The sequence below is a fragment of the Falco peregrinus genome, chromosome Z (genome assembly GCF_023634155.1).
Source record: "Falco peregrinus isolate bFalPer1 chromosome Z, bFalPer1.pri, whole genome shotgun sequence".
Taxonomy (NCBI): domain Eukaryota; kingdom Metazoa; phylum Chordata; class Aves; order Falconiformes; family Falconidae; genus Falco; species Falco peregrinus.
The window spans coordinates 69,330,554-69,618,911 of record NC_073739.1 but is presented as its reverse complement, the minus strand read 5'-3'; the positions used below and the strand labels follow the sequence as shown (position 1 = coordinate 69,618,911).

Sequence of the window (288,358 nt, the reverse complement as noted above, 5' to 3'; positions counted from 1 at the left end):
AACTTCTTGGTTAAAACACCCTGCTCTCGCTTTCTCTTGTTTTTGTTTTGTCATTTGCATACAAGAGAACTTCAGAAGAAAAATTACTGTGTTCTTTTCCCATAGGATTCTTTTTGTCATGATATATTTAGTTGCCTGTTTACCCTAAGGGTTCCACCTGTACAGTCAACTTCCTTTTCTCTGCCTCTTTGTTACTGTTGTTTGAACATAATGTTATGATGAAAGTATGAAAAAAGAGGACAAAAATATTTTAAACATGGAGAAACATTGGAATTCAGGATTTCTTTTTGATCTGGAGTTCTCTGAGGTAGTTCACAAAGAAATTCAGCAGAAAAGTCTTTTATTTTCTGTATGAGAAAAGTCTTTTTTAGACTGCAGTTATAACTATATTATACCCAAAGTATTGCCTCCATTGTGCCACTTTGTGGCTGTGCTGGAAACCCAGCAACTGATGCAATAACTTTCTCAAAGTGGCAGATAAAAACTCAGATCTTTAGATCTCAAATTTCTCACACAGGAACATCATGTTCAAATGGATTTAGAAGGGAACTAAAATACCTTAATCTTTGTTCTGCCACTGAATGACTGCAGAACTGTCAGGCAAGACACTAAGCCTTAGCATTCCTGTTCACCTTCTTGACCAAATTGGGTAGTATTATCTGAGCCTGTAGAACTGAGCCTTAGAATAATCTAAAGGTTACTTATGTTTGGCTGCAAATCAATAGGAGTTTAGCTGTTTTTTGATGGAAACTGAGCTTTTTCCTTGGAAAATAGAAATTCTGTGGGAATAGAAAACTAGCCAGATCAAGTGTTACTTACACCTTAGCAGGCTCTGTGAGATGAGTGGTTTTAAAGATATAGTACTAGCTACTGCCACTCATCAGCACTGAGACTTAATTTGTAATGCTGGACCTTAGGATAAAGACCACAACAGACCAGCACTGCTTTAAACTGGTTTTTGCATCTCATTTCCTACCAGCTAACTGATGCTATTTGCTACTCTTCACTAAATTGCTATAAAATGGCAGAGCCCCCTGCACCTCTACTCAAGGGCTTGGGCATTGCATAGATAATGACAATGAACCCTACTTTCAACATTAGTATTTCTGATAAGTTACAACAAAAGCGAAGTGACTCTTTACTCCTGGAACCACATGAAGAGTTCAGCATGGAAATAAGTCACTTAAGCTGTTCTCTGGAGTTAGAAAGACTGGCTTTTCCACATCTTCATCAGCAGGAGGTAACCTGCAGAGTAGTCACTGGGAGTTCAAGTCCAAACAGCCAGGAGGAACGCAGGTGCGCAAGTAATAGGACATCTAAATGTCTCCTAATCTCAGGACAAGTTGTCATTTTGACCAATTAAGATCTTTAGTGTGTGTAACATCCCTGTTGCTAGAATACAGAAATACTTCTGCTTTAATAGCTATTAGTCCATTAAATGTGTTGCAGATAATGTGTTCTGAAGAGTTTAGGTTTGTAGTGATGTGGTATTGCAGCAAGTACTGTGAAAAGATGCACAATTCAATAGTCGTATCATTACAGACTAGACTCTGTAGCATGTTTCTCTTCCTCAAATAGTTCAGAAAGGGAATGGTAGTTTCATTTAGATGGGTAGAAGAATGCTTTTATGTAAAAAAAGAAGTTTAGAATGGGTTGTAATACCTTCCAGCTGTGCTTCATTTTCTTCTCAGAAAGCAGTACAAAATGTTCACTTCATTTTGGATTGCTAAGAAAAAAGGAATGAATTCTAAGATGCTTGCTACAGCATGCTTCTATCATCCCATGTCTGTATCTGCTTCTACCTTAAAGTTTTGATGTATTGATGTGTAAGCACTTCTCAGTGGGATGCTTTCAAAGTCAGTCGGGGAAGCAGGAGAAGAACGTACATGTATGCTTTCAGAATTGAAATTGTGTGGGATTTTTGATGCAAACCTGAAGATCCAGAGTGATAACAATATCCATGCAAATCAAAGGGATTGCAGAGTTATTTCCTGTATAGGAATATATATTCCTTTCCCGGAAAGAAACTGTAAAATGTTGCATAAACTTTCCACACTTAAGTCTTAAGACTCAGGAGCCTGAGTCTTCAGAATATTGAAGCAAAGGCTTCCTATTGTACCCATACCTATGCCTTTGACACCATAGTCTTTGGCATTCAAAGAAATTTCTGAGAAGGTAAGTCATGAGAGGAACTACATTTTTTTGTGTGCAGATGAAAACATGTATGCATGTTGTTTTCTTTAAATTTGAGAATTTTGAAATGTGCTCCCCTGCTTCCCCAAATAAAAGAATAAAATCAAGTTATTTATCTAGGTATTAAGTGATTGGACTTATCATTTTAATCTCAATAGTAAAGGTATCAAAAAGGGAAAAGATGCTAATATATGTTGTCATAGTTGAAGCTGCAATAATGCCTCAAGGATTTTGTATGGAAATACAATAATATGTACTAATTGTATCTTTTACAGGGAGTTATTAATAGCAGGTTATACACTGCACCTTTCCTAGCTCACACATCTGCCTTGCTTTTGTTGTTAAATGAATGTGGCTATTATGTATGGCAGACATTCTAGATTGCTGTTGGTGTATTTATTATGTGCTCACAGACATTATGCAAGCAGTTATACAAAAACAGGGTGGGCCAGGGACTGAGAACTGTGCCTGGTCACAGGTCTTCAGTACATGTCCTATGTCACCTTCCTGTCTTTTAGGGAATACCCTATTTCTAAGGCAACATGGCAGTGCAGTGCAAGGTGCTTTAAGATATGGACATTAGGGAGCAGTCACTGAGTTCCCATGCCTCAGGGACTGCAATTGCTATAGTACTAGCAAGAGACACATTAAATACTGTTTGTGTTTGCCAAGGACTTTGGGACTCTACAGAAAAAATGGACCCCAAAATTGCAATGAGATCAGGTTCCAATTTCAGTTTCATTACACCAGTGCAGCTGTCCTTGGTTGAATCTGATGCAAATGAGATCACTTTATGGCTCGTATTATTTACAAACCATGACCATATAATTTCCTAGCAAGAATGAGCATTTTGGGGTAAATTATGATCTCACTGAAACCTAACGATTTCACTGATTCCTTTTGTTCAGCCTTACCTTCTGATAATAGAAATAGGAAAATTGCTGTAGCTTTTCTTTATTTCTCTCCAGCATTTTTCTGAAAAACCACCTAGCTGTCAGTGTAACTCAAAGTGAGAGAAGACAAGGATAGGGACAGAATATAACAGAAACTGCACTTTTCATTTAAAGTGCATTTCATTTAAGAAAAAAAATACTGTGAGACTACTAATCGTCGGTAGCTAAACAATATTTGGGAGTCTAAATACCAGATGTTGCTCTATAGAAGACCAAAGACACAGGTTCTAGCCCAGTTCCTTGTTCCTTAATAGTTAGGTTCCCAAATGAAGAAAGTTCCATTTATGGAGTATGTCATATAAAGTCTTGTCATCTTACACTCTTCTCCATAACAGAAGAATCAAATCCTTTGTCTTTGCTTTGCACAAAGTTGGGAGATGAAGGATGGGTAGAGACTGTTCCTTACATTTGACCCCTTTCCCTCTGTAATTTCAGATGGTAGAGCATAGCCCTTCTATTGCATTATTGCACAATCCTTGGGCACCTACAATGGTGACTAAGATGCAGATAGGCAAGCTTACGGGGATCTGAGACTGGGACAATGAAAAGGAAGAAGTATCTTCATGGTACAAAACTTCTGAATTATAGCTTAGAGAAACTGTTGGAGTATTTAGGAGAAAATTAAAATGACATTTGAAATCCCTTTGTCTTCACTAAGCTGAGCAAATGAGAAGAGTAACAGAATGCAGAATAAGTTTTGTGTTTCTTGGATGGCCAGCTGTGTAGTTCTGGATGTTTCTGTCTGATATTTAAGGACATCATAGCAAAGGTCCGGAGCAAATGCATACCGCTAACCCAATAAATAAATATGTATAAACCCCTGAGAAAAGTAAAAGGATGCTGGCATGACTAAATACCAACATAAAGGGGAAAAGAGTTATTACAAGCAAAAAGGTATCTTTCAAAAAAATCAAACAGCATTGGAAGTATTTTCTAGTTAAATGTAAAACATAATAAAATAGTCAAGAAGCTGGAGGAATGACTAGGAAAAGGCAGAAACCAAAATCCAAGTCCAATGTAAAAACCTTTTTTAAAATACATCAGAGGAGGATAGCCTTCTACATGGTATGCTGGGTCAATAGATACCACCACATGAAAGGAGCACTAAGAGAAGGTAAGCATCTATCACAAAAACTAAACGAGGTTTTCATTCAGTGCACATGAACCTCAAGAGGTTTGTATGTGGAATTGTATGGGAATTCAACAATATTTCACTCAAAGTGAGTGTTAGTGGAAGAAACTGTGGAACAAAGAGAAACCAAAATCCAGTAGATTGCCGGGAATAGACATCATTTAACCAGGAATTCCAAAATTTCAGCTCAAGGATGAAATCTCTGAACTAGTTACCTGGAGTGGGTAGCCACATGTTTAAAAATCCCTTGCACTTCAGCACTCAGAGGTCTCAGATGTGATGGTAATTTTAGAAAGTACCGTATGGGAGATTGAGGGTAACTGGTATGGAAGGTGGAAGGGAACTAAAATCTACTAATCCTGGTATCTGTAACAGGCAAATTAGTAGAAAACTGTAACAAAGAATGATTCCTGGATACTTGGATAAATGTGTGGAGAGGAGTGATTGTGTAAAGGTATTAGGAATCTCAAGGCATTGGGATCAAGATCTGCTCAGGCTAACCTACCTGCACCTTGAGCTCCCTCACCACAGGGTCCTAAAGAAACTGAATAAAACCAAAGTCCTTCTCAGGGATAAAGAGACAAGAAAGAAGGTAGATGGGAATTATCAGTAGCAGTTTTATAAGTGACTGTATCTGCCTGCCCATCTACCAAATCCAGTGTAGTATAACTAGCAAAAATACAATGAAGAATGTGAAGAGGTTGATGAAAAATATGAGATGGCTTACGTTCCAGGAATTTCTTGTTAAACCGAAGACCCTCCAGCCCGCAACAGAGAGTGCTGGCAGGAGGTACAGTAAAGGTGCGTTAGATGAAAGTAGCTTGGAGATGATCCAAATAATTGATTGCTAAGATCTTTTCATAGTGTAAGTCCTCAAATTAAGAAAACAGAAGCCAGGTTCAAGAGATACGATGATGACGAGGATTCTCATACACCATATTGGTGATCTGAGAGCCCCTTACTTCAGGGGGCTGTTGTGAGTGCCAGAATGCTTAGGGATGACAAGACATTATCGTGAGAGGCAAAACCTCTGGGAATAGTTAAATATATGTGGCTCAAGGGTCCCTGAGCTGCAGGTCTGGGTGAACGTTTTTTGAAAGGATCACTATCTGCTTACATTACTTTCATATTTACTTTCAGGCATCTGCTTAGTTCAAGAGTGAGTATTGGACTTGACAACCTGACACAATCTACCTGTGTTTGGTCTTTCTTCCTACAGTTTACAGCTGACTGCTTCCAGTGGCATCTCTTTCAGAGATCACTTAGGCTACCTTGCCCAGATGTAAGACTTGACTTGACTTCCTATGAATGATTCAGACTGGTTTATGATCGAATGTGGCAAGAAACAAGCACAAGTCTGGCAGTGTAGCCTGTGCAGTCCTCTCCGTAGCGGCCTTAGTCCAGTTACCACAGAGAAGGAACTGTAACTAAGTTTATTGTTTCCCAGTCGCTAAGGTTTGTTTATCAGCCTTGTCTCTCACATCTATGTAATACATCACCTAATTAGTTAATAACTCTGCTCGCATGTGAAGCGTACGTGGCCATTAGTGCCACTCATCCAGTCTGTGGTAAATGTTGCGTTAAGATCTTTTCAGGTCTCTGTCCTGGTTGAGCAAAACCATCTCCATAGCTTATATAAGTCAGATCAAAGGTGTCCTGTTGTGATTAAGGTTCTGCAGCCTGATTCGCTTATTACCTCATAAACGCTCTATCAATCAGCTTTAAGCAGGCAGTTATCCTCGCTTCAGATAAATACATATGCTTTTCAAGCTATCTATTGGTTATCACCTGATCGTATCCTCTCTGACCTAAGTAAAATTTGCTGGTTTTTCACACGCGCATGAGTGTTATGCTGCCGTGAGTGCCATCTTTCACCTTTTTAATGCCGCTTGGCCTCGATCTTTATAGCGTTGCTTTCTGTCTGAGCAGTGGTAAATGGACAGGTAACACTGAGCAAGCCTAAAGTGCTCATTATGAATTATCTACCCATCAGGTAAAAACGTGCCACTGAGCAGAAACACAGGGGGTAAATTCTCACACATTAGAGATACTGTTAGAAGGAGGGAGGGAAAGGGCTGTACCCCATATGATTCTGTCCTGTGTCATACCAGATTTTTTTGGGGCTGTGGTATTTCACCATTCATTATTTCCATCTGTGTTTCTGGTACGTCTTTAGTCACGCATTTATAAGCTGGAGCTAACAAGTGCTATGGTTCTTATAGTATGGTGAAAACAAAACTCATCTGTATGGGGCTTTTTTTTCAGTTTTCATTGCATCCTGTTGAATTTAAAATCATTCAGAGAAATCCTTTGTCCAAAAAGCAAATTGTGCTTTTGCATTTGGATTTTTATGGCACCACACAGGCTGGCAGCTCCATGGGGGTGCAAAGACTCCCTGGGACGGCAGGGCAGGGGCCAAGTCCCACCCCAGCAGCCAGTCAGGGAGCCTGGCAGCCCTAGTCCCAGGCATCAGGCACTTCCCTGGGTACAGGAAAAACATTGGCCCATGGGTAGGGGTCACATTCAATGAGGTACACAGCCAGGCAGGAACATGGACTGGTGGCTCTGGGCTGGGTGAAACAGGCTCCTGGGTTATGGTCAGGGATGGGAGAGGCCCTGGGGAAAGCTAGGCTAGGCTGTAAGGCCTGCTGGTGCCCTCAGGACCCTGACATGCATAGGAATTCAGTCAGAAAAACACATTCCCGCAACACTGGGCTATAACCGTGTTTTGAAATATAGTGACTTTGGGAGAATAGTCATACTGACGTGTTCATCCCTCTCATGGCTCAAACATATTGTAGATTTGGACAAAATCTGAGGTCAGTATTATTTGCCAGAAGCTATTTGAAATGCTACATGGGTGGCTTTTTTGGCCAGACTGTTTCAGTTGGGAACATTTTTTTTCCTGGCATTAATGCTGATGTTAATGGTACTATAACCCCTAAGCAATTGCATAAATATAATACGAAGCCATCCATGTAATAAGAGCTCCTGGCTGTGTTCCTTTATCTCCTGGTTATGTGTTTCAAACATCCGGTTATTACATGTTGGTCCCTGTACATCCTGGTGAAGTTGGTGTGCTTTTACTAAAATGCTGAAACATTTGTTACTCCAAAATGGGGAAGAGGATTGAGCTGCTTGTTAGAGAACTTGTCAAGGACATGGTACATCTGGGTTATGTATCACGTGCCAGTAAGTGTTTAATTTTTTAACACTATAGTCTCAGTAGGAGAGATTATCTAATGAATCTGTCTTGGCAAAGCAAACAACTGTAAATGTTCAATGTCATCAGCATTTGGCATCAAATCAAACTAGAGGTCACTCCTCTACAGGGTGCTCTGTCACTTGGACTTGCCCATAGCCTCATTCTGCGTACCATATCTGGAAAGACTGGCCATGGCCACCAGGCAGCCAGTTTAGTCACCTCACTGAACAGGCTGCAATGGTGCAACATAAAAAATAAAATCAAAATAAATAAAAAATTAGAAAAGCAGGTGATAGGATCAATGATGAGTATTCAGTTTGCTGTCACTAATGAAATGTCATTTGTCTTAAGAACACGAGTGTAGTTGTTGTGGATCAGGGAGGCTGCATCTATCATGCCTAACTGCATGTGGATGCAAACATAAATGTCAAATGAAAAATCGCAATTAAGAAGGGTATTCTCTAACGTTTTCAGGCTAATATCTTTGAGATGGGTTGGAGGCCACAATCGTTATGGTAACAATCTCTGTAAGACGTACAGTTCCACATTTTCGTAGCCTCAGTCTTTAATAGTAAGACCAGTTGTTCTCAGGGCACCCAGCCCTATGAGCAGGGGGGAAGACAGGGATGGGGAGCAGAATTAAGCCCCCATAATCCAAGGCAAGCACTCAGACATACACAAGTCTATGGGGCCAGATGAGATCCACCTCAGGGCACTGCAGGAGCTCCTTCTTTTGCCAGCAGTCCTGGCTAACTGGGGAGGTCTCAGAAGACTGGAGGGTAGCCAATGTGATGCCCATCTACAAGAAGGGCAAGAAAGAGCATCCAGGGAACTACAGGCCTGTCAGCATGACCTTGTGCCAGGGAAGGTTATGGAGCAGTTCATCCCCAGTGCCACCACACGGCACATGCAGGACAACCTGGGGATCAGGCCCAGCCAGCATGGGTTTGTGAAAGGCAGGATCTGCTTGACCAACCTCATCTCCTTCTAAAACAAGATGACCTGTTTAGTGGACGAGGGAAAGGCTGTGGGTGTTGTCTACCTGGACCTTTGTAAAGCCTTTGACACCATCTCCCAGTACGAGGAGATGCTCAGTACTGGGGCCGGTTTTGTTTAATTACTTTATTAATGATATAGATGGGGGGATTGAATGCACCCTCAGTAAACTGGCAGATGACACCAAGTTTCAGGAGAGTGTTGATCTGCGGGAGGGCAGGAGGCTCTGCAGGGGGTCTGGGCAGGCTGGAGCGATGGGCCCAGGCCAGTTGTGTGAGGGTCAACCAGGCTCAGTGCCGGGCCCTGCCCGTGGGTCACACCAGCCCCCGCAGCGCTGCGGGCTGGGGGCAGGGGGCTGGGAACTGCCTGGGGGGAAAGGGCCTGGGGGGGCTGGTCGGCAGCCGGCTGGGCATGAGCCCCCCGTGTGCCCAGGTGGCCAAGGAGGCCAGCAGCATCCTGGCTGGTGCCGGGAACAGCGTGGCCAGCAGGGCCAGGGCAGTGCTGTCCCCCTGCGCTGGGCACTGGCGAGGCCGCCCCTCAAATACTGTATTCAGTTTTGGGCCCTTCACTACAAGAAAGACATTGAGGTGTGGGATTGTGTCCAAAGAAGGGCAACGAAGGTGGGCTGTCTAGTCTAGAGAAGAAGTCTTCTGAGGAGAAGCAGAAGGAACTGGGGTTGTTTAGCCTGGAGAAAAGGAGGCTGAGGGGAGACCTTATCCCTCTCTACAACTACCTGAAAGGAGGTTGCAGTGAGGTGAGTGTCCATCTCTTCTCCCTTGTAACGAGTGATAGGACAAGAGGAAATGTCCTCAAGTTGTGTCGGGGAAGGTTGAGACTGGACATTACGAACAATTTCTTCTCTGCAAGTGTTGTCAACCATTGGAACAGGTTGTGTAGGGAAGTGGTTGAGTCACCACCCCTGGGGTGCTGTAACGACATGTAGACACAGCATCTAGGGACATGGTGTAGTGGTGGACTTGGCGGTGTTATGTTAATGGTTGAACTTGAGGATCTTAAAGGTTTTTTCTCTCCTAAATGACTGTATGAATCTATAATTCTAAGATTCAAACACTGTCATAGTTTCCTGGTACTTCACATTCTCAGGCTACAAAAGGCATTGAAGGATGTATGATTTTTACAAGGGTTTTTTAGAATAAGAGGGTACCAACGTGTAATTGCCATGTGGTAGTTCACTGCGGAGGCTATTACAAATTTTCATTTGGGCAGCATTTGATCTCTTGTGAAGAAGTGAAGCGGGACTGAATCTAGTGCCACGAAGAGAAGCAACTCTTATTTTAGTCACCACTGGTCAGCAGTTCACGTAGTTTGTGAGCTGTAGAAGCACCGTGGGAGTAGACTGTCTATGAGAATGATTTAGCTGCATCGTCATTGCAACTAATGATGTTGTCAGCTGCAGTATTCAGATAGCGTGGCTGTGCCAACATTTAAGGTATCATGTAGGTCACAGAACGACTGAATTCATATACTAAGGAACGTCTCATCTGCAGCTTTTGTAAGGAGAAGGCCAGTTCTTTATTAAGTATATGTTTTCTAGATGTTTTTGCCGGTTTGTCTGGGTGCGTCATAGATGCCTCTTAGGTCTTGGAATGTACTGCCCAGGTTATATCTTGGTTTTGTTGTCGTGGCTGCTTACGACAGCTGTTTTTATATAAATAGTCAGTGTGAAAAATCAGTCATGGATAATCCATCCTGCATGGATCACACTGTGCTCCTCTGTGTTTCTCTGGCGGTACATTCTGGAAGATGAGACACGGCTGTATTATGCAACATATGCAGCAGTGACATATTTGTCCATTTGCTGCATTTTACAGCTCTTCCCTGGCTTTGGAAAGGCACTCCCCAAACTTTTGGAAGTTTTTCATGTACGGTAGTCCAAGCGAAGTCCTGGACTGGGAAAATGCAAGGGCATAGGTCAGTTTATGTCAAGATCTGGACAACTAACGACATACACAGTGTAGGGCTGGATTGTACATCATTTAATGTTTTACGCACTTATGATACCAAAGAGTTCTAAGAAGTTACAAGCATCTAAGGACACCTTTAGATATTTTGTCAGCTGCTTGGTAAGGCACCGTAGGTCACTTGGTAGGGCACTGCTAGGTGACACTTCCTTTTCCCTGAGAGAGGAGGAACCACCTCCTTGTATATGTTTTGGACGGAACAAGTCCAAACCGTTTGTTTCAGCACCGTTTTTGTGTGCGGTTTGGTTTTTGGGGTTTTTTTCATTACCAGACCCCACGCTAGATCCAGTTATACCTGAACTGAAAATCTGGAAGGAGAGGGCAAGAGAGGAGACCCTCAAACCAGCTGAGGACTAGAAACTCCAACAGAGCTGGAGATTCTGTTGTCCTTCAGCAAACAAGCATACTGCAGCATTCTCAGCCATAGATGCATGTATCCCTCACAATCTTAAATCGTTCTTGCTGTGTTATTGGTGAATAATTCTCCCAAGATAATGACCTGGGAAGCAATCACCAGGTAACAACCATCTTGTGTCCAGCATCTTTGCTACAATTAAAAAAAAAAAACAAAAAAAAAACAAACACCAAAAAACCCCACGAAAAAGCATAATTATTTGCTTCTGAATAAATCAGTATAGGAGTTGTTTATAAAGCACCAGGCTGGGACACTACCGTTAAACAGAGCATGTGGGGATTATTCTGAAAAATTGTCTGGGAAGAGTTTCTGCTTCTAATTCTGTTGCACTGTTGCTTGTTCTGCTGTGGTTCACCTGCCACTTGGAGAACTTTTCACAGAGCATAAATTATTGCAGTGTTGGGGCTTCCCTTCAATTAGATCAGTGAAATACTTTGGAGCACTAAGCATAGAGGAATCAGATTTAAATTCACTTTGCAGGTTTCTCTCATTCACAGCAAGAAGCTCAGCGGGCTTACAAGGGAAAAGCAGGCTGAGAGAGCCAGGAGGAGTACTCAGGAACTGGCAGTGTTTGGCAGCTAGAGCCATCTGGAAAATTTCTGTGACTGATACTTTGGGATCTTTCTCCTAGAAGGACAAATCTGTGGGAGCTACTGCACAGAAGATGATAAAATGCTGAGCAACCAGTACTTTTCTGAGTGGTGAAGTCTTGAGCAGGATCTGTAAACCTGTTGCTGTATACTTCAGACAACTGTCACATTACTGGGGTTTTCCCTTACTGAAGTCTTACATGCATTAGTAAGCCCTGAGGAACAACACTTTGGACCAGTTTACTGGCTGATAAACATACATCAATTAAGTCTGATCAATTAAAGGATTTGAGGTAGCCTTGAACTTCGTGAGCACCTTTGTTACACTAAATCATCCGTAATCTGCCAGGTTATAAATAGCTTTTGCGGGAGCCCTTTTAAAAGTGATTTACCAGATTACAGTTGTATTTTTCTGCCAATGCTTAATCTGATTTGCCCGTGACCGGTAGCTGGCATACTGTGCATGCTGTGGGCACCAAATGTCCTCTTCTCAATTAATAAATCAGTTCACTGCTTCCTTTTTCCATGTCCTCTTATTAATGCCCTCATCTTTCCCCTCTCCCCCTGCTACCACTTATCAGGTTAATGTGTTTTACTGTCCCCATTTCTACCAAGAGTTCCTTCTGTCAGCAATCTGAGAAACTCAGACTCTGGACCCAATTTCTGACACCTCATCCAGATTTATTTTGTAATTTTTCTGGGAAATGTATACAAAAGAATACATTCTTTTGGATGACTGGGCAAAATTTTAAAGAATTTTCTTGATTCAGAAGCTGAAACTGAAAAGGCTCATATTACATCTCTCACTATACCCTGCACTCAGCAATGTGATTTCTTAATTTACTTTAATCTGGCTGTATTCAAATGTCCTTAGTAAGTTTCCAGAGAATTTTATTGACAATTTCATTTTTGTGTCCTCTTTCGCTAGAAATTTAGAACTGTCTCAACGGCTTTGAGAGAGAGAGATGGGAGGCTCTCATTAGCTGGAATTTTGCATGACAGTTAATGTCAGATCCGTTTTCAACTGATCTCAAAACCAATCTTCCTTTTATCATTAACCGAATGTTGTTTTTATTAGTGATTCACCACAAACAAAGATTATCTGTATTTGCCGTTGTAGTTAATTCTAGACTCGCTGTCAGCATTTTGCCAGACTGTTTTGTCTGCTTTAGTTTATTTAATGCATCGCTTAGATGAAGCAAATAAACCTTTGCTCTGTTTTTCCAACACATCAGTGTTCAATTCGTTGTAATATATATTAATAAACGATGAATGTACTTGCATTTTATCTGGTAATACAGGGGATTCTAATTATAAAACCATAACATTTAATTTTCATTCTATTTTCTACATATAAACAGAAATAAATGTCTGGGTTTTGTCATGCTGTTAGCAAGTGTGTTTAGGTCTGATTGAATGCTCTAGTTGCCACTGCTTCACGCAATGGATAGGGAACTTGGTATTCAGACACAGCTACGCTGGGCATCAGTTAGTGAATTAGTTGACAATTATGGCTAGAACAAAGAGGATGTTCCTCCAGACAAACAACATGAGGAGAAAATGGAGGAAATGAATTTTAACAAGCAAGGAAAGATAGCATGAAAAGAAAATACGATTAGGTAAAGAAGAAAGTACTGAACAATAAAGGACAGATAGTCTTTAACCATTAGTGGTTGTAAGTAACATTGTAATCTGGAACCTACATTTGGTTCATCCAGGCTGTGTTGACACATAGTCCTGGTATCTTCTGCCTACACTCTCTCTACAACCATTCTCAGACCCGTTTTTCTAGGCTGCTGAAGAATGTTTGGCAGCACCTCGGGATGGCAATGGTCCTTTACGTATCAGACTTTGGTGGCAGCTTTCTATTGCCATGGAAATGACAGTGCGGTGGGCATGCTTTGCTATGATTTACATATCTTTTGCATCAAAAGAACTTGTATCCTATTTATCACATCAGTGATGTACTAACGACTGGTGGTACAAATCAATTCCTTCCAGATAAAAGGACTGTGAGAGCTGCTTATGAAGTATATTTGTAGTCTAGCAGAGCTTATTCTGGGCTATTATTATTTTACAGGCATTCATGGGAAAATGTCTACGAGTCATCCCTTGGTTCAGTATTTAAGTAGAATTCAAGGGTTTACTGGATGTAAACACTGTAGCTTTGAGCTTAAAGCCTTTACACGCAGCAAGAAATCAAGAAGTAGAATTTCTAGGTAGAATAAAGGCTGACAAATGAGCAGATACAACCGAGAAAGGCATAGCATATACCAACAAGCAGAGCCGTTGACTAACTTGTATGCTAAGGAACTTCTGCTGTGCTTATATTTACAGAAACATTCAAGCCTTTGAAATATGCTAACTGGTACAAGCAATGCCCATGGAGCATGCACCGGTGTGGAGCTGTTGAGGAGCACTCACAACTGGAGCTTCTGTTCGCACCTCAGTGGCTGCAGACTGGGGGCCTGTCACTGTCTTTGAGGTTCCTGTCTGGTTAGACAGTGCAGGGCTACTAGCAGCATAAGGCAGCAAGGGCACGCTTAAATTCTTTCAAAAGAAAGATTACCTGTTTCTGTACAAAAAGATCTTATCCAGAAGCCTTTGCAATATTGTCATTTTCTAATTACTTTCCTTTATAGGGGCCCTAGGCTTGTTTCATCCTCCCCGGACTACCGCCGATGTCCGATCCCTTTTGCTTTTTGCAACAGAATGAGGTTGCTGTTTTCAGACATGCCGCACGTTAACTTCCTAAAATAATAATCTATAACATGAAATAACTTATTTAAAAGGGCTAACTAAATTAAAATATTATCCTAACACTCACAATAACGTTTTCTGAAAAGGGTGGTGAAACTAGGAAGACAAGTGCTGAAAAACTTTGAGAGCACCAAATATTCAAGTTATTTAGTCAATGTTATCTTAACAGCAGAGTACATCCTGTGGGCTTTTTGATAAATATAAAGTTAAATTTAACCTTTATGCTTGACAATGAAGAGGAGAATTAAAGCTTTGCTCTTGCCCTCTTCTTCCCAAATACTAGCAAGCTAACACTAGATAAGCAAGAATTATGACTAGAATATCTTTATTTCCCAAGGCAGACTTCTATAAAATGATTGTTGGTTTATAGCAAATGGTTCTTGGGTAGTCCTGTCCTGTGTTTCTCCTCCACACACTCCCCTCCACCACCCCATGCCCTCTGAAGAAAAACTACAAACATAACAAAAAATCTTTACAGCTAATCCAGTTTGGTGGTTTTGGTACTACTGCCAGTTTTGTCAGCAAAAGAATTCTATAAATCATAGCTAACTATTAGGAGGTATGTAAACACTTCACAGTTTCTAAAGATGCTTTGTCAGAACTTTCAGGAAGCCTTGACTAAGTGTTCAGCTATAATCAAACCAGGTGCATTTCATTGATGTTACATATATTAAGAAAGATACTGAAATATTTCTGAAATGCAGACTGGTGGAAAGGGGAGATGTGTCTTACAAAATAAGTAACCTACTCATATCGTTTAAGCTACCAGCTTGTTTAGAAGCAAACGGGGTTTTTGATGGGTCATTTTGCATGTGAACTTCATATTATACATGATTTAATGCCCTGACAAATTACTATTAACAATAGAGCTCTATGGGATGAATAAGCACTTTGCATGCTTTATGTCTTCTTTTAAAGTCCTTCCCCCAAGATCTCAAGCTGCCTTGTTGACCTTCCCCTCCCCACCACCTCTCCGTCCTTGCCCATCACTTCAGAAGAGTTTATAGCCATCCATTGCAGCACTCCAGTTGTGTGAGTCATCCCACCATGTTTCTGTAATGGCAATTATATCATTGTTCTCCTGCTGCACGGCGGCTTCCAGCTCTTACTGTTTGTTGCCCACGCTGCGTGTAGAGATGCATTTCAGCTGGGCCATTGATCCTGCCAGCTTTTGGGGGGGGGTGTGCGGGAAGCCTTAAATCCTACGCGACCATTTTCAGGTGCTTTCATGGTTCTAACGTACCTACCTATAACCCTTGCACCTTCTCTGCCGCATGGCTTTTCATCTCCTGCCTCCACTGAGAGGGCAGACTAAAGGACCTTGCTAGCACATCATTCCTCAAACAGCGGCATGCCACCCCCAGGCTTATCTCTAGTGAGCCTGGTTTTATCCCTTTTCCCCTTCAAATCTAGTTTGATGCTCTTTCAGTGAGCCCTGCTAACTCATGTAGAAAGATGCTCTTCCCCCATCTGGGACCAGTGTACCCTGTCTGTCACCAGCAGGCCGGGTGTCATGTAGAACGACCCATGGTCAAAAACCCCACAATTTTTCCAATGACACCAGGCTCAGAGCCAGGTTTTGGTCCCTCAGGACAAGACAGACATTGACCAATCGGAGTGAATGCAGAAGAAGACCACACAGATGGTTAAAAGGATGAAGCATGTGTTGTGTGAGGACAGGTTGCAGCACCTGAGCTTGTTCTACACCGGTGAAAAGAAGGCTTGAGATGATCTAGCTGCTGTCTTCAGCTTCAGTTGCAGGTTTTAGTGAAGACCAAGCCAGACTCCTCTCAGAGGTATGCAGCAGCCAGGCAAGAGTCAAGAGGCTGAAACTGCTGCAAAGGAAATTCTGACTGGATATCAGGAAGTAAACACCCCAACCTTTTGCAATACGTGTGGTAAAGCACTGAACAGGTGCCCAAAAGACTGTGCAATCACCATCCTTCCAGATTTCCAGAACACTCCTGGGACAAGGCCCTGACCAACTTGATCCAACTTCAACATGGGCAGGGGCCTAAATTAGTTGATTTCTTCAAACCTAAATTTTCCCTTAATTCTATGGTTCTAACTGATAGGGGTATGTTCTTCTAAGCTCTTTTAAATCACAGACCAGCTGTTCATTTAGCCATGGTTTCATAAAATCCCTGATTTGACTTCAGCAACTACTGCAGCTTGTTCTACACCGGTGAAAAGAAGGCTTGAGATGATCTAGCTGCTGTCTTCAGCTTCAGTTGCAGGTTTTAGTGAAGACCAAGCCAGACTCCTCTCAGAGGTATGCAGCAGCCAGGCAAGAGTCAAGAGGCTGAAATTGCTGCAAAGTAAGATGCATTTTGAAAATGTCTTCGGATAATAATAAGTTAAAAATTAATACAGAAATAACACATATTTTTAAAGGTAAATCAATCATAGAATGAAAATTAACTAGTAATGTCCATACTGAAAAGAGTATTCAAAATATACCTGTTTCCTTTTATGTGAGTCATATAACATGAGCTAGTTCACATAAAATAGCCTATAATTACAGAAATACATTGCAGAAAAGTAAAAGCTGATAGGTAGTCAGGTGATCCAGCTGAGGTGACCTGAGATGAGTAACTGAATTTCAATCCATTAGTCTCATAAATTATAAAACTGTCCTACAGATAAATGTCTTGAGGGTGCATGTGTGCAGTCTGGCATACTACTAACACCGCATAGACCTCTGTTGTATCTTTGATGTTTAGAGAATACAAGCAGTGATATTTGTCTTCTGATAAGCAGTGAGAAGTGTAACTTTGTGCAATTGCCAATGTGTGAGTCAAAGGTTTAAAGAAGCTGAGATACTGAACTTTGCACATGGTTTCTGCTATTTCCCAGCCTTGAAGTTGCAGTTTGGCAGGAGAATAACTGGGAATTCGCCTTTTTACAGAAGCAGCATGCCTTCATGACAGTAAATAACTACAGAAAGAATAATTTTCCTTCCAGATAAAGAGTTTTCTTCTAGATTTGATGCTTTGGAACAGATATTGACTGTATCTATATTGCTAAATAAAACTGTCAGGAAGCAAAACTAGGCACTGGATCTCTAATGGTCCTCATTGCTTAGATGTTAGCAAACAATCCAGAATAGTTATGGCTGTGACAACCAATCTTTGACTATCCTGTCTGCCCACTAACCTATGCCTACCAGTCTAAGCACAGCTAAAAGGGTAACATGCACCAAGACCATGTTCAGTAGGCAGTGTGAAAATAGACACGCTGCATTGCCCTCCAATGCTGTCCTTGCATCTTCAGATACTCATATGCTCTTGTGCTATATCCTTGGGCATTCAGCACAAAGTGTCAATTTCCAGCTTCCTGTTATGAAAACACCACTCTGACAAGTTGCAAAACAACTCTTATTCCTGAAAATAATAACAATAATATCTCAGGTTACCATATATGGCTTCAAAGGACCGTATGGACTAATATGTATCTCCTATTGCAGAGTGAGGATAAGGTCCCTTTTGGTCATATCCTGACCATATATGATCAGATTTTTGTGAGTTTGGCAGTTGCTGATTTCTCTGAAATGCATTTGTTCAGCAGAGTGCTGAGAGGTGACTTCTGCAGTAGGTGGTTATACTGCTCTCCTGGAATCACTACTATTGACTAAAAATTACTCCCCCTGCACAGGCCCCAGCTGAGTATTGCAACAGTCCGGAGTGTTCAATACAGTCAGTAAATAAAAATATTGCAGTATTAGGAGTATTCACACTGGCTGCTTTTAAGACCTCAGTGCGGTTTGTGGCACCTGACTGCAATAACCTTTGTTTCTTACATATTGCCAATGGAGAGATGCACTTCTATACAACAATCCGGATAACCTATGTTAAAAAATTATATTAAAGAGGGTTTAGCTTCAGCTGTTGTTTGCAGCTGGAAAACAGTGAAGAACATATTTGCAAGCGTATTTGCTAAGATTGAAATGAAATTCTTTACCTAGAAGTCAAAAAAAGTAACAGTCATTTATTGGAAAGAACCTATGTACCTCCCATTTTCTCAATAGTTACCATAGATTTGTAAGGAGAATCCAGTTCGGGATGTGTCTGTGCTTGTCAGTTGTAGTCTGTTGCTTGCCATTTGGAATTTAATCTTACTGTCATCCTAAGTTTCTGCCACTTTCTAAAGCCTGTCCTGGACTTCTTATGGCATATGCTCCCTCAGTGCCATATGTGTCCCTAAGATTAAAGGTACATATGATGATGATGATGGTTCCAAGGAACCAGATGGTATAGAATGAAATACCTATGAGGAATGTTCTTTATTTTATCTGTTGGACAATTCAGGGTTATACAGCCACCTTTCCCAGGAATTCTATCCCTGTAACATTCCTCTTTCTTTCCAGGCTTGGCCTACCGGCTGCTTGTCCTCCATGGGTCATTATGTGTTGTGTGTGCATGTGACTATAGTTTTACAGTTTCTTGTATACAGATAATAATAGCCAAATTAAAATCTGCCAAAAACAGAATAAAAACTTGCCAAAATTGTTTGTGTTCCCATGGAAAACTTTTCAAATGGGTTGAATGTGAGGAGGAGGAAAAAAAAATAGTGTCTGCACTGTAAGAAATTTCAAGGCTAGCACAAGGCCCAGCACAAACTGATAACAGTTTTGTTTTATTCCGTTTAGACATTTTTAGTGCTTTGTGTAAGTTCAGTCTCTAAGATTTTAATTAAAGATTCTTTAAATATTTGCATAGTCTAGCAACTGGAGTACAACTGTGAAGGATGAAATAAGATGCCTGGAAAAAACCAAAAATTCTGCAACCATTTTATTACCATAGCATTTATAAAGTGCACAATATCAGACTACAGCAAGAAGGATGAACAATGTGGGTTCATAAAGCAGAGTGTTACCCATATGTCCAGTTGTAATACATTTAGAAAATTGATAAATATAGGTACATGAACTTTTAAGTGATTAAATGTGTTTCCTAAAATTTTCAGAAGTGCCAAAGGGCCAGATTTTTATGGATATTTAATCCCTAAAGCTGTAAAAATTTTTGAAGTACTTATTTTTGTCCTCAGTCAACAACAGGGAGAAGCCTTACACTGGTGAAACTTACATATCTAACATGCTGCCAAAAGCAAGACTCAGGTAATACAAGCCCTTTGCACAAATGCAGGCTACATATAGCATAACTATACATGGTATTACGACTATTTCCATGAAATATGGCTGAGGACAGTAAACAAAAGGTGGAGCTGAAGGGCAAGCTAGAAATTAGTGAAGTATCTGCAGCAATGACTCAAAGATCAGAAGGAAGGGCCTGTCTGAATAATTTTCATCTACCATTTGAGTGTGGGAGTGCACTGAGTCATTGAACTAGAGGGGAAGTGATAATACATCACACAGGCATACAATTCCTTTATTGGATCTAGTTTCATGTTCAGACAATAATCACAGCCCTGTTGAAACCTGAGGCACTTCCTAAGATACACGCTTTCTTATTGATCAAAGGCATTTATTGCAATTCATTTGATAGTGTTTTGAAAGTTTCCTGCTAGGTTATGTACCCACTGATGGTTTTGCTGGTAAAGTACTGAAGAATATTGTCTTTCTTTTGCTCTGCAAAGGTTCCCAGCAGACTGTAAACTGCAAATGATCTTATATGGCAAAAAGAATATTACTCCCAAGGGACTATCATTGCAAGATTGCTATGAGTCAAATAATATTACATTTTAATAGTAATTTTACCAGTTATTTCATCTATTAAAAGTCTTAGGAATTTAATTCTGCAAACAGCAATGTTGTAAACTGTTTTGTTTCTTTGAAGACTGTCCTGCATGATATAGCAATCTCTTCATACTGAAGAGTTAATCTGTTACTAAGTGTTATATGAATTTGAGATGAGCAACAATTTTGAGATCTTCAGAAGACAGAGCAACTTCTGTGAACATCCTGTAGCCAATCAAAATTTTCAAGTCCAGCTGTATAAATCTGGGTTAACAAAATTCTTAATTGCAGTAGTTGCTGAAGTCAAATCAGGGATTTTATGAAACCATGGCTAAATGAACAGCTGGTCTGTGATTTAAAAGAGCTTAGAAGAACATACCCCTATCAGTTAGAACCATAGAATTAAGGGAAAATTTAGGTTTGAAGAAATCAACTAATTTAGGCCCCTGCCCATGTTGAAGTTGGATCAAGTTGGTCAGGGCCTTGTCCCAGGAGTGTTCTGGAAATCTGGAAGGATGGTGATTGCACAGTCTTTTGGGCACCTGTTCAGTGCTTTACCACACGTATTGCAAAAGGTTGGGGTGTTTACTTCCTGATATCCAGTCAGAATTTCCTTTGCAGCAGTTTCAGCCTCTTGACTCTTGCCTGGCTGCTGCATACCTCTGAGAGGAGTCTGGCTTGGTCTTCACTAAAACCTGCAACTGAAGCTGAAGACAGCAGCTAGATCATCTCAAGCCTTCTTTTCACCGGTGTAGAACAAGCTCAGGTGCTGCAACCTGTCCTCACACAACACATGCTTCATCCTTTTAACCATCTGTGTGGTCTTCTTCTGCATTCACTCCGATTGGTCAATGTCTGTCTTGTCCTGAGGGACCAAAACCTGGCTCTGAGCCTGGTGTCATTGGAAAAATTGTGGGGTTTTTGACCATGGGTCGTTCTACATGACACCCGGCCTGCTGGTGACAGACAGGGTACACTGGTCCCAGATGGGGGAAGAGCATCTTTCTACATGAGTTAGCAGGGCTCACTGAAAGAGCATCAAACTAGATTTGAAGGGGAAAAGGGATAAAACCAGGCTCACTAGAGATAAGCCTGGGGGTGGCATGCCGCTGTTTGAGGAATGATGTGCTAGCAAGGTCCTTTAGTCTGCCCTCTCAGTGGAGGCAGGAGATGAAAAGCCATGCGGCAGAGAAGGTGCAAGGGTTATAGGTAGGTACGTTAGAACCATGAAAGCACCTGAAAATGGTCGCGTAGGATTTAAGGCTTCCCGCACACCCCCCCCCAAAAGCTGGCAGGATCAATGGCCCAGCTGAAATGCATCTCTACACGCAGCGTGGGCAACAAACAGTAAGAGCTGGAAGCCGCCGTGCAGCAGGAGAACAATGATATAATTGCCATTACAGAAACATGGTGGGATGACTCACACAACTGGAGTGCTGCAATGGATGGCTATAAACTCTTCTGAAGTGATGGGCAAGGACGGAGAGGTGGTGGGGAGGGGAAGGTCAACAAGGCAGCTTGAGATCTTGGGGGAAGGACTTTAAAAGAAGACATAAAGCATGCAAAGTGCTTATTCATCCCATAGAGCTCTATTGTTAATAGTAATTTGTCAGGGCATTAAATCATGTATAATATGAAGTTCACATGCAAAATGACCCATCAAAAACCCCGTTTGCTTCTAAACAAGCTGGTAGCTTAAACGATATGAGTAGGTTACTTATTTTGTAAGACACATCTCCCCTTTCCACCAGTCTGCATTTCAGAAATATTTCAGTATCTTTCTTAATATATGTAACATCAATGAAATGCACCTGGTTTGATTATAGCTGAACACTTAGTCAAGGCTTCCTGAAAGTTCTGACAAAGCATCTTTAGAAACTGTGAAGTGTTTACATACCTCCTAATAGTTAGCTATGATTTATAGAATTCTTTTGCTGACAAAACTGGCAGTAGTACCAAAACCACCAAACTGGATTAGCTGTAAAGATTTTTTGTTATGTTTGTAGTTTTTCTTCAGAGGGCATGGGGTGGTGGAGGGGAGTGTGTGGAGGAGAAACACAGGACAGGACTACCCAAGAACCATTTGCTATAAACCAACAATCATTTTATAGAAGTCTGCCTTGGGAAATAAAGATATTCTAGTCATAATTCTTGCTTATCTAGTGTTAGCTTGCTAGTATTTGGGAAGAAGAGGGCAAGAGCAAAGCTTTAATTCTCCTCTTCATTGTCAAGCATAAAGGTTAAATTTAACTTTATATTTATCAAAAAGCCCACAGGATGTACTCTGCTGTTAAGATAACATTGACTAAATAACTTGAATATTTGGTGCTCTCAAAGTTTTTCAGCACTTGTCTTCCTAGTTTCACCACCCTTTTCAGAAAACGTTATTGTGAGTGTTAGGATAATATTTTAATTTAGTTAGCCCTTTTAAATAAGTTATTTCATGTTATAGATTATTATTTTAGGAAGTTAACGTGCGGCATGTCTGAAAACAGCAACCTCATTCTGTTGCAAAAAGCAAAAGGGATCGGACATCGGCGGTAGTCCGGGGAGGATGAAACAAGCCTAGGGCCCCTATAAAGGAAAGTAATTAGAAAATGACAATATTGCAAAGGCTTCTGGATAAGATCTTTTTGTACAGAAACAGGTAATCTTTCTTTTGAAAGAATTTAAGCGTGCCCTTGCTGCCTTATGCTGCTAGTAGCCCTGCACTGTCTAACCAGACAGGAACCTCAAAGACAGTGACAGGCCCCCAGTCTGCAGCCACTGAGGTGCGAACAGAAGCTCCAGTTGTGAGTGCTCCTCAACAGCTCCACACCGGTGCATGCTCCATGGGCATTGCTTGTACCAGTTAGCATATTTCAAAGGCTTGAATGTTTCTGTAAATATAAGCACAGCAGAAGTTCCTTAGCATACAAGTTAGTCAACGGCTCTGCTTGTTGGTATATGCTATGCCTTTCTCGGTTGTATCTGCTCATTTGTCAGCCTTTATTCTACCTAGAAATTCTACTTCTTGATTTCTTGCTGCGTGTAAAGGCTTTAAGCTCAAAGCTACAGTGTTTACATCCAGTAAACCCTTGAATTCTACTTAAATACTGAACCAAGGGATGACTCGTAGACATTTTCCCATGAATGCCTGTAAAATAATAATAGCCCAGAATAAGCTCTGCTAGACTACAAATATACTTCATAAGCAGCTCTCACAGTCCTTTTATCTGGAAGGAATTGATTTGTACCACCAGTCGTTAGTACATCACTGATGTGATAAATAGGATACAAGTTCTTTTGATGCAAAAGATATGTAAATCATAGCAAAGCATGCCCACCGCACTGTCATTTCCATGGCAATAGAAAGCTGCCACCAAAGTCTGATACGTAAAGGACCATTGCCATCCCGAGGTGCTGCCAAACATTCTTCAGCAGCCTAGAAAAACGGGTCTGAGAATGGTTGTAGAGAGAGTGTAGGCAGAAGATACCAGGACTATGTGTCAACACAGCCTGGATGAACCAAATGTAGGTTCCAGATTACAATGTTACTTACAACCACTAATGGTTAAAGACTATCTGTCCTTTATTGTTCAGTACTTTCTTCTTTACCTAATCGTATTTTCTTTTCATGCTATCTTTCCTTGCTTGTTAAAATTCATTTCCTCCATTTTCTCCTCATGTTGTTTGTCTGGAGGAACATCCTCTTTGTTCTAGCCATAATTGTCAACTAATTCACTAACTGATGCCCAGCGTAGCTGTGTCTGAATACCAAGTTCCCTATCCATTGCGTGAAGCAGTGGCAACTAGAGCATTCAATCAGACCTAAACACACTTGCTAACAGCATGACAAAACCCAGACATTTATTTCTGTTTATATGTAGAAAATAGAATGAAAATTAAATGTTATGGTTTTATAATTAGAATCCCCTGTATTACCAGATAAAATGCAAGTACATTCATCGTTTATTAATATATATTACAACGAATTGAACACTGATGTGTTGGAAAAACAGAGCAAAGGTTTATTTGCTTCATCTAAGCGATGCATTAAATAAACTAAAGCAGACAAAACAGTCTGGCAAAATGCTGACAGCGAGTCTAGAATTAACTACAACGGCAAATACAGATAATCTTTGTTTGTGGTGAATCACTAATAAAAACAACATTCGGTTAATGATAAAAGGAAGATTGGTTTTGAGATCAGTTGAAAACGGATCTGACATTAACTGTCATGCAAAATTCCAGCTAATGAGAGCCTCCCATCTCTCTCTCTCAAAGCCGTTGAGACAGTTCTAAATTTCTAGCGAAAGAGGACACAAAAATGAAATTGTCAATAAAATTCTCTGGAAACTTACTAAGGACATTTGAATACAGCCAGATTAAAGTAAATTAAGAAATCACATTGCTGAGTGCAGGGTATAGTGAGAGATGTAATATGAGCCTTTTCAGTTTCAGCTTCTGAATCAAGAAAATTCTTTAAAATTTTGCCCAGTCATCCAAAAGAATGTATTCTTTTGTATACATTTCCCAGAAAAATTACAAAATAAATCTGGATGAGGTGTCAGAAATTGGGTCCAGAGTCTGAGTTTCTCAGATTGCTGACAGAAGGAACTCTTGGTAGAAATGGGGACAGTAAAACACATTAACCTGATAAGTGGTAGCAGGGGGAGAGGGGAAAGATGAGGGCATTAATAAGAGGACATGGAAAAAGGAAGCAGTGAACTGATTTATTAATTGAGAAGAGGACATTTGGTGCCCACAGCATGCACAGTATGCCAGCTACCGGTCACGGGCAAATCAGATTAAGCATTGGCAGAAAAATACAACTGTAATCTGGTAAATCACTTTTAAAAGGGCTCCCGCAAAAGCTATTTATAACCTGGCAGATTACGGATGATTTAGTGTAACAAAGGTGCTCACGAAGTTCAAGGCTACCTCAAATCCTTTAATTGATCAGACTTAATTGATGTATGTTTATCAGCCAGTAAACTGGTCCAAAGTGTTGTTCCTCAGGGCTTACTAATGCATGTAAGACTTCAGTAAGGGAAAACCCCAGTAATGTGACAGTTGTCTGAAGTATACAGCAACAGGTTTACAGATCCTGCTCAAGACTTCACCACTCAGAAAAGTACTGGTTGCTCAGCATTTTATCATCTTCTGTGCAGTAGCTCCCACAGATTTGTCCTTCTAGGAGAAAGATCCCAAAGTATCAGTCACAGAAATTTTCCAGATGGCTCTAGCTGCCAAACACTGCCAGTTCCTGAGTACTCCTCCTGGCTCTCTCAGCCTGCTTTTCCCTTGTAAGCCCGCTGAGCTTCTTGCTGTGAATGAGAGAAACCTGCAAAGTGAATTTAAATCTGATTCCTCTATGCTTAGTGCTCCAAAGTATTTCACTGATCTAATTGAAGGGAAGCCCCAACACTGCAATAATTTATGCTCTGTGAAAAGTTCTCCAAGTGGCAGGTGAACCACAGCAGAACAAGCAACAGTGCAACAGAATTAGAAGCAGAAACTCTTCCCAGACAATTTTTCAGAATAATCCCCACATGCTCTGTTTAACGGTAGTGTCCCAGCCTGGTGCTTTATAAACAACTCCTATACTGATTTATTCAGAAGCAAATAATTATGCTTTTTCGTGGGGTTTTTTGGTGTTTGTTTTTTTTTTGTTTTTTTTTTTTAATTGTAGCAAAGATGCTGGACACAAGATGGTTGTTACCTGGTGATTGCTTCCCAGGTCATTATCTTGGGAGAATTATTCACCAATAACACAGCAAGAACGATTTAAGATTGTGAGGGATACATGCATCTATGGCTGAGAATGCTGCAGTATGCTTGTTTGCTGAAGGACAACAGAATCTCCAGCTCTGTTGGAGTTTCTAGTCCTCAGCTGGTTTGAGGGTCTCCTCTCTTGCCCTCTCCTTCCAGATTTTCAGTTCAGGTATAACTGGATCTAGCGTGGGGTCTGGTAATGAAAAAAACCCCAAAAACCAAACCGCACACAAAAACGGTGCTGAAACAAACGGTTTGGACTTGTTCCGTCCAAAACATATACAAGGAGGTGGTTCCTCCTCTCTCAGGGAAAAGGAAGTGTCACCTAGCAGTGCCCTACCAAGTGACCTACGGTGCCTTACCAAGCAGCTGACAAAATATCTAAAGGTGTCCTTAGATGCTTGTAACTTCTTAGAACTCTTTGGTATCATAAGTGCGTAAAACATTAAATGATGTACAATCCAGCCCTACACTGTGTATGTCGTTAGTTGTCCAGATCTTGACATAAACTGACCTATGCCCTTGCATTTTCCCAGTCCAGGACTTTGCTTGGACTACCGTACATGAAAAACTTCCAAAAGTTTGGGGAGTGCCTTTCCAAAGCCAGGGAAGAGCTGTAAAATGCAGCAAATGGACAAATATGTCACTGCTGCATATGTTGCATAATACAGCCGTGTCTCATCTTCCAGAATGTACCGCCAGAGAAACACAGAGGAGCACAGTGTGATCCATGCAGGATGGATTATCCATGACTGATTTTTCACACTGACTATTTATATAAAAACAGCTGTCGTAAGCAGCCACGACAACAAAACCAAGATATAACCTGGGCAGTACATTCCAAGACCTAAGAGGCATCTATGACGCACCCAGACAAACCGGCAAAAACATCTAGAAAACATATACTTAATAAAGAACTGGCCTTCTCCTTACAAAAGCTGCAGATGAGACGTTCCTTAGTATATGAATTCAGTCGTTCTGTGACCTACATGATACCTTAAATGTTGGCACAGCCACGCTATCTGAATACTGCAGCTGACAACATCATTAGTTGCAATGACGATGCAGCTAAATCATTCTCATAGACAGTCTACTCCCACGGTGCTTCTACAGCTCACAAACTACGTGAACTGCTGACCAGTGGTGACTAAAATAAGAGTTGCTTCTCTTCGTGGCACTAGATTCAGTCCCGCTTCACTTCTTCACAAGAGATCAAATGCTGCCCAAATGAAAATTTGTAATAGCCTCCGCAGTGAACTACCACATGGCAATTACACGTTGGTACCCTCTTATTCTAAAAAACCCTTGTAAAAATCATACATCCTTCAATGCCTTTTGTAGCCTGAGAATGTGAAGTACCAGGAAACTATGACAGTGTTTGAATCTTAGAATTATAGATTCATACAGTCATTTAGGAGAGAAAAAACCTTTAAGATCCTCAAGTTCAACCATTAACATAACACCGCCAAGTCCACCACTACACCATGTCCCTAGATGCTGTGTCTACATGTCGTTACAGCACCCCAGGGGTGGTGACTCAACCACTTCCCTACACAACCTGTTCCAATGGTTGACAACACTTGCAGAGAAGAAATTGTTCGTAATGTCCAGTCTCAACCTTCCCCGACACAACTTGAGGACATTTCCTCTTGTCCTATCACTCGTTACAAGGGAGAAGAGATGGACACTCACCTCACTGCAACCTCCTTTCAGGTAGTTGTAGAGAGGGATAAGGTCTCCCCTCAGCCTCCTTTTCTCCAGGCTAAACAACCCCAGTTCCTTCTGCTTCTCCTCAGAAGACTTCTTCTCTAGACTAGACAGCCCACCTTCGTTGCCCTTCTTTGGACACAATCCCACACCTCAATGTCTTTCTTGTAGTGAAGGGCCCAAAACTGAATACAGTATTTGAGGGGCGGCCTCGCCAGTGCCCAGCGCAGGGGGACAGCACTGCCCTGGCCCTGCTGGCCACGCTGTTCCCCGGCACCAGCCAGGATGCTGCTGGCCTCCTTGGCCACCTGGGCACACGGGGGGCTCATGCCCAGCCGGCTGCCGACCAGCCCCCCCAGGCCCTTTCCCCCCAGGCAGTTCCCAGCCCCCTGCCCCCAGCCCGCAGCGCTGCGGGGGCTGGTGTGACCCACGGGCAGGACCCGGCACTGAGCCTGGTTGACCCTCACACAACTGGCCTGGGCCCATCGCTCCAGCCTGCCCAGACCCCCTGCAGAGCCTCCTGCCCTCCCACAGATCAACACTCTCCTGAAACTTGGTGTCATCTGCCAGTTTCCTGAGGGTGCATTCAATCCCCCCATCTATATCATTAATAAAGTAATTAAACAAAACCGGCCCCAGTACTGAGCATCTCCTAGTACTGGGAGATGGTGTCAAAGGCTTTACAAAGGTCCAGGTAGACAACACCCACAGCCTTTCCCTCGTCCACTAAACAGGTCATCTTGTTTTAGAAGGAGATGAGGTTGGTCAAGCAGATCCTGCCTTTCACAAACCCATGCTGGCTGGGCCTGATCCCCAGGTTGTCCTGCATGTGCCGTGTGGTGGCACTGGGGATGAACTGCTCCATAACCTTCCCTGGCACAAGGTCATGCTGACAGGCCTGTAGTTCCCTGGATGCTCTTTCTTGCCCTTCTTGTAGATGGGCATCACATTGGCTACCCTCCAGTCTTCTGAGACCTCCCCAGTTAGCCAGGACTGCTGGCAAAAGAAGGAGCTCCTGCAATGCCCTGAGGTGGATCTCATCTGGCCCCATAGACTTGTGTATGTCTGAGTGCTTGCCTTGGATTATGGGGGCTTAATTCTGCTCCCCATCCCTGTCTTCCCCCCTGCTCATAGGGCTGGGTGCCCTGAGAACAACTGGTCTTACTATTAAAGACTGAGGCTACGAAAATGTGGAACTGTACGTCTTACAGAGATTGTTACCATAACGATTGTGGCCTCCAACCCATCTCAAAGATATTAGCCTGAAAACGTTAGAGAATACCCTTCTTAATTGCGATTTTTCATTTGACATTTATGTTTGCATCCACATGCAGTTAGGCATGATAGATGCAGCCTCCCTGATCCACAACAACTACACTCGTGTTCTTAAGACAAATGACATTTCATTAGTGACAGCAAACTGAATACTCATCATTGATCCTATCACCTGCTTTTCTAATTTTTTATTTATTTTGATTTTATTTTTTATGTTGCACCATTGCAGCCTGTTCAGTGAGGTGACTAAACTGGCTGCCTGGTGGCCATGGCCAGTCTTTCCAGATATGGTACGCAGAATGAGGCTATGGGCAAGTCCAAGTGACAGAGCACCCTGTAGAGGAGTGACCTCTAGTTTGATTTGATGCCAAATGCTGATGACATTGAACATTTACAGTTGTTTGCTTTGCCAAGACAGATTCATTAGATAATCTCTCCTACTGAGACTATAGTGTTAAAAAATTAAACACTTACTGGCACGTGATACATAACCCAGATGTACCATGTCCTTGACAAGTTCTCTAACAAGCAGCTCAATCCTCTTCCCCATTTTGGAGTAACAAATGTTTCAGCATTTTAGTAAAAGCACACCAACTTCACCAGGATGTACAGGGACCAACATGTAATAACCGGATGTTTGAAACACATAACCAGGAGATAAAGGAACACAGCCAGGAGCTCTTATTACATGGATGGCTTCGTATTATATTTATGCAATTGCTTAGGGGTTATAGTACCATTAACATCAGCATTAATGCCAGGAAAAAAAATGTTCCCAACTGAAACAGTCTGGCCAAAAAAGCCACCCATGTAGCATTTCAAATAGCTTCTGGCAAATAATACTGACCTCAGATTTTGTCCAAATCTACAATATGTTTGAGCCATGAGAGGGATGAACACGTCAGTATGACTATTCTCCCAAAGTCACTATATTTCAAAACACGGTTATAGCCCAGTGTTGCGGGAATGTGTTTTTCTGACTGAATTCCTATGCATGTCAGGGTCCTGAGGGCACCAGCAGGCCTTACAGCCTAGCCTAGCTTTCCCCAGGGCCTCTCCCATCCCTGACCATAACCCAGGAGCCTGTTTCACCCAGCCCAGAGCCACCAGTCCATGTTCCTGCCTGGCTGTGTACCTCATTGAATGTGACCCCTACCCATGGGCCAATGTTTTTCCTGTACCCAGGGAAGTGCCTGATGCCTGGGACTAGGGCTGCCAGGCTCCCTGACTGGCTGCTGGGGTGGGACTTGGCCCCTGCCCTGCCGTCCCAGGGAGTCTTTGCACCCCCATGGAGCTGCCAGCCTGTGTGGTGCCATAAAAATCCAAATGCAAAAGCACAATTTGCTTTTTGGACAAAGGATTTCTCTGAATGATTTTAAATTCAACAGGATGCAATGAAAACTGAAAAAAAAGCCCCATACAGATGAGTTTTGTTTTCACCATACTATAAGAACCATAGCACTTGTTAGCTCCAGCTTATAAATGCGTGACTAAAGACGTACCAGAAACACAGATGGAAATAATGAATGGTGAAATACCACAGCCCCAAAAAAATCTGGTATGACACAGGACAGAATCATATGGGGTACAGCCCTTTCCCTCCCTCCTTCTAACAGTATCTCTAATGTGTGAGAATTTACCCCCTGTGTTTCTGCTCAGTGGCACGTTTTTACCTGATGGGTAGATAATTCATAATGAGCACTTTAGGCTTGCTCAGTGTTACCTGTCCATTTACCACTGCTCAGACAGAAAGCAACGCTATAAAGATCGAGGCCAAGCGGCATTAAAAAGGTGAAAGATGGCACTCACGGCAGCATAACACTCATGCGCGTGTGAAAAACCAGCAAATTTTACTTAGGTCAGAGAGGATACGATCAGGTGATAACCAATAGATAGCTTGAAAAGCATATGTATTTATCTGAAGCGAGGATAACTGCCTGCTTAAAGCTGATTGATAGAGCGTTTATGAGGTAATAAGCGAATCAGGCTGCAGAACCTTAATCACAACAGGACACCTTTGATCTGACTTATATAAGCTATGGAGATGGTTTTGCTCAACCAGGACAGAGACCTGAAAAGATCTTAACGCAACATTTACCACAGACTGGATGAGTGGCACTAATGGCCACGTACGCTTCACATGCGAGCAGAGTTATTAACTAATTAGGTGATGTATTACATAGATGTGAGAGACAAGGCTGATAAACAAACCTTAGCGACTGGGAAACAATAAACTTAGTTACAGTTCCTTCTCTGTGGTAACTGGACTAAGGCCGCTACGGAGAGGACTGCACAGGCTACACTGCCAGACTTGTGCTTGTTTCTTGCCACATTCGATCATAAACCAGTCTGAATCATTCATAGGAAGTCAAGTCAAGTCTTACATCTGGGCAAGGTAGCCTAAGTGATCTCTGAAAGAGATGCCACTGGAAGCAGTCAGCTGTAAACTGTAGGAAGAAAGACCAAACACAGGTAGATTGTGTCAGGTTGTCAAGTCCAATACTCACTCTTGAACTAAGCAGATGCCTGAAAGTAAATATGAAAGTAATGTAAGCAGATAGTGATCCTTTCAAAAAACGTTCACCCAGACCTGCAGCTCAGGGACCCTTGAGCCACATATATTTAACTATTCCCAGAGGTTTTGCCTCTCACGATAATGTCTTGTCATCCCTAAGCATTCTGGCACTCACAACAGCCCCCTGAAGTAAGGGGCTCTCAGATCACCAATATGGTGTATGAGAATCCTCGTCATCATCGTATCTCTTGAACCTGGCTTCTGTTTTCTTAATTTGAGAACTTACACTATGAAAAGATCTTAGCAATCAATTATTTGGATCATCTCCAAGCTACTTTCATCTAACGCACCTTTACTGTACCTCCTGCCAGCACTCTCTGTTGCGGGCTGGAGGGTCTTCGATTTAACAAGTAATCCCTGGACCTGAAAATGGTCACGTAGGATTTAAGGCTTCCCACACACACCCCCCCAAAAGCTGGCAGGATCAATGGCCCAGCTGAAATGCATCTATACACGCAGCGTGGGCAACAAACAGTAAGAGCTGGAAGCCACCGTGCAGCAGAAGAACAATGATATAATTGCCATTACAGAAACATGGTGGGATGACTCACACAACGAGTGCTGCAGTAGATGGCTATAAACTCTTCTGAAGTGATGGGCAAGGAAGGAGAGGTGGTGGGAGAACACTGCATGTTAGGTAGTGATTTGACTGTCTAGAGCTTGATGGTGGTGATGGAAGGGTTGAGTATTTATGGGTAAGAATTAGGGCATCATGGTAGGAGTCTGTTATAGGCAACCCAACCAGGATGAAGAGACAGATGAGGTATTCTACAAGCAGCTGGGATACATCTTACAATCACTAGTCCTTGTTCTCACTGAGGATTTCAATTTATCAGATGCCTGCTGGAAATAGAACACAGTTGAGAGGAAATAGCCTAGGAGGTCCTGGACTATGGAGAAGATAGGTTTCTGACACAGTTGGTGATGAACCCAAATGAGGCAAGACACTTTACTGGACCTGTTTTTTTTGCAAACAGAGAAAATCTTGTGGGTTATGTGATGTCTGGAGAACGTCTTGGGCATAGCAATCATGAAATGATACAGGTTTTGATTCTTAAAGAAATAAGGAGGGGAATTAGCAGAACTGTTACTTTGGATTTCCAGAGGGCAGACTTTGGCCTGTTTAGGAGCCTGGTGTACAGAATCCATTGTGACTCTAGTCCTGAAGGGCAAAAGAGTCCAGGAAGGCTTCACATTCATCAAGAAGGAAATCTTAAAAGCAAAGGAGCAGGCCATCCCCGTGTGCCAAAAGATGAGCTGGCTGAGGAGAAAATCAGCCTGGCTGATCAGAGAACTTTGGTTGGAATTCAGGGGAGAAAAGAGAGTTTATGATCTTTGGTAGAAGAGGCAGGCAATCTGGAGGGTTATGAGAATGCTGTGAGTTTAGGCAGGGAGAAAATAAGAGTGGGCAAAGCCCAGCTAGAGTTTAATTGGGCTACTGCTGTAAAAGACAATAAAAAATGTTTCTATAAATCCATTAACAGCAAAGGGGGAGATACAGTGAATCTCCATCCTTTATTGGATGTTGGGGGAAATATGGTGACAAAGGATGAGGAAATGCCTTCTTTATCTCAGTCTTTAATAATAAGACTAGTTGTTCTCAGAGCACCCAGCCCTATGAGCAGGGCGGAGCACAGGGATAGGAAGCAGAATTAAGCCCCCATAAAAAGACAAAATGGTTATCAACCTGATACCCCACTCAGACATACACACGTCTATGGGGCCAGATGAGATCCACCTCAGGGCATTGCAGGAGCTCCTTCTTTTGCCAGCAGTCCTGGCTAACTGGGGAGGTCCCAGAAGACTGGAGGGTAGCCAATGTGATGCCCATCTACAAGAAGGGCAAGAAAGAGCATCCAGGGAACTACAGGCCTGTCAGCATGACCTTGTGCCAGGGAAGGTTATGGAGCAGTTCATCCCCAGTGCCACCACATGGCACATGCAGGACATGCAGGACAAACCTAGCCAGCATGGGTTTGTGAAAGGCAGGATCTGCTTGACCAACCTCATCTCCTTCTAAAACAAGATGACCTGTTTAGTGGACGAGGGAAAGGCTGTGGGTGTTGTCTACCTGGACCTTTGTAAAGCCTTTGACACCATCTCCCACAGCATCCTCCTGGAGAAAAAGGCTGGTTATGTCTTGGACAGGTTCACTCTTCACTGGATAAACAAATGGCTAGCTGGTTGTGCCCAAAGAGTGGTGGGGAATGGAGTTACATCCAGCTGGTGGCTTGTCACCAGTGGTGTTCCCCAGGGCTCACTAAACCTGACCAGTTGCTTGACATCTCAGTACTCTACTCTTTGCAGAGTGGAAAGCATATAAAGTATTATATTTTTCTGGCTTTTAACTCTGGGGTAAAACTTCCCAAATGTCTCTACAGTAAAATCACATACAATAAAAGCATCTCAATTCAAGACTATTTGGGTCACCTCAACTTTCAGAAATAATTAAATAATACATTTTGACATTGAATTTTGTAGTGGACTTAACAGTAGAGGCACTGTATCTTTGTCCTACTACTTTTAGAGAGGGGCAATCAGCTAGTATCAACTCCTACTTGATCCTCACTGCTTTAACCAGTATGAACTCTATGTAGTTAAAAATGTGGAAACCATTGCACAGTGAGCTCACAGTTTATGTTCTTGTTAAACTGTAAAAATAAAACCACCATCTTTATATATTTGGGTTGGAATGTGCTTCTTCAGTCAAGCTGTGGCCATTGCAAAACTCTACTGGACGTAGACTAAGCCTCAAGAGGAGAGGTTCAAAGGATTTGTAAGATATTAACTCAAGCAAAGTGAAGAGCTAAAAGGCAGCAGATTTTTTCCATTTACTCCCTTTGTAGTATTTAATGAACTTAAAGTATTTTCTTTTTAGTGTGTAGTGTGTCAGTTCCTGCTTTACAGATCTAAATCCCCACCAACAAAATTAAATATGCAGTTTTAGTTTGTAGAAAGACTTGTGCTCATTTTATTTTCTCAGTCCAAGCTTACAAACTGGGAAATGACAGTAAACCTTGAAAGGAAAGCCTCAAGAAAGCTATTCTGCTGAAGGAAAAGAGAGCTGAAGTCAGGCAGTTTTCTCTCTATTTGGTTTCTGGATTTTGTGTGCTGTCCCATTTAAATTTTTCATATCTATATAATTATTTGATTCAGTTCAAGAACAGCTGTACTGAATCGGATCAAAGTACCCTGGTATCGACCAGTGACAGTTCTTAGTATGAAGAAAAGCGCAAACATGGACTTTCCTCCGCCATGTCTCCCATCTCCCTGCAGTCAGTGGGTTAGGAACTCACCGAGCTGAAGGCTGCATGAGTAGGGGTAGGTGGTCTGTATTCCTTGAATTGGCCCAGTCCCTTTGGCCTCTCAATAAGCTGGAACGGTGAGTTCCATCAACCAGTGCAGTGTAATTAAAACTTATTTCTGTAGCTGATCTTAAACATGTTGATAACTTCAGAGAAAAGCCTTATTTATTTCTTCTGTTTTAAGAAATATTCAATGATCATTCCCTATTCACACACACAATTTAAAATTACCTATGTTGTGTCCCCATAAAGTAAAGAATTTTCAAAGTTTTTGTGAGGAAAGGAAGTGGCAGCGATGCCTTGTTAACCACCAGGTGACTAAGGTTTTAGTTAAGGTCTTAATAAATCTGCTTGTTACTGAGCTTAGTTCTTATTCATGCTATCTTGCCTAGCAGAATATAATTTAATATCCTTTCCACTGGCTATACTGTTGCAATTATCCATATCTGCACTTATTATCCAAATGGCTGCAAATGCTTTAGCTATTCATGCCCTTTCTGTTTCTAGAACAGTTTGTAATTTTCAAAGTAAATTCTTGATACTGTTCTTCCAGGTGGTCACTAGCCACACTGTTTCAGTGTCTCAGGTATTTTGGATTTCCCAGGCCAACTGACTGTTTGAAGACTGCTGTGTCCTGGGCTGCTGTGCTCTTCCACTCCTAGCCCTGGTGGTTCTACTATCTTCAAATGTCTACACAAATCCCATGCCCTTCATATACCTACAGAGCCAACCATTCCCCAGTCTCTCTCGTTCTTCCTTCCTTCAGCTTTTCTCAATTGGGTGGCTTTCAACTGATGGCACTGAGTGCTGTAGAATTCTCCATTTCATAAATACGTTTTAAAAGGTTCTTTGAGAACATTAAGTTCTTTTCCCTTTGTTGTCTTACATTGTCTTTTGTGGTACTGTGGTATTGTAAAAACTCACCTAAAAAAAAATCTGGTTTGTGGCTAATGATGAAATCTCTATTTTTATTTATTTTTATGTGGGTGAATTTGTTTTCTTTTTTTGTTTGTTTGGTTTGGTTTGGTTTGGTTTGATTTGGCTTGGATTTTTTGGGTTTGGTTTGGGGTTTTTTTTTTTGGCATTTGTCTGCAGACTGTTTTTGTATGTTGCAGAGGCAGGGAAAGGAAGTAGGCTCATCCCCCAGAATATTTCTGAAAGTTAAATGCATGGTTCCTATTAACTTGCATGCATTCAGAAATATGGGATGAATAAAGAAAATGCTCAGCATAAAAAAATGGTGAGGTTTAAGATGTGAATGTAGGCCAAATCTTACCATGCGGTGAAGAAAAAAAGGTAAAATACAGGGAATTGATAGAGTAGGGGCAATACCAAGAACGTTCAAACCTTAGCTATAAGATTTATGCACTCAGTAAGGCTGTACCTGCTGCTGTTTTTGTTAATAGCAAACACACCTTAAGCGTTCACACATCCAGGGCTCTTTCTGTCAAGACAGTAAGTGGGCAGTAGGTATGAACTGTACCACTTTGGCAGGCACAACTTCTATAAACTCCAGAATCAAATCAAAACCAGTTGTATCACATCTCAAAGATAATGTAGTGAATGATAACCAGCAAATTTTGTTGTTCCTTGTGTTAAATTCCATTTCTTTCTAGATAGTTGCCTGAACCCCTTTCCATTGCCTCTTTCCAGGGTAGTTCCTACAACATATTAGGGTTGAGCAGGGATCCCCATTATCTTGTTAAACAGTGTGCACATTTTACATAAAACAAGAATATTTTCTGGAGAAATGGGGGGACAAGCACATGCTGAGCACCACTTAGCCTGTAATAAGGCTCCTCCAGGTCCCAGTTATGATAGCCCTGGGGTTTGGACTGCGGTCTGGGACACAGAATAAATTCGTTGTCAAGGTTCCCATGTTCTTAAATAATTGGGAATTAGGGCATTTGTGTCCTGTCCTCAGCCTGTGTTAGGCTGCTGTTGCCCATCAAGTTTCTAATGTATACACTACACCAGTGCAGCAGGTCCTATTAAGGGAGAGGGTGGGTTCTGCCTCCAAAGGGGAATTTTGGTTTCTTCCCGTCTTGGGAGGTAGGGTTCCATGTTTCTGGGAACAGAAACCACTACAAAAGCCAGGTCTTGCCCGTAGCTACATCACAGTTATGCAATATTTTAATGTTGTGTGTGTATGTGTAAATGCAGAGTCTTTGTGCTTAATAAGGACAACAAATACGTGCTTTAGCTGCTGGCCACTTCTGTTCCAAGAGGACTAGCCACAACATCTGAAATGTGTTGAAGAACCTTCTGTGGGGCAGTTTATTTTGCAAACACAGTAAAACAGATTAGCAATGATTATGTGTATAAATCTGGGACTAGTTCCAAAAAAGAAGCTTAAGTGTTGCAATACTTGGCTTTTATACAGTTAACTTGGATCCAGAAGTCCAGTATAATGGAGATCCATGCAAACTTCCTGTTCAGCCTTTTTCATATGCTATTGTTACACAGGTATCACTCTGCTGTCTCCATTCAGGATAAATTCAGAATCTTCTTCTGAAAGCAGAAGTTTAAAACCCCTCTTCTCCCAGTGGGACAAGGATTCGTCTTTTCAAATGCTGAGAACATTGTTTTGCCTTCTACAGAAGGATTAGAGACCCTCCAAAGACTTCTGGAGAAATGCCCAAATTCAAATCCCTTTTCCCAAAACCCAAAACAAGCTACAAGAACTGAGAGGCTTTTCCGGTGTAGCCCTACAGGTGTCCAGGATCTGCTGCATAAATCAAACTTTGCTACTCATCTTTTAGAAGGCTGTTAACCCTTTATCTGAAGCATTAAGTCTTACCATCTGGATCTGAGAGGAGCACAGAGTGGGCTACTTGAAAGCTACCCAGCTACTGAAGCAGTAGACCACTATCTTCCAGCCCGTGCATTCATGTGTTTTTCTCCTGAAAAAATAAGTTAAAAAGGCTGGTGGCAGTCTAATGTTTCACATTTAGATCCTGGTGTTGCTGTTCACTGCCTGAGTTGCATGGGAAAGCCCGCCTCCTGGTAATGCTGCATGTGCTGCATGGATAAACAGGACTATTAATCTATTTTGACAGGGAGAGGTATGAGTCATATGAGATTCAGCTTTTTCAAATACTTACATGCATGTGCCATTTTAAAAAAATTTCTATTGGGAATAGAATCGGGTGCAGGAATTGAATTTCCAGCTAGCACAAGCAGGCAGCAGATGTTATTGCTAATATCTGTTCTCTAGAAAAACCCATGTGAAGAATGACCTGTTATTGCCAAAGTCAAGATTGTTGAAGAAATCTGCATTTACATCAGGCAGGAAGATGCTTCTTTCAGCCTGTTTGTTTCAGAACTGTGGAAAAGACAACACAGAAAAACAACTGGAACAGATTTTCTTTTTCCTTCTGATTTCAGGTTTAAGTCTTCCCATCAGTCTTGTGATGTTTATGTCCTTCCTATTGTTACCTAGAATAGTACAGTAATAAGGGGTGCTTATGGATGGAAGATATATTCTTCAGATATATTCAGATGTTGTCAGTATCTGAGCTAAATAAAAAAACAATTAAAGGAAAAGGCATTGATGATGTTTCCAGCTCAGTGGTATTCATAATGCTGTGTTATATGGTGCAGATTTTCCTTTCCCCAGACACAGAAATGGTCTTTTCAAAGCTCCTTCAACTATTGTTCAGTCGTGTTAGCAGAGATGGTTCTTGTGTTGCCAGCCTGTGGGCAAATACTGATATACCATGTTGCTGTTCTTATTTTTGTTTGAAACGTTGTCAGAAATGTGAAGAACACTAGTGTCTTGATTACAGTGTAATTAGGATGCAGCACCTGTCCTGATACTTTCTTAACCATGCTCTGAAATGAGTTTGAGGTGGTTTAGTGTCTTTTTATTTCCTTTTTTTATTTTTTATAATACTTTTGTTTTTAAATGCTTATCTGCATCTTTTACTTATCTATAGTCTCTGTTGAGCCACATGTTTTTCTCTATGCACAAATCATAAGTAACTTTTTAATCTATAGGAAATCCCTTTGTATTTGTCAGTGTAACTGAAATCTGAATCTGAACCAGTGATGTCATTGGGGTATAAATAACAGTATGCATGAAATCATATCAGGTTTTTTTGTTGCAATTCTACACAGTTATGGCAACAGCTTTTTATTCCATTAGGAGTGACTTAAGCTAATGATAGGAAGGCAAGAACCTCTTGTCTTTCAGGTGTAATACATTTGAGGAGATGTGAGGGTGGCTGCCCAAAGAAATGAACAGAATTAATCAAAAGTGATTGAGAATTTTCCTTTTGAATCTCACAGTCTATAAAAACCTTTATTACTGTTTTAAACTATCATCTTCTGTGCTTCACTTTTGTATATTTAATTTCAAATTACCTTCTTCACATAACTACCATTTCTTTGACATGTATGACTAGCAGAAATAAACCTGTTTCAATACAAAAAGATGAGTATACTGGGTCTGGGTAGACAGAAAACACAAAAATCCTGGAACCTGAGTTACTCAGTTTTGAACAGGAAATTGTCCTGTATTTTTCCCTGCAGCCTGTCAGCTGAAATGTTTCCATGCTGTTATCTTAAAATTATGTATGAAAAAAGGAGGTTGGTCTTGATTTAGGTTTTGTGTTTAATTTTTCTTTCATAGTTAAGTGTGAATGGAAGTTATATTAAAAGGAGCAAAATCTTCTGATGTTTTGTGTTTGGCTAATATAGGTATTAAAGAAATCATGATATGTTACCATGGGCCTTATTTGCACCTCTGTTCATAGGCGTGCGATTCTGTGCTTCGTTTGCATTGAGTCAGTGCAGTTTTCGGTAGATGACAGCATCTTTCTGAATAGGAATTAGACATTCTTTTTTAGTGAGTTACTTTTTAGCCTTAACAAAAGTACCTTAGAAAACAATTTGAAAAGTAGGTTATTAGATAAATACTGGCCATATTTTTCAGAACATTTATTAACCTTTTTTCATTTCTTGCATCCAAGTAGGTATTAATGTATCTCCACTGACAAGCTTTGGTTAAATGAAAACTCAAGAGTATTTTTCCTGTTCTTCTTAGTGGAAAGATGCTAACCAATAACTGAAAATGCAACATAAGAGAAAGCAATGAAGAGAGAAAAGGATTTCACAAATATTCAGTAAATTCTAATCTGTTTTTTCAAAGATAATTAGTAGACTCTGATTAATACTGGGTTAAAAATAACTCTACACATGCACACTTGGTAAACTCTTTTGTGCATTAAAGGTCTTCGGACTGTGTGTCAGTTATTAGGTGCGTAGAGTGTCTTCTCTGAAGAAACTAGGATACGCTCATTGGGAATTCAGTATCAGTGTATCATACCTAATGTCCCTGCAGAATGTAAAGACTTCTCTTGGTTTACAATAACTATAAGAAGCTGTTTAGGTCCTTTACATAACCAACAAATTGAGACAAGAAGTGTCCATCACATAGAATCACATGACTGTTGAAATCAAAGACAGATTTTACTGTTCTTTACAGAAAGTTGATTTTTCTTTAGATGAATAAGCAGACAGACAAGAGGAAGTGTAAGGAGACATGAGACCCCAGATGTAGAGACATTGCTGAAGACATTTCTGAAGAAAAAAATAAAGGAAGGAGCAGTGCTAGAAATGCTAGTTAAGTGAAGAGTATCTGAGAGCTTTTCCCCATGCTGATGTTGGTTGGTTTTCCCTTCTAAGGGAACAGGACTTTGACAGAGGTGATTGCCACCAGTTCTCCTAGCAACCATAATAAATGACAGTGAATAATGTGATAGAACTAAGTTCAAAAGCAGTAACCATGCTGCTTGTATTTTTGCACCAAAGCAAGTAAAAAATTTAGACAAAATCGCTGAAGACTCTGTTTTGGCACTGATGAAAGAGGACTGGAAAGTTTCTTTAGGCACTAGGGGAAACCTGCAGTATCTAGTTCTGCAACATGCTGCATACCAACAAGTGCAGAAGCAAAGCGTGAAAATGTTCCACACTCCAAGGGAATGGCTCTAATCCTTTCTGGATAAAGACTTGAGAGCTTATTCCTTTGTATTTGATTAACATTCCATTCCCTTGTGATTTTTTTCTGGTTCTTCTCTGGAAGGGAATGCGTATCAGGGTGCATCTCCATCGCTGAGCGCTACAGGTAAAACCACGAGGATGTGATTATTTACCTTAAGATGCTATGAAGAAAATTATTTCTTATTACAGTTCAACAGTTAAGTTTAATAATGTAAACCTCATGTGAACATTTTGGTCAGTGTCAGGTCTGGCTTTCTCAGTGGACAGTGTTTTTGGTTAACCACATACACAAATATACACAAATGTGCTTCATGTTTAAGCTGAAGTCTAAAAACCTCAGATAAAAATGGTAAAAGGTGAGCAACTACTGAAGAATTAGATTAATGTACTTATAGGAACTGTTAATAGCAGGAAGCAACAGTAATTTTGTCCACATAGCTGAAAATGCAATATTGTGTTAACTGCCACATAAGGGTTCAGAGAGCTCTTGACCGCCTGTTAATTAGTTCATGTTTCTGGGAGACAAGGTGGGTGTTGAGGTCACATCAGGTGCTATTCCATTTAAATGCACTTCAACACACACAGATCCTAGACAAATAAGAATGACATTTTCCTATGTAGACATCAATTAGGTGTGTTTTGAAAACCTGTACAAACAGAGACCTCAGCACGAAGGAGAAATAAAATACCTGCTTGATATTTTTAAAGTATGAGGAAGTCAATAGGCTGCCTAGTCTTATCAAAACTGCCAACCCCACCCCCCCCCCCACCCCCCCCCCAAACACGGTAATATCTTCCATATCCTAACCAGAGACACAGGCTGAGAGAGTTGGGGTGGTTCAGCCTGGAGAAGAGAAGGCTCCAGGGAGACCCTATTGCAGCCTTCTGGTACCTAAAGGGGAGCTAGAAGAAAGCTGGAGAGGGACTTTTCACAAGGGCATGTAGTGATAGGACAAGCAGGAAGGTCTTTAAGCTGAAAGAGGGGACATTTAGACTAGATATGAGGAAGGAATTCTTTACTGTGAGGGTGGTGAGACCCTGGAACAGGCTGCCCAGAGAAGCTGTGGATGCCACATCCCTGGCAGTGTCCAAGGCCGGGCTGGATGGGACTTTGAGCAACCTGGTCTAGTGGAAGGTGTCCCTGCCCGTGGCAGGGGGGTTGGAAGCAGATGATCTTTAAGGTCCCTTCCAACCCAAACCGTTCCATAATTCTATGATTCTATGATTGTAATTAACATTAACCTTGGAAATTTGAGCACCAAGGATTGCTAGCCATCTTCATGTAGATGGCAGTGGCACCAGATATATGTATTTTTTTTTAATTTAGGTGCCTACAGTGATGGCAAAATCTTTTAATGCTTTTGTTAGTCTAGACGTTAGTTCTTTGTTTCTTTGTTTCTAATTTGTGCCAGTTCAAATGTAACATTTGCTATTTTCAGCCACTGCTGCCATCTACTCCCAATGATGACAGATACTCAGCACTGTTGCCTCTCTATTGCATGCCTAGCCACTGGGCCTGTTTCAGCAAAGATATTATTACACTTATTTTGGTAGTCAAGTCATGGTTTGAGAATGGAATGTAGTGTTGCAGGAAATGATTTCTGATTTTAGAACAGAAACATCCCTAATGTTTAGGATACATCCTCAAGAGCAATACTCAGCCATCATTGCTGTATGTATGGGAATTGCCAGTGATACTCCTGTAGGATCTGCACATGGCAGATACACTTCTGCTCCAGCCATGCTGTGTAGACTTGAATTTCTGCTACCACTTTGGGATGGATATGGAACAGGGATACTAAACCTTGTGTTATTAACTTTTTGCCTTGTATTTCTTGTCACCTAATATGTTGCAATATGGTAATCCTATTCCCCATTTGAAATGACTCACTAGATCGTGTATAATGGGTGAGCTTTGTCTGTCTTCCTTGTGTTATATTACTGCTTGGGTACCATTTATTCATTCTAGTCTTAAAAAAGATTTGTTTTGATCATTGAAAATGGGAACTCATTTGAAGACAGAGTTTTGCAGTTCAGCCGTGCTAAATTACTTTTATTGTGATGAAGTTTTGGGCAAAACTGGTAGTCTACTTTTTTGTCTAGTATGAACAATATGAAAAGACATTCTAGATCTAAGAGTGCTACCTCCATTTAACACCTGTTTTTATTTCCCCATTTAATATTTATTTCCCAGTCTGTGTTAGTCCTGTGCCTATCACTTTACAGCAGGGCGTTCATGAAGTTCACAATTATGCTTTTGAGTAAACGATCTAACAATTCCTCTGTCAGATCAGGATCTTTATGAATGGTTCAAACATACCTGTAATGTTTCTAAAGGAGGCACTGTGGTCCTCTGCCCAGGGTTGGGGCCTGGAAAGACAGCTAGGCTCCCTTTTAAAGTTTTCCTACACAACTTTTGACAAGTTATTTACATGGTTGCTTGTAAATCTCTCTAGCCTTCGGATGATGATGGTGATACTCATGTCACAACTCCTTGCAAGGTACTTTGAGGAAAAAATACCATCCAAATGGTAGGTATGCTTTTCAAGATACTGTCTCGTTTTTTCTTCTCATTCATCTTAGTTACTCAATTTCTGACATCACTGTCATTTGGAATCAGCTTATAGTGCCAAGATTGTTTAATAAGAATGATCAGGTGGAAAAAAGTATATTCAGAGTCACCTGGAATGCCAGAAAGCGGCATTGGTAGTAAATGATGCTCTTCCATAAAAAGAGCATAGTCACAGATTTTAAAAGCACAGGACAAATCTTACAATACAGCAGCCTTACTTGCTGCAAAACAAATGTTTATAAGCCAGTAATTTGTGTACCATGATGATAAATATCCAATCATTGATTTAAACTAAATTGTTCAACTGAGAATCCACTGTGTACACACACTGATCATTACAGCACTTGAAAAAAATGTCTTCTAGTGTCAGCTTTTAATTGTTGAATTCTGTTATGCCTTTGGTGCTTGATGAAGGAACAGTCTGGTATTAGAAATCACCTCATGTATAGTTATAGACCATTTCATCTTGTCCAGGTAGGATTAAGGAATGGAGCTCAGGATAATTCTTAGATTTCTTTTCTTAATAATTTCCAGCTCAGCATCTCTTTCTCATTTGTGGAACAGAAGCTGCATACATTCTTCTAGGAAAAGACCTATTAATGAAGCTATTTGTACCTAGCTAACAGACCTGCACAGATATTACTATTGCACTGTTGTTGCATGACTGCTGCAACCAGTGGGGTAACTGGCAGGTGTATATACTGCTATAAGCAGTGCCACCAAGCAACGTCTGTGGTCCACAGAGACCTCCATGCCAGGATACAGAGACACAAGGAAGGGTGAGTCCTGAGAGCTCACTACACAAAATATACCCTTATTTCTTCTAGCCAGTGCCATGTCAACTGTACTACACTGCTCAAAGAAAATAATATGCTGAATATATTGGATATTGTTTCAAATCATTAGTATGCAGAAAGATTATAAGAATAATCAAATTTGTCTGCCAACCAAATTATACTGTATGAAGAAAAACACAATCATTTCTATCTCAAGCATAAATGTGTTAGTGCTAATGAAAACTCCAGGGCAGCTTTTAGCAATTTCATACAAACTACCTTGGAACATGGTAGTTCAATTAATCTCTGCAGCGCCGTGTTGCATACTGAACTTCTTTTCAAAGAAGTTTTGTTGAAAGAATTGTATTTTATCCACAGGCTTTAAGTAGTTTAAACAGGAAGAGCACATGATAGGACTTCAAATGGCTAAAAGCAAATGAGCTTTATTTAAAACACCAACTTTCAAGTCATCTTATAATACATTTCTGTCAAAGACTCCTGTTCTATGAATATACCTAAAAGATCATGCAAGTCTCCAAATGTAATTTTATACTTTTCACTACAGTGGTCCACTCAATACGAAGAAATGTTTAGCCTCATCCAGTCTTGCATAAGAAATAAAACTTGTATAGGCAACACACATACAGTGTTTGAGGATGGCACAAAAGAATAAAATGCCTTCAAAGTGACAACAGGACTTTTAAGTTGTGTTTCTGACAAAGAAACATAAGGTTCATCATGTCCTTTATGCCCATCAAAGGCCATTCCTCAACAAGACTTTCCAGTCTGATAGTCCCTTCTTCTTACTCTTTAAGTCTTTGCTTTTATTTTTCTCTGCTAGCTAGGTTCTGATATACGTTGCCATTTCCTGTGACTCTGCAATGGCTTTGTTTCTTTTCTGGAAGCCAAATAGCATATTAACTAATGCTATCATCTACTGTTTGTAGGCATGCTTAAAAATACAGTTGACCAGCAGGGGATGATTGTTCTCTGAGGGATCTTCACGGTGTGCATTCGTATTATATTTGTGCAGATATTTTATGAGTGTCATCACCACCACTAGTTTTGGAAGAACCTTTGGGGAAACAAATGTACACATGTCATCTGGGTACCTCTACCGGGAACGTTTTTTCCTTTGATATACCTGTGGGTTTTCTAAATCATCATTTGTAATTTAGTAGGGCTTACTGACTTGCATTTACCATCAGCTTCTTTGTTCTATTATTACAGCTGGAGAAAATAAGTATTTTTAACTGGTCAGACTATAGTCTTGAATATTTTCAGGTTTTCTAGATACCACTCATTTATCCTAGCCATTCATTTTTCTGACATCAGAGTTTCTGTAGCACCTTTCATGTTTCTGTTTGTGAGCTCTTTCACTACAGCTATCTTTCTGGCATCCTTTATGATCAAGAATGCTGCAAACAAATTATTCTTAGGCTACTTATATAAAAACCTTTACAGTGCGGTTACACATAAATCTAGAGTGTTTCTAAAATACTGGAGTATGTTCTTGTGAGCACTAGACCACCTGCAGTGCTCTTGTACTGTGTAATATTCCTGATCATGAAGAGGGTTTCTGTGGCACTCCCTCTGCCAAAAAAAGAGGCAACGAACAAGGCACAGAGGTTCCTTTCCTCTGTTCCTTCCCCCCTCCTTCTTCCTGGCACATCCTATCAACATGTGCTTCTCAGTCAACAACAATGCATACAACTAACTCATGAAAAAATTTCAGAAGACTCCTTTTCTTTATCATAATTAGGGTTTGGTTGAATTTCTGAGTATTTTTCCTTTTGTAAATTGCCACAGGTTTGGAAGATAGGTCTTTTTGAGGACTGAAAACTGATTAAGGTGTGGGAAGTAAAGGCTGAATTATCACTTTTCAGGGTGGAAAAAAATTAGCAGTCAAGGTTCATAGGACTGGTGAGGGACAGGTTTTATTCAATGTTTTTGTAAATGACATGAAGTAACAAGCACACAGTGAAGTCCCAGTTATCCTTACTAGTCTGAATTTTATCCTTTCTGAATCTTTCTTTAATTTTTATTTATTTAATTATTTATTTTAATTTAGCGACAGCAGGTGCTCTGTCTTCTGTTGCTCTTGCAGGAATATCAGTCAAGACCAAGCTGAATTTCCCTGGCCCCTGTGGTTGTCCAGCTCACTGCTCTGTGGGGAAATGCTGGCACTGAACCTTTGTCTTTCAGAGGGACCCAGAGCAAAATTCATCACTGGATCATTCATGTCAATAACTGACAATTAAACAATAAATGCGGATAACTTCTCAACACTTTACTTAAAGTGGCTGCTAGTGGAAGTTGGCTTAGTGAAAATCATTGTCAGTACAAGTTTGGCAGTACTTTTCAAATGAGGTTTGAGTATCACTTTATAGAGAGCGGGAAGGTTTATCCCTGACTGTGATGCAGGGAAGCTGTCAGCTTTCACGCTATGTAGTTTGACAGTTAGCCATCAGCAGCTATTTCTGTTTGCCAATTTGGTTGTCACTTAGTGAGTGAGGTCTGTCAATACTGAAGAACGTGAAGAACAATCTTTCCTGTAGTGGAAACATCAACATTTAAAGTTTGTTTTTCTTTTAGATTACATTACTTAGTGTCATTTGTAACAGTTACCTAACAGGAAAGGATGACACTGAGGTATGAAATACAGCATTATTCCAGCCAGATGAATTACAAATAAATTAGTGTGGAATTAGGGTGTCAGGCAATTTCAACCCTTTAAAGACAACTTTGTCTGTGCATCCTAAATAAAATAAATAAAGCTATGCAATTATCATTCTTCAAAAGCTGCTTTATTTTGCAAGTTGTCACAGTGCTATGAAACTCTTGCAAGCTTCAGCTAAACCTTGCCATGCAAATGAGCTCACTGTTTCTTAGTGTTTCACTAAGTGTTCTCTTAGTCAGTGAAAATTATTTGCCTATAGGAGTTGTTTTATAAAATTAGCTTGAATCCTAAACAAGACAGCTGACAACAGATATGCCAACTAATCATGAAGGAGATTAAATTTCTTCACCGATTTATTGCAACACATTACATTGAATATTTGAGACTAAATGGTTGTCCAAGATAAAACCATAGCAATTACCTTCTTTTTATTTTATCTTTCCTCCTTTCCCTCTTTCTCCTCCCAGTGAATGCTGTAAATGTGACATCGATTTCGCTAAGAAAGTAGCCATTCAAATTACATAATAGAATGTCTCATAGTGTACACTGGCACAAAATTATTTAAGGAATACATGGATGCTTAATAGTTTTCAGTGCTTTCAAATCAGAGCAAAATAGTGGTTAGATAGGGTGAGATTCCAAAGTCTTTGCACATGAAAAGTATCATGGCTTTATGAATAGCTTTTTTGATATTACGGATGACTTGTGAGAATTATCTGTGGTTTTTCCACAGCCTTGTACTGTGGTCAGGCCTTATCCTTACCAAGATTTCAGCATATGAATAATGTCATCACAGTTCATGTGATTTTCAAGAACTTAAATTTTAAGTTTAGGTGCTCTGGGATGATATACAAATACATTGTTTCTCGGGTATTCTGTAGCTGTTATTTGCCACATGAATGCAAATCAGGGTGCAAATACTAATCCACTCCACACAGACATGTTCATTTACCCCAAGCAGATTTTCTATTCCATCTTATACACATATACATTAAAAAAAAAAAAAAAAAAAAAAAGAGTAAAAGAAAATACAGAGCTCAAAGCAAAATTAGAGTCTAGTAAACACATCTGAAAAATCATGTCTGCAATTTTCAAATTCAATAGTCACTTGAAATAAATACAGGAGCCCTCCTTTTCTAGTTTTAGGTTTTCTGTTTAAAAAAATATTCTGGATCTGTTTGTTAGTTGATGATATCATGGTTTCATTCATAATTGCATGCACATCTTTAAAGGAAGCACACCTTGTTTAGCAAAGGGCAGACTATGGACCTTAGGAAGTCCAAAAGCAGGTACCAAACAAACACTTAGTTTCTTGTTTATTTAGTTACAAAGTTACCGCAGTAGTGGTTTTGCATTTTGGCGCTTGGTATTTCTGTTTCAGACAATATAGACAATGATTCTAAAAGATTAAAGAATTATATTGAATATATTAAATTCAAAAGTGAAAACAGTGTAGATTTAAGAAACTGAGTGCTCTAAAACATGAGTACACTAAAATTGATGATGTGGGCTGTACTGTCATTTGTATCAGTTTGGAAAACATTGACATCACTAACAGCAGCATAAATGATTAAGCTGGATACTTTAAATTGCTCACTTATTATGGGAAGATAAAACCATTAATCTAAAATCTAACCAGAATTCATAAAGATGATAATAATTCTTACAAATGGATTTTCAGTCTAATCCACAGTAAAGAAGGGACAACCACGTCTGGTGCTTTTAAGAAGATTTTCCTTATTTGCAGAGAAATATTTCACTGTTTGATTCCAGTCTAACTACATACCAATAGTCATAAAAGAGAGGAAATCAGGATGAGGAAGGAGGGCAATGATGAAGGTACAGTCCCTTCAGAAAAATGATAGCACCAGTTCAGTTTTGGCTGCATAGGAGGTGCAAAAAATAAACCTGACTTGTTAGTCTTGAAATGCTTTTTAAAAGAGTCAGGTGTGGATCCAGATTTATTTTGGTGCAAATCTTTGTTAAAGCATTGCTGAGGCAGTTCATTTATCCCACAATGGGCTGGACTTTGCAAGCTTTCAACATGTAACTAGGGCTGTCTTTGTTGCATTATCCTTCAGACAGCTATGCTTTAGATGGACTACAAACCACATGAAATTCTGCAAGGACCAATTCCCCCTCATGAATAAGCAGATGCAGATGAAAAGAGAGAAAAAGATATGTAGCGAGAGGGATAAGTAGGAGGACTGTGATCAGAAGAAAGGGTGAAATGAGACTGCAGTGGCTTGAAACTAAAAAGAATCATGATCCAGAGTCACAAATCTTCCCATTCCTATGCCACTGCTGTTTCTTTTGCAGAAGAGCAGATGGTCTTTCACAGTCCTCCCACCCCCTCTTAGCTGCAAAGCAGTGCCTACAGAAAGAGAGATTGTAACCCATAAGCACAAGTAAGTCTTGTCTTACAGGTAAGGGACCTGAAGCTCCCTGCAGTTTTGGGGCATGTCACCAATTCTGGAACCAGTTCTGCTTAGTGAAGAAGCACAAGCTTCAAAAAGATGCTGCCACTGATAGTGCCTGCAAAAGCAAGCAGCACAGGAGGAGAGAAGAACAGAGGATCTCTACAGTAGAACTGACGAGAAGGAGGACACAGTGTCTGCAACACACATTTCAGGAATTTTAATTCAGACAGCTTCTTGTCTTCCTAGTTGGCCAGGACATGTATTAGTGGCTGGAGCAGCTCTTCCAGATCAGCATTGTCTAAAAGGAAACAAGGCTGGATGCTCCCATGTTTTGAGCCAAGGCACAGTAAGTGGTGACCATTAATAGCGCACTCCTGAACCAAAGCAGAATACCTCCGATGGCCATGTGACGGTTGTGGTCAACACCTTGCATGATGTACTGTTTAGAAATCACTGAAGAGACTTGAATTTCTGTCACTCCAAACCACATCGCCAAGGTTCCCAGCAGTCAAACTGCCTCAGAGGTCACGTCCTAGAAAAAAAAAATAATCTCTTCGGTGTTTAGAATCACAATTGACTGCTTTGCAGTACTACCGTTTCAAACAATTTGCCATGCAGGAAAGAAACCAGGGGCAAGGGGCTGTTATTGCTACCAGAGAATCTGTAAAATAAATCTAGGAAGAAAGAGGCTAAAGCAGTTGAAGGTACTGACAACAACGTCTATCACATATTTAAATTTATTTTGCATATATCTCTTACTGCTAAAGTTTAACCAAACTTGCTGAGTACTAAAAGGTTGAACCTGTCATCCAGCTGCCAATTGCCACAACTTCTAAATTTAATTTTCTGTTCTTTGGGTCTCTCCTTTATCTGTCCAACCTGAATTGCTAAATAAAAGGATTCCTGAGACCCACTCTACACAGGCTGATGACTGAAATGTACCACTGTGTTAGAAAATAAGTTTTGATGCATAAGTGTTGACTGTGTAGCTACTGTGTGTGCTGAAAATTTTTATTTTTTTGCTGCTGCAGTGAGAGAAATTACATACACAAGTTACCTTACTTCCTTTTCTCTCATCCAGACAAGAATAGATTAAATGGAGTGCTAAAACTATGGTTTATTTTTAAATATCTGTAGCTTTTTAATGACTTGACTTATTAGTTATGTTATCCTTTAAGAAATATTATAGAATAATATATAAGAAATATATATAAGAACAAAAAGCTACTGAGAACAGTGTTAAATGCTAAACATGCTCTATAAATGTTATGATGCTTTAATAATAGCCCTGCAAGAAGACTCTAACTTTACAAATTTCCCTCTCTCTTTAAAAATAGAAATCAGAAACAAACTCTATGAAATCATTAGCTTAAACGAATTTAAGAAGTCCTACAGTTTTTATAGAAGGTAATCTTATGTTTCATAACTCATCACAAAAGAGAATAAAAGATATATATCGTTATGACAAATAACAAGTAAAATTTCTTATTATTGGATAGAGTATTTATAGAACTTGTAAATCACAGTCTACAGGAAAGGTGCAGGACTTCTGGTAATATTTTGTTTTCTTGGGTAAGAACCAGATGAAATATTACAAATGGTAACCTGGTAATGTAGCATCTAAACAAACCTTTTGATCTTTGAATATGTTAGCAATTTAAAACAAATCTCTAAATTATTTTGTTTCTAAACACTGAAGAGATTTCTTCCTAGGACATGACTGAGTGCTTTGGGCTCTAAGCAAACTGCCAAAGGTTTTCCAGCTCTTTGGTCTTAGTGATGTGATATCCCAGCCTGGTGAAAGCTGGCAGAGCTACCTTAGACAGATGAGGTATGAGAAGACTGTTCAAAACCATTCCCTATAGCAACATCTTGGCAAGAGTTTAACAATCTTGAACTAGCAGGTAGTGAATTTCCAATTCTAATTCTTTCCACATCATATTCATTCAGGGAAACTTTTAAATAAACCTTTCCAAAGGTTTATTATATCTTTATCTAGGATGTTTCTGTGTATGTAATATAAATACAGTAAATACCTGATATTCTTTATAAAAAAAGAATTAATGAGTATCAGTGTTTAAGACATAGGTCTGACTGGACAGTTCTGGAAGGATTTTGGAAGGATTCCTGTTCTTTTCTGAATTAGTCAATATAGTTTCCAACTACTAATTGTGCCAATAAAAAAAAATAATATCCAAGCAATCTAATAGAATAAAAGTCTGATTCAGAAGCTAAACATCATGGGGAGATGTAGAAGCAAAGGAAGGCATACAACCACCTGTTCAGTGCTGCCTTTAGATCTAGCTGTTATGAATGAAACAATGGTACTGACCTTTCCCATTGGCAGCTGTTTCTGGATGGTCCTTCCAGAGTAAGCATCAAAAGGAGAGGGGCATGAAAACATTCAGGTGATGGAATCATGTGCACTGCAAAAGTTAGAATCTTTATGAGTACATGAAGTTTGCATTCACATACTTGGTTTTGTATTTCTTAATCTATTTTTATATTTTAAAAGACATTTCAGATCAGCTTAATTTTTAAAGTGCTTTGCTGAAGAGCAAATTTAAAATATAGCTGTATTTTAGCAAAGCAATTAAATATTAGGCAAAACATCGGATCTAGCTTCCTGTTTGAAAATCAGTCAAAAAGTCTTCCAAAACAATTGGGTTTCTAATGATGCAGTTCCTTAACAAATATTAAATAGAAGAGAAAAAGCAATTTGTTTGGCTGTCTGACAAGTGAACATAAGTCTACCTCCAAGAAACAGAAGAGCTTGCAAAAATGACACTTGTTTTCAGGCACAAAATTCAACAATCTGTACTTTATCACATGCTTGTACCACCAGTAGGAGAGACACAAAGAGAAGCAGTGCTCCTTAAAGAGGCATAGGAAGAACCAGCTGTTCTAGATGTTGATGTCTTTTTCCTCATCACATCTGGAAGATAGGACCTTGCTGTTCCTAGTCTCTAATTTTGCCATCCCTTTGTTTGCCTCCAGGCAATCTCTGCACTCATCAAGACAGCAAAGATAAGAAGGGGTTCTCTCTCTCCTGTGTGGCATGGGTAACAGTCTGTGACATGAGGTGGGAGAGCATATTTTCTGGCCCATTTAGCATCTCAATATAAATATAGTTCATCGATACAAAGTGTTAGCGAAGATGATCCCAGTGCACCACTGCAGAGATCAATTGTCCTCTCGTTTGCAGCATCCTTACTTGAAAACACCTAGGACCTCATGGAATTTTGCTAAATAAGCCTTCTCAGAAAAGGATTCTTTTGGTAAAGAGTATTCACTTTTTCCCTCCAACACAGTATGATTAATCTCTTTTCTATAAATAGAAATAATATAAACTGCTCTTTGAAAACAGTAGAGATTGCTTTGTTTTCAAATTCCTTCATAGCTACTGCTTCAAAACTATTCTTATGTGATTTTATAATGACTGGACAGGTAAAATTCCTGTAATTTCTAAGGATACCAAACTACAGTTGGGATAGAGAGGTGGTAGAAACTCACTATCATTAAATAAAAAATATGGATAGAAACTTCTCTGTAGTACTGGGAATTTCATTTTTCAGTGTTAGTCAGGAATACTTTTTCTTCTATTATTTCATCCCTTTTCCCATCTAATTTAAATCAAAGCACACTCTTATTCTTTTTAAAAGTAGTTACCAGTGATTTGAGGCTGAATTGTATATTAAGTATTTTTTATATGTGTAGCTCTGTACATTTTATACTGTCACTTTTTTCCAGTTTTACTCTTACACACCTTATTTCTGTTGAATGTCAGTATACTGTATCACCTATTTGGATGATGACAACTAATGCAGAAGTCTCATGGTAAAAACTCTTACTGACTTCGGCAGGCTTTAGCCTGGAATATATCAGCTGAAAGACAGGTTGCAGTCTGGGTGCCTGACTTCAAGAACGCATCTGATACACATTCTACTGCTCATGAACTGAGCAATATCTGAGTTTTGGACTGTGCTCTGCCATGGCTGTCATAACCTTTCTTTGCGTCTTTCAGCGACTCTCAACGGTAACCTCATTGCTGTCTACATAAAGTTTATAATAGCAAAATCTATTTATTTCCTACTGGTTTGGTTCTTTGATGTTACTCTGTTCAGGGCGGGCTAGCTATGGATGAAAAATGAAGATCAAATTAATCCCAGCATGTATGTCCACACTGCCCATCTGCCTTTCAAGGATAAGATATTTCCTAAGTCAGTTACCAAGAGCTGTGCCATTTTTGCAAGCTCTGATTTGGTGTTGGTGAATATGGCTATTTTTCAGTTCACCCAGCTGTCAAACTCTACTGTTGTGATGCAACAGCAATATTGTTTTTCAATATGAGCTGTATTAATTGAACAAGAGACCAAACCTCTGCTTGTTAAGCTTACTGAGGTAGAAGGACATTTTGGTTTAGTACAGAAAGGCAGAGAGAAATAACTAAAATTGATTACCCTGTTTATCACTGACTCAGTTTGTTGGTTCCCTTGGCAACTGACACTGAAGTAGATGAAGTTACTAGTAGCCTGAAGGAGATCAACACATAAGATCTATTTCTATCAGCCACATTAGCCATCTTTTGATTGTCAGAAGTATGGAGAGAAAAGTGCAACCTCAGTGGAGGCACAAGATTGCTATCACTTCAAATGTAGCTACTCTGACATAATTTTTTAAAAACATTTGAATCATACATTGTCAAGAAAATGGGAAAATGTGGTGTTGTACTACTATATCTTTCTCATTTATCGTTTTGTTGTCTGATAGAAAGACTAAGCAAAGTAAAGTTTAGTCAGTGTTTTGTGCGAAAAACCTCTAAGAAAAAAACCTCTCTAAAGTGTAAGCAAGATGTTATTATTTTTATTTTATGTTTTATTTTTATGTATTATTTCTATACTCTGTTAGGCATTTGATATAAAGTTGCCGCTTTTGAGTTTTGGTGCAATTTAATCTTTGTGGATTGTGGAAAGTGCTTGGAAATTGTATGAAACTCAGAAATGGTGATTTTCAAGAACAGAAATCTTCCTATAGACTACATAGTTCACAAATCCATTGGGCAGGAGGAAACACCATACATAGTGGCTGTAGGTTTCAAGCAAAGAATGTAGATTTTCGAGTCGTGATTGCCTGTTTGGCTGTAGCTATCTCTCTTCAATGTATTTTTATTTTTGAATGCTCTCTCCTAAGCTTGCAGAAGGAGTGGCTGGGATATTATGTTGTTTATTCTGTTCACAGGATGTTGTTCAAGAGCTGTACTACAACATTTCCTCAGAAACCTCTGTTCACATGTGCTATGCTTTACTGTTGGAGACTTTCTCTTCTGCCTCAATATAGCACCTTATTTTGGTCCTTATCAAACTGATCCATGAGGATATAAGAGCTGGGATAGTGAAGCTTGTCACAACAGTATTCACAATTCCCCTTTCCTCCTTGAAGCTAGCTTTTATGAAAAAGCAAATGACGGTGAAGCCTTTTACACCTGTTTTCAGACCCTTTTGGACAATTGGAGCATGAAAACTGGAGAACTGGGGAGCCAGACCCTGGCTCTCTGTGACTATGTCTGTACTTTGGGATCTGGGAAACCTTCCCAGTTTCCAGACCTGGACACTTGCCCTGAGCACGTTGACTCCCTGTAGGACAAAATCTGTCTGTGCAGTTTTCCATCCACACACGCAGACATACATACACTCTGTTTCTAAGGAGAAAATCTGGGCATGCAGAGCAGTGGGGGGACCTAGAGTGTTCTCACAGTATACCTCATCTGGATTGTCTGGGCTTGCCAAAAAGACCACTTAGGATGCAATATAGACATATTTGGAATTACTTTTTTGGTAGTTTCCTCTGAATTTTAAGTAAAGGTATCTATCTTTTCATTTGGAAAACTAGGAGCAATAGCCCATATATACATGTGTAAAAAATATTCAGACGTTTTACGGAGCAGGGAATAATTATATGTGAGAGTTTTCCATATGGCTCTGTTTCAGAAAACTTTAGAGCACTTCCAGTTAATATAGGTCAAGAAAACAGATTCTTACACAGTGAATGGAAAGCATTCAGTTGCCCATAAGGAACATATGCACTGCTGGCAGTAATATAGCAGCAACTGTGGTCATCTTTGGCAGACTCAGATTTTTCTTGCTGTGTAGAAATATTTTCTCTCCTATTCTGTTTCCCTCTACTGTTGAATATGTGTCTAAGAGCTTCCAGACTTCATGGTGGACTTTCCTGCCTACAGATTTTAAATCAGCTACCTAAGGAGCTGCCTCCAACTAATAAAACTAGAATAAAAAAATCAAAAGATTAATTCCAGTTTTCTCTTTTGGCGCTTATGTTTTGATGTTTAAATGAATAAATTGCCTTGGAGCTTTTCTCTACGTTCAGTACTGAGTGCTTACATATTAACAGCTGCACACAGAGTAACCTTTTAAAATTGGGTTCTATTTAATTAAGCCATACGCTAGCAACAAATCCTAACCCACTCAACTGTGAATTGTCACAGTCATGCAGTGTGCTTTCTCCTGCTGAAATCTTATTTGCTTTGTTTTCTGCCATAGGGTATACATATCTGGAACAAAACAAATTCTCAGGCTTAATGAGGAAGAAACTGAAAGACCATGAAACCCTATTTCGTTTGCAAGTTCGACCCAGAGAGATCAGCAACATGAAGAGTTCTGTTCCTGGGCAGAGCTCACACAGAAAACAGTCACAGGGATGCTTTAAAGTGTGCTGAGACACAGACACTGAAACCATCCCATCTGGGAGCAACGTCCTAGCAGACACCGCAAAAGACCAAAATGGGGAAGGCCCTCTTGGCATTGGCATGTTAGATCTGCCTACATGTTTTTCTTTTAAGCTTTATTCTGTGGGTACCAAAACAAAGAAAACAGAACACAGAAAGGAAGTAATATAGTACTTTGTAAGGTCACTTTTCTCTGTTAAGAATCCTTTTTCCTTCCTGCTGTTGCTCATTAAAACAGACCAAGTGGTACTATGGATGAAATTTATATAGTCACAGCACTGCTAATTAAGATTTCTGACAGTGCCATCAACAAAGCAACAGCAGAAGTCATTCATACCATAAATACAATGATAGATTTGTGACAATAAATTAAAATAAGGTGAGGACATAATGTTGCTGTCTTCTTGAATATCATGGACAAAATTTCTGCCCACTTCCCTAGGGACAAGATTTCTCCTTCATTTTTGGAATGCCAATTTTAAAGTTATTTTTCTCTTGCCCACATCTGATGGGAATCTTATCACCAGCACTTTCCATAGTGTCCCATGATGCATACAGAATACTAAGCTTCCCAGCTACTGCTCTTTCCAGATCAGGAAAATAAGAAAGATTTGCCTTCACGAATTCATTGTTTTTATTTAGCCTGATCCAAAGCATGATGAAGTCAATGAATCATCCTTCCTGTGTTGGAATAAGATACTTCCTTCTGTCCCAGAATTACATATGAAAAGCCTCTGCTGAGCAAGAAATGGCCATTCTGTTTAGTCAAGCAAGATTCAGGGAATTCAAGTCAATTCCATTATTTGCCTCTAAGGCTGTTTGTGTGATCCTCCAGTTTTAAGCTATGATGACAGATACACTTAGTTAGTAATGCAACAGACAATTTAGAAATTTAGCTTGATTGTGTGTTAATATTACAATATATGTTTGCCAGCATTTGAGGAGCTCCCTGGCATATACCACATCGCTTACACTCCAGCATGATGGCACTGTGCAGACTCTGGATTTCAGTTCCTTGGCATTTAAATAATTTATTCCTTCTTCTACCCTTTTCTCATTAGTTCAGTTGTAGAAATTCTTTCATTACTTATAGACAGTTAAATAGCTCTACTGATTCTTTCTGTGGTCTCCATCTGGATTGCTTAATGCAGATCTGTATTATAAGTTGGTTTGAAGTAACTTTTTTTTTCCCAAGCTTGTATAATTTGGCATTACTTGTAAAGAAGATCCTGTTATCTGTCTAGCTAGTTTCCTAGGACAAAGAAGTTTAGTCAGGAGATTTCTGTGAAATATGTTTCTATTATTTCTAGGACTTTGCTGCATAAGATTTTAAAAGTCAGGGAAATAATAATGTAATTGTTAATACCATGGTTTTAACTATGACTAAGCGGAGATTTGCTTTTACTGCTCAGGAATAGTAAACTAGTTTCCTTTGATTTAAAAGCAGAGCTACTGAACTATCAAGGTTTCAAGATAGAATAATCCTCTTTCTTTTCTTGTTTTTTCTCTTAGCCTGCTACTTCTGAACAAATTTCCAAATGGAGAGCAGCACACTGAGAGAACTATGGTTTTGCTTCAAAGTCAAGCTGCAAAAACTGGCAGCGACTGCTTTGCAGTGGACACATATTTAGGATGTGCTTTTGGCTGTTCAGGGATGAGATAAAAATCAGAGTTGTTTTTGTCTGTTACAAAATAGCTAGCCAACAGGTATCATTAGCACAGATAAATCACACTGATGATTGGAAAAACATGAAGTTTAGCAACCCTCACCTCACCTATAATTTTTCAGCAGACTGTTATAAGGGGCACTTTTTAAAGTCTGGAGTTATGTTCCGTAAGGCAAATATGATGTTATGCATTTCAACATTAATTTTTCAGATGAAAAGCATATAAACACCCATGCAGTTGGGCAAGGCAAAGTGATAAAATTCAGCGTTCTGTGATTTTCCATCAGGGCTGGTGCAATACCATACCCATGCAGTCCAGAGCAGAGAGATGGATGCCCACTCTCTTCACAGTCTGAACTAACAAGTGAGGCTTAACAGTTGAATAGAATAATTGCATTATTGTCTGTTGTGCCAAACACTGAAAAAGGAAAGCTGACTTTTGCTTTGATAAGGCCGTAGCAGTGTGTTAAGATCAAGATGTGTATATTCAGGACACTGCTGGTGCAACAGTAGATCAAGGAGTTTGCATTAAATCAACTCAGCTAAAATGTATTTCAAACCTTAGCCAAAAACAGTTCGGGGAGGATTATATTTAGTGCTAGCAGGGTGCCTAGTCAAAGGCATCACTGGTCAAACAAGACGTGGAAGTTGAGATTAGAAATATCACGGAAAAATTCCTTTGTGGCAAGAAAAAATAAGATTTTTCAGGATTTCATCTGGTTTTTTGGGCAATTTATCATGGTCATTCTATGGAAAAACTAAGGCATCTTAAACTTTATAATAAAGATTTATGGATTTGCTGGATAGCAGCATAGGTGCTGCAAGAACCTTGGCAAAATGCTTGTTCTCATGAAAGAACTCATTTTCAGACAAATATTTGCTCTCAAAGGGCAACAGGTTCCCTAGATTTCAGTGTCAGGACCCTTTATAAAGAAGTGCATTGTATAAAGGGGTTAACAGGTTTAGAGCATGTGTATTTCAATACAAATGCTGTAGACTAGTAGCACAAGTTTAAAGAAGGAGAGTAAGAAGTAGCTACTAAGAGTACCTAACTGTATTCTGTGCAGACTATCAGGAGGAATGAGAAGATGGTAAGAATATTTCTTCACAAAGCAGGTAGGAAACCTTTTGGTTCACGTAGGAAACAGGCTGCTTTTGCTGGGGAATCAGTGAGAAAATAAAATCCCTGTTTAACTGACTCTGTGCAAGCCAGTATGAGCTTGTTGTTCCCTGATTGCTCTATATAGTTCTCATTCCTTTGCAAATAAGAGGTTTGTCAAGTAACATGAAGGTTTTTGTAATGATTAGTTCATAGCATTTCTATAAAAAACCCACTACTTTTCTTGGGTTGTCTGCTCCCTAAAGGCTGTTGGAAATATTTGGTTATCCATTAGAGAACAAAAGAAACAGCAATTATGAAATGAAATATTGGCATAAACTATATAAGAATAAATCAAAAACCTTCATAAGACAAGAAAAAAGAAACTTAATTTAAATTAGAAGGATACAGCAGTGAATATGAAAAGACTATGCAGGGAGAGGATAAATGTAGGCTTGGAATTACAACATTTCTAGCTAGAAAGGAAAAAGCTAGAATAGAAAAATATCCTTCAGGTTAATGGGAACAAAAAACTTTAACCTTGTCAGCACATGAAAGCTTTGTGAATTTGTGTGTTGAGATATGACATGATAACTGGGGTATTGGATGTAGAAACTGAAGCTTATAAACTGAGGTGTTTCTTAAACCAAGGTGCTTCTGCTAATGGTATTTACATTTCCTAAAGCAAATAAATTATTGGTGCAATTTGTCACTTGCATCAAAAAAGCATTCAGAAGTCTTTCGGTGAAGATACTCAAGGCCTTAGCTTAAGTCAGCACTCTGCAGAGAACAAAACTGAATTTGATGTAGCTTTATCATATTGTCCTTTCAATCCTGATGTACATCAGGATGAAGAAGGAAAATGGCCAGTTCTATACGGCTGAACTTCTGTAATTCATCTTTCTAGCTGTCATTTCACCTTTCCCGATTACAATTCTGGTTCTTTCTTGCAGTCATGTTGCTACGATGGAGTATTGCCACAAAGTAGCTGATGAAGTAGCTTGTTATAGTAATTCTGATTAATATTTCATTTGTTCTAGAAATCAACTGCATCAACACTACAAAATACACAGACAGCTGTATCCACTTTTGTTTGAATATTGTGTTCCTAGTATCTTTCTATCTAGTCCCTTATTTTTGCTAAAGTATGAGCAGTGAGGTGTTTTGAAAAAAATGGAATAAAATCGGAGGTTAAATGTTTCAGCAGCATGTAACAGATCTGTTATGTGTAGTCTCTTGCAGAACAGGTGGAGTGGCAACACACACATTGAGTTTACAGCATAGTTTTAATGAGATTTTTAAAAAAACAAAACCCACCAACATCTGAAGTAGAAAAATCTTTTTTTTTTCTCTGAAATAATTATTTTTGTTCCAGCAGCAGTGAACCTGCCATGTCAGGTTAGTCATTCCTAGACACCATTAGCTATCTTAGCAAATCTTGCAGGGTGAAACTTTATACGTGCTGGTATTCTGCAGTCCTGTGAAAGCCTCCACACACACTCTCTTCCATACCGTTAGTAATTTATTTGGTTTCATCAAGATTTTTTGGTACATAGATTTACTCATGTGTGCATCAAATGAATAAATGTGATGGGTATTGCTTTATGTAAAGCTGATGAACTATTACTGTTTCACTGATTATTGTCAGTCAGGAGAAATTTGTGAAGAATCTCCATGTTACAGTCCGTCTTTCCAGAAAGATTTTGAGAGATCTACTTCTAAGAGGGAGACAGAGTATACATATTAACATAATATTTGAGGTTCTTGCAAGAGATTGACAAAGGTCCTGTCATGTACTTTTATCACAGGAACATAGGCACAGTGATTTGCACTTTGGATCATTATTCTTTTCAGTTTCATGTCAATAGGAGTTTTTTGTGTATTCCAGGCCTAGCACTCAGAGCATCCCTCTCACTGTGCAAATTCAACAGGATATCATAGGGCCCACTTTTCAGAGGCATTCAAGGTTACCTTTTTAGCTCTCTGCTGTCGAAGTATCATTTCTTTTATTACTTTAGCTGCACAGAACTCAATGCCACAGGGTAGATGAAACAAGACGTACAGAATTGATTTTTGAGGCCATGCTTCTTTGAATAGCAAGCTTGTGCCTTCATGAGCATTTCTAAATGTGTGCCTTAGTGCTCTGTAAAGGTTGGTCATCGTCAGGGCGTGCCCAGATCAACAGTCCAAAACTGAGAGGTACATTGGATTTAAAATGCAGGCTTATACCTATGTAACTCCTAGAGGGAGGATTGTTTCTGGTTTTGCATGAGCTTTGTGAGCTTTGCTGCCTTCAAGCTAGTGAAAGGTTTTTATTCTCAAGTTTGTTTATTTCCTACAGAAAAGGCTTCAGGCTTAGCCTCATAAACATCTGAAATACTGCTTTGATGATAGCCATGCTTTCAAACAGGAAGAACAAAATCTGTTATATTCTGTGCTGGCAATGTTTTGGAACATGCATGGACTTGCACATATAGCCTGCTTTAATAATATCCTTCAATAATACTAACTACCCAGGACATTTTATTTGAAAAACTCTGTCAAGCCACTTTAAAAGGGGGTTGTTCACATTTTATGTTGTCTCCTTTTCAAAGTTATCCTGCTGTTACCTTAGTTTCCCTCATAATTTTGCATTCTGTTCTGCTGCCACGTTTGCCTTGCTATATATTGCATGCAAAATTAAGTAATTTTTTTTTCAGTAACTCTTAATAAATTGCAGACCTTCCTAGCTTTCTGTCAGCTGTTCAAATAGTATCTACAGGGGCTTGTCAGGGGTCAGCTGCTCTACAAATCAGATTAATGACTTTGGTCACTTCAGCTCCTAACTGCATGAATGTCAGAATTGATTTTATTCATCCTGCAACAAAGCTTCACTGACTTTTCATAGGAAAGAACTACTTTTGCCTAGCACCTCTTCTTGATATACAAAATTTTCTGTAACTTTTTTTACTTTAATGTTTGATACCTCCAGGGGTAAATCTTTGGGAGAAAACTAGAATTTCCTCATGCAGTTAAATAAAATGCCTGAATCTAAAACTAACTCAAATGTTCAGGTACATTTGAGTGCAGTGCTATGTACAGCATGCAATACGTTTAGGCAGGAAGCTCTATTCATGTTCTCATGATGTTTTCAGCTTATTCAGAGCTAGCTCAAGCATCTCCATGTTGCACAACAACTTTGTTTTATGCTTTATTTTCTAATAAAAACTGTTGTTAATGAAATGATGGAATCATAGAATGGTTCGGGTTGGAAGGGACTTATGAAGGCCAGCTAGTCCAACCCCCTGTCAATCAGCAGGAACATCTTCAACCAGATCAGGTTGCTCAAAGCCCCCTACACCTGGCCTTGAAGATTTCCAGGGATGGGGCATCAACCACCTCTCTGGGCAACCTGTCCCACTGTTTCAGTACCTTCATCATAAACAATTTCTTCCTATGTCTAATCTGAATCTACCTTCTTTTACTTTAAAACCATTATCTCCTGTCCTGTCATTACAGGCCCCATTAAAATGTATGTCCCTGACTTTCTCCTGTCCCCTGAAGTCCCCTGAGTATTGAAAGGCTGCAATAAGGTCTCCCCGAGCCTCCTCTTCTCCAGGCTGAATAACCTCAACTCTCTCAGCCTGTCTTCGTCGGAGAGGTGGTCCATTGCTCTGATCATCTTTATGGCCCTCCTCTGGACCCACTCCAACAGGTCCATGTCTTTCCTGTGCTGAGGACTCCAGAGCTGGATGCAGTACTGCAGGTGGGGTCTCACCAGAGTGGAGTAGAGGGGCACAATCACCTCCCTTGACGTGGTGGCCACGCTCCTTGTGATGCAGCCCAGGATATGGTTTGCTTTCTGGGCTGTGAGTGCACACTGTCGGCTCATGTCCAGTTTTTCACCACCAGTAGCCCCAAATCTTTCTTCACAGGGCTGTCCTCAATCCCTTCATCCCCCAGCCTGTATTGATACTGGGGTTTGCCGTGACCATGTGCAGGACCTTGCACTTGGCGTTGGTAAACCTCGTGAGGCTTACATGGGCCCACTTCTCGAGCTTGTCCAGGTCCCTCTGGATGGCATCCCTTCCCTCAGGCGTGTCAACCGCACCACTCAGCTTGGTGTCATCTGCAAATCTGTTGAGGGTGCACTCAATCCCACAGTGTATATCGTTGATGATGATGGATTAAGTTTATGAATAATCGAGAAAGTGTTTGTAAAAACTCCACCATTTGTCAGACAAAATGGAAAGATTTCTGGAAAACTAACAACGCTGGCAGAGAAATGTGATAGAGAAGAGAAAAAAAAAGGAAAAAATATGTGGGAGCTTACAATGACAATGCATTCCTGTTTATTAATCAAGCTTATTATTTCTGTATCATGCTCCTGAAATACAAGCAGAAGGTCTAGAAACTGATTTTTTTGTGTGTTTATTTTTTAATCCCAGCTATATCATACTCCAAAATGTTATTGTGTCTGTTTGTATCAGTAGGCATGGTGTCTCCTACACAAATTGGGATGAACTGATGAAGATGTGAAATAAGCATGTGTAGGCCATGTCTTTCAGAAGATGAGATGGTGGTTGTACAAAGAGGTAGAATGTATAAATATTTGCTGAGAAATATTATATTCGTATTAATTATTTTAATTAATGTTATTTGCTGAAATATTATAAGCTCCTCAGTTATTAAATAATTAATACTGATCACTAATAAATAGTGCCTCCACAACTAAAGAGAAAAGTTGATATAAATATTTTAGATTAATTTTCAAAATTTAATGAGGCACAGAATTTACATCTAAGAAATGTATAGCTATATGTCGGTCCACTTGCAGTTCAACATTAAGCACCAGTTTGGGTGCTGGGAAATCTACATATTCCCATAAAGACCAATGTATTTTAATGTGAGGTTTAGCCCAATTCTCAGTAGGCTGAACAAGCCCTGATGTTTCTTTCTGCCATCCCTTTTTAAATTGTATTTTAGATGGTAGTGTAAGTGGCACACAGCCAAGATTTTAGCTGGTGTCTGGAAATTAGTAAACCCAGGTATTTCTTCAAGGAATGGAGCATTTCATCCCCATATTTCTCTTTAGTCCTATCAGAATCTCACAACACTAGGGACATAATCTAGAATTTTTCTGTTCTACCTCACACTTTCTGTTTTCCTTATTTTTCTATCATATACATTTCTGCAACTCTGAACCATAAGGGATTATGCAAACAGCAGTATTTAATGAAAAAAATCACTATTATTCCAATGTATCAATACTAAGTGTCTCTTGTGATGGAGAATTTCATAAAATTATTTGGATATTCCCAGTGCAGTTCTGGGGACAATATATAACATTTTTATTTCCAGTTTGACTTATCTTGCAGATTTATTTTTCTTAATTAGAAAGCAGTATTTACCTGCAGCTCTGACTGTTCAGCCCTCCTTCTGGCCCCTATACTTAAATCCATCCTTGGAAACCCAGGTTCTTCACAGCACATGCTTCACATGCTATGCATAGGAGCCTGGGTCTCCTTCCCCATCAGTGGTCTTGGGGAAGTGGAGAGGAACAAACCGAGCATCTGTGTGTGTGTAAGACTATCACGTAATTTGTAACCATTTGTCTGATTAATTGAAGCCCCTGCCTAGGTTTGCCAAGGACGTGAGCCTTATGCTTGCCTGCAGCCTGTTTTTGCGAGAGTTGTGTAACACTGCTGCAGCTGCCGGTTGTCTCTGGAAGCTGATTGATGGTTTGTTATAAATACAAGGTATATGATGGGACTGCACAACTTGCTGTTTCCTGCTCAGTGTCTTTGGATATAGGCAAGACTCATGTTCTGAAGGGCCTCATTCCTGCTCCTCTGTCTCAGTTGCTCCTTTGATCAACCCCACTTGAGTCCTGACCCCACAGCTGCCTTGGTTCCCTCATTCCTAGTGTTTGACCCTGTTCCCTCACTGCTGTGGTACTTGGTTGTTTGCTCTGTTCCTGTCACCTGCTTGCTAAAATCTATCTGCTTCACAATCCTGTTGGATACTCTCCTAGCTCTCATACCTGTCCTGATCTTCCAGCGTGTCTTCCTCCTGATCTTGATCTGCTTAGGCATGTCTAAAGCATTCATCAGTTTTTCTGATCTCTCTTTAGCCTGATGGAAATACCTGTTTCCTGTCTCCACTGGTGAGACTAAGGAACCATCCCAAGGATACTTTTATCACTGCTTTTTTTTGCTTATGTTCAGATGAATTAGTATTTATGTCAGCATTTCACAGCAGAAATATATTTCAGTTTAGGTTTCTTGACTGACTCCACCTGGAGCACACAAGCCTTGGATAAGTCAATATTTTACAAAGGAAATGGCTTTTGTCAGGCCTGTACTCAAGTGACATTGGTCACCTGAGGGAGGAGGCCCAAAATCTTCTCATCATGCTTCAGGGTGAAGCCACCTCATACCAGTAGTAATTCTGTACTAAGAGCAGGATTTGACACTGATTAGGGGTAACTTAGATCATGTCTGCAGCTCATGAAGGTCAGCTGCTATTAAAAGGATGTCTTTGCAGATGCAGATCTCCATGGGTTTATTTTCACATGAATTTTAATGGGGACAAGCTACTACAGTAGCTTTTATGTAAAGAAACTGTGGCCATTGCAAAAGTATTTTAGTCTACTCTCAGTTTGTACTTTGAACACCAGCAATAAGTCTGAAGAAACTTAAGATTAGATAGCATTCTATTGTGACATTACAGGTCTTTCATAATTTCCATTAGATAAGTTGCTAATGAGATCCATCCTGTAAATGAACAGGCTGGATTTGGAGCCTTATCACAAGAGGTTCTCATTTTGCATGAACAAGGTTACCTTAAATGAACTGGCTGTGAAGAATTACAAAGGTCAGAGTCTATTCTAACTGGCAATCCTTTTATCAACTATCTGATTATTCTTTTACTCTTTTGTTTGCTAAGGCACCAAGCCAATGCCATATACCTCTACCACAACAGCTAAAGCAGAGGAACATACCGTACTAATAAATAACAATGTCTGAGTTGCAGTTAGAGCTGTGGTGTTTGAGGACAAAACAAAATCTACAGACAGAAAATATCTTCTATGTAGTTTCAGGTAGGATTTAATAGATAGTAATAGATTTTTTCACTTGCAAAACTCACCATATATAACTGTATATCAAGTTGTTGGCTATAGAAAATAGCGTAAAGCTCAAGCTTTTTCTGTAGTACTGAAAGGAGCGATGTTTTAAAGGAAAATAAACGTGAGAGACCTTCCTAGTACAAATAAAAGTTATTTCAATAATGCACCAAACAATGACTTCTATGCCTGAGGTAGCTTTTGCAGAAATTTTTACCGTTGCAAGTGGCAATGGGAAGTTATACTGCTGGGTATCAGTCCTCAGCTTCATAAATCACCTCTGCTCTCTGAGGTAGTTTTGCTCTGTGCTTTTTCTTTACATTTCTTTGCCTCACAGAATTAGGTGAGGCAACAGTATCAACTATGGTGAATTATTTATAGGGAGCCTTGTTTCATTTGAATAGCATTTAGATCAAGGAATAGTGGTGTGACAACAGCTGGAGAAAGTTGTTGGAACACTTTGTTATGCTATTGCATCCAGCCCTGTTTCCTCTGACACAGTCCAAAAGATACAAAACCCCATCATCCCTGTTCTGGTTTTGGCATGGCTTGTCACAGCAAATATTTTCTATTTTATTTCCTCCTAGATAAGATGAAGTTCACTACTGCACTCCTCAAGACTGTCTTGAAAAGTTAACATTTAATCTCCTTTAGGTATGGACTGTAACTGTGAATGTATAGTTGAACTTGTAGATCAATTGTTATTTTATTTCTAAATTAAATTAGAAAGTAATTACAGAAAAAATCCTTAAAACTAGAGTCAAGAGACTGACGGAAGCTGGTGAAAATTGTATTGTAGTTATTTCAGAAATACCCTTTAAACCATAAGAAACTAACTTGGGGTCTTAACATTAGTACATCCATTTTGCCTCCTGGCACAATAAATTCATATTAAGAATTTTCCATGTCCTCTATCACTATGTGTAGAGTCACACGCAGTTTGCACATGTAGCAAATGTGGCAAACAAAATTTTCATCTCACTTTTCCAAGCCTTTTATCATAGAATCATAGAATCATGGAATAGTTTGGGTTGGAAGGGACCTCAAAGATCAGCTGGATCCAACCCCCCTGCCGTGGGCAGGGACACCTTCCACCAGACCAGGTTGCTCAAAGCCCCATCCAGCCTGGCCTTGGACACTGCCAGGGATGGGGCATCCACAGCTTCTCTGGGCAGCCTGTTCCAGTGCCTCACTACCCTCACAGTAAAGAAATCTTTCCCCATATCTAATCTAAATCTACCCTCTTTCAGTTTAAAACCATTACCCTTCATCCTATCACTACTCTCCCTAAGAATGGGTCCTTCCCTATCTTTACTTTAGACCCCCTTTAGGTACTGGAAGGCCACTGTAAGGTCTCCCTGGAGTCTTCTCTTCTCCAGGCTGAACAACCTCAACTCTCAGTCTGTCCTCACAGGGGAGGTGCTCAGCGTCTTTGTGTCCCTCCTCTGGACCCACTCCAACAGGTCCATGTCTTTCCTGTGCAGAACACTCCTAAGCTGGACACAGTATTCCAGGTGGGGTCTCATGAGAGTGGGGTAGAGGGGGAGAATCACCTCGCTTGACCTTATGGCCACACTTCATTTGCTGCAACCCAGGATTTCTGGGCTACAAGCACACATTTCTGGGTCATATTCAGTTTTTCATCCTCCAAGATGTCAAAACTTCCGGTTCCATTTGCTCTTCCCCAAAGCCATGAAATTATACACCAAACCTATCATATTATTGTGTCTCATAATGTTTTAGTTAAAGCCATTGGAAACCAGAATATATAAAATAAAGGAGAACACACAGGGAGTAAAAGATGTATTACACAAATAGAAATGCAACATTTAAGATGCTGAAAGACTTCACCACAAAAAATCTAGGTAATCACTCCTTCCACCCCAACTACTGTGAAGATGTGTTTTGTATTTACTGTGCTCTCACTATACATCAGTTAAGCATGTGTTGATTTTTCTTGTTTAGAAAGACAAGAGCTTCTTGTTCCAGAAACTCTGGCCCTTCAAAGAGATGATCTTTACCATAACTTTGGGATACCTGTGTTTACCTACATATATTAGCCCCAGCTTAACATGTAAAATACCCTATTGATCTAGATGCACAGATTTGTTTCTACCTCTTTCCCTAAAAGCATTGTCTTACATGTGCTGAAAGTCCACTCTGGTTGTAACGACTGTTTTCAGACTCAGAACAGTTTATTACATGCTTTTTGGCTGTGCTATAGGAAAGAGGTTTTTCTGATTCCCTCTTTTCAGCTGTTCTGATAAGTAGCACATAAAGTTTTTAACACAAAGTTAAAAAGGAGAGCACAGTTACCATGTTTTCTGTGGAGATGACAGAGATCTAAGTTGCCACCCTTGATTTCATTTAAGCATCTTTGGAATTTTACTGATAAGTAGCTTTGATGGCGCAATCTGCTTTTGAGATGAAAGACTTTGATAGGAATGCAAGTTAACAAGATATTCTAGTATATTAAAGTCAGCTTTTGAAATTTAGTGTACAACCCCAAAGCAAAACCATTAATGTAGAAAAAAATAGAAAAAAACATATAGACACACTACTGCAAAAGAATATTCATGTCCGAAATGTAGAATTGGGAAGCACCTAGTCTAAGAAAAAGTCTGAAAGTCCTATTTGCCTCTACCTTCACAGGATTATGGCTAAAGACAGCAGAGAAATACAAACAAATTTTGACAGAGAATGTTGTGCTGTGTAATGACTGGATGGGAGGGAGCAGAAGGGGATCAGCTAGTATCACCTGTGAGCCGTTAAGCCCAGAACATAAAAGCAAGGTCATATTATGAAAACACTAGTGTAGTGCTTCCTCCTCCTCACATACTAACTTGCTATTTGAGACATAGCTTTAAAGAAATTTCAAGTCAGACAGACTACCTGTAGTCAGAGGCTTAAGTTGGTCATGAAGCTGTAGAAGAAGCCATAGCAAAGACAAGTAAATCCCCATATTTTTACTTCAGTTCTGACAGGAGCTTTTAGTATTTTGGTTTTATTTGTTTATTTTTTGTGTAAGCAGATTTGAACTACCTTTAAAATTCCCAGCTGAGGCACTGCCCAGCAGTGCAGCTGAGGCAGCACAGTTGGAAAGCTGCAGTTATTGAACATTTGGCCAAAAATGCAAGCAAATGGTTGGATCTGGAGTGTGCTAAAGCTCACCTTACCATGGCTTCACTGCTAAAGTAGCAGATGCCTCATTCACAACCAGCCTGAGTATGGTCAGTCACAGCTGTGAAATTATTCCTTTTTTCTCCTACCCAACTCTCATACTTGATATTTTCATAAAACTTATGAATGCTGAGATCAGCTTGCAGTGGAACATCACATCTCATTCTGTTGCTGTACATCCCTTTAAGATAGCCCTTTGTCATTGCCCTTCCTCTTCCCAAAAGTTCTTTGGGGCTCCACTTCCAGTGCACTTGTCCTTCTACTGGGAAATCCATCTCCAAAAAATGCAACTTCTAACAGCTACGTAACACCCCAATGTGGGTCACAGAGAAATCCATCTCAGGTAATTTCCAGTATTCCAATATAATTCTGTGTAAACGCTTGCAGGAATGGGACCTGGGGGTGAAACTGTGCTGGTTTGAAGAGTACCCTGCGAAAAACCACCATGGCTGCTCACAGTTCAAATGTCATCTTTCTTCCTTTCACTAGAATTTCTTTTTTATCCAGGTGCTGCTGTGTATGTATGCAAGTAGAAAGAAAACCTTGTAGCTCAGTTCCCAAAAGCTAAATTTGTACTGCTTCCCAGAATCTTTCATGGTTTCTTTTTGCTTTTGGCTGGCTTCCCAGTTCCATGACTTTTCCTAAGAAAAAGGAAAGTTCAGAAGTGGAAATTTGGTTCCACTGCTGCTTCCTAACATTAAAGGGTCAGCCTTTTGGAAAAGGCTGGTTGCCCTTCATTTCCACATATTCTTACCTCTCAGTCATTGCTACACAAAAATGGCAGAGTTAAGGGATTCCTGCTGTGGAAAACACAGATGTTTAAATAAACAATATTTGCCAACATAAATCTCAGCTAATTTATGTATTTTATTTAAGTCCCTTTTATTCCATACATTGCAACAGGTAGACATGTGCATTATAAAGAATGATGTGCTGTGTTCTGGTATTTTACCAGAACATACAGTTTTCTCTGCTTGAGGTCACTTGGAGATTTAACATCATCTGGACAAGAATAACATCAGGACTTCATGATGCTGTTTTCATAAGGTCAAAGAAACAGCAGTCAAGAGGCAAGAAACAGAAATGTCAGCAGAGAACTAGTTATACCTTCTTTCAAAGAAGTTATTTATGGAGATTTAAAAATGCAGTCATTCAATATCACCTTGATCTTATCTCCCCCATCCTACAAAAAAGACTTTAATATCCGTGTAGTTTACATATGAGCATTTCCAACTTTTCCCTTTTCAGTTCAGATCAAGGAAAGGTATGTTTGGAATATGAGGAGAATTTTAAACAGGTATTTCTCAGGCTGAAAGCTATCTGCTAAACAGGAAATTGCAAATCACCTATACTGTTCTGATTGTTTTCAAAAATTTTTATTTTTTCAATCCAAGCTGCAGGTCAGGTTCATTACTGTACTCAAAATAAGACATTTCCAGTCCCTGTGTTTCCAGAATTATACCAAAAAAAAGTAGCATAAGTTGTTAATTATTTGATTGAATAAGAAATTCAATTATTGTAAAGATGTGCTCCAAATCTAAGTAACAGCAGTGCATGAATCTTTCTTCATCCACCTCACCAGCCTGCACCGGTTTATGTTTTACTTTTAGCTCCTTCTACTTCTTCAAGGATGTTTTATGTAAAGGGTGGCATTCACAGAATCACGGAATGGTTGGGGTTGGAATGAACCTCTGGAGATCATCTAGTCCAAGCCCCTGCTAAAGCAGCTTCACCGAGAGCAGGTTGCATAGGTGTCACATCCAGGCAGGTTTTGAAGGTCTCCAGAGGAGACTCCGCAGCCTCTCTGGGCAGCCCATTCCAGTGCTCTGTCACCCTCGAGGTAAAGTTCTTCCTCATATTCAGATGGAATTTCTTGTGCTGCAGTCTGAGCCCATGGCCCCTTGTCCTGTCACAGGTACCACTGAAGAGAGCCTGGCCCTGTCCTCTTGAACTGGGAGCCCAGAGCCAGGCACAGCACTCCAAGTGCTGCTTCATCAGGGCAGAGCAAAGGGGGAGGATCACCTCTCTCGATCTGCTGGGTCCTCCTAATGCCCCCCAGGATCCCACTGGCCTTCTTGGCCACCAGGGCACACTGCTGGCTCATGGGTAACTTGCTGTCCACCAGCACTCCCAGGTCCCTCTCTGCAGAGCTGCCTTCCAGCAGGTCAGCCCCAGCCTGTGCTGGTGCGTGGGGTTGTTCCTCCCTAGGTCCTTTACATCTGCCTTTGTTGAACTCCATCAGGTTCCTCTCCGTCCAACTCTCCAGCCTGCCCAGGTCTCGCTGAACGGCAGCGCAGCCTTCGGGTGTGTCAGTCGCTTCTCCCAGTTCTGCATCATCTTGTTCAGCAAACTTGCTGAGGGTGTGCTCTGTCCCCTCATCTGGGTCACCGATGAACAGGCTGAACAATCACAGGTCTTCTCTTGGCTATTCAAAAATACTGAAAATCCTTTTCTTCTCTTTGTAGCGTTAGGAATTCAGGGACCTGCTTGTTTCATTTTCCCACACACATCAGCACTGTATGCACATCATAAAACCGCCATTAAACTGATGGGGGTTTTTTCTTATCTTTTGCCCCCAGGTGAATTTGTACTTCATAAGGAAGACCTGGAAGGTTGTCTTGTCTAATGAAGCACCATCGGAAAATCTGGTTCTAGTTAATCAGTCATGTTTACCCTGTATTAAGTGAACGCTTGTCAGTGTGACTATGCATCAACTTACTCTGTATACTAGTTTCTAGCAGAGTGTTTTAGTTCAGAACATGAAATGTTTCACTAACACAAAATGTTTAAGAAGCTTTTTGAAAATTACCTTTTCACACAAAATATTTTCGTTTAGATGAATAAACATTTCCAATGAAAACGTGTTTCACCAGAAAGAAATAATTTCAAATCAGCCAGATGTGTCCAGTACTGCCAACACTAAGCACTTACACCCATCTGCTGAACCTCAGAACATCTTTAGAAGTTTAGTAGATCTGGGATTCATTTCATTTTCTTTCTGATGCATGTGGGTCAAATTATTAAGCTTCCCTGCATTACCATAAGGATTAAGAACTTAATAACACAAAAGCAAATCCTCAGATTCTTACCATATGAAATATAATATTACAGATCTCGTGATAACATCTGCATAACATGCTGGTAATATTCATATGCAGCTTAGCAACCAAGAAAACTGCTTTCCACGCTTCTTCTGCATTGCTCTGTGCTAATCCCAGGGACAGTGCAGCAAGGAGCAGGGGTCCAGGGACTGCAGGGGAACCAGGCAAGACTGGAGGTCAGACCTACGCCAGGAGCAAAATCAATGGAGTGTTCATGGGGTGGACAGGTGCAGAAGATGACAGTGTGTACAGGAGTTGAACTGGTGAGAAGACCCCAGGATTTAGCTGAACTGGGGCTTCATGGGGAGAATTCATTATAAGCAGGACTCAAAACGAAAAGCTTGAAGGAGGAAAGGGAACATCCTCCAAATGGCTGTAATCACTTGTATTAATTTTGCCAATACTCATATCAGTCATATGTAAGAATAACACTGCAAGTTTTAATGGAATTACTGATTTGTTTGAGACAGATGGAAAGAGAGATAAAAAAATGTACTCCAGGGAAGTCTGCATTTGAAAAACAAACTAAAATACGAAATGTAATTCCCAAACCTCATGTTTTCCAGATGTCTCACACTTCCGAACGTTTGTTATTTGTTACATTCTACTTGACCTGTGATTCTTAAACTAGGAAGTAGGCAGTACAGCAGCTTGTGCTTATGTTATGCATCTGTGTATTGGGTCTGGCTGAGCCCCACAGCAGACCCCCCAGTGCCGTGCTTGCACTGGTAGCCAGAAAGGCGGTGATAGCACACCGCTGTTTTGGCTGCTGCTGAGCAGCGCTGGCACAGCACCCAGCTGCCTGCCCGACCTCCCCCTGCCCCTCTCACCAGTAGGCTGGGGGTGGGCAAGGTCTTGGGAGGGGACACAGCCAGGACAGCTGCCCCAAAGTGACCAAAGGGATATTCCATACCGTATGCTTCATACATACATCTGCTTCAGGTATAAAAGCCAAGAGAGAAAAGGAGGAAGGGGGGCACTCATTATTTAAGACATTTGTCTTCCAGAGCAGCCGCTACGCACACTGAAGCCCTGCTTCCCAGGAAGTGGCCGAGCGTTGCCTGATGATGGGAAGTAAATAACATCTTCTGTTTTCCTTCACTTCCACACAAGTGACTTTTACTAGTGCTTCATTAAACTGCTTTTATCTTGACTCCCAAGGTGGTTTTTTCCATCTTATTTTCTCTCGACGCTATTCTGCTGAAGAGGGGAGTCATAGAGCAGCTTGGTGGGCACCTGGCATCCAGGCAAGATCAATGCACCACCATCAGATAAATACATAACAAATTATTTAACCTCCAAGTGTGACTAATGATTGCTAAGATGTCTATCCTGTGAGCCAGTGATGATTCTATAGACATATCCAAATATTTTTTCCTTGGCAAAGCCCTGAATTATACCACTATTTTTAAAGGAAAAATAAAATGGAGTAGATTCAGTATGTCACCTGCCAGTTTCTCTCTTCTATCTATGATATGGACATCATATTGTTTAGTTGACTGACCATATTTGTCATGGAAGAATATTGACAGTTCTCTGGAGATTGTTGAAAGAACGATATAAGTATAGAAATAAACATCTCTCTACATTTCAAAGAGATTTTTAGGTAGTTGAAGGTGTGTAGAATTTTGCTTCTAAAGGAATGCATGTTTATGGTAAGGCCATAAACACCACAGAGTGGCAAATGGTAATAGAATTCTCACCCTAAATTAATGGCAAGTGGATTCTACCAGAAAACAACAGTTCAGTGAATTAGTTAAATATTCTGCCATGTAAAAAATTAATTTTATTGGAAACACTTGAGTGTATTTGCAGGCACAGTGTGACCCTAACCTTCAAGTTTGCACAACTAGGTATTCTAAGCTGCCTGTGTTCTGCACGACATCCATGAAGTTAGAGCTACCTTGTTTTGCTGGCTCCTGCCAGGTGACACTGAGCTTAGAGCATGAAACTCAGTAATGGTTCATCTAAAAAAATATTTCAGTTTTAAGACGTGACCAGATAATAAATTCTGGCCCACAGAACACTTTGCTGAATAAGTGATTAGGATACCAGATGGTTCAGTATAAGAAAATTAATGCTGCTTTTCTAATCATATTACTTCCAGACATATCTAGGCATATTATGTGAACTGTGGGCTTCATTTTGATGGCTGCTGTTCAAACATACATCGAAAGGGTTCCCGCTCCCACAATCTTCAGTCAAAATAGAGGAGGAACACAATCAAAGAATTGTTGAAAACAGTGTTTGAAGCGAAAACAAAACCTGGCACTTTTTACTCTGTTTACAGAAGAAGGCTTTAGTTGTCAAATCACATCATTTCTATAGTATAGACTCTACCATAAGAAGTTTTCAGCCTTGTAACATCATTAATAATTGTCAGTAGTTGATATATTTAAAAAAAAAAAAGAAAAAAAACCTAAAGTTTTTGTACGTGAGCTTTTTGAAGAACTACGTATTTTGCTTTTCAGTAAGGCACAGAAGGGTAATTTTTAAAAGGAAAATATGAACAGGCTGTTATGACAAGAACAACTGGACATTCAGTTCTGTATTACACCTGCGATGTGAGTGACAATGTAAGTCTTGAATTCCTTCCTTCTTTGAAATGCATTTTGAAGTTTGATAGACATAAACCAGACATTTGGCATTTAGACCTTCACCAAAACCATTACGTTAGATTTCACACAAATCTCTCAAACTAAGAATGTAGCCTTTCAGTGAAATACTTTAAGCAAGATCCTGAATATAACTGTGTAAATTTCTGTTTTTAAAGAATATAATAATGAGATCATCCAACTTTGTAATGAGAAAGATCAAAATGGAAAGGCAATTCACCCACGGAAAATGGGAAAAACCTCCCAGTCCAAAAGGAGATAATTCAGACCCTGAACTAATTTTTTCTTAGTTTTGAAAGATTCAGCTTAAAGTATCACAAGCTGTATGGCACACAAACTCCTTGCCGCAGGGAAAACTGAAACATAATGCACTGAGTACAGTCAAATGTTGCTCTTCTTCAAGATCACTTCAAGAAGAAACTCAGGCTCACAGCTCTAGAAATTACTCTATCCCCTTCACAGCAGAGGGTTGCATATTCTTCCTGTTAAAACTACTTCTCTTTGCATGAAAATATCTAAAACAATCAGTAGATGAAAATAGAATGTAGATAGGCTATAACATGACTTGTTAAAATGTTCTGGTTTTCAGCTGGCAAGGGACATGGATGGGTCTCCATTTCTCACAGAAAACTTGCAGAGTTTATGTGAAGAGTGGCTGAATAAAAAGCATAAGCAGAGCTTGAAGGAAGGATGGGCTGAGTCCCTATACAGAGGCTGACCTAGGACCAACTTTTCCATGGATTCCAGCAAAACTCAATAGCTAATACCTGTTCATGCTTCTCCAGTTAAGAAAGCATTTGGGGATGCCAGCAAGTATACCTTAGACATGTGACATTTTGAATGTCAGAGCTGTGCAGCTAAAGATTTTAGGCATTTTTATGATTCAGTAGCAGTAGAGTGGGTGTCTGAAGACATTTTATGTCTCAGATGTTCAGATTGCCTAAGTATTCATGACAAATTTTCTGAAAGAGGTGGTGGCTCCCAGACTGTAGAATTTAATTTTGCAGTGGCGGTATTACTCTATTCCACCTGACGGGAACACAAAGGGAAGACAAAATGACTATCTTTCTACTTCATTTTTCATTATTTGCAATTTCTGCATGACTGCTGTGATGCTGTACCTTCCTCAGATCAGCACTGAGAACTGTTACGCTTTCATGTGGTTCTTTAAAACATTTAAATCCACTAAAACGTGTTTTAAAATGTTGGAAGCGTCATATTAATCATGGTACATTTTGCTGGCTGCTCCATATCTGTAAAAGCAGAACAAGACTGAAGTCATTCTTCTATGTCTTTTTAACTATAAAATGAGTGTTTTCAGTGTGCACAGCCAAAAGCACGGTGGTGTTTTAAAAGATTGTGACTAGGCTACTTCATCGTTGCTATCATTTTAGACTTCAAAAGTGCTGATTTTGACTTTGTGCATTATGGCACAGCTTTGCACAAGAGTTCAACGCCCACAAATACAGGAATATTTTATTTCCCTGGTGATATCCGTGGTGATGAGTTCTCTTGCAACTTCAGCTTTATGGAGTTGCCTGAATAGGAACTGAGCTCCATTAGCAATCAGACCTGGTTTTAAATAACAAATTCGTGAAAATGTGGATTTCAGAGTATTGTAATGCCTGGCTCACTTACCGGGTTCTTTGAGCCATTCTCTAATTTGGTATCAACTAAGAAAGATGGTAGGCTGCTTGAGTGGAAAGCAACAAATCTCCCAGCAAGATATTGCTTGTCTGGAGTTGACTTTCTGGAATTCATTTTCCCACATGGCATTTTCCATGCCAACAGGTACCTTTGGGACTAAACCAGCTTAAACCTTAGCTCAGTGAGAATGAGTTATTTTCCTCTTTTTCTCTTCCCCACCCCCCCACCCCCTTTTTTTTTTCTTCTCCCAGGCCCTAATTAGAACTGCTTGCAGTTTTGTTGTACTGGATTTTTATTGAAAGCTGAGTGTCTTATGCATAACATTCCATTAAAAGCTAAATGCTCTACAGATATGTTCCCCTTTTAACAACTGTTGCTGAAGTATAACCTGTGTTCCCAGGAAAACTCGTCTGTCAAATTTGCTATGGGTAGTCAGGGAGCTGGCAGTTCCTGAGGAGCCAGAGCTTCCAGAAACCACAGCTTCATGCTCACCACCTCAAAGCCAAGGGCAACTGCATTTCCATCTACCTATTACACAAAAGTATCTGACAGTCCCAGCTCCATTAGGAACACATCAGCCCCTTTGACTGGTTTTCTGTACTTCTCTGCTCTGACACATTTTAGAAATTGTTCAATTTATGCAACACAACAACAACAGAACCTTTTCTTTTGTCTGCTGCCCTTAGGCCATTTTGGCCACAAATTGTACAGAAGTGTCTTCTACTGGTTTGTGAGCCACATAAACAATAATTTTCACCAGCGCCGAGTTCTCTTTATCTTTCCCTGGGAAAAGATTATATTAAATAAATTGTCAATACAATGTTTTATGAGGGCTTCTAATAAACAGTTGTGTTCTTATGTTAGAGAAGGCAGATTGAAGAATATTGCTTTGTGCTTGAGTACAGGGAATAGAAGCCATAACATCTTGGAGTTCATGGGGAAATTTCACCACCTGCCCTTGCTCCAGAGGGCTTGGCAAAAAGTGCCTTTATGTCTAAGAAGCACCACAGCCAGTCACTGCCTTTTTGTGATAGCTGTGAGAGACAAAAAAGAATCTGCATCCTTGTTCTTTTATTTACCATCTATTGTCACAAGATCCAGAAGAAAAGTGCTTGGAACTACACCAGTTTCTGGGGCCTGGTGGATTACGTTGTTGATAAATGGAAGGGCCAGCCTGGAAATTTGGTCAAAGAGCTGCTGTATGGTGTAATACAATCTAGAGAGGGTCAAGGATGTAAAATCTGTTCTCAGTCATCCAAGACTGAAGAAAAAGTTCAGGTATTCCATTCACCCTGTAACTATATTAAACCACACCTGTGAAGGCAGGGTCATCATTACTAGAGATTTGCAAAACAGCTTCTGATTTGGAAATAGTAATTTGTTACCTTTGCTGAAAGACTGGAAAAAAGACCCCTTTAGATTAGGTGACTAGGACAAGGAAATACAAATAATAAGGCACTGAAACGATTCATAGAAATAAATGGATGAGCTCAAGGTACTAATTGGGAATGATTAATTCATGTTGTTTCAAACAACGTGTACACGAAATGAGTGATGAGGTTAACACTTCCATAAAATAAACAAAATGTTCCACCTTATCCTAGCAACCCTAAGTAACTTTCTGCATGTATTGTACTGTCTCAGCAGGTCTGGCACCTGCTATGTCTAGTGTTTCTTTCATATGCAAATCATATGCATATGCAGTGTTTCCATCTTTTTCTTTTGCACGAACATCCACACATCATTTTGTGCAGGGTTCCTACCATGCTTTTCTTCTATAACCAAATGCATTCTAGGAGAAACATTGCATGGGTTTTTTATACTTCATTTAGCCTGGTTTGCTTGCTTGTTTCTATGTGTAAATATTTGGGGCCTGATTTAAATTTCCACATAGTGTGACAGACCACCTTTGATGTTTTGCAGGCCAGAACTCAAGGTAAAAAAATGCTTTCTAAAGTATTCTCCTTCATGATTTATTTCTACCTTTTTTAGTGTAGAAGATGACCTAGAGAAGGTAAAATATCAAATAAAGGGGAAAATTGAAGTTACAGGGCTGATTCCTGAGATTTTGTCAGGCCAGGGTGCTACTTCAACATGGTCCTAAACACTAAAAGTAATTTAAAAAAATCTGATTTTACCTTTCTTGACTCCCCCTTCCTACCTCCAAATTTTAGAGAAATAGCATTTCCCCAAAGATGTCTTCCTTTCTCACTCTGCCTCCAATATCTCTGGCTTTCATATCCTCTTCAAAACCTTTTTATTCTCCTAAAATGATTTTTCCCTTTCCCATCAGTAACCTGCTACTGATGATCAAAACAAGATTTTTGAGACAATATGTTCAGGTTTTTTTTAACTTACTGCTAACTTTTCAATTATCTGTGATTTGTGTAAGGTCTATAGTTAAAATGGATCTAGTCATCACAGCATGGAGCACAGCAGGCATCTGGTCTCAGTGCATCCATATCTCTGTGTTTTGCTTTTAGTCTCTGTAAACAACATGCAAAAATATTGAGATGCTTACAAAAGGGATCCAAAAGAACGAGCACACCAGGTGGGTAGTCACTGAATGAAGCATAAAAACAAAGAGTATTCATTAATTTTTATGCTTTCTGAGTCATAAGCACTTTACTCTGATATTCATAAAGGAGCATCTGTCCACTAAGAATTCACGGTCTGAGCCCTCCTCCATGGTTTCTATGTTCACTCTTTAGCTAAGTGAGGAAGAAATAGGTCTTTATTCCAGAAACAGATGATCATGATGCTTGCTTGATCCAGGTTGCAAGCAAACCACATTGACATTCCTGCTCCTGGACTTAGGGCTATACTGGAGTTGAATGAATTAGGAGTGAGAGAGTTTTGGTTTCTTTTTGAAGCTGGAGAATAGCCTTTCCTGTCCATATGCCACATAGCATTTGGTAGAGACAATGAAATATTAATCAGAACAAGAATAGAACTCCAGCTCTCCCTTCTTTTAGAAAAGTGCTCTAGCCACTATTTCATGAAATCATCAAAAGCCTTACTATTTCCAATGTATATTTCATATGTTCACACAAAGTGAAATAGCTCTGGGACGACAGAATGGACTTCCATTCCAGCACCTATAACCTGGGGTTTTCTTTCAGAAGGTAGAACATGTGTGTTTGGATCCACCCTGGAAGACAAGGAACTAAATCGAAATCTCTTGCTTTCTGAATGTTGGTCCAATCTTTGAGCCAAGTGAAAAGAGCAAGCAAGGGTTTCTTTATCCCCTTTTCACCTGGAACATTGTCTGACAGGCACACATTATTGAACCTTAGGAAAATCAAGGTGCAGAAACCTCTCTCTCAAGAATCAGAGCTAGGATTAATTCTGGGGAAAGTTTTAAGTCAATGAATGGGAAATGAGGCACCTCCAGGCACATTCTGGATAAATCTCCAGGAAGCTTAATGTTCAGCTGAGACATTGGCTAAGACAAGCAGTGTCTTCTGACCGTGCTGCCTCCTGAGTTATATTGTACAGAGATTGCAAGGATTGCAATTTCAGTGACCTCCAAACAGAAAAACTAAATGTTAGGAGATAAATTGGATAGTTTCTGCTTCCCTTAGATTTATTACTGTAGCGTTCCTGCAAACTGGAAGATGATACTCATTCATGTCAATGGTAGATGTTTAATATCAGGACCAAGAGAACCAAAATAAAAAAGTTTTTTATAAATCATTTTTTTTTGAGTTGATGTAAACCTTCTGGAAATCACTGCACTAGTCTCATAACATTGTTCAACTTTGAGAATACCAAGTACCTTGTTGGTATTTCTCTCTACACTCTGTTTTTACTTAAACAAGATTTGTATAATGTACTTCCAGGTGACTTTTAAAATTATTTTATTTTTGTTAGGTTGAGAAATACTTCATGTTTAAGGCCAAGAATTCCTAGTTTCCAACCTGTTGAGATGTTTCTTCATGTTTATATTCTGATGCTTAGCCATTTGTGTAGATTTGAGAAATCTGAGAGTAGTAGAATACAAATACTGAGCTTTGGGTGAGGGATTTGTGTTTATGTTTCTTTTTCATGTTTGTTTATTTGTTTCTTACAAATTCAGGAAGCACTAAGAATGCAATTCCATATGTAAACATTCAGTAGTCTCAAAACATAGAATCCTCAAACAATATCGAAGCCTATCTGTAGGTAAACCAAGCTTCTAAAATGCTCAGCATCGCCACATACTTCAAGAGAAATCCAGAATGCACAGCAGAATCTGACCAGTTCTGAGGCTTTTTTTCTGTCTCTGCTTGTAATCAAGTAGGATCATCTGGCACCATAACAGCTGCATATACATGTTTCATAGCTGTGAAGAACAAGGCTGAAATTTATTTCAGTTAATCACAATTTGGCCATTGACTTAGAGGGTTTCTGGATTTCAGCCCAAGGAAGGTTAACAATTAAATCTATATACATGTTTTAACAAGAATGTATTAGGAAAGTAGAAAACAATGTAGACTATCAAGAAAAACTTTCAGAACATCTAAGATCTGTCATAATAATAACTACTAAAACAAATAGTCATATTCCCATTGCTGAGAGAGAAATGACCAGTAAATGTTCTTTGCAGGCAAGGAGGAGACCAAAGAATATTATTTATGAGAAATGCAGTTAATGAGCTAATTCTTGCCAAATGAAATGCTGTTGTACAGCATTTCATTACATTCACATAAGCAATAACAAGTCTTTCAGTCTACAAGGTATCTCTGGCAGATTATTCAGTGGTAATCTATAGAGATATCCTCTTTCTATTTCATCAGAAAATATAAGGATCAACAGGCAGACATATAGAGGAACTGAAATTAAATAGTATTTGATAATAAAAATTATGCAGGTTGAATTTTTGACCAAAACCACCACTCCTAATTTTCTTAGAAGACAAGATACTTTCATGAGAAGTACTATTTTACGCATATTAAAATAAAATCTGTTGGAATGCAGACCCAACAACTGAATTGGATCATAGCTTCATTTCAGGACTTATCAGTATAAGTGTGAATGAATTAAGATTCTTCCTGTCCAGGCTCTGGAGCAGTTGCAGGTCTGTTTTATGGTAGCCAATACAAAATACCTTACTTAGCTGGAATATGTCAAAATCCTTCTGTAACTCTATTACCTCTATGTTAACATGTATATTTCAAACTCAACCTACTACTAGAACTTATTTTCATGTGAAGTGAAACCTCAAGTCCCGGTAGTAAGAGGTCTTAATAAATACATAAAGAATCAAGGCATTATTGGTTGTTTGAAATATGTAGTGCTTATGTCTAAGGAAGAATGGCTTTATACTAGAAGTATAGAAGCTTTAGAAGAAAATTTTAAGAATCAATAATCCAAGTCAGGGTTGTTACTATTAAACAGGGCAAAAAGCAACTTGGAGTATATCAGTGCAGATTAACATCTTTCTTCTGTAACTTTTAGGCAAAACAAACACAATAAACCTCAGAAGGCTCTTACCTTCCTGCTGGCTAGCTGCCAATCACAATACAAGCAATTCCTTGCCAAAAGACACACACAGACTCATTGATGATGTTGCAGACCAGAAGGTATGTGTGTTCTCACTAGGAAACCAGACAGCTGAGGGGAATACAGGGTATATTTCAGCCTGTGACAACTGCTAAAAAGTTTGTGCTGCCTTTCAGCACTCAGGCCAAAAAATGGGAGCTAGGAAACATGGTGGTATGCACAGTAATTTGCAATAGGAAGCAGAAGAAGGAAGGGAAACAAGGTTTCAAGAGGAATGAGATAAGGGACATTGTGGCAGATTTGTGAGTTGAGGTAGAGTAACATGTTACTGCCTAAAAAGTGGGTGGCTGTACCACATGGTGTGGTATGTGATCTGATAATCTGGATTTGGACCATTATAATGGTCCACCTTTCTGTTTCAACAAATATTCTGGTTTATTTTCTCTATGTTTGCACACACAATGAGTTCACCTGCTCCTGTTGTCAAATGCTGGGGAATTTCCCAGAAGTTTTGGTGGAGGAGTTAAATTCCTTTAGTTTTATTCTCTGCTCTGCTAGGTGCTTCCCTAGTCCTCAGAAGATACCCTGGAACTCTTCTGTTTGGTTTTACTCCTCTTCATGAGACTGAAGAAGTGTATATTTTCAGCCTTTATTGTTTATCTTTTCCTATTTGTTGTTTACTTGTGCTTATAAGGAAGGTTAAGCTTGTCACTGTAAAGTGAGTTTTATTTGTTTCTGTTCCAATTTCCCTGACCTTTTCTTAGGCATAAGGTTGTTTAAAGCAAGATAGGGTTTTGGTATTACCTTACCAGTAGTTTTCATCCTAGCCATCCATTTGTTTTTCACTGCAAGGTGATTTCTTTTCCCCCTACAGATTCAGTGAGTGGGTGGAGCTGCATCCTTCTCTTGATCTTTGTAGTCCTTGCGAAGTGCTGACAATGTCCTCCGAATTTCTTGCATCTTTCTTCAGATGCCAACCATCCTTCTGGTCTTTTTTTTTTTTTTTTTTTTTTTTGGCTACCTAGCATATAGTTCCATTTACTGCATTGATCTCTTCTTTTATCTTTACATGCATACATATTTCAGGTTTTTTTTTCTGTCCTGAAAAATAATCGGGTGGGTTTTTTCAAGACAATGATGTAATAACTTTATTCACCCTCTATGTATTTCAGTATGTAATGTATAAAATACATAGCTTTGCAAATTCTAAAAACGTTGTAGCTGTTGGATCTTGATATTCTGATAGACTCTCTCTGAGGGTTTAGGTTTGGTTGTTTCTTTTTTTTTTTTAGTTATGCTGATTGTCAATTATATGATATTTTACCATAATTTCTATGCCAAAATTTTATTTCCATTTCTGCAAATGGTCTGGTACAGAAATGATGGATAGGCTGCTTAAAGGTCATACATGCAGATATTTGAGATCATAAGCCCTTTTGCAAAATCTTTATGAATCTGGCATTACTTTTCTCACCATTTGTCCATTTTGGCTATTTGAAGTGTAAACCCTAGAGGGAATGACTGCTCTATCCACTTGTGTGTTCCCGGAGTCCTGGCTGCATTGAGATCCCAGTCTACAGTTAAGTTTGCATAAATGAAGATATAACTTCCCTAGCAGAAGCTGTGTGTATTTGACATGTATCAACTATAGGATGAATGATTATTTTAGAAGAAAAACATTCTTATGCCATACAAAACAACAGGAGACCTAAAAATACGTATTGAAAAAAAGTCCTTTTATTTTCAGGTTTCAACTTGTCAGTTGCATAGATCAAAATAAGTGAAATATGAAGTGCCTTGAAAACATTAGCCAGGAGTACTTCTTATTTTATTAACTGCAAGTCAAACTGGACTGCTTGCTGCATTAAGATGGAAAACAGAGAAACCCTAAGACTGATCTTCCCACAATTTGGCATACGTTGGCATAAAAATCAAAGAGAACATTTGGCTTATTGTTGACATGTCTGTGTAGGAAATGCAGACCAACAATAATCTTGGCATTATACTTTTTAACTTAAATACTGTAGAACTCTTACAAACATGTGGTAAAAAGATAGACTTTAGTCTGTAACTAAAATATAAAAGGTACTGAACAAAGGCTGCTAGCTTTCTTTCCATTCATAGTGTAATTGCAACTGGTTTCAAGCAAGCTATAACATAATAAGGACTAAAACTTCAATGTCAGTAATATAATTTGGTATCATATATCAATGTTTCTTAGCAACAACCCAGTAATGTTCAGACAAGGCCATGCTCAAATGAAGTAATAAATATCACTGGAGAATACTTTTCAATTAATGGTTAGGCTTCAGGTTTCTCCCTCTTTGAAAAAACTGCAAATAAATAACTGTGCTGCTCTAGACTGAAAACATGAATCACTGGATTGTTTTGTTTTCTTTTTAACAATCTGCGTATACTTCAGCTGTGACAGTGTTCATTAAACAAAATACTTCTTTTATCTTTGCTGTAAAGATAGATTGTTGGTCCTGTCAGGAAGGCTGTCTTTCAGCCCCTGAGATCTCTCCCAAGTCACAGTCTTGTGATGGACCCACAGTGTTAAACCTGCATGTGTATAAACTACCACTTGAAGGAAGAAAAATGAGGTGTTTTTTTCCCCATATTCAAGTTATATCATCTAAGATATATTCACAACCCTTCTTTCTTAAAGTTCCACCCATTTCTGAACACAGGTAAACTTTCAACATTTCAGCATTCAGAGGGGAATGAAATTAGTCAAGTAATAAAAATAGAAAAAACCAAGAAACAGGGAATACCAAAGATTACTAGTAATACCCTGATATTTTATGTTAATATTTTTATAACCTTACAATTCATTATTCATTACCAAAAAGACAAAAACTGTGTGTGAATTAATGCTATTCTGACAGCAACTTGGATGAGGATCAAATTCTCCTTTGCTACTCACAGATATAGCTTCATGGAGGTTTGCATTGCCCCAATCTCTCACCCCTGCATGGTCAGAACTCTTGAGAAAACTAATCTTTCAGAAACTTTCATACCTGATGTACTTTGGTTTTGAGAGCCATCACTTTAGCTTTTCTTTTTCCTTTCTGATCCAAGCTTTAGAGAGATATGGAACCACAGAATCACAGAATGGTTGGAGTTGGAAGGAACCTCTGGAGATCATCTAACCCAAGCCCCTGCTAAAGCAGGTTCACCTAAAACACGTTACACGGTGTCACGTTCAAGCAGGTTTTGAAGGTCTCCAGAGAAGGAGACTACACAACCCCTCTGGGCAGCCTGTTCCAGTGCTCTGTCACCCTCAAAGTAAAGAAGGTCTTCCTTATATTCAGATGGAATTTCTTGTGTTGCAGTTTGTGCCCATTCTTCCTTGCCCTGTCACAGGCACCACTGGAAAGAACCTGGCCCCGTCCTCTTGACACTCACCCTTAAAGTATTTGTATGCATTGATCAGATCCCCTCTCAGTCTTCTCCAGGCTAAACAGGCCCAGCTCTCCCAGCCTTTCCTCAGAAGGGACATGCTCCAGGCCCCTCATCATCTCTGCAGCCCTCCAGTGGACCCTCTCCAGTAGTTCCCTGCCTCTCTTGAACTGGGGAGCCATCCTCTGACACAGCACTCCAGGTGCAGCCTCACCAGGGCAGAGTAGGAGGGGAGGATAATGCCCCTCAACCTGCTGGCCATGCCTCTCTTAATGCCCCCCAGGATCCCACTGGCTCCCTTGGCCACCAGGGCACACTGCTGGCTCATGGGCAACTTGCTGCCCACCAGGACTCCCAGGTCCTTCCCCGCAGAGCTGCCTTCCAGCAGGTCAGCCCCAGCCTGTGCTGGTGTGTGGGGTTGTTCCTCACCAGGGGCAGGACCTCACACCTGCCTTTACTGAACTCCATCAGGTTCCTCTCTGCCCAACTCTCCAGCCTGTCCAGGTCTCACTGAATGGCAGCGCAGCCTTTGCCGCTGATCACGATCCTCCGAGCTCTGCCATTCAGCCAGTTCTCAGTCCCCATCACCGTCCACTCATCCAACCCACGCTGCCTGAGCTTACCTATGAGGATGTTGTGGGAGACAGTGTCAAAAGCCTTGCTGAGGTCAAAGTAGACAACATCCACCGCTCTCCCTTTATCTACCCAGCTGGTCATTCCATCACAGAAGGCTGTCAGGTTGGTCAGGCATGGTTTCCCCTTGGTGAATTCGTGTTGACTACTCCTGGTAACCTTCCTTTTTCCTCCACATGCTTGGAGATGACCTCCAGGATGAGTTGTTTCATCACCTTTCCAGGGATGGAGGTAAGTCTGACTGCCTTGTAGTTTCCTGGCTCCTACTTGTTGCCCTTTTTGAAGACTGGAGTGACATTGGCTTTCCTCCAGTCCTCAGGCATCTCTCCTGTTCTCCATGACCTTTCAAAGATGATGAAGAGTGGCTTGGCAATAACACCTGCCAGCTCCCTCAGCACTCAGGGGTGCATCCCAATGGGGCCCATGGATTTGTGTGTGTCAGGTTTGTTTAAGTGATCCCTAACCTGATCCTCCTTGACCAGGGGAAAGTCTTCCTTTCTCCAGACCTCCTCTCTTGCCTCCAGGGTCTGGGAATTGTGAGTGCTGGCCTTGGCCATGAAGACTGAAGCAAAGAAGGCATTCTGTAACTCCACCAGGGCATCCACCTCATTCAGCAGCAGCCACACATTCACTCTAGTCATCCTTTTCCTGCTGATGTACTTGAAGATTACTTTTTTGTTGTCCTTAACATCCCTTGCCAGAATTCCAAACAGACCTTAGCCTTCCTTGTCATCTCCCTGCACATTCTGAGAACATTCTTGTATTCCTGCCAAGTAGCTTGTCCCTTTTTCTACATCACATAAACTTCCCTCTTCTGTTTGAGTCTAGCCAGAAGTTTACTGCTTGTCCATGCAGGCCTCCTGCCCCCTTTACTTGATTTCTTACTTACAGGGATGTACTGATCATAAGCTTGGAGGAAGTGATGTCTGAATATTAGCCAGCTCTCTTTGACCCCCCCTACCTATCAGAGCCACAAGATTCCTCCAAGTACATCTCTGAAGAGGCCAAATTTAGGTGTCCTGAAGTCCAGGGCTGTGATCCTACTTATTGCCGTGCTTCCTCCACACAGGATCCTGAACTCCACCATCTCACGGTCACTGCGGCCAAGCTGCCCCCAGCCTTCACATCCCCAAGCAGCCCTTCTGTCTTTGTGAGTACAAGGTGCAGCAGCACACCTCGCCTTGTTGGCACCTCCACCACCTGTGTCAAAAAAGTTATCACCAATCTCTGAAGGAAACTCCTGGACTGCATGAGCCTAGCTGTTGTCTTTCTAGCATATATCATGGCAGTTGAAGTTTTCTGTGAGAACCAGGGCCTGTGATCATGAGGCTACCTCCCAGTGTCTGTAGAAGGCCTTACAGACTTCCTCTTCCTGAGGTGGGCTGCAGTAAACATCCACAACAGCGTCACCCATGTTGACCTTCCCCTTAATCTTCACTTTTGCTCTCGACTCATTCTGCATCCACCCATAAGGAGAGCTCAATACATTGCAGTTGCTCCCTCACATGAAGAGCTGCTCCACCACCTCTCCTTGCTGGCCTGTCTTTCCTAAAAACTACAGAGCCATCCATAACAGCATTCCAGTCATGTGAGCTATCCCACCGTGTCTCTGTAACTGCAATGAGATCGTGGCCCTGCAACAGCACACAGGTCTCTGAGTCTTCCTGTTTATTCCCCATGCTGCATGCGTAGGCGTACAGGCATTTCAGAGAAGTAATTGAGCATGCAGTTTTCCAGGGAGGCAGCAAGAGGACCCACCACAGCCACGTGCACCCTTGAGGTGGCTGGTCTTCTAGTACTCATCTTGGGAAGCACTCAAGGAACATATTTCATTGCTCTGGTTGGCCTGGTTTGTTCCCCAGGTAGATAGGATGGCATGAGCATTGCCACACTTTGGACCCCTCTCCTGAGTCACTGCAGTTTAAAGCCTGCCTCACCAGGTTGTCCAGCCTGCTGCCAGAGGTTCCCACACAACCTTAATGCTTTCAAAATATTAACTTGTTTTAATAGGGGAACATAAGTATAAAATTATTGGTCTTTTTTCAAAGAATTAAGGTTCATTTGTTCATTTGTAAGAACAAATGCTTAATATTCACATATAACATTTACTTCAAAAGGAGTTTTCCAATGTGCTAGTAGGCATTTAAGATCTGACAGAAGATACTAGCTTCTCAAAAACACACATTTTGTGTTAAAGTGACAAAGCAGATGATACTTGAAGATAGTGTAGTGGGCAACAGACATGCATTAGCCACAAAGCCAGTAGGTGTCCCTGGAACTGGAGATCTGTGTCCATGTTGGTTCAAACAAGCCTTTTATTTCACGACCCGACTCTCAGCATCTCAGATTTCTCAAGGGTGTGGAAATGTTAAACTTGGCAGGGCAGCATTTCTGTGTCAACAGACCACTGAAGGCTTTATCTGGAGTGGAAAACTAACCAAAACAAACAGTCTCTCTCCACTGAGAGCCCTTCCCAAATAACACATTTTTGGACCAGCTCTCTCAGGCAGTCTCTTTGCATTGATAACACCTCCACTTGCAAAAGATAAAATCCTGATGTCATTCAGAGAGTATTCAAATACTGATTGCAAAGCTGATAGGATTCATAAATTCTGGGAGAAAAAAGACTTGTTTTTCTAACTCCTCAAAACAAAATAGAAGCAACCAAAGAAAGGCCCCCCCTTAGATGAAATAGTTGCCTTGTGTCACACCATGTAACCAACCCCCTCTTGAAGGGCATGCAGGATCCATGTTGACATATGTGGTTACAGACAGGTTATATCTCCCACCCCAATTCTAGTCAGGCAGACACAGACTGGCTCTGGTCAGAAATACTTGAAGTCCAGTAAACATGCCACCAAGCCCAAGGCGGTACACTTTACCCCTTTCAAGACTTCTGTTTCAGGTCCAGCAGCACTCTAGCATTGCTGCACAGCCCCTGAATGTGATCCAGCTGCCACCTGCCAGGCCCTGAGCAGGCGCAGGATGGACACACAGCTCCACAGCTGCTGCTGGAGATACACCACTGGTCTTACCCGGTGCTGCACAGTTAAGCGGGGGGGGACAGAGATTTCTATAGAGGCTCAGGCTGCAAAACATGAACCTAATGGTGATCAGCACTGGAGGCTGCAGAGGAAAGCATGAGAAATCTGAAACTGGTGTTTCTAGAGCAATGGACCCAGCAGAAAACTTTCTTCCTCATCTTGAGGGCTTGGCCAGGGAGATAGGAGGGACTGCGTTCTTTGCAGTTTAGTCAACTAAACCACCGCGTCCAATCTGACTTGCTGCTTGGGCTGGGGCTGACACACATGTGGGGACAGCCTGTATCTGTCTCTCCCATCTACAGTTCCTACATGCTCTTTTTTCTTTCTCTTCTGCACTGCAGATGTTGAGAGGAGAGAAAGGGGTCAGAGGGAGGAAGTTCTAACAAATCTTGAAAACACAAAGTATCTTACAGATCAAAATATTCTTTCTGTTTTTAAAACGATACAGGAAGCTGAAAAAGCAGATCTTTAAATTCTTTTTTCATTACAATTATGTGACATGCTTAGAAATCAGATATGTAATTTTTAAAATCTCTTTTTCTCCTTTCTTTACTGAAAGTTTCCTTTGAGAAAACAATTTTAGATTTATGTTTGTGCATAGCAGTTTACCCTAGGATCAGCAACAAAAAATGCAAATATAAATGTGATGTGGTATGCGTGGTATTACTTGAAAAGAAAACTACATGAAATGTATACCATTTAAAATAGCATTAGCCTGGTAGGTGAACAGCACAAGCAACCCTTAGTTACCTCACAATTGCATTCCACTTTACACAGAGCCAACAGTGGTTAAATATATGGTGTGATTGGGAATAAATTTAGCATTTTACCCGCCAATCAGATCATGTTAAAACGATTTTCTCTAAGTTTTTGGAGAGCTTGAGCTTATGAGCTTCAGGGAGTTTCTTTGTGGAAGCCTTCCTACATCTTTCAGGAAAAATAGCAGAACAGTCATGTTAGAACAAAATGAGGGCCTGCCTACCTAACCCAGATCAGGAGTCTTATGTGCATAATGTCTCCTACTCGTACTCCTGCCTGGACATGGCAACCAACAGCTGAGGACTTTGCTATTGTTATTTACAAAACCACAATGTGAGCTACACTTTTAGAGGTCAAATGCTCACTAGAGGTGACTTGCACATGACTTGAACCTTGCAGTCTCGTTTTTTTTTTTTGACTAGCTGTCCTTTGCTTCTGATTTTCTATATAACGTCCCTTATTACATGTGAATTTAGTTGATAGGCTACAAGTACACTTAAAAATCACTGCATTACTGCCACCAAAACACCTCTCATTTGAGTGTCATAGACCCCTCCTGAACAAAAAAAAACTGAAATAAGTGATTCTCTGATACCCCTCTGTGTGCCTCAACAAGGAGCAATCCCATTTCCATTTTACTCTGACCTGTAGGAGTCTCAAGCTTTGTTGATTAATTTAAATGCTAGCCTAGCATTTTTTACTGTCTTAAGGTATTTTTCTGCTCTTCCGTTGGTTCTCCAGCCAGGCACTTTCTGCTTTTGTGCTTTTACAGTAATAAATCTATTACAGTTTATATGGCCTTTTCTGTTGCATGGAGACAAATATCTATAAAACATACCTGGAGGCATTTTCTTCAGTTATGCCTCCCTCCCCTGGCTCCTTTCTTATTCCTATTCAAGGATAGCCAGAAGCATTCTGTGTGACTAAAGAAATTAGGGTACTGTTTGGTCATGGTTCCTCCTCTCAAGCATCCTTAGGGCTTGCTCCAGCTTTCCTCTGATCCCATGGGGAAACACAGTAAGATGCTTAAGGTTTCCCCATGATGCTTTCCTAAGCTTACACAACCATGCAGGATCAGCTGTAGGACTTGCAGAGGTTCCAGTCCACCTTGTTAGGTAATTTTGCTACGTTTGAAAATCATTCCCCAGTCCCCAATGGGTTAGAGTATTTAATATTTGGGGTTTTCAACTTGTTTAGGTATTTCCTTGAGCACACAGTCAGAATGAGATGAAGCAGTAATGTGAAGTAATGCTGAGAAAGGTTTAGAATTACAGAGTTCAGAGTCTCTAGAGTTCAGAGAAGGAACATATTGACTAACACTATAAGGGGACTTGGTGGTTTGCTCCAGTGGTCACATTGCTGGATTATGTTGCGTTCTGAGGTGAAAATATTGGATTTTATACATAAAATGTGATTTTTTTTCTATGGTAGTTCTGTAAATGTAAATTTAAAAAAAAAAAACCAAAGAGCAGAGTCTATCTCATATTTACATACTTTCTACAATTTTAAACATGACAGATGTAGGTCAGCAACATGAATTATACTTTCTTGCTTATTTTTCCTAATGCAGAAGTCTCTCCAGCTGCAATTGAAGCTTTCACTCAGAACAGTGGTTTAGTTCATTTGCATTTATGCACAATGTTGTCATCAGTTTAAATGTTACCTGTTCTCACAATAAGCAACATTTGTCATCCTCCTGACCTCCTCTTCTTCCCAAGACTATGAATATGCAAAACTTAATCTTGTTTTCTCAGATAATAATAATCGGAATAATTGGCTCCAGAGTAGCTGTGTAGCTGAGAAGGGATATACAAGAAAAAAACAATAAGAGTATCCATTGTGCCTCTTCTCTTTATATAAGCCATAGCACAATATAACACAAATCATTCCAGCAGTATCCATACTGAAAGAAAACTATGCCCCTTGAAAAAACTTTGAAAATGTCTTTGAGCTTTATTCCTAACATATACAGACATGACCATAAATATTATAGAAATACAAACAAACATTAGAGTTTCAGACTTTTGGAAAGCTATATTATGCAATCTGAAACTCTGTGTTCTGGGAGAGTTCAAGACAACTTCAAAACATGTGCAGACAATATATTAAGTACTTTTAAAAAAACATCTTTTTCTGACATGCAGTGTGGATTTTTAGCATCTGTGAAGGACCTTGAGATGAATTTGAAAACAGCACAATAATAGAGAACTGTATTTCATTTTCCAGTTTCACCACCATTAGTTGGTCCTAAAAGTTAAGAAAATATGTTGGTGCTCTTGTGATAGGGCTAACTACATGATTGATAAGGCACTTCTTTGAAAGCCTACGAAAGGATTTATGATCCCCATAGCTAAGAAATTAAATCAGCCCTTACCCATGCACACAGCCACAAGCACAGCTACTCTCTGCCTACAAGAGAGAGGTCTATATACCGTAGCGAAGGGCAGCTATCAAAATAGCACAAACGTGTTCCATCAGTCCGTTACCTATGTTAGAGTGTCACAGCAGTGATGGACTGTTCTGATAAACTCTTTATGAAGCCTCTTCCCCCCTAGGGGGTTGATCTTTTTCACCTGAAGCTGGCATCTTTATTTCTTTGCTAATAGCCAAAAGGCTGCTTGTAAGATGGGGGAGTTCACAGGCATGAATCAATATGCAGCATTAAGCCCTAGGTTTTATTCCACCCTATTTCTTGTATCTGTTTCTACTGAGCACTATTACAGGACTAACCATTGCTTGTCTTTTAAATTTTCTCTACGGAGATTTTAGAGGATATAAAAATTCCAGTGCAGAGGAAAACAAAATCTGGTGCTTAATTTCACTCGCAGTAGTAATTGTCCAACAGGCAGCTCTCCTGTTGATCCTGCAGTGAATCAGACCCCTGTATGAGTTTCACAGCAGTGGCCATATTACACATGACAGTTAATGAAGCATACGTGTCTCCAAAAGAATCACTAAGTCACCACAACACCCATTACAAAAAATTCTGTCTTCCAATATATATATACAATTAGCCTGTGCTTATAAATACTTCTATGTGCAAAAACCTACTTTGTTGATCTCTGGAGTATTTCTTCTGTCTGAAACACATCAACTGTTTACTGCACAAAGCTATGCCATGCACAGTGTAAGTTATGCAAAGAAGATAGTGATAGCGGCTATCATCCTTTTCTCGAGGGCTTGTTTTATTGTTTGTGGCCATTTAAGCTGCTAGACAGACAAGAAGACTCTTCTGCAATATTGTTGTCATCAAGATGATAGAAAGGAGAGATGCCAAGCTGTGCATTGTAGTATATTCATAAAAACCTAGTGATGCCGTTGCTTAGCAGTATGCTAAATCTTTTGCCTTGCTGTCAGCTTGAAAATTTCCTTCTTCCAATAACATGTAAAAATACTAATTTTTCAGAATTCAAATATTTTGTCACGTAGGAAGAGTAAAGTCAAAGTATTGACAAGTATGAGTTTAAATAACAGGCTGTGGCAATAATTTCTATTGATCACAAGAACCCTTCAGGATCCCTCTTTAATTAGCACTGCATTGGTTCTGCTGCTCTGAGAATTGTTATGGCAATACTTATGGCTGCAATTGAATAGAAAGCATTTGTAGTGGAGAAATACACACATGACATGGTTGATTTTGCACTACTTTTATTACATGCATATAAATACCACTCAAACATCTGCAAACTCGCAGGAGGAAAATGTGCTCGTATGTTAAAAATCCCAGTCATATGGAAGGTGCAGTTTGGTGCCACTGGTACACTAGCATGTCATCTCTGAAGTTGTCTCAAAATGTTTTTTAGAAAAAAATATAAGTCCTTGCTGTTACTCATGCTAAGGGAAAAAAAATCATCAATGAAAAATTTTTATTGCACATCAGTAATGTTACTTTGATAATTAAGTTAGTAGTATAATTGACATACATAAGCTGACTTTTCTTCTAAACCTTGGATAATTGGAAAAAAGGTTTAAATTTAGTCTTCAAAGCTGAAGTACCTTTTCTCTATTTTTTATTTAGGTTTAATCTGAAATTCCCTTTTCTGGTTTTACCAGGGCCTAATATTTTGCATGCTTGAAAGTATATAGTTACTGTATATTCCGATATGAACTCATTTGGACATTAAGAGGCCAGACTTCAGCCTGATCATAAAGAGCAACTGATGTCATCTACCTGGACTTGTGCAAAGGTTTTGACACTGTGCTGCAAGGCATCCTTGTCTCTAAACTGGAAACACATGGATTTGCTGGGTGGAACACTCCATGGACAAGGAATTGGCTGGATGGTCATACCTAAAGAGTTGCAGTCAACAGCTCGATGTCCAAGTAGCGACCAGTGACAAGTGGTATTCCCCAGGGGTTGGTGTTAGGTCTGGCACTGTTGAACATCTTTGTCACCACAAGGACACCCTCAGCAAGTTTGCCAACGACACCAAGCTGAGTGATGTTGTTGGCACACTGGAGGGAAGGGAGGCCATGCAGAAGGACCTTGCTGGGCTTGAGAACTGGGTCTGTGTGAATTTCATGAAGTTCAACAAGGTCCTGCACGTGGGTCAGGGTAACCCCAAGCACAAATACAGGCCAGGTACAGAATGGATTGGGAGCAGCCCTGAGGAGAAGGACTTGGGGGTGCTGGTGGACAAAAAGCTCAACATGGCCCAACAATGTGGGCTTACAGCCCAGAAAGCCCTGGGCTATCCTGGGCTGCATCAAAAGAAGCGTGGCCAGCAGGATGAGGGAGGTGATTCTCCCCCTCTACTCAGCTCTTAGGAGACCCCCCTGGAGCACTGCATCCAGCTCTGGAAACCTCAACATAAGAAGGACATGGAGCTGTTCAGCAGGTACGTATGATAAGAACTATTGATTTGAATAGACTTTTGTCTTAAAGCATTGTCAGCTGAATCCTGTATGAGTTGTAATGGAGAATTATGCAGATTAAGTTCATAGAGGAGGTTAGGGAGCAAGAGAGGGCCTAGGTGGGCAGCCTCTGAGCCCTGACAAGGCTAAGATGGTTCAAGATCAAATATCTGTAAATATGCATGACCATACTGTTCATATCTGTATGGGCAATGTCTTCCAAAGAACCTTCAGTGGTAAATCCCCTTCCTTTTTAGCATTTTCACCTACTTATATGTAGAATAAATTTTTTTTGTCCTCCATCCCATTAAACTGTACTCTCACTCAAGCAGTACAGTGGTGTAGACAAGGTGAACTGATTTTATTATATCACCTTTATATCTGAATGGCCTAGAAATAGTCTGATAGATTTGGTCTATGTATTCTTCTGTCTCTGTAACACTAGTACTTTTATTGCATCCAGTTCTGTGCATCTTTCAGATCTCCCAGGGCAAGCTTCTGTTTTTGTCACAATTACTTTTTCATTACTAGTAACTGTATGGATATTTTTTCTGTCTTTAAATGAAGGTCCTCAAGTAGTCATTGATGTAAGCAGAACAGTAATGTAAATCAAATATATATGTCTCCAGTGCTGTAAAGTGTGTATTCCAGGAGAAAAGCATTAGTAATGAAATAAAAACATACTAATTAGTATTTTATACTCAATTATAACAATAAATAATATCAAAGCATTTCTATAAAAAAGAAAATAACATTAAATGTTCAATACATGAATAGTGCATATTGTAAATACAGGATGTACATGAATTACACAGCAATATAATTAACAATTAATTGGGATGTCTACATTAGTTAACACAATACATAAATTAGCCAGTTAGTCTTATCTGTGCAGCATTTTTGCATAAGAGATTGTATGTAAGAGTCCAGCTCTTATTTCTTTATAAAATGTGATTATTTTCTTGGAATTTATTACTCTAAGTTGTAAAAGTTAAGAAACAGCAAAAATGCCAAGATTAAGTCTGTCTGTTTAACCTTTATGTTGTCCAGTGTTTGTAGTATAGTGATACAGTGGGATTTGGCAAAGCACAAGCATCGTTATTCAGCTGAAAAATCATTCAGAGACTCAGAGGAAGCCACTTGAACCTTCTCCTTAGTCCTCCAGAAAAGGTATTTCATGTTGTGAATGGAAAAAGCAGAGTAGATGAGATAATAGTAGAGCATTTGTTTTCATTCCCCTCATTCATCATGTGACTTCTTCTTATTGCATGCAATCTGAACCTTTTATCCACAATGAAAGCAGTTCTTTTATCTTAGGTTTCTTTCTGATATTTGTTACCATAGGATCAGAGTAGCCAACAGACACAGAGGAGTTGGCTGTCTCAGCTCCCTGACATGGCATTTTGTAAACTTCATAAATATTCATCCCATTTTTTTCAGAAGCACTGTCTAAACTGTGTGCTTCAATTGTGTACTTCACCAGAGATGCTCAAAACCTGTCCTATAGCTATCAGTCATTCCCGGCATCTGCTGGCTTCAGCTATACCGACTTTTCAGCATCCCTGAAATCAGACTCTGGCTGTCTTGGGCTGGGCACCCAGAAAACAGGGAACATATCATTAACAGTCCAGGGTGGTGTTTCCTTAGTATAAAATTAAAATCCACAAAGCTGCAGTCTGGAATTAACTTGCACCACAGTCTGCACTAATCCTCATTTTCCTAAGTTAATAGCTATCTGTTTAAATTCTTATTGTTAACCTAATCCTTTGGAATCATGCACGTGGTTCTTTCTTTTATATATACATGAGCTCTACCATGAGAATAATAGTGCAATCCCTTCCAAAGGACAGGGTGTGCCAGTCAAGTTGAATTCTTTACCTGTGCGCCCCAGTAAATGTCAGTATGTCAGTCTTCTCATATGCAATACCAAGAAGCCTCCATAAAACTCCAGAGAACTGCTGTGATTAACTTCTGTTTACTAAGTGAACAGAAGTCAAAATCTGTATTTTAATAAAGATTTTTTTCTGCACTAAAACAGTGTGAAGAGTCAGAACATTAGCATTTTCTATTAGAGGAATCATTAGATTACATCTAGGCTGTGGTACATATTACTTCAGTAGAAAATATGCCAGATTATAAAAGATTATAAATGCTTTATTATAAATTAAACTCTTCTCATGGGACAGATATGACAGGTAAGATGTTTTTTTCATATCCTTTGCCCTTTGAAGATGCATTAAATGATCCTTTATTTTTTCCCCTCTGATAATGGTAGTATCTCAGGGTTTTCACCAGGTTTTGTTTTTACCCGAGTACTATTTTTTTTATTAATAACGTCTACTGTCATGGGAGATTTTTTTCTGTTACCATGAAAACTTCTAGAATCTATGTTTATGACAACAGTCAACTATCAGTTATCTGGACTGCAGATTATTTATGTGACATATGGAAAGACTATTCAGGTATGGCATGAGCACAGTTCCACTGTCTCTCAGAGCAGTTCACCTCCAGAACCAGTGTCATCACTGTCATGGGGCAAAGAACAAGAATGAAAAAAACCCAGGAGATGCGGTCTGGTTTCCTGAAAGCCTCTTCAGGTCAGGTGCCTCCCCATCTCATTTTGAAGACCAGGACTGCTATTGAGCATAGTGCAGAGATACACACCACCTCATGCCTCTCTGAGTCCCAGAAACTTGTTAAGTTCAGTGCAACCCATGTGAACACCTGGACCTGGCTGGGCTTGTAGGTTGCTGAGTGACTGGATACCAAGCAAAAATGAATTCCAAATCAAATATAGGAATAATGCAGTTTATTATATTACAGTATAATAAAGGAAAATAACATGCAGTATGATAAAAGGAAACAGTACTGGTTATCATGCACAATATGATAAAAGAGTGATAGGAGCAAAGCATCACATCATTACTGTAAAGTGTTACAGAGACTAAGAGAAGGATGCATCACCAGTTACCACCTTAAGATCATCCAGGCCCACACTTTGGCTGGGAAGCCCCATTGCAGCTGGCGCCAGGGGTCTCTCGGTAACTGGGAAAATTCATATGTGGTGCGTCTACCCATAGGTGAGGCTTCTTATGAAGCTGAAGTGATTGTAGGACTGCAACTCATGTCTGGAAACCTACAGAAACTAAATCTTTGACATATATTGCCACAGGCAAATTACCCTAACTGTAGCTGCAGCCACAGCCAGCAATGGTAGGGTGAAAGAGCTTGAGACAAGAAAAAATCACCGTCAGTTCTGTCCATTTTTGAAGTAAAGAGTAAATTTGTATTTTCTCTAAAAGTGAAGCTCTGAAGTAGTCCCCTGGAAAGCCTAGAAGAGCTCACATGTTGAAGATCCACGGCAACTGGGGAAGTGCTGTGGCAATGACAGATATGGGTAGTAAGGCAGCAAGAGTGGTGGTAGAGCTGAAGAGCAGCAGTACCAAAGATAACAAAAGGCAACATCAGGAACAATGGTTCATCTCCATTTGTGATTAATCCTTGCTGGAAGGTATAGCTTATCCCTCTCCACCCAACAGTGTTGACAGAGGCTATGGAAATTCCACAGGATAAGAACTGCTTTAGCTCAAGATCATGGAAGGGAGTTCTTTCCTTTAGAGCATACTAATCTGGTCATAATGAATATATTTGTCTGTAGATGCTCATGTAGCATCTGACTTACACTCAAGTATCCTCAGAAGCATCGGTATAAGGAGAGATGTCACTGAATATGGGCATCTGTAAGCACATTTCAAATCTCATGCATATGCTTTTCTATTGCACTTTTTTGCATTGCTTTATTAGATTCAGAAGCAGATAGATCTAGATTTGTATGTGAGACTAAGAAAAAAGGCTCACTGTATGTTGCCCCTAAGGCAAGAGAATTTTCTGTTCTGGCAGTGCTGTTTTTCTTGTGGGGCAGAAGGCATATTCTAAAATTGAACTTAGGAGTACTGGGAACTCTGAGAAGATGGTTGGAGCTGTAGAAGTAGGGATTTCAGGGAATTATGAGGCTTCATGAATGTGGGAGGGAGTTGGAGTCAGTAGGAAGCAGACTGAAGGAAGATGGGAAATCTAGAAGTTATGGTGTTCAAAGGGGAAGACATGTGGATGGAGAAGACAGAGAGCAGAGGAGGGGAGGGGAGAACAAAGAGAAGGAATGAACAGTGATAACTGGTAATATATTGTAGGGTAGCTGAAGTATATGTATTTTGAACAAGATAAAGTGAAAGGATACACAGACAGACTGAGGCTAGGATGAAATTATGAAAGAATGTCACAGGAATAAGGGTTTTCTCTTACCAGGCCTTTTACTTTCAAGGAGTACTAACAGGAGAAAAAAAATATTATTTTCATCTTACTAGCAAGATAGCAAGGTTGATGTGCTCACTGCCCTGCCTCTGCAAAACAACTGTACTCCTTGAAATTTGTATTAAGGATCACCTTCAGATAGAATCTCTCTGGTTGCAAGAAACTGCTCAACAGATTTTTTCCCCCCAGCATTTGAACATAATTTATCAGAAAGTTATGATATTATTGCTATAATAATCTAGTAGTTGATTTCTGAAAATGAATTTCACAGACTTGCAAGACTAGGCATTCAAAACTATAGAAGCTTCAGTTCACAGATCAGTCTTTTTCCCGTGAGGTGTCAATATACTTGACATCTGAGTCTGACTTGGAATGAACTCCTAACTTCTCCAAAGTGTGGTTTGATTTGGGGGTTGGATTTTTTTGATTGTTTGGGGTTGTTGGTTTTGGGTTTTTTTTCCTGTCAAAGGCCCTTGGGATTGAAGTCTTAAATTAAGTGAACTACCTCTGTAGTATTTTTAACCAATTATAAAGACCTTTCATGTATATGCCATCCAATAAAATCCCAAATGCCAAACATTGCAACAGCCAGTCAAGTGTTCTCTCTTGCATACAACTGTCTCTTCTAGCTGAGAACGTACAGGTTTAGTTACTGATTTTATTGAATTAACAGTAGTTGTATTTTGTGCTCTGAACTTTACTGTTCATCTGAGCAACAGTATTCAACATGAGCACCTGTAAAGGAGAAGTGTTATTGTAATGCTGTATTTTTGATTGATGATATTTGCAACAGGAAATGCCTGGAATCTCTGGCAACTGCCCAAATAAACATTTGCCACATCTTGATCTCATAATCAGAAATAAATGAGTTTTGCAATCTCTTTCTAGTCAGGAAAGATTACTATGAACTAGTCATGAGACTGATGCTATCGCTACCTTGGAAATTACTACAGTGACAGTTTTCAACAGTGATGTGGCACCGTGAGGCTGGTGTCTGTGTGTGGGTCCTCAGCCTGGGGCCCAGGAACATCTGCCTTGCCTCTATTCTCTCAAAATCCACCTTAGAAGGGGAAAACATGCTTAAATCTTGAAAATTACTGCTATACCCCAAACCAGTTTATGGCCTAGTTTCAGTTTACAGTGCGAATGGCAAATTCAATACAATTTGAATGGTGAATACTGTGTCTTGTTGTGATAAATGTTAAGTGATCCATTCGCAAGATGTGCTAGAGGTTGCCTGTGGCTTTAACCTATAGTCCTCAACAGCTGTTTTAGGGGCAGCTTGTCTTCACAAATTTTGCCTGTATATTTATTTGTCTATTTCCAGTTAGTCATTGATTTATAATAACAGTGCAGTGGGAGTAATGTCCCTCATGGCCAAGTGCTTCTTGTTTGCTTGGAGTCCAACCAATTGTAAAAGAAAACAACCCAGAAAAATCACAATCCTTCCTTTTTGTCCTTTGTCAAATGATGCACTGATTATCACTCTAACTTCTTTTGGAATGAGCTGCACCTTCTTGGCCTTTTACCAATACACACAAGGGAAAATAAATCTTTCTTCAGAGTACAAAATATGTTAGCTGCCTCTTGAAACCAAGTACTTTTTTTCTTCTTCCTCTGGTAGAGAAGGTGGAAATGCTAACAGGAAGAATTACCCAGCACCTTCAGTAATATTTTGGGTTCCAAAATACTCATGCCCAATTCTCTGAATCACTAACTACTTCCTCTGTAGTTTTCTGTGAGAAATTCAGGACAGGATCTAACTCATGTTTAGATATTCTAGTTTCCACAGTTATCAAGAGTCTCTCCACAGGCAGTGGGGATATACAAATGTTTCCAGAAGGTGAACCTTTTTAAGACCCAACCTCTGGAGGCCTCAAACCCCATCCTCCAGCAGGGCTAAAGCACTTTGCTGCATCAGAAATGTATTCTGAGGATAAATGCACTGAAGAATGTAAGGCATTTGCACTCTGACACCACAGCTGTGTCAGTGCTGGAGACAGATCACTTTATGGAGGCTTTGCAAAAAAATGGTCAGAAAACGTACTGTGTCAGGGTAACTGTGTGGTAAGAAATGGAGTTTGGCTTGGCCTGTGCTTCCGAAATTTCATTAGGCATTTGTGATGACTGAAGAAGATAGCGAGGCAGTGAGGACAGTAATTGCTTCCTTCAGATAGAGAACTGAGAGCATATTTGTGCCCAGAGATGAGCAGACCTCTGAAAGGGAGATGAAGTCAAGCAGAACACTAAAAGGGAAAATGAATGGTGGTGCCAGCTGATCATAGGCACTAATGAGGGTTTACAGCAGTAAGTAAGCTGAGTAGAAAGCAAGCGTTACTGTAGAGCAAATAACAACTCTTCACTGCAAAGACAAGCATGTTCCTGTGTAATGGCCTGACTGAGGAATCTGGAGGGAATGTAGACTTTGAAGATTGCCTAAAAAATAAGTGCTCAAAGTTCACAGGCTGTCTTAATCAAAGCAAGTTACACATTAATGCCTCCTCTACCTCCCCAGTGCTTTTGTACATCATGGCGTCTGGAGTCTGTCCCCTCTGGACACAGAAAAGAAGGCTTTTCTCTGTAATTTCATGATGAGTGATCTTATACCAAAATGACCATCAGAAAGCCATTTGTGCCTCACTTTTATGCTAATGTAGGCTTTTTTCAGTGAGTTGTGGAGTTTGTGGTGTTTATTTGGTTTTCTTCAAGCTGAGGATAGGACCTGTGTTACGGACCCTTGTGTTTATTTCCATTACCCATTCTGCTTCACTTCCTGAATCTTGATCTGGGACTTATCCTCACCATGGAGGGATTCAAAGACCTGGCTGGTCACGGAGGATGGAAACCTCTTCTGTGCTGGTGGAGCAATGGGACTCCAAATAGAAGCATCCTACAGTGAAACCCCATACTTCCAGAGCTCAGATGCTGACAAAATATAACTGGCCAGAACAAAATGCTGTTAGTGGTGATGTGGGGCATGACTGTGACAGGACACTCCTCCTGTGTTTCCTAAAGGAGAAAGGGCAAACTGAATCACCCAGGAGGGTAGAGCCAAATCCAAAGATGTTTGTTAAGGTTTAAACACCTTCCACCTGTTGAGGCCTTCTCATTTGCCAGGGGAAATCACTGTAATCACCATTCCCTCACAGTGACCGTCAGAGATGCTGTAGGAACAGCATGCAGAATAGCTTTTGGTGGGGAAAAACAGGGAGATAATCAACAAGTGGTTAGGTGGAGGACAAGGCCCTCATTTAAATGACCTTGAGGTGCCTCGGTCACATGGCAAAGTATGGCAGAGATGCCCTCATGCTACTCACAATCTGTGCTCAGGCCATAATTGCAGGTCATGCCACAAATCCTGCTGACCTGGAAGCTCTGCTGGTATTTATCACACCAGTGAACAGTACACTTGCTAGTCCGATGAAATAAGTAGCTCTGGGTTGAAATTCATAGAATTATAGAATTATTCAGGTTGGAAAAGACCTTCAAGATCATCAAGTCCAACCATTAACCCAGGACTTCCAAGTCTATCGCTAAACCATGTCCCTAAGCACCATATCTATGTGTTTTTTGAACACTTCCAGGGATGATGATTCCACTGCCTTCCTGGGAAGCCTGTTCCAATGATCAACCACCCTTTCCATGAAGAAAATTTTCCTACTGTCCAATCTGTACCTCCCCTGACACAACTTGAGGACATCTCCTCTTGTCCTATCAATTTTTACTAGGGAGATGAGACCTACCGCCACCTCACTACAACCTCCTTTCTGGTAGTTGTAGAGAGCAATAAGGTTTCCCCTCAGTGTCCTTTTATCCAGGCTAAAATACCCCAGTTCCCTCAGCCACCCCTCAGAAGACTTCTTCTCTAGACCATTCACTAGCTCTGTAGCTCTTCCCTGGACACAATCCTGCACCTCAATGTCCCTCTTGTAGTGAGGGTTCAAGACTGAACACAGTATTTGAGGTGTAGCCTCACCAGTGCCCAGTGCAAGAGGACAATCATTGCCTTGGTCCTGCTGGCCACATTATTGCTAATACAAGCCAGGATGCTGTTGGCCTCCTTGGCCACCTGGGCACACAGGGGGCTCATGCCCAGCCGGCTGCCGACCAGCCCCCCCAGGCCCTTTCCCCCCAGGCAGTTCCCAGCCCCCTGCCCCCAGCCCGCAGCGCTGCGGGGGCTGGTGTGACCCACGGGCAGGACCCGGCACTGAGCCTGGTTGACCCTCACACAACTGGCCTGGGCCCATCGCTCCAGCCTGCCCAGACCCCCTGCAGAGCCTCCTGCCCTCCCGCAGATCAACGCTCCCCCCAGCTGGGGGTCACCTGTGAACTCACTGAGGGGGCACTCCATCCCCTCGTACAGGCTGTCGATAAAGCTATTAAACAGAACCGGCCCCAGCACGGAGCCCTGCGGAACACCACTGGTGACCCCTCGCCAGCTGGATGTAACTCCATCCCCCACCACGCTCGGGGCTCGGCCAGCCAGCCAGCTTTATACACGGCGCAGAGTGCACCTGTCCAGGCCACGAGCAGCCAGTGTCTCCAGGAGAATGCTGTGGGAGATGGCGTCAGAGGCTCTGCTAAGGCCCAGGTAGGCAACATCCACAGCCTTTCCCTCATCCACTAGGCGGGTCATCTTGTCGTAGAAGGCAATGAGGTTTGTCAAGCAGATCCTGCCTTTCACAACCCCATGCTGGCTGGGCCTGATCCCCTGGCTGTCCTGCATGTGCTGTGTGATGGCACTGAGGATGATCTGCTCCATAACCTTCCCCAGCACTGAGATCAGGCTGGCAGGCCTGTAGTTCCCTGCAGTCTCCTTCCTGCCCTTCTTGTAGATGTGCGCCACACTGGCTGACCTCCAGTCTTCTGGGGCATCTCCAGTTTGCCAGGACTGCTGAGAAATGATGGAGAGTGGCTTGATGAGCTCCTCCATCAGCTCCCTCAGTACCCTCAGGTGGATCCCATCTGGCCCCACAGACTGAAGAATGTCTAAGTTGCAGCACATGAGGCTCATTAGCTTATTGTGAAACATACAGAATGTTATGCAATAGCATAGATTATCAGAAAAGGATACACTGGACCAATACCCCCTTTGTCACTGCAGGCAGGATTATCAGGTCACAGCATAACTTCAGCAGGTCTTGCTGCTCCCAACACTTACAGGTATATAACTGTGCTAAAAGCCTTGTTTAACCAGGTTTGAACCCATGATTTGCTAGTTGCAGGGCCAATTTTTGAGGTTTATGAAATAGACTAAGGAAAGGATGAGTACCATGATGCTTACAGCACCATTTCATTTCTGTTCTTCCAAGCTGCATTTCACATTCAATACAAGTGTCTTGGGTTCTGCCTTGGAAACAGTCAGTTGAGGAGAGCCTCAGCCTTCCCAAGAATGAAGGTTTGGTTTAAACAAAAGTAACAAAACCTATATTAATAGATGGAAGTCAGCTGTTCTGCAGTCTCAGCTGCCTATAAATGGCCAGGACATTGATAAATAAATAGGTAGCATGCAGAAATAGGGGAAACATTTATGTTAGTAGCTCAAGGCATTAAAAATATGTTGTTAGGCTAGATTACAGGAATTTGGGGGATTATTTTATTATTATAAGGAAATATAAGACACAATTTAGGGATGAGGGGAAAAATAGCTGAATACTTTAAAAGTGCATTGAAAAGCAGTACAAGACACACCAGCATAGCAAAGGAAACTTCCAAGCCTAATGTCCAGAGGGACTTCCATTACATCTGCAGATACCCAAGTATTTGGGGAGCAGGAGAAAAGGTAGTAACCATGACCTGAGCTGGCAGCATTCAGAGGCAGAAGGAACAATTCTGCTATAGAAAAGATAAATAAGACCTTAATATCAAAAATGGGAAGAAAGAGAATGATCATACTAAATTTGTACTTTGGCGGGTAGTGATACAATACTTACAGGATAAAGGATAAGCGGTGCATGTCTGGGTGCTGCAAAGACACTAGGAAATACAGAGGAAAAGCGATCATCCTTATTGAAAGCCAGATTGACCCTCCTTTTTTTGAGCAATGTGAAGGTGATCCAAGATATTACAGCAGGAGAAAAGGCTAAGTGATTCAGTTTATCTGTTCCACTGCTGTCGGTAAGAATCCAGTCTTTCTCATCTGTTGTAATCAAATGTAATTAGGTAAAAACCAAGCAAGTGACTATACTTCAGGCTTAGCCTGCCAGCATTGGATTTTGATTTAGACTTGGTTCTGCAGTTTTATCAGCTTCACATGCTTTGAAAGAGGCTATCTCAGTTTGTGACCCAGGGTGGTCTGCAGCTGTTTATCATTCCTATTTTAGCAAAAAAACAAGGTCTGTGAATAAAACAGGAATAGAAAACAAGGAGCGAAACCGTAACTAATAGCATTCATTAGCTCATTCTGCTATTAATGAAAGCACAGTTTAACATCAATATTTGCTTTTTGTTTAGTTTAATGACAAATGTTCCCATTAGACTCAAGTCTCACTTTTGTAATGATAATCTTGGTTTTAATTTTGCTGGGAAAGGGAGTGTGATGATTACTACGCGATGGGGACAGATGGGGATTAGACTCTACTTCATACAATATTGTGTGTACTTCTGAACTTAGCTCTTCTGTTTGAATAATTCATGACTAAACTCACTTGGAGTCTTGATAGATATTATGCAAATGAGACTGGCACAAAATTTTTTATTTCTTTTCCCTCTAGTCCCATTGCCTTGTGATTTCAGAGCTCACCAAGTCCATTCTTGGAGTTGGTGCTCTCAGATCAGACCGAGTAGGCTGCAGAAAGGGAGCTCAAACATTGGCAAGCAAGGATCTCTGTATTAGTTACTAAGTGAATGTCTCAGTGCTTGGTGTAATACCTTCACATAGTGGCCTTTCTGCTTGAATTCAGGTGCTGCATTTCTTGCTGCAGCTGCTGTGGACAGCAAAGCTCTCTTGAGTATGTGAATAGTCAGGCCCTTTGGTGTGGCCCTTATTTCAGAATGGCAGATAAAAAGCAACAAATATTTTAAACAGTGGAGTTCAGAGCAGTATCCATCTCCTAGCATTAAGGATTCATGTATTTTATTTGAATTATATAAATGAACAAGTCAATTTGAAATAGCATTAAAGCATTGTTTCTGACAAATACATTCACTTTCTCCTTTCCTCTAACATTCAATCATATATCTATTAAAAAAATGCAAGAAAATAAATAAATACTGACAGTGGGGAAAGGAAGATAGTTCCCCCCACCATGCAATAAGGAAGAGCTAACTGATTTCTGGTAACAGAAAAGCCTATGAGTCCAAGGTACTGCAGTCAGGGGTGCACAGGCAAATGATCAGATCAGTGAGCAGGTAAGAGACTCTTTCTCCAGCAGATCTTTGAAATGTATAGTTCAGATACAAGAGTGGGCTGGGAATGATCGTAAAGAGCCTCAGCATCTCTGAAAATATTAAGCTGAGCTGAAGCAGAGCTGAGCAGCTGAAAGAGAGGAAGGAGAGAGGTTGGGTCTGAGAAGGCTGGCAAAGGTTTGGAAAGAATATTACTATATAAAAATGTTAGTGTTTTCCTTTTACATGGAACAGACTCCAAAAAGGAAGGCTTGGTATAATATGCAACAGCTGAAAGGGGCAATTGAGACAATGCAGACAGCTGCTCTGGTACTTTTAATTCCAACTGTATATTTCTGAACTGTGGTCTCCAAAAGCTCTGTCTGGGTAGAGGCTGGGGGGTTGTGGTTGGACATTACTGGCTGGGAGGAAAGGTTTCAGAAGTTTACACAAAGCACCATTTAAAAACTGAGTGTGTTGGCTCAAAGCAAGCTTTCGGTTGGGTTACATGGCAGGTATTTGTACAGAGTATAATAAAAAAAACCCTTGTTTTCACCCTACAGAGTTGTAAATTGTGGAAATTAATTAGACCCTGCCCAAGGAGGCAGATAGCCATGGCTACATGTGTACTACTAAATGAAACAGAACAAGTCACAGATGGGCAGTGTCCATACTACATAGCTTTGGGCCATGGGTTTCCTCTGGGCCCCCATCCAGCACTTGTACAGCATAATGATTATTTCTGTGCAGTAGCTAAAATTGCGTGAAGGTTCAGGTTTCAGCCTGCTAGACCAGTGTTTTCATAGTGTGAAACTGAGGGCATGCATTGCATAACCCTGACTTGTACCGTGCTGTGTACCTGGGGATTCAGATGCTGCTGGGACAGCGCTGGAGGACTGTGGAAGAGCAAGGAGCCTGCTCTGGTGGTTTAGGCATCTCCATACTGTCTCCTGGAAGCAGTCCCCAACCAGTGTTATCCCCTGGCATTACTTAAGACTTGTTGACTCAGGCCAAAACTATGCCAAAGAGCGTGTCAAGTGAAGGGGGTGATTTAGGGCCCAGTGAACAAGCTCATTGACTGGTCCTGCTTTGTTTAGCACTAGTGAAAACATTTTCATTAAAATGGAGAAGATGGGATTTAGTACAAAATAAAAAAAAAGAGCACAGACCTGGTGACTGGATGAAACTTTGCTGGTCATAGTTAGGGAATCAGGGTAGATAAGAGTTCCCACTCCTGTTAGGATCTCCAAATGCACTGCCTGCCCTGCTCCTCATGTGGCATGGCTTCTCTTCTTTCTAGTAGCTGTAGCCTCTCTGCCCCCAGCAGCCACCAGTTCCACCCAGCACTGCAGTGACTGTGTCTTGCTCTAAAGGAGGGACTACAGCAGAAATATATATCAGGCAAGAGACTTTGTACAGAGATAGACAGTATTAATAAGACAGAAATGACACTTCACTGAAAAGGGTGTTTCACACACTGAAATATGTGATCTGGACTGTGTAGGCTCCTGAGGAGCCTCAGCAGAACCTAAGGCAGGGTTGAATTGCTGGGACCCTCCCAGAAACCAGACATTTTTCTCACTCTAGATTCAGCAGATGGACCACACCAGGGCTAATGCTTTGCAACTGGGATTTCAGATTTCGTGACTCCAGGGCAGCCAGATCCAAAATATGGAAGCCAAGCACCTGTGCTTCCCCACTTCATTCAAAGATACAGGCTTGGAACCTTGGGTAGGAAAGCTAAGGTGACAACTGATTTAAATGTGGGTAGCTTTTGAATTATATTCTCAGAAATGCAGCTTACTGGAAATTTCAAAATGTTCGAGTTTTTGTCCAAATCAAAACAAAGCAAGCAAAAAGTACATCTGCTGTTACTTGTGGAGGACAATTGTTAATAATAAAAGCACAATTCAACTTAGAAAATTTATAAATACCTGTTAATATACCTAAAATATATTAATTAAAATACCTATATAATGAAAATAGCTATTAAAATACCTATAATATATTAATAAATGTGACATTTATTCTGTATAATTTTATTAACAAAAAGTGATGTGTTTCCAGAATTACAAACTTACCTTACATTTCCCTGCCCTCGGGGAAGTTAAGGGCTTGTTTCATATTTTAGATTAAACTTCAAGAACCCAACAGCAACACTCCAGTGGCTCTCCTGTGCGGAGGCTCCAGCCAGGCACCGATTGATCTGGGAGCAAGGGCAGAGGCAAACAGACCTTCAACCCTGTGCCCATTGCCTGTGGTGGGGACACGGCCCTGGCTGCTGGCCTCCTCGTCATGTCACCGCTGTGTCTGCCCCAGGGGTAACAGCTGAAAACTACCACTTCAAAGTTATAGATGGCTGAATTTCTGAAAATGGGAAACAGTGGTTTCGTGACAGTTTCTTACTAGAAGAAGTGCACGTGAACCTGTGGTGTAGCGAGTGTACAATATATCACACATGCAGTCACGAGCACAGTCGCTGGAGTGAAAGTTAGTGGTGTCCTTGCTAAACAGCATGTGTGCAAGTAGCACAAGTCTCAACATTACAGGGCCCTCCTCTTGGCTGTGTCAAATATTTTACAGGATTATTTCTGTACAAGCTATTTCTAGATGTGGCCTATGTCAGAGGTTTCAGCTGGCTGGATATTTAAGCATCTGTTTACAAGTGTCGGGATGGATGGAATGTTATCAAGGACACTCAAAGGGAACTGGAAAGGATACATCTGCTGGTGCTGCACGTCGGGGCTACAACTGTTGTGATGAAAAATAAAAGTAAAAAAACCACACTAAGTAAATGCCACTGCCATTGTGTCAAGCCATTTAAACATTGCATTTGCAAATGACTTCAGGGCTGATACCTAAACTGCACTGGGCTCAAGTTAACAAGGACAAATAAAACCACAATTCACCTTAGAGTTTTCATAAAATACCTCTTTTTCTTGTTTTTCTTCCTGTTCTTTCTGCTCACTTGGTCAGTACTACAAAAATCCTCAAAAAAAATTTAAAAGAAAATAAAAAGGGAAAAAGTGACATTTTATATACAATGTGTCACTCTGTATGTGTTCCCTCTGTATCACTCTCATTATATATAATCATTTCAAGTGCATAAAGCAAATCTGAACAAATTTAGTTTTTAAAAAATGTGTGGGGTGGGGAGGCTTGTGAGAAGCCAAGTTAAAAGCACAAGGAAATGCAGGAAATCAACAAGAGGAGTAAGGACACCTAAAAAATGACCACAAAAATGACCTTGTTGGCAAAACATAGACTTGTGAGTAAGACAACTCACTCATAAATTCAACTTACTCATAGACTTATGAGTAAGACAACTCACATAACAGGACTGTTTAATAGTAAAGGTTGTATCTCTGTGCTGGTCCTGAATTCCAGAGAATGAAGGAAGCTGGACTTGTTAAAAGTCTCTGCGTGACAGTGAAAGAAGAGGACACAGCTGTTACTGTTGTTAGACCAAACCACCCAAAGAGAGAATATCTGCTGTGGAAGCTTTTTTTATGAATAATGTGACAAATCATTCAACACAAAGGACTACGGAATCATGAGAGAGTTTATCCAAAGAACAGGTAGGAAAGGAAAATATCAGTTTTCCTTTAGAGATCAGTTAGCATCTCTAAACTGAAAAGCATTGGTCTGCACCATTTCTGGTGCAGCAGAAAAAACAGAGGAGAGGCTCTTCTGGTTGTGGTTGTAACTAGCAAAGTGCAGTTGTTTGAGAATAGGATGATTAAAGGGAACTTGGAGACAGTGACTATGAAATTACAGAGTTCACAATCCTAAGAAAGAAAATAAGGCAAAAGGAGAAAATCATGGACTTGAAGCAGCAAACTTCCACCAACTCAAGTCAACAACAAAGTCAAAGGAAAATATAATTAAGCTGTTGTGGCAGAAAATATAAGCTATTCCTATTAGAAGGGAAAAGTACTGAGAGATGAGTTTAGGTAAGCTAGAAGCTTTTAATTGACCTCAAACTCACAAAGGTCCACCTGCAAAATAGAAATTCAATCAAATTCTAAAATGTATAAAATAACAGCACATGTATATAAAGCCCAATCAGAAAACTAAGCCACAAACCCGATACACAGCTAGAAAACACTTCAAAAGGTAATGTGCATTAATAATAAGGAAGAGCAAGGAAAATGTTGATTTTCTTGTCTGTTTGGGGGAGCAGAGGGAAGGCGATGACATAACTGATGATCTGAAGAAGGTTAGAGTATTTAAAACCTTTTTTGCATGTCAGCTGCAGGCACATGACTGGCATAATTAACATGCATGACAAAGTGTTAAGAATTCAGTCTGAAACAGGGAAGGAATAGGACAGGAGAGCGTTATGAAATTTTCTCAAGTCAGCCAGACCAAATAGTCTAAGGTCTGGGATATTTTAAGAATGAAGTGAATTAGTCAGATTAGCTATTACTTGAGAATTCATGAAAGATGGCTAAGACATGGACTACTGGGAAGGACAGAAGTAATAGCTGCTTTTTAGAAAAAGAGGCAAGAGACCAGAGGAAGAAGAGCCTGGAAATAATAAACAAACCAAATTAACTTCAACTCCCAGGAAAAACAAAATAATCTAGAATCAATGCAAACACTTGACAGATATCAGGAAAAGTAATAGCATTAAAACTAATTTGGTAATGCATGTCTTTTTAAACCCCTTTACTTTGATACTGCCATATCACAAAATTGGGGGTTTACAGTTGTAACTTTATTTAACTTTTTATTAACAATCTGGATAGCAATTTTATTAAACTTGCAGATGAGACAGAATTGGAAAGAAGTGCAAACATTAAGTATATTGGATGATATACTGCATTTAGGTGGCCATAATCAAATTTTAAAAAACACACAGGCCAGGGAATGACTTCTTAAGAATTTATTTTCCAGACAAGTAGGTCATCAATTGACGATGTATCACAAATAACAATCTATTGCAAGTGCAACACATAAGGAAAATGCTTTGATCTATAACTAGCAGTGCAGCCCTCGAGCCTTCCTTTTCTCAAGCACTACTGAATATCAGCTAGAGGATTTGTCTTACACTTGGGCACTATACTTCAGAAAAGACATGGGCCAACTGGAGAAAGCCAGAAACAGTGCAAGTGATTAGAGGCAAAGAGAATGGGATCTAAGATGAAAGATTTTAAAAAAAAATTTTGGCCTAAGACAGAGAAAAAACTGAAGGATACATAGCAATTTTCAAAACCGGGAGAGAGTAATCTGACCACCATTTTCATCATGGGCAGAAGAGTTCAGGAATTTAAATTGCAGCAAGGAGAATAAGGGTTAGGCATTACAGCAAACATTATAATAATAAATTTGTGAATTTCTGATACTGGTGGCTTTGGGAGGTAGAAGGGTCTTTACCACTGAAACTTGTTTAAAAAACTAGTCAAGAAAATAGCAAGAATTAGGTAAGGACAGTCAGTCCTGCTCTGGGACACATGAATGAACTACATCCTGAGTCAGGATTTGTTTCAACTGCATTTGGCTCATCAGTAATTTAAATGTGGCTACCATGTCAAAATTGTGTGCCACAAAAATGATAACAGGTGAAGCACAAGATGAGCAAGTGGTCTGTTCTCGTTAGGAGCTACTGCTCAATCTGAGTCTCCACCTGTATAAAGAAGTAGTCACCATGTCCTGTTCAGTGTGAAGTCACCTATTTTCCTGGAACCCAGCTTTATATTCCACTTGGCCCCCATCCCATAATGGAACTCTGAAGTCCTGTAAGAACATTATTATTCATAGGACTCCTGCTCTTTGGCTTCTCCAAGGCATATGGTATGCATTGCATGGCTTCCGTCCAAGGTAAAATGTTGTTATGAAGCCCCATTAATCAGAAAGGCTGGACACTCCCTCATCTGGATGGCTCTTGAGTTCGTTTCTCTATCAGCTGGCTTTTGCCCTCACTGCTTTTCAGTACTGTTATGAGCGCTAAGAATCACCAAAGTACAAGCATGCAGCATGAAAGAGGTTTGAAATAATCATGTGCAGCAATTTCACCCAGACAGTGATAGAGGGCCAAAGGACATTCGATCGTGTAGATGGACAGCCAAACCATTTTCTATAAATGGAGTGGAAAGACCATGGGAGAACTCCATGGAGGAGAGAAGGACTTGTCATGCAAGAACAAAAGGGTCCAGAGACCTGCACTAAGATTTCTGAAGGAAGAACTGTCAGTGTAATCACATCTGCAAAAAGAGCCCTATAATAGGGAAACCAGGGAATCAGTGGGTATAATTTTTATACCTGATCAGACAGATGACACAGAATAGGATTGGGAGGCATTTAAATGAACATGGTCTTTTTGAAGAGTCGAAGTGCTATCTCACATCTTATGAACTTATGACCCAGGTACATAACAATATTCTACTTTGAAAGACACTTCTCTGTGAGTATTTGAAGGATACTCTAACAAAATGATTTTCCTCTACTGATGTTATGTTTTCCTCAAAATGGTCAGTTGATGTAAAAAACCGAGCTCTTCAGAAGAAGGTTAACATCATCCTCAACAGAAAGCACATCAGTCACGTACAGAAAGCAAAAACATTCATTTTGTCAGGCTGTCTGTCTCAAATCCCTTGCTGTCACATATGCTTAAGACCTGTCAATTATAGACTTTAAACTGAATTGTAAATTAAAGGATACAGCTGTTCCTTGAACTAGCAGGCTTATGAAAACAACAAATAAAGTTACTCTGTGGTTTTGTTTGCATTCTTCAACTAGCCCAAGAAATTAAAAATTTACGCTTTATACACTGTGACTTGGGTCAAATTCTTGTCTGTTGTCTTTTGCATGGTAACACCACCATTTTAGCTTAAAGTGAATTTGAGTACCCAAATAATCATAGTCTCTGTTCTAGCTTCTGTGATCTCCCTTCCACCTAAATCTGACAGATTAACTTGGGCTGGAGAGGGGAAAGTAGCAAAAGTTGCAGAAAAATGCTCATAAAATGTGGGTAGACAATGAGTGCATGCTCTAAGTAATAAAACATAAAACACTTTAAAAAGCAAATCAGTTAGGTCTCTAACATGTTGGACTTTAGGGATCTAAGTGCAGGAAAGCAAACCAATAAAGCCTTGTTTAATGTGCTTAAACCTCTGAGACGCTTGAGAGACTAGCATTTTAGACAGAAGATTCACTGGCCACTGAAGCTTGTTCTGTGGCCAGAAGGAAACGGAGGACAATGTGGACATACAGGTGCAGCAAGTGGTGTTAGGCTCTGGATACATTTTGCAGTATGTGCCTGGTCACAATCTTCAAAAAGTACCGAAAAGACTAAGGATGGGATTCAGTTAAGATCCACAGGGCGCTACTTGCACATTATTTATCTTAAAATTAATTAATGTTTCTCAGTGTTCATTTGCAGTAGTTCTTCTGGCTAATATAACATCTAGGATGAAGGACAGCTTGTGTAGCGCTGGAAGCAGGCCAGGACACCAACTCTGAAATTCCTTACCTTAAAAAAAGAAAAACATTGAATATACTGGCTGAAGCAAAACCTTCACTTCTACTCTCCTCCACCTCCCTTCTTCAGAGACAAAGCAAGCAAAATATCTCCATTTTCACCTTCCTTTTCCCAGAGAACCAGAGTCAATGTATTCATTACCGTCTGATGGGTCTTTACTGCAGATAATGACATGATGGATGCCTTAGAAACAACAGGGAGATAAAGACTGCAGGCTGTGGCAGGGTGTTCCTTCATTTTCCTCTCTCACTTTGCCTGCACCTCCTTATCCTGCATGCATGTTCACATTGATTCCTTGGACATTAGTTCCTTAAAGAAAATTCTCTGTTTCTAGGTAATTGTTTGTGAGGTAATTACTCTGCTTTCATGTAAAGTAGTCAGGGGAGCTTTGCTCTGTAGCTTTAAAGGAAGTAACCCAGACAACCCACAACCTAAAATTTTCCACATATTCAGAGGACGAGAGCAGAGCTGCTATTAAATATTGCTTTTATTTTTGCATTACAGCAAGCACTGTGCATTCCCAGCTCTTGGTACAAGTCTGGTCATGGCTGGAATATGCATTTTATTAGTACAGTTTATTTTCGTGGCAAGCAGTCGTGTGCCGTAAGAAAGTAACCTAAATGGTACTTTTTTCTGCAATTCAATTTATGATGGAAATTTAGATTAAAAGAGTGCTTCTCTTCTTTCAGCTATTCTTATTTCTTAGATGAGTAGAGAGCATTAAGAAGGTGAAGTGAGGAAAGAGGAGCCATTAACCTACCCACCCCACATAATTTTGACTTCCTCCTATCCTATGAAAAAAAGAATTTGATGGAAAACACATTATGTGCTTAAAAGATTGATGTACTCCCCATAAAGTTTATCAAAAGTTTCTCATGGCACTAGTGGACTTTTTTTCCTTCAGTTTTCTAAAGTCATGACATAAATGGAGAAATGCACATTCATCTGAATCATTCTTTCTATTTCTAAATTATTTCTAAAAGACCAACATGTTCCTTTTACATCCCACATTTTTGCATTACCATCTAAAAAGATCAGTGGAGGTTAATTGGAAAAAGATGTTTTATAACTAAAAAAATATGGATTCATAGTCCTTGTGCCTGAAGGCCAGCAACAAGTGGCGTACCCGTCCTGTTTAACATCGGTGTCGATGACCTGGAGGAGGTAACATGAACTCTCATCATGTTTGCAGATAACACCAAACCAGAGGGACCAGTCAATATGCTCAAGGGCAGGGCTGTCTTCCAGCAGGACCTAGACAGGCTGGAGGAATGGGCTGTAAAATTCTGCCAGGACAAATGCAAAATCCTGCCCTGGGAAGAAGCCCATGTAGTGATACAAGCTGAGGACTGACTGTGTGTGAAGAAGTTCTGCTGAAAAGAACCTTGTGGATTTGGCAGACAGCAAGCTGCTATGTGCCCCAGCAGCAAAGGCCAACAGCATCATCGGTTGTGTGAACAGGTGCACAGCCAGGAGATGAAGAGAAGTGATTATCCCCCTTCACTTGGCAGTGATGAGATGACATCTTGTGTACTGCATCATCTTCCCCCCTCCCTGCAATAGAGACATTGTCAAACTGGAGCAAGCCCAGTGGCAGGCCACCAGGATGCTCAGGAGCTGGAGCGTCAGCACTGCAAGGGGAGGCTGAGGGACAGGGCTGCTCCAGTATGGAGAAGGGAAGGCTTTGGGGGCACCTCAGAGCACCTTTCCTCTTGCTGCAAGGAAGTCACTGAGAAGACAAAGCCATGCTCTCCACAGAAGTGCATGGTGGCAGGAAGAGAGGCAATGAATGTAAGTCGAAGTAAGAAGTTCAGACTGCAGAAGAAAGGAAACCTTTTTCCCCATGAGGACAGTGCAGCAGTGGAGCAGGTTGCCCCAGGATGTGCAGTCTCCTTCCTTGGAAGTTTTTGAAACCCAGCTGAGTAAAGCCCTGAACAACAACATTTAACTACTTCGCTGACCCTGCACTGAGCAGAAGCCCATCAACTAGGGAGTTCCTGAGGTCCCTCACAAGCTGAATTTTCCCACGACTCTATGATTGTGTTAAATGAAAAGCATAGATTTAAGCTGCAGGTAAGAATGTGGAATATGAACAATGCCTCGATTTAATCTCAGTCTCCTGCAGTTTTTCATGCAGTTTTGAAAAATAAAACCCATTTTCTTAATTTAATATAAGTAGTTCCTCACCCAAGAGAAACACATTCATACTCACTTAAACTGGGAAAGATGTGAAATTTAGAACTTAAGATTCATTGTATTGTTAATCAAACACTCAATTAAGAGTGCATTTTGCAATACTGTATTGGCAAAATGCCCAGCAACCGAAAAGTCACTTCATTTCCTTCCAGTATAAACTCTACTAGCCAAAGAAACTCTTTTTTCCAGCACCAACTGCGCATGTGGACCCCATTATATTAATCTAGAAATGCATATAGTAACACAGCTTTTGCTGACTATAGCGAACTATTGCCTGCTAAACCAAGCAACCCCAGTTTGACTGGTGTAACTCCACCTATGGCAGATTTTACCCGATTAGCTGACTTTGTGCTGTACAAACACAGACTTAAGCCAGTGCTTAAACTAGGCATCCACAGCTAGTCTTGCAGAAACTACTGCCAATCATAATACAATGTGCACTAGCTGTAGCTGCTCTAAGTGAAGGAACCTTTCCCAAATCAAGAACTATTACGCACTGAGCTGTTGAAATCCTATTTGACATACCGTTGATAAACACTGCATTATAGACTAATGTAAACAGCAAAAACACATTCAGCCACCATTTCAACTTCTGCTTCTGGTTCCAGATCATCATGCTCTGAAAGGGGAGGACTTTCAGTACACTGCTAGGAATGGACTGAAGTGGCAACTGTGCATGCAGAGAAAAGAGTGCTTACGTTAGCTGGTGTTGGTATTATTGCATATTATGTCAGAACAAGTGGTCAGAAATCAGGTATCTTTACTGAGTGTATGCAAGCCAGACTTGCTTTTCCAGGCTTTTTAAAGGGATTGGAGGGAGTCTGGAAGAGTGATAATACAGCATAAATGAAAATGAAAAAGGGAAGTATAAAGGCATACATACAATTAAATATAGTTTGATAGGCATTTTCTAACAGACATGTAAAGAACTAACCAATTCCTATATATTGTTGCTGAGCTAAATTTAAGATTCATGCTTCATAAGAAACCAAGCTCAAACATTCCAAAGCTAATTTCTGTCGATGATTAAAATACTAACACAAACTAGCAGCACAGAATAAGTGTATGATAATATCCCCACAAATATTCCAATGAAACTTAGTATACTGGTTATTAAAAGAAAGACAGATTATTTTTTTTTTAAATAAGGGAGAAGTGAAGAGATCACTGACCATTTATTATGCTATTTACACCCATTGGAGCAATGAAGAAAATTCAAAATATTTATCCTACAGACATGTAACACACACCCTTCTGCTTTTGCTGCTCCAGGACTAGCTGTAGACAGTGTGGAAACCCAAAATGTAATTTAGGGGTGAGGTCCTAATTAATGAAAAAAATGTAAAATAAAATTATCTTGCTTTTCAACTTCAGAGAACTTATTTCACTAACTTTCAACCCCCTCCTACCCAGGTACTGATGACCTTCACCTCTTCAAAGCCACCCTGCTGTCCCAAGTCAAATCAGCACCTACCTACACTCTCTCACCTGTCTCTCATCCTCCCAGTCCCAGCCACATCCCCACAAGCTTTCCGACAAAACGTCTTTGGCTGATGTTGCCTAAACTTGGTCTTGTTGGCAGTGAACTGTGTTTGACATTAATTCCCATGAAACTAAACCACCTGCCATGTGAAGTAAAAAATATTATCTAGTATACAGAAAATCCAGGGAAGTATAAATCCAGAATATATAATAAATCTACTAATTTACTACTATCTATGTTTATTCAAACATATAATGAGGGAGCAGTAGTACCTTCCCTGGTTTATCTGTGTGGTATTTTAGCTGTTCGACTTTCACTGCTACTTGGTCAACACAAAAAAGTTTGTAATAATCTCAGATCTTACTATGTTACAGGAATGTTATATGAAACACACACCGTAAACATCTCTGGAGCTGGAACACAAGTTCTCCTCTCCTAACACAGTGCTCCAACCACAAAACTACAGAGTCAGGATCAGGTCTGTGGTTGCAATTTCGAACTCAACAAGTAACTAATCCTGCTCTGCCAAGGTAAGAATGAAAGGCCTGAGGAGCAGCAGCTAGTTTGGCAGCACAGGCACCTCCCGGGAGATGTGGATATGAATCCCCTAACCATTGGTAAGAATTGAAACTTAATGTTCTTTGCAGGTATGTTAATGGAAAGGCTGTAGTATTGCTTGGCACTGTTGAAAGAATGTCGAGTTCTGTTTCCATGATTTTTAAATGGGGAAAAGGCAAAAGATAGTTCTGGTGTAGCAATGAGAAAGATGTGTCTGTGTGCCCCCGGTTTAAAACCTCAGTGACACTTCTGGCAGATAGTTATCAACATGCGAAATTTCCATTCTATTAAGCCAGTTGAAAATTGGTGGGATCACATCTCATGGTCCATCTTGCCCCTGCTACGTTTTTACCTCCCACCCACCCCCTGTCCCCTCCCCAGTTTGGTTTGGCACCCACAGGAGCTGGCAGAGAGCCAGCCTGGAGTGACAGCCTGGCTACAGATGGACAACTTACTATTTGCGGGTCAAGTCTTGGAGGCACACTGGCTCCCTGAAGCTAAGCAGCACCCTGTTGCAGAGCTCCTGGTGCAAGAGCAAGGTAAGGGCAGCACCAGCCTGAGCAGGGAAAGGTGCCAGGAGCAGCACCTTCCCCAGCCACTGTAACCCAGCAACTTCCATGTGGTGGCATCAGCAAGCGTGTCCATCGAACCACAGCAGGGAACGTGGGTGAGCCGCAGTGTTCTACTCCAGGCTGATTTCTGGGGAGGATTTCCATCATGGTTTACCAAATGATTGTCAAACTCTTGCAACACAGGCTTGTGTTGCTCTTGTCCCACCTCCATTGTACAGGGAAGACAGATGCTGAGCCAGCATGGGGCAGGGGGGCGGGGGGGTGGGTGGGTGTGTGTGGGGGTGTGTGTGTGTGTGTGTGCATGTAGGTGCTGCAAGGGCCTTAAAGATCAGTACTGCCACTGCTGAAGTCACCTTTCTGCTGGGTCCGTCTCTGGAACTTTGTGAATGTAAATGGTACTCGAATAAAATAAACTGATGGCACTATGGTCGTTCTGACTGCTCACTTTCCTAAGCTGTTTCTCAAAAGACAATTTTTAATTATTTTACAATAATTAAAGCCCAAGCTGTCGGTCCCCAGGTTGCTGTAGCTCACGCCTACACTCCCCTTACCCGGCCCTGCGTGAGGAAGGTGCCCGTCATCGCACTCTTGGGCTCCAAAGCCGCTCCATTTTCCCCGGCAGCCGCGCGTGCCCCACGCCGACACCCCTCGTCCCCAACATCGCCCTCACCGCCCCCCCAGACCCACCCCGCCCCTGCCGGCACCTTACCGGAGCCCCCGCTCTCGCCCCCCACCAGCCGCGGCCGAGGCGGTGCCGGAGCGGTAACGCCTCCGCGCAGCCCCCGGCGCCCACAGCGCGGAGCCGGCGTCCCGGGGGAGCAGCTCCCGCCCCCCCGGCAGCGAGAAGCGCTGCAGTAGCCGCCACCTTCCCCTAGACGGAGCCCCGCGGCGCAGTGACAGTGACAGGCGCCGGCTGGGGCTCCCGGGCGGCCGGGCAGCCAGCCGCGCTGCCGGGGCCGCGCCGCCCCCGCCCCGCCAGACATGTTCCCCGGCGCGACGCAGAGCCCGCTCCCTGCCCCCTCCCCGCGGCGGGCGGAGGGCCCAGCGGGCGCGGCGGCCATGGGGTGAGGAGCGGCGGCGGCCGCTGAGCGGCGGGACACGGCGGGGCAGGGTGGGCGCGCAGAGGGCGGCGGGCAGCGAGGCGTGCGCGCTGCGGCGGCGGGCGGCGGTGCGCCGAGGGGCGGTGCGCTCCCCGCCGGCCCCGGCCTGACCTCCGCCCCGCCCCGCCCCGCGGGAGGGGTGCGGGCTGAGCCCGCCGCCCGCCCGCGCCTGTAGTCGCTGCCTGCTCAGAAGTTGGGGCTGGCCCCGGGCGGAGGGAGCGCGATGCCCGGCGGTGCCGCCGCCGCGGCGGCCGCTCGCTGAGGCGCTCCCATGGTGCCGGCGCCCGCCGGGGGGGGCCGCGCCCGCCGCCGCCGCGCCACCGTAACTCGGGGGGAAGTTTCTGAGCGAGTCGGTGAGTACCGGGCGGCGGCTGCGCGCCTCCCCCCGCCCGCCGCGTCCCGCGTGCAGCGGGCGCGGGGCCGCTTCCTCGGGCCGGGTCCGGCTCCTGCCGGGTTCTCCTCCCCCGGCGCCCGGCTCTCGCCCGGCGGTGGCGGGGGGCTTGTGACGGGTGCCCGCGGCCCCGGTCGGTGTCGGAGCGCCCCCGAGGGCGGCTGGCGCCCGGCGTGTCCCGCTGGCGCCCGGCGTGTCCCGCTGGCGCGGGCAGCGCGGCGCCGGACCGGGCCGTGGCAGTGGGCGGCAGCTCCGGCGGCGGCGGGGCGGCCGGGGCGCGAAGTGTGCAGCGGCCCCGGGTGCGGGGGGGTGGCGGGGAAGGGGAGCCCGCCTTGGCGCGCTGGAGAAACCGTTCTTCAGAGAAACCTTCTCCGCAGGGGCTCGGGCTTAAAAGCAGAGCGGGGCGGTGGGGGAGCTGCCGGGGTCTCGGTCTTCCCGGCCCTGACGGACCTGGTCGGAGTTTCTCTTCGGTGTGGTTTATTCCAGTTTATACAACTCCCCCCCTCCCCTCTTTTTTTTTTTTTTTCTTTTTTTAAAAAACAACTTTTCATGCCATCTGTAACTGATTGCCTTTCTTGGGGTGTGTGGTCTACTCCAAGTATTGCACGGGGAAAAAACCTGAGCACAGGCAGTATTTTAAAAAACAAATCGTGCAAATGCTCGGAGCGGTGGTGTGCAACACAGACGGTGTCACTGCAGAGGAGCAGTGTTTTCTCACAGCAGCGTCTTCAGTGATATTTGTTGTAAACTCTCGTGGGGCTACTTCTAGCGATCATGTGTGTGGATGTGCATTAGTTACTCATCTTTTAAGTAGCATCTATCTCGTTCAGACTCTAATGTATTATTAACTTACTCTGTTCAGTCACAGCTTCACTTTCCTCCTCGTGTAGCAATTACAAAAGACCCACATCTGGTCATCTTTCTGTTCGTGGTTAAATCAGAAGTAAGAATGAAGTAATTAAAAAACTGTAGTCCACTGCCTGAGTTGGATTCCATTTTATAAATGCTTTAAGTAAGTGTTTACCGATAGGAAAAATGGTATTTACCTGGTAAAGTGGTGCTTAAGTCTGAAAGACTCTTAGCTATAGCTTAGACTTGGTTGTTCGAATCAGTGATGAAAATGTAAGCTGGGAATAGAATCAATACAAGGAGATTTGGGAAGATTGATTTAAATACTGGTGTTTATTTTAAAAGATGCTGGTTTAAATACTGAGATTAGAGTAGATTGCAACTGAGATGTTTTGTGGTTCTGAGTGAGAAAATGTAAATATTACTGAAAGTTGCTCAGACAGCTTGCAATTTTTAAATGGGAATTTGGTGTCTTTCATCTCCACAACATCTCTGTCTCGCTTTACTAGAGTTGCTACTTGCTGTGTTAATTCAGGACATTAGCATGTTCTGTGGAGAACTGACAAGCAAGGCAGCAGGCAGTGCTTCTCAGGAGGCATTTCTAAAACTGCCAGTAAATGGTAGTGGTACTTCTGTTAAATATGTGAAAATAATTGCTGTAATTTATAGAGGAGTCATACATATCCCCCAAATATTTTGGAGTGAAATTCTCCAGGTATGTTTTCATCGCCACAGGCTGTCTCATAGTCTCCTGGTGTAGATGCTTTTGCACAGCAGCAGTGCAGCAGCACGCAAATGTATAAAACCAGGGGCTCTATGGAAGTGTTATTTTCTGTAGCACAGTGAAGCATAGGTGTCTGTGCCACGCTGGGTGTGATCCAGAGTTGTATGGAGCTGATTCTGCATGTTTTTACTAACTGAAGTAGCATGTGCTACTGTGTGTGACCTCTTGTGCCCGTTTCCAGTAGGGAAAGCTCAAATAAATCCTTGACGGCAATTCCCCTGTTTCTGGGTTGATATCTTTTTTCTGTGATCTGGAGGCTGAGATAGTATAATATATATTGGTTGTTTTATGGTATAACTTTCAGTCACAGGATTGCTTTCCCTTAACTGTATATACATTTCTGTTAATGTGTTATGAACTAGAGATAAGGCCTTGTTTCGGTCAAGTGAAGCTTCCTTTTGCTGTAGAAATTGTTTTCTATCAAAGCCAGTGTTTATCTTGTGCTACTAATGGGAGCATTGAGCTGAATAAATATAACATTGTGTATCTTATTTGAAATACCAGATTTCTGTGGACAAAATAGAAGCTGTGAATATTTGTCATTGAGAAAGCAATGTAGGCAGAGATGCTTTGATTTTTTTCTTTTTGTCTGATTTTAAAAAAAAGTTTTATCATACACAACCAACACTTGTTTTCAGTCCAGTTGAAGCTCTTGTAATCTTAAGGTGGGTGTCAAATATTTTCAAAGCACTGCAAGTAAATAAAAATGATAGGAGTAACAAGAAGAGGGGATAAAGTTTGTGGGGAAAGGAAGGGCAAGGATACTACTAGTGCAATCTACTCAGTCCACCTGGAAGTCGCTAAATGGTTGATTAGCTAGAGGATGGGGTTCCTTTTAACTAAATCTTCCTTGTTTTTTCACCAAGTATTTATCTGATGGAAAGACAAGTCTTTGGCCCATCAGAGCTGGGATGGTAATTCTGGAAAGCGGGCGGAGAGGCAGCAGGGCTGCCACTACAGTCGTGGCAAAGGCAAAAGGCTGATGCAATGAGATACTAGCTTGGCAGGAGCAATTTATGTCAGGACTTGAAGGAACACTTTGTACTCGAATTGTTTATCACAAGGGAAATCTTTCTTTCTTGCATATGAATCCCAATTTAAGTTCTTTGTATGGGGTGAGTGTTTACATCATTTTGATTCATGAGAGATTAACAAGCATCCTCTTACCAAAGATCGGGTTCTCAATGTATTGAGAAACAATTTTTCACAGTAAATCATAAAGGCTGTTTCCTGACAGGTTAATGTTGTCCATATCACATTTACTGCAGGTAATTAAATGAAAATATGTTTAAGCATGATACTTTGTTGGCCTTTTTGAAAGCAGGTATTCTATTGTAAAGAAAGTTATCACCAGAAACTTTGTGGTTTTATTAATAAGTTAATATAAACTTTGGAAACACTTTACAGTAGCAGGGTGTTTTATGGTAGACTGAGACATAATGTCTTGCCTAAACAAGGCAATGTTCCTTGCCGTTTGCTGAGCACTTTGGAAGTAATGTGAGGATGTAAAAGACAATTAAAATTATTTTTACTGAAGGAATAACTGCTGGAAAACACCATTGTCTAGTCTTCTGCTTCAGGCAGTAATGGTCACTGATGCATGAACTACTTGTATTAAATGTGCATGTGCACAGGCACTTGGTTCAGAGCAACTTTTCGGGTGTAAGGTCCCACATCATTTGTTACCCATGTAGTTAGTAGCTGAAGGATTATAGCAGTAATCGAGTATGCAGGAGCTTAAAACTCCATTTGTCATGCTATTCATATTTATCATGCTAAGCACATTTGTTTCAAAAAAACCCACTGACTGCAATGTTGATATCCGTATCTTCTAAATCATGCTCAGTTTTATAACTTTGAGTTTTTAAGATACTCCAATTTGTAGTGATACAGTCTGCAACATAGTCTTTCATTCTGCTATGCATCCAGACTAGCAGCTGTGTTTCGTGGAAGGGAGTCACTGTGTGGGATTGTGGTCATAAGGGGGAAGGTCATACAGGGCTGCATCGAGGATGCTGGAGATATGGTGGGAACAATGAAGTCTGCGTGGGGAATGCTGATGGCAGGATATGGAGCTCTGGTAAATTTAGCAGAAAATTTTAAGCATTAAAAGAGTAAGCACAGCACCTGTTCTTCTGGTGTGGAAGGGGTGAGGCTTTACCTGGTCTCTCTAAATGGTTACCAAGAAGGAGAAATGAGAATCACAGCAGGGTATCACAGTGCTAGACTGGCTAAGCCTACAGGTGACTACCTAGGGCGGGTGCATGGGAAACTGAACTGAGAATGGGCAGAGAGGATGCTTCACCAGCTTTGCACTCATTAAGGCGAAAGATTTCTGTCTCTGATCACTTAATAAGCTTACTGCTTGTAATCCTAGAACAAAGATGATATGTGAAGACATAAATATGAATTATCAGTTGCATTTGGGTACCATTTAAACACTGGACAATAGCAGGGGTGGAGACAATTAACACTTAAAACTTTAAAAGCTCCTTAAATACTGTCATAAATCCATTACAGCCTTCAAATTCAGTTTATAAGTAGTCAGTCCAAACATGAAGTAGTATTTCAGATGCGCTACAGGGTCATTTTGTGCAATACAGGTTTATCAGCACCTAATACACAATTCTGAGGGGCAGTTGGAAAGAGTTACGTTATTAATAACAACTGTTGTGTTGCATCATTCAAGTGCTTAAATTGAGTTTGGAGTTTGACTGCCTCAGGAGAGAGTGAGATTGGTAAAACCTGGACTTTTGGTGGGAGAGAAATCAAACCCTGACGTATCATCAGGAGCTGTTCCAGTGCTGTGCTCACTGGCTGTTGGCTTGTTCCTCCAGGCTGTTGTGGTATTGCTGTACTGGGCTCAGTACACCAGCTTTTGCAGTGACTTTTGTTAAGGTCTGGGCAGCCGGGAATTTGGGGAGAGGTATTTTTTAGCCTGTTCCTCTCCAGGTAAAGGCAGTGGCTGTTTGTAGCCATGAAAAATCTGCTACATCTATAAAATGCTCATTCAAATCCTCCTGGTCTGGCTCCATATTCCAGCGGATGTCTAGGTTGTGTTGACGGTACCCTGTAGGTAGAAACTGTACCTGTGTTAGTTCTGTGAACAGATATCTGTGTACCTGATCAGTATGCAGCAGTTTTGGATTTTAATCTGTACATCGTTCATTTCTACAACTTTACTGGTATAGCCAAACAGCTCCTCCTTTGCCTGTTGGAGTCTGGGGATTGGGTAGTGGTAAGTCTGACTCTCTTTTGAGAGTCTGTAGGCCAGGAGAAACAGCCTGAAAGAACCAAGAAATTTTATTTCAGCTGTCTCGGTTAAATGAGCGTGCTTGGCAGTTTTTGCTTCACTTCATGAACTGCATGCCTTATTCCCAGTTGCTCTCCAATGTTCAGCTAGCAGCCTGGTTTCTGCTGTGTTTCACAGTTTCTCTTTTTTTGCCTGCCGTTTTCACACACACAGGAATTTCTGACCATGTTACCTTGAGAATGAATTGGTGCAGTGGGCTCTTCCTTATCACGTGACTGCAAATACTGTTTGCATTTGGTACCAAATGCTTACTAACTTGTGTTTGCTCAAGAACCATGTTATGGATGTACTTTGTAATTATTTTGAGCAATGCCTTGTGTACTGGTTTCATCCGAAAAAGCTTAGACTGTTCCTGAGATTGCTAGTAGCTCTATGTGATGCTGTAAAAAGTGAGTGAAAAGAAAGCAGGATTTCATCTAGATGGTGATTCTTGTCCCTTGCTTCTCATGAGTTGAAGAGAGACTGACTGTGATTACATTTGGGATCAAGCTTTATCTGTTCTGCCTGGAGTAAGAAGGTCTGGGATGAGGATCAGGAGAAGAAAAGCAATTGGAAGCAATGAGTTGCTCTGTCTTTGGTTTTAATTACTTTTTATGGCTGAGCCTAGTAAAGTATGTCCAGGGAACACTATGGAACTTTTACTTACAAGAAACCCCCAAGGAAAACTATCGCTGTTGTAATGACTGTGACAGTTTGAATTGGGGCACAGAGCAGCTCTAAGGACAAAGTGAGATGTTAAACAGAATATGATGCAGTCAGGACTCCACAAGCCCATCTGTACAGCGTGTAAACAGCATGTGCAGATCAAACCCAGGGATCTGTGCTTACACTGGGTCTTTCTTTGGTCTTCCAGTTCGAGTCCTGGCTTTTGTAGGGTATAAGCTAGGGACCGTGCTTGCTGCAGTGAGTTGAGCCACCAGAAGGGATGATATGCAGCCTGCAGTGGGAAATCCTGTTCTTTTTTTTCCTGAATTGTTTGCAGTTTGGGGCTTATCCACACACATAACCAAAGCACATGCAGCTGAAACTTTTCAGACTTGTGCTTGTTCCAGACAGTGCCAGCGTGCTGGTCCAGTACATGTGAATGGACTGTACTTGTGGCCACAACGTTACTGCAATGTGAGATCAGAGGGAGTGTTGAGACGGTCATTTTAGGTTTTTTAGGTGTGATTTCTGACCTTTGGAGAGCAGCACTGAGCCTCCGGGTCTGCTTGTGCTGGGGGGTGCTAACAAACACTGCACAGGAGAGATGCTTGTTATGTGATACGGTCACTGCTGGCCTCCTGTACGTCGGCCAGTTCTGCCAGTGCAGGACAGTGTGTACGGCACGGAGGGATTGCAGCCCAGGATGGGGAGAAATGGCCCCTTCACCTCCCTGTGAGGAAGGCTATTTTTGTGGAACTGTGTGGTGAGCTCTGGTATCTTCCAGAACTAAGGTGTATTTAATAAGGGTGGCCATATTTCAGAAACTATTTCAGAAAAAGCAGTCACTGTTGTAAAACAGCCTGTGCTTTGTTTTACTGCTGGTTCTTAGCTAAGTATTTTGCTTGTATAGCTAATTTCCTTGAAATAATAGGTAGCTTTGAGAGAATTAATTTCTTTGATTGTACTGGGTCCATACACCTTTCCTTGGTGGTGTGTAATTTATCTACCACAAGGCATACATGAGTGTGCTAACTACAGTGGATACTGCTTTGGCTGAGCGCAGGGATGCTGGAGGTGATGGTAAGAAAGGATGGCATTCACCCATTTAAGTGTGGTGAGTGGCATGCCTAACTTGCATCAGAGCAAGGAGGAGAGTAAAAATACTTGTAGGAAGGTGCTTTTTACATCATTGATTTTTCAGGCTTATGGTGTATAACTGTAAAACCTGTATCTCATGTACAAGGGAAATAAGCAACACATAGTGCCCTTGTATTGTGAATCCAGCTTATGGCACAGATGAATGCACTTAATGCCATGGTGGAAAAAGTAATGCTGTTTACTGTTGTGCCCATGCATTTATGCAGCCTGTTCTATTGCTTTTTTCCAATTATAAGAGTTAATGTATTATTAAAGTAACCAAAAGTATTGTGAAAAATCATTTGCAGGTCCATTTTCCTCTTCTGTTGCATTACTGCAGGTGGAGGGCTCTCTCTGTAAGAGCCCAAGGGAGTTTTATGGATCCAGTGGGAATAAAAAGACCCCATCTGTCAAAAAGGAAGGACATAGGATTTAGGAAGAGACACTCCTCCTGACTAACTGTTCACATTAACGTGGAACAATACAGTGGATATATTAATACGGAAGCTTCTGTAGTCGTATGCCTGTTCTGTATGCTGAGGTATGAATTTCAGATAAAATTCATTTTTTATTTGGCTTATTATTTGAATGTCATTTCAAGCCTAACGAACCCAAGAGCCTGATTAACCTCAGGAGATATCAAGAGTAGAAGAGGGAAGAAATTTTCCACAGTAGGTGAACATGTTCTACAGGTGTTTCAGTTTGGTAAATCATGCAGAAGAGGAAAGGAAGTTTTAGGTGGGAGGAATCAAGAACAAGGGACTACATAAAGATTGTGAATAATTTCTGAAACAAAATGGAATATGTGTAATTAGAAAGATCAGGACATGAAAGCCTGGGGAACTGTTGGATGATATTGGAAAGACTAAAGTTATAGACTCTGAACTGTTTGGTTCCACTGGTTTAATGAGAAAACTGAACATTGTATGACCAGTAATCAAAAGTACATGTTTAAGACTTAAGTGTAGTGATTTGTTTAAGGATGTTTGAGGTGGCTGGACTAAAATATTGTAAAAAACCCAAAACCCTCAAGATGATTTGAAAACTCAAATGTAACTTGAATTGCACCCAGAAGTATATTTTCATATTGATTTTTTTTAAAAAAATAATTAATTTTTATTATGGTAAAAATTATGCCACCTGATGGCTAGAGCTGTGGTACGAGTAGAGATGGTTTTATTGGAAAGAAATAGTTAGGTCTCATTTTGCCAGAGGCTTGCATTGCTATGCTTTCCAAATAGCATAGTGGTTGCAGTGTTTTGTAGGAGCCTGTCATTGCAACAGCTTGTAAAAAACACAGGGAACAGAAAGATGGTATTTTTGCATCAGAACAACTGATGTCTTTCACCAACTCACTTTATATGTAGTATACATGCTGTTTGTGTGTATTGTGCTTTTTGTTTTATTTACTGATGCTGAAGTGTGGAAAAAAAAAAATGTCAATAAAAATGACTGGCACCATTTGTTGTTAGGGTTGAAACAAGAGGTGTGTGTCTCACTAGTTATTTATTTGTCTGGATTATTTTTAAGTGATTTTGAACGGTTCCTGACAAGGAACCTGATCTGACAAGAGCCTGTGAGTTGGTAATCCTATCTGTATGAAGCAGAAGTGTGCTCTTATGGGCAAAAGAACCATCCCTCCCACCCTTTACATTTCAGACACTGGCACTGACCAGATATCTTGAAAATTAGCATAAAAAGTACATTCGCTGCTGTTCAGGCTGAGCAGTGCTTCAAAGCAGTGGCCTCAGCTGTGGCTTCTGGCTCTGCCGATCACACAGCTGTCTGGTCTTGGGGCTGTTTGTTTGCTCCATTTGGGGTGGCCAGGCTCCTCTGCCCCTACAGCCACACACCAAAACTTTTGCTCAGCTGAGAGCAGGAGTCAAACAGGGGTTATTAAAGTAATTTATTTTTTTTATGTAACTTTGAACCCTTAAACACCTTCTATTGGGGTACAAACCATTTTAGAAATGTATTAGGTTTATATTACGGTGTATGTTAACATCCTTTACGTTGTCGGTTTTTGTAGGCTCTGTAGGTTGAAAATTTCTGTAACCTACTAGGGTGACATCCATTAGACATACTGGCTCTTACTCTGTCGAATAGTTACCATGACCTGGCCTGCCAGAGAAGGTGCAAACTGACGGACGGCGAGGGGAGGGAGGAATGCTCTGCATCTCTGCTGTGTCAGTGTCAGTACTGGCCTTGAGGGAGAAGGCAGCAGGTTACTTGCAGAGGCTTCTGTAGAAGGCTTTCTTATTTTCTTCTGGTTTTAAGCAGTCATATTAAACAATTGACAAAGCCAAATATCACAACCGTGATCCTTAGCTTACTGGGCATCTAGTCAAATTTCAGCACATCTTTGAGAGAACAATCCATGAGTAAGAAAAATGCATGCGGATTATTGAACTGCATGCTTCCTTTTTGTATACAGAACATGTTGAGCCTCATGTTATCACTATATTTAATAGTCCTAGCAAAGTTACTTCCTTTGCTTTATTCCAGCTCTTCTGACTGAAAGTTAGTTTTCAGTTTTTGGTAGGATTTTGAGTCGTGTGGCTTAGGGAAAGCATGGAGGGACTGACAGAGGCTTCTTGTACAGGATGAATGAGCAATCCTTATCTCTTGTCACATCACTGTGCTTTAGCAGGGTGGCAGTGGTGGGCAGTGGCAAAAGCCTGTGTTTGTGGTGTTGCTTCATATCCGTAGGTTGGTGTTTTCCAGATGTTCTAATAATTACTCCCTGCTTTAACAATGCAGATAGGTGCTCTTAAAAATGTTATTAAAATTCCCCGTCAGAAGCAGCACTGTTGTTCAAAAGCTGTGGCTTGTGGAGCACTTCCAGACAATGCAGACTGCAGCCAGCTTGAGGAAAGTGCTGAGCTGTGCTCGGGCCAGAGGAGACAGCGGCCAGTGCTTCAATCGCCCGTCCAGCAGCCTGTGAGCACAGCTGCCTGTGTGCTGTCCCCTGTCCCTCCCCAGCCCCTCTCTCTGGGCTGCTGAGCAGAAATTGAAGTGTCTCTGAGTTTGTGCTAATGTATGTGGACTGAGCAATTGGTTTCCTCTGACACCAGTACAGGAGAAGCAGCTGATGATAAAGCCCACGTGTTAAGTATCCCTAAGACAGCAGAGCTGCAGAAGCTGGTGGAGGTGGAAAGTCGCTAGTAGAGAATAGCAGGAAGCCTGAACAAGCAATCATGTATTCATTATGGCAATTACTGGACAGAAATAGGGCATCTTCTGGGAGAAGATTAATGTTAATCTACGTTTTGTTCTGTTGGTGCAGCTCGTAGTGCAGGTGACTGGCAATCTTCTGTAGGTGCTGTAATCGCACAAAGGATACCAGAGGACTTCAGACATTTGAAAAGCAACAACATAAAAGCACCAGAAGCCCATTGACCAGGCTTGGTCAATTGGAATCAATCAACCAAATTGATTCTTCATGTCACATAAGCTTTGGGGGGGATGCATTAAGGGCGTGAGACATGAAGACTAGACTAATTCTAACACTGTAGATCAAGGATGGAGGGTATCTAATTCTAAGGGAACAGCATGGGCCTTTTTGCTTGTTCTACATTATAAATAGTTGATTATTGGCAGCTTTGGCTTTGGGCCTTGACTTTCGACCCCCTGCTGCTTTTACCGTTCATTCCTTTGTCTCTGTCTTAGCAGAGCCACTTCAGTCAGTACAGAAAAGGACTAATGCCATTTATGATGTTGTTTTGTCATTCAAACAAACAGAGCCATTCATATTCCCAGACTTTCTTCCCAGACCTGTGTGTGTCTGGTGGGTGAGGGATGATGCTTTCAAAACCATCCAGGTAACTCCTTTCTGAGGAGTGACATGGCGCCTAACTGGGCTATAGGTAGGGAACTTTCTGCAGATAGTGTTACTAACTTTGGATGTACTTTATGTAGTGTTAGTATTTCTGGTTATTGTTTGGCTCAAGAATGTATCTATCCATGGACTTAAAATGCTGGCTGCTCTTCTTCCCTTATTGCCAGCAAGTCGCTGTGTAGAACAGTCATTTGGTCATAATGAATCTAAGCAAATGTTGAAATAGTGAAGTGCCACATGAACCATTAGAATTAATTGTCATGGAATCAAGAAGACCCACAACAGTGGTGTTTCATCTTCAGCTATTAATACAGTTGGGCATTGAGAAGTTATGAAGGAAATTCAAAACAATCTCTCCAAGTTTTGCCAAGATTACTTGATGGAATCACTTGTTGCCATATGCTGATGGTGAATGAGAGAGAACTGCAGCCACCACTGGGGGGATTTGTTTTCTGAAATTATTCAAAGTCAGTCCAGTTGTTGCAGGCGTTTCTTAATACTCTGTGGACTGCCCTACAGTCCGAATGACAAGCAAGCAGGTAGAAATGACATTGAGGAAAGTGTTTCTCTACCTGTCCTCTTAGCTCTGGAAATGCATACCGCCCCTCTTATTTAGGAATTTAACATAGCTGTGAAAAAGGGATTGTAACATAGGTTGTAGGATTGGAGTGAAAGATCTGGTCTGCGTTTCACAAGCAGTAGCTCCTGGAAGCCGTATGCAGCTTGTGGCTAGGAACAGGGCCATGTCCCTGGCCGTGACTGCACGGGAGGCTCTGCTGTGAGCTCAGGCAGACCTCAGCCAGCATGAGCCTTGAGGGGCTGCGCTCATGGCACTGGTTTCCAAACCATAGCAGAACCATTACAGCTGTTCTGTTTGGGGCTTTGGTTTTTGTGTTGTGTTTGTGTGGGTTTTTTTTCCTGGTAGAACAGGGGAATACTTAAGGTTGAGTGTTTGGGTGTTGTTTTGAATGTATTGTGCTCTTAGTTTTTATGCAGCCATGAAATTAGTAGTAAGCCAGGTGCTGCTTGTATTTCACAGATGATGTATCCAATCCAAGTCCAGGGAACCTACAAACAGACTATTCCTTATTTTTCAAGCTGTCCTTTCTGGCAGTATCATGAGCTGAAAGGTTTACATGAATTAAAAATTAATGGCCTGACTTTATACTCAGCCATGAATGTTACTTGCTGATCAGACCCCCTTGAGCAGTTTGTTAATAAAGAAGTGAAAATTCAGCCTTCTACTGACTAAATATATGTAATTGCTTTAATGGTAGATGCTGCTGGAAGGAATCTAGCATCCTTTCTGGAGTGTTGTTTGTTGATTATTTTATGACCCAGTTGGCAGCAAACCTGACTTGTGAGGCACAGGACAGTAATACCCTGCACAGCTACTTTGCTAAGTAACTGAATTACAGTGCCAGCATTATTTGGGACAGATATGTATTTGATAACCTATTGCTGCCAAGTTGTGTGATTCAAAGAACAGGGTTTTTTTCCATCATAAAATTTCCCTGTGTTGTTCATCAGCAAGCTGAGCCTGAGGAGCTCTGCTTCTGCTAAGATGTAAGGGTTGTCAATAGGCACATCCTTTTGCTCACTAGGAAATCTTGCTTATTCTGAAGTTTTCCATACTGTACTAGAAATGTAGGCATTTGCTCAAAATTCAGCATACTTTCAGAAAATTCAGATTGTGGTGTCAAATTGACTTAGAATTTATTTTCATAAATCCAGAAAAACTTAACCAAACACCACCAGTAGGTATGGTCTTAGATAACCTTTATTTCTAACTCAGGTCTCCTATCTGCAGGAAACAAGCATTTCTTCACCAATCTCAGAATGGCTAAAAGCTCACTCCTTAACAAAAATTGGAATCTGGCAGACCCCAAGTACAAACCAGTTTCTTTGTGGAGACTTACCTCCAGGCCCTCTAATAATGCTGGTTCTTGCTCTGCAAAGTTCATGTAGGCATTTGGTGTGGTTACTCTGATCTTCTTTCCTCTGTTTGAATTTCTCTGTTGTCTGAACTCTGCCTGAAATGTAGGCTGGCACATGTTCCTTTATTTTTCAAATTAGCCGTGCCAGCTATGCATAAAAGAGCTGAAGCAAAAGCATTCCATATCCATTGTAAGGTGTTTCATTTTCCAGACTGAAAACTGGATACTTGCAGCTTACATGTCATTATGTGCTTGTCATTCCTAATTATGTTCTGGCATGTTCCTGGGTGTTTTGTAGACAGGAGAATGTATTTGATTATTTTTTTTTTAAACACACAGCTGAAATGCTTCCATAACTAGCAAAAAATAATAATATTCTGTGCGGTGGAAACTTATTGGGAGAAATAAATGTGTGAATATATTAACTTGTTCCTTTCCAAAAGAGTAACTTGCTGTCTGTTATTATCAGTAAGAATTTTGTCATGAAGGAATGAGACTGTTAACATTTCATAACTGGAAATTAGTCATCAAGCATATTTGGTTATTTTCAGAGGATGTAAGTGTGAGGGTTTTTTCCCTGCAGGTATTCAATATACTGCAGTGTGTTTTACCAAAGGAAAACGTGGTGTTTGCATACCGGATTTTATATGCGCAAATTTGTAAATACACATGTACGCAGAAGCAGATTTGCAGTTCTGATGCTTGAGATAAGCTACCAGCAAGCTACAGTAACTCTCCTGAGGCTGGTGGTAAATAGAAACTGCATCAGTAAAAAAATTAGTTTCGCAGCTGGCATTCCCTTGGCTTCTTGGCATTGTATTCTTCCTTGACTGTCAGTTGGCAACTTGACTACCCTGCAGTGCGATGGAGTGCCAGAAGCCCGTTATCTCCCAAAATAGCTGTGGTTCCCAAATCTGAAGGTAAATACTCAGTCACCGCAGTTAAGAGTGATGGAGCTTTATGGAGCGCTTGTCCATATGCAGGCTGCTTAGGATAGATTCAGATGTGAAATACATTTGAAGGCTGTGGCTGGAAATTAAAGGCAAATATATTCTATGTAAAAATGATTAACTGGGGAGGCTCTCATTTCTCTGCCGTGGGGGCTGCAGCGTACGCTGTGGCGTAAGGTGCCTGAGCCACATCCCTGACTGGGAGCATGGTTTATCACTGGGCTGATGCAACTTGCCCCGCTGCCGCCTGGCAGCAGGAGGGTTTGGGAGCCTGTGGCAGAGGGCTGCCTTGTCATGGGGAAGGGCTAGTCAGCCCCTTTTGGCAGCAGTCCGCAGCCAGGTTGATTTTGGCCAGCCCCACTTGCCAGGTGCTGCCAGCCTTGTTCCAGGGCAGGGGCTAGTGAGGCAGCCTTTGGGCAGCTGGAGCCCTGGGCGAGGGCGGACGTTGGGATCTGCTCCCAGTCACCTGCAGGGTGACCCATGCTCATTGTGTGACCCAAAGGCTTGTGTACGCAGGGGTCAAGGGATCAGAAAGCACTACAGCCAGGGCATGGCAATCAAAGACAGCCTGAGGCAGGCAGTGGTGGGCAGGAGTTAGCTGTAGCCACAGATGGGAAATGTGACCTAATAGTGGCTGGACTGCCTGGGTGGTATCTCCTGATTTTGCTAAAATTGCTGAAGAGTGTTCACATGGTGTGATATTAAATATCTGCACTAGATACCTGAATTACCTTCTGTAACGACTCTGCTGACTGTGTACGATAAGCCTAAGACCTTAATTCAGTCACCTCAGTATAATGCCTGCTCTTCAGTGGTATGTGCAGAATTTCTTTGGTATGTGCTCTCTGCTGTGATAAACAGGAGCAAAGACCCCTGCCTTGGGTGACAGTAATTTATTACTAATACAGTGTCATAGTTTGCAATACTATAAACTATGCTAAACAAATAAGAAGATACCTGCCCAGGAGAACTAGCAGGTGGCATTTAGAAATGGCAGGGTAATTTACGGCGTGGTTGTGCTGCATGTTGATTACTTGTGCCTTTAGTACGTTTTTTTGTTGGCCGTATGCGTGATGAAATCCGACAGTCCCCAATATTAGTTGCCTCTCTGTGCCTTGATAAAATAGCTGTAGGAAAATATTTTTCTGAAATCTGGCATTTAAGGGAATTCTGAATATAGCCTGATGAGGTATGACAGTGAAGGTATTCTTGAATATTTAATTTAAAGCGAAGATAATTAGTCTGTTCTGTACAATGAAGTATATAAGCTTTTCGTTATAAGCTTGCCTCTTGACTGGATGAAATAAAAGTACTAATTTTTCTAGAAAAACAGTCTTCAAGAGACAAAGCCAGTTAATAATTTTGGGTTGAATTAGACTAGTAGTTTCATCTCTTAGGAGTAGCTGGGACTATGTAGCTTATAAATGCTGGACTAGTTAAACATATTTTAAATAAAGATCAATTTTTCAGTCTGAAGCATGACTTCAATGAGTTGAAAATGGTTAAGCAAAAGTAATTTCAAACAAATTCTATTATTTCCAAGTGATTTCAAATAAATGAAAATACTTCTTATTGCATAAAAATGATACTGCATATTTATTTCTTATTTTTTGTTTTATTGCAGAAAATGATACAAATTGACTAGAAATAAAAATTTCAGTCCCCTTGCAGAATTATGTATCAGTATGAATGGAGCCAAGTAAATCTTTTTCATCACACCAAAAGGATCTGTTACTGAAGTGTTTTTTGCTGTTAGTTTAACTGATGTCAGTTTTCTTTTACAGCAAAGCCAGTGTTTTTATGATGTTCGTGAAGATATTAACGTGCCTTGAAACAGGTAGAGTTTTACTAAATTATTATTTACTGATACCAGGTATTGACTGTGTGAGATAATATTCTTGGGTAAGGATTATGGTGGACATAGCGCTGCTGCTGCTGGTACCTGGGTAGGCACTGAGTGGACACTGCTCCTTGTCTTTGAAGAATTTGCAGCGTGGCTAGGAAAGCTGTCACACCTCACGTGGATGGGACAGTGGAGCCCCTGAGCACCGCTGAATGAATTCCATGGGGTCTGCAGAGGTTCTGCAGCACTGCAGGGTTGTTTTGCTTTTTTAATTTTTCTGACTGGAAGTTATTAAGAAAATCTTTTTCATAGCAGTCAGTGCTCCCAGCCACCGACCACTGCTTCCTCTGCAGCAGCCTCCCCAGGCTGCAAGGCTTTGTGCTTGCCTCCCTTCCTCTGCTCCCCAAAATGTCTTGTGTCTTTTCTGTAAGCTAAATGCCACTTGCTAAACTTTTCTCCACTGGTCAGGTTTTCTGAACTTGTATCTTTGTGACCCTGTTCTGCACACTGTTTGTTTGGCAACAACATCAGAAGGGGGAAGCAGCCCAAAGGGAAAGTGGTGCTTCACAGCACCCAGGAGCGGGGCAGCAAATCACCCGTCACCAGTGCTGCTCCTGTTGGTGCACTGCAAAATTCCTGGCACCTCCAAGCCAACAGTATGTTGTCATTGACTCACATTCAGTTTGGTTTGAGTTTTTTGTTTGTTTGTCTTTTTGTTCGTTTTGGGTTTTTTTTTCCAAAATTGCAATCCAGGCCTCTTACTCCTTACGTACATTGGTCAGTGGTAGAATGTCGGACACTCAGACATTTAATCTTGTGATGAACCAAGGAGAAAACTGCCTTGAATCATGGGAAATCCTTAGATGTAATCGCTCTTTTGCTTTGGTTTTTTTTGGTTTGTTTTTTTTTGTTTAAACACTGCCTGAAATAAATGTGTCTTAGAAGAAGCTTCTGACTGAAAAATGCTTTAGCGAAATACATCTTCTATTTAACGAAAACAAAACCCATCTTTTCTTTCCAGGTCAGGGGTGGGCATAACAGGTTTTGCTGTGGATCTGGACAGGTCCTACATCTGCATTCATGTGACATCGGTGCCCTGCTGCTGGCACTGTCCTTTGTTGGAGCAAACGCTCAAAGTCCTGTTTGGTTTTTGGTCAGTAAAGGTCCTGGCACTGATTTTTTTTTTTTTTTTCTTGGATTATGGTTATAACTGTGGTGACCAAACTAAGCTTCTGACAGTACAGTTTCCCCTTTGGCCCTAACCGCTACTTACAAAACGTTGGGAATACTGCTTCTAAGCTGGCAGGCTGGTTTTCTTCAGCTGGAGTGTGAGCCCTTCTAAAAGCTTTTGCTCTCCCTGAGGTTTATTGCAAAATGAGAATGTTCCCTTTGTCTCTGGCATCAGCTCAGGTTTGTAAACTTTTAACCAAAGAAGTACTGAGTTCATATTCCAGAATACTTGGAATCTGGTTGTTGACTTTGGTACACAGGGCCGTTGCTCTCACTCAGCACAGTTTTGCCCTTAAACTTCTGGATGATCCCTGTACACATTTTCTTGTTTATTCCCTTTTCTGTCTGAGGTTTCGTTCCTGGAAAATCAAACGTGAGCAGTTTCCCAATTGTGCTGAGGGTGATCATTCTCTTTTGCTGTGAGAGCACTTGGTGGAGGACATTTTGCACATTACTGATTTGTAAGCACCGTGGATGGGAGTATTTGAATTACCAGAGATGATGGATGGATGGGGTGCATACCTAGAGAGGGAGATTGGCAGGTAGGACATGGGTGTGGGGTTCAGCTCGGAGTTTCTGCCTGTGGGGCAAGTGGGAAGGGGTGGTAGCTGGGAGGGCTGTGGCAGGCGATAACTTGCCAGTAGGGATCTCCTAACCTTCACCCACTCTCCTTGGCTCTGCTTGTCCTCCTGTCCTCCAGCCTGTCTCTTTCTCTTGGATATCACAGCTGCTTCATTCCTTTAAAGTTGACCTTGGCTGTGCACGTGCCGAGAGGTGAGCTCCCACTGAACGGCCTGCCTCTGTTTTGGCAGGGCTTGCAATCCAGGTGCTGGGTTATCTTATCTTTTAATTGTTATTTTCTTGGTTTTGGGGGCATGGGAAGGACAGAAAGCAGTGCCAGATTATAAGGACTGGTTTACAGAGACTTTGAAGGTGGGGCTGTTCAGTATTGAGGAATAATTTTTTTTCTTTGTACAGTATTAATCAATTTGTATTCCATTTTCACCGTAACGGCTCAGGTGTAATTACTGTGCACCATGAGCTACTTAGATGAGTACTGTATATTCAAGTGAACTTCTTAACCTGCTAGAAGAATCACAAATGCTATTTATAGTCAATCAAAAATTTGCAAACCAGGCAGGAGGGAGGGGCGTACACAAAAGCAATGTTGCGCTTTATGTTCAAGCTAATCAAGGTGTCTCTTTGAGAGATGATGAGTATGGACTTCTGCTACAGCCGGTTGACTGTAATTAAAGGGGTTGATTCTTAGAAAGGAGTGGCCACTTGAATATCATGAAGTTCAGTAATACTAAAAAAAAAATGCCTGCTTTGGGTTATGGCCTTCCTTTTCAGGGTGGTCCTGCTTATTTCTTGACACTATCATCTTCAGGGGGTTGGGGTGAATGAACATGGCAAGTTTCGTTCGGTCTGTTTTACTCCCTGTGTACCTCCACGTCTGTTTAGCACCTTGCTAGAGATTTGATCTTACATGTGGTGCTATAAGATGCCTGAAACCGTTTATTTTTAGAGGCACAGTATGCCTTTCTCTTGCTTTTAATGAAAGTTTATAGGCTTTCTTGTTGCCTACAGGATTTTGCAAATGTGAATTCTAAAGGCTGAAGAAATAAGAAAGGCCCAGAAGAAATAAGGAAGCTAATTGTTAAGCGCAGTTTCAAGCCAGCCTTGTGAATGTTGAATGCCTGTAGTAAGCTTGGCAAGTCAAGTAACTTCTTAATACGGTCCCATTCACTATCTTTGTTGTATGAATGACTCGGTTACTTAAAGAGAGTAGAAACAACATCTTTTTCTACATCTTCTTTCTCAACCTGTGAGTAAACTGATTTCCAGATATCTACATTGAGTATCAGTTGCTCTCTCTACATGGACACTACTTAAGTCCCAATCCTGCAGTGACATTTCTAAGCATAAGGCACTGTTAAAATCACTGGTGAAAGATGGGAAGGCATGCATCTCTCTGAAAGGGCTTATTTCATGCCGGGGCCGTGCTGAGGGAGAAGCAACAGGGCATGTTTTAGCATGGAAATGTTGGACAGCCAACTGTTTCAAGAGCAGGGAAGGGACAGGAAGTTCTTAGTAAAACTACTGTGTAGGACTGAGTCATGCTTGTTTATGTATAAAAAAAATGAGCTTGCATGTTAAAATAAGCAGCAGTTGGGTTTGCTTGCTGGAATTCTCTCAGTTAAATTGTTATTTCAGGAGAAAGCGTATGCTCCTGATTAATAGGACATTACCCAAACCTTACGAAAGTACAGATATTTCAGAGCATTTCAGAGTTCAGCTGCTTTTAAAAGTGAAGAAATAATCTTGCCCTCTGTTCTTTCTACTGTTCCTTTAAGCAACAGTTAAACCATTCAGCTCACAATGCCAGTTATCATTGGAAGAGATGGGAACACTAGCCGGAAAACAGTTTTGCCCTTTGCAATTTATAGGCATCTTCAGGCTGGTGATAAATAGCCTCTGTTAAAAAGGGAGACAGTTATGTTTGTTTGATTGCAGCAGAGGGGGTTTTGCCTTTTTAGTTGTATTACCTAAGGTGTCTTTCTCTTTAAAGAGACTAATAAATTCATTTGCATATTTTTTCCATGTCTTAGTGCAAATGCTGACGGCATTCCAGAGCCTTCTCCTCTCAGAGAGAATGGTGCCATTCATGTCCTTGTCACCTGTGTCTTATATTATTGCACCCAAAACCAAATCCTTCATGTCCTGATTACCCAAAATAGAGGTTTGGTTTCCTACCGTGAAGGCCATCAGCATCAGTAGCTAATAGGCTTCCTTTGTGGGTTTGAGTTGAATGCAGCTACAGTGATGCAGTGGTATTTCTGTGTTTGTGTAACTTGCATGCTTTGTAATCATCAAAATATCACAAGACAACCTTTTGGAAAGTACAGCTGACTTAATAAATGTGTTTCTGATGTTTGTATCTACTGGAAGAGGCATTTGGAGAAGGGAGGGGAAGGAGTTATTGAGAAAGAGAAAAATGACTCATCAGAAATATTTGTCCTCTTCTCTTTCCTGTGTTACATTTCCATCATAAACTGTGCAGTGATCGATGCCTGCCTGAATAGGATTGAGGATGTGAGAGCGCTCTTAAGAAGGTGAAATATTTTGCAATATTTAACCTACTTCCTTCGCTACATTTAAACTTGCTAAATGTTGACAAAGTTTAGTAACAGTGAGGGATATTTTTCTAGTTTACACAAATTCTTTATTTATGATATTCTGCCTTTTAAAAAGAAAAAAAAAAAGAAAAATGAACAAACAGTGTTATCGTTCGTTTCTGAAATTGCTAACATGGATGTGTATATCCCACACTAGATGATGAACTTCCTGGGACTATTGAAGTTGCTCTCCATTAAGAAATGTGTGCACTTTACTTAATGAAGCAGCACTTAGCAAAGCTAACATCTCTCTGCAGCAATATGTGAGGTTCTTCTAACACAAGTGGATTCCCAGAATTCTTGCTTTGTAAATAAGGTCTGTTCCCGGTGAGTCCTAATTGATAAAGACGGTTAATGCAATACCTGCTGGCTAGGCTTGGCCTTTACTAAAAGAGTTCTTTGAAACTTGTTTATTGATTGCTGCAATCAATTCAGTTTAAAAAAAAAAAAAAAACAAACAAAAAACAACCAAAAAACAAAAACCCACACATTAATTTGGCCTCCATTTTCTGACAATTATTTTTATTTGATGGAGTGAGTGAGGTTAAAGTCAAAACCCTCATCTGCTTTTTTTGTTTGTAAAACATTTCGATTTTTATTTTTACATGTAATTATGGCCCCAGGTGTTAGTTATATGGATATTAAATAAATGTAATTTTCTGTCCAGAAATAGAGACACAGAATTTGCCTAACTCTTTGTATCCTAAATTCTATATAAACTAATTCTTGTTTATGAACTTGTGCAGAAATGGGGTTTAGTTGCAAGGCTGAGATGGCTTTCCCCTCTGTTGTGTTCAGAGTCATTAGTACTTTCCTATTTGCATGGTGCTGTACAGACATGAAGTATTGAACCCTTGTCCCGTGGTACAGACCTCTAGCCAGATCTGCTGCTGTCTGCAAAAGGGATGGGAGTTGTGCTTTGATCCTTCTTATCTTCAATATTCTCTTAGAAGTCAGAGGTTTGATTTGACTGCCATTATCGGAGAGTGGATTATCAGAGACATAAATCACCCATTGGTGACATTTACCTCATATTTTTCTGTTCTCTGTCTCCCTTTGCGTACATTTCAGTAGTTGGATCCTTAGCACTAAATTACTTAACAGTTGGAAAGTAATCAACATTTGAAGGGATACCTCTTTTTGTTTTCCCTTTGTGTTGTTACTTCAAAAGTGATGTTGTTACTATTTTATATGACTTGCGCTAGGCAGTGTATGAATGCTCAGTGGAAGGGAAGATTTGTTTACAAGTGACCTGAAACATGGTAGTCCCCAGAAGAATGCATGAAAATGAATTTATTGTTGATCCTTAGTAAAGATTTAATTAATAAATAATTACTCTGTATTGCTGGGTGTTGTTTGCTTTGTGCTTCTGATTGCATTTCAGTCTCATTTTTAATATGTATGGCACATATGTCTAGCACTACACCAGAAAGGGAGACAAATACGGAAAAAATAAGGGAAAATAGCTATGTAGTGTGGCAGGATGTTTTAGTTGGGGTAACTTAACTTTATTGTAGTGAACTAGATTCTGATTTTAACATGTCCCCTTAAGAAAGGGTTGTTCGTGCTGCCTTGGAGGCTGGTTTGTGCTCTTACTTACTCTGTGCATCCCAGCTATTTTGGCAGGACAGTTGTACTCTGAATCTTTTGTTACAAGTTTATCAGCTAGTTGGAATAATCTGTCAGTCCTGGATTTGAAATGGACATGGGGTTAGAGTGGTTCAAAATTTATAGCTCAGCTTGTGCTTTACAAGTGACTAACCCAAGCAATGGAGAGATGCTGCAGTTGGAAATGATCTAAGGGACAAGGAGTGCAATAAAATAATCAAGCCTGCAGCCAGTCCATTAAAAATTAAACATCAGTGTAGTACAGAAGTCTTGTCCTGGCATACATAGTCATAAAACCAGTGTAGGAAATTACACAACCCACTTTTATTTTACCATTGCTCTGTACAAATAATAACCATTATTAAGTATTTCTTTCCCAGCTGTTGTTACAGACTAATATATTAGTGAGAAATGGAATTAATAAAAAAATCTCCTTTGCAGAAAAGTAGTTCAAATATAACAGAAAATTATAAACACGTTGTAGCTCTTTTGAACATTCAACAGTATGGTAAACAGAGTTTTGAACTTAGAGATTTTATAGACCATTAGAAGGACTGTAACTGTTTTCATTCTCAAAATTTTGTGTTGTGCATATTCTGTTGTCTGTTGTTCCCACCATGCCTTCTTACGGACCTCCGCAGTTTGTTTTTGTTAATAAAACAAACACAGAGGTCTTAATGTTAATAGTTACTGTTTATTAATGAGACTGCACCTCTGCTGAGGATGGCTTGACAGCTAGTGTGATTGACAGTATTCAAAACTGGTAGAGAAATCTGCATGTTTCTCAAAATGTTAAAAATTACTTTTGCCTCTTCCATAGTGCAGTTCCCCGTCACTTCGCCAGGATCCCCTCTTGGCGGCACATTGGGATTGTGCTGCTTTTAGGCAGGGCCAGGCGGTACTATACAGTCATGCATCTGGCCATGCCAGGAACATTTTCAACAAGTGCTTCTGTGGAACACGAACTGTTGGGTTTCATTCTTTTGTCCTTCTGCGTGGCAGCCTCCTTGGATGATGTGTTGTGGGGAGCTGCAAGGTTTTTGGGAGCAAGGGCTGGGAGAGGGAAGGCATGGCTGCAGCATTGCTGCTGTCATACCACAACCCCTTAAAAACGGCATTGTAGCATCCCTCTGAAATTGGTGTCTCCAGCGGGTGGAAGTGGCTGCTTGTTAATAGAGCTAACTATTGATGCTTTAAGCATGCCTGGGACTGTTCCCAGTGCTGGGACCAGCTCATGCAGAATGGCCTGCCTCTTTACTGTCAACAAGCGTTACTCTTTAAGTCGTGCTTAAGAACTGTTTTTAACTGTGGTACTTGACCCAAGCTGAGGGTCCACCAGGGATCATGGTAACAGTTTATCTTTAGAGATAACCAAACTTCATGGGAACTGAATAAATGCAGTTCCAGGGATAATGTGCCTGGGAGTGTTCCTGTGCACTGTTTAGTGTAGACCCAGCCTCGACAGGAACATGTGGTGATAGTAGTTTTGCTCCTCTGCCTTTCCACAGGGAAGTGAGCATGGCTACAGCAAGCTGATGGTCAAGACACGGACAGGCCTATGACATTTTGAGTGAAAAGCAGCAATCATTTTGAGTCCCAATGATAGAGGAAGGAATGTCTGGGTGGATGTTAAGGTCAAATTGGCCAAGGATCTTGAACAGGAGGAAAGTCATGTCTCAGTAGAGATATAGTTTGAATAGCAGAGAATGGCATTTTAATTTCAGTTTCTTTTACAAAGCAAATGTTCTGCTACATTTTTGAATTTGAAGGGTTCCTGGCTCAGTCGAAAGCGTGGAGATGGGGATAACTCACTGCCACTGACATGCTGTGTGATGGGGTCTTTCTTGCAGCAGCTGTGATGTGAATTTCTGTACAGACTACTGGGGATCACTTTTCCTCTAAGTCTTTTCTGAATCATCAGCTGTGGTTTAATCTATGGACCAGAGACCTGGAGTGGAGATACGTGGGGGTGGCAGTTTGTACTGCTGATAGTGCCTGATCAACACTGTCACAAAGTACACTGAAGAAATTGGGGTTTATATTTAGAAACTAGGTAATGGGGGTACACTTTCCTAATTCTTAGTAATTCTGTGTGTGGCCCTTCCTTTTACTTAAATTTCTTTTATTGTATTTCAAAGGTTTGCTGTAAGAACATTCTCCACATGAAACCTGGATCCAGTTGTCCCTGCTAAATTTTTCTTTGCTAAATTTAAAAAATCAGATTGATCTGCCATAACCATTTTACAAATTTTGAACTTAAGCAGATTAAATAGGAAAATCTACAGATTTCCATTGACTTCTTGACAGTGAGTAGCTGAACCTGAGACTTCCTGATTTCCCAAGGTCTGTAAGAAGGCATCAAAAGGAAATTATCATTTTGTGTATACTGCAGATGTCTGTTGAATTTATTTAACTCTGTATTCAGTGAATCTGCTGATCATCTGCAAGAAATATTTTTTTTTCCATACATTGATCTGTAATTTGGCTTCTAAATTTTTTTACTCTTGCTTAAACCTGGAGGTGAGCTACAGCTACACAGTGTATAGGTAAGGTATACTGCAGAAGCATCTAGGTGGCTGCTTGATGTGTCTTGCTCATGTACTTAGGATTAGACTAATGAGGGAGCTGTTATAGAAGGAGTTAGCTTCTGTTACAGCATGTTGTGATTGTCTAGGCATTTTCACCAAATACTAAATTTCACCTAGTTTTCACCCTGTTTTGCAATTCCTTTGCAATTCCTACACTTGTTCTCTTGATCAAGTTAAAAATTCCAAGTTTATAAAATCCTGCTTAGATTCCTTTTACAGCAGTCTCCATTTTCTTGCACTCGTAGAATGGTTTGGGTTGGAAGGGACCTTAAAGATCACCTAGTTCCAACCCCCCTGCCATAGGCAGGGACACCTTCCGCTAGACCAGGTTGCTCAAAACTCCATCCAGCCTGGCCTTAAAACCTGAAAAATATTTTTCTGTAATTCTGAGGCATAGCTCAGTGTGCTTTTACAAATTAATTCCATTTATGTTGGACTCGTAAAGAATGCGGTTATGATCCAAGAAGTTCCCTTTGTGTAGTAACCTGAAAACTTACCTGCAGTCTTGTAAGATGTTATGCAACAGTTTCATAATCACACAAACCTGCTGTTTTTAATGGTTTCCCAATAGAGACATCACCCAAGGTTTGTATTTTCTTGTGCTTATTATCTTGTATCATTGGTTTCTGGTAGTATCAAAACGCTAGGAAATCTCTCTCTGTAACATAATTAACGTCTAAATTTTACAATTCATCTTAGCAAGGTTTGCATTCCCAGAACCTCATACTTAACAATGAGATGCTGAATCTTGTGTGTACTTTGGTGGTGTGCTATAGTTTTGGCATTCAGTGCAGTAACATGTTCAAATCAGAACACCTAGTGCTTGCATCACTTCAGCTTTTGATTACCAGCACTGCGTCACTGAGTAGTACTTACGTCTAGAGTTATAGATCATAATTGGATTCATTAGCTTATAAATACATAGCAACATCTTCAGAAGATTCATGGCGGTCCAACTTGTATTCAAAATACATCCAAACTAAAAATCCTCATACTTGCCTTTAATGGTCCAGGATTTCAACATGTGAGCTTTTGGGTCTCCTATGCATATGTATCAGTTACTAGTACTACTATAGTATGCATATGAAAAAAAATAAAAATTGTCATAGGTTGAACCTAATGGGATGCTTCTTATAATGTCATGGCTGCATTGTGAGAGCTGTGTTTAGCAGCATGAGTCTGCAGTGGGAAAGTATCTGAAATCAATGAAGTTTTTGGAGCAGACCTATCGAAACTCCTTGCAAAACTGTTCAGAAACTTTACTGGGACTTATATCCTTACACGCTGTGTGTAGGCCACTTCTGTGCAAACTGATGCACTCTTGATGCCTCCTCTGGCACCTGATGCAAGTGCTATCTCCACATACTGTCCAGGGCTGCCAGTACCTGTCCCCCAGTAGAGTACAGAGAGAGGAGAGATCACTGTGCCCTGGTGCAGGTGGGGCAGCTACTGAATTTTCCTCCTAAGCAATTTGGAGGCTGGAGCAATGATGAAGGCATCATGTTCTTGAGTGTTGAACATGCAGTTCTTGTTGAAGGTATTTGTTGGTTACCACAAGCCCAGTCTCTTCAGATGGTGATAGATCTCTGCCTTTCAGTGAGCAAGTTCAAGTTGCAGAGAAGGTAAATATAAGAAAGCTTTTAGTGTATTCATACTGAAGACCCACACTTAAAGAACAATTCTCTGTTTAAATAGAAAGGAATTTTTTTGTCTTTGTTTAGCTTTGTTGAATTGCAAAATAATTTGCAGTTTTCTGTAAGGAGTTTTTCATTTCTAAAGCTGGCAACTAGCAAGTAATTCACTTCCAAAGCAGGATGGTCTAAATGGAAAGTACTATCTAAATAAAAAAAAACTGATATGTATTAATATACCATTGAGATGCCAGGATTTTTTGAGGGAAGAGAATATCTCTGAGAATAATTGTGGCTGATATGAAACCAAAGGATAGTGATTTGCATTTCTGTGGAATGTTTTTCATATGCTTTAGAAATACCTGAAATACATGACCTCAGCAAAGAATAAACACCAGGAGGTTCTTCAAGATTTGAGGTAGCCGTAAAAATTCCAAGAATTGCAAGTCTTGCTCTAGAAAACCACTGGTAGTTCTGTGGGCATGAAACTTTGTCTCCAGAAGCCTAGAAGTGTTCGTTTATTATTTGTTGGGCTCTTAAGCTACGCTTAAGTTGCACAATGCATACATACAATTGTGAGACATTCTCCTCTTTAATGTTATATACTCTTATTTTTAGCTGAACACTAGGGAGATTGTGGATCCCTAATATTCTCAGTAAGAGTAAAGTAAGTATATGACAGATATAGAAGAAGATAAGACCAACTCAGTTCACGCACTTTATGGCCTGACCCTGTTCATTTTAAACTAATGGAAATTCAGATCTCTGCTTTAAGGCACTGTGGCTGGTTGCTTCAGCCTTTCAGTTTTTTGATAACTGGAAAACCAAATGCTGCTTTCTTCATAAGGGAACAGTGGTTAATTCTTTCAACAGTGGGATAATAGATTATTTCAACATAACCGGAACATCTGTTAATGCAGGAACAGAATGTAGTATTTGCATTCATTCATGTTATCTAATTTGCTTCCAGTGCATTATTTTCTGTCTGTGCCTTTGCTGACAGGTCCTAGAAGATGTTACACCTGTGCAGAAGAGTTTGGATTAATAGGGCTACGTAACTAGGGATGTTTTTCATGGCTGTGCAGATTGTTGGCTTATGGTTTTGGTTTTTTGGCAGGGGGGCTTTTTGAGTATGGAATTACAGCAATACAGTCTGACCCCCTTCAAAGCTAGGGCTAGAGAAACATAGCCCAGGGGTCTTTGTGCTATACTTTTGATGTGTGCTTTTTATGGCTGCAGTGTTAAGTACCACATGTTCAGCATCAGGGATGGCAAGCCTCAGCACGCTTAGGGCAGGCAGGAGAGACTAGACACAGGAGAAGAGCAAGGTGCAGGTGAGGGGACCAGCGTGGCACAAGATGCCATGGCAGATCGAGTCCGTAGATGAGCCAATGTCCAGTTGGGTAAACAGCCAGTATGCTACACTGCTGCAAGCAATGGAACATGGTGGATTTGAAATGTGTTTCTGATAAGATGCTCACTGCTCCTGATACTCAGATAAATGTTGTCAATAACCATGCTAAACTGTTAGTCTGTATTGTGGTTTTACTGATGCATCACCATTTTATTCTGTAACTTACCAGACTTTTAAATATATTTTGTTACATGTCAATTGTGATAGCTTCTAAGTTAGAACTTGTACTTCTGTGGTTATAGTAGGTTTATAGTAGGTTTTAAAAGCAGTTAAACTCATTTACAGTAAGAGAAAGAAAAGTCATTTTCACCTGTGCACCCATCCCAAGTGCCCATTTTTATGCTGCTTCCCTGAAACAGAAGGACAAGAGGTATGTTAATCTTCTGTTAAGAAAAGGCAAAGCTTATCTTCATTAGATCTTTTTCAGAGTGGTGGAAGCATTGTTCAGCTTTTCCCATACTGACTTGTTTACGTGAAATGTCAAGTTTAAATAAACCGACTTAAGTATTTATGTATTTAAACTTCAGAGAAAATAAGGGAAATTCACATGAATTCTTCATTCTTCGCTTGAAGACTGTTGTAGCAAAGTCAGCAACGACATCATATATATATACACATACAGACAATATTTTTATCCAATTAGCCATGTGTAATGGAGACATACAACCATTATAATGTCAGCTGAGTAAGTATCTGGTTATAAGACATTTGCCCTCTAGCATAAACCCGACCATTTCAGGTTCCTTGTACAGTTAAAGCCAAATTCAGTATCTGTTGATGCTTTGAAAGTTCGCAGTATTCCTTGACAGAGCACTGTGTTTGCCACAGTGGTTTCAAGTACCAATTTTATTTTCATGGGAAAGCAGACCCTCATGCTCACACAGCTATTGGCACTGGGCAGGTGGTTGAAGAGGCTGGTACTGGTCACCTGGGAGCTGGTATCTTCTCATGGTAGTGAGAACTGCTCCAGTGCTCATAATTTTTTTAATGAGGGGGCAGATTTTCAAGAAATACGGTTGCTGCTGCATTTAAGTCGCGGCTAGTAGTGATACTGTTTGCAAAATCTACATTTTACTAGAAGACACATTTCTGCAACTGCAGCTGTGTAAGGATTGGTGGACTGGGTTGTGACCTATAATGCTTTAGGCAGCTGTAATTTGGGATTAACAAGAGCAAACCACGAGGGTGGCTGGGTGAAATCTCAAGCCCAGAGCAAACAAGTAGCAAATATAACTCTGAGGATTTGGTGTCTTTTTAGGGTCAGAACCACAGTAAGACAAACGTGATTGTGGAGGCAGGATTTGAGCAGAGAGTGAGGACCTCATCACAACATTCAGCTCACTTTTCACCCACACCTGTGCAGGAGGCTAGTAAACACAGCTGATGTCCACTGGTGTTGTGATTCCATTTTAGGATTCCCTGCTGCTTAGATAGGAAGGGGTCTGACTTTGCTGAACCATCTACTTTCTTCACTGAAATTCTTAAATCTGTGGTTCATTAAACATCCAAATTCCTTAGGAAAAGTGCCAGGTGGCCCTGCTTTTTTCGTTATTTTACAGAGTGAATACTGCTAGGCTGCCCGCTTGGTGTGATTAGTCTTTTTTTTCCTGAAGGTGATGCATAAAGAAAGCTTTCTTCTATATCCCTCTTGCTATGTATAATAACCACAGTGCACAGGAGTGATGTTTATTGCGATGTTATGTGTGCTTCACAGCTGCATGTCAGTCATGGGGAACTGACTTACTAATGTTGGTCACAGATCTCGCCATGAAAGTGAACATAAGTGTGTAAGAAAAGAATGACCTTTCACAGTTCAGGCTGATTCATCACACATGCTTACAAAGGGATCTTGCTGTAATTCACAGTCTTAACTTGGGAAAGAAGCAGGTATTTGGCTGGTGTTAGCCTTGACAGTAGGTGAGAGTGTTTTGAAGCTGAGAGTATTAGTTGAAGTTTTAAGGGCCTGAGAGATTACTTAAACTTCCTTGCAATTATCTTAATGCTCACAAATTTTATATGTTTATTTTTACAGACTTCCTTCCTTCATTTCCCTTCTAGGACTGGAATGGGAAAGAACAAATTGCCATAAAAGTTTCTAAAATCGTATTTCTGCATTGAATACATATTATAATAAAGAACTCACTGGGACTCAGATTCAGAATTAGATTCACAATATTGTTTCTGTCGCTATTCCCTGCTGAATTTCTTCATCTGGTAATATTACTGCTTAGGAAGTGATAATATATACATGTAACAAGTTAATTGTAGAAGCCCAAAATTTGCGCTACTAAAACAACAGCAGTCAAGCACTCTGTTCTGCAGTTGCCAGCTTTAAATTATCATGATTATTGTAAATCATGTGAGGGGATTGTGGGAAGTACAGCTTTCAGCTTTTTATTACAAATCCCCCATTTTCTATTAGTGATCTAAGGGAAAACAACACACAGCCATCTGGATGGTAGACTGCGGTGATGGTTTATAGACCATTACTCTCAGCACTCCAGGGGAATGAGTGGGAAGGAGGAACATGCCTGAATATTGCAGTATCTTTGGGATTGTAGTACTTCTTACTACACAGGTTTGTAGCTGAAAACTGAGTCATCCTCTCCGTGTAACTGCTGCGTAAGGGGGCACTTGGTGGTTTCCCATGTTAGGAACTGTGTGTGTGTTACACACACACATAATTAGGTAATCAGCACTGGAAGTGAGAAGAGCATTTTATATGGGCTCTGCTGTATGAGAGACATTTCTACTTCTTAACTTTAAAAAACGGAATCCAACTCCAGCATACCTTAACTAATGTGTTCTTTGCCCTTGTGTAAGCACTTGGCACAATCAGGAGGGGAAAATGTCACGCTCTAAAGACTTCAAGCAGTGTGTAGAGGGAAATAAGTGTTAATTTAAAAATTAAGTCTTAATACCTTCCATTTTTAGACTTTTCATTTTACATCTTCAGACATTACTCATGCCGTTGCCCATAGGATGAAGGTGCAGGCTCCTCCCTGGATGTGCTGTTCCTGTTGTAGATACTCTGCACTTGCTGTACAGTGTCCTGAGGTGTTCACACTGTTTCTTGGGGCTCATCTCTTCCTGGGATGTTTAACAAAGTTGCACCAGAAGATAATTGGTTCTTTATTAATGAGTTTTGAGCTTAAGAAAAGGGAAGAATTTAGTTGGTGACTGAATTGCTGGCTCAACATACAGCTGTACTACATTGTTTTGCCTATCTAAAAATGAGGGAGGCTTATGCGAGTAATGTCAAAGTCACTATTCCTGTGGCCAAAGCACATCATATTTGGGTTAGTGTCTCTCGCCAATTATAAAATATCCTATAGTTAGTTATAAGACTATATCCTAATCCTGAACTCTGCCCTGATCCTTCCTGTGGCATTTATACTACTTGAGCATATCATATGGCCATGATGTATATGTATGAGAGTTGGGATTTCTGAGATGCCAGTGCCTATGGCTGTCGCAAGTAGGTGAAGTGTTCCTGGGTTCCTACTGCCTTGTTTCTGCCTACCACACTTCACTGACTCTACTTGGTGCTTACCCATTCTTTTTGGGAGAAAAGCACTCACTGCAGTGAGAAGCACTCTCAGTTTCTCACACCACTACTGCAACCCGAGGCGCTGGAGACAGTTTCTTTTTTTAGATCTCTGTGTAATCAGCTACCAAAGTAAGATACATTTTGTAAAAGGTTCGAGTCGTTGATCACTCATAGTTACAGGTCGTAAAATTATTGAAAGGTTCTGATACCAACATGTGATCTGAGGATTAGTGGTGCTTTAGAAGGAAACAAAGACTTTGCAGACTGCACAAATCTTAGTTTGTCTATGCATTTTTTTCAGATCTGTGGCCAAATGCTGAAATGATACTTTTATCCTTATAACCATCACTGGGCGTTTTCAGTCTTGCAGTGGTCTATTGTATAACTCATGCTGCCCTGGCAGTCTAACTGCTGTCCACTGTTCTGATTCATTATTTTTGGCAAGGCAAGGCAGCATGCACCAGAGTTAAGGAGAACAAGTTGAATTGAAATTTGTTTGAAATAATGCTTTTTTTAAAAAAAAAAAAACAAACACATTTCTTTTCAATATAACTTATGTTCTGTTTTTCTTATAGATCACTTGTTTTCATTCTGAGTTCAGTATTTTCTTTTTAAAAATCGTGTTCAGGTTTTACTTCTAGAAAACTGAACTAATTTTTCTTTATGCCCAGTACAGAACCGCTTACAGAAGTAACTTCTTGTCAATAATCCTTTCAAAGACTCACAGGGCAACAAGATTAAAGCCTTGATCCCTTAGTCTAGATTCTTGAACACTGATAAGATAAATTAGAGCTTCATTATATTAATGAGTCAATAAACGAAAAGGAGGAATCAGAGGAAAGGCTCAGAAGAATGGAAGAAGTATAAATGAACTCTACATTAAACTTACCATTAATCATAAGAACAATGAATCATAAATTGCATATGTATAAATGTGCATGCTTTCTGTGGGAAGACAGTAATTATTATGCCCAGGAGCATTCTTTGTATTGTCTCCCACTCGGTTACTGTCAGCATCAATTAGTCCATTATGCTGAATATTTCTGAAATGATCTGAGGTTAAAGAGAAACAAAAAACCCAAATCTCCTTGCTTTAGGTTCTTTTCCTATTGTAAATAGTTGGAAGGCATTGATAGCTTGCAGCTTTTTTATTCAGAGGCAACTAAATTTAAAATACATCTATAAACATTCATTAGAAACGCAAGAAAATGGAAAATCCCTTAATTTTTCAATGATGTAATTTACCATCAAGTTATAAGTGTTTCATAAGGAACTTATTAGAGGGTATCTGATTTGGCCCGTGCTGGTGTCTTCAGGGATCCCTTGTGATTTCTGCATACTGAAATGTGAAGAGGAAGCACTCTCAATTTCTTTTCATTTAAAGTGTGAAGTGAGTTTCTCTCATTCGCTTTTGCAATTACTTGGCATTTCTGTTATATACATTTAAATGAACATGAGAGAATTGCTAAGAAATATATATTATATTAGATAAGTGTATATCTGTAAATACATAAATACATTTATATTCCTAATATAGTCTGTTATTGGCTACAGGCTGGAAGCTGTCTGAATCATGCCATCAGTGGGGCTCCTGCCAACCCCTGAAAATAGGCCTCTTTGAATTCCTGAGTCTGATTTAAGATTGGTGATTTAATATTTTTAGAAAGCAAGCCTAAATCAGCAGAGAAATAATTGTCTGAAAATGTGAGTTGCACAAGATACAAGTTCTTACTTGGTACCTCAAGCAAAATGCACTGTGGAGGAATTCTCCACCCCACTCCCGCATTAATTTTGACCACCTCGCCCCCCCAAAAAAAAAAATTCCTGCCACAGACACTTTCTGTTCCCTAGTTAGCCACATGTAAAGAAACCTTAATTTTTGATACTTGAACTCGGTTTTGCATCAGATGGGCAACACATTGTCTTGCACCTTTCCTCAGATGTATCAAAAAGACTTCAAGCTAAAGAAGCCATGTGGACACAAAATACACGTGAAAATCAGAAGCAGGACTTTAGAGAAAATAAATTATATCCTTGACAAGAACTCACAACATGGAACAGATGTGTGATACAAACACGTATCATGTGCACAAATCCCGTAGTTCAAGTTTATACATATATGCAAGCCCATGCAGTCTTATGGAAGGTGGATTGGAGGGGTGTGGATTAAATGCTCACATTCCCCAGGTGCTTCACTGCAGTCATGTTCCAGGAGCTGTGTTCTTTTTTTTTTTTTTTATTGATCTGAGTATTGGCCAAAAGCAAATGGGGATTACTTTTAAGGTAGTCGCTTTTGTATTTTTCTTCGATTCTATATAGCGTCATTGCCATATAGGGGGCAAAATTTGTGGCTTGGTAAATCTCTTATGGAACTGTATTTCCATAGATGTTATAGGCCAGTAATGCAATGTATAATCTTCATTGAGATAAGGAGCTGGATTTGAGATATCCCCAGATAAAATATTTGACTCTGAAATAAAATGCTGAGTGCCTTCAGCTGAGAACTTCAAAAGAACATTTTTCTTCTTTCTTTTCGTGTTCTAGTAGTTTTTTCCCTGTAGGGTCATTCTTCAAATTCAGATTTTAGAAACTAGAAATGTTTGAAAGTGTGAAGAAAAGTAAGAATGAAATCAACAAGGATTTTTTCTTCTTAAGCAACTTATAGTTTGGAAAACCATTATGAAAAGTCATAGTGTATATGGCTCCCACAGCTTTGTTAAACAGAGAGCACTTTGACGTTAAGGCTCTTTATTATCCAAAATTCTGGAGGAGAGCCAGAAGAGAAATACATTTGGAATATGAAAATACACAAAGTATACATGTAGCTTGCCAGTAATTCATCCCAGAAAACTGACAGAAGGCAATAGAAAAGCCACAACTAAAATGTAAATCTTAGTGACTCTTTTTGCCTCTTACATGAGACTGCATTAGTGATTGTTGGTGAACAAAAATAAGGTCAATATTTGATGCCAATAAAATATTTATTTTTAACATGATCATTACATTCCTTCATATTCCAGTTAGTATTTGAAGCCACAGGTGTATCGGCATATTGCAGGAACAGCTATTGAGCTAGGATGCCTAACTCAAGGAACAGCCCTGGCTGGGGATCTGGAGTGGGTGGATGGGCAGCGGTTTAGCCCTTCAGCCCTACATGCGTACATACCTCACAGCTGCGCTTTTCACTCCTGGATGACTTCAGCATCTTCCTTCTTTGCAAGCTTATGTAAATACCTTTGCTTAATGCTTGATCTGTTCACATGCACCCTTCATTGACAGCACCAGCCTTGCGGACTTTGGAGCTGTATGCTCAGAGGTGTAGGTTTTAGGCATCGCTCTGCATAGCCAAGTGATGTCCACATTCCCTTACTCTAGGAAAGGGCTGAGGAAGTGTAGTTCAGGACTGCAAAGCTTAGAACCATCTAACTTCAAAAGTACAGGAGGAGAAGATCGGCCTGTTTTGCTGCATAATTTTGGGTGCTGGTGAAGGGGTTGATTTTCTTCTTGTGATGGGGAAATCTGAGCCCCACTAAACCAAAGGCAGACCTGCAGAATGGTAAATGTTAGCTTTTGGGGGAAACAAGGTGACAGAACATTCAGTGAGCAGTCAGTGAGGTAAGAAATGGAGTAGCTGTTTTGGAATGTGAAAAGAAACTGAGGTTTTTGGATTTGCTGTGGAGTGAAGAGAAGTTTGAAGAAAGTGGCCACCATCTTAGTTCACAGGTAATGCTTCATTTGAATGTGAGCCATTTGTGGAACTGGTAAAGCCAGTCATTCAAAAATTAATATCTTTAATAATGCTTTGGATAACAGTTGCAACAACAGCCAAATTAAATTCAAATGTAACAGTGATGGAGGTCAGGTAAATTTGCTTCTATCCCCTGAATCTCCCTCCTTTGTCCTCAAGAACGCTGTTCTAAGGTTACACCAAAAGTGGGGAGAAAGTGGGAGCCATAGAGATTTTAACTTTGCCCAAGTTACATACTAAAGCACCAGTAAGCGTAAAATAAAATTTATGTTTCTGAATTTTAAGCCCTCTAATTTAAAGTGTTGAACTGTTCACCCACTACTATGCTGGTTAGTAAATTCTGTTTGTGTGGTTTTCTATTAACAGTTTTCCAATTCATCCCATACACTGTTTTTTCTTAGAGCAGTGATGAATTTGGCAACATGCATTTAATAAGTGATTTTCGTAAGTCTGTATTTCCTTTCCGAAAATTTTTTTCTTCTGCCTTCTTATAGTCATAGTTCCTTGAACCACAGTTTTTATCCTTACAGTAGTTTTTTAGTTAAAATTAACAGCTTTGTTTTCCCATATGCTTTTATATTTGATTTGCACATTTATAAATGTTTAATCAAAATGGAGTGGTAGATGAAAGGGAATCATATTATTTAAAAGCCCGAATTTCCACTTTTGTAGAAAATCATCTGGAGCTAGCTGATCATGAGTCAGCAATGCCATCCTCTCACAAAAAGACACATATGATAGGATGTAAAAAGCTGAAAGAGAAGTACCTGAGGTAATCCTTCAGCTTAGTTTTGATAGAGCGAGCCTCAGGTAAGCAGCTGTTTCAGACTTGGGCTAACTGGTTAGAATACAGAAGAAAGCTGTGAGAATGATCAGCGATCCAGAAGACTTAGCTGAAAAATTGGTTTTGTTTCATCTAGGGAGAAAGGGAAGTAGAACTGTCTTCATGTGGGTAAAAGACTGAAAAAAGGGTAGGGAATAACCTATTCTTCATTCTCATGGGAGAAAAAAAAAGTAAAGGAATTGAATTACATCGAGAGAGCTGAGGTACATAGTAGACTAACCTTCCTAGTGGCAAGGGTAGCCATGCGTTGGGGTAGATTGCCTGAGGAGGTTGCAAATTTTTTGCAGGTCTTTGCTGGTCTTTAGAAAATCCAGTAGGCAGAGACTAGAGTCAAGCAAGAATTAATTGATCTGAATGTGAAGAGTGGGAGTGGACCAGATGACATTTGGCAGTCCTACCCAGCCATATTTTCTGTAGTTCTGTTACACAGGTCACCAGTTGCTTGTACCCAGTTATTTGTTTTGCTTAAAAAGCAAGTTGAAGTGATGGAGATTTTTTTTTTTTATTCAGCCTCTAGTAAAACTCCAGGTTTGACTTTATTTCAGCCTTGTAAAAGACTTTTTTTTTTTTTCTTACTTCTATTCTTGATTCCTCAGTATCTCTTTGACCTCATTAAAGAGCAATCTAGTGTTTATAGCTTCTTCCACATGCAGATTATTATCAGGTACAACTGAGTAGTGAGTTATGTATTTTTTCTTAAATAAACTGGGGCTATTATCTTGATTATAAAAAGATGCCCCAGACTTTGAATAACATTTGTATGTCCTTTCTCTTTTGAAGTTTGTTAGTCTTTCAAGTGTGGACATGAGAACTGTCTGCAATAACCCAATTATACATCTTTCTTCTCAGCTTATACTTGGTATTTCCCTGTTCATTTGTCAAGTAAATTTCCCTTTTAAGTTACTGATATGTCAGCAGCAGTTTCAGCTAGTAGAGTTCTGGATTTCCAGCTGCCCAGATCTCAAAATACTTCACATAAATATTGACTAAACTACTTTTCATAACATTCCTCCAGCTCAAGTAGATGATTAACTGTAGCTGGGAATGTGACATGTTTCACTCACAGAAGACAGCCTAAATTTCTGGATACCACAAGAGCTGTCTTATTTGTCAAGTGAAAATGCTACCTACTTAGAAAGTCTTTAGTTCTTGTCTGTTTGCATCCTTTGCAATGCTGATGGTTTGTTTTATAACCCAAAGCGGTGTATTAATTCCTTTATTTGGCCTTAGGCTAAAGTGCTGGCCTGCTGAGCTATCCTCTTCACAGGTAGACTTGTAAGCATAATGCAGTGGAAAACATAAATTCACCTTTCATCCCTATGACAAGTGCCAAAACAAGTATCAGTTGTTAATCAGGTTAGTGCTGCTAAGAAAATGTTCTGGTTCTTGTTCTATCGAAGAGGCAAAGACTATCAAATCTGTAAGAACAGAAATGTGGTTCATTGAAGTATTTAAAACATGAAGGGCAAGATTATTGTTAGATTCCTAAGAATATGAAGAGATTGAGGGGGGGGGGGCGGGGAGAAGGCTCTGATTTGGAACTAGAATTGACTCCTTGTCCAGGGTGTGCTTGTGAGGCAGGTGGAAGGGCTAAAGGAGGAGAGCAGGTGAAAAGCCTTAGCTATCTGGGTAGAGGAAAAAAGGGAGAGACGAGGGAAAGTTCTGGTGGGTTTTGTTATTGTTCCCTTGAAAGAATTTAGGGAATTCCTGTGCAGAGGGAAAAAGTTGATGACAGAAATTAAGCTGTGAACTCACAGCTGCTAAACAGTATTTCAGCTGAGGATGTGAAAGCTCATTATATTAGAGAAGTAGAGTTTGAAGGTAAGAAGTGTGAACCTAAGAAGCATCACAGAATCATAGAATTATCTTAGTTTGGAAGGGACCTATAATGATCATTCGAGTCTTAACTCCCTGCTCCTCTTGAAACTAAACCATGTGACTAAAAGCCTTGTCCAGATGCTCCTTGAACTCTTGATGGCCTTGGTTCCATGACGGGTTCCCTGGGGAGCCTATTTCAGTGACTGACCGCCCTCTGAGTGAAGAACATTTTCCTAATGTCCAACCTGAACTTCCCCTGATGCAGCTTCATTCCATTCCCTCTTGTCGTGTCGCTGGTCAACAGAGAGGGGAGATCAGCACCTCCCCCTCCGCTGCCTGCATGAGGAAGGTGTAGATTGCCTTGAGGGCCCTCCTCAGCCTTCTTTTCTTCAATCTGAATGAGCCAAGTGGCCTCAGCTGCTCCTCTGAAGTCCTGCCCTCAAGGGCTTTCACCACCTTGGTCACCTTCCTCTGGACACTCTAGTAGTTTGATGTCCTTCTTACACTGAGGTGCCCAAAACTGCACACCATACTCCAGGTGGAGCCCCAGTAGTGCAGTGTAGAGTGGGACAATCAGCTCCCTCAACCGTCTAGCCATGCTGTGCTCAGCGTACCCCAGGACATGGTTGGCCCTTCTGGCTGCCAGGGCACACTGTTGACGTGTGTTCAACTTGCCATCAAATGCATGGAATGACTTGATTGGAGGAATCATAAAAACTCGTATGAAGAGCCCATTTTTCCTTCTTTTTGAAACAAATATTTTCAAATATTTGAAAGGAGAATAGTGGTTTGGAATTTTTAGCACGTGCCATGTATCACAAGTAATGCAAACTGGAGAGACAACTAAAATGCATATCAGATACAATCAGAATAAAACTCAGGCATACTGTTTTTTCTTCCTTTGAGCTTAGCGGTAGAGGAGTTTAACTGGAAATGGAAAGAAGTGAAATACAGGAGAAAATTAGGATTCTTTAGGCCAAATCTTACGAGCACCAACACTCTGGAAATAGCTTATCACAGATGCCAGAGATCCTCTTAGGCATCTCTTGGTAGCCCAGCATAATGATTAGTAATCTGATAGTACTTGTGTACTGAGGTTATGTGTCTGCTTGGAAATAATCCATCCTTCCTCAATGGCCCATGCGATCATAGGGTGTCCATAGTTTACCATCTTTCTTCGAAAGCATGTAATTTATGTCCTCTTCTCTGTCAGCTGCCAGCAATTTTTCATTTCCATATCTAAGCATACAGACTCTTGGAATCACAGGATCATAGAGGTTGGAAGGGATCCCTGGAGATATCTAATCTAGCTCTCTTGCTTAGAGTGGGATTTAGTTAATGCAGTTGCCCTGGGCCATGTCCAACTGGGTTTTGAGGATCTCCAGACCCCACAACTTCTCCAAGCAACCTGTTCCACTGTTTGATCACCTCTTCAGTGAAAAAGGTTGTTAATGAAGATATTAAGCAGCATTTACCTTTGGGCTGCTTCCCTGATGACTAGCCCTCAGCTGGACTTTGTGTCATTGATTGAAACCCTTTGACCCACCGTTTCAGCCAGTTTTCAGTCCACTTCACTGTCTGCTTGCCTAGTTTGTATACTTCATCAGTTTTTCAATGCAGATTTTACATGGGATGGTGTCAAAAGCCTTTCTAACTTTTTTTGGCACTGGGCCCTTTGCTTAGGTGCTCTTCTGAAGACCAAGTCTTTTGGCACATTTGGGTCCATCTTATCGTCTCCAGTTTGTTATTTTTTGGTAGGTTAGCATGGGATATGCTGAGAAGACATAACGGGCACCAGTCCTCACATGGCTAGGAACTTGAGTCTTGTTTCTCTGTGAAGCAAACTAGTTCTGCATAGGCCTTATCTTAACATAGTGCTGCAATCCTTTTGTTTGCCACGGGTTAGAATAATCAAGTATGGTTTTGAGAAAATATAAGTCTCGGGAAAAGCCTCACCTGTTTAGTTTATTCACACAAATCTATGTCCTTCTTTTGCTGAAGTTGTAGTTTTTGCAAGAATCATTTAAAAGGTGGCTGCTTGCCATTTAAACATCTAGCTCACTACATTATGTGCAGTACTGCCTCTTTTTCACATGTAATGAAGTGTCAGTGCTAAGTGCAAATACAACTGTGTTCATGCTTGTGTGTCTTGTTCTAAACTGCAGTGTTGTCAAATGTCACTGCATGTAGTCCTTGAGCTATTACCACTTGCTACCAAGAGCGAAACAAATGTTCTCAGTACAGTCAGGTAATCAGAAGTTAGGACATTTCTCTTTTGTCATCTGTAAAGTAGCTAAGAGATCTTTTCTGCTGTTTAAGCAGGATTTCAAAATAGTTTGGAAAGACTACTGGAATAATTTTCCCTGTCCTATTATAGTAGGATTCTGACTTTGTCACGTGGAGATCGTTTCCACTTGCTACAATGCTACTGAGTGTTTTGAAACAGGAACTTGTCAGTAGTCCATGGTAGCTCACTTCAGTCAACAGCTGCCTTAAACTTCACAACTTTGTTTCAGTCTAATGCTTTGTTTCAGTCTAATGTGTCGTGTGTCCCGTCCCAACCCCCCCCTTTTTTTTTTTTTTTTTTTTTTTTTTTTTTTTTGGACAAGAGAGTTGTGGCTCACTGATCAGTTATTCTCTCTGAAATTAAGGATTCTTTTGAAAATCATCAATTAAATCAACCTGAGACTCCTTACAGAATTATGTGTAAATGGGACACACACCATCAGTTAGATCCTCAGTCTGATTAAATGTGAGCAGGCTTTTTCTGAAAAGTGGGATATTGGAACTTGGCTGTGCATATTATGGGGTAGATTAGGTGAAGATTTACCATATATGGACCTGTCTAGTCCTCTTGTTTCATGATGTGGACCAGGAGAGAACCCTGCTGACAGGTTTCACTTGAGGTAACCACACACAGGATGGTTTATTTTATCATAATATTTTGTATTACTCTTGCTTTTGCATGAAAAATGCCTTTTAGTATTTTCAAATATCTGTTTAATTCTGTCTATTCAGTTCAAGGATTTTCTTCGTTGGAAGTGTGTTGGGTTTGTTTGTTGTTTTTTTTTAACATAGAAACAGAGGTGACACTTAGCCTTTTATGCAATGCACTGAAGAAGGATTCCTGAGTAATATGATGAAATTTTTCAATCACAATGACATTTTGCTTTCAATTATTTGTTGTTTAGGAATCTACCCATACATTTAAACAGTACATATGTAAGAAAAAAATTCCATGGGTACAAATGAAGGTTCTTGCTGCTCTTAAGCCAGTGCTAGTACTTGATCAAGGAAAACTCTTTCAAAAATTTAACTCTTGTTAAGATAGGGCAGTATGGCCCTAGGCATTCAGTTTGAATGTATACAGCATTTCTTTAGATGTTATTTGTGGGGTTTTGCAGACTGCTTTCTTTTTCTGGTTATTTAAAGAGCCAAATACAGTGAAATCTGGGCTTCTTTTTATGGTCCCACCCACAAGAAACCAAATTATGATGAATTATTCAATTAATGTGGGAAACATGACTGACTTCTTAAAATGTTTTAAAAAGCTGATTTGCATCTTTGGAAAGAAGTAACCTGCTACATTGAGTTAATGTTATATTTATTTAAAGCTAGAAGTACTACCAATCCAGAACTGGTTTAGATGTTGCTGCTGTGCCAGATATCATGGGAGTGATAATGTGCTTAGGAATTCTGAACATAACAAATGATGTACTTCTTTTTTTTTTAATAGCATGCCATCTTCCTGAGAGTTCCACACTGTCATTTTAGAGAAAAAGGAAATACTACTTCTTTAAAATTACCAGCTTATAAGTTAATACGCTGTAATTTATCATCTAAAGTAGTAGTACTGAGATACGACTCATCCACACCCTCTTCTTGGCAGTTCAGAGTTTGCTTCCAGCCCAGCTGATTTCCACCATGGATGTGCATTGAAAATGAGTCTTGATCAGTCACCCTGACTTCTCTTTGCCATTTAAATCTGTGTTCATGCATTTTAATGTCAAGTTTAGCACTGTGGCTTGGCAAGGCCCTGGCAGCCCGGGCGTGGGGGTCAGGCAGCTGCCGCTGTTTGAGTGAGAAGCCCAGGTGCTCTGCTCAGGGCCGTGGTGCAGACTGCCTAGCTGGTGGCCTTTCCCGAGGGACAGCCTTGCCAGGATGCCTGTTTGGACTTTGCTATGTCGCCTCCTTCTGCCAGTGACCTTTGCTGTTCCAGACCTCATCTCTTGTCTCTGTTTCTCCTGGTGTTGTGTAGGTGCTGGGATGGCTGGAGAAGGTCACGATTTGCAGTTGAGCTGAGGAGGCGTGAAGCATCATCTGTCCCCTGCTGACGTTTGAGGTAGTGTGATAACTTTTATCTTGCTGCAAATGACTTTATTATGATTGATGGCTTAAGCAGAGTGATCAATAGTATCCTGTAGCGCTCTACAGATAATCCTTACAGATCATATCATCCAGTCTTATAGAAGGTGATGAAGATAATGTGCAGTATACAGAATTCTAATTGGGATCCAATCATCATATTTTATTACACCAAACAATAGAGATATTTGAATTAAGGCTTTCAGATTCAATCATCATTGTAAATTGGTGGCCTCAAGCCTATCTCCACTAATTCTAGTAGCCAGCATTTCAGGCAGAGGGCTAGGTAACTGGTGGAAGTGCTTAAAAGCTATTTTTCCTTCTCAGAGAATTATTATACTGTATTTCAATGAGCCATTTCCCAGGACAAATTCTGATTTAAATAAATAGCTTTTGGGTTGTTTCAGATAAGATAGTTACTTAAAAGCCCAAACATCGCATGATACAAATTTCTTGCCGTTTCTGTAGTATGATACTTCAACTTTTCAGACTCAAAACTGTTCTCTAGATGCTTTATGGAACATGTATGTAACATACCTAGCAGTATCTATAGCAAGATCGAGAACAAGTATCTCTGTCAAAGGAATGCACATATTTTAATTAAGACTTAAAATCTTTAAAAAAGATTTCTTTTCATTTCCTTTCATCTAATACGGAGCAAAAAGCCATAGGGAAATTGAAACACAACTGCAAGCTGTACATTTTAAGGACTTCCCTACTCTGTAGGGGTACAACTGTTGGGTGCTTCCCTACCAGCTGAGCTATTCAGGAGAAACCTCGCTGACCCACAATATGTGCTTTTCCTGTGAATTTTATATGTCTACTATAGAGCATGTCTGTCTGAGACTGGAAGAAAACCTGCTCTCTTAGGGAGATAAAAACTCAATTCCAGGCCAGCCAAAACCAGACCCTTCTTAGCCAAGACACTAATTTATAGAAAACTGAGTAATCCTGCAATTAATTGTTCTCTGCAGCCCATAGAACTGACATCTGGATTCACTTTCTAAGCTATGAAAGGACTACAGGCTTTGAGGGGCCTGTTGTTTTCTTTTTTTTGTATGTGATTAAAGCACCCTGTTATCAATTTATATTCAGAGGTAGCTGGTTGGTTAGCTGTCAGAAATCTTTGCAGACTGTTGCTTTTAAAGTAGCTGAAAGCAGCAGTAGAAAAAGATCTTCCTTGAATGAATTATACTGAGTCGTTATTCTTTTTAGTGTATGAGTCCAGTCACTTGTTATCAGGTCTGATTGCTGAAGGAGAAACTTATATGGGATACGTGAACTAAAAATCAAGAATAATTTATGCATCAGGGCACTTCAAAACTCCAAGCTCCATCAGATATTCCACAGTTCCAGTAACAGTGGGAAGATTATAATCAATCCAGAAGTGATTTACCCAGTACTGCCATACACTTTGTAGTAGAACATAAGAGCAGTCAGTCTCACCATGCTTATTGTGAATATGCACAGTATTCAAGTGTGATTGTTAAGTGTCATACATATTTTAGGAGCAGATGATATCATCATTAATGACTTCTTTAAAAAATACGCTTTTTTTTTATATGGTAAAGTTTTGCTAAAAATGGAAGCCTTTTATCTCTCCAAAACTATAGTTTGCTGTGATATTATTCAGTGTAAGGACGACAAAAAGGAACAGTCATACTCTTTCCTTTCTAGGCTGACAGTTTCCACACATGGAGGTGAGGGTGAGACTAAAAAGACTGCAGTTTAGTAGCCCAGTATTAGGTGGGGTGGCCACTGATGCGGTGATGAAATGGAGACGGCCAGGTGCTAAGACTGTTGCTGACAGACTCCTGTGCAGGCAGCCTTCAGTACAAAAAACAGGTACTAGGGCAAGACCGCTGGTCAGGCTTCAGAGGAGCTGGATATCTTGCTAGACCAGGAGAACCCCCATCAGGGTTTTACAAAACTGACTAAAGTGAAGTGTCCTCCCCTTTAATCTGCTGCTTTTTTTCTTTTTTTTTTTTTTTTTTATTGTACTGTATGTCTTACGCAAGTCCTGAGATCTAACTTGGTATGGGGTTTATTTTTGTGAATCGACCTCACAAAATGGATTTGAATCTGAGCAATAGTTGTCATAGTGGTCAGTGAACACTCAGGCTCTCAGCTGCTCCTCAGGGCAGATAACCTGGTAAATTTTGTCTCTAAACACCTATTTTCTCATGGTCCCGTGTGAAATAGCAATAACAGCAATGGATAAATGTGAATGCAGCAGTCTGTTTTAATAAAAAACAGTTCAATCTACTCCAAAATTTAACTTCCTTGATCAGATAGTTGGTAACATGATGGAGTTCTTGCAGAGGAGGGAGTCCTAGCATCAGTGGAGGCGGACATCCTTTCCATTGGCCAGCCAGCCAGCCTTGCACTGAGCAGCTCTCTTGTTGTTTGCACCCATTGCAGAGTTTCCCATTTTAAGCTGATCAGTTCAGGGTTCATGTATTTTATCTGTGATGTCTAAAAGCAAAGGCTGCAATGCAGAACTGTGGTTGGTTTAGTCTCTAACAGTTTAGGAGTGGTAAATGTGAAAGGAGAGGTTTACATCCACTGCACTGGGGTTACAACAGCTGAAGAGCGTGGTTCATTCCTATTGTTTATAAAATAGAGCTATACACTTATTAAGAAGGTTTTGCTAGTTGCTTGAGTGTTTCAGATGAGCTGGTATTTCCCGTAATGGCAGTTCTTTCTTAATGCAAACTATTAGTTTGTTGTCTTGGGGTTTTTTTTTTAATCCGTTACAGCTTTATTTTGTGATGCTAAAATGTCTGGCAGTAAATCTGTAAGACTCTGTAATGTTCTGTGGTAGGTAAGATGTTGGGGAGGGTTGCAGGCCATGCCTGACGGTGGTGTAAATCCAGGCAAGCCGTTCTGTAAAACGGATGATGCCACTGACCTCCACTGCAGACTGCCTCAGGATTTGCTGATGGAAAGCATTGTCTGACAACATTAAAAGACCTCTTTAGAAACAGATTTGGCAAATTACCTTTAAAATTGATACGGCTGGCTGTATTGCTCATTTTGTAGACACTCCTTAATTTCTTCTTTGGTAGAGTTTTCTTAAGAGGAAATGTTGGGCATTTGGACTAAGCTCTTTCTGTTTCCAGTGTGAATTTCTAGTTACAACCTAGTATCTCCCTTTACCTTGCTTATACCAGAAGATAGCCTTCCTTGTAGTGCTATGCTAGCTGCGAGTACCCACTTGGAGGATTATCTGGGCAATTTTCATCTTCACTAAACTAGTAACGGTTCCATAGGTGTCATTTTGGAACAAGATTTGGTTATAACCAAGCATTTTTGAACGGAGCATCCTCAGTTTCTTCTGATCACCTTGAATCCAAACCTGCCTTTCAGACCTCAAAGAGCAACTTCAGGACATCAGAGGGAGCAGTGTTTTCATGTTACAGAAAAGCTCCGTGATATCAGATGCAGATTTATAATATGTGCTGAAACCTAACTGACTGTATTTGCTCGAGTGCTAGGTGGTATGCTTTTAATTCAAGTGATATGCAGATACTAGCACACATGAAAACACTTGCAAAGAAAATGCTAACTGGAACAGTGGAACTGGCGTGCTGTGTAGTGGTGATCCAGCAGGTGATCCAGAACCAAGAGGGTTACTTGATATTAAGCATGTGAATAATTCTGTTTTTCCCTCATGTTCCAGCCTAAACTACCAGTAATGTCACACAGGTTGCTTTCCACCGCGATTACTGTGCTTCATCATTTATTTATAATTTCTGCCACGTGCTAAGCACTCTGGCTGTGCTAGGGGAATTAGCTATGTTCTCCTGTTAAATATTTAACCTTGCCTGGTTAAAATTAGATGCCTCTAACTGCTTTGCTAGATTGGGACCACGCTGCTGAGTCAGGATGAGATTTAACTTTAATGCTAGCAGGACACTGAGGACTTGGGGATTTTTTACATTGGCACAGAACTGTATTACAGCACTGGAAATATCATTTAATCTCTTTATGTAAAGTGTGAATTATCATCTCAGTGGAATTTTTTCCTGTGCATAAACCGGCATTTTTTTAGTAGAGATTGGTTCTAGACATAAACTCAAACATTTCTTTTTCCTTTCTTGTCATGGTATTTGAGATTAAATTGATGCATTATACTCCTTCAAACAAACTGTAATATACTTTTTTCTTATATAGAGAAATTTTCTCACTTTGCAATTGATTGTACAAGTAACAAAACAAAGAGCTAAATTTTGTCTTTTGAATGATACTTATCTAAGTTTTAATAATAACTTAAAAAAAAAAAAGCCTAGGAAAAATTACAGCTGCAGTTGAGAAAAGTGTTTACAGCCTGAAAAAATTATTACTCTCATAAACAGGACTGGACCCTCTTTCTTAATGATACAGGTGTGTGTAAAGCTGAGTATCAGCTCAGCAATTCACATATGCATGATAGCAGCTATGTGTTGCTATTTCTTTCAGCTGAGATGCGTCTAATTTCCTGCTCTGATGTGTTTTGGGAGCTGAAAGGCAAAAAAAGCAATTAAGTCTTTTCCAAATCTAAAATTTTCTGCAGTAGACAGATGCTTTAACTTCAGTTCTCTTTTAGACCATTAGGTTACTTCTGTCAAAGCATAACAGGTTTTATTGTAGATAAAAAATTGATACACCATATGCCACAGCCATCCTTGGACTTCATAGCCCAGTTCTTGGAGTATGAACTTAGAGCTGGATTAACCTAGAACAGCTTTCAGTACAAACCCACAACAATAACTCTGCTGTCATTGAAGGGCTCCTTAACCACATCCAGGAACTGATAACCATTTGGCCTGTTACCAGTTTAAATGCAGTTTAAATCACAGTAATTAGCTGACACATCTATCCCTATCTGTGGGAAAAACAAACCAGCTCTGGTAGAAGTACTGAAGTTGTCTATTACTGGTTTTATCCTATAGAAATAAATTTGGTGTTAGAATGAAGCTTTCATACCGTGTCTGTTACAAAATTAGAAGTTTGTTTAGGAAAAAACCAATCATTTTTTCTAAATCCATAGTAAGCAGTTATCTAAGTAGAGATAATGGGATGCATCTGTGGATCCTGAGGGAATGGGCAGATGAAGTGGCTAAGCCAATATCCATCATATTTGAGAAGTGTAGCGGTCCAGTGAAGTTCCCACTGACTGGAAAAGGGGAAACATAACTCCCATATTTAAGAAGGGAAATAAATAAGACCCAGGTAAGTACAGACCAGACAGTCTAATCTCTTTGCCTGGCAAGTTCATGGAGCAGATCCTACTGGAAACTATGTTAAGGTACATGGAAAATAAGGAGGTAACTGGTGACAGCCAACATGGCTTTACTAAGGGCAAGTCATGCCTGACAAATTTGGTGGCCTTCTGTGATGGGGTTACAGCACTTGACAGATGAGGGGAGGGGAATGACATCATCTACCCAGACTTGTGCAAAGGTTTTGGCACTATCCCACAAGGCATCCTTGTGTCTAAACTGGAGAGACATGGATTTGACAGGTAAAACACTCGATGGATAAGGAATTGGCTGGATGGTCGCACTCAAAAGTGTTGCAGTCAATGGCTCAATGTCCAAGTAGAGACCAGTGATGAGTGGCATTCTTCAGGGGTTGGTATTGGAACTGGTGCCGTTCAACACGTTGTTGGCAACATGGACAATGAGATCAAGTGCACCCTCAGCAAGTTTGCCAATGACATGGAGCTGAGTCGTGCGGTTTACATGCTGGAGGGAAGGGATGCCAACCAGAGGGACCTTGATGGGCTTGAGAACTAGGCCCGTGCGAACCTCATGCAAGGCCAAGTGCAAGGTCCTGCACATGAATCGGGGCAACTGCCAGTACAGCCTGGGCACAAAACAGATTGAGAGGAGCCCTGAGGAGAAGGACTTGGGGGTGTACTGGTGGACAAAAAGCTCAACATGGCCCAACAATGTGGAGTTGCAGCCCAGAAAGCCCTGGGCTATCCTGGGCCACATCAAAAGAAGCGTGGCCAGCAGGATGAGGGAGGTGATTCTCCCCCTCTACTCAGCTCTTAGGAGACCCCACCTGGAGCACTGCATCCAGCTCTGGAGCTCCCAACATAAGAAGGACATGGACTCGCTGGAGCACATCCAGAGAAGGGCCACAAAGATAATCAGAGTCTGGCTGGAGCACCTCTGCTATGAAGGCAGGCTGAGAGAGCTGGAGTTGTTCAGCCTGGAGAAAAGGCTTCGGGGAGACCGTATTGCAGCCTTCTGGTACCTAGAAGGGGCTTACAAGAAAGATGAGGACAGATTTGTTTAGTAGGGCCTGTAGTGACAGGACAAGGGGGGGTGGGAGGGGGCTGGATTTAGACTGAAAGAGGGTAGATTTAGATTAGATATTGAGAAGAAATTCTTTACTGTGAGGGTGGAGAGACACCGGCACAGGTTGCCCAGAGAAGCTGTGCATGCCCCATCCCAGTGTCCAAGGCCAGGCTGGATGGGGCTTTGAGCAACCTGGGCTGGTGTAAGGTGTCCCTGTCCATGGCAGGAGGGTTGGAACTAGGTGATCTTTAAGGTCCCTTCCAACCCAAACCATTCTGTGATTCCCTTTTTAATTTTAACACTTGAAACTATTATAAGTTACTTAGCTTACATAGAGCTCTAATTAATAATATAAAATTGCCTCTGTTCCATAGTTTTAGTTTCTCATCATGGTGTACCTTTTAATAATCAAATGTGCGTCAAACCATGCATAATAAAGGTAGCTTTATGCCCAGGTCCTTCATTCTTTTCTAGTTCTGTATTTTGTTGTCAGGTTTTGGTTTGTCTTTTTTTCTGAAATGTGCCCTTTATGAGATTTTTTGTCTCTTTTTTAATTTGCAGTATATAATTTCTGCTTTTACAGTATTATTCATTGTTCTTTTCATATCCTGTGTAGCTGCGCACACTAGGTGAATGGTGTGTTATCATCTGAGACAATTTATTATTTCTGTTTCTTGACACAGCTGAGCGTATAGCCCTGACAAGTGTTCTATAAAAACAGGCTTTCATCCAAGTGCTGCTGATGACTCAATCAAGCTGTAATATCAGCAAGCAAGGAAAGAAGTCTTTTAGGTCCGTGGCAGTTTTAGATTGTGTTCATTGGAAGAGCTGTAACTCATTTCATGTGCAGAATGACTCTGTCCTTTTGGCATTCAGAGGAATGAGGATAAGCAGGCAAAGTGATTTCAGCTGTGCATGGTCAGCCAAACCATTGTGAATGTTTTTACACAAGCACAGAAAGATGATTTCCTCTTGGTTTCACCAATTTTTCTATGAGATAGCTTGTAAGGAATATCCACACTGTGAAAAATAAAGGCCTTTTACCCATAAAAATTCTGTGTGGATATGTATGGATGGATTTGATTGTTGCAGAAACAAGGTTCAAGACAGATCTGGAGAGCCTGGAGTTAACAGTCCCTTCTCAGCACTTGTTCTTACTTGGTGGTGGAAGTATTGCTGCATATTCAGCTGCATAGCACACTCTTGTCTCCCTGTCTGTCTGTGATCTGATGGAATGATGAAACAGCGATGTACAGAAAAAGTCCTCAGATTAATCCTTTGCTCAATAATTTTGTGGTTTGGTTTGCAGCAGAGAGGCTACCTTTGGTTCAGGACTAGCTGCATATGTGCTGCTTTGGCAAGCAGTGCCAAACTGGAAGAAATTACAGGGGAAAAAAACTTTCTCATCTTTGGGGTACAATGAGTTAATGGAGATGGCAAAAGCAGAAGTCACTTCAGAGGTGCAGTTTAATGAAGTGTAATGTCCTTCACCTTCCTTCAGGTCTTTTCAGGTCCAGGAGCTCGTGTCAAAAACCAGTTTTGTTTATAAGCAAAACTCCCTATGGTTTACTCTGAGTGTTAACATTGTTACCTGACCAGAGTGGATGCAAACCACTCTGTATTCTGTGACTAAACTCTTTTCTTTTCTCAGGGATTTTCTTAGCCCAGTTTTGCCTGCTTATGCTGACTATGTTCATATCCCACTGGAGAGATGTCGTGTTTAAATTCACTTGTGATTGACCTTACTCCAACATTGCTATAGAAAAGGGCCAAGAAATTTTTTTATCCTTTTTATAACTCCTGGCTCCCTGTCTGTACTGAAGTAATTAGCCTGAGCTGACCTCTAGCCAAATGTTCCTGTGGTCGAGTTTCAGCTGGCTTGAGGACAGTCAGCTGCTGTAATTTTTTTTTTTTCTGGTTTTAGCTCTCCTCATTCTTACAAACTGCTGAGTTGGTTAAGATATAGACTGTTATTCCTTAGTCTAGTGTATATTACAAACACTGAATTTTTTTTCTGTTCAGTAACAAGGACTTTATTCGTGGCATTTGTCTTTCATATGCTACAGGTACAGGTGTTGGGAGGTAGATATTACCAGATTGTGAAAAATCTGTTTTGTCCTGAAGCTGCCTCCTGCTAGATTAACACTGCAGCCTCTGAACAATGCTGTTCCTGTTGGCAGTGACTTTTTACAAGAGTCTCCGAGAGAAAGAGCAGTGGGTGGTTACAAGACAGGTTTGTGAGAATTTTCTGCAATGCAGTAGTTGTCTGATGATGGGGCAGATGACACTTCAGAGGAGTCTTCTCTCAGAAATGTTATTCTTTACCGTCAAAAGTGCTATCATGTTGGGGCAGCTCCTACGTTGCACCAGATTTTCCCCCATGAGACCAGAACCATGGCAGTGTAGCTCTCCCTTGTCTTCCAGTACCTCTAGAAGTGGTGGCCATACCTGTAGTCCAGCAAAGCTCTTGGTATTTGTGCTGGACGCAAAAAGATCATGTAGTCCCTGGTGCTTCCCACACCTTGCAGAGCTCCTTTTGCCTGGGAGAGACCTTGAGCATGAGCCCTGTCCCAAGGGCTCTGGGTTTGCACTCCAAGGAGGCTAGCACAACCTGCCCTTTCCAGAGGCTGTTGTACAAAAGGTGAGGCATGGCCCATCCATATTTCCAAATGAGAGCAGTTGCCATTTTTGAGCTCAGTCCTCTCTGTGTACTGGACATGTTCAGAGTACACCAGCTGAATTTTTCTCCTACATGCAATCTGGATGGATAACTCGGTGGAGGATCTCGTGTGGATTTAGGCAGAGCAGAGATACTGTTGCTTTACCTTGCTAAGATAATGGCATTTGTGAAAATCCACAGAAGCATCATTTGTTTCTGTACTGCATTTTGCTAGCAAAAATGCAAGAGATTAAGCAGTGATTTTGATCACCTTTGAGGTTTAGGAATGCAAATTAATCTTGTGCCCTGTTTCAGCATGCTAGATGTTTTAGTCGGTCTGTGGCTCAGCAGGGACTTTCCCAATAATTACAGAATTGTTCTTAAACAAGTAGTGGCTGCTGCTGAAGTAGTGGCTGTCCTCCCCTCCACCCTGGCTGCTCTTTCTCATACTTGTGCTGCCCTGGCTCTGCTTCTTGGGTGCATCTTTATGCAGTCCTGATAAACCCAGACAGCAAGCAGATTTGTTACAATAAATGTTTATGGATTAATTCTAACTGGAATAATTTCCTGACAGAGTTCATTGCATGCAGGTATGTAAAGTCCACCAGCATAAGAGGAAGAGCAGTACTGGAATGGAATTGGTTTTGTCCGCAGCAGCAAGACCTGATTGTAGTTCAATGTGATTGTTGACCTCTGGGACGTATTTCCAGGGTCCTGCGTTGGTGCTCCCTCTGTCAAACCACCCCTCCTGGGAGAAGGCTGAGATGATTGCCAGTCACAGCACAGGGATGGAGGGGATAGCTGTGCTGTGACAGCTGCACATGGGGACCTGTCCTAGTTCTCACCACAGAGAAAATTGTTTGGTGCAGTTATGAAAAAGGAAACAGTGTGCATAGATGTGCTCTGAAGGCTGGACTCTATTGATGACATTCATTCTCACAGGAGAACTCCTGTGAGGGTTTGGGCTTTTTTTTTTTTTTTTTTGTGGCTGTTGTTTGGCAGGAGGAAGTAGGAGAGCTTGGAGAAGAGTGGTAGGAAGATCAGCAGAGGATAGTGGATGTGGGAGAACACGGAAGTGTGAATATGGAAGCAGCACAGAATGCCTGGGTATTGCAATAGGGAGAACACAGGAGGGTTGTAAATAAAATGACGTGCTCAGGTGTGTGAAAGAAAACAAAACTTCAAGGAAAAGTGGAAGGGCTGAAGGGAAGCGGGGCTGTTTGACAGAGTGGAAATTGTGTAAGAGGAGAGGAGCTGGCTAATATAGAGGAGTATTTGTGTAGAAGATTTATTAATAAGAGACAATAAGAATACTTTAAACAAGAGTACAGATGGAGCAGGGGAACAACTGAGCTAGCTGAAAACGTAGCTGATCTCAGATGAACCTTGTACTGTGCCAGTGTAGCTCCACTCCGAGAGTAGGAGGATTGCTGGCCTGTGATTTGCTTTATGAGGCTTTTTCCCAGCCCTGTGCACTCCAGCAGCTGCAGCTGTCACTGCTCCTGGTCCTGCTCCCCAGGCCACCTCACTCTCATACCACCCCAAATCCTCACTAATGTGCCTCCAGCCTCACCGTACCCCTTCCTTCCTCCCTGCCCACTTGAGAACAGGGGAATCACCTTTGAGAGACCCATGTCTGCTTGGCCAGAGGAAAGCCCTGCCCACCACCTGGCAGGTCCCCAGAGCTTATCTCTCCTGTTTAGCTGAGCATCCCTGCAGTGGTGTGGGGGTGGTGGGGAGCATCTCCTGGCTTGCCTTTGCAGCTCTGGGTTAGACTCTGCTGGCCTAGAGCAGGTTGAGTGCATGCCTACTCAGCCTGAAACTCAAGAATTATTGAGCAGTTGTGCTAATAAGGATGTGGGAAATACCTTCTGATTTTCAAGTTTTGTACTAAACAGCATGAATGAGAAATGTGAAGTTGGTAGTAGTTTGTGGGGTTTTCTGTAGTGTGATTCAATCTGTTCTCTTAGGGTAAAAAAAAAAAATAAAGAGGGAATTATCTTCTAAGTTCAGTATTACCATAGTTTTACATACTCTGTGTGCTTGTGTTTTAGTTTCTGACTAAATTCAAACTTTGCTAACACTACTAGGAAACTGACTACTTTTCGATATCCAGATTTGACAGCATCGGCTGTTAATCAGTAACATCCACTTAGAGATTGTTCTTTGTTAGTGGGCTTGGTTGTTTGGACACTTGTGATTTAATCTACTCTTAGATGAAGAAAGAAAATACTTGAAAACAGTCGGGTATAGAATCAAGGTTTGTCATACCAGTTTATGGTTAAATGTGGAAGTGGAGCTATTTCTGTCATCTCTCTCTCTCAGCTACCTCGTTGAGCTGGAGTGTCAGTGTATCCCGGCAGTTTTTTTGCCACAGACCAAGAAGCTGCTGCCTGAGTATTGTTTCAGCGTTTTGTGTGCACTCTGGTGCTGTAGCTTTGGCCTTGAAGGTCTCCAGTCATCTCTGTGCTCCACTGGCATGCTTGTAAATGGTCAGGTAGCCATCCATGGTATGTATGTTTTCCCCCTACTACATATGGAGACCCCATGAGCTTTTGGAGGCATGGTGTAATTTTGTGCAGAACGCTGCGCTGCCTGAAACTCCAGCGTATCCCAGCTTCTGCCCTTAACTGTTACCAGATGCTGATGGTAATGGCAGGAGCAAAGAAAGTAGTGTCCTTCATACAGGATCATATGATGGGGTTGTAGGCTCTGTGTGTGTGGCATGGGTGAATTGAGTGTGCTTTTGGGGGAGGTTGTGAAGGCTTGTTGGGTTGTGCTTGGGTTATAAAGGTTTGGATGCTTGGAGGTTGTAAAGGCTTGTGTGGATGTGATCAGGTCCATCAGAAGGCCTTCTCAGAAATGGCACAGGTGGAAGTTTCCAGCATGAGACAGCCTCTGTGGCAGCCCCTGAAGAGCAGCACAGCAGTCGGGGAACCAAGGCAGGTGCTCAGGATTTTGTAGGGTTTCAGTGGGGAACAGGGCAGAGAATTATTCCAGGTTGCTCCATTCTTGCAGCCCCACAGCCGCTCTTTCTGCTCCTGGCATGCTGCCTGCCACAGGCAGCAGCCGTACATACTAAGCTGGTGTTTGTTTGCTAACAACCACTTGGCTTTCTGGTGTGGGAGCTGGCTTATTAAACTGCATCGCTCCTCTCAGCTTTGCTGCATGTAGTCCTCAACCCACAAATGGTTATACATGGCATGCAAAGGTGAATACAGCTTCAGAGCAGCATGAGCTGTAAAGGGGATCACCATATTTTTGTTCCCTGAAAGAAATACTGTTCTTTTTCTGCTTGGGATCCATCCACCAAAGGCTGCTGTGGGGGAAATGTGGCTACTCCCTGGAAGCAGTCTAGAGATTGACAGTACTTGACATTTTTCCTCCTCTGTATTAAATGAACTAGAAACCTATAAGCTAGTTCTTTTGTAAAATTGATATTTACTCTCTGTCCTAGACTGCAAGATGATGTATGACTTTATGAGACAATAAACTATAAACTAAATACACTTCTGGTTTTAATCCTATCAAAAGTTCCATAAAACTAGATAATAGTTTAAATGTCATGTCATGTTAGTTAGTGATATTTTTTTTATAAAGAAACTCTCTTACTGTCTTCTGTTATTACAGAATTAGAGGTATGGATCTTCGGCATCTGCTCTTTATTTTGGCACTGGTCTGTGCAAATGACTCCCTTTCTACAAGTGATGGTAAGTTTTATGATACCTTTCTGTGCCTTTGTGTGTGCAAATTATATATATAGTTTTATATTAAGAGTATTTTTATATGTGTCAGGACTATGAAAGTTTCTTGGTTGGAGTAACCTGGGTACATCATGTGAAATGTTGAAAATACATCATTTTATCTTATTGTAAAGATAAAGGGTGAGACTGAGATGTGTTGCAGAATAATGGTAAATTTCATGGACAGCATTAGATGTGTGATGTGTAAACAGGGTAGGCCAGTGTTGGCATTAGGTGTCTGGATCTTTTCTCAGGTACTGAAGTTATGAAAGTATTGTATGGGTGGTTTGGGGTGTTTTTTTGTCATTGGTTTTGGGGTTTTTTATAATGAAAACAGATGGGTTTTTTTCCTTAGCAAGTCTTTTTAGTATAATCATATATTAAACATAGAACTATTTGGAAGTACAGAGGAAGCATTTTAAGACTACACTTTGGGTACGAGGCCAATATGAACAAGTTTCATAAGAATACACTTAGAAATACTTGAGCAGAAGTTACAGGAGGGATTTGAAAAGAACATGTACCCTCAACCAGCCAGATGGCTGTGGGTAATCAGCAGAAGCCTTTTCAGGGAGGAGAAACTCTGAATGCACATCCTGTGGTGTTCATGATGCAACAGATCTGCCCAGGGTTCCCATCCACCGAATGTACCTCTGGCTTTCCACAGTTTTTCTCCTTTCTGTCCCTATTCAGCTCAACTCTTCCATCTTCTGAATTAAATGCCAGGCTGGAAAGTACTTGGTCCAGCTGAACTTTATCTGATGCTTTCTCTTGTTGCAGCATGCAATGATTCGGAACCATTTCTGTATCACCCAGAGGTCTGTCCTGAATCTGGTGGGTCCTCTGGGACAGGTCTTTTACTCATTTAACAAAATAATCCCATTAACTCCAGTGGGAGTTTTACATTGTGTCAGACTGTTCAGCTTATGCTGGTTATGATCAGCTCCTGTAAACAAATGCAACTTAACCTGGTCTGGTTTGTCTTGTTCTGGTCTTTGGAGAAAGCAGTAACAGTTTTCCGTAATTACTAATTTTATGCAAACATGTTGCTGCTTCTCCCAGAGCTACAGAGCTGCTGCAGAAAGGTGTGGCTCCTTAAGCAGGTGCCCCTCATGACCTCCTAGCCAAAATCAGTGGTAGCAGAGAAAGTGAAAGGGGCATTTTGATTAGTAATTTTTTAAAAAGTGGGGTGGAAACAGCTTCTACAACAAACTGTAAACAAACTGATAAAATCCTCAATTAAAATTTCTGACATCTCTCAATTCCTTACATTTTTAATTTAGCTCCAAACTTAGGTGTTACTGAATGCAAATACCTATAGAGTTGCAAGCCATGTTTCATTAACCTTTCTAGTGTTAGTCTTAGAATATGGTATTAAACCTAAGGGCTATGGTGTAGTTGCCTGTACTTATAACCGTCCTGCAGTTTAAAGGTATAATCATCCTCCTTCACTCTGATACAGTTCTGTATTTTCTTGGAGTTGCATACTTAAAATTTCAATATATCCATATTTGCGGAAGCATTGGAGAGGTATAAGAGGTATTACTTGGTTGGTAATGGAGACATTAAGCCGAAAGAAGATATGATTAGAACTCAGATGATCGCTTTTCAGAGAATTCGTCCATAAAGTTCTTTATTTATTATTATTGAAAAAGGGATTTGGATAGGGAAAACACAAGTTTCTGTTTGGTTACTTCTACGAGTGTGCCTCAGATACTCATCCTTTGTGTTATCAGGAAGAGTGTAAGATTCTCTTATCTCTTGCCAATTAAGGCTTTTTCTTTAACATTTACCAAATTTGGTTGAGTTCCTGGTGTATCTGACCATTGAAGGCAATGGATGAATCAAGTTTTCACTTCTGTCCCCAACTTTCATTTCCTACTGCAGCAATGCTTTCATTCTGCTAACCTGCATGTCCCATGGGAAGTGAGTGTGCCTGTTTAAGAAGTGTGTGAGGAAGTATGGGGCAGTGAAGTGTATATTTTCGTAATAAAGTTGGGCTGAAACAATGTGAGACCTTTATTTAATGTGTTTTGAATCCTTCTCTGCCTTCTGATTTGGTTAAAAGAAGAGTAGTTTTCTGATAGGAATTTGCAGAATAAAGCTAATTTTTTTCCCCCTTTGTGTACCAACCTCTTTAGTTAGACCCACGAATGGAAATAAAATGTGCAAATTCCTCCTTGCTTCTGCTGAAATGTGGAAAGTCAGTATTTCACAGTGAAACATGATACATATACCAGCTTCTATTTGTTGCCTTGTACAGAATGGTCAGTAGAACAAAAATTAATCTATCCTGACTTGATCCTTCCCCCCTGCTGCAGTGTCTGCATTTTACAGTACATTCACTCAATAGACAAAAATAATCTCGGCCCAGATGCACTCTACTAGACAAATTGATTTATCTCATGAGGTTTAAGAGCACATAAGGATTTTTTGATCCTGGGTAAATGAGGTGTGGTTCAGGTGTCCTAAGTTCAGTAAAAATCTGTGTTCTAAATAAAACTTAACCACAACATCACCTTTGTGTGACTTTGTCTATACTGATGCAATAGTAACTTCCATGAGCTTACCTCCAGAATCAAAAAATGAAGAGCTAATTGTGTTCCTGTGCTTAAATCCAAGACACGATTCTAAATGTGTGTCCTGATCTCCTGCATTATTTATGAACTCTGTGTGTGAAGGGAACAAAGCTTTGTTGTCCCAAGAATAAATTTCTAACCACTGAACTGCTTCCAATGCTGTAACACATTTTTTCTGAGTAGGGGAAATGCTCAGTTGAGAAAGAAGGACAAGAAAGTATAAGTTAAACAGGAATATTTGGGATAATAGCATGAGAGAACATCCGTTTGCCATTCTTGAATGATTTAGGACAGAGTATTCGATCAGATCTGTTTATTAGCTGTTGGGTTTTTTTCCCCCATGTGAATGTGCTTGTACCTGCCAAAGTTCTCGTAAGCATCCAGCCCCACTCAGGTGATGAATCCTGACAATCACAGAGCTCTGCCCACCACAGTCTTGCTGAGGCCTTCCTATAAGCTTAATTAGATGTGCTCCATACCTGTGCCATGTCAATAGGTTGCTCAAAGGACTGGATCTGCAGTGTCACAGTTCCCTAAACAATACACTTCAGTAATTTTATTTCTTCTGGCAGCACATTAAAAAATAACACATACTTGCTAATCTTGCACCAAAACACTTTACTGGGACAGGGTAATAGTGACTTGTACATGGAAGGATTTTATGTCTTGAAAGTAAGTAAAGCTTATGTTCAGCCTTACAAGAGCCTGTGCTTCGAGCTGGCTCCGTGCCCTGGGGCCGATCCACCCTTGGCACAGGGTGAAATCCCATACGTGTTTCCTCCTGGCAGGAGTAGAGGGTGTGAGGCCAGCAGTTGGCCAGGCAACTGCACAGCATTCAACACCAGATATTGGGCATTTAGTCACCTATTTGCTGTCTCCAGGCTGGTGCCAAGTTCTGCTGGAGGCTTTCCATTGATTTAGCTTGTTTTTGTGCTCTCCTTCTGCAAAGACCTTGGCTTGCCGGCTCCTTAAACTGAGGCTGTGGCTAGCGTGAGGTGACAGGGGTGCCCACCATGTCTGAGTCAGTAATGCTAAACATCTGCTGCACCAGGTCTTCGAGTGTAATTCAGAGCTGAGCAGGTCTGGGACCTGCAGCCTCCCACCAGGGGACACTGACCCACATGCTGTGCCTGCCATACGAAGGTAAGGGCGGAACAGAGGCAGTGGTAGAAAGACAGTGTGAAGGCCACTTACAACAGGAAGGTAATTTCTAATACGTGTGTAAATACCATAGGTAAATGGATTTTGTGGCCTAGGGATCCAAGAATGTAAGGCCCATTTTCACAGCTAATGAAGATGGTTTTTGTTAAGTCAACAGAAATTACGCTTCTAGTTTAGAGTTTAGGTTTCTTTGAAGATGGGGAATTGTGTGATTTTGAAATTTTAGTTTAATTCACTTAATTAGGTACATGAACAAGAAAGAGTACTGCTTCATGAGTTGATCAGCTGTGTCTGTGCAATATTAGTTGTTCAAGGGAAAAATAAAAGCTTGTATTCATGTACACGTAACAAAGTTTGTGTTTGAGATATTTACATTAATGTAACTGCAATGTTTCAAATACATATCCAGCATACACTCAGGTATTTTGGTTTATTATACTTGCTGACAGCAGATTTGATTGAGGGGAATTGCTCCAGACATAGATATAAAAATATTTAGGAAGCAAACTAAATTGTGCCTGCTTGCTCCTTCTCTACAGCTCATGGTATAAGTCACGTAAGGACATAGAGTTATAAACTGGAAATTAGTCCCAGTTAATAAGACAATACATAAACTTAAGCAGTTTGAAAACTAATTTCTTCCCAGTGAAAATAAGTGGAAAATGTCTTTTATCATTTTTTATACTAGATCATAGTTCATTCCAGACTATTACAGCTACGCTAGTTCATCCTCTGAAGCATGTTTAGAGAGACATTCATGTTTAATGGTAGCACAATTACAATATTTTTAACTGGTTTTGTGCAATTACAATTTTAAGAGCTACAAGCCTGAATCCATTGTTCACTTTTTCTAATCTGATTTTAGAAATGTATTTATGTTTTCCAGTCATAACTATTTTTAAGTACTGTATGAAGGTGTTATGCTCAAATACTCTCATTTTCCTCACTTTTATGTAAGAAATAGTTATTTTCCCTTCTGGTACATATCAAATCTAATTTTTACTTTCATCAAAATGTCTTTTTGTTATGCTGGTTTTTGCTCGCTTACTGTACTTGCTTTGTGTGCATTACATATCCAGATTAAACCATTTTAGGTATAGGTGTGCACTGAATATCAAAGCCCCCAATTACAGAGCTGGAGACTGAATCCTTAACCAATATGTAGGGCTTTACTGTCTTTAAAGACACCGCTGGGCACCCAAGACATCTGTGTGGGACTCGGCAATGACAGGACCTCCAGGACATCTGCATCATTCTGGAGTGGCCAGAAGCTTAAAAGAGCTCTGTAAAAAGCTTAAGGTCAGGCATCTCATATGTACCTGAATATCTGTTTTCAGGCAATTAAATCAACTCCATCAGCTGTTCTTTTTTCCAGGGACTGTATTAACTAGCTCTCCATTGACATTTGGGAGCTTGAACACCTAAGGATGAGATTCATCCATGTAGGCACCCAAAAAATCTTCATGAGACTTTGTAGATAGCACATCTGTGCCTTTTGAAGCAGAGGATGGAAGGTAAGCAAAATATCCTAGGCAGTCTGAGATAGCTACAGATGTTCAGGCAGCTGGATTTTGCCCTACCTTGCATAAAGAGAGCTAAATATAGGTATCTTAATTTTGAACTGAGCCTCACCCTTATAGCTGCCTTGTTTGGATATGCATGCTTCTGCATGCTTGCTTCTGGGTAGTGTCATAATTTCTCAGCTCCATGCTGTAGGTCTTCTGCTACTGCTGAAGTGAGGGGTCTTCTCATTGGATTGACAGGATAGCAGTTGGGTTCTTGCTGTCACCATGAAGCTAAGTAGCAGATCAGATGGATGTTGTCAAAAGGCATGGATTTGACTCTGTGAAACACAGAGGAATTCTTAACCAAAGCAGGAAGGTGCCTTTGAATTGCAGCATATTGTTTGCTGAGGAAATTTGTCCATCTGTTCATGGAGTCAGGAGGTACCAGGGACTTTGTTGCTTGACTTGAAATATTCATTAAAAAGATCAGTAGCTGTGTGGGGTCTTGGCTGAAAACATGTTTTGTGATTTAGGCAAATGCAAATTTTATAGATTGCGATCACTGTACTGATAAGCCATTTCTCACACATGAAGGATATTTTTTTATTTTTAACAATTTTTTTGCTGATCTAGACATACTGGCATATAAAACAATCCTAATCTTGTTAGGAGGAAAAGGCAGAATCTTCCTTAGCTTGAACTGCAAACTCCCCTTGCCTCCTCTTGGAAAACAGTAGTGCCATAATATAGTTCGTAGTCATTGGTTCATTGTGGTCATTTTCTCCTCTTAATTCTTCTAATTGCTGTGTCTTTGCTATGACCTTTCTCTCTGTTGCCTACATTCTCAATTATATGCAGCTATCTAAACACAGAACAAACCAAAGCAAAACTGGCAGTAAAACCTGAAAATCTCAAAGCTGTGATCAGCTCAGTGCATCCTGGTTTACGTGGACAAGAGCAGAATGGTCAGGAATACAGATTTAAAACTTTTACCTGCAGACAAAGCCTTTAGAATAGTTGCTTTATTTCCAGAAGTTTAAGTGTTTCTGAGAAAGAAGTATGTGTCGTTATGTAGAAGAAATTGCTATGGAGCTGTTCCAGGAGCCAGGATCAGAAAGCTTGGCACAGGGGAGTGTAAGTTATACCACTCTGATCTGGCTAAGCCATTTCAGCTGGAGGGAAGATTCATTTTGGCAGAGAGCAAGTAGTATTTCCATCATCACTTTCCATTGCGATTAGGCATGGCTTTGATGGCTAGCAGAAAAATCTGAGGGAAGGCCTTCAGTCTGTGTGCTTCTAAGTTACTTTTACTGCTCTTGCTTCCTAGCAGGTACTACATATTTCAGAGAAGCTGTTTGGGCGAGTGTTACAGTATCCATCCTTTCACATGGAAAGGAAAGATTTCATCTTGTCTTCTGTGTTGGGAGCATACATGGTACTTTTACAGGAAGGGGGTTGGGATTTCTAAGAGTGGAAGACATGTTGGAAATTAATTGTAAACAGGCCTATGTTTTGTAAGAAAACAGAAAATAAAAACACAGTGCTGATTTTTTCTGATGTAGTAGCCTTAAGTTATGCCCCTAAAAATCCATGTGTAGGCTTGTAACTGAGTAGATCCAATGGTTCAAATGCTAACCTGGGTTGCCAGAAACTTGTCACCCTTTGTCCTTTCCTCCAAACCACATCTATTGACTCCAGCATTTACTGAAAACTTTCAAGACTTTTAATATCTTCACAGAAGCGTGCCAAAAACACTTAATAAACAATCAGCTTCAGTCAGACACCCTGCAAAATAACGTATGTGCCATAGTTATCCCATTCAGTTATCTGTTATCTTTAACATTCCTGCTATTGTATGTATTTCCTTCATTGCGCTTTAGTTGCCATCATATTTTCTTCTCTTTTGAACACAAACTCACCAGTTTGCTGTCCTCTGATTGCTGGGTTTTGATATAATTTGCAAGAACTAGCCACATCTCTGTAGTTAGTGCCAGGTGTAGTCAGAAGGAGATCAGTCTTTCTGTCTCTCAGCTGCAAAGCTTGTAATCCCAGTGTACGTCTCTGCTGTCCCAAGCAGACCTGTAGGCTGCAGCCAAGCCACCAGCACACACGCTGCTCACTGCTCCTCCTGTGAACCAGGATTGTTCCTCCTTTACCAGGTCTGAGCTGCACCCAGCACTGCTGGCTAACAAGGGCTGCTTGCTTTTGGAGGAGGAGCAGTGACGCCAGTTTGAAACACAAACTTTTGCCTACACTTGCAGTTAAGTCTGTGTGTTTAAAGAGGAAGATCAGATGACGGAGAGGATGCAAAAATGTGCACAGCACTTTGTTACTGCTATCTAAAAAGCTAATGTGAGGAAAATCCTAGTTACAGTTTTTACTTTAACTCCTGTTTTGATATTTTACATGTATATTCCATGTGAATTATTTAAACAGTTTGCACTGCACTAGCCAAATTAGCTCAGTAGACTGTGCATCAGGGGAAGGAAAAGTAGCTCAAGCAAATAAACACTAATCTGTATTGTCAAAGCGTATTTCATGACTTGTAATGAATCAGTCCTTGCAGTGGAGCACATACAGAGCAACTTGCTTTCAGTACCACCCATTTGTAAACACGAAAGAAAAAGAAACGCTTGTTACTGGATGTTCATAGTATACAATGAAATTACCATGGGAAGGGGTCACATTTTTTCATTACATTAAACAATGATGCAGTTATTGTGCAGTAACTTAGAATCATAAAATCATAGAGTCTTTTATGTTGGAAAAGATCTTTATGAGCATTGAGTCCAGCTGTTAACACTGCCAAGTCCACCACAAAATCATGTCCCCACATCTACATGTCTTTTAAACACTTCCTGGGGTGGTGATTCCACCACCTCCCTGGGCAGCTGGTTCCAATGCTTGACAACCCTTTCAGTGAAGGCATTTTTCTCTCCCCTAATGCAACTTGAGACCATTTCCTCTTGTCTTAGTGCTTGTTAATTGGGAAGAGACCTGTCCCCTCCTCATTACAGCCTCCTTCCTGGTAGTTGCAGAGAGCAATACTGTCACCCCCCGAGCCTCCTCCTCTCCAGGCTGAGCCCCCCAGTTCCCCCAGCCGCTCCCCACCAGCCTTGTGCCCCAGCCCCGGCACCAGCCCCCTGCCCGTCTCTGGACACGCTGCAGCCCCTCTGCGTCCCCCTGGCAGTGAGGGGCCCAACCTGAACACAGGAGTCGAGGGGCGGCCTCGCCAGTGCCCAGTGCAGGGGGACAGCACTGCCCTGGCCCTGCTGGCCACGCTGTTCCCGGCACCAGCCAGGATGCTGCTGGCCTCCTTGGCCGCCTGGGCACACGGGGGGCTCATGCCCAGCCGGCTGCCGACCAGCCCCCCCCAGGCCCTTTCCCCCCAGGCAGTTCCCAGCCCCCTGCCCCCAGCCCGCAGCGCTGCGGGGGCTGGTGTGACCCACGGGCAGGACCCGGCACTGAGCCTGGTTGAACCTCACACAACTGGCCTGGGCCCATCACTCCAGCCTGCCCAGACCCCTCCTGCCCTCCCGCAGATCAACGCTCCCCCCAGCTGGGGGTCATCCCCAAACTCACTGAGGGTGTGCTCGGTCCCCCTATCTATGTCATTGATAAAGATATGAAACAGAACCAGCCCCAGTACTGAGCCCTGGGGAACGCCACTTGTGACTAGCCACCAGCTGGATGTAACTCCAGTCACTGCTTGTGCTGCCTGGGTTGAAATACAGATGTTTTTAGACTAATAAACTTTCTGCAACATTGCATCTTTTCTTTCCATGCCATGCTCTTCAAAAGTCAGGATGAGACTGGAAACAGAATGAAAATGTGACTGGGAACTGGAGAGCCATCACTGAACAGACCCGGCTCCTACCACTGTAAATGAGGGAATGTTATGTGCACGTTAGCCTTGATTACAAGCCTGAGTGTTCCTTTTATCTGTTCCAAGGGATCAGAATGAAAGAGAATCGTTTTAGAGTCAGAGTTACCAAGATGTCATTCTTGAGTGGCACAGAGCAACTCTTGAAAGCTTTGTGCTGGTCACCACCCTCAGCAGAATCAGATGATTCTCAGGGTTGCAGCAGTAATTCCGGCACAGTTGGGTACTTTGGTAACTGGAGCCTATTTGGAGGATGGCTGGGTCCAGCCTTGCAGAATTCTTGGTCAGTCGGGCTCCAGAAAGTCCCCCAGTTGCTTGTTTCCAACTTTGGCTGTTTCCACAGTCTTTCCTGTTAAGCTCCAGCAGGTTTTTATCTGCTTCTGAGGATGATGGAAAGGGGAACGGGAATGAGGTGGTGCTGGGCAGCTTGGCCATTGCATGACCCTCCACAAAAGGGCTCTGGCAAGATTTCCCACAGGAAAAAAAAATACTTGTCCTAGGTGGTTTGTCCTTCTCTGCTACTGGAGGGGTGCTCAGAATGAGCTATGGAAGAAGAGTAGCCTAGGAATGATGGTGTAGATGAGAGGCAGACCTACAGACCACCAGTAAGGATTCTCTAGCTTCTAAATCTGGAAGAAGTCCTGGTACTTAACAAGACAAAGGTTTCTCTGCTTTGCTTTCTCTTCCCACCCATTGTAGAAGCATGCTGTAAAATTAAGCAGTAACAGCAACCATTAGTTTTCTACAGAACTTCTGGAAAACTGTCGTCCTGCTAGGGATTTTGAATTCTTCTTGCATAATGCAGTGAAGACTCTTCTTCCTGAAGGACAGCATTATTTTTTTATGGATAAATAAAAATCTTTCACAAAGTAGGTAATTCCATGGTGAGGGGTGTAGAATAACCATAAAGCAGGCAGATAGAGTTGGTATATTACCTAAAGGTCCATTATAATGTCAGTTCAGTCCTGTGTTTCATTCCTGTTAATTTGGTCAAGATTTTCCTGGGAGTTTTGAAGAATGTAACAGGAAACTGTTAAATATTGTTAAGTTAGGAATTTATCACTTGTAGCAGCCTTAGCACCAACAATGTGGGATGTAGCAAACCTGACACCAATTTTAAAAAAGAGCTCAAGGAAATTGCACATCAGAAAGTTTGTCCTGTAGACAATTTAAACTTGAAAAAAGCATATATTGTTAATTCATTGATAAATACAATCATAGAATCTTGGAGTGGTTTGGGTTGGAAGGGGCCTTAAAGATCACTTAGTTCCAGCCCCCCTGCCAAGGTCAGTAACACCTTCCACCAGCCCAGGTTGCTCAAAGTCCCATCCAGCCTGGCCTTGAACACTGCCAGGGATGGGGCATCCACAGCTTCTCTGGGCAGCCTGTTCCGGTGTCTCTCCACCCTCACAGTAAAGAATTTCTTCTCAATATCTAATCTAAATCTACCCTCTTTCAGTTTAAATCCACACACATACACTCTTGTCCTGTCGCTGCAGGCCCTGCTAAAAAGTCTGTCCCCAGCTTTCCTGTAGGGCCCCCTTTAGGTACTGGAAGGCTGCAATGAGGTCTCCCCAGAGCCTTCTCTTCTCGGGGCTGAATGATTCCAACCGTCTCAGCCCATCTGGGTAGGACAGGTGCTCCAGCCAGACTCTGATCATCTTCATGGCCCTTCTCTGGACTCACTCCAACAAGTTCATGTCCTTCTTACGTTGGGAGCTCCAGAGCTGGATGCAGTGCTCCAGGGGGGTCTCCTAAGAGCTGAGTAGAGGGGGAGAGTAACCTCCCTCATCCTGCTGGCCACGCTTCTTTTGATGCAGCCCAGGATACTGTTGGCTTTCTGGGCTGTAAGCCCACACTGTTGGGCCATGTTGAGCTTGTCCACCAGCACCCCCAAGTCCTTCTCCTCAGGGCTGCTATCAATCCATTCTCTGCCCAACCTGTATCTGTGCCTGGGATTGCCCTGTTCTGTGTGCAGGACCTTGTACTTGGCCTTGTTGAACTTCATGAGGTTCACATGGGCCCATGATATATTTGCGAGTCTGTGTAAGTCATGTTTCTTTCAAAAGACACTTGGTATCTGTCACCCATAACTGCTGACTCAAAGGTTTCAGCACGCACATGCAAAATGCTTGTTCAGTCTGTACAATGTGGATTGTCGGAGACCCTTAGATAGAACTTCGTAACAAAGGTTCCTTAAAAAAATGCCAGGGGATAAAATGGAGGCATTTCCATGGATTAAAAATTAATCAAGAAGGGAAACAAAGGAACAAATTATCAGCTCTCACAGCCAAAACATCCAAGGGTATTTCCCTTCTGCAGACTGCACAAGGAGAAATTAAATCAGCAAGACCTCTTCTGCTTGGAAAGCTCTTTGGTAGGATGGAAGAGAAATCAGTTCAGTCCTGCATGGTGCCAAGGGAGTGAAAGAGAAGGATGTGTGTGGGCAGGAGCCCTCCAGGGGCTGCAGTTGCCCTGTGTCCATGTGTGCAAACACTCGGCATTACACTGCTGGAGTGACGGAGTGCTGTCTGGCTAGGGAAATGCAAAACTTCCACCCAGACCGAGAAGTGTCTCTTTTGTAGGCCGTCCTGACTGTCACCCAGAACGAAACCTGCTGAAATGAAATATGATTATTCTGTATTTGGTCTGGGATTTTGTTTGTTTATTATTCCTCTAGCGATATGTAGTCTTTGCTTTAGGGCTGACACAGAGACCTTAGAAGCAAATTTGAAAACTCACTTGGATCAAGAGTTAACCCTTGAATCTCTCTCCGCTAGAACCCCTTTGTTTATACTTTGTAGAGACAAAATAACTGGAACAATTACATGCCTGACTGTCAAACACCATGTGCTTCATGTTTCTTCTAAAAGGCACTTGGTGTTTGCCACCCATGCCTACTCTAAAACAGGAAAAACTGTTAACATTTAATAAATATTAAATCTTAAATGAGAACATGTACAAAGTAAAATAATGTTATTATACCTTTTGTTTTCTGTCTCTTCATCACTAAAGCACAAAGCAGATAATGTGATCGTTTGACTTTGAACAGGAAATTGCAGTTGTTAGGGAAGCGAATGTAGGTAATTATGAATGTTAACATGGTCTGTTTATTATTTATATAGTTAGTACTGAATATAATTACTTCAGTGAAAATGCTGAAGTCAACTATAGTTACTGTTGTATAGGATTTATTTCAAACCATTTGTTTTAATCCACTCGTATATATCCCAGGTTAATCTTTGCTTGCAGTGAAGTGTTCTTCTGGAAGTTAAAAGTAATTATTAAAGGAATGGAAATTATTAGTGGTTCATATTTTGGCAAGGAAAAGAAATGCCTTTTTGAGTTCTTAGTATCTGTTTTAGAGGGCTTCAACACCAGAAACAGTTGAGGGTAGAGTATAACACAGAAGTGTTTTCTGTCATACACTATGTGTTTATGTTTGAGGTTCATCCCAGTGAGGTGTTTGGAAGTATAAGTCACCGGTCTGATTGTTGTCCACTGCTTAATTAAGTCCATTTATTTCATAGGGAAAAGGAAATGAGAGCGATTTCTTAAAAAGGAGGTATAAAACACTGGTAAACAACGTGGAAAAATGCTGATGTGTGTACATAAACAACATAATTTATATTCTAGTGAACTGTTTCATTCTCCTATATATTCTTCAGTGGATTTGTAGGGGTTGTTTGGTCTTGCTAACTGGTTTAGTTATCTTTGTAATTGCCTCATCTGTTTTAGTCAGAAATTGCCCTGTTATCCAAAGATGCCTGCACTTGGCTCCAGAGCTCAGATCTTCATGCTGTGAAGATCAAACCATTACACAGGAAAAACACTTGTATCTAGGGCAGCTCCACAAATAATGAGCAAATGTGAGATCAATAATTTATTATCTTTCCTTTCTGACTCCATAGCATTTTCACAATAGGAAGCTGTAGAAGTTAATCAGAAAAACCCAAGGTATCTCCCCTTATTCTTGACACATGCCTTTTGATACACCTAGCACCCTTCAGAACTAAATTAAAGTCCTGGCTGGATTATGCAATAGAGTCAAAGAATCTTTGAATGGTTTGGGTTGGAAGCGACCTTAAAGATCATCTAGTTCCAGCCCCCCTGCCATGGGCAGGGACACCTTCCACCAGCCCAGGTTGCTCAAAGCCCCATCCAGCCCGGCATTGGACACTGCCAGGGATGGGGCATCCACAGCTGCTCTCTGGGCAGCCTGTTCCAGTGCCTCACCACCCCCACAGTAAAGAATTTCTTCCTAACATCTAACCTAAATCTTCCCTCTTTCAGTTTAAAACCATTACTCCTTGTCTTATACACTTATACTTCCTGGCAAAGAATCCTTCCCCATCTTTCCTGTAGGCCCCCTTTAAGTACTGGAAGACCACTACAGGGTCTCCCCGGAGCCTTCACCTCTCCAGGCTGAACAACCCCAACTGTCTCAGCCCGTCTGCATAGGACAGGTGCTTCAGCCCTCTGATCATCTTCATGGCCCTTCTCTGGACTCGCTCCAGCAAGTCCATGTCCTTCTTATGTTGGGAGCTCCAGAGCTGGATGCAGTGCTCCAGGGGGGTCTCCTAAGAGCTGAGTAGATGGGGAGAGTAACCTCCCTCATCCTGCTGGCCACGCTTCTTTTGATGCAGCCCAGGATAGCCCAGGGCTTTCTGGGCTGCAACCCCACATTGTTGGGTCATCTTGAGCTTTTTGTATACCAGCACCCCCAAGTCCTTTTTCTCAGGGCTGCTCTCAATCCATTCTCTGCCCAGATGCTTGGGATTGCCCTGACCCATGTGCAGGACCTTGCACTTGGCCTTGTTGAACTTTATGAAATTCACACAGGCCCAGTTCTCAAGCCTGTCAAGGTCCCTCTGCATGGCATCCCTCCCATCAGTCCCATCCCATACTTTACAGAGTATAGAAGTATAGAAGGCAAGACTTTGCTGTTGAAAAGATGCACTGGGAGCTCTTCAGCATATCCAGCTGTTATAGCTGAGACTGTTTAACCTCCCATTCTTGGCCAAGCTGGTTGACTTGCATCCTTGTCTATAAAAATCATTGCAAGAATGTTGCAGAACCCTCCTGACTGAGACATGTTAAGAGAGGTAGCAAAGACAAAGGGAGCAGAATTGAACGTACTTCCCCAAAATATCCGGCTGCTATTATCTACTTTTCCAAAGCCATAAACACTGCTCATTGTTTGAAGTACGTTTTTCTCTGGGTTGTCCTGTCTTTCCTCCCCAAGTAAAGAATCATTTGTTTTTTACTGGGAGGAACATGCGTTACAGAATGTGTCACGTTTGCATGTGGTGCAGCCTTGTGAATGTTTTGTTCAGATAAGTGAGTGATAGCTTCCAGTTGGTGTTCTGCAGGAGGTGAGGGCTTCTTTCCAGACGTGCTGACCATCTCAAAATAACTGTATTATCTTTGCAGAACTCCCAGTTTGACATTTTATCTTATCCCCTGGGTATAGCAGACTTGATATTCTAATACACCAGTTTATCTAGCTAATAGACTTAAGTAGCAGTTCTAGTTACAGGAAAGACTGCAAAGATTATATCTAACGGAGTTAGTGTTTGGTCTGTGTTGTCCAACTTTATAACAGAAGACTTGATTGTAAGTTATTGTTAAATGCTGTTTTTCAGTTTCTGAGATCTTGCTACCATGGGAATTCAACATGTTTTTTCTTCTAATTTGTTAAGCCAAATGTGAATTTTTTCTTAAGAGAATGAGGCTCTGTTTTCTTCTTGTTCAGAGAAGTGTCAGCAGTTAAAGTCTTGCTATTTGATTTCATTATATCCCCTTGAAATCCCTTAAGAAACATGAGTTATGACTGTCAGTGCTTTGCAGTTCTTGGGTTTTACATCTCAGCAGCTTGCAAAGATGTGTGAAATACAATTAAGATCGCCAGTAATCCCCAGATACCTGTGTATGCATACTGTCTTTCTAGAAACAACATTATTTTTCCCTAAGTCATAGCTATCCCTAAAGGAAATAGAATATTAGACTTGGTATGTGGCTCTTAACACACTTCAAGGGTACAAGTGGGGACCAATACAAGTAATGTATGGCTTACACTGATAGGACTCCAGGATTTAAAGAGAATTGGTCTCTGTTTGTTGTTCTGCTTGGCTGTGGGAATCCCATTATGCATTCAATGTCAGTTTATGAAAAGCTGCTATAGTTTTCTTCTAAAACTAATTTTAGAAAATCCCTGAAAATCCCTGATATGTCTACTAGAGGTAAGCTGCTCTGACTTCTTATGCAGATGGGAAAGTCCTGCAGCATTTCCTCGTTGTTAGCATAACACAGTGGAGCTATTAAATGCATATGTTAGAAAGACACATTATTTTTAAAAAATGCATAAGAAGAAATCCTTCTTCCTTTAAATCAGGCCAAGGCTTAGGTCACAGGTAAGGAATAAAAATTGTTCCATATTTGGGATGGCTACAGGATGGATGTGTCCCTAGGAGGCACAGTGCTGGCATACTGAAATCCTCGCAGCCCAATGTATGGGACATGTCAGGAGAGCTGCTGTGCAGAGCACTTGGGCTATCCTGAGTTCCCTAGTGTTTATTTCAGTGCTAAGATGTAAGTGAGATTTGTTTTACTGATTAAGCCTGCTTTGTGGGTTTTTCTATTAGTAGGTCGTTCTCACATGATTTATGTGAAGTTACGATTTTCGTTTTTTTATTGTTTTCTGGAGGAAGCATGCCCCAGTTAGCCGGGTTGTCATGGGTCTCAGCAGAAAAAAAGGAGTGGCAATAGCCTGAGCCCTTCAGATGAGGCTGAGACATGTTGGCAGGAACAGGTGAGCTTCCAAAGCCACTTACTTGTTCTAAAGTAGGCAAAATCCCCATGACTCCAGGGAGAGTAATAGTTCTGTAATAACTACAGTGGTCTGAAACAAGTTTCTAGCTGTGCTACAGAAATTCCTCTGTGTCCTTGGAAAACTGATTATTAGCTGTGTCCCAGCTCCCCAACTATGAAGTGAGAAGGGTCTCTAAGGACAAACTCCTTAATCAGTTTGAGTCAATCAGATATTATGGTGATGAAATTGCTGAGATTGTGCAATATCCTCTGTCAACCACATAGCATTTATTGTGCAGAGCAAAATGGTAGAAAAATTTATCTCTTCTTCCAGAGCTCACGAAGCTGGTGGGCTGGCTTCTCTGCCAAGGCAGGGGAATGTGGCTGTGTGCTTGTCAGGAGGTAGGGGACACCACCAGCAAGCAGAGAAAACACTGAAGTTTCCTCCATTGCATATTTGTTTTCTGCATAAGTATCCATACTTGCAAAAACTGTGTTTTTCTTTCAACAGGCAAGGGCTTGTGCTAATGTGGGCCCATAACTAATTTTTGCCATGGGAGACTCTGAAATGGCCACCCACACTTTTAGATGTATGAATGGAGCTTGTGTTCATACTCTTCGATCTGTGTATCAGCATATGCACATAGTGTGTGTATATATGCTTCTTTCCTAGTGATGCCTGGTGAAGTTGAGTTACAAAAGGTTGCTTTAAATGTTAAAGATTTTGGTAGTGTCAGCAGCACCTGAAACACTTTGTCTGCAGGGCTCCTCAAGTAGCTGAGATGCCCAGAGCACCCCTTGGTGTTGCTTCCATTCATTGATGCGCTCTGAGCATATAGAAGGGCACAGCCAGTTCTAAGAAATTTTCACTTTCCTTTAGTTGTTGTTGTCCATGTGACCCTGCAACCCATCTCCCCACAGAATAATATGATCCAAACATAAAAATGGAAATGCCAGAACTTTTCAAAGAAGTATTTTGTTTTGAACTGTGAACCTATTTTCCCCTCTTCTTGTACTCTGAAAAGGCTGGTTGTCCTGGTTTTGTCATGAGACATACACCTGATTAAGAAAATCTCAGCTCAGATGACTCAAGTTTGGAGAACCTGTAAGTGACCCAGACGCCCACAGTGGCAGGTAGTGACCAAGGCATCTGTGCTGGGACAAGAGAAGAGGTGTCCCTGGTCCATGGCTCCTGCTAACCAGCAAGTGCTTGCAGAAGGTACTTTTACAAGCAGGCGCATGGTTGTATCAATTCTAGATACACTCTTTGACAGGTTACATTTGACTTATTTTTAAGCTGCTTAGTTTCTGAAAGCTTTTAGATGCACTATAGAAGCCAAGCTGCTTGCTAGTAAGCTCCATTAGAAAATCACTAAGGTCAAGATACGTAATTGCTTTGCTATTAGTGCATCAGCAGAGCAGGGATTTCTCTTAAGTGTAGCTGCACCACTGTCCTTTCAGAGATGATCTGTGTGAAACACGTTAAAAACATATTGATGAAATGTTGTGGAAAAGGCTGCATTGTCACTGGCTGAGCTGCATATTTGCTTTGGACTGTGAATTTGGCACCATTTAGTGAGACGAAAGAAGCACCAGCCCTAGAGTACAATGCTTGGCTTCCTCCCTGCCTTCAAAACAGTCTAGCTTGCCAGTTCCTTTGCGTACCCAAATACTGACTGGATTGATATAAGTGTCATTTATAACATTATTTAGGACAGCAAGTAAACACTTGTTCCTGTCCAGCACTTCTGTGGTGTGTGTGAGCACCACTAGCACCAGCAGTCCTTTCCTAAATAAAGGACCAGCCACAGGTGTCACACAAGCATGGGGCTTAGTGATCCCTTCACTGCATGCGTTTGTGTCTTCTGTTAGGTTGTTCCCCTGCTCTCCTCCCTTTTTTGTTTGGGGGGGGTTGGGATGGGGTAGGGGGGTTAGTCTGAAAAGATGGAAACTCTGCATACCATTAGTCTAAATCAATTATGATGGATGTACTAATGTAGACTTGGATTTTCAAGGATGAGAAGATGAGTACAGATGACTAGATAGTGGGATTTTGAGAAGTGATAAAACATCTAATTGTCATACTGTTTGTATGGTTGTATTTCCTTATATTAGAATTTTAATTTAAACTAGGAGCTCACATCCAACTAAAATCCTTTACCTATTATTGTGAAAGTAACAACTAATATTGAAAGTGAAAGCAGCAAATCAGTCATCTCCTTATGTAGCTGCCTGTTGTGCATTACCTCGCTTTCCTAGTCTGAGTAATTTGCTAATGAAGACAAGACATTATTAAAAGCATGTGAATATAAAACATATTTTGTAAAAGTTTTCATCTTTTTGTATAGTCTTAAAGAATTTCAAGAATTAGTTAAACTGAATTGCTTGAATGCAGGCAGAAGATGGTTCAAGCTATAAAAGATTTTAATGACCCTAGAAAGTACCTTTCTCAGTGAAATATCAATATTGCAGATTTAAAAGAAGAATCTAAAAGAAGAATTTTTATCACTTTTCCACCCTCAAGGTAGCTTATCTAACCATTATCTGTATTTTTGATGAGTTCCATTAATATTTTGTATGTGCTACATAGGCAACTTAAAATGTTTTTCTTTTCACAGATCTCTAAGTAGATAAATCTCAATTACAGGTACCTGTCATATTGTAATTGTGATAGAACCGTAGCCACAATGGGAGTTTCTAATTGACTGGATTTTTCTTTCACTTTGTAAAATACCTTACTGAAGAAGATGGAATCTTAGAAGCATGGTTTACTTTAAAGGATGAGATGTAATACATAAGAACATATTCTAGATGTCATATTCGATCCTTTTGCCAAATGTATATTTTAAAACATAAAGAAATATTGGCATTAAAACAGTCTTTTTTCATAACTGAGAAAATTGCATTTAGTTGTAAATTCTGTAAAATGTTTGCAGAACAGTTGTTTTGAAATGTTTTGTTTTAGCTTGTTGTAATTTTTTTTCATCCATTACTGTGAACTTCAATCATGTTGAGCTTAGCCCAAAGGTTTCCTGTGTTCCAGATTTTTAAGCTACCTACCTGTGTAAATACATTAGAGCAGTTCTAAACCATTAAAAACAAGAGGAGATGGATGTGTGCAGAGTTCAAATGTGTTCTGCTGGCTTTTATCATCACTGAATCATGTGGCAATTTAGATGCTTAAAATAGTTTGTTATTCATAAAACACAGCAAGATACAGAAAATGAAATCTCTCTAGAGGAGACAGAAATATATATTGGGCATTTCAGTTTAATGTTGTGGGAGGTTTCTTACTGGAAGGGGCTAGGATTTTTTTCCATTTCTGTGTTTTCATTTTTATTTGAAATTATTTTTGGTGTACTTGAAATGGTGTGTGTTTTAAGCTCTGGAAACTAAAATCCTTCTTTTGTCCTCAGAAATGAAATAGTATGGGAATTTTAAAATACATGCTTCCAGGACAGGGTTAGATCACAACCATCTCATGAAACAGGATTCAGTCTTCCTGCTGAATTAGTTTCTCATCTTTTTCTGTTATTTCCTAAGACCTCCAGCTTGATCACGTATTGCATGTAGAATCAGTGAGTAAAAATGTTTAGAAAACTTATAAAGCCCCAAAAATTACATTTATTGGGCCAGATACAGAGCCTCATCTCTGGACAGAGACTGACAGCTCTTTCTCAAAAACAGCAGGCACAGTGTGCCAAACCAACAAAGCCATGTCAGAGGTTACAACAGTTCAGGAAAGTATATGAAATCCAGTTGATTGATTGTGATTGAGTGGATTATTTTTTTTTTTTAATCTTGAATTATCGTAAGTGTGCAGGCATAAGACAGTAGACGCTTAAGAAGCAAACACAGTAAGAGGGAATCCTTCCAGATCTGTGTAAGGAAAAATTAGTCCCTTAGAGATATAAGGGAGACAGTACTTGCATGGACAAGCAGGATACGAAACAGAGAGCAGGAATCAGTGAGGGGAGGTGGCATCTGTGCCAGGATCTGTTCTCTTCTACATATCCGTAAACGGCTCTGCAAAGGAGGCAAATGCTGAGGTTTGCAAAACAAGAAGTTTGCCAGTGCTCCGCTGAAGTGCGAAGGGCCTGCTGGAGAGCTGCAGAAAGTCCTTACAAGGCAAGTGCCTGGGTGATAAATTGGCAAACAATACTCAGCGTAGACAAATGCAGAATGGTAGTTGTAAGGAAAGTACAACCCTAATGTGGCACGTCAGTTCATGGGCTCCGAATGTTATGACTCAGAGCTGGGATTCTGCCACTGTGGCAGGCAGTCTCCTGAGAAGGTCAGCTCCCTGTTCACCACAGCTCTGCTCATCCCTGCCCAGAAAACGTGCAGCAGAGCTGGGAAAATGCAGAGAAGGCCCAAAACAGGTGAGCAAAATCAGAACAGGTCTGTGGAGGTCTTCCTCAGTGTGGCTTTCTCCAGGCTGTTATTCGTCAGATGCCCTAAAATTGGTGTCCTAAGATGAAGAGCCAACAGCCTCAACAGCAAAGGTGTGTCTCACATGCAGTCTTGCAGGCTGCGGCTGGGCTGCCGGGTGCAGAGGCTACCTGATGGCAGCACACAGGTTGCATCCAGCTGTACCCTGGAGGGAAGAAGCCAGCTGGGCATAGCTGATTTTACACTGTTTCCCAGTGTGTGCAGAACAGTGAAAGTAATTCTGGTTGGGACTAGTGCATTTTCATACTAGATATTGCATCTGACATGAGCTTTCCGGAATAACGTGGTCAAAAATAGTGTTGACACAAATACCACACAGCCAGTTTTTAAAAGAAAGCGATAAAAGAGTAAGGATCTCAAAAGTCTTACTGTGCCATGGAAGTTTGACTGTCTGCCAACCTTGTGATAGAGTTTAAAGACATTATGCGCAAATGAAAGTTCAGGTTTTGAGCAGGAGTAAATAGAAACATCATGCAGAATTAGAGCAGCTCCTGTGTTGGTATGTCCTCCTGATTCTGGTATTTATGCTATTTCCACAGAAAATACTGGAAATAGTAAAGTCTCTAGACAGCTTGAGGGAGTCCTTGGCTCCTCTTCTGCTTTTGGTATGAAATAAGTACCATTGCAGTTAGTTAAAAAAAAAAAAAAAAAGCAGGGGCAAGGCAGGGGGAGAAACACCAGAAGAAAAACAATGCAGCACAAGAATGGGCAGCACTCAGCATCTCTTCTGGTAGTTCCTTCTGCAACCAGGTTTTTCCAGCTGAGGAGGCTTTATCCGTCCTTGGGAACTGCAGCCACGTCCAAGAACACAAGCTTTTGGCAGTAAGCTGGTGCCATGTCGTGTAGCTGGAGAACTGGAAATAACTCTTCTAAGGGAAAACCTTCAGACATAAAAGACTTAAGGCATGACTACCTAATGGGTTTACTTTTTAGTGTATTTTGTGTGATAAGAGAATTGAGGGCTAAGGGTGTGGTTTTGTATTTTTTTTTTCCTTTCTTCTCAATAAGCAGCTTAACAGTTTACCCACAAAGATAATACAGGACATAGTGAATCGTATCAAACCTGCTGTCAGCTGAGAAATCTAAATTCTCTCTGCCTTTTTGAATTATGTGGGAAAGATTCACTCATTGAAATCAATGTTCAGTCTTAGTTTTATACTCTTTTTTCGTAAGTGCAGTTGGCTTATTTTCCAATTTGCCCATTTATGTTAAAGGAGTATTTCACCATCTGCAGCTGTGGGAGGTTTGTGGCCTGCTCACCCATCCAAGGCAAAATGCAATGTAATTTGAAAACATAAAATCCCTTGCCTATACTAGTGTTCCAGTTTGATTTAAAGTAAATGAAATAGTAGTAGTAGTATAGTGTGCTATGATAAATGATCTTCAGAAAGCTCTTGATGTCTTCATATACATTGCAGACTATGGTAGAACCATATATAATAGAAAAAAATGACCACAGTGTAAGTTTCTTATGGAGACCTTCCATTTAAGAATATCAAGATACTTAATAGAGATTTAATACAGAATCACAACAACAAGTTTCGCAACTATTATTTTTGTTTATAAACAGAGATACAGAGAAGAATTTTCCAGAAATCTTAAGGGGAATGTGATGGTTGAGTATATGGTGACTTGGAAGACAAAACAACTAAATCCTAATAGAGAAGCAGCCTTCTGATTTTACTGGGTTTTGCATTTTTCCATTGTATTAGTAATAAAGGTGATGTTTTTAAAGTGTGCACTATACAGATAGATTATGATCCAGTAATACTGTCAACAAACTTTTTTGACTTTTCAGTTACTGGAAGGGAAGATCAATAGACCCTTCTGTACACAAGTCAAATCTGCTGTTCCAGGAAGAGGTGGAAGAAAATTTCTGTTGTGTTTGTTTTATTTTATGTTTTACTTAACTTCAGACACTATTTCCCTCGCTGAGAGCATTAAGTAGAGAGATATTTCTTGTAATGCTAGCGTCACTCTTCAAATTTTATTAGCCTTTAGAATCATAGAATCATTTAGGTTGGAAAAGGCCTTTAAGAGCATTGAGTTCAACCATTAACCTAAGACTGCCAAGTCTACCACTAAACCATGTCCCTAAGAGCCACATCTACACATCTTTTTAATGCCCCAAGGGACGGTGACTCAGCTACCGCCCTACACAACCTGTTCCACCACTGCTTGACAACCCTTTCAGAGAAGAAATTTCCTAATATTCAGTCTAAACCTCCTGTGGCACAACTTGAGGACGTTTCCTTTTGTCCTGCCGCTTATTACTTGGGAGAAGAGACAGACACTCACCTTGCTACAGCCCCTGTCAGGTAGTTGCAGAGAGCAATACTGTCACCCCCGAGCCGCCTCCTCTCCAGGCTGACCCCCCCCCAGTTCCCCCAGCCGCTCCCCACCAGCCTTGTGCCCCAGCCCCGGCACCAGCCCCCTGCCCGTCTCTGGACACGCTGCAGCCCCTCTGCGTCCCCCTGGCAGTGAGGGGCCCAACCTGAACACAGGAGTCGAGGGGCGGCCTCGCCAGTGCCCAGTGCAGGGGGACGGCACTGCCCTGGCCCTGCTGGCCACGCCGTTCCCGGCACCAGCCAGGATGCTGCTGGCCTCCTTGGCCACCTGGGCACACGGGGGGCTCATGCCCAGCCGGCTGCCGACCAGCCCCCCCAGGCCCTTTCCCCCCAGGCAGTTCCCAGCCCCCTGCCCCCAGCCCGCAGCGCTGCGGGGGCTGGTGTGACCCACGGGCAGGACCCGGCACTGAGCCTGGTTGACCCTCACACAACTGGCCTGGGCCCATCGCTCCAGCCTGCCCAGACCCCCCTGCAGAGCCTCCTGCCCTCCCGCAGATCAACGCTCCCCCCAGCTGGGGGTCACCTGCAGACTTACTGCACTCAATCCCCCCATCTATATCATTGATAAAGAGATTAAAGAGAGCCAGCCCCAGTACTGAGCCCTGGGGAACACCACTGGTGACCAGTCACTAGCCAGATCTAACTCCATTCACCACAATCATTTAGGCTTGGCCATCTAAGCAGCCTTTTACCCAGCACAGAGCACACCCACCCAAGCCACGAGCAGCCAGTGTCTCCAGGAGAATGCTGTGGGAGATGGTGTCAAAGGCTTTAATAAGGCCCAGGTAGGCAACATCCACAGCCTTTCCCTCATCCACTAGGCAGGCGTCATCTTGTCATAGGAGATCCAGTTGGTCAAGCAGGACCTGCCTTTCACAAACCTGTGCTGGCTGGGCCTGATCCCCTGGCTGTCCTGCACGTGCTGCGTGATGGCACCCAGGATGATCTGCTCCATAACCTTCCCCAGCACCAAGGTCAGTCTGGCAGGCCTGTAGTCCCCAGGATCTTCCTTCCTGCCTTTTCATTCTGCTGAGATCAAACATTTCTGGCAAGTAACATCTTGACAGTTTCACGTACTTATTATGAATATACTTCGACTTTTTTGAACCAGAGAGATGTGTTTATGAAATTATGTGAAGGCTATTGAAACCTGAAAAAAATAAGCAAAGAAAAAAGTGTTACTGTATGATGGGTCATGCTGTATAACAATGGTGAATCCATGAAGGTGTGCTCTGTACAGATCCTCGCACCAGGGTGCTTCTTGAAAGATTTTTCAGTGCCACATGAGAGAGGAGAAAACAGAAAAGACAGAAAAGAAGAGGTGGGTAATGATGGGTGAGATTAAAGGCTAGCCACACAGCGGACTGCACTGTCGAGAGCATTGCAAGAAGGTCAAATGAGGAGATCATTCCGCTCTGTTACACTCTGGTGTGCTGTGTCTGGTTTTCTTATGGTGTGGGACATCCCAGCAGAAGACATAACAACAAACCAGGGTCCAGTAGATGGCCACTACGCAGATGGAAGGATGGAGCACTTGGTGTAGAGGAGGCTAATGAAACGGGGCTTTTTTAACCTGAAGAAGGGGCATCGGGTTTCTGTTTTCTGCAATCCTCAGTACAGCAAGGGCAGTTAGGTGCAAGGTGGAGCCAGTTTGCTCTCAGAAGTACACACAGAACAAGGGGCAGTGGTCACGAGCTGCAACAGCAAACATCTGCTTGGACATAAGGAGAAAATTCTCCTCAGCAAGTGACTGAGCACTGGAGCACACTTGAGAGGCTGCAGGAACCCCATCTTCGGAGATATTCAGCATGGGCTTGTCTAAGTGTCTCAGCAGCCTGATCTGGCTTTGAAGTTGGCCATTCTTCGAAAGTGAGCTAGATAGCCACCAAAGAGACTTCCCATTTAAATTATTCTGTGCTTGTATGATCCCAGATGGGCTGAGATGGTGGGTGGTTAGAGGTGACCTCTATTGAGGAACTGATACCAAACCATTTAACATATAGAGGGCAATTCCATAAAGTGGAGCTGTAGGGGGATATGTCCCTACAGGTTGCAATACTCTTAATTGTAGCAACATTTTGTAACAGTTATAACAATTACATGATCCGATACGTATTAAGTTGAAAGTCAGGAACAGGGTATCTGTGTTCTGAGTGAGTAACATTCAGAGTTTACTGATTTTCAGTTGCATTAGTATTTAAATACCTGTAGGAATAAATTTTCACAAGTGCTCTGTATGGCAGTTTACAGTCCTATAAAGGTAATTCATTAATCCCTGGCAGAACATTTACATTTCAAAGCAATAAGTATGGCTGTTAGGCCCTAATTTCATCCTGTAAGCAGCTAAGAACCCTTTGCACCCAATAACGCTCAAAATTAAAGGTGTTCCCTGGATTTATTGTACTGCATGAGGGAATATTGCCAGAATTATTGAGTGGTTCAGGGAAACCAGTGCTAGAAAATGGTAAAACTGTGCTGAAGGGCAGCAGTTCTACCAGATCGATGGTTCTGAGTGCTCACTGGGCAAAACATGGAAATGCAAACAAAGAAAATACTGAGAGACCAGAGCAATTAGAAAGGGTGAACTGAGTATGAAACTTCTCTGGAAAAAGGAGGGATAAAAGAAGAAGGTTCATACTGCTTTTCCCTGCCTATGAATACAAAATGGGTTCGTGCAGAAAGTATTTTAGGCTTTTTCTTTTCTAGTGGAAAAAGGGAATCTGCAGAAACATATTTTTAACATAAAACAACATGACAACAAGGCAGGCAATATTTTTAGTTAATGAACATCCAAACCTCTCTATATAAGCTCCATACATACCACAGTCAGCGCAGGAACCCATTCCTACGCTTTTGAGATTTGGGTTACACAACATAAAATGTATGCTTTTACATTTTGAGTTACATTGAGTTACATTGCCAGCAGAAACAAGCAGACAAACTGTTCAGATTTAGCAAATTGTTTCTCACCATGCTGGTGTGTAATTTTACCTTTCTATCCACAGTCACAAACTGGACAGTCTTGTTTACACCTTGGAGAATGATTAAGGATCTTTATTAGGGTGGTTCTCTAAAAAGTAGACATATTCCACTTTGAAAGCAAATCATGGTTTAAACCCGTCAGGCTCATGATGCCTTGACATGATTTTATGAGCAGACTCAACTGGAATCTACATGCAGTATTGTCATGGAAATTGGAGATGTTTGTCAGAACAGTGAGACCTAACTCCCTGCCTGTCTAACTAATTGTTAATTTATAATGTTTGTCCTGGACATGGTAAGTTGTTCCATTTGTTAACAGGAGCTGGAGTTCTCATAGTTATGGCCTTTCCTTCTTAGTGAGTGGCACCATTTTCTACTGACAGAGGCACAAGTACTTAAAATAGTGTTTTCCAGATTAGTTTTCTTTTATGAGGAATAGTAAGAAGTTCCAGGGAGACAGTAAGATTTATTGTTGGAAACACTCTTGGTGGGTTTAGAGATGTGCAACTATCATTTTCCTACTCTTGCTGCCAGATGTGTAAGAAGCCTGTTTCTAAATGTTATTAAGGTGAAAAACCTGCAGTGAATCAGCAGAATTTCATACCTTGTTCTACAGATACCGGTTTCCTAGCTCTTTTGTGAGCTAGGTATAACTCTTTGGAATAAGACAAAAAGAAGAGCCGGTTATGGAAGATTGGGAAAAGTTAAACATCGTTTGGCCACTAGATGGAAACAGAAGCAGCAAGTGTGTATATGTGTATGTTAACTATATGGTTTTGCATATTCATCTGAATATTTTCATGTCTTGTCTTCACGTGAATATAAAGAGAGTAAACAAAGTAATTTTTAGTATTGCCATTCACGTCAAGAATGAACTGGACAGCAGAGTATGGATGGAGTAGACTAAAAATGCATAAAAGAGAGCTGAAGTAAGAAAGGGAAGGGTAAGGATACCAATATGAGGGAAATCAAACTCAGGGAAGCTCTAAAAAATGCTTTGTACAGTGAAAGCTGCATAATGCTGGCTCATCAAGAGGGGCAGAGTCTCTTTTTCTTTCTTTAGAATTTACCAATTTTGTGTTCCTTTGCAGCAGCAGGGAAGGAATCACCTTGGGTCTTTGAATGTGAGAAAGCCCCGCTTCTGAAAAGCCCTAGAAGTTCTCACCACATCTCCAAATACTACTGTTTTCATCCAAAATTGAACCTCTGAACCCCATGTTATTAAACTGAAGAGCTACAGCCTGCTTAGCTAACAGTTAAGTAGCTGGTCCACATGGTTCCCATTGAGTCATGGAACCATTTGGTCACAGAATAATTTAAATCAGAAGAAAACTCTTCAGGTCTGTAGTCCAACTGCCTGCTGAAAGCGGGGCTAATTTTGATATTAGATCAGGTTGTTCAGAGCTTTGTCAAGGTTTAAATGTTCCCAACAATTGAGACTCCACAGACTTTCTGGCAAACCTGCTGCTATCCTTGACTACCCTCACTGTGGGGAAAAAAACTGTATATGTCTGACCAGAGTTGCCTTTACAGCAACTTCTGTTGCCTCCACCAGTTCTGAAACTGTCATGGTCTGCACAGCTGAAGCTGCTGTCGATCTTCGCATTCCCTACCAGCTCTTCCATAACTGCAGGTCCGGCAAAGCATTTCCTTCAGTTGGCCTATCCAGTGTCTGCAGTAAAAAATGGTCACTGTGGGACTCAAGCCACTTGGATTTTGAAAGTCAGGGTTCCTTACTTAACATTTCTGGGGAAATGGTAGACATTTGTGGCTAGAGATGCTATAGGAGATAGATTGACCATAACACAGGAATAACAGGCATGCTTCAACTATGATTCATTTCATTTTCAAGTAGATGTCCATAAAATGTTATGTGGATTGTACCTATTTCTCTCCACTGATTGTAAAGGCTGCTGACTGCACTATGTGCATCACGGAGATCTAACATTGAATTAAATTACTCTCACCGTTGCAGACTGTTAGATAGATGACCACATCCTTCTGTTGTTTGTGGGTATGGAAATTTACTCTGCAAGTCAGGGTACAAACTTACTGAATATGATAGATGCTGTATTTTGAAGTACCTGTCCTTTAGGGAAATGTTGTGGCATTAACAGCACCATATTTACTGATTTAACATTCACAAGAATGTACTTCAATTTAGCACATTTTTATTGGCACTAAATGTTCTGTTCCTTTGATTCAAAATGTTTGTAAAGCCTTCTAAACTAATGTGGTTTGTAAGGACTTTGTTGTCTGTTGTGTACATTTGCTGGTGTGTTGATTGCTTTGTCTACTGTTTCTGTTCTGCAGGGACATACTATAGTTTTTGACTGGATTAGGCAGTATGAATTTTTTGTTCAGTCTGTGCAAGCCTAGACAGAGTTTTAACAACTGTAGATAGAAAGGTCTGTCATGGACAGGTATGTGGAAAAATGCCAGTCTTACTGGTAGTTCAAAGGGAAGCAAAAGAAATCAATTTCTGGCATCTTGGGAAGAAACCTGAATCTGTTTGCACAGATATGCTGGCCTTCTGGAGAAGGTTCATAGGTTCTTTTATTTCAGTGTCTGTAAAAATTAATAGAAATGCAATGAAAAGGTTTCTAACTTTCAGGCTTGCTTTCCCTGTTGAAGAGCCTCATTCTCAAACCAGGCTAAATATCCCTCCCTAATTAGTAGCAGATGCAGCAGTACGTGCACAAGCATGTGTCAAGAGGACATTTGGAAATCGTAGCAGAAGGTACCGTGCCAGATAGGAAAGGCATATGTGAGGCTGAAGCGGGGAGTTGTTAGGAGAGTTCAACAGTTGTTTTGTAAAGATAGGGAGGGAAAGGGGACAAGCTGTTACGGGTTTTTAGGTAATGCTGCAAGTCAAGCACATGACTTCCACTTGTCTTCAGCAGCAGGCTTCATCTGTTATTTAAGTATATCAGAAATGCATAAGAGTTAGAAGACACACCTCCATAACTGATCTTCAAAAATATGTTTACAACATTTACAGATTTTCCTCCTGTTCCCAAGTCCAGAAGCTTTTTAGCAGCATAATGTCCACATTTTCATTTTCATTTTTTTCCTCTTGCTATCACATTGTTGTGTAAAAGAGGCAGACCAACCACAAAGATATTAATGATGGTGCCAAGACAGACAGAAAAACTTCCTGCTACTAAGAACATAGAGACAGAATTAAAGAAAAAATATTTTTCTTTCACCTTGTTTAACAATGCTGCTACTATACTGTTACTATTTTTATTACTTCAAATTATGATAAAAATATATTAATAGACAGTATATGTTTAATTGAAATTGTTATTTGGCCCTTAAATATACTTGCACCAATCTTATTTACATAGCCCTTCAATTTCAAATGCATCATACTGATGATTCCTAAAGGTGTTTTTTTGTTTGTTTTGGTGTTCTTTATTTTTATTTTAAAGTAGTGCCACCGATAAATATTTGGAGTTACATTGCAAGGTTTCTGTCATTCTTGCTCAACTCCATGACTGCAGTCCTTTACATACTGGATAGACTGTGATTTATAAACACTGATGTTTTCAGTGCATTTTTTTTACCTGCCTTTGCAGCCTAATCCAAAATGGTTCAATTTTATTATCTAAAAACTAGATTGAAAGTGTATTTTTAAATATACTTGAAGTAGGATCAATCTTTTGAGTCGTGAGTGAACATCAGAGTGCAGAGCCTTGTATGGGTACTTGACCCGTGACAGCGTGACCAAGGGGGTAGAGTGGCACCTCTGGTGTCATATGGATAAGTAGCATCAAGTGGTGTTGATGCAGCTTTTCTGCCTGCTTCCCCCTTCTGCAGTGCTCTGTGGAGGAAGGGTGCTTCCAGGAAACCTGGCCTTGCATTTCCCCAAAGCCACTAACAGTTTTTGGTGTTAGGAATATGTGAATGAGTTGGCAGCCCTCCTACTCACAATGGAAACCATTGTCAGAAATACATAATTTTTATCCTCCTTTGGGAATATCATAACTGCTGCCACATGGTCGCCACTTTCCCCATTGTTTGTCTGGATAATGAAAAGAGAGGAGACAGTCTTCAGGAGGGCAAGGAGAGCTCAACTGTGGCCTCACAAATCCACAAAATCCTGTGTGAGGGCTACAAAGTCATGCCGTAGGATAAGGTAACCACCTTTGCTATGTGGGTAAGTTCTTGTCCGTTGCTGCTTCCCAGGCAGGGGCTGGATGATTTGAAGAGCTTCTCTGTAGACACAAGTTCAGACAAACTGACTGGTGTTCATTCACAAGGAGCGCTTCCAGTTCCTAAGTGTAGAAGGTGATTAATGAGGTTTTCTTTTCTGAAATATTGTTCAGAAGCACACCAAAATAATCTCACGTCACAGAAATGTGTAGCCTTGCTAGAAGTGGAATATTCTAACAGAAAAAAGTTGCAGCTGAAAATTTGTAACCTCTACTTACACCAAGTATGGTTTCAGTTAGTTCTTTTTAGAGTTACCAAACTCCCCAGGACATTTTGTACCTAATATTTATATTCTTACACAAGCTTTAATTTTTAACCTTACTGTAGAATGTGCCTATGGAAATTGCCCTGTACTCTGCTGTAATTAGTGCCCAGATCTACTACACTAGCAATCATTTTCTTTAATGAATCGTGAAGGATCTGTAAAATGTGTTCCATAGTATTTATTTTGCTGTTGTTAAGTCAGTGTGTTCTTGGCAGGATTGTGCAATCTGTGGAGCTGTATAAATACTTACAAATATTGCTGACAAGCTGGAGGCAGTCCAGCAGGGAGTTACTAGGATGGTTAGAGGGCAGGAGGAGCACATGATATACAAGGGGAAGCTGAAGAAACTGGGTTTGTTTTCCATTACCTACACGAGCTTTTATGGACAAGCCAGTTTCTTCTGAGAGCTACGCACAAAAAATAGCAAGGGGTCACAAACTGCAACAGAAGGTGAACGGTTTGAGCATGAGGAAAAAATTCTTCCCCTGCGAGTGGAGCAAGTTTTTCTGGAGAGGCCACAGGATCTCTGTCATTCGTGATGCTCAGAGCAGGGCGGGGCAAGGCCCTTAGCAGCCTAATCTAAGTGTGAAGGTGGCCTTGCTTTGGCTATAAGGCTGGGCTAGATGACCCCAGAGGTCCATCCTAGCTTAAACTATTCCGTCTTTCTCGTAAATAAATGCAGCATAAAGAAGTGCAACTTCGTGTGCTCCTCTGCGCTTCCAAGCTTACTGATAGGATGACTGTAGGCAGCGTTGGTCGCACCTTCATGTGATTATGATTGCCAAAGTCTTCCTACTGAAGTGTTCCCAATTGCCTGTAGCTCGCTGGGGAATTGTCTTTTGCTGAGTTTGTGAAAATGTGCTCAGATTTTGGTACTCCCACAAGAATTCCCAGTGCTCTGTGTGCATGTGTGTGCTCAGTAGAAACTGGCTTGCACTTTTAGTAACTAAAATCTCCAAAGACCCTGACATCACAGTTTGCTTAGGCTCTCCTAGCAAATAGCACTGACAAGCCTGTGTGTGCTGCCGACAGAGGCTGTCTGAGCACGCTCTGTCCCAGGGCTGCAGAGATGAAGCAGTTTCTCTCAGCGGCCACAGCCAGCTGCTGTGGGCTGGGACATGGCCAAGTGCTGGAAATGAGAGCAGGAAGCCTGTCTCTTGTGTGCGTTCATTTAGCCCCTTGCTGGTGCCAAGGCAGTGTGGAGGAGGGAAGAGGTTCAAATTTAGTGGGGACAAGAACTAAACTGGGGTAAAGGGATATGGGCAAGGGTTTTATTTGTGCAGCTGTGTAGATGTGAGCTGAAGGAGTCTCAATGGCCCTGTAGATGCCTGTCTGCATTATTTATCTGCTTGCATGCCTTTGGGGCTCCTTCCTGATTGTGACCCTCTCCATGTTCCAGAAGCTTCCTGAAAGTATTGAAATTTTGTTTGGATAGTCCTTTAGAATAAGCTTACCTGCAGTGCAGTTGGATTCAGCTCTCTATACAGCCTCTACTTGTGTTGTCTGCCACTCGGTTGTTAACGTCAAGCTGATATTCCCTGAAGGTGATCTGGCATTGGCTAACTTCCAGGCAGATGAGCTAAGAAGCATCCAGGGTCCATGTCTGGCTGACAACAGAGACATCAGTCCTGCATCCAGGGGTGTTCTGCAGTGCAGGATAGCAGGAGTGATGGATATGCAGCCAAGGAGCTAGGCTGGGCCAGTTTAGATGGGGTGGAAGAGAAGGCACCTGGACAGCAGCTTTCTGTGCATTAGAGGACCACTATGGCAAGCGGAGATCAGGGTTTTCTGAACAGCAAAAGTGGGACTGAGCACAAGATCTTGAAGACTGGATCCTGTGATAAGGACAGGAGGTTGGAAGCAAATGACAGGTTTGTGATACTGAGACGCAAGGAATTAACCAGCAAAGAAATACACAGAAATGCTCTACCTAAACCCTACAGCCTACTTTCTTCCAGAGTCTAAGTTAGAACTGGAGTTCTTCATCTCATCAGCCTGCTGCTTCATACCGAAGAGATGCAGATCTCATCGGCAAAGAGCATGTCTGAGCCAGCTATGGGGCGCCAGCAATTAGGCCTTTCCCATCCAGGCAGCGTTGTTGCAGCTGGCATTCAGGAAGGTTGGCTCATGTTCATTACATATTTTCTTCCTGTGTACATATGTCTTTTTTTCCACTGTGCGCTAGAGCTGCAAAAAGAAAACATAAATCTGCTGGTGACTGAGATTCATGTAGTCACTGTGTCAGAAGTGCACCAGTTTGTTCTCATTAGGAGCAATAGGTTAGTATTTCAAGGCGGTAAAAAGGGAATGTTTTATTACATTTCTTTTCTCAGTTTAATCTGAACAGGCCTGTACTGCATTTTGTAGAAGGGTCCCATGGGGGAATTGTTTAGGTACACCCAGTTCAGCATGAGTAAGCATGGTAGAGCCAGTCCCACCCTCTGTTCATTTCTTAATGAATTTGTGTCTTTTTTGTGCAAGTGATAGGATTTAAGTTGCTCAGGAGTCACTGTGATCCTGACATTTTTAATTTATAAGCCAGCTTTCTAAACAGCTGTTTAAATGTTAATGTATCATGTATGTAATTCAGTGTATCTTTGATATGAACTTAAAAGATGGTTTTCATACAAGAAATTGACATTGTGTGGACAAGCAGTTTCTCACCAGGATGCCTGTGACGAAAATTAAATTGATTTATATCAGGGGTCCTCAAACTACGGCCCGTGGGCTGGATATGTCCCCCCAGGGTCCTCAGTCTGCCCCCGATATTTACAGACCCCCCCTGCCCACCCCACCCCCCGCCGGGGGTTGGGGGGGAACCAAGCAGCCGCAGATGGCTGCCTGCCACTGCATCCGCACGCCGGCCCCCTGGTTAAAATGTTTGAGGACCCCTGATTTATATATTCTGTAACAAATAGCTAAATGCTGCAACAGTTGCACATATACAGTTATACACAGCTTTTAGAAGAGATGGCAAAGATTCTGTGGCAGCAGTTCAGAGACAGCTTTGCAGTATTTTAGGGAATTGATACCTTTTCATTTGTAATACTTGTGAAGTTCATTTGATGTGTTTATTGTTGCAATCTTTAAACATAACTCAGTAAGTCCTCACAGTCACATAGCAGAGCTGTAGTTCTCATGGGCCCTTCTGGACTTCAGATTGCAAAAATGTTAAATTGCAAAACTGAATTCACACAGATGTTCACCAAAATGTATTTTCTGTTTAGGTGTTGTCTTGATAGCAAAAGCTCGGTGTTCCCTGTGGAGGAGGCAGCACAGTTGTCAGATGCACCCTAGCTGTACTACTTCCAAGATGCCAGGGTGGATCCCTTCATAATACCCCACACCACCACCACCCTGATTGAGCTGGATTAGCCAGTTTCCACCTTCCCACTTCAGAAGGTTTGCTGGGAACTTTTGGCCCTGAGGAGAAAACGGAGCTGTGCCCTGGGACTGCACCGCGGTCTGTCCCTTGGCAGCAGCCTGCTCTTCTGGGCACTCAGCAACAGTGCTTCACGGGCTTCCCACATTCACACATCAGGGCCAATGTTTCAAAAAGTAAAGGAAAGAAAATAAGGGTAGAAGGAAAGCACCTTGAGGAAAGGGGCAGAGAGTTCATCAGGGGAAGCAAAGAGTTCAGGGAGGAAAAGGGGGGACAAGAAGACAAATGAGAAAATGGCAAATGCAAAAGGATTTCTGTCACTAGGTTAAGTGATAAAATCTGAGATCCCCGGTGCTCCAAAATACCATAAAAGGGAATTTGTTGTCTGATTTTCCCATCACGTGATTGTTAGTTATTCTGTTTTTGCAAACTGGACTTAAAAAAACACTAATGTTGCCTTTCCTTTGAGTCATGCCTTCCTAGGAGCCTAGCACCAGGTGTGTTCAGTTCCCACTGAAATGTGTGAAAGTTAATTGTGGACTTGGGTTAGATTATTCCACTAATCACATTTTCTTACTAGTGTGTCCTCGGACCTGCCACACTACCACACAGGGCTCACAAACAGTACCTCACATTTGGCTCTTCAGAGCTTTAAAATGAGAGGTATTTTTGGCTCTTCTCACAGTTTACATACTTAAAAAACATGATGGCCCCTTCAGTTTGTTGAGCCTTCCTATTAATCTATGAATTGGATTGTGGTACATCATCAGTGACTGAATCCCAAAAGCTGTACATCTTCTGCCTTATCTTCATGTGTAGTATAGAAGTCACAGAGAATTAATGCTGCATGAACTGCTCCACAAGATTTACAAGGGAGGTGGGAGCCAAAGGCCATAACCTGCAAAGATCTTTTTCTAACTGCCTCTGGTACAATCTCAATTTTTAAATCCAAAAAGTGATTTAAAGAATCAGTCACCAATATACGAGCAAGCAGAGGTGATCTTTATTTGGCAGCACTGGGCACATGGGGGATCGCTCCACGAAAGCCATGCACACCGAGGGAACCTTTCAGCCCCCTCTTTATACAAAGTCGCTCATGTCTATTCATTAACTTTCTGGGAACTCATTAACATATCTCACATCTGGACAACTAGCACACTCCCATTCAAGGACCTAGTATATCTTCGAGTTAACATTAACATGTCTTGTGCCTGGACAACTAGCACACTCCCTATGTCACCCATTCAAGGATTTAGTGCATCCTCAAGCCAGCAATAAGGGTCTCCTCAGATAAACATGAGCACACCGTTCTTTAAATAAATCATATATGGCCCATTATTCAGCAGCAGCAGAATAAGCACATGGCAGAAGGTCAGGAAATACTCTGTTCTTTCAGTTCTTCAAGTCACTGTTGCTTTTCACAGCTCTGCCTGGGGAGCAAGCTAAAAACCACCATGAATGCTGTATGCATTCTGGTAACCGAGAAATTAATAGGAGTTTTTTTCACAGTGTCAGGAGTATCCGTCTATGGGTGCTAAATGACTACGTGTTGAAGGGCTTTATTCAGCTGCCTTTCCTTACAGTTTGGTATGTCCTCCCTTACGGCATTCTGCCTTGTTTCATAAAAAGACTGAAGAAATCACCTTTGCCCATGGACTAAACAGGGGATGTTAGCACAGACCTCCCCATGCTTGGCTACACTCCCAGACTGGTGGTTATATAGTAACTTGTAAGGGAGCCTGAGAGTGTTGTTTATAGACAGGAGACAGGACAGAGTTCAAGAGAAGAGGACAGGACTTCACACCTTTTGAAACAGTCAGTTTCATGCTACCGCCCTTGCCGTACTCCTCTTTCTGAGCTCTCCGTATATACATTATACAGAGCTCCGATTTCCTTGGGGCAGTAAAATGGAATAGCAGTTTTATCACAGAGCTATGAACTGACATGAGCTTGCCCAGGATTTCTTGACTAGAAGTAGAAGAGAAAGTTTGTATCATGGATGACAAGCCTAGGCTGACAGGTGAAATAAAGTTTAATCAGTTTCTGTAGTAGAAAAAATATTTTAAATATTTAAATATCCACCACTGATGGATACTGATGTCTGTCTTCCTTGCAGGCTTCACTTTTCAAAAGGATTTTAAAACAGTAAGCCAAGGAAGACTTAAAATCCCTTTACCCTTGTATCTTATCTCCTGTATCTTCAGTGGTTGCTTACCAAACGCACACTGAAGAGCAGAAGGATGGAGCAAGCCCTGGAGATTCAGCATTCCTCCAGTGATGTGTCTCTAGCGGTGGGGGATGGGGGGGTGGGGGAGGGAATGGAGCCAGAGGTGATGCCTTGATATTTAAAACCTTTGAATATTTTTTCCTGTAAAGTTGACAAATCTCCTCTTGAGCATACAGATGTAAAAAATGTTAGGATCCTAAATGTCATGTAATAGGGACTTTCTGAACTCGAGTGGGGAAGCTTGTCCTTTATTTCCTTTGAACCTGCTACTCACTAGTTGCTTTAGCTCTCCCATTTATTTACTTATTTATTTATTCATTTATTGACACAGTGAATAATCAATCCCAGGTCATCTGTTCTACTTTTGTGGATCTCTCTACTAAACTGCCTTTTCCAGGATGGGAAGTCCTAGGTAGCTGAAAACCATTTAGGATAGGAAATTGCTTTTCTTTCCACCTCTGCTGAAGCGGGTGGAAGAGAGACGTGTATGTGTGTCCATGTATGCATATGTACTCTCCTGGCCTCTGTACCATTGTGGTTTTATCCTCAGAAGTTAACTCTGTTGTTGAAGTCACACAGTGCAGCTGGGTGAGGCAGACCTGAGCAGAGAGCCACATCATGCAAATCCACCTCTTCCAAATGTGACAGCAGCTATATGGAAGAAGTTTACAGGCTTTCTGCAGTGGTAATGGATAATGGCTCTTTGACTTACCTTCTGCTAGGCAGCATTAGAGAGAAAAGACTTCTTTTTTGTAGTGCTGCTTTTCTAGATGCTTAAGCAATTGATACTTTAATATGCTCCTCAGTTCACATGGTTTCGAAAGGGCTTGGCACTTTTATGAGAAAAAGGATCCTGATTTGAGCTCAAAATATTTGCTGAGTGATTTCTAAAAGAAGAAGACTTGTAAGAACATTTGATTTATAGATTGGTGAGACATACTAAGGATGTTCAGGGGCCAAGTGTAGATTAATCTGTCAGCATTTTGACACTGTCATAGGAATTTCCAACATGTGTCACCATGTTCTGTGCCCTCAGGACTCAAAAGGGATCACTCCTGGGTTTGGTTTCCCAGCTCAGGTAACAGCACATTTAGCCAACAGACTGAGACCTATGCTGACCTACAATACCATTATATAAGCAGTCACTTTAATAAAAGTACTAGGTATATCTGCACCTCATGTTGTTCAGTTATACCCCATGCAGGGGGCCAGTGCAAATTTAGGCACGATGTGAAGCCTTTCATTATGTTCGTTGCAGATGGAGTCATGCACTTCATTTATAAGAGAGGAGCAATCATGTACTTTATTGATATAAAACAGTGAGTTCACAAAGTTCAATGGTAGATGCAGCAGTGGTTTGAGAAGATTCGATGGCAAGGTACATGTTTACTGCACAGAGGACAGGGTCAGACAAAACTGTCAGGGAGACCCTCCTGTTGAGTCATGACGTTCAGAAAGGACCCCTTTGCATCCTGAACTCCTCCTCAGAGGGGAGTCTAGGTGGGGCTGGATCTGATCCTGGTCCCAGACTCAGGTAACAGTTTATGTCTAAAGGGTTGTATGTGCACAGTCAATCCTTTTGTCACTTAGCTTTCAGTTTAGCATGCTATTAATCACCGACTGGGAATCTGTTGTGATAAGGAATCTCTCAACCTTGAGAAGTACCTTGAGAGGTGTCCCTGCTCGAGGGGAGATCCCAGCCTGCAGCCTGGTGCCATGCAGGAGAGCTCAACAGGCCCTGGGCTGTCCACTATTTATGGAGTAAGATAATCAACTTATAGTCATGTTTGCATACCAGCAAGATGTCTTGAGTCACCGTTCCATCCACAGATGGTTGTGGCTTAGGCTTGGAGTGGGGCGTGGGGGAAGGTAAGGTGGGCAGCACACTGCCACAATGATGCATGGTGGCGTTGGGACAGATTTCCACAAGGTGATGTTGTGTTCCTATTTGAAAAGCTTTTTACAAAATTAAAAACACCACAATACTCAGCATGAGGAAACCACTTTCTCTAACCTGAGTTTCTACACAGCTGAACTGTTCAGATGGAGATTTCCATAAAAGACAGGTGCCCGATACCAAGATTGTCACCTCAAATGAATAAATTATAACAAAGCATCAAGTGATTGAATACCAGATTTTGTAGGGTATGTAAGGGAAGACTTAGCAGATGGCATTCTTAGCTAAACATTTTAACATGTTTCTGGCATATATCTCTGTTCTGTCATGTGGACACTGTCTACCCACTCTACTCTCACCACTCTTCCCATCTTCTGATAAATCTTCTCTCTCATGCTAAGGTAAGGTTCCAAAAACTACTAAAGTTTTTCAGTTTTCCTTTATAGTTATAACTGCAGTCTCTTGACTACCATATTTTCCCCTTTTTTCTTCTTTGATATGTTGTGATTTGATTTGGATGCTTACTTCAAGCTTAATCATCTAGAAATGAGCCTGGACATTTTATAAGGTGTACATCAATATTTCCCATGTTCTTGGTTCCTGGTTCTGTTGGAACAACTTATACTTCGAAATTAATCTTTCTAATGATAATTTGACATTTGCATTTATTCTTTCTGGTAGAACTAAAAAGCATAGTTAAAGAACAAGAAAAACTGAAAAAGTAAAAAAAAAATACATTCTGGTTTTCAAATTTCAAGCAAAGCAAAGCTGGGTAGTAAGTTGGTATAAAACTTCCAGCTATTAGTATTCCCTGAACTGGCTTGCTTATTCTTCTTTAATATGCACCTGTCTCAGATTTGTCAGAGCCAGAATTGCTGGACCTGTTTATATTATCAATACAGAGGTGTTATCCAGAATTTCACATTAATTTAACCAATATAAATTACTCTCCGTAAGTCCATGTGTGGCAAGTACAGACCATGCAAGCTGACTTCTCCCGTCTTGTGCTCATTCATGGTGCTGGAGTCACACCACAAGTCAAGACAAGGGACCAAATGGATTTCTGCTTCAGCTTTTTAGTCCACGCCATGTGCCCTCACATCATTTTTCTCATGTGCAGAATCACTGACACTCAGGTTTAGGCACCTCATAAGGAGCAAAGGTGATGTTTTGGTTTGGTTTTCCCACCAATAAGAGCTTCATTGCCAGTGCAAGAATTGGGCTTGTCTGTGCCTGGCTGCTTGTTCCTAAACCTTCACTGCTGCCTCACACGTGCTGGCACAAGCTTTTTTGCAGTGACATGGGAAGCTGGTTTGAGGAACCAATTTGGCTGGAAAATACTCCTTTTCTTCCCCAAAGTGTTAACTGTTGCCTGTTTCCCTTCCCTGGTCCAGCATACCACCTGGTCACACAGGCTCTTGGAGGAGGAGAGAGAAAGTCTTGGAAAAAGAGGGAGCCACCTCCTTCCTGTGGCAGGGCCAGCTGTTTTTTGCTGCAGGATCTGACTGAACTGCAGTCAAGGAGGAGAGATCGGTATCTCCAGATGGCAGATCAGAGCACCTGCCCTCATTACCTCATTCCTTAGGGGCATCAGTTAAGCCCTTTGAAGTTAGAAGGCAAGAATCCATGTCTTTGCAACCAGAAAGCATCCCAACGAGCCCAGGGAGAAAAGAAGTGCTAAAGCCCACCCAGAACAAGGAAGGCTTTCAGGCAACACCAGTGACACGTGTCTATAACACCCTGGGGAGCATAGGGGGGCAGGGGGCGGGGGAGAGTTTTGACAGCACTGTGCTGGGATTGTTAAAGAAGAGATGCCAGGCTTGTTTGTAGAGATCAGACAGAACAGATTGCAGCCCGGAAAGACTCCTGTGCTCCCTTGCTTTGATACTAGCAGAAAACCCACAAAGAGATTATCCAGCCTGTAGCTATTGTATATACTATTCCTCCTGTTTAATGCAAATACATTATTTTAGGATGTGATTTTATTTACTGCTTAGGTTTCTTAGCTGTATCTTGATATATTTAAGGAAATCCCTTTGGATCCGTCATGGGCAACCAAGGGACCAAACTGAGCATGGTCAGTGTAAATGAGGTTCTTGGGAGCCTGACATAATGATAGAACAGCATAAGACAGTTATATCAAAACTCTTTGCTGGTCCTGTAGGTGTGAAGAAGGGCTCCTGATTTGTGGATTGTAATTGCACTGTTAATTTTATGTTTGCATTGCCCAAGAGCAGCAGTGTGTACTCAGAAATCCATTGCAGAGCTGATCCTGGCCACATGCTGCTGCGTGGGGAATGTGGCTCCTGAGCACTGTCAGGATCGCAACCCTTCACAGCTCAGCTGTCCACTCTTCTCACAGCTGTTGCCATTTCTCTTCTGCTGTAACATCGGAAGGCTTTCACCAGGACAAAGCATATGAAGAGCATGTCTGTACATATCTTTTCTCCAAGTCCTGAAGCCATAGCATCTGTTGGCTGGCTGCTGAGAAGGGGAGGGAAGAGAGAAGTAAAATAACCGGGGAATTTTCTGTGTTACCGCTGGGGCCTCTCTCCCTGTGTCAGTCCCTCTTGCTTGTTATATTACTCTTCTGCCTCAGGGGAGAAGGGTGAGCTTAAATATTACAAGTTAAAGGACCATTACTGGAGATGTCTGCTTGGAGGTTGGGGGGTGGGGGTGGGCAGGGGTGGGAAGAGTAAACTAAGCAGATAGGTATTTCAACTCTCTGTCGTTTCAGTAAGGATTAATTTGTTAGTCAGATGTGATCCATATTTTTGCTTACCTTTTCAAAAGAAACAGCTCTAAGAGCAGCTGGAGAGAGAGAGCTTTTCATGTTTCTTAAGTTACCAACAGTTTCTTCCTATTTTTAAAGTAAAATAGCTAGTATTGTTTGTATTTTTATTATCTTGGACCTGACTGTGATGTGCTAGGTCCACATGCAGTAGCTACTCATACATCCTAATACCATATCCTGTCCAGACATAGCAGAAGATGTTTGCATTTTATTTCTGGAGTAACTGTCAGAGTACAGTGGCTCACGTCGTTCAGTATAGTGTTGTCTTGGTCACTGACATAAACAAGGTGACAGAAACACTGAAGTTCACCATATATTCAAAACTTTGCAGGTTTTGATGCTGACTTGAGCTTTAAACACCCCCTGAGTAGTTTGCATATTCCTTCTGGATGTATATTCCTTCTGGAGACTGATCTTTATATGCAGCAGAGTGCTGAGTGTTTCAGAGTAGGCAGAAGCAATCAAGATAACCTCTCTAGGTATATTTTCCAAAGCATAACTGCATTCCCTGATCTAGTGTTACTTTTAGCCCAGCTATAAAAGGAGGCTGCTGGAAATCACAAACGGGGCCTTGCTCAGAGACTTCCAATTCTGCTGTGCAGGCCGTGGGACAACCCCTATAACACTTGCCTCACTAAAACCAGCAGGATTGCAAGCTGAAGAATTTGTCTCTAGAGATGCAAATAAGCATCCAAGCAAGGTTGAAGTGCTAAGCTCAGCCTTCCTGAGGTTAGTCCAGCATTGTGGCCAGCATTCAGTGCTAGTGAACATCTGCTGAGGAAGAGCTTTTCAGTGGAAATAGTGTTGTTCTTTTGGTAGAGTCTGTACTTCGGTGTTTTAGGAGACAAAGCTGTGTTTTTCACAGTCTGCAGGGTTGAACATTAACTGTTGATGTAAACCTGTCTGACTATTCAGGGTCATTCTGGCCTCAAAATCAATGATGAAGAGCAAACATTATGGGCTTTTATTGATGAGTTCACTTCTTGGGCATGCCAGCTAGTGCAAGAAGGTCTGAAATGTTGCAATACATTCTAGACTGCTTTTACCTTGTCTTTTTTCATCTGTTGAGAGCTTTTTGAGATCAGATATTTTGCTGTAGCTTCTGCCTTTCTGATGTGCTTCTTGAATGTCAACCTTCCACGGAAAGATTTTACTCTTTCTTTTTGTCTGTTTTCATTAAAAAATAATTTGTAGTTATGTGGAATAACATAGATTGAATCTTCTGAAAGAATCAGCATTTGATTCAGATGGGTGGGGGTCTTTTGACGGTTGCTGACAGCTTGTGAGTGAGCCTGGGCTGATTCTTAAGGCAAACACCAGTTTGTTCAGGATTTATTTTCTGACTGGAAAACCACAATAAGTATTACCTGTGCTGTAATACAGAAGAGCTGGTGTCACTTACTTCACCACACATGTATATTTGCAGATGTGCTTTCTGTTCATGGGTAGATAGATGTCACTGAAATCTTAAGTTCTTATCTTCTTATGTAGAATTATCCAGCCAGTCTCCTGCTATGGCTTCTGACCTCTCTGACAATCACTAAGCGCTCAGCCAGGTGTTTGCTTCACCAAGTAAGGCTGCAGGGAGCACTGGCCTTCCTTGTGCCACAAGTTTGTGTGAGGCTGTCTCTCACTCTCCAGACTTGTAGGTGGCTTCGAATCTCTTACCTTTGACATCAGCTTGGCACTGAGCAACCGTTCCTTACTGGCTTGGAAGTGTTCCCTCACCCCAGTCCGCCACTCTGTGTGGTGTGAGGCAGTAGCTGCAGTGCAGAGCTGTGGCGGGGTGTCCAGGGACAGGTGGCGGCTGTCCAAAGTGGGAGGCCAGGGCAACTACTTGCCTGCATGGGGTATCCAACACCCTTCCTACATGGGGATGGGCAACTCTGACACACAGTCAGGCAAAAGCAAACCTCTTGTTGCAAATACAGCTTTCCAGGATACAAAGAGTCACAAAATTCAGGTTCATTTTTAGAATCAGTTTAGCAGTTGCTTTCTATAACATGCATTTAAAATGAAGCAGCTTCCAAGTATAGGTGTCGTTCAGATTTAAAGTTCACAGATTTGGGGTTTTGTCTTCTTTCTGTGTGCTTTTTTTTTTCCTCTGCCTTTTTCTGCCTGCTTATTCTGGGCTGCTTGTAGCTCAACCTAGCATCTAAAGTGACTGAAAATACAGGAATATTTAGATGTGGAGTTCAGCACTATAAATCTCAAGGTAAAGAATCTGCAGCCATCTCTGGCAAATTCTGTTGAAACACAGATCATAATGTAAAATTCAGCTCACCTTTCCAAACTTGCACAGGCCCTGCAGGGTCATCAAGATTCAGTGTTAGCCTAAATAAACTGAGACAATACGATTTAGTGTATAATCAAGAATCGGATCGAAGTAAAAGAGTGCCAAAAATGTAGTTCTGGTCATTTGTATAATTACAGCGTGCAGTTATTGCTGAGGAAATAGTGTGATTATAACTTTATTCTTGAACGCTGAGTAGCAAACTCTTTCACTTACTGTGCAGGGGTGTAGGTGGAATAACAGTTGCCAAGACTGTAGTCAAGATACAAAAATCTGGCTAAATGCACACAAGTGATCTGTGGGTTGTTGTAAGCTCAATTTTCTCTTACTAAAGGCATTGGAGGAAAATCAACAGAATGACTGCCAGCTTAAATGGTGCATTTGTTGACACTTACAGAGTAGCAGAAGGATACTGAGAGAAAAATGAAGAGAACAAGGAAAGGTAAGCCAGAAGTGAGGTGATGCACGATCAGTGCGGGAGTTGAATTCAGCAGTACCTGCCTTCAGGCTTTCCAGACCTACAGGGTCTCCAGAGCAGGAAAGGTGTATCTTGTAGTAATACCTAGTGTCAATCTGTAACACATATATCCGTGATTAATATCTGATAGATAGATAGATAGCAACCTGAATGTAAATGGAGTTTCCTAACTGCCTGGCAATGCAGTGTCTGACACAGTAAAGCAAGCTGTGGGTGCCAGGATTTTCTGAGTAATCGTTTTGGCTTTGGCAACTGTTCTTCCTTTCCACTTTCTAAGCTCAGTTGGGGTCCGCATAACAAACCTCTACTCTTCCCCAGTTTTCCCATTGCAAAAAGCAGAGAAATGCATATGTCACAGTAGTTTTAGGGAGATTTTTTGTATTATTTAGGGAGATATTTTGACTATTTGAACGATAGTTTGAATGAGGGCATGTGCAAAGCTCTTAATGTATTGTGAGCTGGATGTCCAGAACCTGCTGACTTTAAATGCATATTGGAAAACTTCTACAGGAGAAGGAAATACTAGTACAGATGCTATGTAAGAGCATTTTTTGACTGACCTATGTTTCCTTGATTGTTTTAAAGAATCATTAGATGTACCCTTATTGACAGTGCCTATTAATCTTTTGTTAATCTCAATAAACCGTGAAAACTGTATTGTTTCTGCATGAATGTAGCTCAGGGGAATGAGCCCCTCCATGTCATAGCATCCTTAAAGTCCATGCTTTTGTCAGAAGCAGAGTCTTCTTAGGCTTGCTAAAGACTAATGTAACACTAATTCTGGAGACCTAAGTTAGTCTTTAGTTGAATATTTATTTATCTTGAATATTTGCTCTTTGTTTTGTCCAGTCAGGAAATGGCTGTGTTTTCAAGTGAAAAAAGTCGTGGCTTTGCTCTAAACACCTCTTGTAGCTACTTGAAAAACCTAGTTTATGAAAAGACATTGCAGGAAGATGGGAAACAAGTCAAGTGAGAAAGGCCCATTTTTCAATAGTGATCAAACTTCAAATGCATCTCTGGAGCCTGTATCTTAAGTACTGAGAAGAAAAGCACCACCACCACCTCTGCCTGTGACTCTTCCCTGACTAAGAAGCCCAGGACTGACAGCACTCGGTTCTCACAAAGAGGGAAGGGGTGTTGGAGAAAGTCAAGTCCAGCAGAGGATACATAAAACTTAAATCACTTTTGGCAGTCTGTCAGAAAAAAAAAAAAAAAAAACAAAAAAAAAAAGAAAGAAAGAAAAAAAGAGATATTTCCTTTATAAATCTGTCTACTGTGCTTTTGAATATGGTTGTTTTGTCCAAATCTCCTCTGCAGTAGTAAAATGAGGATGAGTCTAGAGGCTTACTTTCAGGCCCGTCAGTGCCATACAGATGATCAGAAGATTCTTTTAGGCTCATAGCCAGATCACAGAAATAAAAGCTGAAGGAAAATATGTATTATTCTGTTAAGCTCAACTCCCTTCTGAGTCACGAGTGCTCCCCATTTGCCTGTTTTCTAGTGCTTTGTTCATGCTAGTGCTGAATCGCCAGTACTTCTGGGGGGACTTTTTCCACTGTTTTCCACTGCTAACTTAATTCCATCAGTCTAATATTGGCATGATTTCTCTCTCATTTGGTATTTACATCATCCTAAATTTCAGAGTGAGTTAAAATATATCCAGCTCAGCAACCTTCCCATTTTGGGAAGAACAATCAGATACTCCCTGTTTGTAACTTGAAATGTGTCACATACGTTCCCTTCCATGTGCAAGAGTCCAGCTGGGATCCAAAGCATGTATGTCTAGTCATGTCCTTGAGAACAGCTTGGTACTGTGGATGGGTCGTTGTTTTTTTCAAAGAAAACTGGTTTGTAAATTAACAGGATTTTTACATGATGTATCACAATATTGGCTTCATTTCTGACAATGAAGAGTGGAGATTGTTGCTTTATAAATACTATAAAAAGGACAATCTTGGTAGGTCTACAAGAGCTCTACTTAAGCAGGGGACAGAACTGTTGTCACAGCAGTTTTCCTTTTGAAATCCACCAGAAAGGATGCTCTTAACACAAACACTGCAAAACTGCAAAGACTCAGGTTCTTGGTAAGTTTGAGGACTAACAGAGCAGAAGACAGTAATTTTATTCTTCTCTGGCTTGTTTTTAAAATTTCACTGCATCTTCTTTGAAACCAGTAACTTATAGTTCATGATTCATTGCAATAATAAAGCTCTGAGTTACTGAACAAGTAAACATCCTGGCTACAGTAATAAAACAGACGTTCTGAAAAGCACAGGAGAAATACTACATGCCAGAATGTTCTAAAATACTGAAATCAATTCAATTCTCTTTGGCATCCAAGAAAAGATATGGTCCAGATGTGCAAAAAGAGTGAAAATACAGTATAAGCCCCTGTATACTTCACAGTCTCTGTAAAGACATAATTGGGTGGTTCTCATCGTGAAGAATTGTGAAGAATCAGCATGACTTACAGTCTTGAGGTACTCAAAGCTACACAGAATTTTCAGTCATCACTGTCACCGAGTATGGAAAGTAACTCCCCAAACTGCTTTGAGGGCTCAACTTTTGTTCAGTGCCTGTACTCTTATTCTGTCTCTAAATCACAGGTCAGTAATGTCCCTTGGGATTTCACTCCAGGTGTGGAAGGTAACAAATGATCCTGCTAGTAACAGCCTCTGGATGTTTTTTTTTGTCTCCTTAGCCATTATATTGATATATGGTGACTGTAACTGGGAACTTCCCCCTGGACTGAAGAACAAGATCGGTGCTGACTTTTGGGAGTTTCCTTCAAAGACAATCAGTTCTGCGGATAGAACTGGCATTTTTCCTTTACTCATTTCACTTGACTAAAAAACACACCAAATTCTACTTCAAATTTCAAATGGAGACTGATGACTTGTACTCCATTAAAATCTCTGTAGAGTACAAAGTAGGATTTTTCTGTTACGTGTGCAAGTGTTATTGCACATAAATCAGGCCGTCCTTATTTTGAGGAATAGTTAAAGTCTGCAGAAGCCAGAAGTAGATTTAAAGTTCAACAATGGGAAGTGCAAGAAATTACAACTTGACTCTGGTCTCCCAAAAGCAGCGTGAATTAAAAGGACCAAATGTTAAGAACAAGGCCAGATTGAGGTCCTCAGGAGTTACTTCATTCAAATGTAATGAGGGTGTGGAGGGGGAATAAGTAAGAAACATCAGGATGCATCTGTACATAACCAGCACTGTTTCAGTGATGACATACTGTTTGGGACATGGTGTCATTGGTAATTGACAATACACAGCTGTGGCTGTCTAACAAAACCTGGCAAATTCACGGCTCTGCTTTTATGGAGCACGGATTATAGTGGACCTCATGACTGAAACCTTAGATTTGTGAGGAAGATCTCAGTCTTTCTGTTGCACTGTCATTATTCTGCAGGTGTCCTTAAACATGGGTGCACTGCGTCATTGCTTGCTTGTTTCTTTTCAGACTGTCGTTACAGCTACCTGCTTTCCCCTCCAGCCTCTTACCTCAGTATCTCTTTTGGGTGATACCAGACATGCAATTTTTTCTCTACACTATCATGATATGTATGTGCCTGGCCAAGAAATTGTCATCCTCACTATTTAAACTGAGTGACGGAGCAATTGCAGGTTTGCATCAGCTCCCACATTTCATTTACAGTTCGTCAGTATGTTTCTTCTGCCTTTACCTCATCTTTTGCTACCCTTTTCTGTCTTCCTGTCGTACATGTCCTCTCGTGCTTTTCTTTCAAACATGTTGTCTTCTTGTCTCATCCTTTTTTCCTCCTGTGTCTTTCTCCTTCTTTACCTTTTGCTCCCTGCTTTTGCTCCCTTTGTCCACTGTCACTGCCGATGCTAACTGTGCTGATAACTTTTCCTTTGTAAAAACACTCACGTTGTTCTGGCGTGGCCACGTCTGTTCGCCTTCCTGGCGCCGCTGCGCAGCCGTTTGCTGCCGCCTGACGCACGATGCGCTCGCTGCAGCACCTGGCCCAGCAGGGCTCTGCTCGCCCCGGCCACCGCAGGGCTTGGGCCCCCTCTGTCCCCTGGTCAGATCAAAACATGGTTATCCTGCGTGAGTGCTCCCTCCTGTGCTGTCGAAGTGCCCCCTCTGCACAGCTCCTTGTTTATAGGAAATGAGCTGATGTTGAAATGAGGGAGGTGAGTTGTCAGGTTTAGTCAGGAGCATCAAGATGTGCCCTAGCGTGACTTTTCTATGAAGGCAATTATAAATTTTCAGTTCTTGACCTGGGTTCACACTGAACAGTCTTACTCCCCAGATCCTCTGAGTATTTTCCTCTTGGAATCTGGGGAGGTGTCAGCTTGGAGCTGTTTAGGTGATGCTGGATTATACTTCAGCTTGTCTTTCTGGAAAATGTTGGTCCTGGTTCTGAGTACCCATGTCAGGTGGCTTCAGAGCAGCTGTGTCTCAGCTAGGACATCCTCTCACCTCTGTGTGATGACTTTATTATGTCACGTGATGGTGAGCAATGGGTTTGCTTTTAGACAGCTGTTAACTTTGAACTGGGCTTCAGACTGGAAATTGCTAGTACGTGTGGAGGAGAAAGAAGGGTGTTGGAGATTTTTGTCGGTGCTGTAGAATTTGTTTGCTCTGAGAAGGGCATGGAAGACCTTTTGTGATGTTTGCGTATTGCACATAACTGTTTGCCCAGTTGGACCTCGTTTGTGCTTCCATATTTCCTCATATGCCCTAGCACATAACATTGGTCAATACTGAACAGCTACAGCAATGACCATCACAGTTACAAACATCATTCATTACTATTTTTATACATACTTTCTTGAAAATGTAATTTCGATCGAATTACAACTATATAAGTAGTTAAGAGACAATTGGAAATGAGTTTGTTACATCAACTGCCTTTCATTTACAAATACTGTCACCTCTGGCTCTGCTTCCCTGTATGCATTATTTATGTAGGCAGGCCAGCTGATAAGGCTTGCCTGTAGCAGGAACCGTGTGATTCCACCACTGCGGGTGGGAGGGCATGATTTGGAAAGCCCATGCCAAAGGCCATGGAGCATGGCACATGTCCACATTCTTGCTCATCCGTGTACTGTCTGCTGGGCAGTAGTACTGAGTAATACTGCGTGATCGTTTTTCCCCCAGTCCAGAGCTTTTTTTGCTTACTTTTTGTGTGTACCCTTATGGATGTCACGTCAGTAGAGCCACATCAGTTTCTGTTCTGTGGGTGCTCAGTAGCGCGGACAGTGTGGGAAACCAGCACAGTCACTGGACTTTGATGCTGTGGAAAAGCTCTGCTTCTGCAAGGCTTTTAATTACACTAATCTCGCTTGACAGAAAAAGGGAGAAGTTTTTTCTGAAAGAGAACAACCTGAAAGAGAAGATCCATTGCCTCTTCATTTGGTTACCAAGCTCCAGGGTATTTTTGCTGTTGTTTTTGGGGGTTTGTTCATTGATTGCATTGCAAACTTGCTAAAAAATCCTTCTGGCATTCCCCAAAACCCTTGTGCACACCTCACATCTGTTATGCAGTGATGCCTACATATTATTGCTTGAAGTAGCATCACCAAAATATTTTTCAGTGCAGAGGTGAACATAAATTCTTCTTTCATACTCCTCAGCAAAACATTGTTATTTATCAAGAACTATTACAATATATAGACTTGCCCCAAAATATTCTTATACTGAAAATATATATATTTACTGAATATATATACTGAATATATATACTGAAGCATTTCCCATCAGTTTTCCCTGCAATATAGCATCTTAGAGTTTTTAAACTTTGCTTTCGTTCTGTTGAGTACTTCATGTAGAAGCATTTTCATTTATTACTGATATGAAATTATCTTCTTTTCCCAAAAAAAGTTGTTCCAGAGCTTTACTCTTGGCCCTTCATGGACAGATTGTACCTAGAGCAAAAGCTCAGTCAGACTAACAAGCAGACTGATGAGGAAGTGACCTGGCTGTTGTCTCGGCTTGCTGCATCCCACTCTCCATATATGTGATGTCTGACAATTTATTAGTACTAGGCTGTACCTGTTTAAAATGTCATCCATTGGCAGCAAATATTGTTCATTTGCTGTGCAATTTGGACAAATGAGAATTTCCTGGTACCAGCGGAATCAACCTGCCCTTATTAAAATAAATTGCCCGATAGTTTTTGAGGTTGGTGGATCTGGGAGCAGATCCTAATTGACAGAGCATTCACTTTCAGTGCACAAATCTGAGCTACACTAAATAACACAGCAGATCTTCGTAACTGTTTCTAATTTTAAATGTAGTTAATGCCCCTGTTTACGTTTCCATCTTTTTCTATGAAGTTCTAGCAATGACGCATTGTGTATGCTTTGAGAATGGATTATATTAAGATATACTGTTGCGTAAGGTTTCTTCTATCATTGATTTGCATAGGGGGACATGTTACTCTTCTGTAACTTTGTTTGCTCTAGGTTTGGTAGGTATCGTAAGTTCTGATAACTGATAATTCTACATAAACCTTCTAAAATTACCAGAATCAGAAATAATTCCTTTTGTTCAGCAAAAATATACCCTCTTTTTCATTTTCTGTTTAGTTAGCTTAGGATTTTTTGATCATTCATATCCTCATTATTATTTCACCTACCTAAGTCCCATACCAGTAAGAGACATTTCTGTACAACTTGTGTACTGCTCCACCATTGTTCCCACAGAAGTACTAGAGCTCTGGTGGCAGCAGGACTTTCCCCAAGACAGTGGTAACCTATTTTGTTACACCTCAGTTATAAACTTCAGCTCCTTGCTCTTCCACACTCTAAGGCTAGCTCGCTTTAAAATTAAATTTTATTAGAGGGACTTTTAAGAAAAAAAAAACAAACAACAAAAACATGAGAGGACCTAATCTCTGAAGGAATTGGTTTTCTGCTACCTCTAGATTTTAGTATTTTTTTGCTTTGAAGTCCATCTCTATATAACTTCCAGTAAACTGCAGTTACAATACTGTGTTCTCTTTTAAAAAAATTAAAGAATATATAATATTGAAACTATGCTAAATGGAAAACTGTAGGCTAGTGACCCACAAACAAATATAAGCAGAAGAGATGGCACATCTGCATTCATGATTCTTTCTGTAAACTGCAGAATTGTTTTAGCTACTGTTTTGGCACAGTTTCTTCTGGCTGAGCCAAAGTTTGGACCATGGCTAATCTGTGGTTATAGCATAATGTGAGCAGAATGCAAGAAGATTTTACTCTTTTGCAGCACAGTTTTGGCAGCTGAACATTTACGTTTAGCTAAATCCAGGGGCAAGATTAGGAACTTTTCTACTAAACTTTCCTAGTATTCACAGTGGAAGCCACAGATTTAGCAGGTTTTTCCATGTTTTCTACTGCTGAATCTGCATATTCAGCCAAGGCATTATCTTGAATGAAGCAAGTGGGTTTATTCATGACAGTTCGTCTAGAACTTGCTGGATTGGGTAGGGAAAGAGCAAGTGTGTATCCATGTTTTGTTTTGCTTTTCTAGTCTATTTAAAATCTCAGTTTGACAGCCTTTCTTTCAGTACCCTGCTGCCTTTATGCCTAAATGCATTCAGCTGAGCTATTGTGTTCATTTATCACATTCTGTTAAGGTTTGTTCAGGAGATGGAGCTCACACAGGGTGTACAACATTGATAATTGACTTGTGTGGGAAACAAGGAATTCAGATCTACCCCAAGAGTGCCAAGGGTTGTACAGGTCAGTATGACAGTTTCCTCCAGTCAGTCACAAAAGCCTGCAGTTTTGAAGGCTGGAAATTGACATAGAAACTGGAAACAATCAATCAGAAGATAATTTTTCTTACAAATTGAACTGGTCACTATATATAAATATATATACATATACATATATATATATGTATAAACTCATAAACCAACAGTATAAGAGTCTCAAACAAAACTGTTCCCTGCTCAAAAATTCTTGTGGCTGTTGAAGGAGCACCTGTGAGACAAAGAGTCCTGTCATCAGAAGTGGAAAAGTAAGTGGGACCTTAGGGATACATTCCTCTGAAGTGACGGTGTAAGGGGCCAAGTCTTAAGCTGTATTCTGTGTGTATCAGTAATCCTCTCCATTGTACCTGATACCACTTCTGGCTTTTGTTATGATCCATTTTCCCTGAAAAGTTTGTATGTCTTACAGTCTTTAATTTAACTTGTATATAAAGCTGGTGAAATTAACAGAATTCATTATTAAGACATCGTAGAGCCTATATCTAAGATCCTGCTGGACCTCTCAAAATGCAAGTGAAGTTTGATTCCATTCAGTTCATTTCATCATGTTAAGAAGTGACAGTGTGACTTTATTTACCTCTGTATATGAGGACATGGTTTGCATGGGCTTTAAATATTGTATGTTCTAGCTATAAAAAAACATGGCACAGGCATCAACAGAAATACTCTAATTTAGGACGGTTTTCCAGTATATCATTTTCTCAAATTTTTAACCTGTTTCAGTAAAAATAGCTATATTTGTCTTGATGCATGTATCTGAGGGTAGAAACAGGAAACGCCGTAACATGTACTTCCTTGCACACCATCTGTTTATAGAAGAAGAGAGAGACTTACATCTTGTTGATTATAGGTATTATGCAATCAAGGCAATTTTACTTATGTCTTTGAAGTCAAGGCACAAAATTTCATTTATTTTTGTTTTGCTTTTAAACAATTATTTGATTTTTCAATTAAATAGGAAAGAAAGTTCAAGTTTTAGATCTGGAACATTCATACATCTAACAAATTATACTGTTCTTGAATCTTCTGTTTTATTTTGGATCTGTGTTACGACAGTTTGCAATTTCACAGCCATCTGCTGGTTTTAATGAAGATTTCTATGATGTGAAAATTTTTCGAAGTATGCTGTAAAAACATGTAAAAGCTCAAATCAATCAAAAGCATTTTGGGGTTTAAGCCAAAGCTGTCAAATACTGTGTATCATACCAAAAAAAATCAGGCACAATAGTCAAAATGGTTTGTTTCAAAATTTTCTGAAAAAGAACAGTGTGATTTTTTTTTCCTTTTTGCTGCAACACTTAATTTCAAAATTTGTTCCAATTTAAAAAATAAACACATTTAAAGTTCAGTGAAATGAAACATGCTGGCTAAGAAAGAAACCTTCCTGTTTAACTCTTTCCCATCAAACATCAGTTATTTTAGGTTGGCCAGAAAAATTCTAAATTGGGCCGGGGGGTAAGCCACCCAAATTACAAAATCTCTTATTTACATACATGTATTCACGTCTTGCTCAATGTCCAAGTGTGAAATGAGGCAGTGATACGGGATGAGCAAAACAGAAATGCGTAATACTCACGTATTAGTTACTGCCTGATGTGGATGTGTGGCAGCGTGTAATACAAAGCACACAATTTGAATCATTAAGCCCAAGAAATACAAATTGCTGTGGCATGGAGTGGCTGTGCCTGAGCTATAAATAAAGGAATCAACATGCAGGAAAGCTGCAAAATCCTCATGTGCAGGAGGAAGCATCTGGTGTGTGTGTTTGTATGTCTGTACCTTAATACTCTTTCTGACTTTAAGTGTAAATGTTTTGTACCAAATATTACCATAGAACCGTGGAATGGTTTGGGTTGGATGGGACTTTTCAAAGTCATGTAGTCTAAACCCCCTGCAAAGAGCAGGGACATCTTACACTAGATCAGGTTGCTCAGAGCCCCATCCAGCCTGACCTTCAAGGTTTCCAGGGATGGAGCACCTATCACCTCTCTGGGCAATCTGTTCTAGTGTTTCACCACCCTCATTGTAAAAAATCTCTTCCTTATGTCTACTCTGAAATTTGCATATTCACAGTTGTGATAGTGCAGAAATATTTGCAAAGAAGTTCTCATGCAGAGTCTGGTAGCATCGTGTCATTCTCTGGCCAGGGATCAATTCGCCAGTCATAAACACTGGACTAATATCTGCATTTTAATTGCATTATGGAGACATTTTCTTAAATAAATGATCACATTTCCCAGGTAGTCAGTGAAGAGAGATAGACACTTCCATGTGCTTGTGGTCTCCCATAGAAAGCTTTCCAGGCCAAATAGGAAGTATTGGCATTAGACCCTTAAAAATTAGGAAAAAGTTAAGTACGTACTTTGAAATCAAGGAGTCATGCCTGCAACTTTGCTTTTTTATTTTTCTCATAAGGGTTGATGAGGATGACCAATTGTAGCAGTCATTTCATGGCCCTACATTGTTTTGGTTTTGTCAAAGAACAGAAATTATGAATATAGAAGTGGTATGTGGCAACAGGCACATGCTTTGAATGGTCCTTCTCTTTCTCAGAGTAATGTTGTATCTACATGAAGTCATACACACAAACCTGAACTCAATTCAAGATTGCTGCTCTGATGAGTACACACATTGCAGCTGGATGAATACTAAGCTGTGGTTAGCATCGTACCAAGTTCTGCAGCACCACGCTTGGCAAGTGCTGGGCTAATTTGGGTATATATGTGCTGAACTAATCAAATAAAGAATAACCAGATGGTCAAAAGAGGTGATTATCCCACCGCATCCAGCGCCGGTGCGGCCTCACCCCGCGTGCTGTGCGCGGTGCTGGGCCCCGCCATTTCAGAAGGGTGTGAAGGTCCTCGAAGGCGCCCAGAGGAGGGCAACAGCGCTGGTGGGAGGGCGGGAAGGCATGGCCTGCGCGGGGCGGCTGAGGCTCTGGGCTCGTCTGGTTTGGAGCAAAGGGGGCTGAGGGGCGACCTCGCTGCTCTCTGCAGCTTCCTGGGGAGGGGGCGTGGGGAGGGAGGTGCTGATCCCTTCTGCCTGGGATCCGCTGACGGACACGCGGGAAGGGTTCAAAGCTGCGCCAGGGGAGGCTCAGACTGGACGTCAGGAAGCACTTCTTCACCGAGAGGGTGGAACAGGCTTCCTAGAGGTGGTTGATGGATGCCCCAAGCCTGTCAGTCTTTAAAGGGACATTTGGACAATGCCCTTAGCAGCATGCTTTAACCTTTGGTCAGTCCTGATGTGGTCAGGTAGTTGGACTAGATGCTCATTGTAGGTCAGTTCCAACTGAAATAGTCTATTCTGTTCTATTCAGCTACAGGCTGCAGGGTTGGCAGATGCCCACGCTGTGTGTCAGGCTGTGATACTAACACTTCTACACTGCACAAAAGACAGCTTGACCCATTTTTCAAATTTGGCTTCCTACAGATATAGTCATCTGCATATATGCACATAAAAAGAATTTAAATGTTGCCTCATTGTACATAAGGAATTAGAAAATGCTGGATTTCATTTTAACAGCATGTTAATCTGGTTTATGGATTTGTTTAATGCGTCCCCCTCTGTCCCCTGCCATTTTTCCTGACAGACCTTTTGCGGTGGCCACAAATCAGCACGTGCAGATCACCTGAACTGGAGACATTTTCATGTTATTGGACTGATGGAAATTTTTATAACCTCACTGCTCCAGGAACAATACAGCTATTGTACATGAAAAGGTAATAATACAGAAAGAACAAAAGAAAGAGGAAAAGACAGAGAATGCTGTGCCTGTTAGCTCATTGCTGTTAATTTTTTTGTTATGGTATGAGCCACACTGGTTTTAAGGGCATAAAACTGTGGTTTAAGTGCATATTTTTCAGTGTCAAAATTTCTTGTTCATTATTAGGCAATCTGCAGCAACAAGCATTACTTGGCAGATATTTAAGAACACCTTCTTAATAAATATAGGTCCAGGTTGCAGATTCCAAAACTGAAAACTGTATGGCTTGGAAAATGAGTTTTTAACAGGGAACTTAAGTTTATCCCTTACCAACCTAACTTGCAACTGTGAGATTCCTTATACCTATGCTCATATGTGGAGTTTGGATACAAGCCCATTTCAAATTTGTGTTAAAATTTTATAAAGCTCCCATTGATCAGTTGCTAGATTGAATGTGCACATCCAGGTGAAAAGGCGGCTCTGAGACTGGGGATTTCATTTCATTGAGCCTTGATAAATCCTGATTCACATTCCACTTAAGCTTTTGTAATTTTCAGTTTGTTACAATGATTAGCCTGAAAGAGGTCATAGAGATTACCAGGCTATCAAGGAAAATAGGCCTTTTGTTCACAGGAATAAGAGGGTGTGAGTTCCTATGCACTTTAATATATTGGTTTTCAACCTTTTTGGAATCTACAGACACTTTCTACTTGTGATGGTACAGTTGCTTAGAAAACTTAAGCCTAGTGGCAAGGCTGGCTTGCTTACTCTTCTGAGACCTCTCAGAAATACAGGGATCCAAGTTAAAACCACTGTTTAAGTTTAAATATTTAGGTAACAGTTGTCAGTGGCATGTACCGTGGGGTACAAACTTTAGAAATTAATTAAACTATGATAAAGCAGTACCACGCAGGTTGAGCCAACCACATATTAAGTCTTTGTCCTGGAAATTAGAATACCTCAGTAAAAGATGTGAGTTCAACATCCACATTAAAAATATTTCTGTTTCGTTTCAATATGCAAGCATATTTAAGGCTCAGAACTGAACTCTTATTTATCATTTAACCCAGTCTCCTACTTAACACAAGCCATAGTGTCTTAACTGTCAGTATCTAGTCCTAACTCTGGCAGAGCTACAGCACTTCCTTTAGAAAAAGTGTCTGGTCTCACCAGCTAAGCACAAAACCAGTGCTTATTGGAAGAAATACTTCTTAATTTATGTAGCATCTGCCTTTTTACTTCTTAAGCACCCACTCCAGTATTGAAGGCTGCACTTGGCATAATTGATTTAGCTTAATCCTCCTTCTGTACAGCTTCATTGGCTCTTGGTAAGAAAAGGCACTTATGATATATTTTTAACAGACCACAGCAGTAATTTTTTAAAAGATCCCTGTTTGGGCTGAGAGATAGTATCAAAGAACAGCAACAGCAGACATGTTCACTGTGAGATCATTTTTTTTCTAAAGTGACTTCAGAAATACTGAATAAATGTCTGTCACTTTTCCTGTAGACTGTTTCTGACAATTTCGTCATTGCCACTTTACTTTAATTGAAGACTTGTTTAGTTTTGAACCTGGTGAGTAGTTTTAGCTTGGACACATTGAAATGACAAGTAGCAGTGTTTCTCAGTCTGAGGGTTCATGGCACTTTTTATAACTCCGCTGGTTTGTCTTTTTGTAAGAGATTAAATGAATGTGGTGTTTCCTGCTGCCGTTCTTTTATGTACAGAGAACATTAGGAATTTTTGAACAAAAAGGGTTCTCGCCAGTAGTTCCAAGCCTGTGTTTTAGAAGTTCTGTTTCCCAAGGAATGTAGCCCTTCCTTACTTAGAGCACTGTATTTCTGTTCGCTTTGTCACATCCTGCAGTCCTGGGTTGGTTTGTGCCGAGTCTCTTGCAGCATCCACCCTTGGGCACTTCCCTGGGTGAGCAATAAATGCTCCAGTGCTTACATCCCAATTAGTGCCCCAGAGCAACTCACTCCCCTGTCTTTGACTGTGCAGTTGGTGCAGGACTGATCTGCCATAAGGACTGGCTTTCACTGTTTCAGACCTCGTTATGTAGATGGCTATCTTCCTGCATTTGCCTGAATAGCAGTTGCTTAAATGTATATCAAATTTACCTCAGTCATTAGCACCTACCAGCGTAGCAAGATGTGCTCTCTGACTGTTCTTTTGAAGCACCATCCAAAGCATAGAAATGCCGCTGACACTACATGAGAACCTAAATTCATTTATGCAGGTTGCTTGCATAGTGGTTTGGTTTCATTGTAAATTACAGTCAATACTGACATGTTTTTCTCACTTCCATGTAAGTTATGACTTATCAATAATGCGTCTTGTAACATCTGTAATTTGTACTTTGTAAGATCTGTAAGTTCCTCTCTCACGTATATTACATTTTTGTTGTCATTCTAGGAATGATGAGGACTGGAAAGAATGCCCTGATTATATCACTGCAGGAGAAAATAGCTGTTACTTCAACACATCCTACACCTCTATTTGGATACCATATTGTGTTAAGCTTGCCAATAAAGATGAAGTATTTGATGAAAAATGTTTCAGCGTTGATGAAATAGGTATGCTTCCATTACGCATTTTATCTCTGTGTTTTTCTGTCACAATAGGTGTGATGCTATAAGCTTTCATATTAACACTGTATTTAAATTTTCACTCTCCGAAAAGTTAGTTTCTAAGAAATACAAACAAAAGTAAATACATGGTTTCTCTTTCTGAATACCAGTGGTCTCCCAAAAGTGTGCAGATGAGCTTGCCTTTGCTGTCACTCTGAGACCTTTCTAATGGATGCTACAAATACTTGTTCAGTGTGACCCAGGATGGCATTAAAATCTTGATTCTGCAAAGTTCTGGAACCACCTGAATCAACACTTATCTACAGAATCAAGATGTTTAGCATTCCTAAACTAGAATTTGTATTTATTACAGTATGAATTATGACTGTCCGGGACATTGCAGATGTTGCCAGTTGTTAAGAGCAGTGGTGTATATCTATGCAATCAATTTATTCCTGCAAGTGACTACAATACCCACTGCTGTCTTTTCTTCAACTGAGCAAAATTAGACAAATTTTTCGGATACCATAGTTTTTCAATGTACTTCTATATTACTTACTAAATATTTCATTTCCCTTTTTGTGTTACTCCAGTTACTGTTTTTATTTCTAGTAAGAACTCTATATTTAAATGTTGGTGGAGAATTGTGTCTCAGTGTTTTAAAAACTGCTATTGGGAAATGTAGTGTAATAGTTAATACATTCTTCATATTCTTTATTAGTCACTTGGGTGAGATTCATGCAGAGCATGTCTACTGCGAATGGCAGGCTGCCTTCTTGGTACCAAACGTAGTGACTTTTGTCATTTTAGATTTTAATCAGCAAATATGTAGTTAATGTGCTTTTTTAGTCTTGAAATCATTTAACAGTGTGTAGTAAGAATGATCATTTCACATTGAAAACTGGCTGTTTTATTCCAAATACTCTGTTTAAACAGTACTACCTGATCCCCCTGTCCACCTTAACTGGACTCTGCTAAATACTAGTCAGACTGGGATCCATGGGGATATCCAGGTAAGATGGGATCCACCACCAACAGCAGATGTTCAGAAGGGATGGATTACTCTGGAGTATGAATTGCAGTACAAAGAAGTTAATGAGACAAAATGGAAGGAGGTATGAAGCAAATATTTATTATACAATAGTCATAGTACAGTGCAGGCTTGTTCTGTCCCTAACACTTCTGTACTACTATGAAAAGCAACAGGCTTGTAATTGCTAATTAGATGATACCTGAAGTCTTCAACAACATACCTATATTCTTCTGAAGTTTTCTAGCAAGCATTGTAACAATGTGTCAAGATAGTTGGCATGCAGGATGATAATTACAAACCCTGAAATCCTTGTGTTAGACCAGAAAGTATACAAACATCCATAGAAGTGTTTTCCAGGATAAAATATTTCTCTGTTGTTCTCCTAAACCACAGCTATTTGAAACAGTGCATGGTATTTTTAGTAGTTGGAACAGGAATATTTTGCTTGGAAAATGTCACCATGTCAGTCCAAGATTCTTCAGGGTACCTGTAGTTCCTATATTTATAATTATCATTTCAGTAGATTGAAAAAAACCAAACAAACAAAACCAAAACAAAAAAAAAAAAGCAGCTTTGAGTTATAACTTAAAATACAATAAGGAAGTAAAAATAATGCAACATAGATAAGGCATACAGATTTCATACCAGACAGCAATGGTAAATTTGTGACTATATGGATAGTCCTTGGAAACATAAAATACATATACCCCAAATCTTTTTAAGTTTTCTTTTTGAAAATCAATTAAGTTCTTGAGCAGTTAGTTTTCCTATTATGGTCAAGAAGCTGTACCCAGCTTACCTGAATGGACAGGCTAAGTGCCAGTGTGTTGTGACGTACTTGCATATGGAGAACATTTCCTGAACACCATTTCAGTGCATTAAGAACATCATTTCAAAGCAGAACCCTTCATTTGCTTTCTTATTAACTGAGTTAACTGACAGAAGGAAAGCAACTATTAACGTTACTGGTTTGTTTTAATATACAGAAGGCAAATTTGCAAAAAGCAAATTTACCAATTGAAACATAGTCAGACTGGTTTGCCTGCCTTCATCTGTGAAAGACCTTGGACACCTTCTCACCTTTTATCTTTCTCAATGTTAGCATTTTCTGTTTATCTTACACCTTACTATTAAGTCTACTAAGCCACACAGGCCTATAATGTCTATAACTTTTCCTAATGCTTGTCTAAATTTCTCTCCATACTGGTTTACGCTATACTTACTGTATAGCCTGTATTAAAGCCTATGAAATGAGTTAACTTTAGGTAGTAAATCAATACCCCTTAAGAACTTGAAAATCTGCAGGGTATTTATGGGATTTACAAAAGCAGGTGGCAATACGGAAACCTCTTTGAAAATGCACGTTTTTTTATAAGCCTTTAGGTATCAATCATATAAATACCCTAATAAAGCTTTGGTTTTGCTCCAGTACCATCAGTAATTCCAGCATGCCTTGAGACTATTTCTTCTCAGGAGAGCAAAGGCTAGAAGATCAGTGTTTCTTCTTTCAGAAAACAGATAAGGAATGGCTGAATACTGTCATTGCCTCAAGAAAAGTAGTACTTTGCATTATCTTGTACTGCAGCCGTATATATTGTAAGTTGTTGTGCCTTTCAGCTTAAGAGCACAACCATGACATAATTCACTGAGTCACTTACCAGAGCACAAAAAAAGAGATTTCTGAACAAAAACTTGTTCTGGCCTAAGACAATCACCGAACTCTGAATAACAGCATTGGAGCAACAATTTAACTCTTTGCATTCTTTGCTACAAATATCTTCCTTAATGAGTGTTGAAGCAGTACAGAGATAAATGCCTAGTTATATTGTTATTACTAGTTTTTTAGAAAATGGATAATTTTTGACTGCTTTGCCATATGCTTTTACATATAACTGATACAAAACTGATAGAAAGGATTAATTTGTAGTACTTCAGTTCTACTAAGTCTCCCGTTTACTGAGACTTACTTGTAATTTTTGTAGACGTTTTGGGATGAACCTGTTTGATTTTTCATGTATAGCGTTCATTTTTTTCAGTCCGTTTACTACTTGGGTATAGATAAATTATGAATTGAAAGAGAACTAAAACATTAATTAATAAATTATTATAACAGTAAGTTACAGTGATAAGAGGATCAAATTTATTTTCTGAGAAACTTCCTAAAAACAAGAAAATCCCCATCTTCATATAGCAGGTGTTCACGAGACAGAGCCAAATGTAATCTCTATCACAGTTTGAAAAAATATTGTCATATTTATTAGCTGCTTGCTGGGTATCTTTCTAAAATTCTACCCTTTTATCTTGAAGTGTTGCACATTACATTCTGTCCCCTCTTATGTCTATTCATAGACTAGTTTACTAGTCATAACTAGCAATAGCTATATAGACCCTGTGAGTCTGCTATGTTTTCTGAACAAGGTGTGGAAACACACATCATCTGAGCAATAGTGAAGAATGACTTCATGGTGAAGTGTCTGTCTATGAAGTGCCTAAAAATGTAGGTGTGATAGGGAATCTTAGAAGTCTAATTTTCCTTTAGTTATTTAGCATATTTTAGATTTAGAACTTTTGACTTACTAAAAAAAAAAAAAAAAAAAAAAAAAACCCAAAAAAACAAAACGCAAGCCCAGATCCATGTAATAAGGGATGAAATTGGCAATCACAGATCAGTCTTCAGTGAAAAGGGCTGGACCAGGGAGGACTCTGCTGGCTGTCTTTATCTTGTTGAGATTTTGCTGGAAAAGGTCTGTTTCACACTGCAGTGAAGGGCAGGGAAGCATGGAATATGGGCTCCAGAGCTGAACACCATCACTGTGTTCATACAGCACTGTGGCTGAGATACAGGGCTTACTGGTTTGAGGGGGCAAAACTCATCTCTCTGCACTGCATTGGATATACAGCCTAGTATCTCCGTGTGTTGTACGGGTGCCCAGCCTTGTGCTACTCCTACCCAGGGTACATCTGAACCTTACCCTGGTACTGCCCATCTCCCAGTTTTCAGTGTTTTTCTGTTAAAGTTGGTGAAAACCATTGCCTTGGTTGCTGTCATGCCTGGGCCAGCCTCTGCCTCTGTTGCCCCACCCCATCCCACTGGGTACTCTCAGTGTCCCAGGGGCTCCAGCTGATCCATGACAAACAGCTGCTCCACAGTCTAGTGTTAAAGCCCTCTTACAGGGCAGGCTCATGCATGCAGCGCAGTGACACATCTCAGTGTAACAGCAAGTTTATTACACTTTCCTTTAGCATGGCAATCACAAGCATCACTCTGTGTACACTGACTCAAGTCCAGCAATGCAGCTGCCTGGTTCCAAGCTCCCCTTTCCATACTTTAAATGAATTTGCTATGTGCTGCCATGCATTATTATTTACCTTTTATCATGTCTCTCTCATATGGCTTTTAGCTTATTTAACCATATGGCAAATGCTATTCATATGTTCAGTTCATGCTGAACCTTCCCCAGTCTATAGATCTTGCTCCATCCAGGTGTCTTGTTAGTTCATTGGTGGACTAGAGACATCCTGCCCATTAATGCATTATCTGTTCTTTAGCAACTCTTGCAATTTCAGGTACACAACTACAGTAATTTTACCTCGTATTTTTCAGGGCTGTAATTTAGCCTGCATACTGCTTTTTCCAAGTGCCGCCATTATTTGGAGTACATAAAATTTTGTGTGGTCCAGCATCCCTAAGAATCTCCACTAATTGTCTTAGAAGAAGAAGGGGGAAAAAACCCAACAAAAAAGCCCCACAACAACAACAAACCGAAACACAACTGCCTGTAAATCTTCAGTGTACTATTTGTGGCTTCACAGCATGAAATAAGTGTGATTTTATTCCCTTCCCAACACTTTCCAACTGGATAGTCTTGAGATGTTAAAAACCTTTGTAGTATAGACCAGTTGATCTCCATGATCTTGTGCTCAGCCACTAGCAGACAAGAGCAGCCTGTGTGGGATCAGTGCCTCCTCCAAAATCCAGCTGGTTGGTTCTCAGAACACTTGAGTCTGGAGCCACCAGGGATCAGAGAACTCCACAGATCGTAGCTACTAACAGAATGTGTCTCAAGTTTAGATTATGCAGCTACAGTGATTATAGGATTGTATTGTTGAAGCTTCCTTCAAATCCCCAATGGCTGCTGTTTTCCAGGTGTTTTAATTCTTAGCCCTTGATGAGTTCTGCCAGTGTCATCCTTGATTCTGAAACAGAAGTAGAATTATATCTGCCACATGGATTTCTATTTTGTGCTCATTTTCCTTACTTTTTTTACACTTGTGTCGGGCGGTTAGAGCTAAAATACATACTCTAGAGGAGTAATAGAAGAAGAGAAAGATTTCACATATTAAGACCTCCAATGTGACTTCCTACATTGTTTGATGTGCGGCAGTATCTAAGTGTGTTGTAGTTAATATAGAAGTCTCAAGACCAGCAATCTGATGCCAGCTCTCACAGAGTCTCCATTATCACATTTTATATATAGGTAAGGATTTTGGGAGCTATGCAGTGTTCCCCAAATAAGTGCATTTGTAAGATGCAATGCATCTGGTTAGAAGGCCTTTAAATCTTTTTTCTTCTTAAAATTAATTCAGTAGGGGAGATTGATTGCACAAGTTTTAACACTCCTGTGTTATTTTAACAAGCTTTTTGGCATTGTGAAGTCAGTAATGTGGTGTTATAACAGTACAAAGGATTTACATTACTTCAGGTATTTAATCCTGAAATCAAGAAGCAGTGTAAAACTGCCAGTACAGCTCAAACAAGTAAATCACAGTCCTTCTGTCTTTACAGTTAGAACCCAGGCTCTCGACAATGGTTCCACTGTACTCTCTGAAGATGGGAAGAGATTATGAGATACGAGTCCGATCAAGACAACGTACCTCCGAAAAATTTGGGGAGTTCAGTGAAGTCCTTTATGTATCTTTTTCTCAAACAGGCATTGAATTTGTTCATTGTGCTGAAGGTAAATAAGCGAAGTGTTTTTATAACCATGCTTTTTGTCTTTTCAGTGGTGTTGGGGGTTCATTTTCTCCTTTCCATTGACATTGTATGCGTGGCTAGATTGATAATTCAGCCTACTGCATGAAAATCATTTGGTGAGATTGAGAAAGTACAAGTTCTAAATACAAGTTCAGTAGTCAACTCAGCAAGACTGTTTCACATCTCATCAGAGAGCAAAAATACAGATAGCTTTAAGAATAAGAAAACAGTAACTGCCTGCACATCTTATAGAGCCTGAAATACAGTTAAATCTCATACTTCATTGTCTAAAATGGGCACTCTGGTAGCAAAGAATTGTCATTTTTATTGAAGTGTTGTATTGCTGGCTGTTATCAGAATGATAACAAAATGCTCTTCTGGTCTGCCCAATACTATCATGGACAGTGAGTGTTCTGATTCTTGCTTCTGGCTTGTACTTGTTCGTAAAGTGCTATAAAGACAGAAGAGGAAACAGCCATTGATCACCACATTTCTTTCTGTGGAAAGAATGAGACAGTGCCTTTTCCTAAAGCATTCTCAGCTCTGAGCTACTGACTAAATTAATTCTTCAAAATACGAGCTCTTCACATTATTGTGAAAGCAAAAATGAAGCTGCTTCACTTAATTTTCCAGGGTATTAGTGAAGGTTTAAATAAAACCACCCCGTAACTCTTTCATCTTTCAAAATCTTGCTAGTGCCCTTTTTAACTCTTTGTATTACAAGTTTTCATTCTTAACTTACATGAACAGCTAATGTTCTGGACACGTGGCTTTATTTTATTAACTCCAGCTGCATTAAGTTGTCCAGGTTTTCACATGAACAAAATTAAAATACCATGAAAATCTAAGATCTCCCTACAAGCACAGTTTTCTTCAGTCACTACAGCACAGATTCTGCAAGTTGATCAATGTCCATACATCTCACACAGCAGCAGTGATCTGATTTGATTGAGAATTTATTCTTTCTTGTTTTGTATATCAACACAGAATTACAATTTATATTTTCTGTGTATTAAACATTTAAAGTAGTTAAAATCAAATGCAATATTCTAACTTTTTGAAGCAGCTGGAAATTCACAGATCTTACTGACATGACAAGGAGTTACTGGTTCTCCATTAAAACAGGGACCTGTTAACACAGACTTATCCAGATAGAACTGTATACTCATGCTTGAAAACTTGTCCAGTCAAAATCTAAGCTGTGAACACAGGGCTAAAACTCATACCTGAATTTTATATTGCTTTCTTTTCCCTGAAAGGGTGTTATATTTATATTCATGTATAGAATTCTAAAGCTTTCTGTCACTATTCCTTGGCCCAAAAAATGAGTGAAGTTTGCATGGAAAACTTAAAATTGGGAACAAATGAGGAGAACCTAAGACAAGAATAAATTTCTTTATACTTTGTATACTACAGTGGCAGCTTAAGTATAATGGAATTCCCAGCATTTAAAAGATAAACCATTTCGTTTAGCAGCATTGTTCTTCATTCCTACTAAATGCTATTTCTCAATAACCTAAATTCTTTGTAGCTACCTGCAAGGTAAATAAAAGGGAGGTATTTTTTTTTCAGTTGATAGTTCACAATGTAGTTAAAGTTTGGCCTTCAGAAAGAAGAGTAGTATGCTTTTTGACGCCATCATATTTTAGTTTCTGTGAGAGAAGAATAGTTCATCTATGATTTACTATGCTATTAATAATGTTCTTTCAGCTTGGGCAAACAAGCAGTAACATGATCTGCAGCATTATATACCATCAAGACTATTGGTAGCATGTTCCAAATAGGCAGTATGTTCCTCATGGCTGGTTTTGCTACATATATTATCTATACTAAGATCTTGTTTATATTTAAAAACTCAATCTGTTTTTTCACAAGGAGTCTCAGTGGACTCACAAATGCAGTATGAAAACCAATAGGGTATTTTTATTTCTGCTTAACAGAGAACTTTCACATTTAAGTAACTAAAAATTCTACTGTCCGTATTTACCGCTTTGGAATCCTCAGGTAGTGAAAGAGAAAGATGAAATTAATGCAACAGAGATGCAGATTCCTGCTAATATCTTTTTGTTCTAATGCTTCAGAAATTGAGTTTCCATGGTTCTTAGTTGTTATCTTCGGAGCATGTGGGCTGGCCGTAACAGTGATCTTCATCCTGCTGTCTAAACAACCAAGGTAGAGAGTTTTATTTGTCAGATTTTATGTACTTGTAGCTTAGAAAATAGGGTGCTTCAATTGTTTCAAATCTGGGGGGCTAGAAATTATTTTGAAAATTGTTATCCGTTCTCATAAGCTGTAAGGACTCTGGCATATGTACATACTGGGCCTTCAGTGGTAGGAATCTGATTATGTTGACAGCTCCTTCCTTTTGAATTGCAGAAAATTTTATTCTGTAGTATTTACATAGTTAATTTACTTAGGCTTTGAAGGGGATTGTTTTTTTAGTCTGTTCAAATTTTGTAAATACTCTTTTTACCCACATACTGGTCAAAAGTTTCACACAAACATCTGTATTTGTTGTTGTTCTTAGACTGTTTCATTACTCTATTTCTTCATAGAGCCAAGGGAAAGAGCTTGAGTCATAGGTAGATACTTGGTCTCTGTGGATAGGGTGCAGCTTCTGTAAAGAACATGAATAGAATAAAACAAAGCACAGGATTGTATCTTTTATAAAAATTTTAAAATTGTGTCACATATAAAAATGAAACATACATAAAAATGACAAAATGGTCTCAAAATGAATTCATCCCCTAATATGGATGTTCAGGGATAGGTTTTGACAAAATAATTTAGCTGGGGTGTCATACCAATACTGTCCTAGACTGTGAAGTAACAGCATGGTCAAATCCCATGATGTTGTTGGTGCAAATCCATGCATGTTGTCGGTGGTCTTGTATATATACTTTGAAAATGAACACTGAGGCGTATTGCACACCTCAGCATAAAAACAAGCCATTGAAATGAAAACAATATAGTGCAGGTGGAGCAGCTCTAAAAAAACAATGTAGGCAAGTGGCACTATGCTTTGGCAGAGCTTAATGTCAGGAAGCTACTCCCTGCAATAGTATCCCGATCCCAGGGTTAAGAGCAAGGCTGCTGATAACAATGCATGACAAAAGCTTCATGTGTCAGAATGGGGCGAGAACAACTCTCATGTGGGACCAGGAGCTCACCAAGGTCAGCACACTGAGCAAGGAGTGGCACAGTCACAAAAGATCCTGTAGGGCTGATGCATGTCTCTGATCAGAGCTTATTCCCCATGCTAATCATGGCTGCTGGAGGAGGCTTTTCTCCACTGAAGACCCTTCATTTGGAAGGTTTTTTCTGGACCTATGGGCCTGCACCGTTTCCTTCAAACTGGTGCATGCGGTGGTAGGAGTGGCAGTGTATTCTGCAGAGGAGCAGGCTGCGTGGGCTTCCCATAATGCAAAATATCCAGGCTCGGCTTCCCCCTGTATCTGAAAAGATACCAATTCATCCTCAGTTTTGATCTCACCAGATCTGAACCAGGCTTCCTAGGACAGGTGCCGTATGGTTAGGCCATACTCTTAGATTTGAGAGATGCAGGCTTGAATTATGGAAGGCTGAGAAGAGAGCAGAGCGTAGTTCTCCTGAATGATTTCTCCAGGCAGTGAGTGATAAAATCCTTTGTGTCATTAGAAGAGTCCCCAATCCTGTCAGAACAGCATATTTGTGGATTCAAGTGTAAGTACAAATCTGAAACTGGTACCCTGACAGCCCACCCAGTATAAAATCACCGGATTTCTAGCTCTCATTGAGGCTTGCTGGGCAGAACTTTGAGGGTCTACCAAAAAGAAAAGCAGCTGGGGAATTTGGGCCTTCCATAGTTTGGCAGAAGGTGCCTAAATTTCTCTCTGGCACTCTTAAGTCTCCTCTGATCCTCTCTGGACCTCACTAAGGTCACTAACAATGCAGCAAAACTAATGTTTGGATTTGGATTTACCATCCCCACAGCTTACTTTCTAAAACGGGCAAATAGCCCCATATAAAGAGAATGTTGAATTTTCCTTTTGAGAACTACGGTTTATCCGTTTGCAAAAGAAGCAGGGAGGTAAAGTAGAGAAGATAGACATGGCCTGCTATTGTTGGATTATTACTAATGGAAAATCATCCTTCTGATTGGGTTTTCTTGTTGGGTTTGGGCTTTTTTTGTCCCCTCAAAAATCAGAAATCCACTTTATGAAGGATCAGAGTAATACATATTTCCACAGTATGTACATGCATAAGCCAGTTACTAGTCCTTCCTCTACAAGAGTTATTACTAGGTATTACTGTCATTATTACATATTGTTACGTTAGTAATTCAGAAAACAGAAGTGTCATAGAGATGGCAAAACACTAGCCTAAATTTTTGCAGTTGTGTTTCTGTTTTATTTATTAGTTCTAAAGTCATTCACTCTTTTCACCAACTCCCTTTTCCTGTTCCCCTATTTAAATTTATTTGGCTTATGCAAAACTACTCTGCCCCTGGAAAGAAGGATTTGGGAAAGTCACTCTGCACCCTGAGGCTCCTGTCAGATTCCTTTGAAAATTACTTAAAAAGGGAAACTATTGACAGACCTCTAGGAATTTATTCTGTTTCTATAGAGCATTAAGTTATCAAAGACCAGATTCCAAAATGGATTCCCACATAAATGTATATGATTTCAACAAGGAAGGTGGCAGAAAACTTCGGTTTTAATTTGCAATGACAGAAAAGAATCATTCTTTTCCTTAGGACTATTTGAAATTGAATCTTCAGATGTTTCAGTTTTGAAGTAATTAAGTATAAGTGCAATGTAAGGCTCTTATTTCTGACTTCCTCAAAAAGGACTACTGTCAATTAAAAGCCATCTTTTTTTTTCCAGAATAAAAATGCTCATATTTCCTCCTGTGCCTGTTCCAAAGATTAAAGGGATCGACCCAGATCTCTTGAAGGTAATACTCTAAACTCTAAAGGTGCTCTAAACTCTACAGTGGGAATCACTGTAGTAGTAGCAGGTGACAATTGTTGTCCCAGGCAGAAAAATTTTGTAGAAAAATTATGACACGGGGAGAGTTGCCACAGAATTAATTTTCATAAAATAATAAAAAAACCCTTGCAATTATTACATCAGCTTTGCTTAAGTTAACATCATAAAAAGCACAAACATTTTCATTATTTCCTTTATGACATTCATTTTCTGTTGCTTTATAGAAAGGAAAGCTAGATGAAGTGAACTCCATCTTAGCCAGCCACGACAGCTACAAGTCACAGCTATACAATGATGACTTGTGGGTTGAGTTTATTGAGTTGGACATAGAAGACCCTGATGAAAAGAACAGAGTCTCAGATACTGACAGGCTCCTGAGTGAAGGTCATCTGAAATCACACAGTTGCTTGGGAGCGAAAGATGACGATTCTGGACGGGCCAGTTGTTGTGAACCAGATATTCCAGAGACAGACTTCAGTGCAAGTGACACATGTGATGCCATCTCTGATATTGATCAGTTCAAAAAGGGAACTGAAAAAGAAGAGGATCTCTTGTGCCTTGATAGAAGAGATAATGATGAGTCACTTCCAACCCTTGCCAATACAGACACCCAACGGCCACATATGAGTACTCAGTCCCAAAATAGCCAGCCATGGCCACCTTTTGCAGACAGCATTGACCTAGCTAGTCCATCAGTCCATACCCAGCTAAGTAACCAGAATTCATTGACAAATACTGACTTCTATGCGCAAGTGAGTGATATTACTCCAGCAGGCAGTGTTGTACTTTCACCAGGGCAGAAATCCAAGGTGGGGAGAGCAAAATGTGAAGGCTGCACAAGACAAAACTTCACCATGGACAGTGCCTACTTCTGTGAGGCAGATGTGAAAAAATGTATTGCTGTAACTTCCCATGAAGAGTATGAGCCGCATGTTCAGGAGCAAAGCTGTAACGAGGATGCTTACTTCACCGCAGAGAGCCTTACCACTACCGGTGTCAATCTTGGAACTTCAACAGCAGAAACCCCAAACTCAGAGATGCCTGTCCCAGACTATACGTCTATTCATATCGTTCATTCTCCACAAGGCCTTGTGCTGAATGCAACTGCAGTGCGTGTGCCAGACAAGGAATTCAACGTGTCTTGTGGCTATGTGAGCACAGACCAGCTGAACAAAATCATGCCGTAGCTCTTCTTTGACTAGATGTGTGCAGTATTTCACAGCAGAGAGTCAACTCGGGCTTGTATGCTGAAACCAAAATGAAGTCTACAAGTTTTTCGTGGTTCTTATAATTCTGTCTGCAATGTTGAAACATAAAATATTCATCAAAATATTCCTATTGTGTTCTGTAAATATTATCTATGAATTTGTCTTGAGAGTGTTTTACTAGCAGTGACTGTCTTGTTCTTGTGGGTGTTGATTTTTGTGATAGTAAACATTGAAATTACTATGTTTAATGTACAGTAAATCATGCATTTTGATAAAGCTAAAAATCAGGTGGTTTAAAGTCTAAAAACTTAGTAAAAACTGTGCTGTTGGCAGAGATCTTTATATCAATAATTAGGAACTGAACATATAGGTGAAAAAACAAGTAGATTGAATAAATAACACATCTATTTTGACTTATATAAATTAATAAAATCTATTTTAATATTTTAGTCATAAAGTATAATGTTTTCTATTAACTACACACTGTAGTACAGTTATGAAGACCCATGTAAGGAAAGTAATTGCTGCAATGTTAAAAAGGAGTTTTCTGTTTTATAAAAGTTTTGTTCACAGCAAAAAGAAAAAATAGATTTTTACAGAACCATTTTGTACCTCCAAAGAAACCTGTAGAGAAATTTTGAAATATTGTAGAAACTTAAAGTAACAGATTCTATTACTTTCTTATGGTAACTAATATAGAAATATACATTCGATTTAAAGTTTTGTAGAAAACTTTAAAATAGACAAAATATTTGGGCAAATTATTCTGGTTTTTATCAGATTCTGGTTAATGCTACTAATATACTTTTTTACAAGTAAAATGTTGTTGACCACTATACTTTCACTGAAAATTTTTGAGAACACAGGAATAACCTCTGGTGACTTAGCAGCATGATCTCTTCACATTTGACCAACTTCTGAAGCCCTCCTACAACCAAAAGTGTCACTACATTTATTAGTTTGTGTCACATAAAGTCTTGATTAAAACAACAAAATAAGGACTTCAGGAGTTAGCCAGCAGTTCATTTTTAAAGATATAACAGGATTAGAAGACTTCAGTAGAACTAGAGAATTGGATACAGTATTGTTCAAAAGTGTTTTTTATTTTTTGCAGCCTAACAGCATCTTCTACAACTGTGTTAGGCAGACTTTCAGAAGGAGAGGAGAGAAACCTGAAACTTGGTGGGAAAGCCATCTTTTTTCTTACATTTATTAAGAACTTGACAGAGCTTTGCAATGAACTATTGCTGCTTCGGAAGTTACCTTCCTAGGCCATGGTTTCATCATAGCAGGGTTCTTCTTACAAAGCAGGCAGGGATGTTGATTTCTTTTTTCTGACCTGAACAGGAGTGTATGAAGTGCAGCGAATGCTGGTCTTGCTCATGATGTCTCCCACTGAACTCACCAATGCTGTCTTTGTGACCAAGGGCTACAGGACTGGGCCCAGCTATTGGGTGGGATTTTTGAGTTTAGCACGTACTTTATGGTAAATGTGCATTAGATATTCTGCTCATTTGCTGCTATATTTTTCTAACAGCTACATTATTTAGTTTCATATAAAATTCCATAGATGGTAGACACTAATACAAGTAATGCCTATGTGTGTTTGGAACAAGTTTCCTACTCTGTTTCTATTGCCAAAAATAGTTAAAATACCTCAGTCAAACTCAGAATGTCATTTTGGTACTTTACTGGTCACACAAGCCATTATACGCTGGTCAGAAGATGTATCTTTCGGTTTCTATTTAACTTTACTTATGTCAGTGTTTTGTTTGTTTTTCTCAAAGTTTAATAAATGTATTGTCTTCGATTTGTCCTGACACAGCGTGTTTTATTGCAGATAATTATTTCAATGGAAAATAGAGGGTTTATGAGGAGAAATCAAGTATTTCTCATTTAATAAAGCTGAATGCAGCTTTTCTTAGAATACAAGCAATGCCTAATAGGATCAGTGTTTTCACTGATTGATATGTCTGTAGTTAAAAGTAGAAGCATGGACCTAAATTTATAGATGGAAATAGGACATGCTGTACCCAGAAATGTCTATTCATGTGTTACTAGCTTAGCAGACCAGTTTACCTTTGGCTGGAATAGCCTGTGTTTGCAAATAAACAAGCTGCAGTGGTTCAAGATCTGTACCTACAGCTGAATCCACAAACCAGATATTCTGACAAACCTCGATAGTGACTTGTAGTGATAGTTAAAATCTAGCAGTGTATGAATTCTGAGATGTCAGAAATGTCAGATAGTCTGTCTCTATGGAAAATGCTGTCTCTTGAATGGCTCCCAGTGTTTAACTTAGTAATGTACTACTCTCTTTTCTCTAGACATAGGGAGGGAGCTGTTGGAGGAATCCAGCTAGATAGACAAGAGCAAACCCTTTCCTCCCAAGGCAATCAGTGTATGATTCAGTTCCTTTACACAGATGTCCAATGCCATTTAAGGTACGTAACTGGGCTTCCAGGTGCTGGTCCAGAACAGCACAGGTCTTGTGTAGATTGTCTTAACTAAAAGCCTGAGTGTAGAATGCCCATGTTTTGGCAGTTGAAATGATCCCCAGTAGAAGAAAACAGCTCCAGGAATGTAAACATCTTTGTGTCAGGTAAGTCTAAGTTATCGTTCTAGTTAATAGTCTAAAGAGCTACTTAGCTGACCGGATAAAGGTGTCTACTTTAGGTGAGCTGATGAGGTCTCTGCAGTCTTCAGACTGGAGTGGGAGCGTGGGCATCTTGCTCACATTCAGACACCAAATATATTTGTTAAATTAAGGTATCTCGATGTGAATTTCACCTTAGCTGAACCATTGGACAAGGTAATCCAGAGAGGGGCATTGGTTCTCTTACAGTTTATGCTGTCTATAGAAACAATTTAATCTGTAGAAAATGCAAATGAACTATCATGGGGAATAAATATGCTTGCTTATACCTCCTGCTTGAAGAACTAAGTTCCAGAAGGCTTCTGCCTTTTATAAGGCTCTAAAATTACCTGAGCCCCAGTGAAAGTTGGATTCACAGCTGGACATTTAAGCAATGTCAGTGTGGTCCTTCCCCTGCCCTCCCCCCCCAGTCCTGACCCTTGTTTCCATGACAATGCTGAAGAGATAACCTGTGGTGGTAGTGATGGATGGATCTGGGTCATGAGGGCTGTGTCCCAAAGACAGGTAAGAACACAAGAGCCAAGGGCTATTGTGAACCACGTGCCCACTTACCAGTGCTGGTCAAGGTCTGACTCAAGCCAAGTGCAAAAGAAATTGTCAGTATGCAAACACGACTGTGAGTTGATTATCTTACTCCATGGACCCGTTGAGCTCTCCTGCATGGCAGCAGGCTGCACACTGGGATCTCCCCTTGAGTAGGGAGCCTCTCAAGGTTACTCGAGGCTGAGAGATTCCTTGTCACAATAGATTTTTATAATTTAAATTATTATAATAATACGGTAGCCACTGTTAGAAAACCACAACAGCTACTCTTAATGGAGACCCCAAAAGGTCAGTGTATGACATCAAAAGTGTTATGGAGAAACTGGTCAGATTAATTTCTAATGGGTGCTTAAGCTTAAAAATACTGAATATACCTCTGACTTTTCACTCTGATAAGTGAATAATAGACTAAACTCTGAAATCTTAGCTAAGCAATATAAAGGATTGATTGTGCATAGATAATCCTTTAGATATAAATTGGTGACCAAGTCTAAGACTATGTCTGGATCTAGCCCCACCTAGACTCCCCTCTGAGGAGGAGTTCAGGATGCAAAGGGGTCCTTTCTGAACGTCATGACTCAACAGGAGGGTCTCCCTGACAGTTTTGTCTGACCCTGTCCTCTGTGCAGTAAACATGTACCTTGCCATCGAATCTTCTCAAACCACTGCTGCATTTACTATCAAACTTTGTTAAATCTGTTCTATACCAAAAAATGTACTGCTACTTCTCTCTTACGAGTAAGGTGCATCACTCCATCTGCGACTTAATGAAGACAGTGGATCACCACTGCTGTATGGTGAACTCCAGCTCCCACTGCTCTCCCCTGTGCCAGTTCCAGTGCTCTCTGCCAGTGCCCTTCCATGAGCTGATCCAACTTTCTACAACCTGAGAAAATCACAAAAGCAAAGTATCACAAGTTACATTCTGTTGATTAATGAGTTAAACTGATTGAGCAACGTCCTTGATGAGCACCAAGGAAGAAAGGATCATATGGCCAAGAGCAAAGGAGGCAGGAGCTAGAAGTGATCTTCCCAGGAGTATCTCCTTGGCGAAAACAGCTCTCTTATGCAGCTCGCTCATGCAGGCAAGAAACAGGAGAAATACACAGCTCAAGGTAGGTGTGTGTTTGCAAAGACACAATGTAATCACCTCTTCTGGTGGTCAGCTTAAAGGGACTGTGAAATACCAGCTTGAGCTCCTTCCCACCTCCAGCAGCAGCGCAGCTCAAGTAATCACATGCCTAATGGCTGCAGTCTGTACAGTTCACATAGTTCACATGTGGGTACTTAGAAGATAAATCCATGTTGGACTTGGCAGTTGTCTCTGGACTTTATGTTTTATACTGGCAATCCACTGTTTTCCTACAAAACACAGCAACCTATTATTTTGATATGATGCACTTGCCAAACACAGTAAAGCTTATATTACATGGTTGTAAAGCAAATTATTTACTTTCACCTTTTCTTTGAAGTGGGGGGAAATATATCTGTGGTCTACAGAAAAAGCCTCTGGATCAGCAATTTTTTATCTTCTCTCTTATTCATACTGAGAAATAATGCTACATATTGTCTCAATGCCAGACATGAGTCAATGTAAAAATGACAGAATTCATTCTTTTAGAAATGCCTATTAAATTGCAATTTCCAAGTTTTAATTCATGACTAAAATGTACAAGGTGAAGAGAAACAGACATCACAGATGGAACGCTGTAAGCAAGGAATATTTTGGTGGTAAATCCAGTAACTTTGACTGCATTAAAGATTTGGCATATAAACTGGTCATATGTTCCCATCCTTGGAATGACATTTTACACTTATATTTCCTATCAGGGGCTAGTCTATATGAATATCTGTAATGGGAAACCATGTTGGTTCTCAAAAGCAAGGAGGACTCAAGTTGCTGTGCTAGCTGCCTCTTAGTGTTAAGAAGCACACCTCAGTTTGGAAGAGTTAATTTTGAGCCCCTTTTATCCTTCAAAGACAATGTGCACTTCCAAGGCTTCAAGTTGCTGTTAAAAGAGACTGAAAAAGCATCATCTATACCCTTTTCCACTAAGATAATAAATAATTTTGTCAAATATAATGACTTACACTTCTATTCTTTACTACCTGAGTTGAAATATTTTCCCTGACTTATGATACAGGAGGTGAGATAAGCAGATGTGACAGCTGTTCATTCTTTCTGAATAAAAATTAGCATTATCAAAGGTATGTTTTGTATTTCAAAATAGGATTATTAAAGAGATGAGCATAATGTAGACTTGCCATGTTTTTAGAAATGTTTCAAGTTCATGACAGCAGTCTATGTTGGGAACACTCTACTCATTCACAGCTTAGTATACATAACTGTATATGGACCAGCAGTTATAAGAATGGGAAACAATGCTCTGGTTCAAAGAGAAACTTAAAACTATACAACATGTAGCCAGAGTCAACCTTTTTTCCTGCAGTGAGATGTGCTGTCTCAGGGACTTACTACCACACATTCTATAAAAACGAGTGCTTGACTCAGATTACCTAATTGGAGAGGAAAATGGAGAAAAAGTTTAAAGCATGTTGTTATTCTTTATTAAAGGAGCAATTGTAGACTCATAGCATGATTTGGGTTGGAGGGGACCTTAAAGATCATTTAGTTCCAACCCCCTGCCATGGGCAAGGGACACCTTCCACCAGCCCAGGTTGCTCAAACCCCATCCAGCCTGGCCATGAACACTGCCAGGGATGGGGCACCCACAGCCTCTCCAGGCACACTGTGCCAGTGCCTCACCACCCTCACAGTAAAGCATTTCTTCTCAATACCTAAATCTACCCTCTTTCAGTTTAAAGCCATTACCCAATGCAAACCTGGGGGGCAGGCAGAGATGTAAACACTACAGGATATTACTTTTTCATTACCTATTTTTCAGCTCAAATTCAGAAAATCCTAGTTCACCAAGACAGTGGAATTGGTGAGATTTTAACCAGCTTCTATAGCCAGTTGACTTTGAGGAGATACCAGTGGCTGTATTTCTCTCTTGGAACTTCTGCTGGTTTAAGTGTAATTTTACAGTACAAATTCTTTTTTCTGACTAATCATTATTAACTGCACACACAGTCACTGCTTTAACCACCATAGAAACCATGCCCTGAGGCCACAGAGGAGCAAAATGTAGCTCAAATCCATTTCTGTGATTTGAATATTACTTAAACACTCTGTCATAACTGTATTGAGCAAGCATTTCCTCACCTTCTCTAATCAGGATTATTAGAGAGAGCAGGCAACATTCAGAAACAGATGGAAGAGAACAGGTGCAGTGGACCAGCTGCCAGGATTCAGCAACCTGCAGGGTAATCAGCTGTGTAGGAGGATCTGTAGGAGTGGTGTGGATGACAACTGTAGTCAGTAGTTGTAATGAAAAGCAGATACAGCTGTTAAAATTGATGCACTTAGTAAACTGACACAAATGTTTGACAGGGTTTTTTTTTCTGCTACAGGTTTTGATATCTCCTTTGCATAATACAAACTTATTTATCCTAATATATGAAATTTAGCTGAGTAATCATATATTAGCTTCCTGAAATTAGTCTGACAAAGCAGGGGAACCTTCCACATCATGTTGCAAATTGTGAGAGGACATAGCTGATCTCCCCTCCTCCAAAGTGGAAGGCTTAGTGGAAGCAAAAGCGTAGCTGAAGAGCTGACAACATTCTGTAGCTTCCTGTCACAGATGCTATAAATGATGCCTCCACCACTGCCCTTGGTCTGCTTTTGAGCTCATGGTGAAGGAAATACAATCTGTTCCATAAGAGACACCTGAGGCCTAGGCATGCCAGGAAACAATCCTTACACTTTTTTCTCCAGTAATAAAATTAAAAGAACATGTATTTTACATATTTTTTCACTTTCATATGAAACCTTATGATATTATACCAGAAAACCATAAAGTATAGAACAGTATATGAGTATTTTCTGATCTATTTCACAGCAGCTATCTGTGTAGCACGTACAGTGCTACAGCCTCAGGTTACAAACAAAAGAAATACCAGTTTTGCCCTTCTGGATGGAAAACTTCTTCAGGAGCTAATTCTGTGAGCCAACTAAATGTACTTTCCTTGGAAGAGTAAGGCACAAGTTCAGAAAGCTACCAAAGACAACGTGATTCCTAGCAAAACTGTGCTACCAAATGAGTGGGTCCAACCCTTCTTCAACAGCTGTCTGATCTCTGTAGGCTTGTTATCCAGAGATACTATGATCACCATGAGCACCCTGTCCTCAAGCTGTGGCCTGGCTAGTGGGGTTCCTTAAACTACCTTCTTCCCTATGCATTAGAATTCTCTGTCATGGCATATTGTTTTGATGGCATCAGAAATATTTGCTAGTTCCTTTAAATGCCATGAAGACTTTTAAGTGAAATTTCCTGAGCCAAATTACTGATGGAAGAATGTGCAACTCTGGGCAAGGACCTGTGTTAACTTCAATTAGGTTTGTAAGCGTACAGTATTCAAAAGTGCAAAATTTTACTCAAGTGTAGTTGATACAGTTTGTAGCAGTATTCAGACTATAAGAAAAGACTAGGCAAAGAATTACCTATTTTATAAAAAGCTCTAGGGACACAAAGTCTCTTGCTTTGATAGTGTAAATAATGGCAAATGTGTCACTTTCTTCAGAATGTGATTAGTATTAATTAGCTGATTTCTGCTAATCAATCAATTGTAACAACCTTCTGAACTTACTTGAGGAATGTATTAAATGACTATTTAGAAGACAAATGCATGTTTTTAGCCTGGCACTGATAGTTGAGCACTGTCACAAACGGAAGTACAAGAAAATAGAAGCCTATGTCTTGACAAGTTGTCTTCCTGTTTCCATGGTGTAGTAAATGAGGCTTTAGGCACAAGCATTCGTTTCTCACAAGACTACCCCCAACTGCTTAACTTCCATAGGAGAAGGGCTAATAGTTAATGGAAGGAAAATTAAGAAACAAAATAAAACAAACAAAACATTGTCTAAATAGACTCCTTTGCATAGGATCAATCAGACAAGATTTGATAATCTCTGGAAAATGTAGTCCCTTTCAAAGCAGTATGTTCTTACAGTCTAGTAGATATATTTAAGAAACTATGCTCCTTGCCAATCTGACACATACGTACACATTTGTGTGGTTCAGGCACTCACTACCACCCTGATGGGTTTTTTTAGGAGTACAAGAAAACTACATCAGAAGTTCAGCATTACTTTAAACGTACAGGACATCCAGAATTACAAATAAATTATAAGAATACAATCGTTAGAATTGTGCTTAAAATTGAAATTCTAATAGTTTGACCCATCAGTACATCAACAGAAAGATAAATCTGATGTAAGAGAGAAAGCAAAGAAATGCAGGCTAGGTTACCTATGAAGCCATTGGAAGCAATACAATTACTTCTCTTGACTTTGTCCTTCCTTCTCTATTACTCTTCATCCCTGAGGTTCAGCAGTCATCCTTGTCATATGCTATTTAAACTGGACATAATACCTATTTGTTAAATGCTTCCATGCAAAGCCTGGTTTTTGTAGGCTTGCACCACGGGTTGCAGGACAGAGCTTTGGCATGGCTGGAAGGCTGACATGGCTGCAGTATAATTAGTAAATAGTAATTTGTAAAGTGAAAACCTTTTGAGAAGAAAATTATTCTAGTGACTTGAAGTTTTACAGAAGCAAATAATAAAAATCAACAATATATTTTTGCGTAAGTATGTTCTCTCTGAAACTGAATCCAAGTGGATGATACTGGTACACTCTAATGAAGAATACTTGACTACTGAAGAACTCATGTTGAAGAACATCTGCATCTGCTTGTGTACCGATAGACACTTTCTTCCCTGTACTACAGACTAAACTTTTGTAATAATGTAGTTACATTATTTAGCCTAAGTATGTGATTTCTGTTTAGGCATGCATATGTATGTGTATGATTGAGCAAATTTAAAAAAGCCCAACATAAGTGAGCATGTGTGTCAGACAAAGAGCAAATGTGCTGTGCTACAAATTAACGTTTTCACTCCTTGGGTGATGGTTGAGACTTTTAAAACAAAATTATTGTTCTAACAAGCTAAATGACTGCAAAGGCCTCTTAGGCTCTAATGTCATATAAGCGGCTTTTTTCTTCTTGGGAACAGCACGTACCAGTCTGTCTATACAATAAAGTGCTAGAACATGCTGTGGTACCTTCAATACTGTACAGCTAAATATTTTACTAAATGTTATGCTGCAAACACAGGCTATTCCAAAAAAAGACCCGTAGACAGCATGATACAGTGAGCTGATTTTCCATGTGTAGTACTTTAGAAAGTTACTTCAGAAGGCAAACCAAAGCCATTTTAAGTTGAACATGTGGTACAGCTAATGCAGAAGTTTGTGTGATTTTTAGATCTGACCCCAATGACTCCTGGAGACAACAAAATCCAGGTTTTTACAGAGTCACAGAATGATACACATTTTAGGAGATTTCATTTCCAATTTACCTAGTGTTTACCTTCCTTTTCATTTTACTTCATCCTGCGTCACAGAACACTCCTTAAGATTACAAGCATATGGAATTTATATAAGCGACATCAGAAATTTACTTCCCACCAAGGTCCTGTTACAAATATTTAAACTTGTATTTTGATACACCATAAGCACTAATGCTAAGCCATTATTTTTTCAATTACTGAACCTCTAAAGCAAAGATTAGGTCATTCTTTGCCAAGCAAAAGGACACAAGGACAAAGAAAAAACTTTGTGGAAGAATATTTCTGTTCTGTTGCTGAACAAAATAACAGCTTGTGAATATGCTGAAACTAAGCAGCTTTTTATGTTGTTTGGTGGCTCCAGTTAGGAGAATAAGGTCACATATTCAGTGTTTTTTTCTTCTTGGCTTTTTTTCATAGCCAACATGCATGAGGGATGGTAACATGCAATCAACGATTTTTACTGAGGTCATTTTAATAGCTACAGATATTGTTTTAATGGATATATTTTCCTGTATACACATATATATGTTCTAGTATATTACCCTGCTTAATAAACATGTATTTGTATGTATTTGTATGTTTTCATCCTTTGGACAAATAAAGAACATTTTGAGGAATGAAACAGAAATGGGTGCTTCTATATCAAAAATCCCTCCTCACAGACATCTTTCATCTCCTAAACCAGAAAAATAAATTCTAGCAAGAGGAATACAACATAGCAAACAGTATGCTGATGCCCAAGATGCATGATAGTAAAATCTATCCTCCATCTTACTAAGCTAGCCTGCAGCCTAACACTATAGCATGTTAAGCACTGTGATGAGTGCTCCAGCAGTCTAGAGCAGGTTAAAACCTGTGCTCTTCCTTCCATGTGCTCTTCAGAGAAGAGGAAAACAGTAATTTTGTAAACTGAGTTGAACCTTGCAAATCTTAACTGTGTAAATGCAACTGACACCTTCCTCTGGTATGGCTGAGTTTGTAAGGAAGAGTACTAAAGACCACCAAAATGTAGTAATAGCATGAAGGTCGTTAAGAAATCACCCAAGCCTATGCCTAACCATGAGATTTTCAACATACACAGTTGATGTTGTTTGTGAGAAGCAGAATAGGAAACATGTGTGGGACTGCCATGTTATAGGTCTTTGGCACACAAGTTTCTCTTACAGGGTTGCTCACAATGGCAATAAAAGGCCATTGTTTTCTATTTGTGTTAGAAACCCTCTGTAGGTTGTACTGCATTAATACAGCATCAACCGGCTACCTGCCAGTTTCTGCCAGAAAAGATCTCCTTTGCCTAACACACAGTGGATATCAGACATTTTTTCAGTGACCACCAGACCTGAACTATCTTGCCAGACAAGTTACTGTCATATAAAAAGGCAAAAAAAAATAGAACGAACTCCAAATGAACTATAGAAAAACTCTCATAGTTTTAGAAGTTTGCAGTACTAAACTGCTTACTACTTTAGCAGCCGTATTTTCAAAACCTAAAACAAAAGAATATTTGCTGACAGCTAAACCTGCCATGTTAAATGTTTTACCCCTGTCTTACAGGTTTTTGTTCTATGTATTTCTGTGTCAAAATACCTCACCCATTTTTCCCTCAGTTTTTTTTCTGTATTTTTTCCCAGTCTGCTCATACTTATCACCTTCCCAGAGGTTAAATGACGTATTTACTTACGAGTCATTTACCATAGCATAATTACAAATATAGCATATGGCCACAGGGTAACAATTTTGCCTAATCATGAGAACTGGATTTCAGTCTTCATTCCCTGTCTTCTTGTGAATGTAATCTATAAAATAAAGCCTCCGCTAGATAATCAACAGAAAAAACAATGTGTGCAATACACTGTGGTTTACTGTGCATTAAAATCTTCACCACTCAGTTTGTTGGGGTTTTTTATAGCAATCAATTGTGCATGTGATTGTGCATGTTTTTCTGGATCTAAGACAAGAACATATTGCTGGGACATTTCACTTTGACTAAAATGCTGATCTAGTCTTTTCTAACAAATAACTTGGAATTAAATAAAATAAATTTTAAAAATCTCTAACAAATTAAACTTGGAACTTTTTTCTTGAAGTAAATAACCTTTTGAACAGGTTTTTGGCAGTGCTGCAGTTTACAAGTGTTACCAAAAGATTGGTTGAAGAAACTTTCTATGAGTTGTTTTGAAGTTTAGAAAGCAGGCATTCTTTATTACAGTGCCGGGAGCATGGGGGATATCTCATCCTAACATGCTAACCTTGTCCTCAAATACATGTCCCTTAGATTCTGTATAATCATACATATGCATTGTTTCCCCAAAATCCATCCATATTTTATTGTTTCCCAGAATTCATTTATATTAGTCCCTCCTTCTTTTGCACGTGTAGTTTTCTTCTGAATTGAGTCAAAGGGCTGCTTTTGTGACCACCAACCTAAATCCGTTTCTAGATACTTCATGACCTGGTCATCTTGGTCCTCTTTTACAATGTTTTCTTGGCAAAACCTTCTAGGTTTCCATAAGATTCAATTAGTTCTTTTCTTTCATCCTAGATGTTCCTTCAATATTTAATTAGTTGTTCTTTCTCATCTCAGATGCTCCTTTCAAGTTGGATTATAAATCTCGTCCATACAATACCAGGCCTTCTTGATCATAATCTTAATAATTATACTAATACAAGGACTTCTCAATTACAATCTAATAATTATACTAAGGTTATACATTAAACTTCTGGCATCACAAGGCCAGTTGAAAGTGTGTAACAGATTTTGTGAAAATTGGTCAGTGAAGTGAGGAAAGTGAGCTAGACAACATGAGCAGCATGTACCGAGTTCCCTGGGACATGGCCACCAGAATACCCCTTCCCCTATTACTATCTGTCATTATGACATGCTTCGCAGTGTGTCCTTTCCCTGCTTGTATCTCAGCTGTGGATCTTCTACCCACAAAGCTTATTTTTATCACCACTGTCCTGGTGGACAGCAACTCTCAAGCATTCTGATAAAGCAGTTGGTTGCAAACAGCATTCGTGACCATGACTGGTAGGTTGATATTTCTCTGGATGTTCTGAGGTATGAAGAGTCCTGCATGCTCGCGCAGTTTCTGATCTGCACGATAGGCAGTTCTGCTCTGAGGACAGCATCAACAAGCATTCAAGGTGTAACAGCTCCCCTCTCTGTTACAAACAAAACCAAGACCATCTGAGAACGCTACGGCATACTTAGCATTTGTAAGAAGTCCATTTATCCTAGCATGCAGGTGTAGCTCTGGGAATGTAATTTTACAGCCTGTGTCTGAAAAAATCTGTCTGTAAAGTAAATTAACAGTTGTGTCTGAGTCCAAGCCTGTAAAACAATGTGTCTTTGGATTATGCCATAAAAATCTTCTCCTTGAAGATATTCCAAACCCAACTTGACAAGACCATGAGAAACCCATTCTAGCTTTGAAGCCGGCCCTGTCTGCAGAAGCTGTTTGAACCCAGAACTCCAGAAGCCTCTTCCAAACTAAAGTATTCAGTCATTCTCTTAACTATGACAAATAGTCACTCTCACTCACTCAGCACTACTAACCCTGAAACCTAGTTATTATCACTGAAATGAAAAAATGGCTGACGTTTTTCTGTGAAGTTTTCAGCTAGGGTACCTAGCTAAGAAGCCTATTCTACAGTTACAACATTCACTGATACGAACCCAACTACTGAAGAATCCCCACTGTCTCAGCACAGTTTATTTCCATGGTAAGGAAGGATATTAAACCTCACATTAGACACTCCTGGCACGATTAAAAGAGAGGTTGGTATGTCTGGATCATCAACCCAACTTTAGCCTAGAAAAGAAGCAATTCATACCTAGTAAGGTGGGAAGAAGCTGTAGGAGGGGGAGTTGTTTCATTTCCCTGTGGGACCATGGGCTTGGTCACCTCTGATTTCACATGGATGTTACTCAGCAGTGCAATGGGTCCCTACGAGTCCTACATGTCTCTTTCAAAAAAAAAAAAAAAACAAAACCCACAAAACCTTAGGACAAGTTAATTTTAATGGGCCTGGCTACCAAATTTCCGTAACAGAAAAGAAAAACAATGACGTAACTGGCTCCTTTTACGATTTAAGCAAAACATTGATTTCCCAGCCTACCCAAAGCAGCAGCACAACCCTCCGTCACCTCCAGCACCCCAGCACCCCTGTGGCCTCCAGGAAGCCCCAGGCCCTGGCCTCCACCTGGCTACACAGCTTCCAGCCTGGGGGTGTGCCCCCTGAGGTGGGTGTCTTGGAAGCTTTCCTAAGAAGCCCTTCATGGCAATTTCCCTCAGAAAAATGAATGGTAGGCTGGGGAGCATCACTGGTCAGTAGCCATGTGATGTGAAGTATGAATACTGAGAAACCAGTGATAAACTGAAACAGAACAAGGTCTTAAAAAAAAAGATGAGTCAAGATGAATTTGGTACAACGCTCTGGGTGATGCTCTGTTTGTGTTGAGAAAGGAATGTACTCTGAATAATTCGAAAAGGTTCCACTGAATGTACTCTGAATAAATAGAAAAGATAAGTTGGGCACCTGAAGGAGATAAGGAGACTATCAAGTCAGGAAATCACTGAACAAAGAAAAATGAAAGGTCTACTCCACCTAGATCCCACCTACTGTGAATGGAACTATTAGGTGTCAAAATCAAATGAGTATGTATGTAAAGACATTGTGTAACCTCTCATGAAAGCTGTATTTAAAAAAAAAAAAAAAAAAAAAAAGCTTTTAAAAAAACCTAACTTTTCACTGAAAACTTTGGAGCTAGTTTGTCTGGTGCGAATCGGCTAGCTCCCCAACGTTGCATAAAATAAACACCTTTGCAGCTTAAAGACAAAATTTGTTTCTGAGCAGTTACTCTGTGGCGTTTTGGCATCAAAAGTGAATGGCTGAATCTCTCACTCACAGAAGTGCTCCCATCCACCTATTTGATGCCACTCGAAGGAACATTCATCCGCACATGAAGTGCCCCCTCAGCTGGTGTTAAGATCCATGTAAGGAACCATTTGATAAAATAATTCACGTACTGCACGGAGGAGTGAGATCAGGGCCTCAACACGTGCCCTGCTGAGGTGTTCATTTGATGGAGCAGTAAGCTGCGGCGCTGTCCTTGGGGTTTTATCAAGACAGCATCGGGGTTCGCTGCCCCGCATTCCTCTACCACCCTGCCCCCAGGCAGGCGCCACCCCCGGCCACCCCGGGGAGACTTGGCGAGGGGTGCCAACAGACCGCCCCCGCCTCGCCCGCAGCGCGCCCCCTCCCCCGCCCGCCCCCGCCGGGCGAGGCGCCGCCCTGCAGCGCCTCACACAGCGCGGTCCAAGCGCGGGCATGCGGGCGAGCCCACCCGCGGGCGGGCGGGAAGGGGAGCTAAAGTGACCCCCGCAGGATCGGTAGTGGTACGCTCCGCCGGCGGAGCCGGGGTTCCCGCCTTCGGGTGCGCGCGCGCCGGTCCTCCTCCGCGGGCCGTGGGGAGCGGGGTGGGCGCCGGTGCGGGGAACGCTGTTACCCTGCTCCGTCTGCCTGTTGTGCCTGCGCACTGCGGAGTGAAAGGCAGTGCTTTGAGTGTCCTGTCTACCCGAGACCGTGGGAGGGCCTTAGTTCTACCCAAGGCAGTTTGTGTAGACAAGCTGCAGGGGTGGGTGAGGGCAAGAGGGTCGCTAGGACTCGGTGGGCAGCGTCGGTGGGGTTTGCAGTGGGGCAGCTGGTGGCTCGGGCCTCTTGCGGTTATCAGTGAAATCGGGTGAGGGGATGGGATTCACCCCACTTGCGGGTGCCACTTAGCCAATGATAATTTTCATCTGCAAGCCATGTTCTATGTGTGCTCAGGGTGAGTAATTAAAAAAGAATAAAATACACCTCACCACCACCCGAGTAATTAAAGCAAGGTTGTAGTCGATGCAAATGTCAGGTGCCCATCTTAAGGATGGCGTTCAGCAAAATGAGTCTATTTGAAGTGCCTATTACTGAATAATTACTATATTCAATAGAGATACGCAGTTACAAACTAATATAAACTTATTTTATTTTGGGTGGAAATACAGGTTGCACTGCTATCTGAAGCAAAAATGAAACCTTAAATTCCAAAATCAGATCATCAGCGGCAATACTTAAGATACTGCAAGAGCATGGACATCAAGGGTTAAAGAGAAATTAAATAAAGGTGTCAGTTTTATGACAGTCAAAAATACATTTTAAATCTTTAATTTCGCCCCTAGTCAAAGATCATGGTTCAAAACGGGTGGGAGGCTTAACAGAAATGGCTTTGGAAGACATAACATATATAATAATGATACACAGAAAAATGAAAGCGATGAGTTTTCCTACTGGAAAAACAATAATACAACATATTATTTTTAATTTACCGCTTTCAGTTCAGCAGCAGTTTTATTCCCAGTGGCACTTGCCTAATCCTGCCAAGTGCTGAGCACATCCTGTCTTCTGAGAAAATAAATGATGGCATGGAATAAGAAAATGCACAAACCAAACACCACACAACATGGTAGCTCCCCAAACTCCCATCCTCAGTTAAGATTTAGAAAGTGAAACACAGTTTTAAAGGCATGATGAAAAGAAATGGTGATTGACAAACAGATAAGACACTGTCCACAATAAGGACTGGAAAGATCAGGGCCTGGCATTCATAGAATACGTTTACATTATCAACCAATAGAATATTAAGACATGTAATTGTTTTACAGAATTGAATGTCCTGAATAAATACTTTAAATTCCATTTTTAACAAATCATTGCATTATGATAGCTAAAAGTAATTCAGATTGCTCAGTAAAAAATCACTGATTTAACTTAGAAGCATTAGTTCTTTAATGTTACATATAGTCTTAGAAATTGTTGATTAAAAAAAAAGTTAATTAGCTTTAGCTAATGGTATTAGTTTTAGTCCCTCTGAGGAAACAGTGGGTACAAGAGAAAAATGAGTATTCAACACACAGAACCAGCATCTTCCTCTTATTGCTTTGTCAAGAAGTTACATGCATGTAAAACTTGTAAATAATGAATGACTGAGAAAATAGTTATTTTATTTTGGTTCCTGCTTAGTAGTTGTTCATTTCTTTCTCTATTTCTCCCTGACTTCTCTGTCAGTATTTCTGTCTGGAAATCCATTCAGTTTCTGGGCAGTGCACACACTCTTAACTTCTGGTTCATGTCTCTCGGGTTTTTTTGTTATTTGTAAAAAAGCAGTTCATACATTACCACACAGAAGTGATGATTTTGTTTGGAATGCATGGTTTATCTTGTATTGGAATTTTTGTTTCATGGAGCCTGATGTTCAGAGGTAGTTTCAATATTTTTCAATTTATTTAGTTTCAATACAATTCATATTGTGTCTTTCATACCCATCTTGCAAATGTATGTTGATTCTTTAAGTAGAATTTCTAAAAAAAAATAGGAATTGTGTTAATAATTTGGAATTATATGGGTGCTTTTCAAAATACTGTCTTTTTACTCATATGGTAGGGTTTATGTGCTGCTGTTTGTCATCACTGATATTAATGCTAATTGTTTATAAGAAAATGAGTAAGTAACTTGAAGCCTGAGTAGTGAAGTATTAGAGCATCTACATAGGTAAAAGGTCTACACCCTGCATTAATGTGTGCCTGCTAAACTCTCATTTACTTAAGTAACATGTTCAGGTTAACCAGACTTAACAAAATATCATCTGTTGCCTCTAAAATATGCATAGTAGAGAGTAATTGTTTCAATTGATTAAATTTCCTAGTCTTTAAATTGAGGACAGGAAGACCAGTCTTTTTTTAACAGCATATCTAACGAGAAATTGTCATGTGCTTTAAAAGCATCCTATGTGCAGACCACTAACATATTTAGGTAAAATTGAATCATTGTGTTTGTGAAAGTGGATTCAAGTCTGGGGTTTTTTTTTGATTGCAGTAAAAAATAACAGATTCATCTATATAATCTATTGGTTTGATAGATTTTGCCTGGGCTTTCTGAAATTCGTTGGGTTTCTTAGGAATGAAAGATCTTAGGCTGGTTTAAGTTTAGCTTTACGTGTAAGAATAGTTTTAATTTTTGTAAAAAAGTATTTGTTCTGCGTTACCTTTGTGCGTATTAAATCTTTTGACATAGTATGAATGAGAAATGCTATTTTCTATATATACAGTGATCACTGGATTGTATGGTCCAGAAATAAATGAATCACAGCCATGAAGAAACTATGAAGAAAATCAGTGTGGTGAACCTTGATAAACTTTTAGATAACTTCTCAGAGATAGAAAAGGTAAGTGAAGAAGGTAAAAAATGTTGAAACTGCTACCTAGAAATATTTTGTGAGATTTTAATAACCTTTTCAAGTTAGAATTTCTTCTAAGTGGTATCAGCTTATCCTTATTAATATGCCTTGTAATGGTGCAGAAGCCAATTTTGGCTTCTCAGGAAAGGCATGGAAGTGTCCCTGTGTATCAGTAGCCGCTATTGAAGCTATTACACAGCTTTGTTGCACTATTACAGAAATTGTTCCTTGTTCCAGAAAAATGTCATTGCCATAGCAGGAGCATCTCTTCTTACATTCCACATGCACTGGACTCTTATTTTATGTGTGTGTCAGTTCTTAAAAGATTAGTCCACTGAGGAAAATCAGTACTCTGTTTCCTGTTAGACTCACATTGGCCAGCTCTCTGTTGAATTCCTAATCAGTAAGTCCATACTAGACACAATATAAAAGTGGCACCTGAAATAAGTATAGCATTTCTTATGCAAAAAACGTACCAAATCCTATTGACACCACATTGGTGCTCAACAAGGGCACTGACAGCCTCATGTGCAAAGCAATAGAAAGAATTTTGCTGAGGATTGGTCCAGACTGCAAACTACATAATTAAGAAGAAACCCGTTTATAACTAGTGATGTAAGTTGGCATTCTTAGTTCGTCAGGGTAAACTCACAGTAGCACAGGCTCTCAAGTCTAGCATCATCTCTGTAACAGAATTTCCAGAACTGCAAATAATACAGGTTTGTGACTGCAGTGTTGTGAAATCATTAAATGTTATATTAATCTTAAACCCAAGATTTAAAACTTGAAATATATTAATTTTAGTCTTTTCCCAATTTTCTAGAAAATATCAGAAATTACTGAAGCAAATAACCTACTGGTCCTTCAGCTGGAAAAATGTAACAGGTTGTTAACATTAAGCCAATCAATGGAGGAATCAGTAAAAGAAGGTAAGTTGTGATTTAAAAAACTGTATGGTTTTTGCTTGTGTTCAGGAAGTTCTGAGAACTATATCCATTATTTTCAGTCATGTAAAATACAAAAATAAAATGGCAAGGATCTAAGATACTGTTTGAAAAACAGTAATGCTTAATCTTGGGTCGTGTGAAGGAATCCATCTCATCTGCATAAGCCAGATAACTTTAATCCACAAACATATCTTGGGAACTGTGTTAAAGTAACTATTTTCCAGTTGATGTTAGTATCCATGCACTTTAAGAGATTTTGAGTGCATGCAGTACCCATGAAAGAAGAACTTTCATTTTGTATTTTCTTTCATTTTTTCCTTGACTTTTTTCATTTGATTATGTTATCACCTTTTCCAAGGAAACAATGCATTGGCAGGAAAAGGAGGAGAGGATCAGATGAGCTTGGTACACCTGATAACGTTGTTGTGCCCAGATGTCTACCTTTCCCATACATACAGGCCTATAGTTTCTAGTGAACTGCTTACAAATTTTACAAAGTGAACAGTTCACGAAGTCAGCATTTTTAAGCAAACCAACATCAGTAGTTTTACTTGAAGTGCTAGCCTGTGACTTACATTAGTCCATAAGCAGCTCAGATGTCTGTGTAGAGCAGTAGGGTCAACATTTGAGAAAAGTAAGGTCAGCACTGAGACTATCATGCCCCCAGCTGAGCTGTTCCTTTGGTATCAATATGACAAATGTTCTGTTTCACCTGGTCACCAGTAATGTTTTGCCCAATGAGAAATGAGCCAGATGCATTCCCGAATGCATAGTTTGCTGCCTTCTGAAATGTCAAAGCTTGCCTGTAATTGGAGATAGCGTCAGACTGGTGGGGCTGGTGCTCCAAAATAACAAAGAATTATATTTCTCAGTTGCTTGTGTGATTTGGTTTGTTTGGGGAGAATCTTACAGCCCAGTTTGCAGTTAGGAATATATTTTCACTGTACTATGCTGACTGTTATATTGAAGTTTTGATATTCCTCTTCAGATCTTGCTCACTGTTTTGCCAATAGACAGGGTCAGCACAAAGGAAACAGACATCTAGTTAAAGAAGTGTGTTTATCTTTACTTACATTTGACGCAACAGAATAGTAAGAGAAATGATACAGCAAGAATAAAACAAGGCAAGGTAATGCACCTAATCACTACTACATATGACAGACTATAGTGGTTAAGAAAGATACATCGCCAGTTACCTTAATACTTTATCATCATCCAGATCTGCAGTCACTGGGGAGCCCCAGTTACAGTGAGGATTTGGAGAGCCTTTCCTAGTAACTGGGAGGTCCTACACAGTGCATCCACTCATAGGCAAGGTCTCCAAAGTCACTGTAAGAGGGTCCAGCTTTTATATTGTTGAATAAATAAGCTCACCTAATTTCAAACGCAGAAACATCTGGTTTCACTCTGCTCTTAGATCCCACCAAAGCCTGGCCAGGACTCAGGGAGAGGCTAAAGCAGTCTTCCTTATCTACTTGATTTTAACCACCATTTTGATAACTAGGCCACGTATCTGGTTTCACACCCTTGACTACCTGCCTCTAAGCAAGGAAGGAGGCACTATATGTTTGCTAATGATTAAATTCTAAGCTACATCTTTCATGAATGATCATGTATATTTTGCTAACAATTGGATACTAAATATAGATATATATATAATGTTCGGTTGGTGCATTCATCTAGAGGTCAACTTTGGCTCAGGGCCTATTGCTCAGCCCTCTCACTTAAATTAATTCTGTAAGGATCTTGAATATTGGTGGTATCTCGGTGTCTAGTTCTGCCTAGGCATTTGTTCAGTGAGGACTGAAAAACTGTCCAAAGTTCTTATACTTTTTATCTGTGTGAGATTTAATCTTTGAAGAGTTCAGATTAAACAATGGGACAGCCCATTTTGTGTTTGTAATGTCATCAAGATTTTATCTCAGTGACATTTCCAACTTGCTTATAAAGTATAAGGAATAGCATATAATCCTTCAAGATTGAGTTCAATTAAGCTCTTACCACTTCTGTATGTTGTCATGATGGTGCTAAGTAGTTATGAATGGCAATAATAATTTATATCAATGTTAAGAGGATTCAAACTCTCCAGTGGAAGCTAAATAATGAAATGGCATTTCCTGTTTTACAGGTCAAAATTATAAGCCCTTACATCATAATAAAAAAGTTGCCAAATAAAGGAGAAATTAAAGAGGCAACTATTAAATTAAGATTTACTTGTTTTATTTTAGAAGTGTATCTTTTTCAGATGAGTATTTGAAAAGAGAAATAATACCTAGTACTTAGCATAGATTTGTGGTTGCTTATTCTTCTGAATTTGTAGAGCTGCTGAAAGGTGAATCTTTTCATAGAACTTTGGTCTCTTGACAAGTCAGCTTGCTAAAAGTTAGGAAATATGGTAGGAGTAAACTTAGTTTCATGCTGCAGTGAGATTGCCAGTTGTGTTCACTTAGTTATTTGCTGGGACTTAAATAAATTTAGCATAATCAGAAATTAATTGGAAGAGCTCTTGAGTAAGTGATAGAAGTTGGCTGATGATGATAATCTGTTCAGTTATACTAAGAATCTCATGATACTGAATGACAGGCGATAAACAGGGGAGATGAAAACCGGTAGCAGTGCATATAGGAGGCATATTATATAAACAGTGGTTGGCCCTAATAGGCTGCTTCTCAGCAAAGAGATCTTGGTGGCCTTCTGGACAGTTCTCTGAAAATATCAGTGGTCAAAGAAGCAAACACAGTGATATGCATGATTATGGAAGAAACAGAGAAACAAACATCTCATATCCATGTAATGTTCTGGTTACTGTCACAGCACTCTCCAAACTATCAAGCTGCAACAAGGTCTTTTACCATCTCATACCAGCATAGTCTTCATACCAGTCCCTCTGCTGCCTTCTCCTCACTTCATCCAGGGCCCACTCTCTTTCCTCTTGCTTCTTCCCCTCTCTGCTTCTTCCCCGGCTGCTCTCTCTTCATTGGCTCTCAACCACTTAACAGAACCAGCCACAGCTGCACCTTATCTACATCAACCAGCCCAACACCCCTGAAGCCAGCCCACAGTTGTACATTATCAATGCTAATTAACCCAGCTTCATTACTCGACAGGTCACCATGTTTCAAAATGGACATACCAGAACTAGAAAAGATAACAGAGAAGGTGGAAAGGTTTGGTATAGTCAGGGAGGAACAAAGGACAGGGAAATGGGAACCAGTCACATAACAAGGCCCACACAGGTAGAGGCTTCACCAGCTAGGACTCACTCACACTCTACCCATGCAGAGCTGGCCCAGTGAGGGCTTCCAGCATCAGCCAAAAGTCCACATCACCAAACAAGTATGTAGTGATGGAACAGGTCCAAGATCAAGACAGGAGGTTGAGTCAGTATCAGTTTCATATATGGTAACAAGAGCCAGACGTGGTCTAATAATCACTAGCAGGACCCTAGTGATGAGGCAGGTCTGAAATCAAGCCAGGAGGTCACTCCCTAGGTCATGATCAGAGTCTAGATCTACATGGTATGTGGCTGCAAGAAGGTAGGCTAAGGGCAAAAGCCTCAGCTTAAAAGCAGCTCTCAAGGGAAGAAGTGGCAGGCATTTCTGAGTTTCTTCCAGCTTTCTTCAAACAATTTTTTTCAAGGTCACCAGCTGTACTCTTTCTAAGTTGGCCTTGAGCCCAGCCAAACACCCAGGAGATGGGTAGGTGAAAATGCACTTGGGGCCCTCACGGGTTTGGTCACAATTTTGGAACATCTAAAGAAAGACTTAAGTTGACTGGATACTTTTCAGCCTAAAGAGAAAGAGTAGAGCTGATGTGACTCGTAGCTCTAAAATTACAAATGGCATAGAGAAAGTGGCTAGGGAATGAATATTCACTGTTCAATATGATAAGACAATGTAACTAGATTGAAATCAAATTTGTTGATTGATTTAGCAAAGGAGGAACTTTTCTATACATTACCAAATAACATTGTTAAATCAGTTCCACAGAAGCTTGTGGATACAGAAGTATAGATTAGTGCAAGAAAATCAGAAAAATTCATGTAACAAAACTTAACACATTTATTAAACACGAAGACAGTACCTCTCACTCAGGTCTCCCTAATTTTTGTGTTTTGGGAGCTGAGAGGATGTATTGATGGTAGTGTTTATCCAGCTTTTTGTTTTTCTTGAAGTATCTTCTATGGGGTATTGTGAAGTGGGATAGTGTACTGCATGGAACTTTTGGGTTGACTCATTTTGAGCCATTTGTTTCTCTGTTAAGTACAAAAGACAATGCAGGATAGTAATTCAGAAACAGATCAAGAGGCTTCATTATTGACAGAAACAGAGAAGACAGAGTTTATACACAATAGATTTTAAAAAGGGGAAGGAAGATGTGGACAAAAAGAAGAAATTGTTCTTACCATAAAACCTGCGGGGTGAAAGATAGAAGAAAAAGTGAAAGAGACAACTCAGGAAATCAGAGCAGTGGGGTGACTGCAACGACTGTGGAAGTAGAATGGACTGAAAACAGATGGAAGTCAGAAGAAAGAGTTGAGCTTTGTGAACAGTAGTGCCTCGCTTTGATGAGGCAAGACTGAGATGATTTGAGGAGATACTTATGCTGATATAACTGAAGATAATAACCTCTGGAGTTGTTTTGAAACATATAATGCAAAAAAAAAATGTGGACAGCAGAAGTCCAAGTAAAAACATCAGAGCAATCAGCATGGAATATAAACCAAAGTTTTAGCTGCAGGGATAGTCAGGAAAAAAACCCAAATCTAAATAATATTGAAGTCGTAGTTGAACAAATTAGTATGGGTATAGATAGGAGGCAGAATTGTTGGAAGATAAAGATTCTGGTCAGTGAATAAGAGAGATTGCAGAGCTGTTAGTAGCAGTAACAAAAAAAAGTGAAAAGCAGAAACTTGGAACATCATGGGACATCCAAGAGGTGGTCCTGAAAGCTACTTAATAAGGAAGCAAAAGGCAAATGAGAGATGCTAAAGTGATAGAATGTGTTTAGAAATTAAGACAGTTATCATGACTGTTCTATTAGGTTAACATGTTACACTGCATCCAGCTGTGGAGCCCTCAACACCAGAGAAGGGCCGCGAAGATAATCAGAGTCTGGCTGGAGCACCTCTGCTATGAAGGCAGGCTGAGAGAGCTGGAGTTGTTCAGCCTGGAGAAGAGAAGGCTTCGGGGAGACCGTATTGCAGCCTTCTGGTACCTAGAAGGGGCTTAAAAGAAAGATGAGGACAGATTTTTTGGTAGCGCCTGTAATGGCAGGACAATGGGGAGTGGATTTAAACTAAAAGAGGGTAGATTTACATTAGATATTAGGAGGAAATTCTTTACTGTGAGGGTGGTGAGACACCGGCACAGGCTGCCCAGAGCAGCTGTGGATGCCCCATCCCTGGCAGTGTCCAAGGCCAGGCTGGATGGGGCTTTGAGCAACCTGGGCGGGTGTAAGGTGTCCCTTGCCCCCATGCAGGGGGGTTGGAACTAGGTGATCTTTGAGGTCCCTTCCAACCCAAACCATTCTATGATTCTATAATATGGTTAGTGTAGTGATTATAAATTATAGTAAGTATATAATTATTCTAAAGCATTCTGCTTTTTCTTTTTTTAGTAGAAATTGTCTTTGCAACTTTAGCAAATTTACCTGCAACATTGACCCTTCAGAAGGAGTAACAGCATACTGTGTATTCAGAATCAGTGTTGCTTCTAACAATTCAATTCCTTGTAAAATGAGTTTGAAATTCAAAGCACTGTAGGATTAAGAAAAACACTGTTTTGTTATTGATGGAGTTATAAAGGAATGCTGTGCAGAACTGGAGAAGATGCCAGAGATGAAATGTAGCACTGATACTTCCATTCTTACTCTGGCAGGTTATCCTAACAGACTGTAGTTGTGAGAGTGGCTTTTATACAGTGATATTGCCAGCTGTGGCTGGGAAAAAAAGATTTCTCTTAGCCTTGTGTCCCAAGCTGTTTCCCAGAACCCAGGTCAGCTACATTTCCTGAAAGTATTATTTGAAGAGTTGGTCCAAAGACAAGTGTGATTGCTGGGTTTGAGTGGCTGCATCAATAGCTTGATGAAAAATGTCAATACAATCTTAAAATGTCAATACAATCTTAATGTACGTACATTCTCAAGTTGAGAAGTATTCTCAAGTTCATCCTATTACCAATGTAAAACAAAAGCAAATGGATTTACAGGATAGGTAGACAACTCAGCCTTAGAATGTAAGGCTTATCAGTGGACCACAAAGCAGTTTGTGGAACAGCTAAGGAAAATACATGAGAGAATACATGCTAGTGAATGGTTTGCATATGATTCCAACATGCTGCTTACAGCAAAGGAGCAGAAAGAGCACTATGGAAGGAAAGGCTGTTGTTCCCTCTGCCCTGATGGTTTGTGGCTACTAGTGGTGGGGTGGAGGAAGTGGAGTTTTATGCTGGCTGAAGAGCTCCTTGTTAATATAAGAAACAGACATAGGAATAACATTTGACACCCCAAGAAACCGCCAACAAGTGTGAGAACCCAAGGGTTCCTTGATACTCTTGATGCCAGAAGTCTCTCTTTAGAACTGTTCAAGGTAAAAGAAGACTAGGAATTCTGAAGGAAACACAAAAGAAGAAAGAAAACTTGTAAAACTCAAGGGAAGGGGGAGAGTGAAATACTTGAACCAAAGGTAAGGTGGGAAAAGATGAGCAACTGGGCAAGTGTATACATGTTCTGAAAGGTCATAAATGAGCTTTGTTTTGTCTTGATTTGTTCTTTGTTAAACAAAGGTGAAATTCAGGACCACAGTTTGTGTTTAGTATGTATCGTTAGAGATCCGCTTTAAGTCAGATGCAAGTCTGGCATTCTTTTTCCTGCTCCTAGATCTTTTCTATGGTGACTAAATGGACTTTTATGGTGCAGACTACAATTCTGAATGAAAATCTAGTGTTGTTTTTAAAAAGAAAGCAATCACATTATTGTCTATGGAACACTTAAGCATCTATTTAGCATCTTCAGGACCGCATATTTGTTGATTTAGTGTTTCAAAGGTGTTAAAGGAAAAAGTGGTTGATGTAATTGCCCTATTTAAAAAGCTAATAGTTTCAATTATAAATGCATGTGGAAGAAACTGCGATAAATTACAGATATTAAACAGAGAAAAAGAGCACTTAGGCTGTTCAGTCTTTCTGCATATAAGTAGTGTTCTTTACAGTGAAGGAATGACACAGAATCCATAAAAGATGCTATGGAAGTGATCTACAAAGCTGCAACCATTTAACAAAATTTTGCTTTTTCTTCCTTAATGTAAGCAAGCAAAACTTGTGGGTTCCCAATAGATTTTTGCAGTCACAACTGTAATTACATAAGAGATTTGCTAAGATTCATAGTTTAAAGATAAGAAAGATAAGCAGATATTCTTGGGACTGGACAAAAGAGTGGCTTGCACTTAAAATAGCTGTGGTTCATTGTAAGACTAGCTGTTGTCCTCTTGTTTACTCAGATGCATAGATGCCTTTCCAATTTGTGCATGAATTGCAAACATTTGGATTTATTTCCATACATTTTCAAATAGGAGAAAGTTTCTGGTAGAAATAATTGGTACAAATGGCCCGGCTAACCTGGGGCTTCCGACTTTGAATAGGATTTTTCCACAAATGCTTTTGATCCAGTACAGGAACTGAGGGCAGGCATCGTTTCTGTGCGGTTCGTGCTCCCTCTACCGTTTTTTTGGAAGCATGGAACGGGAGAACACAGCTGGCTAGCGTACTTGGCTGCATGAAAAGCAGACTTGATGGAAGAACAGAGTAAAGTTAAAAAAGATTGAGTGGAAAACTGAATCTCTGAGCTGGATTCTCAATTCATCTTCCCGACTCCATTATTTGTAATGTAGGCTTTAATTAGATGATCTACAGTTTTCGACAGAGCTTTGCTCTTATGAGATGAGTAACTTTTATTAAGTGTACTTTATCTGTTGCGGAAATTAAAAGCCACTTAAGAAATGCAGTGGTACTCTGGAAATAGAAAGATTTTATGAGTAAGGAACCTCAGTTTTAGTGCCCCCAGCCTTACCAGTCTTTGAATGTTTTTGTAACTTTACTGAGAAGGTTACAAGGAACATAAGGGATAAAAATTGTATTTAATGAATACCAAATGTTATATATTACAGGCAGTCCATATGGTGTTCAAATATTTAGAATACAAATTAAAAATTTGAAATTATGAAATGCAAATATGTAAACTGATAATAAGTTGCATGTATAAACATACACACACACACATAATTATTTTGCTTAAAATGAGATAATGGTGTTATAGTAGCATATTCTGAATCTCTGCAAGTTTATGTTGAGCCATAAGATGAATGTTCATATGCACTAAAAAGAAGGTGAGAAATTGCAATGAGTGGATAGTGTTGGTCTTGTTAAAAAGAATCTTGGCAACAATGCTGTCAGGAGAGTAAACCTCAATTTAATTTGCATTCAGTTGCATCAAATTGCTGGAATGCTGTTGTGAAAAGCTTCTGTAATTGCGCAAAACCAATAACATCCTTATTTTCTGGCTAGAAGCAGAAATGTGATGGTTGTAATGAAGTTGTTCATATTGCTTGATAAAATTGGTTTTAATCTGTTGTCAAAACTAAAAGCTAAAATAAAGCAGTAACTGTGAGATAATAATGAATTATTTCTATAGTCAGTAAGAAGATTAGGACTAATATTTAATCAAGATTATTATAAAACATTTCAGAAAAAAATGATAGAATGTAAAATTAAAGTTCTGAAGAAATTATTCAAAAATACTGGATTTTTCATTTCTTTTAGAATATACTACTCTACAGAATGTGATAAAGGGTCTAACACAAACCATTGAAAACCAGTGTAATGTGAAAGGTAAAAGCAAAAATATTCACATATATATACTGTACTCTAATTTTGAATGAGCAGACATTTAATTTTTTTGTTTATATTTACTGGGTTTTTCAGAGAGAGAAACTCACTGGCAGCCAAACAGAAAGGAAAAAAATTATCTAAAATCAATCATGCAGATTTTGTTGGTCTATATGTTTAATGAATGTCTGTTGATATCCTACTTGGAATCCACATGTAAAAGAAGTTTTGCCCTCAGTGAAGTTTTCTTAAATCAGTAGTTGGGCTTTAAATGTATTTCAGCATAGCACAGGCAATTTTACAAAAAGTGAGAAGGTATCATTCAGCTGTTGGACTGCAGCATTTATGCATAGTTTTATCACTCTGGTTAACCAAAGAGTCTTAATTCTCGGTGTAACTAAAATTTAGCTGTTATCCATAAATACTAGACAATTACTTATGACTATTTTAAAATAAAATTTAAGACTATTTGCTATATCTCTATAACACAGTTTAGCTGTACAGTATGTAGCTAATTTTATACTCATTGTGTGTTCAAGGCATATTAGCATAAATATTAATAAGCTCCTAAAAATTTGAAGTATACGGTGGCTTTTAATACCCAAAGTGACTTTTAATAATCAAAAAAAGCATTATTGTTTTTTTCTAAATTCTGTTTTTGAGATACTACTTTCTAGTTTTGGGGAAACAAGTACCTAAAAAGTTGCATCTTCCAGTTTGAAAATGTTGTAGGCATGATGACAATCTTCTATTTTCTGAGCCAAAGAACTTTGCATCTAGATTTTCTTAAATGCTCCAGTAATCAGAAGGCTAAAGACAATTCAGAGTAGTAGTACTAGGCAAATATTATGATTAACTATTAATTTTCTTGTTAAAAAATGGAGACTGAGATTGTGTAGTTCTTTAAATGATGATTATCATGTCCACAGTCTTAAATTTCAGACAAGTAAAAAAATGTAATTTCCTTACTCTGCTTTCCTGATAATAATACTGTCAAAATGTACTTTTTAGTATTTCATATAGTTTTTTATTTACATAGATGAAAATGAAAGACTGAAGGGTACCATTCATATCTTGGAAGAGAAATTAAAGGCTTGTGAACAGGTATGTCACAAATGATCATTTTTTAGGTAGAGAAATAATATTTTATCTCTATTGTAGCACTTCATACATCTTTATATTCTTGGGTTTGCTACTGATACCACTATTGTTGCCCTTCTAATGTCTATCATGTGTAGGAAGAGTTGTTCTCATGACAATATCAATATCAGAATGTGTTAGAGGGACTAAGAGGTCAAAACTACTAAGTGCTGAGAACTCCGGCTCAGTGTAAGATAAACTTTTTATTTTTAGCTGTATTTACCTTCACATTCAGCTTTACAATCTAGAATCTAATCCCTTGCATTAATGTACATTTTGCTGTGGAAATAAGGTTTTGATATTAACAATGCCTACTGTAGTGCCAGAGAATCAAGAGCTGTCTGAATTTTGTCTATAGTTTTCTTTGCTATGTGCTACAAAGATAATAGGTCTCTACTTTTTATCTGTGTCTCACAATAAGTTCCATTTACCATCTCTCTACTTCTTATCTATGCCACTCATTTTTGGAAAGGAGGTAACACCAGCAGAGCTGGTCACAAGTTTTGTTAGTTCTCTGTGCTAAGATTGCAGATCTGTTACCTGTATAGGATTAGGAATTTCACTGCTGATTTTCTTTGCCTGCATTTGTATTAACTAATGAGTTAAAATTGAATTTTTATACCAATAGAGCTGTTATCTTTGAGAATAAAGTAAGTAATGGCTTCTGAAAGACGTGAGAAAGCTATGATTCTATACCTTATATACTTGTATGGGCATGGTGGAACTTCCTAGTGTGGTTCTGAAGGCACTTACTTGACTATGTCCATATATGCTATTACCACTGATCAGTAACTGCCTTTGAGAGTGCCTCTGAGCATTGCTCTGGTGAGTGGCTACCTCTTTGTTAGAAAGCTCTGACAACAGCCTTGGAGCAAGCACCTCTACAGTGGCAGCTACAGACAATTCCTTGATAATTCTGGATCAGTTATTGGAGCAAACTTAAATAGGCATGCTCAGACTCTTCACTTGAGTATCACTGCCACCAGCATCACAACTTCTTGTATCACCAATGCTTCTGCTGCTGCCAGTATGAAGTTGCGGAGCCCTTGGTATAAGCAATACTAACAAAACTCATACTTTAAGTATGATTTCTGTTATACAATCTTACAGCTGAAAATCCACAAAAGTAAAACTGTAGTCACTTAACAAATTGCAGCACTGAATCAGATCCTGGGTTAGGGGAAGGAATATTATCTCTCTATTTGCCTGTTCTCCTAATAAGTACAATTTCTAATTTTACATTAACTGATAGCTGTAATACAATGAAATCTGCTGCATTTTTCATCTGTGGACTTCAGCTAGATTGTATAAAATGTAAATGGGCATTCTGAATTTACTAGATTGAGGCTAAAGCAAGTACTGAATTACAGAGTACTGTACATTTTTACATGGATGTTGTGCTTTGCAGAAGGCTAAAAGCACAGAAACCTCAAGATTTTTATGAAGCCTTTTTACATTTGCAGGAATATAAAGATCAGATCGAGAAACTTACGATAGAAATTAAAAACAAAGAGGAAGACCACAAATTGGAAATAACACAGTTGAATTGCAATATAAGAAAAAAATGTAAGTTGTCTGAAGACTGAATGCTATAGCATTGGCTAAAATATCTTGTAATCTGTAGCAGCTGTACTTCAACTAGGAAAAATACAAGTTCCACTTCTTAGTGGAAACATATGAAAGCTAGAAGTGGGCAGTATTTAACTGCGTTTTGTCTTGGCTCAAGAGAGTAGACAGTGGCAATGAGGCAATAGTACAGCAACGCAGAATGAGCAGGAATTCCTAAGTAGGCAGAACAGATACTGGGAACTTGAACCTAAAAATCTGAAGGAATGAAATTTTGGGTCACACAATTTGGAAAATTGCTTTGAACTATAAGCTAGACTGCTGTTCAGAGTGTTCCAGCTATGCTCAGGAGAGTAGGACATTATTTTCACAAATAAATAATACTGCAACAAGAAAAAACTATTTCAATATTAATTTTTTCCAGTACTGGAATAGCCTTGAAGAGGGTTTTTTTGTCATCCATAAAGCTGAAAAAAGCCAGACAACTGTATAAAATGGGGTGCTCCTTTAAAGACACTCCATCTTACTCATATGCAACAGGGTGGTTTTCACATAGATTTAAAGTGTATTTTTTTGCTTGAATGAAATTCTTTTTCCCATGAAATGATGACCTGCTGTTCAAGAAGGTTTTAATATTTGGGAAATCATGCTATTTTTCCATCTAAGTATCTTCTATAGTCATTGTATTTGGTGTTGCTCTTTTACCAGTTGAAGTAAAGGAAATGGAGTATAGAGAACAGAGAGAGAAAAAAGAACTGGAAATACTAGAGCTGACTAGACAGCTGAAAATTCAGAATGAAGAGAAGCAGAATGAAATAATTAAACTGCAGATAGAGGTATGCATTACAAAGCTGAGCTAAAGATCAATTGGGCATTGGGTAAACTTAGAAGAGACTGTGTAGTGAAAAATGTTAATCAGTTCTTAACAAAGTAATATTATGGAATCTATTGTCTTTACAAAGATCAGTGGCATGTTCTCCCTTCCATAATGGTAACTGAGTTGCTTCTGCTCAGGAATTGAGTTCTACCTACTGTATAGGGAGACTGAAGTTTGCTGTGTTCTTGTTTGAAGTTAAAAGTATTTTGAAAATGTTGCTAGTTGTTGAGCTATAAAAAAAAAACCAAACAAGGTTCTCTGCTTATTTTCATTCTTGATTTCTGAATGGTGGGAAGATATTTATTTTTTTTTAATAAACTTCCAAGAGCTTGAAGACTTACGAATCTGTGGAGGTTTCAGTCACGGAATTCAACATGTATTTCATGGCTCAGGTTTTAAGCTGCTCTGATTATAGAAACAATTAAGGAAATTCTTCAGACCTTTCACATACTAAGTGAAAGTGTTTGGGCTGAATTATCCTTGGAACATGAGGGAAGGCTGATGGTTTCAGAGGTTTTTAGTACCCTCTGCATATTCCCCTGCAGACATGTGGCTGTGGAGCCTTAGATTTTTTTTGGTAATCATCTTGTTCATCTACATGTATTTGGTTCACCATATTTGTACTATTTACTGTTTGTGATATTTTGAGGCGTTTTTTTAAGAAACATAACTTGTAATTGCATTCTTTCTTAAATAAAGTAGCTTCATTGTCCTAGTATTAAATAGTAGATAAGCTTGCTATTACTACTTCCAGGTACAAAATCTAATTTTAAAAAAGTGGAAATTATAATTGTATTATTTAACATCCCTTTTTTCCTTTTTGGTTCTTAATGTTTCCTCTTGTCCTGATTCTTGCAGTTCAATGCTAAATTAGCAAGAGTTCAGAATAAAACAACAAAATCATTTTCAGAGGCTTCTGTCTTGCCACAGAGTATCTATCGAAGGGTATGTGCTAAATAGCCTGTAGCCTGCAGATACTAAATACTGTTACAGGCTGTTCCATGGGGTTTTACTGTGTGTAACTGCAACAAAACTCCGTGTGTGTGGAGTTTCATGCCTTAGGGGTCCATCTTAACTCACTCTCCCAACACATCCTTCCCACCTCTAGGCAAGTAATTCCACATCTTTGCACTGATGTTGATACAGCTGGGGTTCAACAGCAAAAGCCCACGTGTTAAGTGGTTTTAGAATAGATTTGTTAACCTGGGAACTTAAGATAGAACTGACATAAATGCCTGTGATATCAATTATGTGTGTGCATTATTGTTTTTGTAGGCATGGGACTTTGGGATGTCACAAAAATAGGGTTCTGGGGAACTAATCTTTGTAATTTTGTGACACAACATACTTAGAAAAGCATTCTTATTAGAACATTTCTCATTAGTCACAGCATATTGTATTGTTACATAATGCTATGTGATGTTTAACACTGAAGCCTGTCCTTTCATTTTTACAGAAGCTGCAGCATCTCCAGGAGGAGAAAAACAAGGAAATTGAAATTCTTCGAAACACCATAAGAGACTTAGAACAACGTCTCAACAAAAGCCAAGACTTGCCTTTCAAACAGAGGCAGTATTGAGTAAATGACATAGTTTCAGTAGTACATACAATGAGAAATAGTATATTTCAAACTGTGCACCTGAAAGTAAAGCCAAGATAGGAAGAAATACAGGTGTTTTTTTTATTGAAAACACTCTTCTCAAATATTCCAAAGACATGCATTCTTTGTATGTTCAAGACTACTTTCTTGCTAATCAGCATTCACAATAAAAAGATTCAGGTTTGGTAGGAATAATAATTTCCCTATTAAACCATCATTAATTATGGTGTACGCTTTCAAAGCAGTTTTTCTTTCTTGAATGCTCTCTTCATCCAGGAATCCTTCTAACAACTATATTTTTATTTCAACTCAGTTAATCAAAGGTTAGGAAAGCTAAGCTACAGACAGAGAAGTTATACAAGTGGTATATTACCTTACTAATCACTATAGATTTATCAAATTCAGCACTGTTATGAACAAAGATAAACATTAAACTTGTTCTACCCCTCCCTCTTTTTTGATACTGATTCTGCATGAAGGGTTGTTAACACTGCTTCTCACTTTAGGCATGATCTTACTGATTTGGTGGGATTTTACAAGCTGTAGTAGTGTGTGTTAATGGACACTGATGCTGTATCTAAGCCACAAAGTTAAACTTACAAGCTTGTTTAAAAATAATGCAATTACTGCTTGTATCTAACATTTAAGATAGAAAGTTATTTTGGCACGTTGCTTAGGAATAAGCTTTTTTGTACCTGATTTGTATCCCCAGGTCAGGAAAATAAAAAACCAACCAAATCAACTTTTGAATATGTCCCATCATCTTAATTAAAAAATGATTAAAATATCTGTTTTGTTTATCTTCTATTCTTGATTGCAACACATCAGACAGGAGCCCCTAGGTCATAGTTTATGCTCCTGTCCTCACAAATGCAAGCAGAATGTTAGAAGAGAAACAAGAAAGACAAATTAATCAAGAATGCAGACACCTTCCCAGTGCAACTGAAAAACAAACTATGGGTCAATTAAATTCCTTTAAGTTATGAAGCTTTTCAGTGATGGAATTTGACAGGTATTGTGTAAATCTAAGAGCACTGCTCTGAAAGTCTACTTCTTCGCAATATTTTAACTCTACACGCCTGTCACTGTAATTTTTAATTGGGGGCAATAAAAACATTTGGTCTGTTAATTTTTCCACTCTTGCAGCTACGTGAATTTAGGCAGCAGGACCCCCTTCCATTTTTAAGGTGCTTAGTTTGTTTTTCAGGCTCAGTTTCTTGCCTTTTCTTGTCATTGTCAGGTGTCACTAGTTTCACTTGCTTCTGCTGCTGGTGACTGTCAGGCAGCAGTGAGCAGACGTCACTGTCAAGATTCAGTGATGTCCTCTGCTGACAGCTGGCCATGTCATCTGCAAGAATTTGGAAGTGCTCCACGACACTGTCAAGTGACAGAATTTCCTAGCTCTTCAAACAAAAGGTGTCGACAATGACAGCATCAGCTACTAGAAGTTGAGTCTGATGCTGTCTGCCAGTTTCAAGTTAATGAGTTTTTACAGCTGGTTTTCCCTTTTTTTCATAGCTTTTTATCTGGTGTAGTTTCCACACTTTCTACCTGTTCATGACTACCTGTCTGATCATGTCTGTTATGGCCAAAAACTCTATGACGCCGACCACTGTGAGGATGATGTCTTTGAGTTTCAGGAGGAGCCTGATGGTTTGCATTTTTGGAATGATGGTGGTGGTGGTGGTGGTGGTGTCTGTGTCTATGCAGGTTGTGGTGTTGTGAACGTTGACTAGTTGGTTTGGGTTCTATCTCTGCTAGCTTTTCATCGGCTTTTTTAGTGATGTTTTCACATATACCATCAATATCAGCTTCCTGCAAAACAGAAGGTAGTATTAAATACAAGACATTTATTTAAACTCGTTCCAAAATAATATCCTAACATTTTTGCAGAACCAGAAACCCGATTTTAAGTTACTTTTCCGAAGAAAGATATGAATGTATCTAAAAGAACCTTGTTTTACACCACTGGTAACAAGGCAGTTAATATTCTTAATGTAAACTTATAATTCAAGTAATTGCAGATAAAATGTGTTCTTTTTCTAGGATGCCACATCTGACCTGCCTGAGGCCTACATTGACATGAAAAATTGTATGATGGGATCAAAAGTTATTACTCTCATTGAACTTTCATGTCTATGTACATATATTTCTTGATAATTCTTAAAGTAGTTTTGCTGTTTATTTATATGTAAAACAAAGCTACCCTTCTTTTATAATGGTAATAATAATCTGTCACCTTGTATTACTACTTTTTCAAAGTAACTGTTGTATATTGTGTTTCAATGTAAACTAAAAGGAACAGTAACTCAAACCAGCTTGGACTTGATTCTCAGGTTTAAATAAAAAACAGCTATTTGTTTAAGTACCTACCCTTCCCAAAAATAGAGTAGCTAATTGCTCACTAGCTGTAATTCCAGAAATTGCATCCAAGATTGCATTTAGATTTCTGAAAATGCTTTGCCTTTCTATCAAGGGTAGGAATTCATATAATCAGTTTATTGTAAATTAGATCTAATTCACTTTGAAAAATGTTTAAGAGTTCTCTGTCAAGACACATGAAATGTGTAAATTCTAAATCATGTATTTTTGGATTAATCACACTGAAATATTTTTTTTTAAGTATGAGTCAAACCCAGTTTCCTTTCCTGGTATATATAGAATGAAACAAGAAAATACCATGTAAGAGCAGTTTCCACACTTGTTTTCACAGTATGCGATCTTAATAGATTCTTCTACATATTGGAAAGACAGGAAGGAATAGGGCAGACCCAGATGATACACTAGACGGCCACATCTAAGGAGAGAAAAAACTCTATGGTTACATATACATAAACATACATCTAAAATTAAGTATCTCTTCATATCATACCTTATTTTATTCACGTCAGTCCACACACGTCAAGTCCCACAGAGACTTGTTTCTGTCCAAGGAGTCTACAGGCAAAACCAGTATCTGCCTTACAGATGTTTCCCACTCAGCTGCATCAGTCAGTAGTGTGAAGCATGATTCCTGGCTGACCTCACTCTGCTAGTGGAGGCCTCTAGTTTAGTGGCATGCAGACTAGCAAAGGTACACTCATTACAGACCTACCTGGCTAATGAGGAGTGCTGTTAGCAGAGTGACACAGATCACCACATGGTTATTGCATCCGTATAAAGAATGTTTTTATGCAATGTAATATTTTGATTGGGATGTGCATTGCAGTGCATCTGCATTACTGATGTAGTGTGCCTGAGGGGTTTTTTATGGTGCCTGTTTGTCCCACATCTGTACTTGAGTGTTACGGTATGCACTTGGCTACACAACTGGTACATTCAAAGGGAGCTGTAGTAAATGCAAAACTTGCACACAAGGGCACCTTGTTAAGTGCCCCACCTGTGATGTCAACACACGGTCCTCCAGCCTGAGCTTCTTACACATCTGCAGTGCACATCTAGGACCGGCAACAGGCAAAGACTAATTGCCAACAGAGGCACAATAAGGACATACATTCCTAGAACTGTAACAGATCATGGCCAAACTAGTGCTAAACCAACCCATAGCGCAGGTGTACCCCCTGTGCCGACAGCACATTCAACCTTCCAAACGCTGTGGGCCAGACAACAGCTTTGGGGCCCCTCCAAGGACTACATACAGCTGCCTTCCGTCTGTCACATGACAGCAACCTCCCACACTTAGGTGTATTTGCTGCTGTAACGGGCGATCGCTTTCTAAAGAACATTCCAGTGCAAGTTTCATCCCACAAGATTAATTTAGCTAATTCATTAAATTTCATCGTATTACCAGAAAAGTTTACTAACTTTCCAGTTCTTTAATAAACTTAATTATGCTTCAGTATGAACTGAGACTGTTCATAACAGAATAGTAATTAGGACAGTCATGTTAGAGGTGCAGGACTTGTCAAATAATTTCCATCACATCAAAACTGAAAAATCAGGATTTCAATTAAAGAGTTATTACTGGTTCTGCCAAAAGATACATGTCCCAGAATCTTATGATTAGAAAGCTGTTTTCTTCGAAAGTTTAAAGTTTCACCTGAAGACTTAATTTTTTTCCAAAAGGCTACATGACATTTTCAACAACTCCAGCCAAAATGTTTTCATGAGAACTCAGCTTTTCTCATTTGATTCTACTTTCATATGCATGGATGTAACAAAGTTGTCTGAAACTAAAAACAGTGTAAGACCAGAATCATGCCGTTAAATTCTACACTCAATTATGTTAATCGAAATCTACAATAAATATAAAGAAAAAATTATTTATCCCAAACTTTAACTTAAGCAAAAGCAGACTTCTCCTTTGTAGTAGATTCCTTTTTCCAGTAAATGCAAGTGCTCTACTTAGTGCAAATCAGAAATTTATTTTGAAGTCTTTGTTAGGAAGTAATCAGCTTATCTGCAACTCAATGAAATGATATATAGATTTTACAAAGCATTACTCTAAATAAATGCAAATATTTTCTTGTGTTCCTCTTTAAGTACAGACCTGTCATAGATGAGAAAGTCATCTTTGCTTCCATTTAAGTTAGTCCAAACATCAGCTTGCCCCTCATCTTGCTGGTAGACAGTGATATGCTCTGAAACACTTTCTCTTAGTAGGTGGACTTTCTTCTGGGAATGAGCTCCCTGATGGTTGACAACCACATACGAGATATTAACGAGTCCTTCATTCTCTAACTTGACTCGCAGGTCCTCCAGCCTAGCGGAGAATGTAAAGAAGTAAGACCACAAATCGTTAGAGAATGGTAAGATTTGCCATGTTCAACAAAAGTTAATATGCTCCATCTTGCTTTTATTTCAGTGCATGTTATTGTCTCCCAGTTTTAATGGTATCAGTCTAACACCATTGAAACATTATTGCCATTTGCCATGACTATCAACTATACTGTCACCAAACCAGACTCTAATAGCTAATATGCCATGGGTCCTGTCCTTGTAAGTACAATGCAGTACCAAATAAAGCAGACATTTGTTTTTAGACTGAATTTGGTGCTATTTTTATTTCAGTTCTTTTACACTCTTCATGGTCTAACACAGTTAGTTATCTGATGTCTCTATTTAAATGCGGAGGTTTTGGTCACATAGTTGGTTAAAGAATGCATACTGTAAATACAGTAGGAAGATGAATAATCAAGAAAGCAAACCTAAAGTAAAAGGCAGATAGCTCTCCTGCTCATCTCTTTAACAGCCAGAAAAAGGATATTATACCAACTGGGTCAAAAAGGATGGCTATAAAATGTGTGCATGACCCATCCAGCAGTTACTAGTCTTTCCCTTCTGTATCCCACCACAAAAGTCTTTCTTTGTCCTACAGTACATCAAGTTGCTTTCTTGATGTACAATGTGGTTGGGTTTTTTTCCCTTTCATTTGTATCCTTCTCATTGAATTGCCCCAGAAAACTTTTTATTTTTCCAGTTTCAGGAAATAGTCTGGAGCTTGAAAGATTCCTTAAAACCTTTCTAAAATGTACAGAATCAAACCCAACTACCTCAAAATCCAACCACAAAGCACACTTTCAACTTTGATAGAGCCAGACATTTACTAACACTTCTTCAAATCTAGTTCTTAAAAAACTTCCAAAGACTATATGATGTGAAGTTACACAGCCTAGAGGGGAAAACTAACATTAAAGTCACTAAAATCAAGCTCTGAAGCCAGTACTACAAATTTTTAAACCAAAACGATTTCACAATCACTAAATTAATCCAAGGTAAGGGCTGTATGCAGTTCCTGTTTGGGTCAGCTGAAAATTATATTCTTGCTGCTGTTACTGTCATAATACCTAATTATTTGCACAGAGGTAGGTTCTGAGCACCAGAAACCAGAGCACCAATGTCCCAGGTCTTGTATGAAAATACAACACTGATGAGCCCTTTGAATGCTTCATCTTTTTTTTTTTTTTGAAAGGGCAGTCTTTACCTTTTCTTCTGGATTTTTTTTTTTCCCTTTTTTTTTTTTTTTTCCAGCTAGGAACTCTGAATGGGGGCTGGGAAAACACATTAAAAGTACATGTTTTGATCTTCCTTTTCCGCTACAGATCTTACATAAGAAATGAGTGATCACAGATCTCTCCGTTTCAGGTGTTCTCGCCATGTCAAAGAATTATGATGTTTCTTGGCTTCAGCATCTTTGCTACATCAATCACCTGTTGCTAACTGAAGCACAGTCTTGAGGAACCGTTTCTGTTGGGTTTTCATGTGTTTTGGGTTTTATCAATGTCAACTTGATCATACTTTTATGATGCAAATACAATCTGGAGAAGATGATCTGCCAATCAGGGCCAAGTTGAAAGAAAGAATCTGAGCCACTGGCACAGAAAGCTCCTGCTGAGAGTTAGCCTTGGTCTCTGGGTCACACATGCCAGCGGGGATGGCAGCATTTGAAGAAGCTATAGTTCAACGACTGCATCTGTAGTTGGGCACATGTGTTATCCCACAATTAAAAAACTGACCAGCAATGTTTTAACAGAAAATGGGAAAGAGATTTACGCTTACCTGGAAGCCTGCAGCAGGCACAAGTATCAGCTAGCCTGGAGGAGAGCCACCACTGTCACTGAGCCCCTAGAGTTCAGCATTGGGTTCTCCTCCCCAATATACCATTCTGGGGCCTCCTTGCAGTTCTGGCTCTCTGTCTCTCCTCCTGGGAGGAGACAGAGAGCCAGAACTAGTCCCAGCCCGGCCCACATGGCTGGGTTTTAACTGAAAAGAGAGAAAATAAACAAAATTAAATCAGTGCCTACACAAAGTTCAGACTCTGAAATTCGCATAATAAAACACAGCAGGCTATTGGCTCCATTCAGTTAAAAGAAAAAAACAACCAAACACACAACTGTAAGAATATATTTGAGCTACTTTCTTTACTGCTTGATTATATTTCTTTCATTTCGCAGCTAAGTTCCCCTATATTAAACAGGCAGTATTTTGTTGTGGTATGTAAACAGATGAAGTGTTCAGAATAACTGGATTTTCTTTTAATGCTACTAATCTATGTTTTTCCTTCCTCTTTGTAACTTCTTCTTGAATGTTCTTAACACTTTGGTGATTTTACAGGCGGCCTTGTTTCTTCTGTTTTGAAATCAGTTGTGCTGGACCAGTTTACACCAGTAAAGTTCTGTTTACACCAGACAAGTTCACTCCAGATTCCCAAGTAACTCCACTGACTTAAAAAGTACTTGCACCAATAGTGTATTAGTACAGAGCAAGTATTAAAAGAACCTGGCAGGAATCAGAGAAGACTTAAGCATTTTCACAAGTCAGTCTGTAGTATTTGGAACTCATTGAGAAAAATCTCTTAAGAACACAGGCACTAGAATGAAAACTGAGATTCAGGATTCCTCAGATCTTACAAAATCTCCTTCCCACACTTAGTCTATTTAATGCTCATGAAAATACATAGAAGAAATTATCTAATTATCCTTTCCTTTTATTCTATTAACATAATAATTTTGACATAGTATTTTCAGAAAACACCCATTATTGAGAAATACATAGAATTATAAAATGCTCCCCAACATGTCCTAGGCTGTGGAATTGTGTAATTTTACCACTCACATCAGAGTCTGACAGTGAACATCATGTTCTGGGAACACTTAAGTTCTGATAACATGTGTTTCATCAATCTTGTGATATTCTAAAAAAATGAGAACATTTTACTGTAAAACAAGAGCCAGCTGCTGCAAAGCCAACAACACTTGTGAAATCCGTCTGTCCTTAATGTTTCTTTCCTGCAGTTCTACCGAAAGCATTTTAGCTATAGTACATTGAAGATTAAACTGTGGACCAACAGATAGCAACAGGGACATGTTTTTTTTACTCTTCCCACACATCTGGAAAGCTGTGTGCCTTTATATCCATTACAAGCCCACGAAAGTCCTATGACATCTTGAGATCCTTTTGTGCCTTTATAGCCTTCTGCAGCACTGGCGTACAGCACCAGCAGCAACGGTCCTGCCCTCTGACCTAGGTGACAGCTATGTTTTGCATGCCACTCTGCATTTCGACTTTCTAGTTGGTTTCCAGCAGAAGATTCTGCAGTCAGCCTTTTCAGGCAAAGAAACAAGCACACACTCTGCCAAGTTTTAAGTCATGAAGCTCTCACATAGCAAAACAAGCACACTTACCCTTTCTTCCTCTCTCTCCTTGGAAGCTCTGCCTAACTGCTGCAGAAGAAAACACTGTGGGGAAAAGGGCTGTGGTATTTATACGGCTCTTGTTTATCTCACTTTGCAGATACAGTTCAAAGTTCAGGGAGCCCATTCTGAATGACCTTGCAAGCAAAGCAAACCCCTTCGGCAAAAGTAGCCAAAATATTTCTCCATTAACTAATACGGAGGGGAAACCATTTATCATGCAAAATAGAAGGTATTTGTAATACAATGACTTTGAATATCAGGTTACAAAGTTTCTCAGTCACCCCAGTCAGCCGGAGGTAGTGGTACAGTCAGAGGAACAGGGGTGGGCCAAAGAGTCATTATTTTCTGAACACAGCAGTAACCACAGGGAGAGGGGGAAGGTCCTTCTCTATTTACAGAAATGCTGAGCAAGCAGGTTTCTCTGTCTTATGCTTTATCTGAGCTCTGCCTTAGAGAATGGTGTACCCTGTCTGAGGGCATGTGCAGTACAAAGCTCCTTTTGCCCAGCTGCTCTCGATTATGTCACTCAGCTTTAAAACTGGTTTCTGTAGAACCTGTCAGTTTATCAATTTCTGCTGGAGGTTAGAGCCCAGATCTTCCGCCATTTAGACTGAGGTAGCTACATGAAAGCCATGAAGCTCTACCAACTGGCAATAGCCACTTAACTCTATTACTCTGTTGTTTTCTTAACGCTATCATCACTGATGTAGTTGCGGACATCCAGGTTAAACTGTTTCCTCACTCTCTTTCCTCAGTGAGAGAACTGTTTAAGCACAGTGTGTTTCATTTTGACAGCAGTTTGCTTGAGGTTGGTTTCCTTCAATGTACGTGGCATGTGTGTTTATTGAGAAATAAATGTTTAAAAGCTTGGGTGTGCACTCAGAGTTTAAGGTGGTGTGATTTATATTGCTTAGTTCTATGGCCTGAGACTGTCTCCTGCACTGATGAGCCTTGTGGTTCTGGTGTGAGAAATGGAACTGCTGACCTTGGGATTTATCCTGTGGAAGTTCTGTGCTCAAGGCAATGGAAAGAAGCTTTATTAAATAGTCTTGGAGGACACAATGCAGAAAACAGACAGACATCAGACTGGGACTAATTTTTTTTTTTAAAAAAAAAGTGGAATGTGCTTGCATTCCTTATATTGTTAGGGAAATACATCCTTGTGTTCTGTGCTGGGTTGGGACCAAGGCCCCATAATTGTGATGATGTCCTTTACTCTTCCAAATAATAGATTATTTGCTGGGCCTCCTGCTTCAGTATAGGGTGTTGATTTTCAGGGGTAATAAAGCCCTGCAAGGTTGGCTGGAAGTTAACTATTTGGTATGCATCATGTGTCAATTCCTAAGTGAGCACTGAAGCAGCCAAAATGAAATGGAAAGGGTACAGATCTGTTAAAAGGGAGAGAAATAAAATGCAGCTCAGTAGTGATTGACAGTTGGTCTCTTGCCAGTTACGGCAACACAGGTGGAGATACTACCAAATAAAGAGCAATATTGCATTACCTTTTTTTTTCCAGCTTTGTGGAGAGGGATGTGCACAGGGCTTGATTACAGTGCTGAGCCTGTAAGCTATGTGTAATGGCACCGAGCGCTGCTGAGACTAGCAGCTCACACGTGCTGAAGAATAAAGTGTCCAGAGAAAGTAAATGGAGCTGAAGCAGCTAACTTATAAAACAGCTACCTTACTATGGAAAGCACATTGAGGGTGGAAATGTACCGTGGCCACTGCTGAGAAGTTAGCATTTCCTCCCATATAGTATGCAGAAACACCTGTAGACCCTCAGTTCCCTCACAGAGAAATGAGAAGCAACAGTTAGCAATTATCACTGTGCCAAATAAATAGTATTTATTGTATTATCTTTTATTATATTACATATATACAGATATTATAATATTATTATAAATATATATTATAACCTTTATAATATTAAGGCAAGCTTAACTACCCTCATAGGGATAAGCCACAAGCATCTTTTTTCATAACACTCACCTTACCTGAGATCATTGTTCTGCCTCAAGGTTTATTGAGGAAAGATATTCCTTTGCCTTAAAGCAAGTAGTAGGGCATATTACAGTGTTGGCTGTGGGTTTAGATAGATCTAATTCAGTTGTTTCAGAAAGGTATAAATCTTAAACATGTTTAACCTTCAGTCTGAACCATTACCCTTTCTGACTGGTAAAAAAGCATTTCCATTTTTTTTACAAATGGTAGCATAAAGATGTTAATAATTGTTAAATTTACAGACTAAAATCTCACCATTCCATTTATTATATTAATCCCCCTTGAATTCATAGGCCCCTGTAGCCCTTTGTCCATAGCTTTTAAAGAAATAATTGTCTTAAAACTTAATTTTGCTTTCCACTGAAAGTATTTGCTTAGTTGTTGAGTATGTTCCAATCTCACTGCAGGAGGTGGTTATGAACTCTAGTTTGGACAAGCCTTCAGTTTCAAACAGTAATTTTTATAATTATCATCCTGTTTCCACTAATTTTCTTTCATACTTGGAGGGAATAATGGTCCTGGTGGAAATACCGGCCTCCTTCCCTTCTTACTGAACATAAACTATCCCCTATTTTGACATGTTTCAAACTTTTCAAAGAATCACAGCACAAAAATACCAGTGTCTTTGGAAATTAACTGTTGTTTGTTATTTCTGTTATCTAGATTGGTAATGTAAACATTTCTTTTAAAAAAATCTCAAATGGACATGAAATTATGAGGCTGTCAGTAATTATATTCTGGTAAAGTCTGCTGTAGTGATTTGCAACATGCAAATAATGAGAGGACAGAGGCAGAGCATGGATCCAGCATAAATTCTATCATGAGACCTTAGGACTTCAGTGTCTTTTTTGCTCTTGTGGCTAGATGTTACAAACAGGGAATTCAAAGTCCATTGGAGAATGTAAGTCTCAATTGATTCTTCCTATGTCTTCTCATTTTATAGCAGTGTAACTGTGTCAACTCAGTGGAGTTACTCATACTTTATAATGAAATAAATTGCAACAAAAACTGGCTGTTGAGGTTTACTTAAGGCTTACATAAACAGATTTGCATTTGTTCATGAGGCCTTAAACTCTTGATTAAATCCTGAAAATAAATGGTAATTTAAGTGAAGGCTAAGAAGATACATTACAGTAAATTTAGCAAAATAATTAGAACCACAAGTTCATTAAAGTAACTCCAGAAAGAAGGATGGTGCAATACTGGTCTCATGCTCCTCTCATGTGACATCCTGAGCAGCATAAGATAACTAAATGCATACTCATCAGGATTCAAAGGAAGCAACAAAACCTGACATCCTCTGATACAGGCATGGAGCTTGTTTCAGTGAATGAAGGAATAACTGATACATGCAATTGTCTACTTAAAAACAAAATTAGACTTAAAAGAGCTCTGATCCAGTAGATAAATGTTGTGGTCTTCTTTTTGGAATTTCTATTATAATAATAAAGTATCTTTCTCTACTTGAACCTATCTGTAGCAGACTGTAATTAGCAAGAAAAATCTTTATCAGACATGACCTAAATTATAATCATTGCACAGATTACAAATGCAAACTGACCATAGTTGCTGAATGCCTACATGTATTCTGAGTTCCTTATTGGCTGCAATATCCTGCAATAATTCTATCAGCCTGCAAGCTTTCCACATCACCTCAGTGGGCCTAAACCCAATGGTTCCCTTATCACTTGAAGAACGGACAGATTACCTCAGGATACCCAAGAGGCTGTTAAGAAGATCATAGTACAACATCTTCTGTACTTCTGTATTTTTCAGCATATTTAGTAATACCTGGCAGTCCACTGCAGAAGTAACTGAAAATTCCTTCAGTTTGGTGTTGACTCTGCTTAGGGTCCTGGTGTTTGGGATAGAAAATCATGAAGAAGCAAATGTAATCACGCAATGCCCAAAGCAGAGTATCTATGGATCTCATATCCTACACAATGATCAGTGATCCTTTTTCTACAGGAATGATGCTGTTGCGCCAGGAATTCGGCAGGCAGCTTTAGGTTTTCCAATACAGTGCACTGAGTCAATGCATAACAAAAGCAATTAGGGATCTAGGCCAATGAATACAAAG

The 288,358-nt window shown here is 40.4% G+C and overlaps 3 protein-coding genes across 14 annotated transcripts; 2 read left to right on the top strand and 1 right to left on the bottom strand.

Moving 5' to 3' along the window:
• The first annotated feature begins 119,559 nt into the window (after positions 1-119,559).
• Positions 119,560-244,989, top strand: GHR (growth hormone receptor). Of its 11 annotated transcripts, none has more exons than XM_055790395.1 (12): positions 119,560-119,705; positions 160,908-160,991; positions 172,289-172,473; positions 173,594-173,673; positions 224,579-224,684; positions 228,309-228,438; positions 230,839-230,999; positions 231,930-232,108; positions 236,813-236,984; positions 239,083-239,173; positions 241,867-241,936; positions 242,196-244,989. In XM_055790395.1, the coding sequence occupies exons 3-12, from the start codon at positions 172,443-172,445 to the stop codon at positions 243,156-243,158; spliced, it is 1,983 nt and encodes a 660-aa protein (XP_055646370.1). In that variant the 5' UTR covers positions 119,560-119,705; positions 160,908-160,991; positions 172,289-172,442; the 3' UTR covers positions 243,159-244,989. The 11 variants fall into 11 exon arrangements, with proteins under 11 accessions (XP_055646370.1, XP_055646371.1, XP_055646373.1 ...); XM_027793276.2 differs by lacking the exon at positions 119,560-119,705 and adding an exon at positions 136,635-136,730; XM_027793272.2 differs by lacking the exon at positions 119,560-119,705 and adding an exon at positions 136,636-136,811.
• Positions 244,990-258,162: 13,173 nt separating this feature from the next.
• On the top strand, positions 258,163-276,577 carry CCDC152 (coiled-coil domain containing 152). Its single transcript, XM_005241969.4, has 9 exons — positions 258,163-258,257; positions 261,002-261,118; positions 261,954-262,059; positions 270,894-270,962; positions 271,999-272,063; positions 273,563-273,665; positions 274,374-274,501; positions 275,401-275,487; positions 275,999-276,577. Exons 2-9 carry the CDS (start codon positions 261,032-261,034, stop codon positions 276,119-276,121), a joined length of 768 nt encoding a protein of 255 aa, XP_005242026.1. The 5' UTR covers positions 258,163-258,257; positions 261,002-261,031; the 3' UTR covers positions 276,122-276,577.
• On the bottom strand, positions 276,200-284,498 carry SELENOP (selenoprotein P). Of its 2 annotated transcripts, XM_027793267.2 has the most exons (6): positions 284,266-284,325; positions 283,697-283,775; positions 282,641-282,844; positions 280,632-280,844; positions 278,822-278,939; positions 276,200-277,957 (listed from the first exon to the last, which is right to left on the bottom strand). In XM_027793267.2, the coding sequence occupies exons 3-6, from the start codon at positions 282,829-282,831 to the stop codon at positions 277,334-277,336; spliced, it is 1,146 nt and encodes a 381-aa protein (XP_027649068.1). In that variant the 5' UTR covers positions 282,832-282,844; positions 283,697-283,775; positions 284,266-284,325; the 3' UTR covers positions 276,200-277,333. The 2 variants fall into 2 exon arrangements, with proteins under 2 accessions (XP_027649068.1, XP_005242025.2); XM_005241968.4 differs by lacking the exon at positions 283,697-283,775 and having other exon boundaries at positions 284,266-284,498.
• Positions 284,499-288,358: the final 3,860 nt, after the last annotated feature.

Coding starts and splice junctions, on each gene's coding strand:
- CCDC152 (XM_005241969.4), top strand. CDS start 261,032: ATGAATCACAGCCATGAAGAAACTATGAAGAAAATCAGTGTGGTGAAC. Junction 273,666..274,373: donor TTGCAATATAAGAAAAAAAT/GTAAGTTGTCTG, acceptor CTCTTTTACCAG/TTGAAGTAAAGGAAATGGAG. Junction 275,488..275,998: donor CACAGAGTATCTATCGAAGG/GTATGTGCTAAA, acceptor TCATTTTTACAG/AAGCTGCAGCATCTCCAGGA.
- GHR (XM_055790395.1), top strand. CDS start 172,443: ATGCTTGTAAATGGTCAGGTAGCCATCCATG. Junction 236,985..239,082: donor ATTTGTTCATTGTGCTGAAG/GTAAATAAGCGA, acceptor CTAATGCTTCAG/AAATTGAGTTTCCATGGTTC. Junction 241,937..242,195: donor TCGACCCAGATCTCTTGAAG/GTAATACTCTAA, acceptor GTTGCTTTATAG/AAAGGAAAGCTAGATGAAGT.